General features: G+C 42.5%; 2 protein-coding genes and 1 long non-coding RNA gene across 14 annotated transcripts; 2 read left to right on the forward strand and 1 right to left on the reverse strand.

Moving 5' to 3' along the window:
* Positions 1–2867: 2867 nt before the first annotated feature.
* Positions 2868–61142, reverse strand: RNF170 (ring finger protein 170). 5 transcript variants are annotated; one of them, XM_048851636.2, is made up of 9 exons: positions 61028–61142; positions 57498–57555; positions 49362–49402; positions 45600–45743; positions 31801–31876; positions 30507–30615; positions 17751–17824; positions 15056–15160; positions 2868–10235 (listed from the first exon to the last, which is right to left on the reverse strand). In XM_048851636.2, the coding sequence occupies exons 4-9, from the start codon at positions 45734–45736 to the stop codon at positions 9966–9968; spliced, it is 771 nt and encodes a 256-aa protein (XP_048707593.1). In that variant the 5' UTR covers positions 45737–45743; positions 49362–49402; positions 57498–57555; positions 61028–61142; the 3' UTR covers positions 2868–9965. The 5 variants fall into 5 exon arrangements, with proteins under 5 accessions (XP_048707593.1, XP_048707591.1, XP_048707592.1 ...); XM_048851634.2 differs by lacking the exon at positions 49362–49402; XM_048851635.2 differs by lacking the exons at positions 49362–49402; positions 61028–61142 and adding an exon at positions 58645–58762.
* A 13-nt stretch (positions 61143–61155) lies between these two features.
* Positions 61156–204135, forward strand: HOOK3 (hook microtubule tethering protein 3). 8 transcript variants are annotated; one of them, XR_007356890.2, is made up of 24 exons: positions 61156–61328; positions 89397–89482; positions 98244–98316; positions 113623–113673; positions 117273–117405; positions 119621–119688; positions 126037–126099; positions 127825–127908; positions 128771–128934; positions 132382–132522; positions 134017–134218; positions 143471–143581; positions 145886–145973; positions 146953–147022; positions 157086–157226; positions 163045–163132; positions 168887–168921; positions 174566–174648; positions 178862–178962; positions 183780–183884; positions 184160–184231; positions 188278–188414; positions 198068–198277; positions 201006–204135. XR_007356890.2 is itself a non-coding variant. In XM_048851604.2 (23 exons), the coding sequence occupies exons 1-23, from the start codon at positions 61272–61274 to the stop codon at positions 198072–198074; spliced, it is 2160 nt and encodes a 719-aa protein (XP_048707561.1). In that variant the 5' UTR covers positions 61156–61271; the 3' UTR covers positions 198075–204135. The 8 variants fall into 8 exon arrangements, 7 of the variants coding, with proteins under 7 accessions (XP_048707561.1, XP_048707560.1, XP_048707563.1 ...); XM_048851604.2 differs by having other exon boundaries at positions 198068–204135; XM_048851603.2 differs by lacking the exon at positions 198068–198277.
* On the forward strand, positions 86413–87388 carry LOC142072240 (uncharacterized). Its single transcript, XR_012668683.1, has 2 exons — positions 86413–86516; positions 86783–87388. It is a non-coding gene; the product is annotated as an uncharacterized LOC142072240 (long non-coding RNA).
* Positions 204136–213700: the final 9565 nt, after the last annotated feature.

Genomic DNA, 213700 nt, shown 5'->3' on the forward strand with positions numbered 1-213700 from the left:
TTTAAAGTTTAGCTATCTATTAAAAAGGCTGGAGAAAAGGAAGCAAGTCAGCAATATTGACTGGTGCATAACGTTAACATGGATTAGAAATACAGGACATAAGAGACTGGATCACACCAGGCCCATTTGTCCAGTATTATGTCTCCGACAGTAGCCAGCACCAGATGCTTTGGAGGAAAGTGCAAGAAACACTGCAGTAGCAGCTTCAGAGAAAGCTTCCTTCCACACACCGCACCCCCCAACCCCCTCAATATCCAGAGGTTGGCTTATTATCCTGAAGCTTGAGGATTTTATACCCCTATGCAATCTTGTTACATTTTACCACCTACTATTATACTCTGAATATTTTTTGTTCTCCATCTAAATTTTCAGTCCTTTTCTGAGTCCTGCTGAGCTCTTGGCCTCAGTAATATCTTGTGGCAATGAGCTCCACTGGCTAATTGGTTCATATTTCAAGTGGCAGAATGAAAGAATGGTTGCATTGGTCAGAATTAGTCGTGTGTGTTTTGGCAGCACCAAATTTGTAACTTCTTAGCCTTGATAAAAGGAGACAATGGATCTGTACATCAGACTATTACTCAAATTCCTCCAGCGGCCTCCTGGCTCCTTCTGTCAAGTTCATGCTCTTTATGCTGATCTACAAAGCTCTGGGAAGAGCTGCCTCTTTTCATTCCCTCTATGTCTGCTCTTATAAAGTATGAGTTAGATTTACACAGGAATCAGGATGCCTGCATCAAAAATATAGATCCTCAAAACCCCAACTGCCACCTGACACTGGAAATGCTTAAAGTCTCGGAGTGCCTATGTTTCTACTCATAAAGTTCCTTAAGGTGCATAAAAGTTTGCCGGTAGGCATCCACACAGCTTCAGTAGGAAAGATTGAGAGCCCCACCTCAGAACATCACATAGCCCAGTGGATTTGAACCTGTCTCCCACATCCTGGATGGGTGCTGTAACCAGGGCACCTCACTCTGTCCCATCCCAGGAGCTCCTGACAAGGTGCAGGCCTGGTATCTCTCAGTAGGTGGTTCATGTCTTCCTGGAATCTCAGAAACCATCCAGCATGACTTACAAGCCCAAGTGGCAATGGGTTGCAGTGTGGTATAATCACACCCAAGGGGGTCTCCTTTGCTTGACTCCCTACAAAAGCTATGAAGCTACCTTCTTCAAATTGTTTAAGTCACTCAGCAGGATTCTCACCCACCTACTGTGACATTCTATACCTTGGGAAGTGTCCTGTAACCCCTTATTCCTCAATTTTCATATAATCGTGATCTTACATATAAAGCATGCCTTGTAAAGTATCAGGGGAAAGGTTATGATCTGCTGAAAGTAATTTCTCTATCCACATATGTATATCATTAATGCATATGAAGTTATGAGAATTATGTAGTATGGCTGTCTCTAAAACATGCTGTAAATTGGGGAATCAGCCAGATATGAGCTCCCCAGAGGCAACAGCAAAGAAAGTAACCAACACCCAGGCAGGGTGTCAAACAACCCATCAACAGCCATTGTCCAGCAAAGGGAGCTACAATGCAATGAGTCACCTGCATGAGGCCACACCAGGGGAATTTCTCAACCTTGCTTGGAGAGACTCAGCAATTCCCCACAGTCATGCCAGACTTGTGCTCCCAAAGCACATGGACTGAGGGTATAAAACAGACAGAGTGGACACATACCGGGCCCTTCTCCTGCCGCCACCTTCGCTGCAAGCAACTAAGACACCGAGAAGAAGACAAGACTCCAACAGAGGAGATTGGCCCAGATTTAAGGAACAAACCTGTATAATAAGGACTGCAATATCCAGTAGGGTGAGAAAAACTGCTTAATCTAGATTTTGCCCAGTCTAACAGAGATGAGAGTTTAGACTGCGTGCTTTTATTTTATTTTATTTTGGTAACCACTCTGACTTTTTGCCTATCACTTAATATCTACACTTTATAGTCAATAAATGTGTTTGTTTCTCTTTACCAGTGAGTTTGTATGAAACATGGGGCAAATCTGCTCAGGTTGGCAAAGGCTGGTGTATGTCCACTTTCCATTGCTGAAGTGGTGAACTAATTAATAAATTTGCACTGCTCATCTTGAGCAGTGCAAGACAGTATATTGCTGGGAACTGGGGGGATTTGGCTGGTGCCTTTCTCTGTGTGATTTGTGAGTGGCTCTGGGACAACCTAGCTGGGTGTGGGGCTCCACATGCAGATATGAGTGATCACAGCTCCTGGAGGGTTTGCTAGCAAGGCATTGTGAGAAACAGCCTAGGCTGGGGAGAGTTCAGGGGGCACAGTCCCAGGCTGCAACCCGGAGGGATCCCGTCACAGTGGCATAGTGAGCAGGGTAAGGCTGCCTCCCAGAGTCAAGAATTGGAGGGACCTAGCAGATCACCAGCCCAGATAATACCAGAGGAGGAGGTCACACCTACCTGCCTGACAAGTCTGGGGATTTTCTTCTTTTAAGGTGCGTAGTCCTAAACATCTTTTTCCTATTTTACTTTGGGCATTTTTTTTGGCAATAATTGACCATCTGCACTGGCTTATTCTGGGAGCTTCGCTTCCTGTGTGACTGAAGGAACTGGCTGGAACATGCAGAGGGCAGTGTTTATGCCTAGTGAGGATGATCCTGCAGGAGACCTGGTCCACATTTCACCCAACTGCTACTGCCCTCCAAAGTTAAACAACAACAACAAAACCACCTCTAAGAGCTGAGCAAGCTCCAGCTGTCTTGCCCTAAGGAGCTGACACCTAGTCAGGACAACTCTAGAAGACTGTATTTTTAAAGAAAAGTGTCTGTAACCAAGTTTGAGGGGAGAGAACAGAACAGAGTCCAACCCACAAAACCAGTAAAAAAAATCAGCAAGGAGACCCTTGTTTTAACAGTGATTTATTATCAGTAAAAAACAGACAGCTTAGAATTGTTTTTGCTTTAGAGGCTTTTATCTTGTGTAGCATGCAGACCCTAGCCCCAAACAGCTGTTGGGAGACCTTTGGCAATATTCTTATCTCAACTTCTAGCCCCGTCCCTTGTTACCAATGACATCAATGCTGCAAGTCACAACCAACTTGGCAACAGGCAATTCTATACAGTACTTCTGATAAGGGTCACTGTGAGGCCTAAGGGTGCTGCAGGATATTTTATGGGAGCTAAGACATATTGTTTTGGCTGTTCGCCCTTGTTAAAGTTCATGGCTTATTGGAAAGCTATGAAAATCTTTCAGGGCTTGTCATTTTTTCCATTGGCGCTTTGCTGCTGTCAGTCTTTCAAATTTTTATCTATGCTACATGGGCTCAGGACTCTTTGGGAGAAAAATCCCTACGAATAATGCTAACAGTGCATCCCTTTCTTTGAGGGTGAGGGCTCTGTTCATGCTGGGGTCCTTCACAAAAAGACTCCCATCTACTGATGGGCTACTGGTGGTTCTGAATAAAGCTACATCTCGAGATGAGATGTAGACAAGTATTCCACTTAGGGGTGTGTGCCCAGTGTGTTGGAACCGGAGACTTGCCTAGCATTGCCTGTAGAGAGGTGGTGCTTGTGGTTCATGGCTGTGGCCCCTCCCCTGGTTATATGAGGTGACGGCGCCTTGACCCCCCTCAGTTCCTTTGCACTGAAAGCCCCTGAGAGGAGACTCTGATGCTGAGGGAGGGTGAGCTGTGAAATACATGTCTGCATCACATCTCAAGGAACCACAGTTACAGTCAGTAACCATTTCTTCTTCAAGTCGTGTGTATTCCATGGAGGTGACTCACGAGCAGTACCCCAATCTGGAGATGGGGCTCAGAGTCTACTGCAATACGGACTGCAGGACCATCTTCCCAAGGCCTGCATCCACCCCGGAATATGCGATAAGAGCACAATGGTCCCTAAACGTAGGTATGGATGACCACGTGGCTGCCCTGAAAATATCCAGTATGGAAATGTCCCTGAGGAACACTACTGAAGTCAGTTGAGCTCTTGTGGAGTGAGCCCGTATCTGCTGGGGAGGTGTAACCCAAGCTATCTCATAAGCAGTCGTGACACACGGTATTGCCCATCTAGAGATGGTCTGTGCCGAGACTATTGCCCCTTCATGCGGCCCATAGGACCTGAACAGGTGAGGCGAAGCATGCAAAAGGTTTAGTCTTGTTTAGAAAAAGGCTAGACATTGCCAGACATCCAGAGAGTGGAGGCACTGTTCTTCCAGGGAAGAGTGCGGTTTAGGGAAAAAACAGGTAAATACACCGCCTGATTTAGATAAACCAGAGAGATCACCTTGAATAAAAACTTTGGGTGTGGTCACAGTGTTACCTTGTCTTTGGAGAACTCAGTGTAAGGCAGCTCAGCCATTAGGGCCTGCAACTCACACACCCTTCTTGCTGAAGTGATGGCTATCAGGAACGCTGTTTTCCGAGACAGGAGAGGCAGCACATAGGATACAAGGGGCTCAAATGGAGGGCCCTTCAGAGCTGTCAGAACCGTGTTTAGGTCCCACAAGGGAACCAGTTCTCAGACCGGAGGATGTAAGGGGAGATACCCCTTCAGAAATCTCATCACCAAGGCACTGGGAAAAACTGACTTCCCTTGAATCAGGGGATGGAATGCTGATATTGCTGCCAAATGCACTCTCAGTGAACTGAGCACAAGGCCCGATTTCTGAAGATGTTGCAGGTACTCCAAGATATCCTGGATGGAAGTCTCTGTTGGTTGGGTCCCGTGGGCCAAGGATCAGATCGAGAACCTCTTCCATTTTGCCAAGCAGATCATCCTAGTGGAGGACTTCTTACTGTGGAGTAAGACTCGTTGGACGGCCTCTGAGCACCACTCTTTCCTCTTCATTTAGCCATGCAGGGAACTGATTGCAGGATGGAGGGTTTGGTTGTGGCTCTGCATGAGCAGGTTGGGATGGAGAGGAAGTGAAATGGGAGGTTGAATTGACAGAGCAAGGAGAACCAGCACTGTTTCGCAGGAGTAACAAGGATGAACTTGGCTCGATCCGCTTTGAGCTTGAGGATGACTCGTGGTATGACCGGAATAGGTAGACAGACATACAGAAGAGTTGACCACCAGGTGTAGTGGAAGGTGTTGGAGAGGGGGCGTCATCTCAAGAGCAGAATAGTTGACATTTCCCGTTCTCCCTCATCGCAGACAGGTTAATTGCAGGGATGCCCCAAGTTGCAAAGACAACCCAGAGAACACTCCCCTTCAGGGACCACTTGTGGCTCCGGGAGAAAACTCTGCTGAGATGGTCTGTGAGACGATTTTGCACGCCCAGTACACGGGCGGCTATGGGGTGATGTCTTCTTTGATACAAAATTGCCATAGGTTGATCACCTCCAGGCAGAATAACCTAGAATGCACCCCTCCTTGCTTGTTCACATAGTACATCGTGGTGGTATTGTCAGTGAGTATGTGAAACACTGAGTGCCTGGATGCAGTCTTGGAAAGCATGACAGGATGGCCTGAAGTTCCAACACATTGATATGGAGTGAGGCTTCCTGTTCCAACCACAGGCCCTGCACCCTCAACAAGTCCAGATGTGTATTCCAACCCAGAAGGGAAGTGTCAGTAACCACTGACTTGGTCGGAGAGGGCTGGGTGAAGAGGATTCCTTGGCACACACAGTGTGGGGACTCCCACTAACACAAGGAATCTAGGACTGGTGAAGAAAGGCGAACCAACCTGTCCAGAGAATTCAGGGTGGTACGCTGTTCTGAACCACATTTGAAGAGGGAAAAGGCGCAACCTAGCGAAGTGGATCACCTGCGTGCAAGCGGACATGAGGCCCAAAAGGCTCAGGCACACGCAGACTGTCATGGAGGGCTGAGATTGCAGACTGAGGCACATCTGCCTCGAAGTCGGTCATCGGGAATGCCCTCAACCTCATGGAATCTAACTGGGCCTTGGTTTTCGGAGTGGGAGCCAAGGTTGACTTTGCAGTATTTAAAATGAGTCCCAGATGGTCGAGCAAATGCAATGATATGTCGATGTGATCAAGAACTTCCTCTCCGGAGCCACCCTTCAGCAACCAGTCATCGGGGTACAGGAAGGTGTGGATTCCCTTCTTCCTGAGATATGCCAAGACCATCGCCATACATTTGGTAAGATCAGTGGGCAGAAGAGAGGCTGAACAGGAGAACCATATACTGAAAGTGGCATTCTCCTATCACAAAATGCAGAAATTTCCTGTGGCCCAGCAAGCGTCCTGAAGGTCCAGAGAAGTGAACCAGTCATTCTGAGACAGCGCGGGGAGGATTGCAGATAGAGTGACAATGCAGAATCTCATGTACTTGATGAATTTGTTGAGGCCACAAAGGTCGAGAATGGGTCTCATCCTGCCCTGGGATTTCGGAATCAGGAGGTACCAGGAGTCAAAGCCATGGCCTCAGTGTTCTTGTGGAACTTCCTCCACCATTAAGAACTGACCAGCATGGAGAGCAATGTCTTGTGAGATGGCTGCCCGAGGAGGGACAGGGAAAGGAGGTGAGAACAGGGCATGGAGGGGAACTGGATTGTGTAGCCCAATCTGATAGTAGGCAATTGAGTCCCAAGCATTGTAAAAGTGGACCAGCCTACCCCTAAAGGTACGGAGAGACAGAGGGAGTGGAGCAAAGACTCCAGCAACCGGCGGTGAGAAGGAACTGAGGGGGCTCAGGCTGGCGCCACCTTATATCGCCAGGGGAGGGGCCATTGCCACAAGCGCCGCCCCTCTACTGGGACTGCTAGGCAAAAGTCTCTGGTTCTGGTGCACTGGGCATGCACACCTAAGTGGAACACAGGTTTGCATCTAGTCAAAAGAGGAGGATTGTTGAGCATTGTTTTGTAAGTGCAATTTACGTTTACTGTGAAGAATTACAGAAGCATCCATATAGGTGCTCAGATACCGCAGCGCTGAGTGCATGAAAAATACTTATGCTTCTATATACACACATTGCCACACAACAACAGAATAATCTGAAATAAGGGCAGCATGATCCAGTCATTCCTTCCATAAATACTGATAATCGGTGGTTTGGTGAAGAATTTTCTCCTGGACAAGGAAGATATCTATGCAGGAATGCATGGATGCAAAGTAAATGAACAAATTCAGCATATTGGCCGCATCTTCTGCTCCTGAATAACCGAGTTGAGCACAGCACTCGCCTCCTTAACCATACAGAGCACTGAAAACTGTCATACTACATATTTAAAATGTCCCTGCTAAAACACATGATAGGTTTAGAATATCATCAATTGGCCTAGTTTTTACAGGTAGGATAGGCAGCCCCAATTCAGCCAAGCACTTACACACACATCCTTAAGTGCTTTGCTGAACCAAAGCCTGTATTGTTGTTATCGGCACCCAAAGGTGAGCTGAGTGCCTCTTACTCAGAAAGATGACAGGACCCTTGGACCCTGAGAGCTTAAAATTAGGCATGGCCTGGCAAGACAGAAAGGAAGGGGGAGGGGAGGAAACAGTAACATCAGTAAGATTATGCACTTACTCAGCGACAGCTTGTGCATGAGCTCACATACTAAAGAGAGTGTTTATGAACAGACTCCTCAGGTTGGCTAATTTTGCATAGGCATCATGGCAGAAGTGGGTTTAAGGAGGGCTTTGAATGAGGAGATTCAGGGAGTGCCTTGTTGATCAGAGGAGGGAGGTCATTCCAGGTGTAAAGAGCGGCAAGGGCAAAAATGTGAACACATCTGTGGAAGAAACAGATAAATGGGATATCAAGTTTAGGAAAGGACTCCCCTTACCAAAATGACCAGTTTGTACCGTTCTCTTGGGAAGTAAAGAGGAAGCTATTTGTGACCATAGGACTCATGATGGCCAAGCCCCAAAAGACGTACGAGGATAAGTTTATCAGTCCTATAATCATCTTTTCAATATTGCCACCATCTAAAGGAGCAGGTGGGACCTCTTGGAGAGCTCTGCCTACAGCAGCAATGCGCAGATCTGTGCACCTGACTCTCCATAATACCTTACTTTGTCATCTTAAATGTGCATATATCAGGCAGGATTTAAGTTCCTTGAATATCAAGCAAGATTCACATAGTATCAGCATGTTGACATTTAACTGAGGTAGCCAACAAGTTGTCATCGTACACTAGTGTTGACAAAAGTAAGGGAAAAGCTGAGGTGCTAAAGAACACTAAAGGCAGCCAAAGCCAATAGCATACACTTATTGCCATGTCTTTTTCTTTTTTAATTTTTTTGTTTTTATCTCCTCCATTTTCTCTTTTCACCCATCTCAAATAGAAGATACGTGTGAAGAAAGGTTCAACAATCCACTTAAATCATAACATGACTTTGGATATTCAAGGGCAAATTTTCAAAAACAAAAACAAAACCAAAAAAACCCAACAACCACCCCGTCTTATATTTATAAAGGCAAAACCAGTGATGTGCACTTTAAGCACTGATACAACAACACAAAACTGACAGACTCTGCAATACCCATTAACCAAAAGCATTCAATGAAAAAATACCATCATCTTCCTATATGTGTATAAGCACTGAAACTTGTATGCACATATATTTGCATGATCAGAAAATGGAGGCGATATTAATGGAGGCCGTCTCAAAATATGTCCCAACCCACATTATGTAACCATACAAAGGATTGCTTAGTCTATTAATTTTATTTTCAAGTATTCAGAAAGTTAGAATGTTTGCTATTTTGCTTCAAAAATATTTCTTTCCTCCAGCTAGGAAGTACTGAATTCCCACAGAATGGCTTGTGGATTTTGAGTTTCCTAGCAGCACTGATTTCATAAAATGAAAATATTTTCAAATCATTCTCCTTGTAGCTTGTGCTATCTGGTGTTAAAACTACCCACAAATTCCAAACATTTGGGGTAAAAAAAAAAATCTTACAGATTTTTAATTTTTCAGCAGATTTCTATGGCCCCAAGTTACGGTTTTGTTTTTGTTTTGTTTTTTTAACTTATTGATACAAACTTGTGAGAAAGAATAAAGTTACTGGATTCACCTAAATACTTTAATTACTTTATTAATTACCATCCATATTCAGGTGAAATTTTAAGTGTAAAAACTATCTTGTTATGACATACACTTTGGATTCCCACTTTCAAACAAATTGCTACTAAAAACCTACAGGTTTTTTTGCAGTGGTAAATTACTTTGATGTAGCTGCATGGATGCAAACCCCCAGTTTAAATGTGTTGCAGGGGGATATAAAGTAGGGCTTACAACAGTGCAACTTACCCGATGTTCAAATACTGTACTGCTAATGTACACAAAACCTATGTGAAAAAAGATTAATCAGTGCCAGTCACCAAAGTGTTGACTATTCGTGGTTTCTTCATCTTGGCCCTCATGGAAAGCCTTTTCCCCCCAAAACTGAAAAGTAAAATTGTTGGAAATACATATTATACATAGTGCAGTTAAAGCAACACTGAAGTGTTTTTTCTTCTCTTTGTGCAATATGAATTGTGTACAGCAGTAAAATTCACTGTGTCAACCTGTAATGCTGTCTTTGGGTTTCTTCTTGCATAGACAGATATGAAAAACTATTGTTATTTAAAAATACTTTGACCCACCACAGTGAGACATTAAGCAGTTTGATAAGCTATATATTGAAGTGTCATAATGCGCCAAGCTAATCTGAATTCTTTTTTGTTTGAAGTCCTGACATCACATAAATAGAACTTCCCTTTCACAAACTACACACGAAGAGGTGTTTTATAACTAGCATTATCTTGCATTACATACAATTGCTCATTGGGAGTAAGCAGATGTAGGTAATTTATTACATCATAAATCTAACCTCTTCAATATTTAAGCATATGTAACACAAATTAAAGATTCCAGTTAAGCATCACCACAGTTTAACCCCTCACATTTGCACAAAGTAATTTACTACAAGCTATTTAATTGCAAAAAGTAAAAGTTTATACAGGTGCTTTACTATGTCATACTGTCATGGTTCCCTTTGTTCAGCATTCCACACAAACTTCTGTATCATGATTGTTTCCACTCATTATCTATTCAGTCTCTGCGTTATTACTTCTCGGTACATGATGGAGATGTATATCAGCAGCAGAAAGATGACAAAGAAATCATCTAAAAATCCCAGAATTCCAAAGAGGGCTTCAGGAAGAAAATCCAGAGGTGAAGCCAGATAGAGCAGAGCTCCTAGCAGGCAGAGGACTATTCTGATACGGAACATCCAGAAAAGGCCCCCTACAGTAAACATCTCCCTGAAAGCATGCCGCAGTAAAGTGGGTAAATCCATAATTCTTTCCATAATCTATGAACAAACAAAATAGAAATAATTAATCTTTTGTAGCATCATACAAAATGCCAAAATAAATACTTCCTAAATGGGATTTCTTTTTTTCTTTTCTTTTTTTTTTTTTAAAGCACAACATTGATATTACCACATTCACCAGTTTTGGAATCCATTAGGTCACAAGACTGAAAGTTTCTAGACCTGGTACTTGAAACCACAGTATAATGAATTAATGAAAGATTTTAACTGCCAAGACACCTATTGGGTAAGAAACACAGGAAAACTAGCATCAAAGGAAAATTAGCATCTTAATTGACACAGAAGACAACTTATGATTCACCACGTAGCAAGAGCAAGCAGTGGAGAAACTATTCTGGATCCATTTCTTACTGATAAGTAGTAACTGATTGAGGTTATAACAACGGTAGAGAAGTTTGGAACCAATGATCATAAGTTATATTAGTTCAATACAATAAAGAAAGGGGCTTGAATTCATTATAGCAAAGAGAAGATTCACAGAATGCAGCGGTATATATTTAAGAAAAGGTAAATAAACAAAAACAGATTTCAGGAAAACAAAATGTTAATCGAGTGAGTAGGATGCAATGGAAGAAAGTATGGAAAATCTAAGAATATGGAAGAAATCTGGTTATCCCTATGAGACACCATAATCAAGCTGCAACAGATTACATTTCCTCTGAAAAAGAATAATGCAATATATAAGCTGTGGCTAAATGAGGCTTTTCAGGGGACTGTCCAAGCTTTAAGATTAGAAAACAAAATAAACCCAGCCACGGTGCCTTCTTATCTTTTATTCTGTGGCTTCATCCACATTAATTAGCCATGGTTCAGTGGGAGCCATTTTTTAATTTGAGCACTGTTTCAATAATGACTCCTTTCCCAAAGCAGACAGAGCCACAGAATAGAAGACTAAAAGGCAGTGGTTCTCAAACTTTTTTAATTGGTGACCCCTTTCGAACACCAAGCCTCTGAGTGCGACCTCCCTTAGAAATTAAAAACACATTTTTGATATTTAACACTATGTGAAATACTAAATTTAAACCCTATTGCTTAAAATGAATTTACCTTTTCTCACTGCTTTTAAATTAAGACTAAAACACATTTTTATCGAATTAAATATAAGTGGAAAAGTTATTTTTAATTAGAATTTTATTTTAATACTTGACAGCAATTAATGACCTGAAGCAGCCAAAAATCAGTGAGATGGATGATGCTGTTTATTCTTGGTGTTGTTTTAGAAAGGGTGCATCTGATGTCGCCCTTCACATTAAGTCGGTTTCGAGATTTCGTCTTTACTGTGAGAAGACTGGAGAATCCACTCTCGCATTTGTAGATAGTAGGAAATGGCAGGACGACTCTCTGGGCCATTTCAGATGCCAGTGGGTATTCACTTGCAACTGAGCACCAGAACTGGTTTGGAGGCAGCTGTGTGAATTTTGCTTTCACGCCATCATCATTGATCATGTCGACAAACTGTTCCTGTGTGTAAATATTGTCAGTAGCAACTGCTCAGCTGCCACACTGAAAGGGTTCTTCACCGGGGAATGAAGTGCTTCTGGTAGCGCTGGGAAGTAGTGTGAGAACTCTTCATGAAGGGCTCTCAAATGTTTACTGATCGCTGACTTGAGAGCGCTATCCATGTTAACTTCTTCCTCCTCGCTGAACAAGGAAGGTGTAGGAAACATGCCGTAACTGTCTGTGTCCAGCTTCCTGCACCACAGATCCAACTTTATCCGGAAGGCTTTGATTTTATTAGTCAGGTCTATTGATGTTGAACATTTTCCCTGAATTGACAGATTGAGATCATTAAAGGCTACCAAAGATATCAACTAGGTATGCCAAGCAGAGAAGCCATTTCTTGTCACTGAACATTTTGTTCAGCTCTTGTTTCTGTTTTCACAGGAAAAACTGTGCCATCTCTTCGCAAAGTATAAAAACGCGCTTTAATGTGCATCCCCTAGAAAGCCATCGGACTTGAGTGTGGACAAGCAGAACTTCATATTCACCACCCATTTCATTGCAGAGCTCTCGAAAGAGACGATTATTCAGAGCATGAGCTTTAACGTAGTTCACTGCTCGTATAACATCCACCACAGCATTAAGGCATATTAGCAATGTCTTTGCAGCGAGGACTTGACGATGGATTCCACAATGACTGACAATCCCATTAGGTGAGACGCACTTTACCTTCTGCCGAAAGCCAGACCGTGCACCCATCCTGGCTGGAGCACCACTGGTACAGATACCACAAAGATTTTTCCATTCAATGCCATTGCTTTCGAAAAAGGAGTTCACCTTATTGAAAATGGCCTGTGCTGTTGTGGTTGTTTCAAGTTGTTCACAGACTAAGAACTCATCCTTAACATCCCCGGCATTAACACACCGTACGGATGCGACCAGTTGTGCACAGCGAGTAACATCAGTGGTTTCATCAAGTTGCAGGCTGAACATACTGAAAGCAGAATTTTTAATTTCATGCACAACTTGTTTTTTGATATCTTCAGACATCTCACATAATCTGCGTTTCACAGTGTCATTAGGCAGGGAGAGGTATTCCGGTTTTTGGCAGTATCCTTGCCAACCATGAGTGCCACAGTCTCCTTGTCTGCTGGCCGAATAAGCGCCTCACCTGCTGCATGCAGCACTTGAGTAGGGGCAGCTCGTAGTGACACGGTGTAAGAGGCCTCCACAGCGGAAGACATTTGCTGTCGGAAACTTCCATCAGCACCAGGCCGGGCCGCCTTTGTTGCTGCTTCTCTGCGTTTGAAAAAAATCCACACCTCGATTTTTATGCTCAGGATGTCTAGTTTCAAGATGTTGCTGCCGTTTGCATGGTTTCATTGATTCAGCAGACAAAACTTCACAGCCAATGACACGTTGCGGCTTTTCAATCCCAGAGGTGATGATACTGGGAAAATCCAGTTTAATGGAAGACTCGAGATACTTTTATTTTTTTGCGGTTTCAGCAGTACAAGTGGCCATTATTTTCAGGAGAAAGTTTGCACTTGTGTGTCTGATTGTTAATTAATAAAGTACTCGTTCAGCTGCGAATCAAGCCCTCTAATGTTGTCTCTGTGCCAGGGCCAGCCATAGGAAAAATGGTGCCCTGGGCAAACTTCTATTTGGCGCCCTGTCTTTGGAGGTGGAGCAGCACTGGAGGTGGAGCTGGGCTGGAGGAGCTTGGGACTCTGAGGCTGGCACATGGTGCTGATGGTGGCTCACAACCAAGCACCTGGCTGAAGGCCACACAGCGGGTGGCGGGGTTCGGGGCTGACAGGCAGGGCTGTGTGTGGCAGAGCGGGAGGGTTAACAACCTTGTGCCCGGCAGAGCTCCCGGCTGATAACCCTCAGCATGGCTAGGGCTTTGCCCGACAACCCCAGTACAGGGGTTGGGGCTCACAGCATCCTGGATGCCCCAGCTCAGGGCTCACAGCTCCTCTCCTGGTTGGGGTCAGGACTCGCAACCTCACATGGCGGTTGGACCCGGGGATTGCAGCCCTGTGCCTGCCTGGAGCTCACAGCCCTGCTCCTGGCCAGGGTTGGGGTCTGGGATCACAGCCCCATGGGGGGTCGGAGTCGGGGCTCGCAGCCACGCTTCCCTGTCAGGGTCGGGGCTCGCAGCCAGGGTGCAGGGATCGGGGCTCTCAACTTGTAGCTGCGCACTGGGGTCAGGGCTCGCGACCCCCCACATAACCAGGTTGCTACCCCCCGAGGGGTCGCGACCCCCAGTTTGAGAACCAGTGCTAAAAGGAGACATGGACTGAGCTTAAAAAAACACTTTAGACAGTAAGGGTAGTCTTGTGATTAAGGCAATTGACTGTGTTCAACATCCACAGGCAGGATGTCTAGGTTCAATTCCTGGGTCCGCCACAGACTTCCTATGTGACCATGGGCAAGTTGCTGAGGGCCGAATCCAAAACCCACTGAAGTTAATGGGAGTCTCTTAATTTCAATGACCTTTGGACCAGGCTTTCAATCTCTTTACCTGTAAAATGGGGATAATACTTCCTTTCTCTCATATTGTCTGTGTCGTCTATTTAGATTGTAAACTATTTGGGGTAGGGTCCCTAGGAAGAAACTGATGAGATATGTGCAGGCAGAACCCCACTGAAATCACTGGTATCTACCTGGACACATCTCATTTGTAGGATCAGGGTCTGCGTGTACGAACTGTGCCTAGCAAATGTGACAACAGTAGCTTGCAAGGTGTACATTCTAAAGTTCTTACCACTCTAATTATGACACCCAGTTATAGAAATAACACTCAGAGATAAGTTTAGAGAACAAAATAGAGAAGGCACACAACTCATTAGGAAATCAAGGAAGCACAGAACTCAAAATACAGTTACAAAAGAAAGGGAGCTATATCAATACAGAAGAAAGCAAAGCTAAATTCTCCTGATCAATTCTGGGTCTTTATAAACTGGGAACAAAAAGGGAAATATTTTTCTTTACAGAAAGAAGATATTTTTCTTTTCCACATATTTCTTTACTTGTTAATTATGAATAATTTAGGCCCTGAATCAGGAAAGCACGTAAGTACACGTTTAACCAGACTTCCTGAATAAAGGATGCTCTTCTGAATCAGGGCTTTAGTAAGTACTATGTTATTACAACAGAAATGCAAGGTTATACGAGTAGTTAAAAATAAATGTTTCTATGCTTAACCTGCAGAAACTTGTATTTACTAAACAAAACCTGTGTAGTTCCCATGAATTATGAACAGAAAATAAACACCTGGAAGAAAATCACACATTATAAAACAGTGTCAGTCTTTCACTGGTTATTGACCCGCCCCCCTCCCCCACCTTACTTACAGATCTGGGCTGTCCTGAGAATCTCCGGTTGTAATCATTGACATCCTGAAGCACTTGTGCTGCATCCTGCTGATCTTCACTGAAGCGTGGTAAAAGCAATGTTACCTGTGCACAACAGCAAGAAGCCACTTCATGCCTGGCACTTCTCATGAATATGAAATTGCAAATTCATAAAAGAAACAGGAATAATTCAGTGCTAAACCTCATACTTTAAGTACAATTCATTACTGTAGACCAACCTTGGTACAACTTTAGATATATGTTGCCTTGCTTCTAAGTATTAACCTAAAAATAACAAGTGTTTAATACTTGCACTGTATTTACTTAGATACAGCTCCCAAGTCTTAAAGAATTAACATTTTAAGATACTATAAAAAGGATATAGAAAGCTATTTTCAAGAATATTTACTAAGGACAAAGTACAAGAACCCAGTCTCTGAAGTAGATCAAGGGTAAAGTTTTCAAAAGTGCATAAGTGAGTTAGGAACTCAAATCCCATTTTCAGAGGTGACTTAGGCACTTAGATGCTTGGAGGTTTGAATTTTTTATCCCAAAATCAGACAAATGCTTCCGTCATCATTACTGATGATCTTGCATTGAAGCATAAAAGCAGCAAAGTTTGAGCTCATTGTATATCCACTTATAGCACAGTGGCTGAGGGCCCTTCACCATCACTGTTCCTCCAAAGTGCACCAGCCTAGGGGGAGTCCACTGCAACCTCCTCCGTGATCCTGGCTGTCATGGTAATGCTCAGAGTGAGTCTCCAGGCCTTAGCCCATTCAGGTTCCCCTTGACTGGAAAGCTGGTGGGTACAATGGGAAGCTTTGAGGATAAGGTGAGTAAATTGGAGAAAAAGTGGGCAGGACAAGAAAAAAGGATAAATCAGGGCTTTTGCAAGAGTAATGAATGGAGAATTCTCCTCCTAAAGAAAAATATAGTTTGGGGAATTAATTCTGCTACAAATATCTAAAACTACACAATATGACATACATACACATGTGTACATTTTATCTATATACAAAAAACTATTGTAATTTTAAAAATATGTGGTGATGATATTAATGTGATACACTTTATCGTAAGGTTCTGCAGTTTATCACATTGTTTGCAATTTTTCATCTTTGAAACCTTACCTTGTACTCTGCCACTAATCCATCAAGCAGTTGCAAACACCTGCCCTGCCCTCCCCTCCCCCCCTTCTTTTTTTTTTAAACAGCAGCTTGCCAAAGGACAGTTTCCTCTCTCTTCCTCTCCCTCCCAAATATGAAATCCCCCTTCCACTGCATAGGCTGAGCAACACTCAGTCCCAGATCAATGACAGGCTTAAGATGAAATAGCTCGTCACTTTCCATGGCTAGATATGGATTCTTTAGTCCATTGGAAAGAGGAGTGTACAGGGTGACACTGGCCCTTTGAGCTATAAAAGAGGATGCCTGGGGAAGAAAGAGATATGGTGAGAGAGCTCTCTGTAGGCCCACCCTAGAACAAGGGAGGAATTATCAGGGAGCCAGTGGAGGGGTTAGCCAGTGCCAGGAGGCTGAAAAGCGTGGAGACCTGGGAAGACTAGCCGGCAGACTTTCCTGAGATGAAGGGCCAGAGCCAGGAGACTGATTATGGTTCCTGGGAGAAGGCTGAAGGCAGGAGAGCAGCAAGAGGGGTTAGCTGGTTGGTGACCCCAAGTCAGAAGCAGGACTAGAGGGGTCTGAAGGCCAGTGAACAGCAGAAGGAGTTGCCTCTAAGCCAGAGAACCATAGCCAAGGGCCAGAGAGGGCTGATGGCAGGGGAGCAGCAGAAGACCTTATCTACTCTCATCTCCCGAGGCGAAGAGCTGGACCCATAGGAAGTGTGAGATGGCCAGCTTTCCAGTCAAGGGGAACCTTAATGGGCTAGGGCTTGGAGACTCACTCTGAGCATTACCATTCATTATTCCCAGTGCAGATAATCATTATGATCATCCGACATCTCATCTCATGATGCCCCATGTACCACACCACGGCACTTTCAACCATATCCGGACACTCTGTCCTCTTTTGTCCCTGGACAGCCACTCCAGCCCTTCCAGCTGGAGTGCAACCCTGCTCTTCCCAGCGGGAACCCTCACAGCCTGATTGCTGAGAGATGGTCTTTACCAGACCATCCAAAAATTGAGAGATTTTAAAAAAAGGATTAGGTTTTTGTGTTTTATTTTTTTTTTTTAAATTTGCTTTCTTGTTTTTGAGCCTTTGGAGGAAGCACTTGCCACCAAAAATATAAGTGATCATTTCAGGTTCAAAATTCAAGCTTAAATGCATATGCAGAAATGTAGGCCTCCCTGCTGGTTGCTCAGAAAGTCACTCTGCTAACCCTTTCCAATCTCTTGGTGTGTGGGTGTGGGTGACAAAAGACTTTCACCTCCCCGGACCTTATTGCTATTCTGTCTCTCTCTCTCTCCCCTCCTGGTCTCCCTCTCACTTCCCCACTCAGTCTCTTGCCCCACTCACATTTTCCCTCCACGCTCCCCACCACCAGTTCTTCTGTCCCTCACATGCCTGCCTATATCCCTCCCCTTTCCCCTAATAGAGTCTTACCATTCACAATTTCCCTCTATGCCATCCCTTACTTATTTTTAGAGGTAAGCATGAGAGTGCGTGTTTTCAGAATCCGGGCCTAAATTTGGAATCAGAACCATCGGGTCTTTGATGATATAAAGTGTTACCGTTTGTCTGCAGATTGGGCAACGGATGGCACCCAGCCACGAGCCATACCTCCAGTATGCAATAATGCACGTACCTAATGGAGGTAAATATCAAAAGCTGTAATGATTTAAATTTTACACTGTTAGACATTTTTGATTTAAAACAATTATTTCAGCAAGAACAAAATATTAGGCACCAAGAAAACCGGTAATGGATTATTAAAATATTAGGCTCAAGTACTTTAGGCATAACTGGCTGTTTTTATATAATATTAATTGCAGATAGTAAAACCAAATTTATCCAAATTCCAGATGCAATTCAGTTAATAAATTCTGATACAGTTCAATTTCAACATTAACTTCTATAGCAGGGTGGAAAAACAAATAAAAAAATTGATTTTATATTTTAAAAATAAACCCATTTAAGATTAAATTTGAAATTGACAACTCCAAACTTTTAAAAATCATTTAAAATAAACATAAAAATAATGTTAAGCAATACGTTTGCTGACACTTTTTGAAGAAAGTAAAACCACAGAACTGTGGAAGTCACTGGCTAAGCCAAGGGTGGGCAAACTGCAGCCCATGGACCAGATCCGGACTGCTAGTTATTTTAAGCCAGCCCTTGAGCTCTGCTCCAGCCGGGGAGCAGGGTCGGGGGCTGGAAGCTCCCGGAAGCCACGACAGCGCTTTAACGTGGCTGTGTAGTTGCGGCACCAAAGCTGGGAGAGACCTTTCCCAGAGCTGTAAAAAACCCACCCCCACGACGGGAGTAGCTACCAGTGCTGGTGCACTGTCTACACTGCCACTTTACGGCGCTGAAACTTGCATCGCTCAGGGGTGTGTTTTTCACACCCCGGAGTGAGAAATGTTCAGCACTGTAAAGTGGCAGTGTAGACAAGGCCTCAGTGTAAATCATAGAATCATAGAATCATAGAATATAAGGGTTGGAAGGGACCCCAGAAGGTCATCTAGTCCAACCCCCTGCTCAAAGCAGGACCAATTCCCAGTTAAATCATCCCAGCCAGGGCTTTGTCAAGCCTGACCTTAAAAACCTCCAAGGAAGGAGATTCTACCACCTCCCTAGGTAACGCATTCCAGTGTTTCACCACCCTCATAGTGAAAAAGTTTTTCCTAATATCCAATCTAAACCTCCCCCACTGCAGCTTGAGACCATTACTCCTCGTTCTGTCATCTGATACCATTGAGAACAGTCTAGAGCCATCCTCTTTGGAACCCCCTTTCAGGTAGTTGAAAACAGCTATCAAATCCCCCCTCATTCTTCTCTTCTGCAGGCTAAACAATCCCAGCTCCCTCAGCCTCTCCTCATAACTCATGTGTTCCAGACCCCTAATCATTTTTGTTGCCCTTCGCTGGACTCTCTCCAATTTATCCACATCCTTCTTGAAGTGTGGGGCCCAAAACTGGACACAGTACTCCAGATGAGGCCTCACCAATGTCGAATAGAGGGGAACGATCACGTCCCTCGATCTGCTCGCTATGCCCCTACTTATACATCCCAAAATGACATTGGCCTTCTTGGCAACAAGGGCACACTGCTGACTCATATCCAGCTTCTCGTCCACTGTCACCCCTAGGTCCTATTCCGCAGAACTGCTGCCTAGCCATTCGGTCCCTAGTCTGTAGCTGTGCATTGGGTTCTTCCGTCCTAAGTGCAGGACCCTGCACTTATCCTTATTGAACCTCATCAGATTTCTTTTGGCCCAATCCTCCAATTTGTCTAGGTCCTTCTGTATCCTATCCCTCCCCTCCAGCGTATCTACCACTCCTCCCAGTTTAGTATCATCCGCAAATTTGCTGAGAGTGCAATCCACACCATCCTCCAGATCATTTATGAAGATATTGAACAAAACCGGCCCCAGGACCGACCCTTGGGGCACTCCACTTGATACCGGCTGCCAACTAGACATGGAGCCATTGATCACTACCCGTTGAGCCCGACAATCTAGCCAGCTTTCTACCCACCTTGTAGTGCATTCTTCCAGCCCATACTTCCTTAACTTGCTGACAAGAATACTGTGGGAGACCGTGTCAAAAGCTTTGCTAAAGTCAAGAAACAATACATCCACTGCTTTCCCTTCATCCACAGAACCAGTAATCTCATCATAGAAGGCGATTAGATTAGTCAGGCATGACCTTCCCTTGGTGAATCCATGCTGGCTGTTCCTGATCACTTTCCTCTCATGCAAGTGCTTCAGGATTGATTCTTTGAGGACCTGCTCCATGATTTTTCCAGGGACTGAAGTGAGGCTGACTGGCCTGTAGTTCCCAGGATCCTCCTTCTTCCCTTTTTTAAAGATTGGCACTACATTAGCCTTTTTCCAGTCATCCGGGACTTCCCCGGTTCACCACGAGTTTTCAAAGATAATGGCCAATGGCTCTGCAATCACAGCCGCCAGTTCCTTCAGCACTCTCGGATGCAACTCGTCCGGCCCCATGGACTTGTGCACGTCCAGCTTTTCTAAAAAGTCCCTAACCACCTCTATCTCCACAGAGGGCTGGCCATCTCTTCCCCATTTTGTGATGCCCAGCGTAGCAGTCTGGGAGCTGACCTTATTAGTGAAGACAGAGGCAAAAAAAGCATTGAGTACATTAGCTTTTTCCACATCCTCTGTCACTAGTTTGCCTCCCTCATTCAGTAAGGGGCCCACACATTCCTTGGCTTTCTTCTTGTTGCCAACATACCTGAAGAAACCCTTCTTGTTACTCTTGACATCTCTGGCTAGCTGCAGCTCCAGGTGCGATTTGGCCCTCCTGATAACATTCCTACATGCCCTAGCAATATTTTTATACTCTTCCCTGGTCATATGTCCAACCTTCCACTTCTTGTAAGCTTCTTTTTTATGTTTAAGATCCGCTAAGATTTCACCATTAAGCCAAGCTGGTCGCCTGCCATATTTACTATTCTTTCGACTCATCGGGATGGTTTGTCCCTGTAACCTCAACAGGGATTCCTTGAAATACAGCCAGCTCTCCTGGACTCCTTTCCCCTTCAAGTTAGTCCCCCAGGGGATCCTGGCCATCCGTTCCCTGAGGGAGTCGAAGTCTGCTTTCCTGAAGTCCAGGGTCCGTATCGTGCTGCTTACCTTTCTTCCCTGTGTCAGGATCCTGAACTCAACCAACTCATGGTCACTGCCTCCCAGATTCCCATCCACTTTTGCTTCCCCCACTAATTCTACCCGGTGCTATGGTTAACTGAAAATCAACATGTTTTAATAGCTAACAACCAATGAAAATCAACTTTTCTTTAGGAAAATAACTAAAAAGTACAAATGCAGAACACGATTAGAATACATTATTTAAATAAAGGTTTTCAGCTTACTGATTTAAATTATGATTAAAGTGGGTGATTTAAATTGCACTGACTTAAATCAATCCATCCTGGTCAAGAGCATATATATTAACTGAGGAGTCAAAAAGCTTCTACATCATTGTAATTGGAAAATGATTAGTTTTAAAAGCCTTTACTAAGGTAAAGTTTAGCTGGGAAAACAACAGGAAATAAAAATTCAGCTTGTTACAAAACCTTAATGTTTCAAGCTTTGAAATTGCACAGGTTTTGAGGTGTCCGGAAAAATCTGAATCCTTTTAATCTTTTCCAAGTCTGCACCAACTAACTTTTCTCGATGAACAGATAATGTATAAGTTACGATAGCCCCATGGATACTAGATGAAGACAGATAAAGAATCCTTGTTTGAGAATCTCAAATGTTGGGAATCTGAAGGAGGGGAAATCAAAATGATAAACACAATGTAACAAAATAAAATTACCCCTACAGATACCTCAAGTAAGCTAAGGATGTGAATGTTGTAAGTTTTAGCATAATTCTTAAAGACTTCAATTTTTCAGTGTAAACATGTTGTCCTGGATGAGGACACCAACCAGAGTTTTGCTAGTTTTTTTTCTACACGTGTTTACAAAACTGCCACCTCAGCTCCCCCCGTTTTATTTTAAAAAATGTTTTCCGTTAATTCTGAATTAATTTTCAGTTAATTCTGAGTTAATTTTTTCCACGTTTAGAAACTTTAAGGACACAGAATCAAATATATTTGCAGATGAGTGGAAATTCTGATTTAAAAACTGGTAGCACAGAAAAAAAAAATACTTTAGAACGTAATTTTAGACACTATCTATTACCAGACACTTTCTCAAGAAGTTATACATAAAGTTCTTTGTTTTTAATAGTATTATGCTATGAAAAACTGTTTTTCTCTTCAGATCAAGTTAAGGAATTTAAGATTCTTTAGAAATGGTTACTCACCCTGTATAGTAACTGGGGTTCTTCAAGATGTGCCCCCCACGGTGCTCCACTTGAGGCGTGCTAGCACCCGCTGCACCTTTGATTGGAAGTTTCTCTTAGCAGTGTCTGACTGGCCCACGGATGCGTGCTACTCAGCCCCGTGCCCTGAGCCATTGTTACACAGCACTGGGTGGGTGAACCGCCCTCAGTTCTTTCTCTACTACCAAGCTCCACCGCAGAGAACGCCAAAGTAGAGGGGAGGGAGGGCTGGTACTGGAGCACTTGTAGGGATACAAATCTTGAAGAACCTCAGTTACCGCACACAGTGAATAATCATTTTTTCTTCTTCCAGTAGTGTCCTTACGGGTGCTCCGGGGAGGCAGATCAGTGTTGTACGTTGCTAACGCTGTTGCAGGCATCGCAAGGCAGTTTGGGAAGGGTTAAAGGTGTAAGTGTGGAATGAAAGGTTCCTTTGCAGGTTATGAGAGGCCGTACAGGGAGGATGAGAGAAGGGAATGGGTTAACTCGACGCTCCAGCTAGGTCCGAAGACAAGACACTAACTCCAGCCCAAGGCCATGGCACACGACCTACGACCTACTCTCGGCTGCCTGCCAAGGAAGACGGGAGCCTGGATTCCAACCCCGACCAGCGAGGATTCAGCTGAACAAACTGCAGGGGCTGTGAAAACTAGTGAGACAGTGAAGGCCAGCGTGGGGGAAACAACAGGGTGTTTTGGGAAAGCTGAGGAAGCCACGGAAGGCCGGTTTGGACTGGTACAAAGAGCACAGGGAACAATGGTCCCTAAACAAAATGCCCCCAAAAGACCTAAGGACTTAAAACCCTCCTGAGAGCTGAAGCAAATCAGAGATCCACAGTGGACCCTGGGCAGCCTGTGCACAGGACAGAACTCCCGTCCACCCTTCCCCCTCTTCTTCTAACGTTACACCCAGGCTTGGCCAGCCTCGGGTCGTGTGTGTGTGAGTAAGAAAGTGGGTTAGGGCATGGGCACTGCTGCTTTCTTTCTTCCCCTGAGTGACGTGGGGAGAACCCAGCACCCTCCGCTGTTATTAATAAAGCTTTAAAATTTAGTCACTTGGTGTGCTCCTTCATTCCCTCCCGTAATGATCCTGTGGCCTCAGCCTGATCACCTGATGCCTCAGGCAGATTGGTAACATAAATCTGTCACAGAATAACCCTGTACTGGAGAGTGGAAAGCCATGATGGCCACCAGATGGACTCTAATAGAGCTCAGCGATAGTCCTAAACTTTTTAGTGTAAGGATGTAGTCCAATAAATCTGGCAGCGATGAGGTCATTGGTGGAATATGTCTGAGGTCACACCAAGAAAGAAATCTTGTCCATTTTTGAAAGTATGTGAAGCAAGTAGAACTGTTTCCTGCTGTGTTATAGAATTCTTTTTACTTCCTCTGAGCAGACTGTGTCTAGACCCATGAATCATCGGCCAACCGTGCTTTGAGACGAAGCACTGCAAGATTGGGGTGAAGGATCATCCTGTCTTCCTGGGAGAGGAGATGAAGAGCAGTGTGGAGAGTGATTGGAGAGCAAATGGCCAGCTGTATCAGGCAAGGAAAACATGTTAATCTGGGACAGGGTCAAAATTATTTGGATGACTCCGGTTTTGTCTTTTGTACTTTGAGGAGAACTAGAGGAATCGGTGAGAATGCGTACAAGGAGATTCAACGATCAATGAAAGTGAAAAATATCCCCAGAGATCTGTGACCCAGTCTGCCTCTCGAGCAAAACTGAGCATAAAACTGTGGTGAAACAAGTCTATCTGAGAGGTGCCCCACTGACAGAATATTTGGTATGATTTGCTGTATCCTATTTCTTACTTGTTGTCTTGGAAGAAGTGCCTACTGAATGCATCCAGAGTCACATGTTGAATCCTTGGGAGATAGGCTGCTGTGATGAAGACCTGGTTGAGTATGTACCAATTACAAAGCTTGACAGGTTTGATGCAGTGGGATCTTGTGCCTCCTTGCCGATATAAATATGCATGATATGTGGTCCAAACAAATCCTGCATCCTTGCGGTCCCTTCCAACCCCATGATTTTATGACCTTTATGAGATTGCGCAATTAGTGGCAAAACCTGGAGACAGGGGTATCTAACCACTCTGAGTTCCAGGATGTTGATGTGTAACATGGTCTCTTGCGACGCCTACTTGCCCTGGATCTAGATGTGCTCCCGACCATAGCAGAGAGATGTCTGTCTTTATGACAACTGCTGGGGGAGGATGTGCAAATTGGACTTCTGAGCAGACATTGTGATGGTCTTTCTACCAAAGTTGAGGGATTGTTTTACGCAGGTGGATATGGAAAGATGTACATTTAAACTGTGTCGACTTGGTGAATAAACAGTCCCGAGCCACCCTGATGGCAATGGATTCGGAATCTTGCGGGGGTCTCTGGCAAAGGTACTGGCTGCCATGTGCCCTAACAACTGAAAACAGTTCTTGATCAGGGGGCTTGATCAGTATGGGGGCTGAGTTGAATTGCACTGGCTTTGTTGGAAAGGACCACAAACTTATGCAGAGGAATGTAGGCTCTTGCTGCTACTGAATCAAGCAGAACTCCTATGAATTCTAAGTTTTGCACAGTGGTCAAAGTGTATTTTTGAACATTCAATTGCAGGCCCAACTTGAAGTGATCTAACACCTCAGAAGTTGGGGCAGATGACAGGCCTAACAGGAGCACCTGGTACAGAAGGGCTTCATTGACAGGCAAAGCTATGTGGGCAGACGAGGTCAAACGAAGGAGAACATGCAGCGTATGATGAGGTTCTTTAACCTCCTTGAATTAATTGCAACGAGTCAGCAATCCTCTTGACCAGATCCTGGAACTGCTTAAAATTCTCCGCCAAGGAAGGAGGAGGACAAATGATAGCTTCATCCGGACATGAAGAGGAGATATTGGCTGTAGGAGAGACCTCATCAACAGCTCGAGCTTCCTGCTCCTCAAAAGATTCTATTGAGGGTCAAGTCTCCTAGAGGGAGCAGGCCATGCCGGTTGTCTCTCTGTGATGGGTGGTGCTCGATGTCTTGGAATATTGTTGACGATAGACTGATCAAGGGTCCCAATGTGGCCAAGGAGGTGGTGCAGAAGGCTTAGAAGGCACCCGTGGGTGCTCATACAAGCAAGATGGTGCTTGCAATCTTGTGCCACGAGTGGTTATAGGCTTGTCAGAGACCTCTGGAAAGGGGCCTCTACAGAAGTGAGGGGAGAGACCTGAACTGATATTTGGGACACCAAGGCAACGTCTTCATCAGAATCCTCATCCTCAAACCCACTCTGGAATGGTGAAGTGCCTGAAGAAATTTGAGGTGAAACCATCGGTACCAGATGAACTTCAGGCAATCTCGATGTCCTTGGTACAAAAAGAACATAGGAGCCAAGCACCAGAGAATCGGGCATGTCAGATGCAGCCAGGTCCTGGGGAAATTGGAAGTCCTGCAGTACAAAGCCTGCTGTCGGTACCAAGCCTGTAATCTGCACGGAGATGATGGTGGCTGAGGCTGCTGACAGTACCACGGGTCTCAGGCACTCCAAGAGAAGTGTGGTTGGAGCCCGAACATGCTTCTTCTTCTACTGATCAGGAATAGTCAGCATGGATTCACCAAGGGCAAGTCATGCCTGACTAATCTAATTGCCTTCTATGATGAGATAACTGGCTCTGTGGATGAGGGGAAAGCAGTGGACATGTTGTTCCTTGACTTTAGCAAAGCTTTTGACAAAGTTTCCCACAGTATTCTTGCCAGCAAGTTAAAGAAGTATGGGCTGGATGGACGGACTACAAGGTGGATAGAAAGCTGGCTAGATCGTCGGGCTCAACGGGTAGTGATCAATGGCTCCATGTCTAGTTGGCAGCTGGTATCAAGTGGAGTGCCCCAAGGGTCGGTCCTGGGGCCAGTTTTGTTCAATATCTTCATTAATGATCTGGAGGATGGCATAGACTGCACCCTCAGCAAGTTTGCATATGACGCTAAACTGGGAGGAGTGGTAGATACACTGGAGGGTAGAGATAGGATACAGAGGGACCTAGACAAATTAGAGGATTGGGCCAAAAGAAATCTGATGAGGTTCAACAAAGACAAGTGCAGAGTCCTGCACTTAGGATGGAAGAATCCCATGCATTGCTACAGACTAGGGACCGAATGGCTCGGCAGCAGTTCTGCAGAAAAGGACCTAGGGGTTACAGTGGACAAGAAGCTGGATATGAGTCAACAGTGTGCCCTTGTTGCCAAGAAGGCTAATGGCATTTTGGGCTGTATAAGTAGGGGCACTGCCAGCAGATTGAGGGACGTGATCGTTCCCCTCTATTCGACATTGGTGAGGCCTCATCTGGAGTACTGTGTCCAGTTTTGGGCCCCACATTACAAGAAGGATGTGGAAAAATTGGAAAGTGACCAGCGGAGGGCAACAAAACTGATGAGGGGTCTGGAACACATGACTTATGAGGAGAGGCTGAGGGAACTGGGATTGTTTAGTCTGTGGAAGAGAAGAGTGAGGGGGGATTTGATAGAAGCCTTCAACTACCTGAAGGGGGGTTCCAAAGAGGATGGAGCTAGGCTGATCTCAGTGGTAGCAGATGACAGAATAAGGAGCAATGGTCTCAAGTTGCAGTGGGGAGGTCTAGGCTGGCTTTTAGGAAAAAACTATTTCACTAGGAGGGTGGTGAAGCACTGGAATGGGTTACCTAGAGCGGTGGTGGAATCTCCATCTTTAGAGGTTTTTAAGGTCCGGCTTGACAAAGCCCTGGCTGGAAAAATTTAGTTGGTGTTGGTTCCTGCTTTGAGCAGGAGTTTGGACTAGATGACCTCCTGAGGTCCCTTCCAACCCTAATCGTCTATAATTCTATGAAATACGGTGTGGGGGGAGGCCCATGGAGAAAAGGATAGAGAGTCCCTTCCCGCAGGTAAAGTGTCCAATAAACTAAGGCCAACAAGACAACTTCATGCACTACACTGTTACCCAAGAACCTCGGTTTCCAAATATCCTTCAGAAATAAGTCACTGGGAGAGTAATTTTCATTAACTTTTGGTTTCAGAGTAACAGCCGTGTTAGTCAGTATTCGCAAAAAGAAGAGGAGTACTTGCGGCACCTTAGAGACTAACCAATTTATTTGAGCATGAGCTTTCGTGAGCTACAGCTCACTTCATCAGATGCATACTGTGGAAACTGCAGAAGACATTATATACACAGAGACCATGAAACAATACCTCCTCCCACCCCACTCTCCTGCTGGTAATAGCTTATCTAAAGTGATCATCAAGTTGGGCCATTTCCAGCACAAATCCAGGTTTTCTCACCCCCCCACCCCCTTTTTTCAAGAAAACACATACACAAAAACTCACTCTCCTGCTGGTAATAGCTTATCCAAAGTGACCACTCTCCCTACAATGTGCATGATAATCAAGGTGGGCCATTTCCAGCACAAATCCAGGTTTTCTCAACCCCGCCCCCACACACAAAACTCACTCTCCTGCTGGCAATAGCTCATCCAAACTGACCACTCTCCTTACAATGTGCATGATAATCGAGGTGGGCCATTTCCAGCATAAATCCAAGTTTAACCAGAACATCGGGGCGGGGTAGAAAAAAACAAGGGGAAATAGGCTACCTTGCATAATGACTTAGCCACTCCCAGTCTCTATTTAAGCCTAAATTAATAGTATCCAATTTGCAAATGAATTCCAATTCAGCAGTTTCTCGCTGGAGTCTGGATTTGAAGTTTTTTTGTTGTAAGATAGCGACCTTCAAGTCTGTGATTGCGTGACCAGAGAGATTGAAGTGTTCTCCGACTGGTTTATGAGTGTTATAATTCTTGACATCTGATTTGTGTCCATTTATTCTTTTACGTAGAGACTGTCCAGTTTGACCAATGTACATGGCAGAGGGGCATTGCTGGCACATGATGGCATATATCACATTGGTGGATGTGCAGGTGAACGAGCCTCTGATAGTGTGGCTGATGTTATTAGGCCCTTTGATGGTGTCCCCTGAATAGATATGTGGGCACAGTTGGCAACGGGCTTTGTTGCAAGGATAGGTTCCTGGGTTAGTGGTTCTGTTGTGTGGTATGTGGTTGTTGGTGAGTATTTGCTTCAGGTTGGGGGGCTGTCTGTAGGCAAGGACTGGCCTGTCTCCCACGATTTGTGAGAGTGTTGGGTCATCCTTCAGGATAGGTTGTAGATCCTTAATAATGTGTTGGAGGGGTTTTAGTTGGGGGCTGAAGGTGACGGCTAGTGGCGTTCTGTTATTTTCTTTGTTAGGCCTGTCCTGTAGTAGGTGACTTCTGGGAACTCTTCTGGCTCTATCAATCTGTTTCTTCACTTCCGCAGGTGGGTATTGTAGTTGTAAGAACGCTTGATAGAGATCTTGTAGGTGTTTGTCTCTGTCTGAGGGGTTGGAGCAAATGCGGTTGTATCGCAGAGCTTGGCTGTAGACGATGGATCGTGTGGTGTGGTCAGGGTGAAAGCTGGAGGCATGCAGGTAGGAATAGCGGTCAGTAGGTTTCCGGTATAGGGTGGTGTTTATGTGACCATTGTTTATTAGCACTGTAGTGTCCAGGAAGTGGATCTCTTGTGTGGACTGGACCAGGCTGAGGTTGATGGTGGGATGGAAATTGTTGAAATCATGGTGGAATTCCTCAAGGGCTTCTTTTCCATGGGTCCAGATGATGGAACCATTTTCTCAGATGATGGGGTGTGTGTGAGAAAACCTGGACTTGTGCTGGAAATGGCCCACCTTGATGATCATACACATTTTAAAGAGTGTGGTCACTTTGGATGGGCTATTACCAGCAGGAGAGTGAGTTTGTGTGTGTGTGGAGGGGGGGGGGGGGCGGAGGGTGAGAAAACCTGGATTTGTGCTGGAAATGGCCCAACTTGATGATCACTTTAGATAAGCTATTACCAGTAGGAGAGTGGGGTGGGAGGAGGTATCGTTTCATGGTCTCTGTGTATATAATGTCTTCTGCAGTTTCCACAGTATGCATCCGATGAAGTGAGCTGTAGCTCACGAAAGCTCATGCTCAAATAAATTGGTTAGTCTCTAAGGTGCCACAAGAATTCCTTTTCTTATTAACTTTTGGAGCACTACATATGAATATATTCACTTGGGTTACCCTTCCCCACTGCCTCTTTCCTTCTGCCTCTCCAGAAGAACAAGACCCCGGACAAATCAGACAAGTCTGCAACGTGCTAAGGAGGAAAAGTGCAATATGTCTGTGCTATATACATATATATACAAAAAGGCCTCAAGGTACACAGGAGGATGGCAGGTAGGGTGACCAGACAGCAAATGTGAAAAATCGGGACGGGGTGGGAGGTAATAGGAGCCTATGTAAGAAAAAGACCCAAAAATCAGGACATCTGGTCACCCTCATGGCAGGAGACCCTCTCTATGGGTATGTCTACAAGCACTACAGCTGTGCTGCTGTAGCATGGACACTACAGCAACGGCAGGGGCGGTCACTGTAATACATCCATCTCTTTGAGAGGCGGCAGCTAGGTTGACAGCCAGGTTGCATCTATCATGGGGGTTAGGCCGACCTCACTACATTGCAAAGACCATGACATTTTTCACAGCCATGAGCAAGGTAGGTAGATCGACCTAAGTTTTAGGTGTAGACAAGCCCTACATGGCTCTGATAAGAGCACAGCTGGAACAATGTACTTAAACTTGACTACTTAAGTTCTGGGTACTTAAACTCGACTACTTCTCCTTCTCAAAACCAAGCCTTAGTGCTTGTCTACATGGACACTAAGTTCGCAGCAAGCTGAAATGTCAATCTACCCAGTACTAGCATGCTGCACACTAAGCATCTGTCTGGCTTCCGCAGCCGCGCACTAACAATTCCCTAGCATTTCTGATCTACCCTGCTTTGAAACAGGGGTAGATCAATGTGCACTAGACTAGGGAACTGTTAGGGCATGGCAGTAGTGGCCAGAAGGACAGTATGTGAGACACTAATGAGGGGTAAATTAACTCCCCAGGTTGCTGTGGACTAAGGGCTGGTCTACACTTAAAACTTAGGCTGACCTAGATACGTTGCTCAGGGCTGTGAAAAATTTCACATAGGGTTGCCAGATGTCCAGTTTTTGACCGGAACACCCGGCTAAAAAGGGCCCCTGGTAGCTTTGGTCAACCCCGTTAAAAATCCGGTTGGCAGGCTCCCTACCCAGCTCCCGGGAAGCTGCAACATGTTCCTCCAGCTCCTAGGTGTAGGGGCAGCCACGGGGGCTCCACACTCTCCCCTGCCCCGAGTGCCGGCACCGCAGCTCCCACTGGCTGGGAACTCTGGCCAATGGGAACTGCAGGGGCAGCACCTCCAGGTCAGGGGCTTTGAAATGAGGAAGGAGGGGAAGTTCTGTCCTCAGAGAGGTGCCCTGCCCTGATCATCTCAATGGGATGTTAACTCTCTAACCGAATGGTGATAATTATAGTTTAAATGTCAGAATTGTTAATTTTCTCTGCTGATCATTTTTACTTACCACAGAAAAGATGTCCGCAGTTTGTTTCAATGGGAAATGTAGCCTGCTGTAAACAGACTGGACAGGACATGTCAGTATAGAAACGATGTCTATTACCAGCAGATGCATCCTGTTGGGACAAAAAAATAATTTCTTAAATTATTCAGGAATTAACTTCAATTTAGAAGATCACTTGAGTTTTAAAAAACACAGAATATATTCTCCACTTGCTAGAAGTCAGAGACAGATGACTCAAATTTAGAACTAAATAAGAGCAGGAACAGAATAATATTTAAATTGAAAAATTAATTCAGTAAGCAGGTATTGTGCAACAAGCACATTATTTTCTTCCATCTGTTCTATATAGCATACACTTCAATCTAATTAAGGACAATGAAAATAGAACCGTGTGATCCTATATTTAACAACCAGAAACCTTTAGTTCAGGTGCACTAAAGTGCGAGTGACACCCAAAAAACTTGCTTCCAATACACTACTCACAAAAGCCTGTCTATACTAGGCGAGAGGCTTTAGCTACAATAATAAATGTTGGCCCCAGGCCCTATTGTAGAAGCAGCCTATGTACCTCTTGATGACAAGCTCAGATGCTGGATAGTTAACTTTGAACTTTAACAATTCCAGCATGTTGATGATTGCTTGGCTAATCCTTGGATTCCTTCCATGGTTTTGTCACAGGCATCCCAGCCTAGAATCTCCCCATATGTGCCAGGGAACGGGCCAATGCCTTTAGCTGGCCTGAGTGGCTCATCACCCCAGTTCACTGGGCCTTGGCTGCTGTGCTATTTTCTAGGAAGCTTAGCTTGTTAGTCTAAATGCTTCTGGTCCCTGCTCCATAGCTGCAAACTGGACTCCAGATTTGACTTCCTGACCCCTTACTGCCAGGGTCTATGTTACTGTGCAGGGAGCATGCACTGTAATCTAACTTACGTCCCCGTGTGGGGAAACTTGGAAGTGTCCTGTGCTTCTTTAAGGCTCTTCTGAAATTGATTATGGATTCCAGTTTGAGAAACAGGGGGGATAGATCTCACAGGCCCTTTCACATTTAACTATGACCTAAAATTTTAAGGGGTTATCATAATATCCATACAAGAAATTTGTCACTTCACCAATAACTGAAGCTAGTTTTGATAAGTCTATCTGCAGCAAATGGAGTTTATACAATGGACATGAACACATTTTCTTTTTCTAGAATGATGTGTTTCAGAATTTTTTTTAAACTTTAGCAGTAAAGGAACAACAGATCTATACCACATATTATTACATGGATGGCCATTTCCAACATCTAGAACGGTACCTGTTCTGTTTGAAGCTGCTGCCGAAGTGCCCTCACTAGTTCTTGGTTGTCTGGATGAATGTTCTGATGCTCATTTCTGAGAGAGGGGGAAAAAGTGAAAGAACAATGACTGTCAGAACACAGAAAAACAAAGTTTTAAAAACAAACTGATTTAAAAAATAAAACCTGAAACTGAGGGGAAAAAAACCAAAACCATTCACTCTCAGTGTAATGGATTTTTAAGAAAATTCTAGCGTAATTAAGGAAACTGCATGATCAATAAAAAGAAAAGGCATACTTGTGGCACCTTAGAGACTAACAAATTTATTTGACCATAAGCTTTCGTGAGTACAGCTCACGAAAGCTTATGCTCAAATAAACTGGTTAGTCTCTAAGGTGCCACAAGTACTCCTTTTCTTTTTGCGAATACAGACTAACACAGCTGCTACTCTGAAATCTGCATGATCAATGTATTGCAGAAGGTTTCACGGATATTGTAAACCATGTGGCACTGTGACCGTTCGTCAAAGGAAAACACCCTTCTTATGACCAATCATCAAGAACAACTTTGGCTGAAAATTATCAGTTTTAATAAATGAAAACAAAATCATTATTGTGTAAAAAATCAAGTTACTTGTAAATACATATTAGTTAACTCAGAAATAAGAGTTATAATATTTTTTCTTTCCATTGGTAACTCCTTTGTTGCTGGAAACGTAATTATGCCTTAATGATTTTTCCCTTCGCTGCATGCATATATACTCATTTATTATTGTAGAGTTGAAGTATCTTGTTTTTTTAAAATCTATTTTATTTGCTATCTGAAGGATTATGAAATAACACTCAAGAGAAGAAATGGCAGGCTTTTCATTTGTTTTTGAACACTGATCTCATATAACTTACTCCCAGCATTAAAAACATAAAAGAAACCATTGATGACCCAGCGGCAACAAGAGTAGAGGTTAGACATGATAAAAATACAGATTACTTAAAAGGAGAATCAGAAGGAAGGGCTGCACTGAGGACTAATGAGAGATGGGTGGAGATAAACATTCATCACTTTTTCCCAGACTTGAGCAGGCCTCATGGAAATCTTTCCTTATCAATGTGGTGTCAATTAAGCTCAGCTAAAAATCTTATACAAGAGATAACAGAATTTTCAGTATTATATTGAGTATTGTTGAAGTTGCAAAGAAGTTCTATTATAAGTCTGTTTTCATTTGCTCCGTATTTTCTAAAACATTTACCTTTGGGGATGAAACCACCATGTTTGGTGTTTACTAAAAGGTGAATTATTTTTTTTTTGAAAGTTTGAGCAAAATGAATAGATTCATAGAGATTAAGGTCAGAAGGGACCATTATGATCATCTAGTCTGACCTCCTGCACAATGCAGGCCACAGAATCTCACCCACCCACTCCTGCAATAAACCTCTCACCTATGTCTGAGCTATTGAAGTCCTCAAATCATGATTTAAAGACTTCAAGGCGTAGAGAATCCTCCAGCAAGTGACCAGTGCCCCATGCTGCAGAGGAAGGCGAAAAAACCCCAGGGCCTCTTCCAATCTGCCCTGGAGGAAAATTCCTTCCCGACCACAAATATGGCGATCAGCTGAACCCTGAGCATGTGACCAAGATTCACCAGCCAGATACCCAGGAAAGAATTTTCTGTAGTAACTCAGATCCCACCCCATCTAACATCCCATCACAGGCCACTGGGCCTATTTACCATGAATAGTTAAAGATCAATTAATTGCCAAAATCATGTTATCCCATCATATCTTCTCCTCCATAAACTTATCGAGTTTAATTTTGAAGCCAGATAGGTCTTTTGCCCCCACTGTTTCCCTTGGAAGGCTGTTCCAGAACTTCACTCCTCTGATGGTTAGAAACCTTTGTCTAATTTCAAGTCTAAACTTCCTGATGGCCAGTTTATATCCATTTGTTCTTGTGTCGCACAATTCTCTCAGTTGTGTGTGGTTTTTCTTGTTTTTAAAGTTTGGCCATGTTGAAAAACAACACACTTTTCCCATTTTAGTAGTGCCTTTGCTTGGTTTTGGAAAAAGATTAAAAATTAAAGCAAAATAAAATCTAAACAATTGAAATATTGCTAGTGAGCATGCTACATGGGAATCTGCTAAGATTTTTAGCTGAGCCTAAGCCCTGGTCTACATTATGCGGGGGCGGGAAATCGATCTAAGTTACATAGCTGAAGTCGATGTACTTAGATCTACTCACCGTGGTGTCTTCACTGCAGTGAGTCGACTGCTGCTGCTCCCCCATCAACTCTGCCTGAGCCTCTCATGGAGTACAGGAGTCAACAAGAGAGTGCTTGGGGGTCAATTTATCGTGTCTAGACTAGACGCGAACAGACATACCCTAAGAAAGAGCTACTCCATCTCTGACACCTTAGTGCACAATCACACTGCCGAGGTGCCTGGCTGAACTGCTGTTCTCCCTGCACAATGGGCTGGAAGGAACAGGACTACGGTCCTATGATATTCCTGGGGAATTCTGCGCCACTGCACAATCTTGCAGAATTTTAACATTGTGTGTGCAGAATTACCTTTCCCCCACAGAAATGGGGTTAGCTGCTAGCTGCCACTAGGGGCCACTGGACTTGGCAGAGCCCAGCTTGCACATAGAAGACACTGCTGTGGGGGGGAAGGAGAGGGAGCTAGAGGGTTCCTGGCAGCTGCAGTTCCCAGCATACCTTGAGGGAAGGAGAGGGCGGCACAAGAAACTCCATGCAAGCTTGGGACTGAGCATCAAGCTGTTTCTCCCTCTGGATCCCTGGGCTCTGGTGGGAAGCGAGCAGGTGTCTTGGAAATGGGGGGGTCCTGCAGCTGGGCTCGGGCGGGGTGGAGACAGAGAAACAGGAACTGGGGTGTCATAGGGGTTTCTTTAACTCTACTCCTGGGGGAATTTTTATGTGTGTCCATATTGTTACAGACACACTTGCTGATAACTGAAATAAATTATCAAAATAATTGAATCTGGCATGATTATGTACTGTTATTTTGACAAAAAAAATTCAGAATTTTAAAACATTGTGCGCAGATTTTTAATTTTTTGGCGCAGAATGCCCCCAGAAGTACTATGACTTCTGCTGGGACAGTTCGTAAGTGGGAGACTGTAAATGTCCCACTCAGACAGAGCAAAATACTCAAAAAAGACCTTAAGACCATTTACATAGTGACTTAACCAAATGCAATTTCTTTTTTGCCAGTAATTAAGGTTATATAGTTAAAAGCAGAGTCAGGAAATGCAAAAATTTAGGATGAACCAGTAGCAAAGTTAACTTTGCGGAATTAAACATGTAGTATTTTCTGAAAAGGTGTTGATGGATGACTTAACATTTTGTTAAGTAAATAGGGAATCGTTATCGAGCAGGTTTGTTTACAGTGATGTCCCACAGAGATTGGTTCTTAGCCTTACGCTATTTAACATTTTTTATCAATGACCTGAAAGGAAACATAAAATCATCACTGATAAAGTTTGCACATAACACAAAAATTGGGGGAATGATAAATAATGAAGAGGACAGGTCACTGATTCAAAGCAATTTGGATCACCTGGTAAACTGGGCTGAAGCAAACAACATGCATTTTATTATAGCTAAATGTAAATGTATACATCTATGAACAAAGAATGTAGGCCATACTTACAGGACAGGGGACTCTATCTTGGGAAGTAGTGACTTTGAAAAAGATTTGGGGGTTGTGGATAATCAGCTGAGTAGGAGCTCCCAGTGTGACTCTTGACAAAAGACCTAACATGTTGTGGAACATATAAACAGGGCAACCTTGAGTGGGAGTAGAGATTACTTTACCTCTATATTTGTTACTGGTGTGACTGCTGCAATACTGTGAAAAGTTCTAATGCCAACAATTCAAGAAGGATGTTGATAAATTGGAGAAGATTCACAGAAGACCAAGAGAATGATGGAAGGATTAGAGAACCTGCCGTATCATGACAGATGCAAAGACCTTGGCCTAGTTAAGAAAAGGTTGAGGGTGACATGATTACAATCTATAAATATTTACACGGGGAACAAATATTTAATAATGGGCTCTTCAATCTAGCAGAGAACCAATGGCTGGAAGTTGAAGCTAGACAAATTCAGACTGTAAATAAGGCATACATTTTTAACAGCGAGGGTAAACCACCATTGGATCAGTTTACTAAGGGTTGTGGTGGATTCTCCATCACTGACCATTTTTAAATGAATATTGGCTGTTTTTCCTAAATATATGCTGTAGGAATTATTTTGAGAAAGTTCTATGGCCTGTGTTACACAGGAGATCAGACTAGAGGATCACAATGGTCCCTTCTGGGCTTGGAATCTACGACTTGTTTACAACATAATTATATACCCAATTTTTTTCCAGGAAATACTTATTCTGGAACTCTAATTTTTATTTATATTTCTTTAAAGTGGCTATTTCCTCAATGGGTCTATGAACTTTGGCAGTTTTGCATACCTGACTTTGCAATTTTAGCATCTTATTAGTGTAGTTTTTAGTATTTAAAAGTTTATGTATTCTTTCAGAAATAAATGAAAATTGTTTGCAGAGTACTTGCATGCTTGGCAATATACAATAACGTATTGTTTTACAACATTAGATATACATATATAGACTACTGTCCCTTATACATAAGATGCTGTGTATAAGGACATTCACTGTGCAATGTCCACAGAAAATATATCAAGAGCTCCTGAGGAGCCCTGCTTTGTTCGTAGCATGCCTTATAAGAGGACAGGAAAAACTGTGTCTATTACATTGGAATAGACAAGAAATTATATGTGACTATGTAATTAAAGCCTGCTCTAATGTATGCATACAAGGAAGCAGAGTGAAGATTAGATGTGCAATCTTTACTTTGAAATTCTTGAATTTTGAGTGCTTAACCACACAACAGCTTTAATCTTATTTTATTTGTTTAAAAAAAATCCCATAATCTGGAATGATTCAATAGCCACTACCAAATGTCATGACTCACAAAATAAAGTGTGGATCTAAGCCCTGGTCTACACTAGGACTTTAGGTCGAATTTAGCAGCGTTAAATCGATATAAACCTGCACCCGTTCACACAATGAAGCCCTTTATTTCGACTTAAAGGGCTCTTAAAATCGATTTCCTTACTTCACCCCTAACAAGTGGATTAGCGCTTAAATCGACGTTGCCGGCTCGAATTTGGGGTACTGTGGACACAATTCAATGGTATTGGCCTCCGGGAGCTATCCCAGAGTGCTCCATTATGACCGCTCTGGACAGCACTCTCAACTCAGATGCACTGGCCAGGTAGACAGGAAAAGAACCGCGAACTTTTGAATCTCATTTCCTGTTTGGCCAGTGTGGCAAGCTGCAGGTGACCATGCAGAGCTCATCAGCAGAGGTGACCATGATGGAGTCCCAGAATCGCAAAAGAGCTCCAGCATGGACCGAACGGGAGGTACGGGATCTGATCGCTGTTTGGGGAGAGGAATCCGTGCTATCAGAACTCCGTTCCAGTTTTCGAAATGCCAAAACCTTTGTGAAAATCTCCCAGGGCATGAAGGACAGAGGCCATAACAGGGACCCGAAGCAGTGCCGCGTGAAACTGAAGGAGCTGAGGCAAGCCTACCAGAAAACCAGAGAGGCGAACAGCCGCTCTGGGTCAGAGCCCCAAACATGCCGCTTCTATGATGAGCTGCATGCCATTTTAGGGGGTTCAGCCACCACTACCCCAGCCGTGTTGTTTGACTCCTTCAATGGAGATGGAGGCAATACGGAAGCAGGTTTTGGGGACGAAGAAGATGATGATGATGAGGAGGTTGTAGATAGCTCACAGCAAGCAAGCGGAGAAACCGGTTTTCCCGACAGCCAGGAACTGTTTCTCACCCTAGACCTGGAGCCAGTACCCCCCGAACCCACCCAAGGCTGCCTCCTGGACCCAGCAGGCGGAGAAGGGACCTCTGGTGAGTGTACCTTTTAAAATACTATACATGGTTTAAAAGCAAGCATGTGAAAGGATTACTTTGCCCTGGCATTTGCGGTTCTCCTAGATGTAGTCCTAAAGCCTTTGCAAAAGGTTTCTGGGGAGGGCAGCCTTATTGCGTCCTTCATGGTAGGACACTTTACCACTCCAGGCCAGTAACACATACTCGGGAATCATTGTAGAACAAAGCATTGCAGTGTATGTTTGCTGGCATTCAAACAACATCCGTTCTTTATCTCTCTGTGTTATCCTCAGGAGAGAGAGATATAATTCATGGTCACCTGGTTGAAATAGAGTGCTTTTCTTCAGGGGACACTCAGAGGAGCCCATTCCTGCTGGGCTGTTTGCCTGTGGCTAAACAGAAATGTTCCCCGCTGTTAGCCACAGGGAGGGGGGAAGGTTGAGGGGGTAGTCACGTGGTGGGAGGAGGCAAAATGCGACCTTGTAAAGCACATGTGCTATGTATGTAATGTTAACAGCAAGGTTTACCCTGAAAGAGTGTAGCCACTGTTTTATAAAATGTGTCTTTTTAAATACCGCTGTCCCTTTTTTTTTCTCCACCAGCTGCATGTGTTTCAATGATCACAGGATCTTCTCCTTCCCAGAGGCTAGTGAAGATTAGAAAGAAAAAAAAACGCACTCGCGATGAAATGTTCTCCGAGCTCATGCTGTCCTCCCACACTGACAGAGCACAGACGAATGCGTGGAGGCAAATAATGTCAGAGTGCAGGAAAGCACAAAATGACCGGGAGGAGAGGTGGCGGGCTGAAGAGAGTAAGTGGCGGGCTGAAGACAGGGCTGAAGCTCAAATGTGGCAGCAGCGTGATGAGAGGAGGCAGGATTCAATGCTGACGCTGCTGCAGGACCAAACCAGTATGCTCCAGTGTATGGTTGAGCTGCAGCAAAGGCAGCTGGAGCACAGACTGCCACTGCAGCCCCTCTGTAACCAACCGCCCTCCTCCCCAAGTTCCATAGCCTCCACACCCAGACGCCCAAGAACGTGGAGGGGGGGCCTCCGGCCAACCAGCCACTCCACCACAGAGGATTGCCCCAAAAAAAGAAGGCTGTCATTCAATAAATTTTAAAGTTGTAAACTTTTAAAGTGCTGTGCTTAAAGTGCTGTGTGGCATTTTCCTTCCCTCCTCCACCACCCCTCCTGGGCTACCTTGGTACTCATCCCCCTATTTGTGTGATGAATGAATAAAGAATGCATGAATGTGAAGCAACAATGACTTTATTGCCTCTGCAAGCGGTGATTGAAGGGAGGAGGGGCGGGTGGTTAGCTTACAGGGAAGTAGAGTGAACCAAGGGGCGGGGGGTTTCATCAAGGAGAAAAAAACAGAACTTTCACACCGTAGCCTGGACAGTCATGAAACTGGTTTTCAAAGCTTCTCTGATGCTTACCGCACCCTCCTGTGCTCTTCTATCCGCCCTGGTGTCTGGCTGCGCGTAACCAGCAGCCAGGCAATTTGCCTCAACCTCCCACCCCGCCATAAACGTCTCCCCCTTACTCTCACAGATATTGTGGAGCACACAGCAAGCAGTAATAACAGTGGGAATATTGGTTTTGCTGAGGTCTAAGCGAGTCAGTAAACTGCGCCAGCGCGCCTTTAAACTTCCAAATGCACATTCTACCACCATTCTGCACTTGCTCAGCCTGTAGTTGAACAGCTCCTGACTACTGTCCAGGCTGCCTGTGTACGGCTTCATGAGCCATGGCATTAAGGGGTAGGCTGGGTCCCCAAGGATACATATAGGCATTTCAACATCCCCAACAGTTATTTTCTGGTCTGGGAATAAAGTCCCTTCCTGCAGCTTTTGAAACAGACCAGAGTTCCTGAAGATGCGAGCATCATGCACCTTTCCCGGCCATCCCACGTTGATGTTGGTGAAACGTCCCTTGTGATCCACCAGAGCTTGCAGCACTATCGAAAAGTACCCCTTGCGGTTTATGTACTCGGCAGCTTGGTGCTCCGGTGCCAAGATAGGGATATGGGTTCCGTCTATAGCCCCACCACAGTTAGGGAATCCCATTGCAGCAAAGCCATCCACTATGACCTGCACATTTCCCAGGGTCACTACCCTTGATATCAGCAGATCTTTGATTGTGTGGGCTACTTGCATCACAGCAGCCCCCACAGTAGATTTGCCCACTCCAAATTGATTCCCGACTGACCGGTAGCTGTCTGGCGTTGCAAGCTTCCACAGGGCTATCGCCACTCGCTTCTCAACTGTGAGGACTGCTCTCATCTTGGTATTCATGCGCCTCAGGGCAGGGGAAAGCAAGTCACAAAGTTCCATGAAAGTGCCCTTACGCATGCGAAAGTTTCGCAGCCACTGGGAATCGTCCCAGACCTGCAACACTATGCGGTCCCACCAGTCTGTGCTTGTTTCCCGAGCCCAGAATCGGCGTTCCACAGCATGAACCTGCCCCATTAGCACCATGATGCATGCATTGGCAGGGCTTATGCTTTCAGAGAAATCTGTGTCCATGTCCTGATCACTCACGTGACCACGCTGACGTCGCCTCCTCGCCCGGTATCGCTTTGCCAGGTTCTGGTGCTGCATATACTGCTGGATAATGCGTGGGGTGTTTAACGTGCTTCTAATTGCCAAAGTGAGCTGAGCGGTCTCCATGCCTGCCTTGGTATGGCGTCCGCACAGAAAAAAGGCGCGGAACGATTGTCTGCCGTTGCTCTGACGGAGGGAGGGGCGACTGACGACACGGCTTACAGGGTTGGCTTCAGGGAGCTAAAATCAACAAAGGGGGTGGCTGTACATCAAGGAGTATTTCAGGCAGGACTTCACGGAGGGTTCCAATAAGAAATGGTGCACCTAAGTTATCGTTCTTATTGGAACAAGGAGGTTAGCCTGGCCTCTGATTGATACATGGCTAGATTTACCTCGCTGCACCTTCTCTGTGAGTGACTGCAGTGTGACCTAGAGGAATGAGTCCCCTAGACAGGGGAGGAGGCAAATGAGTACAAAACAAATCTCGTCTATTTCTTGTTTTGACCCACTCCATCTATCTTTTACATCTTTGGCTGGCAGCAGACGGTGCAGAAGGACTGCATGCCATCCACATCTCATGGCTGCTCGGCAGAAGATGGTACAGTACGACTGCTAGCCATCCTCATCTCTTGCCTGCCTGGCAGAAGATGGTACAGTACGACTGCTAGCAGTCTGTATCGCCTGCCCGCTCACCATAAGACGGTTCAATAGGACTGACTGCAGGACTAAAGAGAATGACCTGGTCAAGTCACTCCAAATTTAGTCCCTGCGCCCATGTCTGCCCAGGCGCTCCCAGCCGACGTGGCCAGGAGCACCTCGGACACGACGAGGACGACTACCAGTCGTATTGCACCGTCTGCTGCCAGAAGGCAATGGGTTGCTGCTACTGTGCAGCAAAGCCGTACCGCGTCTGCCAGCACCCAGGAGACATAGGGTGACGGTTACCTGAGCGGGCTCCATGCTTGCCGTGGTATGGCGTCTGCACAGGTAACTCAGGAAAAAAGGCGCGAAATGATTGTCTGCCCTTGCTTTCACGGAGGGAGGGAGGGAACGGGGGCCTGACGATATGTACCCAGAACCACCCGCGACAATGTTTTAGCCCCATCAGGCATTGGGATCTCAACCCAGAATTCCAATGGGCAGCGGAGACTGCGGGAACTGTGGGATAGCTACCCACAGTGCAACGCTCCGGAAGTCGACTCTAGCCTCGGTACTGTGGAAGCGCTCCGCCGAGTTAATGCACTTAATGCACTTAGAGCATTTTCTGTGGGGACACACACACTCGAATATATAAAACAGATTTCTAAAAAACCGACTTCTATAAATTCGACCTTATTCCGTAGTGTAGACATACCCTAAATGAGGCAAGAGTTCCTGCTTCATTCAATGTGCACTTCCTCCAGTGAAAATGAGACACTGCTCATATGGAATCTAATTTACCTATATGGTAACACTTTAATCTCCCCTGTTAAAAAGTTGGTCTCCTTGTAGGTTTCACCTCTTTTGGAAACACTGATGTCCCTATAAGAGTGAAAATTGTACGATAAACTAGACTACTGATATGCAATGACCAGATAACAAAGATACTGAAAAGCAGGTTAGATAAGCCAGGAGGGACAATTAGGTAGTTTCTGATATAATATTCTAGATTGTGTGGTTCCTTTTAACTTGTTAGATGAACTAAAATTTTACCATCTCAGCTCTGTCTATTGTGACAACTAACTCTCAGCTTTTAGAGAGGATGGCAGCAAGCTGACTAATTTGTCAAGATTTAGCTACTTATAAAGGCAAACTGACTTAACAAAAGTGTCATTATAATGATTGAATTAAATAGCTGGAACTCTTGGAAGATTTTAATATTTTTTTTCTCTTTTACTGTTAATAGCTTCTTCTTCAACAGCTCAGACTTCGAATTCACGCATTGATTCCGAACTGTCATTTGTTTTTCTTTAATAAAAAAGGGGAAAATCACCACATCCCTTAAGTTCAATAGACCCTCTCCTTCACATTCCACTTCTGCCCTCAAGGCCCCACTCAAACACACTGTTGCTCCCCACCCTGTACTGCTTCCTACTGTCTCCTGTCCTTCCCTTCCCTGGCACCCCTCTTTAACAGTTATGAACCCCACCCCAAGATTCCCAGTTTCCTCTTTCCCACGCTATACTTGCCACCTGCTCGTACCCAGTTTAAAATATTTTAAAATAAAATGTCTAAAACTGTATAAGTGCATGAGACAGAGGTATGGATGGGAAAGAGACTGGGCGAAGGGGAACAGATGCAGGGTATGGCAACATGGAGGGGTATGGTGTTGAGACACACATGGAAGAATATGAGTCTCATGCTCCTCCTCCCCTCCAGTGTTTGGTGGATAAGGAGAGAGGTACCCAAGAGGTTTACTGATTTAGGTGGGGACAATTGTGGGGTCTGGGTAAGGGAGTCAGGGTGCCTACTATCCTTCAAACTCAGGAGCTGAATCAGCGAAGGATGCTGCTTAATGAAATGCATCCTAGAATACTCAAGGAGCTGACTGAGGAGATAGCTGAGCCATTAACGATTATCTTTGGAAAATCATGGAAGACGGGAGAGATTCCAGAAAACTGGAAAAGCACAAATACAGTGCCTATCTATAAAAAGGGAAATAAGGACAACCCGGGGAATTACAGACCAGTCTGCTTAACTTCTGTACCCAGAAAGATAACGGAGCAAATAATGAAGCCATTAATTTGCAAACATCTAGAAAATAATAAAATAAGTAACAGTCAGCATGGATTTGTGAAAAACAAATCGTGTCAAATCAACCTGATAGCTTTCTTTGACAGGGTAAAAAGCCTTGTGGATAGGGGAGAAGCGGTAGACTGGGTATATCTTGACTTTAGTAAAAGCTTTTGATACGGTCTTGCATGACCTTCTCATAAACTAAGGAAATGCAGCAGTTTTCAAATACATGAAAGGTTGTTACAAGGAGGAGGGAGAAAAATTGTTTTTCTGATTTAACCTCTGAGGATAGGACAAGAAGCAATGGCTGCAGCAAGGGAGGTTTAGGTTGGACATTATGAAAAACTTCCCGACTGTCAGGTTGGTTAAGCACGGGAATAAATTGCCTAAGGAGGTTGTGGAATCTCCATCATTGGGGATTTTTAAAAGCAGGTTAGACAAACACCTGTCAGGGATGATATAGATAATACTTAGTCTTGCCACGAGTCCAAGGGACTCATCTAGTGACCTCTTGAGGTCCCTTCCAGTTCTATGATTAACTCTTTAAAGAGGTATGCTGGCTTAAAGACAACCTTAAGCACAGAAGCACTGAACTGCTCTGTGTTTCAATCCAGTTTGCTTCTCCAGCAAATAACCATTAGGACACAAAGGCGGATCCAGTGTGCGTGTTCTGTATGCAGCCCATTGCATTGTACAAGGTATCAAACTGACTAGCTCCCTTACCCAGGCCATCAGCAACTCCCATCGTAGCCATGTATCCCTGAAACGCCAACTCCAAGCAAACTCTGCCTGCTCCAATATTGCTCATCAAAATCCCTTATTCTATGCATGCCTCCTTATGCTTCCCTTCTTCTTTCCTCCTTCATACTTCTATTACCTTCCTTTTTAAAGTTAAAAACATTTCCAAATTAAACTTATCAAAATGTTTAATTTATTAAAGATAAACCTTTTAGATGTTAAACATTTAAATATTTGTTTATATGTAGGACTTCTGATTTTAGGTTTTAACCAATAAACACTGAAAAAACACCCAGTAAACACACACAAATAAATAAATAAAAATGGTTTTTATCCAGTAAATACAGGAAACAGTTACTTGTCTCTAAGGGCTTATCCCCAATGAAGCAGTAATGAGAACTATGGGGGTGAGACTTTTAAATCGCACTTACAAGCCACACGTGAATTTGTCCATGTAGACGCTGCTAGTGCACACTAAATGTTCCCTAGTGTGCTTTAATGAAGTGCTGTTTGAAACAGTACTATGTGAAAGCGCACTAAGGAATATTACAAAAAGATTACTAATTACAGTATATACTACTGCAATGAGTAATGTATATACTGTAATATACATTACTCATTACAGTATACATAAAGACAAATCCCAGAAATCCCCCCAATTTTGGACATCTACATAAAACTCAAAATTACTAAAAAGTAAACCCTGAAAAATGAAATTAAAAATTCTCCAAAACAGAAGCCCTATTTATAGGTTTATACATTTAATTTATAAAACTAAAAACTTAAATGGGCCAAGTCACAGAAGAGGCCAAAGGGACTGGGAAAAAGGAGACTGAGGAGACATAGGATGAAGACAAGAGGGAGTCTTTCAGGGGTCTGAGGAGCAAAAACTAACCGTCGCAGGAGGGACGCACAGTTAAAATGCACCCCTCTTCTAGGATTCCTTTGATACAGGAAACTGTACAGTGCTTGTTCTACCCCATGTGCTACTTCTGAACTGCAGAAATGCTTCTAAGCCCCACCATCTAGTCTACTCCCTTAGTTCCTCCAGGTTCCACTAACATGCTCCATAGCTGTCCCTACCTCCAGCTCTGCCCCTCAGACAGCTTCCCTTGCCAGCATGCACATCTTTTCATGCAGAATTCAGTGATGGAAATCCAGTGCATGATGAAGTTTATTTAAAATTTTTCTCCTACATTTCCCTGGCTGTGAAACATCTCCTATGTTCAAATGTCTAGAAACCTGCATAATGGCATGCAATCTGAAGTGTAGACAATTAATTTGCTGAAGAATCAATAATAACTTCATTACTTTGTATAGAGCAATTCTGAAAATCCAGACACATTTTGATTACCTGGCACATAAAATTCTTTAATGCTAAATTTATAGATACCTTAGTATTTGAAACATATTTGCAAACAAATCAGTCAGTCCATTCAATAGTTTAAGGGAACTAAAACTAGGATTTATAACAGAAGTGTAACTACAACCTTAACTACGGAGTCACTATTAACATCTCTATAAGTAGCAAGTGATTGTGTTATTAGCTATGCAGGCCATGAATTTAGCAATTTCCATTCTCAGGGAATGTTGGACCCTATTCAGTTTGACCAGCTGAAGATCAGGAAAAGAGTTTGGCATCATCCCTGGAAAACTTGTCATTTCACTATGGTTATGGAATGAACATCAAACTGTGTCAAGCAATCTGCAATTAAATAAGATATCTAGACTGAGATATCAACAATTTATTTCAACATCATGGAACCATAATTACTTTGCACCATAATGCAAATACTCAATTTAACCGAAAAAGTTAAAACTTCACAATAATGTTGGAATGCATGTATTGATGAATTCCTATCAACATTTTCTCACCTTAAAAGCATATACACCAGAGCAGCAATGAAAGTGAAACTGAGCGCTACAGCCACCAGTACCTGGTCACTTATTCCTTCTATAACCGAATCATTATCTAGTTTCAAACTCTGAACTTCTGCTTGTTGACTGGCCATTCCAGGTCTAAAACATAAAAAGAACATATATATAATATATATATATACACACACACACACACACACCTCTTGAAACTATATATAATTTATTGCTTGGAGTATATACCAAAAAAAGCGAAATGGGAGAAAGAAGTTGAATTTGACCATATATACACAGCTTGTTGTAGGGGTTTGAACTAATGCCATTATAATACCAGCAAAAGGTTTAAATGATTGGCTGCTGCCTAAAGTGTTAAAATTAAACAAGATTTTTTTTAATCTACCAGATATATTACCTGGGGATCTTTGATAGGAGAGACTGCTTGATTTGACGTGTTCCAAATATAGCCTAATTACATCAAGTATGCATCCATAATCTGGAGTGCTAGGGTGAGCCACGGGTTCTCAGACTTTTTTATAGTATAGACCACAACTTAACAGATGCAGTCTTTTGGACCATCCCCTACCTATGGCAACTACAGGTGGGATTTTCATATGCTATATATGTCAGCCTAATGTTGCTACCATTGAAGTCAATGGGAGTTTTTGAGAAATCCACCCTATAGCATTTACTTACCCAAAAGAATGTTAAGTAGTATTAATGGGGGGATGGGGGAGGAGGTAATCATGCCTCCTACTCTTGTTCTTCATTGTATCTGCCCTTCCTACATGTTCCATTTTCATCTGCTGGAAACATGGACATCTAGCACAGCACACCCAGCCACTTTCCTCAAACAGCAAGTGCTCCTCAGAGCAGTTTGGAAGCCTCTGGGCTAAGCCTTGAAGGAAGAGGTCATTTTCAGATTACTTCTTGTTCTAACCCTTAACATACCATTTGGTTTTTTTTTTTGTTAACTTCATATGGCAAAGGTCAGAGTGATTTGTCTTTTAGAGATAACGTTGACTAAACTACAGCTGGAGAGGTAAACAAAACAAAATTGGCTGCAACCAGCTGTTAAATCACTCATGCGGCAATCAAGAAGGGCTCTGACCCACAGCTGTGAACATTATGAAACTACCCAGAGAAAATGAAGCTGGCTTTGGGAAAGGAGTGACATATTTACAAAATATCATGCTGGAGCTGTGTTCCATCACAATTAAAGTTTTAAAAATATTTTTCCTTGATGGTAAATGTGGACTCTTGGAGACAAAATCTGAGACTAATCTAAACTTGTATAATTTATATATTCTTCTACCTCTCTCTCCAGCCCCCTCAGTACATACACCACCATTTTAGGACTCCCTGAGACTCATATCCATTTACCACCATGTAACTTATACCTCCTTATACAATAAATCATTTCAGAATTTGGCCCTTAATGTTTGGAAAATGCCAGCAAGGAAGTTGTTAATTAGCCCTAAATACACACTAAATAGAAAGAAAGAACACCAAAGTCATGGAGATTAGTGTGCACCAGTAATGGTATAATCACACTTAGAGGAAAGCATACCCATTATTCTGCCACAAATTCCACCAGTCTACTACTGATAGTCTCAAAAAACATCTTTTCACCAAAACTCAATGTGGACCATGAAGGTCTGTTCTTTTGTCAGTGTGGGGAATTTACACGCTAGCCTCCATTTCATTTGTGGGAGCTAACTACTTCAGTTTCTGTGCAGCAGTGAAGAAAGACAAGCCAATGCATTCTGCTATCCCAGTAAGTGGATGAGAGATGATATTTTTAAGGACTAGAAGAATGGGGAAAACTTACCAAGAACGAAGGGTCGATTCCTTTCAATGTTCCTATATACTGGCCTTCCACAGTGAAAAACCAAACGGAACGAAGCATACATGAAATAAGTGAAATGACAGTTTCTAAGGGCTTGTCTTCACTATTGGGGTAAATCAACCTAAATTATGCTATTCCAGCTAAGTGAATAACGTAGCTGGAGTCGACGTAGCTTACGTCAACTTACCGTGGTGTCTTCACTGTGCTGCGTTGATGGGAGACACTCTCTGGTCGACTTCCCTTACTCTTCTTGGGAGAGCTGAACTACCAGGGTCGACTGGAGAGCACTCAGCCATTGATTTAGTGGGTCTTCACTGGACCCGGTACATCAACCTCTGCTGCATCAATTGCAGCAACGCCGATCTCCCCTTAGTGAAGACAAGCCCTAAGTAATCCTAAAATATGCCTCAACCTGAACAGAGACCATAGCTTCTGTAACTATGGTTGTAACAGTTCCCCAGCTCTACTCGGCACTGGTGAGGCCTCAGCTGGAGGAGTGTAACCGGTTCTGAACAGCACATCTCAAGAAAGTTGTGGACAAATTGGAGACACTCCGGAGGAAAGCAACAAACACGATAAAAGATTTAGAAAATCAGACCTCTGAGGAAAGGTTAAAAAAACTGGGCGTGTTTAGTCTTGAAAAAAGAAGACTAAGGGGATTTGATAAAAATCTTCAAAAATGTTAAGGGCTGCTGTAAAGAAAATGGTGATCAATTGTTCTCCATGTTCACTGAAGATAGGACAAGAAGTTGCAAGAAGATAGGACAAGAGTTGCAATCTCTGCACTGACAGAGATTTAGGTGAAATATTCGGAAAAACTTTCTAATAATAAGTATAGGTAAGCACTGGAATAAGCTTCCAAAGGAGGTTGTGGAATCACTGTCATTGGAGGTTTTTAAGAACAGGTTAGACAAACACCTGTCAGGGATGGTCTAGACATACTTGATCCTGCCTCAGTGCAGGGGGAACGGATAAGATGACCCTTTGAAGTCCTTCTACCCCTACATTTCTATGAGTCTATAATTTTTACTTATTATAGTTTTTCCCAAACACCTGTGCCAAAGTCTGTTTAAATTTTTACAGAACATCTTTTCCAATGGTACCAAACCAGGACTCTCAGAAAAATCACAACTAAAGTAAAGTTAGAATTCACACAATAGACTTCATATATATGAATATATAAAAAAAACCTCAGGTCTTTCTTTATGGACAGGTCCAGGTCCTATGTCCTACCCCACTTAAATAATACTTTCATCAGACTATGGTGCCTTAGGCTTAATTATCTTGCAGCCCCAACCACCATTTAATAATGATTTTAGGATAGGAATGACCAAGAGAAACAGTACTGGTCAAGGGAATATGTGGGAAGTTATTCGCGTATAAGGTAGGGTGTGAATTTGAAACTCTATAGTTATACCAGCATAATGCCCTGTGTGGACACTCTTATTCCAGTATGAGTGCCTTTTTTCAGTTTAACTTAACTCTTTCAAAGCAACATAAGCTAAATCAGAAAAGGGCACTCTTGCACCAAAATAAGAATGTCCACATGGGAAGTTTTACCAGAATAAAGTATAGTGATGTGACTATACTGGTGTAATTTTATCTGTATAACTTCCTGTGTAGACAAACCCTGAGGCTGCAGTGCTAACCAAGTCTTTCAAGCACCAATGCCTTGGGACTGAGGGACTGGGCTCCCCTCTCTGATGGGCTGCTCACGAAGCCCAAGTTCTGTCTTCTTAGCAGTTATACACACACCATGTTTCTGAAAAATCATTTTCTGGAAATGGAGGGGCGAGCTTGACAGTCCATAGCATGAAACAGTTTATACTCAATGTCTCCCTCTTGGGTCACATTTCCCTTCCTCTCCCCAAGTCATAAAGGAGTTCAAATGTGTTCCCCCTACATAGAATATGTACCTGTACTGATGATCAGCTTCTCTGGACGTGATATCATGTAGCTGTTAAATAATATTAAGAACAATTTCACCAAGAGATATCAGTACTGGATCTTGACCAAGATCTTTCTAAACGGATTTGTTGCAATTGCTGGCTGGAAGTGAAGCAAGAATTATACTGGGTACCATAAGAATGGCCATAATGGGCCAGATCAGTGATCCATTTAACCCAATATCCTGTCTTCCGACACTGGCCAATGCTAGATGCTTCAAAGGGAATGAATCATTTGAAGCATAGTATAGTTGGAATTATGTTTTCCAATGTGCATTACTTTGCATTTATCAACTTTGAATTTCATCAGCCATTTTGCTGCCCAGTCACCCAGTTTTGTGAGCTCTCTTTGTAACTCTTGGCAATCTGCTTTGGACTTAACCATCTTGAATAATTTTTATCCTCTGCAAACTTTTCCACCTCACTGTTTACCCCCTTTTCCAGATCATTTATGAATATGTTGAATAGCACTGGTCCCAGTATAGATCCCTGGAGGACCCTGCTATTTACCTCTCCCTTCTGAAAATTGACTATTTATTCCTACCCTTTGTTTCCTGTCTTTTTACCAGATCACCCATGTCCACATGTTTGCTGACCCCCTCAAAGAATTCCAATAGATTAGGGAGGCATAATTTCCCTTTATAAAAGCTGTGTTGACTCCTCCCCAAGAAATCATGATAATCTATGTGTCTGATAATTCTGTTCTTTACTATAGGTTAGTCTTACCAGACTAACTGCAAGAATCACCTCTGGAGCCTCTTAAAAACTGGAATCACATTAGCCATCCTCCAGTCATCTGGTACAGATGTTGATTTAAGTGATAGGTTATACACCACACTTAGTAGTTCTGCAATTTCATGTTTGAGTTCCTTTAGAACTGTTGGGGGAATACCATCTGGTCCTGGTGACTTACTACTGTTTAGTTTATCAGTTTGTTCCAGAACCTCCACTACTGACATCCTAGGCTGGGACAGTTCCTCAGATTTGTTATCTAAAAATGGCTCAAGTGTGGGAATGTCCGTCACATCCTCTGCAATGAAGACCAGTGCAAAGAATGAATTTAGATTATCCGCAATGCCTTTGTCTTCCTTGAGTGCTCCTTTAGTCCAGTTGCTCCATTAATTGTTTGGCAGGCTTCCTGCTTCTGATGTACTTAAATTTGTTACTGTTAGTTTTTGAATCTTTTGCTAGATGCTCCTTAAATTCTTCAAATGAGACCAACTACCCAAGAAGCAAGGTCAGAGACTTTATCTTAGGAAAAGTGTGCTAATGTTTGGAATGTCTGACACTACCTTTTTCCATCTCTCTTCTGAAATAAAGATTCTCTTTGATGATAACTTGAGATGCTGGAGTTTTGTGTGGGTTGTAATTGGTCTGTTCACCTGTCTGCTCAAGCTATGTTTCTGAAGGCTTTTAGAAATGGCTTCTGGGCCCTGTGTAACATGATGAAGTAAACCTGACAGGGCAGACATGTATCCCTTTCACTTGAAAGGAGGGATGATACTTGAAAGGAGTCAGTTGTGAACACTCATGAAAAAGTTATGAGTCCAAAAAGGGAGCACTATATAAAATGCTGCTTCTTAGAGCACAAGCTGAAGTATATCTGGGTAATTCTCCCCAAACACATCTTCGACAGACCTCCAGGAATTTTATTTTCATATTCTAAGCTTGGGAAGACAATACTGGAATGATGGATTTCAGTATTTCTCCCTGTAATATTGATTTCCTTATGGAGTTAACAAGAGACACAAGATCTGAAATAGGGTGTATGCTATTGTTTCTTTGTACCACAGAGATTCTTGTGACCTTTTCAAAATCTCTCTCTCTCCATGGAACTGGTTCTAGTGTTCCAATGCGTAAGAGATGGGCTAATTCAAATTTCATTTTCTGATGCGATGGAAGGTCTTGTTGATAGCATTGGTTTATTTTAATTTACTTTGGGGGAAAGGATAAACTTATCCCTGTGATAATGAGTCCACCCTGATTTTCTCAAGCACCCATTTTTTGAGATGACTCACTTCTGGATGAGGCCCCCTCCACTCTGGTAGAAGGGCTGGGATATGCCCAGACTTGGGAAACCCAAAAATCAAGGGAAGCTTTGTGGGTTGTATGGTTTCCCAGAGAATCCCTGCCTTGATCTTCCAACTCTGAGGAAAGGCAGCAATGGCCTCCTCCTAATGTATAATATCTATGCTGGAAGAGAAGTGACTACAAAGGGAACACTTGCTGAAATAAGGTGGTTTGAATAGAGAAGCTTCATTGGAAGAAGGGAGAGACTTATTCCCCTTGTGTAAAGCCTCACTGACGGCTTTGTCTCTTTGTTCCCCAAAGAGCTTATCAGCAAGAAATTTGGAAGGATATCAGATGTTAGCCTGCCATTCCAATTTCTTCAAGTGGTGTTATAGGTCCCTTGGACCATGTCTTTGGAAGTTTTGAACATATAGGAAATCAGAGTCAGGTGGAACAACAGCTCTGAAAACATTGCTAAGGAAATCAAGTTTAAAGTAGTTTTATGTAGGATTTACTTTGCCTTTTTTGTGTATGTGTGTATGCTTCAATGGCCTTTCAGTTGAGCACAGAGCTGCACCCAATAAGACTGCAGCCAATATTCACAGGGCTGAGGCGGCTGTATACAAGTTTAGTCTGAGCAATTAACTTATTCTTTTGTCTATGGGTTTGGCAGGAACAGACTCTCAGCTGGTATGACTATGCCCTTTACTAAGGAAGCTACAGCAAGCTTAACCTTAGGCAGAGTAATGAAGATCTTTTAGTCCTTATATACAAGTGACTCTTGATGGGGAATTCCCACTGTATCTTAATCACAGCTCTTCAATTTTGCAAGGTTCTGGTTGTTAATCTTCTGAAAACATAAGCACCTGAGAAATTAGAGCCCCTATTTGTGCATAATTCTTGGAAACTTAGTTGAGAACATGAGGTATCTGGCTCAAAGGCCCAGCTTTAGAGATTTCTCCTTTTCTTTTGAGAATCTAGAGAGGAGATTCACTCATGAGAAGCTTTGAGACTTTCTGCTGTCTCTTTAACACCAGTCCCTGGGCCAAAACCCTTGAGAGAAAAATGAGGGTGTGTGTGAAAGGATTATTTCACTCCATGCTCTGGGCTGAGCGGGGACCAATTGCACTGAATGAGAGTTGAGCTGCAGCCACTAGCAACTCACTGGCATCAGAAAGGTGGCAGTAGCTGGCATCCTTCATGGCAGCTGTGGCCTTGCAGTAAAACAGCTTGTGGGATGGGCTTGTTTAATAGCTTTCTCAACAACTTCAGCATGGACCTTGCCTATACGTTGACCGGGAACAGTTATTTCTTCGTCCTGGTTGATAGAGGAAATCATTCCTTCTCCTGAGATTCAGGAGACTCCAGTGAAACTTTTCTGCTTGCTTTACAGGCTGTGGGATTCACGGGGAGCAGCAGGGAGGCTTTGAAAATCTTAACCCCTAGTTCCATGCCTCTGATTCTGGCCAGGTGTCAGGGAAGAAAGCTTCCCTGAGGCCTGCTCAACTGTCTTACTGTAGAGCTGGGTTTCTGTGGCCTACTGTCCATCTGCCATTTCTCAGAGGGGAGGAGAGATTACATCTTTCAGACCCTCTCCTGAAAGCCAAAAGATTTTCTAAATTCAGCAGTTTTGAGGCGAAAAGCCTTGAAGCCACTGAAGAAACAGTGATGTTTAGTTAAGAACACTTCAGAAATCTTGTGAAAGCTCTGCTGCAAAGGGAGACTTGAATTCTGCTGTATGTGCTGCTTGGAAGGCAAAAAATTCTGGGGAGGTCTTCCTGAGGGGCATCCCTAAAGCCAAGCTCAGAGCAAAGATCTTGGTTGCCTCCAGTTGCCATACAGAAGGGGTTTGCCCATTGTAAAGACTGACTGACAGGAAGGGAACTGAGAAACATCAATTTCTAAACTCCCCATGGTCCAAGTTAAAACTGACATGTTGTTTGGAAGTGAAGTATGTATGTTATGGGAGATGGATGTGGGTAAGGATTAGGGGTATGTAGGAGACTGAATTAAATTTAGATTTCAGCCTCTCTACTTATTTATTTTTACTGAAGTGTCTCAGGGCTCTCCTAGAGAATCAGCAATGAGTTGACATAAGTAAATAAGGTTTGTATTCAACCACTTTATTAAATTCTTGCAATGCTCCATTTTTATGCAAATTACTTTTTTAAAATGATATTTACCTAACCTTTTCAGCTTAACAATTTTAGTTGAACGAAACTAACTGCAAGACCATGTGTTTTTCAGATGCCAAATAATCCATTTAAAAGACATTCTTCCTTCTCTGTGTTAAAAATTTGTTCTCATCATTTCTTTATGATGTATAAAGGAGGATAGAAAGGTGTTTTTAAAATTTGTTCCTTCTCTTTTATACTAGAAATTCAGTTCTTGTTTATGCTAGTTTTCATGGAAGACTATGGATGACTGGTAAAATTACTTCAGAAAAAACCAAGAAAGTGAAACTATTAATTCAGAGGAGAGGTAACTTTTACTCAGACTTTTAAGAACTGATTGTTAAAGAGAGAGTCTCCCAACTGATTATTCAGTTGGATGGATGTCAAGAAAAAACAAAGATGCATTCCCACACTGCCTTTCAATTAAGGAATGAGAAAGCTCACAATCCTCCAGCAAAATCAACTTACAAACGACAAAAAAACAAAAACCAAACAAAAAACAGCGAAGTTATTTTGTAAAATAGCAAAAAATTTCAGTCCCTCTTTAAACATCAAAAAAGAAGCAAAAAGGACAATAACCAATTTTTTAATAGCCAGTCCTCTTTAATCTCCTGGTATTTCTAATACAAAATAGCAGGGCTCTCCAGTGAGAAAAAGAAAAGAAGAAATTACCTTATCTTTTGCACTGTGACCCAACTATGTCACAATTGGTTTTATCAGGACTTAGTTAAATAGCAGACAAGCAGATACCAGATGCAGTTGCACCATGAGTCTCAATGATTATGGAATGGAACGATACATAGACAGATTGGTAGGGACTGGAGTGGTAGAAGGGTATAAAGTAACATAATTTATCTGGGCAAAATTGTCATTACAAGTTACCAGCTCAGGCACAAATTCTTGCCTGCTCTTTATCATGGTGACTCAGATTGATGATAGTAAAACTAATGATAATTTACTCTCTTGTCAACAAAGAATTATTTGCCTTAGGCAAGTAGAATTTTTCAAGGCTGATTTAATTACTGTCAGGCTAAAAATTCACATTGGTCACAAGTTATCTACTTGATCTCCATTGCTCCTTTCCCAACAAAGGAATATCACAAATAACAGCATGTTAAATTACAACAGTGGCTTTTATTCTTGGAAGCGCACACAGAGGACATTGAAATTTAAGGGCACAAAGGAGCATGTTAATGCAGATGTATTACCTCATCATGCTTCTGAACTGCCAGCTAACAAAAGAAATACTATCAAGATTCTGTTTCATATGGCACAGCTAGAACAATGCCACATAACACCACTTAGGAGGACACTAAAAATGAACTAGTGCTTGCCATAGTATGTGAAATAATTATTGCTGGCTAGACAGACCAAAATATTCATGATTTTCTACATTTTCCATATATTTTAGTGCCTCTTACTTCACCAGGGATGTCTTATCTGCTATTATACTTCCAAGAGAGATTACAAAGATCTTAGACACAAGGGTCACATAGGTACAGGAAAAATGAAGGACCTTATTATGGCTCTGCATGATGGTCTAGAAATGACACACTGAGATAATGGCATGAAAAACGAGTAACCAAGAAATTAGTAGGTCACATACATCTGTTGACTTTCAGGGCATAGTACAGGGCTCATCAGTTTGCTCAAATCCCTTTCTTAAAGATGGATTTGAATTGATAGTGTCCTTTTAAGGATTTGTTGAGGGTGAATAAGGGGAAATTATTTACCTGAAATTGTGTTTCTCAGAAGACAATATTCTGACAGGATTCTTGCTCCTGGGCTTTTGCTTCTTAGTGCAAGACTGGTGGAATACCCTTGGCTCTTAAACGATTTACATAAGTGAGGGTAGCAGTAGCAGGGCACAAGCCCAGGCCCCCCTAATGGCTGTTGCATGCCAACTCCTGCTGGTATAAATACTGTCCTCTAAAAGTGCTAGTCAGTTTCTTTGGTTGCAAAGGAGATGAAGCTCCCAGGATAAGACAATGCAAAATGATTTATCATGACTAAAAAAATACATATCAAAGAAAAATGTACCAGGATAACAGAAAAATTAACTAATCCAAAAAAGAACTGGACATTAACTCTTGTTGTCCTCATAATAGGATTAAAAAATAAACAAGAGTTTTGGAAGGAATATAATCCCACAGCGTTTATCTAAACGGAAATGGAACGAAATTAAGGTTCAACTCACAACTATAATTACTTATCAGTGCAAGTCTGTGCATGGATACTTTTATTTTCTATTTTTATATAATTTAAGTCAATTTTTATGGACAATAGGGCACTTTTTCCAAAATAAGAATATGCACATATGGATTTACACTGATATAATTAAAAATGTGACCTACAACTGATGTAGTTATTTTGGTTCCTTTTACTATGTAGACAAGCCCTCAAACTCTGGGGGCATAAACTACCCTTTAAATATTGGGGGACAGGTGGAAACTTTACTTGGTGCCAGATTATCCCAAATCTTCCTACTGCAAGGTTTCTTCCTGTGAAGCACTGGCCACTGTCGGAAGTAGGATACTAGACTAGACAGACCATTGGTCTGATCCAGTCAGACAATTTCTATGCTCCCTTAGTCCACTTCATGCAGAATCCCAGGGACCTTTCAACAATTAATGCATAGAGAAGGGCATCACTGGGTTAAGTACATGAGCATAGGAGAAACACTGGCAGGACAGGAACTCCAGCACTACCTTGCAGAGGAATCTCAGAGGAGACTCTAGCACACTTACTGCTTGTATAATCTGGTGTCAGACAGATCAATCATTAGGCCCTGAAACTTACCTGACAAGCTGGTATCACTACTACCAAAGGAATTTCCACATCAGAGATTAAAATTCACAGAAATAAATGGTTTAAAAGGAACTTTCATCAGATTGCCAAGACTACATTAAGACTGCATGACATAGAGGGCTTTTTAATGGGAAGTTTTAAAAGTATCAAACCTTGCATGAATCGGATGCCAAGGGGCTACAGAGACCCTGGTCTATCTTCCAGTAGCTCATGATATGTCAATAAGATGCCTAATATCCCTGGCTCACACTTTGCCACTTCCTTCTGGGCGAACATTCTTTAAGAGCTGAGGAAGATCTGCTGGTATCAAGTCTAGGAACTAAAAGCCATGAGCAAGAATTCTAGCAGATGGCATCTTTAGAGAATGGAGGGTTATCAACTGATGCTGTCTATATCATAGGCAGTAGGGATTTGTTGATTTTGACTATGTAAACATGATGAGATGTTTGCATACCAGGCATGTGTTTACACATTTAAGTAAAAATAATATAAATAAGCTTCAATATTAAAGACTATTTTGTTAATTTTTATTATACTTAATAAAAACTGCAGACAGTCAAACTAAAAGGAGGAAGGACAACATCTGAAACAGTCAAGCAACAAGAGCAATTTTTAAAATAAGAGTAATTTATTAATTGCCAAGATAAATTCTGTGGGAAGAATAAAACGAATACTATTTCTTCGGATAGTGTGTTATTAAGTGTTCAAGCAGTGAGTATTAATAGTATCAACATTACTGGGTAACTACTTTAGAGATACAGCTACAATACTTCTGACATTACAGTATTAAATAAGTCATCTTAGCTGGTGCAATCAAATCTATACCAGCACTTTTGGTGTCACCGAGACCTATGCTGTCACCATGATCCATGTGAAACACTCACTCAAGGGATGAGCAACTGTTCTTAGAGCCTCTACCAGTCTCAGATTCCCACTGACCCCTGAACTCAGTGTATTTGTGAAAGAGACCTTTACAGCGTTGGTAGCTTTACCAGTAAAGTGGAAATTTTCCTGAAAAGCTGAGGTTCTTCAGCTCTGCAAGTGCAGTTTTACTGGGAGGGTGTCCTTTGCGTCCACGTAAAAACCCTTAGGACTGACAATTCCATACACTTACCTACTGAACTAGGTCTTTGGGAAGTCTGGGGTCAGTAGCCTCTGGGAAACATCTTTTCCTAAAGGAGAAAGAAGAAAGTAGGTATTACTCTCCTGCTGGGGGAAGAGATACTTCAGAGGGTGAAAATGTTGCAGGGTACAAACACCCCTTCCTCTCCAAGAAGAGTTTCAAAGACTGAATCCCTGAGAGAAGATACTACAGAACTAAAACATTTTGTTAGAACTGAAAGACCTCTCTCTCACTGTATGGGTGAAACTCTGCAGACAGCTTGCAGCAGACAGACAAAACCAGTTTCAGTCCAATTCCTAGCTAATAGGGTGTCCACATCACATAAGTCATCATAATTGACATCCTTTTTGGCTACCTCAGCAGACAGGCTAAGGATTCAACTGGTTACTAAGACTGAACTTCCCGCTCACCCCTCTACATATTCCCCCCACCCAGTGCAGAGTTGAAACATATTGGGTAGGCAGGGTGGGGAAACACTCAGTCACTGCCTATACATTACCTGTTCTGTGGGTAAACAGGAATTCACTGTGGACAAACAAGACCTTATCAAGAAGATATGAAGCAATTTTAAGAATGAGAAAAATATCTGACAAATTCCTCCTTTTAAAAGCCACTCTCACATTCTCAAACTATATTACTTACTAGTAATAATTTCTATGAATATACTGTCCTCATAAATCCACAAACTGTGTTGTGAGATAGTTGGAACAATTTAAAAGCAGTTAGCTAACTTGGGGTGTCCTGGTTCATTGCCGAATGATGACAGACTGAATCCCTAGTTCCTATTGACCTGCCCAATGTAGATCCTATGGAGAAGCAAAGAAGTAGAGAGGATGGGTGTTTCTCTGCGGAGGCAATATTTTCAGAGAATACTGGTTACTTATAAGTAACCTACTTTTCTCCCATGCAAAACTGCCTTCACAGATTCCTAATGGAAAGGGAACGGTAACTCAGCCTTCCTGAAACAAGTATCTATCTCAGCATTAAATGATCTTAACTGGTCATTTCCACTATTTATGTAAAAATATTACTTTCACATTTTTAAAAACATTTCTTTATTGAACTGAACAATACAAAGACTATATAAATACATATAAATGTCAAGCATCTCTTTGATTTGACAAGCTATGGGTCATACCTGCAAACACCACTGAATGCATCCGATGAAGTGAGCTGTAGCTCACGAAAGCTTATGCTCAAACAAATTTGTTAGTCTCTGAGGTGCCACAAGTCCTCCTTTTCTTTTTACGAATACAGACTAACACGGCTGTTACTCTGAAAACTACCAATATACTGTTCAGCACTCCTGTTACGGCAGTTCCATGGAACTCAATAGAAATATACAGGCTAATAAGGCCAAGAGCCAGTAGTGGTTATAAGGGGCATGCCCTGTCAATGTCAAAAATTGAGTGTGAGCAAGGACCCTGGCTCTTTGAGCTCCACGGGCTGGGAACCTAGTTTCTCAGAACAGTTGACATCTAAAATCATCCAAACTGGAGTTCTGAGCTGTACCATTTTAGGCATCAGCGTTCCCTAATTAATGTTTATCGACTGGACTGGGAGATGGAAAACAAAGAACCAAATAGACCAGGTTTTCTTATTTCAAACCAACCACTTATGTGGAACACTGTGTTTAGATCCAAATTTCATTCATAAACAGGCAAGAAGGCAGGACAATACATTGTACGTTGGGGAGAGAAATGAACAGAATAGGTGGCAGAGTGGCCAAGTAAATATAGTGGTGATAGAAACCAGGCTCACACCCGGACCTGGGGACCCAAAGCAGGAGGAGGAGTATCCGGGCTCACATCGGGATGCAGTGGCCTACAAGGGCCATAGAGGTAGGAGCGTGTGTGTTTCGTGGGGGAGGAGCAGCGAAGGCTCGCCAGGGATGAGGCGCCCAAGGGGAGTGTTGGCAGGGAGGGGGTGGGACTCGCCCTAGGGCCAGGCGCCTGAGGGTGGTGTACTTGGTGGGGGAGGAGTGGTGGGGCTCGCCCTGAGACCAGGTGCCCAAGAGGGGATGTGTATTTGGTGGAGGGAGGAGTGGCCATGCTTGCCCCAGGACCAGGAGGGTATAGGTGTCATGAGGTAGGGGTGGTCCAGCTCACCCTGGAGCCAGGCGCCGGGGGGGGGGGGTGTTTGGTGGGGGGGCTCGCTCCAGGGCCAGGTGCCTGAGTGTGTGTGTGTGGGGGGCGTGTTTGGAGGGGGGGCTCGCAACAGGGCTAGGCGCCCAAGGGGGGGGTGTTCGGTGGGGGAGGGGTGGGGGTCTCGCTCCAGGGCCGGGCGCCCGAGGGGGGATGTGTTCGGTGGGGGAGGGGTGGCGGGGCTCGCTCCAGGGCCGGGCGCCCGAGGGGGGATGTGTTCGGTGGGGGAGGGGTGGCGGGGCTCGCCGTGGGGCCGGGCGCCCGAGGGGGGATGTGTTCGGTGGGGGAGGGGTGGCGGGGCTCGCTCCAGGGCCGGGCGCCCGAGGGGGGATGTGTTCGGTGGGGGAGGGGTGGGGGGGCTCGCCGTGGGGCCGGGCGCCCGAGGGGGGATGTGTTCGGTGGGGGAGGGGTGGGGGGGCTCGCTCCAGGGCCGGGCGCCCGAGGGGGGTGTGTTCGGTGGGGGAGGGGTGGCGGGGCTCGCTCCAGGGCCGGGCGCCCGAGGGGGGATGTGTTCGGTGGGGGAGGGGTGGCGGGGCTCGCCGTGGGGCCGGGCGCCCGAGGGGGGATGTGTTCGGTGGGGGAGGGGTGGCGGGGCTCGCTCCAGGGCCGGGCGCCCGAGGGGGGATGTGTTCGGTGGGGGAGGGGTGGGGGGGCTCGCCGTGGGGCCGGGCGCCCGAGGGGGGATGTGTTCGGTGGGGGAGGGGTGGGGGGGCTCGCTCCAGGGCCGGGCGCCCGAGGGGGGTGTGTTCGGTGGGGGAGGGGTGGCGGGGCTCGCTCCAGGGCCGGGCGCCCGAGGGGGGTGTGTTTGGTGGGGGAGGGGTGGCGGGGCTCGCTCCAGGGCCGGGCGCCCGAGGGGGGTGTTCGGTGGGGGAGGGGTGGCGGGGCTCGCCGTGGGGCCGGGCGCCCGAGGGGGGATGTGTTCGGTGGGGGAGGGGTGGGGGGGCTCGCCGTGGGGCCGGGCGCCCGAGGGGGGGTGTGTTCGGTGGGGGCGGGGTGGCGGGGCTCGCCGTGGGGCCGGGCGCCCGAGGGGGGATGTGTTCGGTGGGGGAGGGGTGGCGGGGCTCGCTCCAGGGCCGGGCGCCCGAGGGGGGTGTGTTCGGTGGGGGCGGGGTGGCGGGGCTCGCCGTGGTGCCGGGCGCCCGAGGGGGGTGTGTTCGGTGGGGGAGGGGTGGCGGGGCTCGCCGTGGGGCCGGGCGCCCGAGGGGGGGGGGGGTGTTCGGTGGGGGAGGGGTGGCGGGGCTCGCTCCAGGGCCGGGCGCCCGAGGGTGGGGGGTGTTCGGTGCGTGAGGAGTAGCCGGCTCGCCAGGCGCCCGAGAAGGCGGGTCCAGCCAGGCTCGCCCCGGGGCAGGGTCCGGCCAGGCGGGCAGGGGTCGGTACCTCTCTCCGCTTCTGGCTCAGCCGAGGCCTCCCCGTGGCCAGACTCCAGCCCCCGCCCGCCCTGTGCGCGTGAGGCGCGCCTGGCGCATGCGCGGCGGCGGCGGGAGCGGGCGGGTCCCGGCGGCGGCGGCGGCGGCCCGGTGACGTGTCTGCGCCACAGCCCGGCCCAGGGAAGCGGCGGCGCCAGCGACTCGGCCCCGGCAGCGGTGTCTGGCGGCCGTGCCCTGCCGAGCCCGCCCGCATCATGTTCAACGTGGAGAGCCTGGAGCGCGCCGAGCTCGGGGAGAGTCTCCTCACCTGGGTGAGTGACTGGCGAGCCCGGCCCGGCCAGCCCCGAGCGCCCGCGGCCTGCGGCTCCGCCCTCACCGGCACGGCCCGGGGGTCAGCGCCCGTGTCCGGGCTCCCCCCCGTGGGGTGTCAGCGTCCGTGTGTCCCCCCCCCTCCGTGTCTGCCCCCGCCCCGTTCGCTCCTGGGGCGTCAGCGTCCGAGTGTCTCCTCCCCCCGCGGGGTGTCAGCCTCCCTGCCTTGGCCTCCCCTTCACGTTTCCTCCATCCCTGTTGGGTGTCAGCGTCCGGGCTCCGATTCCCCCTGATGCTCCCTGGTGGGGTGTCAGTGCCTGGATCTCCTCCCCAGATTCCCACCAGGCCCAGTGGGGTGTAGAGCCAGAGCCTCCCCTCCTGATCCCCCCCCCCACCGGGGTGTCAGTGTCTGGGCCTCCTTCCCTTCCCCCCAACCACTGCTCTCAGTGGGGTGTCAGTGCCCGGGCTTCCTCTCCAGATTCCCCCACCCCCAGTGCAGTGTTAGTTCCCAGGCCTCCCCTGAGTTGTCTGGCCTGGGGCCTCAGTGTCTTCCTTAGGTCTTCCCTCCCAGTTGTCCCCACAAGGTGTTTCTGAGCCAATATTTCCCTTCAGAGATGTCTCTCTCTGCGCCATGGCCTCCCTTGCCTCTTAATTCACCCCCTTCCCAATACCCGCCTCTGACCTCTTCGCACCCCCAGCTCCCATGACTGTCCAAGCAGAAGTGTCTCCTCTCCAGTTGGTCACACCCCACCATGATGTGTCTCTATGTGCCTGCTCTCCCCCCCCACCCGATGGGGCATCACGTTGGTGCCAGGACCTCACACCCTCCAATATAACACCAACGCTCGCCACCCCCATCTTTCTGTCTGTGCTAAGAAATCCGGTCCTATCAACATATGGAAATGGACTAAACAACCTTAACTCTGTCTTGTATTGACACCATGAGGAAAAACAAAGAATACCCCACAGTATAATTAAAAATCACTTTAGTTTAATCTGGCACCGCACATACTAAAAAGGTCAAGTGAAGGTTGTTCCAGTGTTTTAATTGTGCATTTCTGTGTTTGGATTTCTCAATTTCCTAGGTTTGTAATGCCTGTTTTTGATGTAGCTGTGATATTCCTGTAATGTGTGTTTTACCCTTAGTTACTCGTACATGCTCTCTATCTTAACTGCAATTAAACATTTTATCTGAAAATATCATTGTTTTTTAAAAAAAATAAAGATGTCATGTCTGAACACTAAATAAGAAACTCAAACGCACATGTTACCATGTGATATCTCCAGTGAGTTGATGTGTAATATCAACCTTAAAATTACTTTTTTATTTTAACTTCTGTGACCTGATTCATCAGTATGTTCTGATTCTGGTGTTGCTCTGGAGCCTCATAAAGCATCTAGCACTAATTTAAGATGAGTTTACAGGTGTTTTGCATCACCAGAACAGCACAAAGCAACAGGAGTGCAGTGGTGAATCTGACCTTTAATTTGCAGGTGACTTACTGGTTTAGTTATCTGGAATTATAGACTAATTGTTTGATTTGTATTTTGTCATTTTAATTCTTTACATGTATATAGGCAAAACTACAAGGTAAACTTCCAGCACATGAAACTGTCATAGCTGAAAAGGAAGATATTATTCACTTTTTTAAAATGTTGGTTGTGAAACTCTGGAGTCAAACTGGGCAGCAAGGGTATTTAAAATAGGTGAGAGGGGATTACTGGGCATGTGGGGAATGGAAGAAAAGAGTTCTCCCAGGAAGTCAAAGTGGATAAGCAGGGATATATAGGGAGCAGAGGGATTTAGTGGCATGGTTGTAGGTAGTGGGGGGAGGCCAGGGGCTGTGATATGGGACAGTTAAGTGAAGTGTTGTTCTGTTTTGGGGAGACCAGGGGTATACACTTGGCAGGAATCTGGATTGGAGAGACCAGGCAGTCTTTCTTCATTGACCTTTTCACATCTCTGCTAATGCACATAGCCACTTTTTCTCCCTTTGGCTCTCCACAATGCTGTTTTCTGTGGTTGGGGGCACCTGAGGGAGTGCAGGGATTCAGCAGGAGCTAGTTGGAGTTGAGAGGAAGCAGGTGTGTGTATGAGCTTGGGGAAAGAAAGGTTATGTGTGGCGGTTAAGAAGACCGGTGCTATGAAAAAGGGAGGGCTTGAGATGGGGTGGTGGATGGACACCAGTCTCTGAGCATCTCCGTACTTTAAGGGCTCCCTGTTCTCCTACTTCAGCTGCCCTGGCAGTGCTGCCATGGTGCATGGTGGAGCTAAAGCAGCAGTGCCGCAGCAGCATTTCAAGCACTGATGCCTACTAGCTTGTGGCCATTGAACCTTAAAGAGCCAGGGTGATTGATTATAGGTTCGGTTGCCTGATACAGTGGTTGCCCCAGCTAAGAGCGACCTGAGCTGTTGACCATGGCCCTGTCTATAGTCATAACAATTAGATACAGTAATACTCAGTTTATGTACAACCTATTTTCTTAAAATGCAGTCTGTACACGAGAGTCTGTGTTCTGTTTTTAAGAGAATTTGGACCAAAAAAGTCTGACAGTGCTAAATTTCTGAAAGTATACATACTAAAATTAATTTTAATTCATACATACAAAGTTTCCTAGGATTTAAAAAGGAATAGTAAATCAAAGAAATTTCATAACTAGATAACAGTAAAATTCACAAAACTCGCACTTAGTAAGTTCTTTCATGACTCAGGACTTCTCCATACAGGCTTTCGAATGTCCCATGGAAAGATGGTCTGCATGCACTTTCAGTGATAAACTATTTCACTCAACTTACATATGCATGTCTAGTACCAGTAGCACAGTGGGATACTTTGTTTAAAAAACAAACCAACCATTGTTTGTGGGGAATGAGGACTAGTGAATATGGGTGAAGTATGTTTTTAAACTATTGTCCCTTGACAAAAATCAAAGTAGATTTTGCCATCACCACCACAGAAAGGCATATGTATCAACTAGAACTGTTCCTGCTACGTATCAAGTTTGTATCCCTTCTCACTGAGGCACTAGACATATTCAGTAGAAGGTGGCAAACTTTCGTTACCTTTCAAATACTTATTTTCAGTCTTTTCACACAGATGAATCATTTTGCTCAGTTTTGTTTGTTTTAAATCACCCTGGGGCAAAGAAATGAGCTGGAAAATTTGAGTCTGAAAGGTGAAAGTTGGAAAAAGTTACAAGCAACTAAAAATCTTTCAGAATGGAAATCTTTGAGAACTGTTAATTCTCCACCAAGACATTTGGCATATATGAGAGTCATGTGCCTAGCCACATGGCCATAGGACTGTTTTTGAGCAACAGTCTGCAGTCATAGTCCTTGATCCTACAACTCCAGCCATGCAGGTGGACCTTTAACCCCCATTGTATGAGGGGGCCATGTTGAGGGAGAACACAGTATTGCGCAAGCCAAACTTTTCATGGACCAAGTGTATAAATATCCCTGCTGGAGCAGTCACACAACCAAGAAAGGGGGGAAAAAATTGGTTTTGTTAGCAGAACTATTTGCAAATAGCGGTTAAATAGCATGGTAGTTAGAACATTTTGTTTATATTTGTAATTCTTAGTTGGATGTGCAGTTTTCTCTGCTGTTTATCAGTTTTAATATTTTTGTATCAAGGGGGTTTTGAAACTGACTCAGGGTTCAGAGTATCTCATCTACATTGTGGCCCCAACTGGTTTTAAAATGTTTTGTTGAGCTGGGTTAAAAAACAGAATTTTGTGTAAGGGTCTTGCAAAACAAGACCATTGTTGATCCCCTGGTGAAACAATTTTTTAGAAGTCTTTGTCAGTTGCTGTCATTGCCTGACTTTTTTCCAAAGCCCCATAGCTATTCTTGGGAGGTGAAGTTGCTCATCCTCTTTGTCAAAAGAGCTATTAGCTACTACTTAGAGAATACTAAGGTGTTTTTATGCTAGAGAAGTTGAGTGTTCTAAGAATTTGTTTTACCTCCTACAGTGCTTGTGAAACACTTCACATTCATACACAAGTGCTTCAACCGGTTTTCTGATGTTCTGAGAAGCAGTTGGAGAAGACTTGTATTTCAGCAAATTTGAGAACCTGTTCAAACTAAACTGATAAGTCTGCTAATGTGGATGCAGGCAACCTGAAACTGCTCCTCCCACTGCTAACTCACAGTGTCTCTATTCTCTTTCATAGTGAGATGTCCCTTGGGCCTTGTACTTTCCACAACTGAAACCCCTGTTTCTGTGGTATCTTTAAAGTTATTTCCCTGTAATTCTGCTGCTTAGAAAATTCCTGTGGGGTTCCCTATCACAGCCTCACCTGCCATCAGACTTCAGGGGTCTGTTCTAAGCTGGGGTCTTGTTCTCAAAGTCTTGTTTATCTCCATTTGAGAGCATTGTTAAATGTTCTCATTGAGAGTTGTGTATTATACCCCTTCCCCCACTGTGTATCTGTCTTGTATATTTAGATTGAGGCAAGAGTCATGTGTGTTTATACAGCACCTAGCACAATGGGACCCTGTTCTTGGTTGGCCTGTAGGTACTACCATAATAAATATAATCAGTAATATTAAATTTTGACTCAGTACCTAGGGGTGCTCTCAACCACATAAGTTGCGATGTCAGTGTAACATATGTCCAGAGTGTCCTTATATGAAATTTGTAAGGCTGCTATATATTCAATGCACAACTTCATAAATCACCATTTTCTTGACCTGGTATCAAGAACAGATGCTGGTTTTGGGAAGGCAGTGCTGCAGTCACTGTTTAAGCAGCAGGAGTCCTCAGAAAGGTCAGTGCTAGTTAGTCTTCTGTGGAGTCTGTGTGGAGATTGTCACGACAGAGATGTACTTTAGCCTCTTTCCTTCCCTCTGCTGTGTAGCTCAGATACAAATAGTGTTTCTGTGGGTAGAGAGGACCTCAAGGAATGGTAAGAGGAGTTGGGTGTTTATAACCTCAGAGGTAGCATTACACATTTCTGATATATATACATTCTGTAAGCATTTCTACAGATCCAAGATCTCTGTACTCCCTCTATTTTGAGGGTGTCTCTGGCCCTTTTTCTAGTCTCAATTGCTAGTATTCAGTTTGGCTCTTCTTCTTTCGTGGATGGTGTAGTTCCCCCAATGCAGATGCCCTCTGTCTTCCACATGGTGCCCATTCCTCACAAGAGAGGTATGTTAGTGTTTCTTTATGGATCTAGACCGTGTACCTGGGTTTCTTCATTCAGCCTCAGTTCCAGGGCTGTCCAGGTCAGTCTTGGGGCCGTATGGGATGAGCTTGGAGGTTCATCTGCGCAGCTTCTAGAGATAAGGACTTTAGTTCCTCCATGTTGTTCACTTGGGTTCCACTAGAAGCTAGATCTTCAGGATTGCTCAGGCGTCTTCGTGTAATTTTTTTGTAGGATCCCTTTCCGAAGGGGGTCAAAGCTGCTAGAGCTTCCTGGTGAAGCTGCTTTTCCCTCCCAAGCACCTCAAGAATGCCTTGTTTTTTATATAGCACTACTTGATCAGTATGTGTCTTCCCCTCCCCACCCCCATTTAACTTAGATTGGTAAGGACCTCTTTCAACATTCTGGGCACCAGAGGACTGTAATGGTATGTCTACAGTACAGCTGGGACTGAGCCTTCCATCCTGGATAGACCATCACATTACTGGTGTAGACATTGTGGCACAGGCAGCAGCATGGTCTGTCTGTCTGAGTACGGACCCAGGGGGTTGGGTAGTCTTGTTCTCGGACAGCTAGTCCATGTCACAACATCCACCCTGCTATTTTTAGCCTGCTAGCTCTGGCAAAGCTACTGCATGTCTGTCTACCCAGGCTGGAAGGCATGCTCTCAGCTGCAGTACAGACATACCAGAAGAGGCCATCTGAGAAGCCGGGTTCTTTATACTCACTCTTCTGCCCCTCCTAATAGGGCTAAGTTGCAACTGCCACCATCCATATTATCTCCCATTTTGGAACTTCAGTTATTGCTGGCCAGCATCCACCATGACTTGCCAGTAGGTGATGTGAATCAGTCCTTTGACCACAAAGTTACAGTGTTTTCTGTTTCTCCTGATAATCTGCATCTCTCACCTCCTGATGACAACAACTTTTGGGGAGTTGCTGGTTTGGCTGAGTGACTCTTTAGAGCTGGGTACAACAGCAGCCAAGAAAAGACTTATCTTTTGATAAATTGTAGTTTAAGGGAAAAGGAAAAGTGACCTTGACTGTCGATTAAGGTTTGTTGAACACTGGTCAAGGTATTTGGTGGATTCCAGCATCTGTGCCTGCTGTCACTAAAGAGGCAGATAGTGTGAACCAGGCCCCAAACAGGTATTCTTATACATGTATCCTGGTTCTGTAGTGCAGAGATGGGTAACTTTAAGGTAATAGAGGGCCACAAAATCCCTTAAAATCCTTTGCCGAGCCAAATGTTTTCTTTTAGAGGATACATATGGCATAACTCAGAAATGCTTGCTACACTGCAGCATGTTAGCATACAGTTAAGGTGTATTAACAATGTAAAACTGAAGTGGTCCTAATTATAAAAGTCCCCTATAGCATGACTTTATATAATAATAGGAAAAGAAACAATAAAACCTTACAACAGTTTAAACACATTTTTCACTAACCTTTTAGTCTCTGTGCAGATGTGCTGGGGTTTAGTAAATAAAAATAACAAAAAACCAAACACATCTTTCTTAACATTTTTTTTCTGCTGCTTGTCATTGTTACAGTATCTGGTCCGTCAGTGTGAAACTTAAGAGTGAACCTTTGTGCACACTGAGGGGCATATGTGTATCAATTTTAGTGCATCCAACCTGCATAAGATGGAAGAGTGTTTCATTTTTCAATTGGTTCCTTTCCTTGGATTTCAGTCTGGAGAAGTCACTTTCACAAATGGGTTCTCCAAAACAGAGAGCACAATTTCAACACCTACTTTCTCAGATTTGGGAAATGGGACTCAGTAAGCAGTTTCCAAAACTGAGTGTCCCTTTTATTCTTCTCTACAACAAAGAAAGGTTCTGCAGTTTGCACAGTTCTAGTTGCAGTTCAGAAGGCTGGTCACTGACAACAGCTGCAAGTGGATCATTAAAAAGCATCAGATGAGGTTGAAAACTTTCAAAATGCTTTAAATGTTTGTTGAAATTGAGCAGCAGCATTTCACTGTGAGTATAGTTCCTGCTAAACTCTGATTCGCACTCTTGTAGTTCTGATGTATGTGCATCACAGGTTGTAAAGTGGGCAAATTCAAATGTAACAGGTGAGTGTTAATAACTGTGAGCTTACTTCAGAACCCATCCATTTGAGCAACGAGGTCTGATGCAGTCTAGTCCATGCCTTGCAGGTGCAGATTCAAACAATTCAAGTTATGTCTCTCAAAAATGCTGTATAGCACAGAGAAACTGAATCTTCAAGTTTTTCCTGAAACTCCGTAGTATCAGAACTCAGTGTCTTTCAGGAAGGTGACACTCTCAGTGTTTTTCATTGGAAAGAATCTTACGAGGCATTTTCCATGACTTATCCATCACACTTCTCTGTATAGCTGCAAATTGTCCTACTGTGCATCCACTTCATCAAGAAAAGCTACTAATTTGTGTTGGCTGAGTGATCTGTTTGTACCTTGTATCATGTTTGTAAGTTTCATGACCACATTTATGATGTGATTAAAATTCAACGATTTTCCACACAACGACTCTTGATGAATAATGCAGGGCAGTGTTGGGCAGTGTGCCAGTAAACCTGGAAACCCAGCCCTTGAGCCATGCATAGCAGGTGCTCCCATCTGTTACAACAACCTGCAACTTTTTAAAATCTCCAAAACCTGGAACAGCTTCCTGAAGCACACCAAAAATATCTGGACCCTTTGTTGTTCTGTGTAATGAAGCTAATTTCATAAGTTATTCATGACATGCATGTCCGATGAAGTGAGCTGTAGCTCACGAAAGCTTATGCTCAAATAAATTTGTTAGTCTCTAAGGTGCCACAAGTCCTCCTGTTCTTTTCATGTTAACATTACTATCAATTGTCCCTACATATATCATAGCTGACTTACATTTGACACAGCTGTACTGTCGCCTAATGCCAAGAAGAAAAAATCAGGCATGGTGGTTTGTTCACCTTCCCTTCCACGTGTTCATGGATATGTGAAACTCTTCACAAAACTGTACATAGAGATACTGTTTTGAATCTTTTTTTTTGCCATTTTGTCATCACCAAACGCCTTTACCATTTGCACTGCACATTTTCACTCTTTCCCTCTTCCTCAGTGTCTTTCTAGCCCATGCCATCTCAAGAGTGACAAGGTAGGATGCAGTAAGACCCAAAGTTTGTACTGGGGTAACTCTAGCAAAACAACTCTTCTGCCTTAAAACTTTGCCTTTTAGATAAGTCACAGTGGCTTATCCCTGCATGTATTTCATTATTTGCTTTGTGATTGGTGCTGTGGTGATTTTTCAAGTTATTCATTTGTCATTGTCATGACTTGCAAACATATGAGGCATTGGTGATTACCTCCATTTTAAGTACAAAGATAGTCACACTCCCACTGTGCATGGGAGACTTAGTGTTCTCTGTCTTTCTTTTACTTGTGATAAACTACGAAGGCAGAAGAATCAACCACTGGTTTGTCAGTGAGCCGTTTCCTACCTCACTCATAGCACAGCAGACATAGTTCTGATGTTTCAGGGTATTGAGTTTCCTTCTGTTCAGCATACATGCAACTCAAAGAAGTGCACAACTACTCTCTCTAGCCATCAGTCTTCCATATTGAAACAAGCACTTTATACTCACGGTATGTTTATCACAGCATGTCCCGTCCCCCCCCTCCCCCACCAAAAAAAAAAGGTTGAGAAATAAGAAATGTCATTGCAGAATAAATCACCTCTTAACTGTTGTGACCCAAATAAAATGACCTGGTGGTCCAGATGCAACTGTTGGGCTGCCAGTGACCCATCCCTGCTCTAGGAGTCTTTGAGTGGGAAATCTAAGAGCCCATTGTTCTGGCCTACCCAACCAAAATACCTGAAAGATTGATTTCCTGGATAGTGATGTACTTGGATAAATTAGGAACCCATGTCACCAATTGCATGGTTACTGTTGCCTCGCAAATTCCAAGTTTGGTATCAGATACTTCCTTTGCTTGACCATCTTTTCAAGGAGCAAAGTAAAATGGTAAAAGATACTGACATTGGGGTCTGCACTGTTTCTAGACATGTCATTTTTGCTTCTTATGATGCATCATATATTGGTGAGAACTGTGGCAAGTGGCATCACTCTTGGCCAGTAGGTATTCTTGGCTTAAGTCATCCAGCCTCTTTGCTAAGGGCTCAAGACAAGGTAGAAGTTCTTCCCTTTGAGGATTGTTCAGTAGCAAAACCAGCAATGTGCTGGAGAAGATGAGATTAGCTCTGCTGCTTGATCATTCAGGCTGACCCAACCTAGTCTAAAAGAAGTGGGATTTCTTCTCCTATCCTCTAGGTTCCAGAGGCAATGCATGTGCATGTCAGCAACAAAAGAAATAAGATAAGATGTAAAATGCAGAGATCATAGTGAAAACTAGAACATTCATTTCTGGCACTCTTCGAGCCTCAGATTTTATGGGTTGCCTGACAGCCTATCCAAGACTCTGTTTGTTACCCTGCACTTCTGCCCTTCCCTTTGGCAGTTATTTGGCTCATTTCTTTGTTGTGGAATTATTCTAAATTATTGGGTGATGGAGGTAATCCCACTTTGTATATGTGATCTAATTTTGCTCTGTGTTGCTTACCAATCCTGCTTCCTCATTTCTTTTCAGGGATCTCTAGGCCAATGTACTGTTTAGAGCAGAAGTGGATTTCTTATTGAGAATATGGGAGCCTGAAGAGAAATGTCAAAGCAGTACAGAGGGAAAGACTTTTCTGTGAGGTAGTTCCTGCAACTCAGAAGGGGAGAGGCAGTTCTTGATTTAGTCCTAAAGGGAGCACAGACTCCGGTCCAAGAGGTGAATATAGTTGAACTGTTTGGTGATAGCAACCATAATATAATCAAACTTAGCATCCTTGGTGCGGGGGGGAAATACCAAAGAAGTCCACCACAGTAGCATTTAACTTCAGAAAGGTGACTACACAAAAATGAGGAAGTTAGTTAAACGAAAATTAAAAGTTACAGTCACAAAAGTGAAGTGCCTGCAAGCCGCATGGAAACTTCTTAAAAACACCATAATAGAGATTAAATGTATATCTCAAATTTAAAAACATAGAGGATGAAAAATGTGCCACAATGGCTAAATAACAAAGTAAAATAAGCCATTGGAGGCAAAAAGGCTGCCTTTAAAAATTGGAAGTTAAATCCTGCTGAGGAAAATAGAAAGGAGCATAAACTCTGGCATGTCAAGTGTAACAGTTTAATTAGGCAGGCCAAAAAAGAATTTGAAGAGCAACTAGCAAAAGACCCCAAAACTAACAGCCATTTTTTTGGTAAAGTGCGTCAGAAGCAGGAAGCCTGCCAAACAATCTTTGGGGCCACTGGACGATTGAGGTGCTAAAGGAGCACTCAGAGAAGATAAGGGTATTACGGAGAAGCTAAATGCATTGGTCTTCATTGTTGTGGATGTGACGGAGATTCCCACATCTGAGCCATTTTTAGGTGATAAATCTGAGGAACTGTCCCAGACTGAGGTGTCAGTAGAGGAGGTTTTGGAACAAATTGATAAATTAAACAGACCAGATGGTTTTTTCTCCAAGAGTTCTGAATGAACTAAAATATGAAATTTTAGAACTACTAAGTGTCCTATGTAACTATCCTTCAGTGATCTGGTACAGAAGCTGATTTAAATGATGGGTTAATGTGATACCAATTTTTTAAAAAGCCTCCAGAGGCAATCCTAGCAGTTACAGGCTAATAAGCCTAACTTTGGTATCTGGCAAATTGGTTGAAACTATAGTAAAGAACAGAATTATCAGATATATAGATGATGATTTATTAGGGAAGAGTTAACACCATTTTTGTAAACGGAAAGTATGCCCCCCATATCTATTCGATTTTTTTGAAGAGGTTAACAAACATGTGAACAACGGTGATCTTGTGGATATAGTGTACTTGGACTTTCAGAAAGCCTTTGACAAGGTCCCTAACCAAGGACTCTTAAGCAAAGTAAGCTGTCATGGGATAAGAGGGAAGGTAGCATCATAGATCAGTAACTGGTTAAAAGACAGGAAACAAAGGGTAGGAACAAACGGTCAGTTTTCACAGTGGGGAGAGGTAAATAACAGGGTCCCCCTGGGATCTATACTGAGACCAGTGCTGTTCAAAATATTTATAAATGATCTGGAAAAAGGGATAAACAGTGAGGATACAAAACTATTCAAGATATTTAAGTCCAAAGTAGACTGCCAAGAGTTACAGACGGATCTCACAAAAACTGAATGACTGGGCAACAAAATGGCAGATGAAATTCAAAGTTGATTAATGCAAAGTAATGCACATTGGAAAACATAATTCCAATTATACAGACAAAATGATGGGATCTATATTAGCTGTTATAACTCAAGAAAGAGTTATTGTGAATGATCCTCTGAAAACATCTGCTGAATGTGCAGCAGCAGTTAAAAAAGCTAACAATGTTAGGAACCGTTAGGAAAGAGATAGATAGTAAGACAGTAAATATCGTAATGCCAATATATAAATCCATGGTACACCCACACCTTGAATACTGTGTGCAGTTCTGGTTGCCCCATCTCAAAAAAGATATATTCAAATTGGAAAAGTTACAGAGAAGGGCAATAAAAATGATGAAGGGGATGGAACAGCTTCCTTCTGAGGAGAGATTAAAAAGACTGGGACTGTTCATCTTGGAGAAGAGATGACTAAGGGGGGATATGTTGGAGGTCTATAAAATCATGAATGGTGTGGAGAAAATGAATAAACGTTGTTTACTTCTTCACATAACACACAAACCTGGGGTCACCTAATGAAATTAATAGGCAGCATGTTTAAAACAAACAAAAGGAAGTACCTCCTCACACAGTGCACAGTTCACCCGTGGAACTCGTTGCTGGGGATGTTGTGAAATCCAAAAGTATAACTTGATTAAAAAAAACAGTTAAAGTTCATGGAGGATAGGTCCATCCATGGCTTTTAGCCAAGATGGGCCACGGTTGGGTGTCCCTAGCCTGTGACTGCCAAAAGCTGGGAGCGGACAATGGGATGGATCTCTTAATGATTGCCATTTCTGTTCATTCTCCCTGAAGCATCTGGCACTGGCTCCTGTTGGAAGACAGGATATTGGGCTACGTGGACCATTGGTCTGACCCAGTATAGCCATTCTTATATTCCCATTTAAAAATACAAAAAATTGCCTTCATTTCATCATGGACTTGAGAAAGTTAAACAGTTACATTAGAGTTCAAATTTTACATGCTGATTTTACCTAGTATCCCTGTCCTTCTGTTATTCCTACCTGTATCCCTGTAAGACTGGTTTGGGGCTCTCAACATAGAAGATACATATTTTCATGTAGCTTTCAGACTGACCTGAAAGTAATTATGCTTTTATATAGAAACAGTCGTGACCAATATAGCGTTCTTGGATCTGGCATCTCTAGAGAGTGTTCATTAAATGTCTGGTTAGATGAGGGGTTCTCAAACTTCATTGCACTGCAACCCCCTTCTGACAACAAAAATTACTACGTGACCCCAGGAGCAGGGACCGAAATCTGAGCCTTCCTGAGCCCCACATGGGGGGCCAAAGCCTGAGCCCCACCACCCCAGGTGGAGGGGGTCAAAGCCGAAGCTCAAGGGCATCAATCCTGGCTCTGTTGACGCTATTATGCACAGTTTGAGAACCTCTGGGTTAGATAATAGCATACTTCAGGCATCAGGGTGTACATGTGTGTCTATACTAGGAAAATTGGCTTGATATTCATGGTGACTGGAAGATGTGGAAAAGTAGATTCCATATATCAGATGGAGTTTTCAGTCTTTTGTCTCTTCTCCATGGCTGCATGTGCCCGACAAGACAGCAAAGTTCTACTTTAATAAGCAGGAAGGTGCTTGTCTCTGTGACTAGTGTCTGGCTCATCAAATTTACATGGTGTACCTCCAGCTGGTTGGCAAAGAAAATGTGTTGGCAGCAGAGTAGATTTGTAAATCATGATTTAAATCACTAGTCAGGAAGACTCAGTTTAATCATGGTTTTCTACATAAAAGTGCATTCTTGTTGGTTGTTATAACCTTAATACATATTCCTCACAACTCAGATAGATGTAGGTTTCCTTTTTAGAAGGTACACCCTATACAATTTTAAACAGTGATATATTTTGAAAACTTTTCAGATTAGTTTTACAGCTCTATCAGAAAATGAATGATTGTTTGGTTATTTCATTTACCAAAGGTAATTGAAGCAGATATTTATGAAGTCATTGGGAGGTGAACTGTCTCCAATTCAACAGGTTAATCATTAATATTTGGAGGATTTTCTTGCCATGCTGTATTAGGAGGAGAACATCACCATACAGACATTTAAATGGTTTTATTTAACTAAAACAACAATGTTAAGTATTCTGGATTTTTTTCTTCAACAGCAAACATATAATATTTTAACAAAAGAGCTTCTGCCATTTATCTCCAGACTTCTTCTCCTTGTCCAGATCTATTCTGCCCCCAACAATCTTCTATTCATTTAACTTTTTGAAACTTTGCACTTTTAGAGAGAGGTAAGGGATTGACTCTGTGTACACAAATTTGCAGAGGGACAGTAGAGTTGAGGTTTGTTGTTTCTCATCTCTCTATAGTATTTATTTATTTTAAAACATTTTTGCTGTTAACAAGCATTTTACCTCTGGAGACATAAATCCACAGGTTGAGAACTGCAAAACTAAGCATCTCTGATGGTATCTTCTGAACTGAGACCCATTGGGTAGATAAAGATTAACCTAAATAATCTATACAGGAGCCTGTGGAACCCCATAAGATTGAGTCCCTAATCCATGGACTATTGGAACTCATTTACAAAACTTTTCTTAAACATTACATGAATATATTGTCTCATGCTATTGAATTAGAATTTATAATCCCTATTCCATGATGAGATACATTATAGCTCAAAGATATCTTAATTAAAACTATCTTTAGGTTTTTTCCTCAAAAAGCATTTTATCACAAAAATCCAATTTTAAATGTAAAAAAATCAATTTTTTTATTTAAAAAAAAATCACTGATTTTTATCCACCTGGTTGGCAGATAAGAAAAATCATAGAAGCAAAGACCAGAGGAAGTGGTCTCTGAAACAGTTGATGGTAGAGCTGTTGTTCAGGAGGTGGAGTTATCCTTTCTTAGATTTTTGTGTCACAACTAGCAATAGAAACGGTCCACAGGTTTTATTTCAGGACAGGAATGGACAGAAACTCAATAAGAGGTTTTCTTGTTGGATTGGAGCAGAGACTATGCTTTCCCACTGATTCCATTGCTTCTACTGATGCTCAGGAAAATAAGACCAGTGCAGGGTCAAGGATCATCCTTATCGCTCCAGCTTGGGTCAGGCAGTACTGTTACATGGATATCTCAAGAACACATTTCTTTCTGCATCCACTTTTCTCAATTGTTTGATTCATGGGACTTTGATTACTTCTGGTGAAGCACGAAGCAGTATTTTGCTGCAATGCAAGAAGCTGTTCACCCTGTAATGTCACTTCCTGAAATGGAAATGGACAAAGGTTTCAGTATGGGCATCTAACAACCTGACCCCATACCCTTGCACCCATGTCGTCAATTTTGGACTATTTATTATACTTGAAGTTTCTCATCCTGTCCTTGTGATTGATCAAAATACTTCTGTCTGCTATTTTTGAATACTAGCTTCTAGATGAAACTGAAAAGCCATTTTACAGTCATGGGGTTCTTTGAAGGATTGGTTGTTGTCCTTACGCTGGGCAGACAACTTCACTGATGTGACATCTCAACTTAGTGCTGACAAATTCACCTTCTGAACCTTTTGAAAAGTGCTCTTTATTCCACCTATCACAAAGGCAGCATTTTCATCACAGTTACATCTGCAAGACAGGAATGAGTGAGTTGCAGTCTTCAATGATTGATCCAACCTTTACTGCGTTCCCTAACAACAAAGCTGTCATGCAAGCTCATCCATTTTTTTTTCTTTAAAATAAAGTTTGAGTTCTACCTGAACACAGGCATTAGTCTTCTAGGGGTTTTTTTAACCAAACCCTAGGTTCTGTGTCCTAGAAGTTAAGTGCTTAGAGTTTTGTCCTGTGTAGAGAGAGGACAAAGGTATTTTGGAAATTGCCTAGATTTTTTTGCAGTCTTAGTGGATCAGTATATGGGGAATGCTGAGTGACTGTCAAAATAGATTAGATTTTGCACTTGCATGTGTGCTTTATCTACCATGTAAGCACTTGAATTCTTGGGGCCCACACTCCGGGGTTACTCAGTTTTCCAATGGGTTCTCTGTTGTGATGGAAACATTACAATCTCCAGGGCTGCCTAGCTGGGGTTCTCTTCAAAGGTTTACTGAGCACTGTTTTCTTGGTTTATCATCTAGATCTGATATTTGCTTTGGAGAACTGTTCTGTAATCCTTGTTTAATTAAAATGTCTCAGCTCACCTTTGTTGGGGTTGTCCTGTTAACTGGACTTCCATAACTGAGAGTATGCAGAAGCAGACTGCCTTGTAGAAGGAGAGAGATTACCTAGTAGTAACGGTACTTCTTCTGGAATGTTTCCTCCGTATTTTCACATAGCCTGATCATCTCTTCTTGCCCAGAGTTGTCACTTTAAGGATCTTAAGGTTCAGCAGAAGAAACTCAGGTGGTTCACCGAAAACCTCTGATCTGAACATTTGGTGCCATGAGAAGGCACTTATGTGGTCCTAATAGGCACTTCTTTTCTAGAAGGAACCTGAAGCTCGCTGGCACTTGGAGAAGGGGGTTGATGTGTGGCTGCATGTGAATATGCACAGGCAACACTCCAGAAGAATTGAAAGTTTATGAAAAGTGTTAAATAGAGAGTGGTCAAAAGACAAAAAGAAGTAGGCAAGGGCAAATAATAGGCAAAAGTTTAGAATTGGAATATTAGAACAAGCATTGGACATTTATAAGCTAATTATTAAAAAGGAGAAAAGTTGAACTAATAAAATGCATGCCTCTCATCCTTGATCATTCTGCTTGCATGTTGTATAGCTTTTCCTCAGCCTTCGGTTTTCTGTCTCTTTAAGGGCCTTGTCTGCACGAGAGAAATTTACTATTCTAAAGGTATGTCTACACTACGAAATTAGGTCGATTTTATAGAAGTCGATTTTTAGAAATCGATTTTATACAGTCTATTGTGTATGTCCCCACTAAGCGCATTAAGTCGGTGGAGTGCATCCTCAGTACCGTGGTTAGCATTGACTTACGGAGCAGTGCACTGGGGTTAGCTATCGCACAGTTCCCGCAGTCTCCGCTGCCCATTGGAATTCTGGGTTAACCTCCCAATGCCTGATGGGGCAAAAATATTGTCGAGGGTGGTTTTGGGTATATGTCGTCAGTCACTCCTCCCTACTTCCCTCTCTCCATGAAAGCAACAGCAGACAATCATTTTGCGCCTTTTTTCCTGGGTTACCCGTGCTGATGCCATACCACGGCAAGCATGGAGCCCGCTCAGTTCACTGCCACTGTTGTGAGCATTGTAAACACCTTGCGCATTATCCTGGAGTATGTGCAGTAGCAGGCTAAGAGACGCCAGCATGAGGACGATTGTGATGAGGACATGGACACAGACGTTCCTGAAAGCACGGGCTGTGGCAGTTGGGATCTTATGGCAGCAGTGGGGCTGGTTGATACAATAGAACGCTGATTCTGGGCCCGGTAAACAAGCACAGACTGGTGGGACCGCATAGTGTTGTGGGTATGGGATGATTCACAGTGGCTGCAAAACTTTCGCATGCTTAAGGCCAGTTTCCTTGAACTTTGTGAGTTGCTTTCTCCCGCCCTGAAACACAGGAATACCAAGATGAGAGCTGCCGTGATAGTTGAGAAGAGGGTGGCGATAGCCCTGTGGAAGCTTGCAATGCCTGATTGCTACCGGTCAGTTGGGAATCAGTTTGGAGTGGGCAAGTCTACTGTGGGGACTGCTGTGATGCAAGTAGCCAATGCAATCACTGATGTTCTGTTATCAAGGGTAGTGACTCTGGGAAATGTGCAGGTCATACTGGATGGCTTTACTGCAATGGGGTTCCCTAACTGTGGTGGGGCAATAGAGGGAACACATATCCCTATCTCGGCACTGGACCACCGTGCCAACCAGTACCTAAACCACAAGGGGTACTTCTCAATGGTGCTGCAAGCACCGGTGGATCACAAGGGATGTTTCACTGACATCAGTGTGGGATTGCTGGGAAAGGTGCATGACGCTCACATCTTTAGGAGCTCTGGGCTGTTCGAGCAGTTGCAAGAAGGGATTTACTTCCCAGACCAGAAAATTACTGTTGGGGATGTTGAAATGCCAATAGTTATCCTTGGGGACCCAGCCTACCCCTTGCTCCCATGGCTCATGAAGCCGTACACAGGCAGCCTGGACAGTAGTCAGGAGCAGTTCAGCTATAGGCTGAGCAAGTGCAGAATGGTGGTAGAATGTGCCTTTGGACGTTTAAAAGCTCTCTGGCGCTGTTTGCTGACTAGGTTAGACCTCAGCGCAACCAGCATTCCCATTGTTATTGCTGCTTGCTGTGTGCTCCATAATATCTGTGAGAGTAAGGGGGAGACGTTTATGGTGGTGTGGGAGGTTAAGGGAAATTGCCTGATGGCCAATTTTGAGCAGCAGATACCAGGGCTATCAGAAGAGCACAGGTAGGCGTGCTTGCGCATCAGAGAGGCTTTGAAAACCAATTTCATGACTGGCCAGGCTATGGTGTGACAGTTGTGTGTGTTTCTCCTTGCTGCAAACCCATCCCCTTTGTTGATTTTAATTCCCTGAAGCCAACCACCCTCCCCCCTTCAATCGCAGCTGGCAAAGGAAATAAAGTAACTATTGTTTTGAAACCATGCATTCTTTCTTTATTAATTAAAAAATAAAATGAGATAACTGACAAGGTAGCCTGGGTGGGGTGGGGGAGGAGGGAAGGACAAGGCCACATTGCTTATTGTAGCCACACTACAAATCAAAACTGTTTGAATGACAGGCTTCTGTTGCTTGGGCCATCCTCTGGAGTGGAGTGGCTGGGTGCCTGGAGCGCCCCCCCCCCCCGGGCTTTCTTGGGCATCTGGGTGAGGAGGATATGAAACTTGGGGAGGAGGGCAGGCGGTTATACAGTGGATGCAGCAGGGGTCTGTGCTCTTGGTTGGCTTTCCTGCAGCTGCAACAGACGCTTCATCATGTCCATTTGCTCCCCCATTAGCCTCAGCATCGTCTCCTGCCTCTGCTCTTCATGCTCACTTAATGCTTTCCTGGCCTCTGCCACTGAATGCCTCCATGCATTAAGCTGTGTCCTATCAGTGCAGGAGGACTGCATGAGCTTGGAAAACATGTAATCGCGAGTGTTTTTTTTTTTTTTTCTCACCTTCTAATCTGCGATAACCTCAGGGATGGAGATGATGGGGGAGCCTAGAAACATTTGCACCTGGTGGGAGATAAAAAGGGAGAGTAAAATTTAAGATGATACATTTCTGAGAACAAAAGGGGGACTCTTTCGCAGTGAATCAAGCAATTCACAGCAGACAGCCCGTGTGCTTTAGGTACAAGGTTGCATTTTGGCTTTTATGTCGAGCGCCTGCCAGTATGGTGACACATCACAAACGGCTGGGCAACAGAATTCGGTTTCTAGGCAGCCCTGGTAAGTCTTTTGGTACGCGGGGTTGGCTTCTTTTGCCTTCATAACATGTGAATGGTTTCAGACTGCAGCACCATCCTTTTCCATAGCAAACAATGCCAGTTGGGTTTCACATTTAAAAGGAGGGGCTGCGGTTTCTGGGTGGATGTGCAGCACACACCTCGCCCCACCCCACTGCTGGCTGTTCTCTGGGATGATCCGTTCACCCCTCCCCTCGCCATGTGGGTATTGTCCGGGATGATCCCTTTTAGCCAACTGCAAACAACCCAGCACGAACAGGGTCCTTTTACTGTTCCCTTACAAAAATTCGCCTATGTCAACCAGCTGACCATGAATGATATCACTCTCCTGTGGCTAACACAGAAAGATATAGTTGGAATGTTGCTTGTATGCGACCAAAACCCAGGACCATTCGCTGCCATGCATTGTGCTGCAATGATTCCAGACTACTTGCTACTGGCTTGGCGTGGTAAAGTGTCCTACCATGGAGGACGAAATAAGGCAGCCCTCCCCAGAAACCTTCTGCAAAGGCTTTGAGTACCTCCAGGAGAGCTTAATGGAGATATCCCTGGAGGATTCCCACTCTATCCCCAGACATGTTAACAGACTTTTCCAGTAGCTGTACTGGCCGCGACTGCATCCCAATTCTTCAGGGCAAATCAAACATTAAACACCATTGCTTTTAAACCCTATACTGTAGTTACAAATGTGCACTCACCAGAGGTGCCTTCTCCGGCTTCAGGGTCAGGGATCCCGACTTGGGAGGGTATTGGCTCCACGGTGTTGGAAAGGTCCTAGGTGACGGGGAGAACGGATTCACTGCTTGCCTGCTGCGCATTCTCCTCCTCCTCTCCCTGTTCCTCTTCCCTGTTGCGTGAGAGTCCCCACTTGTAGGTGTCCTCGGACAGTGGTGGGGTAGTGGTAGGGTCCCCCCCTAGAATGCCATGCAGCTGATCATAGAAGTGGCATGTATGGGGCTCTGACCCGGAGTGACCGTTTGCCTCCTTTGTCTTTTGGTAGGCTTGCCTGAGCTCCTTAACTTTCACACAGCAGTGCTGTGTGTCCCTGTTGTAGACTCTGTCCATCATGCCCTGTGCGATTTTGGCATATATATTAGCATTTCTCCTTTTTGATCGGAGTTCGGCCTGCACAGATTCTTCTCCCCATACAGATCCAATGTCTCCCTTTCAGTCCATGCTGGAGCTCGTTTGCGATTCTGGGGGGATTGCATAGTCACCTGTGCTGCTGAGCTCGCCACGCTGACCAAACAGGAAATGAAATTCAAAATTTCCCGGGGCTTTTGCCGTGTACCTGGCTAGTGCATCGGAGTTGAAAGTGCTGTCCAGAACGGTCACTTTTGCCTCCGGGAGCTATCCCAGAGTGCTCCAGTAATGTCAGTTTGCGTCTGCACTACCCCAAATTCGACCCAGCAAGGTTGATTTTAGTGCTACTCCCCTCACCAGGGAAGAGTACGGAAGTCGATTTTAAGAGCCCTTTAGGTTGATGGAACAGGGTTGGTTGTGTAGATGCTTTCATTTTAAAATCGACCTAACGCGGCTAAATTTGACCTAACCCTGTAGTGTAGACCAGGGCTAAGAAACATTTGTGGTCTCCCAGCACACTTGTCAAGCATCTTGCATACACATTCTCTATACAGTTTAATGTATTCCAAATATCATTTGGATTGGACTTGTGTTCTGCAGGTCTACATATTGGTTCAAGCTGCAGCAATTTAGAGGCAGTATGGAGCCAGTGTAGTAGTAAACTAATTCATATTGTCCTCCCACTCAAGTCCCACAGTGCTCCAGTCAGTACTGAGGCCATTTGTCTGGTCATAGAATCATAGAATATCAGGGTTGGAAGGGACCCCAGAAGGTCATCTAGTCCAACCCCCTGCTCGAAGCAGGACCAATTCCCAGTTAAATCATCCCAGCCAGGGCTTTGTCAAGCCTGACCTTAAAAACCTCTAAGGAAGGAGATTCTTACCACCTCCCTAGGTAACGCATTCCAGTGTTTCACCACCCTCTTACTGAAAAAGTTTTTCCTAATATCCAATCTAAACCTCCCCCACTGCAACTTGAGACCATTACTCCTTGTCCTGTCATCTTCTACCACTGAGAATAGTCTAGAACCATCCTCTCTGGAACCACCTCTCAGGTAGTTGAAAGCAGCTATCAAATCCCCCCTCATTCTTCTCTTCTGCAGACTAAACAATCCCAGTTCCCTCAGCCTCTCCTCAGAAGTCATGTGTTCCAGACCCCTAATCATTTTTGTTGCCCTTCGCTGGACTCTCTCCAATTTATCCACATCCTTCTTTTAGTGTGGGGCCCAAAACTGGACACAGTACTCCAGATGAGGCCTCACCAATGTCGAATAGAGGGGAATGATCACGTCCCTCGATCTGCTCGCTATGCCCCTACTTATACATCCCAAAATGCCATTGGCCTTCTTGGCAACAAGGGCACACTGTTGACTCATATCCAGCTTCTTGTCCACTGTCACCCCTAGGTCCTTTTCCGCAGAACTGCTGCCTAGCCATTCGGTCCCTAGTCTGTAGCGGTACATTGGATTCGTCCGTCCTAAGTGCAGGACCCTGCACTTATCCTTGTTGAACGTCATCAGATTTCTTTTGGCCCAATCCTCCAATTTGTCTAGGTCCTTCTGTATCCTATCCCTGCCCTCCAGCGTATCTACCACTCCTCCCAGTTTAGTATCATCCGCAAATTTGCTGAGAGTGCAATCCACACCATCCTCCAGATCATTAATGAAGATATTGAACAAAACCGGCCCCAGGACCGACCCTTGGGGCACTCCACTTGATACCGGCTGCCAACTAGACATGGAGCCATTGATCACTACCCGTTGAGCCCGACAATCTAGCCAGCATTCTACCCACCTTATAGTGCATTCATCCAGCCCATACTTCCTTAACTTGCTGACAAGAATACTGTGGGAGACCGTGTCAAAAGCTTTGCTAAAGTCAAGAAACAATACATCCACTGCTTTCCCTTCATCCACAGAACCAGTAATCTCATCATAAAAGGCGATTAGATTAGTCAGGCATGACCTTCCCTTGGTGAATCCATGCTGGCTGTTCCTGATCACTTTCCTCTCCTTTAAGTGCTTCAGGATTGATTCTTTGAGGACCTGCTCCATGATTTTTCTGGGGACTGAGGTGAGGCTGACTGGCCTGTAGTTCCCAAGATCCTCCTCCTTCCCTTTTTTAAAGATTGGCACTACTTTAGCCTTTTTCCAGTCATCCGGGACTTCCCCAGTTCGCCACGAGTTTTCAAAGATAATGGCCAATGGCTCTGCAATCACAGCCGCCAATTCCTTCAGCACTCTCGGATGCAACTCGTCCGGCCCCATGGACTTGTGCACGTCCAGCTTTTCTAAATAGTCCCTAACCACCTCTATCTCCACAGGGGGCTGGCCATCTCTTCCCCATTTTGTGATGCCCAGCGCAGCAGTCTGGGAGCTGACCTTGTTCGTGAAAACAGAGGCAAAAAAAGCATTGAGTACATTAGCTTTTTCCACATCCTCTGTCACTAGGTTGCCTCCCTCATTCAGTAAGGGGCCCACACTTTCCTTGGCTTTCTTCTTGTTGCCAACATACCTGAAGAAACCCTTCTTGTTACTCTTAACATCTCTTGCTAGCTGCAGCTCCAGGTGCGATTTGGCCCTCCTGATATCATTCCTACATGCCCGAGCAATATTTTTATACTCTTCCCTGGTCATATGTCCAACCTTCCACTTCTTGTAAGCTTCTTTTTTATGTTTAAGATCCGCTAGGATTTCACCATTAAGCCAAGCTGGTCGCCTGCCATATTTACTATTCTTTCGACTCATTGGGATGGTTTGTCCCTGTAACCTCAACAGGGATTCCTTGAAATACAGCCAGCTCTCCTGGACTCCTTTCCCCTTCAAGTTAGTCCCCCAGGGGATCCTGGCCATCCGTTCCCTGAGGGAGTCGAAGTCTGCTTTCCTGAAGTGCAGGGTCCGTATCCTGCTGCTTACCTTTCTTCCCTGCGTCAGGATCCTGAACTCAACCAACTCATGGTTACTGCCTCCCAGATTCCCATCCACTTTTGCTTCCCCCACTAATTCTACCCGGTTTGTGAGCAGCAGGTCAAGAAAAGCGCCCCCCCTATTTGGCTCCTCTAGCACTTGCGCCAGGAAATTGTCCCCTACGCTTTCCAAAAACTTCCTGGATTGTCTATGCACCGCTGTATTGCTCTCCCAGCAGATATCAGGAAAATTAAAGTCACCCATGAGAATCAGCATTTCTTCATCCTAGTGCACAGTCCATTTTCTTCATCCTAGTGCACAGGAGTCTTCTTGGCCAGAAGCCATCTACCTGTATAATAGCACCGCACAAACCATAGAGCTCAGTGCAGACAGCTTGCACTGCAAACAACTTCTTTCACAATTGCAAGTTTCTTTGATTGTGAACATCACAAGTATTACTAGGACAGGAGTGGCCAACCTGTGGCTCCAGAGCCACATGTGGCTCTTCAGAAGTTAATATGCGGCTTCTTGTGTAGTCACCGACTCCAGGGTTGAAGCTACAGGCTCCAACTTTCCAGTGTGCCGGGGGTGTTCACTGCTCAACCCCTGGCTCTGCCACAGGCCCTGCCCCCACTCCACTCCACTCCTTCCCACCCTCTCCCCTGAGCCTGCCGTGCTCTTGCTCCACCCTTTACCCCTCCAGAACCTCCTGCACACCACAAAACAGCTGATTGGGAACTGCGGATAGGGCATGAGAGATGCTGATCGGTGGACCTGCCGGTGGGTGTGAGGCACTGGGAGCGGGGTGAGGGAGCTGATGGGGGGCTGCTGACGTATTACTCTGGCTCTTTGGCAGTGTTCATTGGTAAATTCTGGTTCCTTCTCAGGCTCAGGTTGGTCACCCCTGTACTAGGATATCTTAAAGGAGAACCTTTATTGACTGTGTTGCTGCCCGGCTCAGATATTTGGGCCCAAATCTTATAATGGGATGAGGAGAAAATCCAGAAGCAGCTGGCCAGTGATGTTAAATGCTCTTATGTACATACAACCAGTCATCTGAATACTTGGTATAATCTGGGCTTATAAACCACACTGGGATAAAATCAAAAACCTAAAGTACAGCGTAAAGTCAGTGGACATCAGAAAACTCAAGTCCTGGCATAGAATTTTTCATTTCCACAAGGGTCTGGCTAGGAGCCTGAAGACTCACTCCTCTGCTCAGCCTAAGATGCTCCCAAACATAATGAAAAAGTACTTGGTAGCATGATTATTCAGGGGAGAAGAGAACACCATTGCCAAGTAGGAGGAACGGGGGTCAGGGAGCCTGACCAGGAGTTGCCCAGATCACAAGATCCATTTGTAGGATGGAGGCCCAGATCCTGAGATGACTGAGCTGGTTCAGCATGAGGAAGTGGAATCTAGAGATGAGAAAAGCTTTATCAGGTATGCAGCTTACTATTGTGTACAGTACTGATGGGGACTGATTTTTTTTTTCAGATTCTGGGGCTGAGAGAAATTTTTCTGGGTTCTTATGAATGCCATCCTTAATATTTGTGAATGGGCAGTTATAGCCTTATGTGAAGATGAAAGTGTCCACTTCACCTTCCCCCTGCTCTGCCAGTCCTCACTCCCTCAACCACTCCCTCCTTCATCCTCTTTGCCATAGTATAAGTAACCGCCCCACAGCAGCCCACTCAAAACCGTTATTCCCCCATAACTGGTCTGTCTTGGCCCCACCCTTCCATCCTCTCACTTGTGGTACCCTTTTCAGCTGCATGGCCTGCCAGTTACGGTAAGAGAGGAAGCGCTTGGCTTGGCACTTACAGCAGCTGGCTGTTCTATACCATATAGCCACATCCAAAATAGCAGGCACGTAATGGGGATTTTTTTTTAATGTCACATGAAACACCAATGGAAAAATAAAAACAGCTGGACCTGTAACTTACTGTAATAAGTTAATTATTGGATGCTTGCCAAAGCATTTACCTTACATTGTATTGGCTGGCCCAAATGGCATCTGGCCATTTCCATACAGCATGCACAACTTGGCTATCTGCAATCACATTAGAGTTTGTCTTTCTAATGAATGCATGAAAATGCCTGTTTATGTAATGCCAGTAAAGCAGTATAAGTACAAGTTTGGAGTGTAATTATGCAAGTAACAAGCTGTGTGCTTTGTGTTGTGAAGGGCGATCTCGTAGATCCTTCTATCCCTTATTTTACCCCATTCTGTAGCTCCTGTACTGGAGAACTGTTTGTATGGCAACTTCTCCAAAGTTAATATGAAGTTGTTGTTTTTTTTAAATAAGGCATATCAGCAAGGTAGCTAACCAAGCATCACCAGTCATGGAGCTTCTCATTGGATATCACCTACAAAAAACCAAAACCCCTCATTTTCCAAGATCCTACTTTTTTGTAGTAAGTAACTTTTTTATACCATTTTGGCATTATGCACTACATATCTCGCTTCCCCTGATCTAAAATAGTCCCACACCTCTCCATAGTTTTAAGTGTTGTGTGAGAATTGGGAACATATGTCCTTAACATTCTGTGTCGGATGGCTCTGGATTAGTTATTGGAATTTAAAAGAGAAGAGAGAGTTTGTCTCATTTGTTGACATTTCATGGGACGTGTGAGGGATTGCTGTGCGTGTTAATTCAATCATATCTTATTTTCTCTGTCAGGGCTTGCTGTCCAGCTGTGCATATTGTCCAGACTCCATGTTGGTGGCAAAGTTGAAAGGACCAATTCATCAAAGCGCAAGAGAATGTGAACAGAGAATGAGAAGGAATTTACCACTTTGAGGAGTGAGAGATGAGGCAGCCCTGAACACGCCTGGAAGGCAGAAACAGCTCCAGCAGGAGGACAGAACTCATGCGAAAATATAGACAGCAGAAATTTACAGGGAGGCAGAGTTTCAGCAGCCATTATTTAATGACTAAAGGCGCAAAAGAAACTGCTTGCAGCTCTGTCCCTACAACTAGTCTGCTCCTGCGCTGCCATGTGCTGCCCACTACCATGCCCTCCCAAAAGCAGAGAATAGAACTTTTTGGATTGGGATCTACCTCTTTGGCTCTCTCCCAGCCATTCTCCAGATGTTCAACTCCTGTTTTTGACACAGGGAAAGAAAATTGTTTCTGCAGCTGGACTCCCTTATTAAAACGAAGTTTTGTTTTTGGAAAAAAGGCATTGTTTTTTAATGTTGATGATACTTAATATAAGGTGACACTGTCTCCATTATAACATCAATAAAAAATTAACACAGCATAAATATGCTAGGTTAACATCAATGTTGTGCCATCTAGTCCTTCATTCTTCCCTGTACAAAATAAGGTATTTTCAAGTAGTCCTAAAAAGAAACAAAGCATTAGTCCTTGATGCCCTCTGTTTCAGATCTGTAGCGCTTGCTCACCAGAAGTAGTGTTCTCATCCTTCAGCTGCATCCACATGATTTTCTGGCTGTGAAAAAGTAGAGGGCAGGCTGTCTGAGCCACTCTAGTCCTTACTGGTGACCTCTCCTTTGCTTTCGCTTATGTTACGTAAAATGCAACAAGCAGATATGATCATGGTAGTATTAGTCATGGAACAGTCAACAGACAATCTACGTCTTGCTTTCAGTATCCCAGAAGCACACTTCACCACCATCCTGCATTGGCTCAGTGTGTAGTGGAATCTTCTACCTTTTGTTTATGTAGTTGGGGAAGTTTTAATGAGCCAAGGCAGTACTGGGTAGATGGGATCACCTGGGAGCACAGTGGGGATGGAAATACCCATAATGTCAATATTGTTCACTGGGAATAGTTTTTTTCACTTTTCCTGTTTTTGAGAAGTCCAGAGTTTGGTGGTGGGGGTTTGTGGTTTGTTTCAAGTCCTGGCATCATGCACTTCTCCAGGCTACTGTATGTCAATGCCCAGGGCTTCCCAGGGAGATACACTTCATCGTCATGGAAACAGTTTCCTTTCTGTTACGTATTTCTCTGCTTGTTGTGCTCAGGCACAGAATGGGCATGAGGATTCCATTAATGGCTCTGTCAGTTTGGGGAGCCCAGCCATTTAAATTATTTGGTCTCTGGCATGTTAGCAGTCTTGATCACTTGCCCTGTAACACACACAGTATTTATTACAGTGCAAACTCCTAGCACAACAGCATTCACAATGGACTTCCCAACTGGGTTTCCATCTGGACGGTAGAAAACTAGGTTAGTCGACTTCTACAGTGTTATGGCTGCTCACTCTTCTATAGTGAAGGAGAGCTCTCATCGTCTGGTACTGCTGTGTCAGGGGCAAGCTCAGCACAAAGTTCCAGGGAAGTCTCCTTTGATCTTGAAGTTCTTGCAACCTCTTGCACAAATATTGAAGTGTATATTATACTGCACATTCAAAAATGAAACCCTACCCCACCCAGTATGTGTCTCTAGTCACAGTCTGTTGACCAAAATGACTGTCACCCACCCAGCCTACTTCAGATGTATTTCTGTTATGGACTGGAAACCACCACTCACCCCCACATATGGCACTATTGACTGAGCCACATTCTGTTCCCCCAGTTCTAAGTCAGATACCAACACCTTGCATCTTAACCTCTATATTTATACCAGAGACTTCTCTCTGTCTAGATGTGTTTTTTTTTGCCACACCTATCCTAGTAATTGAGCACCTTACAATTAATAGCAAACTAACACTGGCCAATACAAATCTGCGAGTACTAGCACGATTTCACTCTCATCCCACACTAGGGAGGAGTTAATTGTTCAGAGCGCATGCATGTGTATATATAACTATATAACCATGGGAAGTCAGTGGACGGTCTAGGTGATCAGCATTTTTAGTAATCAGGCGTCTTACATATGTGCCTAAATAGGGATTTAGGATGGTGCTTGAGTGACTTAAAAGCATAGGTTCCACTAACCTTCAGTGGGATTTGTGTTCTAAATTATTAGATGCTTTCGCAAATCCCTCCTTTAGGAATGTAACTCTAGTCAGCATGCTTTGAAAATCTTGGTCAGAGCTTATAATAGAACTTCCATTGCAACCATGTCTACGAAGCTGTGTCCATGGCTCTGCGACAAGACAAACCTCAGTGTTGTGGTTCACTAAATGAAATCTAGCACTTGCAGTGTTTCCCCACTGATGGAATTAAACTTGTGCACCTTTGTGTTTTCTTTTGTTTTTCTCTCTGCCATTTGCTGTTGTTTGGTAGTAACAATACCATTGTGTTGCTTTTGAAAACTCTTTGATGTGTTAGTAAGAAATGGTTAAGGCAGGCTAATAAGAAAATTTCATTTTTCCCCCCTTCAGATCCAGACATTTAATGTTGAAGCACCATGCCAGACTGTGGAGGATTTAACGAATGGGGTTGTGATGGCCCAGGTGCTTCAAAAGATGTAAGAACAAATTGTTTAATGGTTTGTGGGGTTTTTGCATGCAGAATAGATCATTTGTAAATGTACCCAATTATCTGAATGTAAGTAAGTATGTTTTCATATTAAAAATTGACCAGTATCCAGTAAGGACTCAGCTTGCTAAACTTAGTTTGTGTTTTCACCTAAAGCATAACCAACAGTTATTTGAAAATGGAGAAAAACATCTGAAAAGTACAGTTATTTTAAGGCAAAACAAGTACCTGGTCAAAGAGTTTGTGTACGAAGTTTCCACTTTATTGAGAAATAAAATGGTTAAAACTTAAGAAGAATACTTTTTACACCGCTGTTAAAAAGTTTGATTTTAATTTGATTAATAATGCAAAATAGCTTATTAGTTGAGGACAATTTATGAAAACTACTAAACACATACTATGTCATAAATTACAATATGTTGTAGTGATAAATCTTGAGCCTGCTATACCTGTCAAAAAGTTTTAATAACTCCCCATATTGCCGTCCTTTTTAGTAGTGTCAGTGCGGAGTTCAGAGATTGAACAGACATGGGTAATTTATTATTATTTCATCTGCTGGAGTGAATCCCTTCAAGTCATGGTTGAGTCAAACCGGCAAGGCAGTGTAAGGAAACTTGATGCTCATGTAATACAAGATTTGCGTTAAACAGAGAAGGTCTATTTCTAATCCTGCCAATCTAGCACCATTCAAAGACCATTCAATTCCTAAAAGATTAAGGGGGGAGGGAACCTCTCTGTGCTTGGGATCGTCATGACTTTTTGTAATAGGCCTTTGATGGATCCAAATATGGATTAAGATGCTGTATACACTGATTCAGAATGCATCACTGTAGTTTGTTGGTAAATGAGGTTTATTTTCAAAGCTTATTTTCAAGTGTATCATACTTACCTATCCTTTATGGAGAGATTTCTGCTTCTGTTTTGAGACTAGGGATAAGCATCTGATATGGCAGGTACTTGTCCCCCACTTTACAGCAGCTGAAGAGGGCCTTCCTCTGTGGCTTCTCCTGACAGGGAGCCTGATACCCCCTGGGGTACATTTGCTGGGAATAAATCTGTCCCGAAGATCAACCCATTGGGTGCAATGGGGAGAACTGGTTGGTGGCCTGGCAACTTAGTCCCTGGGCCAGCAGAGCAACCCTATTCTCCTAAAAATGGGGGAGGTGGCTGCTGAGTCTGGCCCTACCTGGCCTCTCTGGCCTTGGGACTTGGTCAATATGGACAATAGGCATGATTCAGTATGACAATTCCTACATTCTTGTAAAGAGTCAAGGGATCAACTTTATTCCTTAATATGGGGAAGGTACAGAACATAATCAAAATAATTGCTGGGCAAAAACAAATAAACAAATCTAAAAGTAGTTTTCTGCACAAATCCTCCAAAAGGAAGATTAGGAAATCAAAAAGAATAAAAATAGGTATTAGTTTTTCATCAGCAGTCCCTTATTCCACAGAGGGAAGGAGTAGCAGTCTGCCTGCAGTACACAGGAGGAAGTGGAAGGAAACTCAGAAGTTGTCTAATATTTTGAGGCAATGCTTAAAATGTTTTGTAAGAGGACTTAATATGGAAGAATATAAATGAGGAACTGAAGAGGATAATCCTGGTTTAAAAATGAAGAAAATATTTACCTCCCCCTTGGAACTTTTAAGAAGGTCCTATGCCGTATAGTTTCATTCTGCTCTGGAGGAAATTGTATAATAGAATTTGGGAAATACAAATAAGCCCAACAGAAAAGTAATGCAAAAAAGCAGGTTTCATGGAGATTTTCCAGACATGGCTGTTTTACTGAAGTAACAAATAAAACTCTCAAAGGGCAACATCTTGGCACATATTCCACAGATAAGTTGAAGTCCTCCTACACAGAAACAGAGGCATCAGTTATGAAAGCTACGCTGCCTTGTACATGCTTTGTCAGAAAGGAATCCTGGTATGTTCAAACAATATGTCAACAGTTCTAGCTGCTCCTGAGTGTGATTAAAAACGCTCTACTATTCGAATGTTGTTGTTTAGGGGACATTAAAGAGGATGCAAAAAAGAAAACATGTGTAGTATGCCCAATTTTAAACTAGCATCATCATTACTAGTCTATGTATCATGAAAGATGAATGTCAATGTTTTAGGCCTAAAAAACAGGAAATCCACAACATAAATCAGGTATTGTAACAACATTAATCTAAAAAGGGACTCTCACCATCTGAAGCAGGAGGGAACATGACAGAATATACTGAGGGAAGGTGAGCACTTGGGATAAGAGATCTTGTTAGTAAATTTTGTAAGAATTTGAGATTCTAACTTAACCGTTCTTGAATCATGTTTCAGAACATTCATGAAGCTGAGACCATATTGTTACATTAGATACTTTAGATATTCGTTAATCATAAAGTTATGCACATGCAAGATCATAGTAGTACATTGTATAGTTTGGGTAGCCATTAATCATGAAGTGATGCATCTGCCTCATACTGTGTATGTCCCATAACTTCATCACTAATCAGCAGTTGATAGGATTATTTTCTGTATCCACCTGTTGGCCAACACATGTGGCTGACTGGTGTGTATAGTTCAAAATGGGGGTCTGTAGGAATTATGTCTTGTATGTATCAAAAATAAAACTCTTGGGTGACATGGGGAGGGAGAGCTCAGTAGTCTTATTGATCATATTTTTAACCTTTTGTTGGGCCTTGTATCTTGTACACTTCCAGGGGCAGAGTCCCAAGAAAATCAACCCTGACTTACTGTTTCCAGCTGCACAGGGGATATTTATTTATTTATGGTGTGTAGTCATCATAGGTAAAATGTGTACAGTATAAAATTTGTATTTCCATAGCAGCATTGAAATGGAATGATGCTTTAGTGATTGTTCTTGTTATCACTCCCCCCCGCCCCCCCAGCTTCAGTGAATGCTAGCTTGAATTCACTTTCCCCATGCAACCAGTGATTTGTAATAAAGGTCAACTAAGCAATTTGTAAGTTCAGGTGATAACCCCCATACAATAATTTGGGCCCGTCTAAATAGACTTTATGGCTGTCAAAGCTCCTGTTAATTGAACTTCATTGCAGAGGCATGCTAGATGGCAAATTTCTAGTTCCTGATATACATACATCGGTTTCACAATAATTTTGAATGTCTTACTGCTGAGAAACGCTTCGGAGCAAAAGAGTCTTAATATCAGCTGATTTTGAATTTTTTCAGAGTAGTCATCAGGTATTAAATCATTTGAAAAGAAAATTACAATTGCTTCTTCTTTTGTAGTGTGGTTGCCTCGATGGATTCTTTTAGGTTCTCAGATATCTATGGCAGTAAACACAGTAGCCAGTGATCACCTATGTCTCAGAAAGCTTGCCCATAAATCTAACACGTTATGAGTATCTCTAAGTATTCAGTTGGTAAGGTGATTGGGAACCATTAGGCAAAACCATTTTAGAAAATACAGAGGAAAAACATTGGCTCCCATCAGCTATTTAAAAATATATATATATAATTTGAAACAGCCAGTAAAGTTTTCCTTTTGCTCCTTCAATTCAAACAGGTACCACAGAAAGGACTCTTAGTCCAGAGGCAGGCGGGACTGTTCAAGCAAAGGAGGGGGAGTCCAGGGCTGACTTCTCCAGTCCACCATTCCTTCTAGATCAGCAGCATGACTCCCACTCCTGTCCCAAGACAACCAACTAATTGGGGGAAAACTGTCGCAGGAGTAGAAATGCATGACAGGAGACAGGTGGGTGCTAGAAGTTATTCAGAAGAGTTGTTGGGTAAATTTAAAACAAAGATTTGAGCACTCCAGCAACATCCTTGAATTCAGTGAAGAGCAAATTCACTTCAGAAGCCAATAGATCACTTACTGCGAATAGGTGCTATAGAGCCAGTACCACAGACGTGATGTCTGGTGCTTACTCCTAGTTATCTTCAGTAATCCCCAAGAAGACTTGAAGGGTTGTGAGAGTTTGATGTGAAAATCTCTCAACTAGTGCACCTTATTAGAATGGAGAGCTGAAGTCAATCGGGTGACTTAGACTATTTCATCATATCAGTCCCTTTGAGAAAGGTAAACTGTATTATCCCTGCCTGAATTTTTTGAGGGTTGCTCTGCACAACTGCCTCCAGTATAAGGTCCTATATCTGAATGTGTCTTCTGCCCATGTGTGTTCACTATGATCCTAGTAATATCAATATCTTACTTCATGGGGGAAGAAGAGAGAATTATATCCATTTCTAGATGGCATCAAGAGTTTCATCAAGAGAAATCAGTCAATTTTGTAAAAGAGCATCAAGAAAGCAGAGTGTTGCTGAAGAAAATATCCACTTAAGGTGCTATTAGACTCCTGACAGGGTGTCAGTTTTCCATGAGTAACCAAAATACAGTCAGCAAGAACACAGCTAATTGGATCAGACAGAGTGTTGGATAGTAATCTGAAGATGTTGGGCATGCTAGTTTCCTGCATCACTGTAGTGATCCGGGCCCATCTCCATATGTGGATTAGGCTGGCACGTCTTGTCACTGAAGCTCATGATGTTTGAAGTTCTGAACACAATAGTATCTGTTTCCCTGTCAGTTTATGAACCTCTGCTTTGATGGAAGGGACTGACCAAATGTTCATCAGGGCAGATTACAGTAGAACTAGAGAGGCAAAACCAAGTCAATATTTTCTGTATTGGGACAGTGCTCGCTATTCTTGCCACGGTAGCCTTTTCCTGGAGGGAGCTCTAGCCAAACTCATGGTTGGCATTCCATGACAATCAGAGAATCTAGGTTACGTTTTGAATGGAGAGTTTACCAGCCTGCCAGTGACTGGAACCCTCACTGGGAGTGAAGTGTCCTTCCTGGGCAAGTACAAAAGGGAGCTGTGGAAAAAGATTCACTCATTTATGGATTCTCCCTCTAAAATGAAATATGAGACATTTAAGACTAAAATGCATATGCAGAGATGGACAAATATCAGGTGTGGGCATCCTGTTTTTTTTGACCCCTCCCAAGAAGACAGTAAGGGCAGTTGTCTGTTTGGTATTCATACTACACTCATTGCTGAGGAAGGCATAGATGATAGCTACTCTTGACTATCAGAATATTATCCTACGGACTGAGCAGAACTGAGGTTGACACCAAGTTTTACACCGTTTCACTAGTGATTGGCATATTTGTTTAATAATTTTCATGACTGTCATTCAGCAAGCTCCTCAAAATCATTTCCCTGCTCATGAGCAGTGTCTCATTCTTGTCCGGCTTAAATTTCAAACCAGCTGTCTCAAAGGAGAATGTAAAACTAGGGTGTCAGCATAAGGATGGCACTGCAGCCTGAAGTGATTGAAGATGTCCAGTAAGTGGCCTCCCATAGCCATTAAATGACTGGGGTGGTAGGAGGAAAATCTTGTGGCAGAACACAGGAGAATACAATAAGAACTCCTTGACAGCAAGGCACAGGTGATCATTCACTGCCCCCTTGATAAGTCACTCATATGAACCAATGCAGCATGGTCAGTAAGTCTGCTGAAAGATATAACAAGATCAACTTGGACACCTGACTTTTGTTCATAGCCGAGATCAACCAAAGATACTAGTGTAGTTTTTTAGGTTTATCCAGCCCTCATGTAACTGGAATCTATATCGTGCTACAGTTGTCCAGCTGATATTTTCTCACTAAATCTCCAGAATGGGGAGATTTGGGACTAAATGGAAAACAGAGTAAAACAGAAGATGACTTCTTGTGCAAGGTGTTAAACACCACTTACTTTAAAAGAGGCTGGCATGATGCTTTCATGTAGTCATTAATAATCTTTGTCAATAGTGGAACCAAGCTTTCCTTCCTGGATTTACCTGTTCATGAGAGAGAAGGGTTCATTTCACAGCTAATTGGACAAAGTCTATTTCACACACATAGTGAGATCTATCAGCAAAACCAGATGAAACTCTACTATATATTTTGCATTTGCTGTTTCATGCTTTTGTACTCTTGTGTCCGTAGTCATGGATCTGAGCTATGTCTCTGAATGGGAGCAGTCTGGAGTCATAAGATTGCCTAGTACTTAAAATCATTCTTCCAGTTATGTGTTTTTAGATGCTGTCAGAGAAAAAGAAATATGCCTTAGCCTTCATCATAGTTTCTGTAGAGGAATGTGTAATATAGCACCTGGAATCTGTTGAGTTGAGACACTTTCACCATTGTGATCTTCTGTCTCCTTTGCCATGTAATCTATCACAGACCATTTGTTAACTCTGAGGACATTGTAGAGAAAGGGGATACCTGGGAGCTAGTGTAGCAGAAGAAAGAGGACAAAAATTTGTATGGTCTAGCCATCAAAGCGCTAATCTAATGGTTGGCCAGCTGTATCTGAGTTTCGAGCTTTATTTGGATCACAAGGCACATTAGTGGATTTGATAGATTTAAAATAAATGGACCATCCCAAAAGATCACAAAGTGGCTAAGACTTAATAACCGATATACTTTTTTCATATAGGATTCACTTCAACACCACTGGATCGAACAAAGCAATAACAGTGCACAGTGGCAGCACAACTTTTTAAGTCCGCAATCTAAGAATACTTTTTCTTCTTGAAACTGCCTGGATGTTTACCCATTTTGGAGACTCACTAGAGAAGTAGATCCTAATAGCCATACTCGTTCAAAAAGTGCCATCAGTTTTCTGGCTACTGGTGGTCAGATTTTGATTTCATTTGTCATAAAAAATGTGGGGGCCCCTATAGCAAAGTGCTCCGTGAAACTATGCTAGGGGGCATTGCTTTATGCTGATTAAGATGCGGAAATGTCACCTACTAAATCACTAATTTTTTTTATTGTTGTTCCCTTTGTCTCTTCTTCGTTCTGTTTGGCTGTTTGCTTTCTGCTTCATTCTGAGTGAGTGTGAGAGAGAGAGAGAGAGAACATGATTTTGGATACTTGTTTACTGGAACTGACGGTTACATTTAGTTCCTGGCCTCTTTGTAGGTGGGAACATAACTATCAAAAATCTGTGTTGGAAAATGTGATTTTTGAATAAACAGTTACCAGTAAGAAACATTCGCTCTTTTTAGCTAGTCTCTGAACCTTGGGGAGAAAGCCCTAGCAGTTGCTCAGGGAAGATGTCTGCCAGAGGGATAGAAAACAGAGGTGAACAGAAAATATAATGGCAGATTATACAAAACAATAGTGTGCCCTCGTTGAGTACTGTTTTCTATCTTGGTTGCTTCACCTCAGGAGCCAAACTTGGAAAAAACTTGAAAGAAGGGTGACTGTAATAAAAAAAAAAAAAAAAAAAAAAAGTTAAAGGTTTGACGGGGCTTACAAGGAAAATGCTGGGATTTTTATAGGATAGAAGGGAAAACAATTAAGCAGATGCTCAGAGGTAAATATAAACTAAGTGCTCCTTTTCAACTTTTTCCACTGTATGAGAATGGGTTTATTTGGGTTTTTTGGTTGAAATTGAAGGGATTACATTTTTAAAGAAATATTTAAAGTTAGTATGTGGGAACTCACTGCTCCAGGAATTCATAAGAAGTACGTGTGTTTGGATTTAAAAAGTCTATTAATTGTATCAATAATAACATACAAGTATGCAAGCTAAATATGGTTATTGTAAGATAATTCAGACTTCATGATTCCAGGCATTAGGTGATTGCTTGTGAGGATTGGAAAGAAAATTTTCCATTTGCAGAACATGGTACAAATTGGCTAGGTGCTTTGTCCAGTTATGCTGGAAGAAGGACAGGAAATGTTTGATGTGGTTTAATTAGGCCGCAACTTTATTCTTAAATGTCTGGGAGTCCTGACAGATAAAAGTGTACAATGCAGGTTATCATTTTAATATATACATGATGGGCCATCCCGCTTACCCATCCTCATCCCCAGCCAACCCAATTCTGGGACTTTACCATCTCTCCCCCTTGAATAAGGGTGGGGGGGTTATAAAGAGGGAGGGGGTTGGCTCCCTGCCATACCAATCATAGGAGCCCTGAACCATCCCCTCCCCTCCAGTTCTGCTCTTTTAAAGAATACCTCCCTTAAATCGGTTACCAATCCTTTTTATCTGATCACTGTATCCCTTCCCTACGGAGTACCTACACTTGGACATCTACCCCACGTTTACATAAAGAGTTGCGACATCATAGCCTAACTCCCATTTCATGTTCACCCTAACTAAGCTCCTCTAATCCTTGTGTGGGGAAGGTGAAAAAAACCCACTTCACCTTGGCTAATGTGATGAGGGAAAAATTCCATCTGTGCCCCCTGAAAAAGGAGTGAGCAGAGGAATGCCCACAGCAGATCCTGATAAAACCTAGTATTTCACCACTTCTGTGGGTGGGAGGGTGGGTGCTGCTCTGTCTGGTCCAGGTAAAAGAGGGCTTTTCCTGCACCGGCATGGACCTATATAATTGTCCCTCTATTCCAGTCACTGGCAGGGGGTGGGTCAGTATCCGCATGCTGACCTGGTCTGCCACTGCAGCAGAAAGTCACTCGCTTTCTCTTTACCACTCAAAGGGGCACGCACCTTTTACAATAAGCCAGACAATGGCCCCCACGGCTTAGGTGTCATTTTAAGAGTATTACAGTCACCTCAAAAGTACTAGGTAAGTATTGGAGGCATTCGGATAACAGTATGATGAGCGTGATATAAATATTTAGATAGATTATATTAATATCTATATGTGTATATGCATTTAAATGAACATCAGTATAGGATTCATCTGGAATCTCTAGCTTGTTAGTACTAGAAATTGGTGTTTTTAACATATATGCTACTTTTATTTATTTTCAGAGATCCAGCATACTTTGATGAAAACTGGTTAAACAGAATCAAAACAGAAGTAGGAGATAATTGGAGACTAAAGGTATTTTCTTCATGCTTTGCTTTTCTACAGTCAGTATTTTAGTTCTTAATAAAATATTTTTTCAGTATTAACTTATTCCTAAATTAAAATATTAGCTTACAGTAGAAGATATCAAACTAACTGTAGTAAATGTAATTAAGGATTTCTCATTATCTAAAGTTGTTGGCTCTTTTAGAGTTTAATTCAATGTCAAAAACCAAGTTAATGATGTAAATCCATTTCAGTAATTGGAGAAAACTTATCAGAAAAATAAACCTTAAAAGAGCTTTGAAAATTTTTTTTAAAGAAAATTTCAACAGGTAGGAAATTTGAATGAAGGTAAAAAATAATTTTTTTTTTAATTGCTAAGTATGGAAATGCCCAACCAATTACCCTAAAAATCTTAAGTGCACTTCAGAAAAGACTGTGGAAAAATGACATCTTACTACTCTGCTTCTAAGGTATATTCAGTCATATCTATGATAAAGAGGTAAAATGATGTTATTCTTTACTACAGTGTCCACTCAACTGTGGAAGAGCAAACTATTCTGGTTTGGATTTTGCATAATCATCAGATTTGTTAACTAATTTCTAGTTCCACAATCACTTGTGCAACTCAGTCACCTTGTAATAATATCTTCAATTACACTTTTTTACAAATCCTCAAGTCAATAGAGATTGCACAGGTGTAGTGGAGGGTAGTTTTCGACCTCCACAAACTAGAAAGAACACAGCTAGATGCTGAGATCCCAATGTGGGTTTGAGGAAAAATACCTTCAGTTGTAAATTGAACAAATTTGATCTGAAGATCATTGAGATGTAATCAGATGTGCAACCCTACAATGACAGGTTTCAGAGTAGAAGCCCTGTTAGTCTGTATCCTCAAAAAAACCAGGAGTACTTGTGGCACCTTAGAGACTAACAAATTTAATCCCATTTCAGGATAGAACCATAGGTGAAAGGTAAACTGCTATCAAAAAGTTGTTTGTGCCTCTTTATTGCTCTTCACCTTTTTCCATAAAAAGGTTGTTTGCTTGTTTTTCCTCCTAGAAATAACAAGCCTCGACTGCTGTTTTTCTTGATCAACTGGAGAACTACTGTCCATAATATCACAATAGGCTGAAAGTTCAACTGCAGCTTTTGCAGATCCCTGTTGAAATTGGGGGAAGGGAACTTTCTCGTACCAGTTTGTCAGGAGTTTGAATTTGACATGAAGGGGAGTGTTCCCCCAAAAAAGTTTAAAGCAGCCGTATTAAACTCTTCCCCTCCTAAATGAAGAGAGGGAAAGCAGCTGAGGTTTGTCCATTGATGTCAGAATCTTAGTAGTTTTTCAATCCTCCACTTTATAAATAAGAATGTGAAGAGCTAATACTTTTCATGCAAGGAGTGTATTAAAGGAAACAAACAAAAAAACCCCAACAACAATGCAACCTTTGAGACCTTCGTAAAAATAATAAAGGGCACAAACAAAATATTTAACTCTTCCTTTTGTAGCCTCGCCACTTGCAGGGATCCTTGATATAAGGAGTATGCATATCTGACAAGTAACACAGTTACAGTTTGTCTTCAGCTCTCTATATATTGGTCATTTAAAACGTGGTGAGTGGGGACATCTTCAGTATGTATACTTAGATGGCTTACCTCCAGATTTAAGATGTCAGTAGCACATATCTGTGAACATCCTTAATAGTAAAAACAACAAGGAGTCCTTGTGGCACCTTAGAGACTAACAAACTTATTTGGGCATAAGCTTTCGTGGGCTATAACCCACTTCATCAGATGCATGGAGTAAAAAATACACTAGGCAGGTACAAATATACAGCACATGAAAAGATGAGAGTTGCCTTACCAAGTAGGGGGTCAGTGCTAACGAGGCCAATTCAATCAGGGTGGATGTGGCCCATTTCCAACAGTTGACAAGAAGGTGTGAGTATCAACCAAGTCTTTATTTGGGCCTAATTTGATGGTGTCAAGTTTGGAAATTAATTCCAGTTCTGCAGTTTCTCATTGAAGTCTGTTTTTGAAGTTTTTTTGTTGAAGCATTTTGTACACTATCCCACAAGGCTCTGTTATAGTGAATAGAAGAATATTCTGACTGTGTCAGGCACAAGGTAGAGCTTTGTTCCCTGTCTCCAATGTTGCATGGTGTAGTAGTCAAACACTTACACTAGAAGTACAAATCAGTGAAGGTATCCAAGTCTGGGGAATAGATGATGAGGTAGAATACTATGCAGCTGATCTTGTTTTCCTGATGCTCCCCCCACGCTGATGACATCCTACTCCAGGTGCCATTGTCATTGAGGAATTTAGTAAATTACACGGTTATAAATTGAACCTTAAATCAGAGTTTTGATTGTACATTGGAGCTGTGCAAGAATGCATGGCTCAGTGCTACGTTAGCACACACTTAGATTAAGTATTTGATCATCATAATCTCTTTGATTTGGTCTGAAATCCAAATATTGAATTATTAGCCTTCTCACTTAATCAGTTTTAAAGTGATTTGAATCACTGGGCAAATTTACCAATAACTATGAAGGACAGAGTTGTCCTATTAAAAATGTAGTGTCCTTTTACTATACCAGTGGCAAACTTATCTGTATGATTGAATACTAAAGATTATTCTCAAATTCTGAAGGAACATAAATTGCGTAGGCAGGTCTTAATATTCCCAGTTGCGGAGCACACTTTTGGCTTCAGAGACAGAGAAAAAGGGTAGGAAAAGACCATCGGGGACACATTATAGCACTGGGTACAGGCAGAGCTGTATATACTAGAATTCATTCAACTAGGTAATGCACTGTATCTTAAAATGGACCAAATTTTTTTATTATGTTAAATGCCACTATGTATGTCATTATACTTCTATGTAATAGAATTAAGGAAAGATGCCACATTTCATATGCAAAATTTTGGATAACCACAGTCATTGGTAATCCATCTTTTCTATTGGTAATGAACACCCAGCTTATCAATTTTGGTTTACGAAATAGGTTTTTGGGTTTTTTTGTAAAAATCTCTAAAAATGAAAAGATAATTATCTCTTGCCTTGCTTAGTGCAAGAGAAATCCACTTTGCATAATTATATTTTAGATTGCATGCAGAACAGAGATTTTCTATTAAAAACACATTTTGGAAACAGAATGCCAATCATTGTAACTGGGAAACAGCACAAAAAAATATTTCATTCTGTTACCAAGGCCTTGCAGTTGTGAACTTCCCTAAACCACAAACTTCAATATTTCAGTGTTCAAAAGATATAGGAATACCTTTATCTGAGGAGGACTGGTCAGTTTGAAAAGCAGTTGATAACATTACTGTGCATAATGACTTGAGACAGACGCAAATGTCCATAGGTGTTTTATTTCATCACATTTTATGTCTGTGCAGAATATTATTGAATGTGTGGGGGATGGGAACAAAAACTTGGATAATGTCCTCTTTTTCTCATTCACTATGGTAGTTTTCAGAAATTCATAAATTTTGGGGAAAAGTTGAGCAATAAGTTCCCAGTTATCTCCTGTTTGATCCCAAGCTTTTTGTCCTAGATATTTGCCTGGGCAATCAGACTGCAGCATTTGTTTAAAAATGTCATTTATTTCCATTAGTACTAGCAGACTGTGTGTTCAAATATTGGGTAACATTGTCCAACCTTATAATGATAGTTTCTGTTAGACTTTCTACCCCTAGAACAGAACATTGGATGTCTTGTGGAAAGGGAGGACGTTTTCAAAGATGAATGGCTCTCAGTTTGAAACAGTTTAGGCAAAATGGAATAATCTATTAAATTATGATATAGACTGTTTAAGACTATAACCAAATCTGGACTCTTGAAAACTATTTTTTTGATTCTTGTTCTAGTGTAGTTTTATACCACTTTGTGATACTTTGATTATTTAATTCTCTGTTTGTGCAGCAGCACAAATAAAGTTTGGCTTTAAAAAATGATGACTGCTGGACCTGAGTTAGGTGTGTTCCATCCCAACAGCACTCTGTCTTACATTAAATAAATTGGATCTGTCTTCCAAGCCCTAAGATCACATTGACATTGAGTTTTGTTCCACTGCCTCAGCTGGGTGGGATGTAACAAGCATAGAACTGGGTACCATCACCATTCATTATAGTCCTTTCCATGGTCTACTATCATCCTACATAAGAGAGTCCTCTGGGAGAGGAGCAGTTGCTAACAAATTACCCTTTCAGTTCTCTCAGACAGATAGGAACAGAACCTCCTGCTAGGATCGGCAGGTAAGACTGCAGAATCTCATGGTCATCCACATGAAAGGCTGTGAATTGGTCTGAAAGAGCCTGCACAGACACTTATCTTCATGGCAAGAAGGCGATCAGTGATTAACACAATTAGCTTAGTTTCCACTAAGCCCCAGCTTCTGAACCAGTGCTGCTTCTTTGAGTGATGGTACCTATTGTGTATTCCACACATGCCATGCATTTGGTTCCAGAAGTGTTTCCAAAGTGTGCCAACTTAGCTACTTTGTCACTAGGTTTAGTGACTTTTTGGTTTCCTTAGTGAGGAAATAATTGTCAACGTGACCAGTGACAAATCTAGTGACTTTCACTGCTGGTTATAGTGACATTCAGAGAAATAAATCACTAATATGTATCACCAAATCATTCACAAACAGCTCAATAGTGTTAATAAAATCATTTCCATTCTCTTCTTATGACATTCTGTTGCACACCAAGTTAATGTTGTTATGTCTCAGTTGTTGTGACAATACTGCTATATAGGTCAGTATCCTGGAGTATGCGGAAGATTGATAAATGAAAGATACTGACTGCAGAAATGAACTGGCTGAGGGGAATACTGAGAATTTCAAGACTGCAGAAAATAATAAATGAAGTGATAAGAAAACAGGGCAAGAAGTAACTCTGTTACAGAAGATTCAAGAAAGACTGCAGTGGTTCGGACATGTGCCCAAGATGCATGTAGGGAGGATACCGTACATGGCAATTCCTTTCAGAGTGTAAGGGTATGTCTACACTACGGAATAAGGTCGAATTTATAGAAGTCATTTTTTTAGAAATCTGTTTTATATATTCGAGTGTGTGTGTCCCCACAGAAAATGCTCTAAGTGCATTAAGTGCATTAACTCGGCAGAGTGCTTCCACAGTACCGAGGCTATAGTCGACTTCTGGAGCATTGCACTGTGGATAGCTATCCCACAGTTCCCGCAGTCTCCACTGCCCATTGGAATTCTGGGTTGAGATCCCAATGCCTGATGGGGCTAAAACATTGTCGCGGGTGGTTCTGGGTACATATCGTCAGGCCCCCGTTCCCTCCCTCTCTCCGTGAAAGCAAGGGCAGACAATCGTTTCGCGCCTTTTTTCCTGAGTTACCTGTGCAGACGCCATACCACGGCAAGCATGGAGCCCGCTCAGGTAACCGTGACCCTATGTCTTCTGGGTGCTGGCAGACGCGGTAAGGCTTTGCTACACAGCAGCAGCAACCCCTTGCCTTGTTGCAGCAGACGGTACAGTACGACTGGTAGCCGTCATCGTCATGTCCGAGGTGCTCCTGGCCACGTCGGCTGGGAGCGCCTGGGCAGACATGGGCGCAGGGACTAAATTTGGAGTGACTTGACCAGGTCATTCTCTTTAGTCCTGCAGTCAGTCCTGTTGAACCGTCTTATGGTGAGCAGGCAGGAGATACGGATTGCTAGCAGTTGTACTGTACCATCTTCTGCCGGGCAGGCAAGAGATGAGGATGGCTAGCAGTCGTACTGTACCATCTTCTGCCGAGCAGCCATGAGATGTGGATGGCATGCAGTCCTTCTGCACCGTCTGCTGCCATGTAAAAGCAACCGCGATGTAAAAGATAGATGGAGTGGATCAAAACAAGAAATAGTGTTTGTTTTGTACTCATTTGCCTCCTCCCCTGTCTAGGGGACTCATTCCTCTAGGTCACACTGCAGTCACTCACAGAGAAGGTGCAGCGAGGTAAATCTAGCCATGTATCAATCAGAGGCCAGGCTAACCTCCTTGTTCCAATAAGAACAATAACTTAGGTGCACCATTTCTTATTGGAACCCTCCGTGAAGTCCTGCCTGAAATACTCCTTGATGTAAAGCCACCCCCTTTGTTGATTTTAGCTCCTTGAAGCCAACCCTGTAAGCCGTGTCATCAGTCGCCCCTCCCTCCATCAGAGCAACGGCAGACAATCATTCCGCGCCTTTTTTCTGTGCGGACGCCATACCAAGGCAGGCATGGAGACCGCTCAGCTCACTTTGGCAATTAGAAGCACGTTAAACACCCCACGCATTATCCAGCAGTATATACAGCACCAGAACCTGGCAAAGCGATACCGGGCGAGGAGGCGACGTCAGCGCGGTCACGTGAGTGATCAGGACATGGACACAGATTTCTCTGAAAGCATAAGCCCTGCCAATGCATACATCATGGTGCTAATGGGGCAGGTTCATGCTGTGGAACGCCGATTCTGGGCTCGGGAAACAAGCACAGACTGGTGGGACCGCATAGTGTTGCAGGTCTGGGACGATTCCCAGTGGCTGCGAAACTTTTGCATGCGTAAGGGCACTTTCATGGAACTTTGTGACTTGCTTTCCCCTGCCCTGAGGCGCATGAATACCAAGATGAGAGCAGTCCTCACAGTTGAGAAGCGAGTGGCAATAGCCCTGTGGAAGCTTGCAACGCCAGACAGCTACCGGTCAGTTGGTAATCAATTTGGAGTGGGCAAATCTACTGTTGGGGCTGCTGTGATGCAAGTAGCCCACGCAATCAAAGATCTGCTGATATCAAGGGTAGTGACCCTGGGAAATGTGCAGGTCATAGTGGATGGCTTTGCTGCAATGGGATTCCCTAACTGTGGTGGGGCCATAGACGGAACCCATATCCCTATTTTGGCACCAGAGCACCAAGCCGCTGAGTACATAAACCGCAAGGGGTACTTTTCAATAGTGCTGCAAGCTCTGGTGGATCACAAGGGACGTTTCACCAACATCAACGTGGGATGGCCGGGAAAGGTACATGACGCTCGCATCTTCAGGAACTCTGGTTTGTTTCAAAAGCTGCAGGAAGGGACTTTATTCCCAGACCAGAAAATAACTGTTGGGGATGTTGAAATGCCTATAGTTATCCTTGGGGACCCAGCCTACCCCTTAAAGCCATGGCTCATGAAGCCGTACACAGGCAGCCTGGACACAGTAGTCAGGAGCTGTTCAACTACAGGCTGAGCAAGTGCAGAATGGTGGTAGAATGTGCATTTGGACGTTTAAAGGCGCGCTGGCGCAGTTTACTGACTCGCTTAGACCTCAACGAAACCAATATTCCCACTGTTATTACTGCTTGCTGTGTGCTCCACAATATCTGTGAGAGTAGGGGGAAACGTTTATGGTGGGGTGGGAGGTTGAGGCAAATCGCCTGGCTGCTGGTTACGCGCAGCCAGACACCAGGGCGGTTAGAAGAGCACAGGAGGGCGCGGTACGCATCAGAGAAGCTTTGAAAACCAGTTTCATGACTGTCCAGGCTACGGTGTGAAAGTTCTGTTTGTTTCTCCTTCATGAAATCCCCCGCCCCTTGGTTCACTCTACTTCCCTGTAAGCTAACCACCCTCCCCTCCTCCCTTTAATCATTGCTTGCAGAGGCAATAAAGTCATTGTTGAGTCACATTCATGCATTCTTTATTCATTCATCACACAAATAGGGGGATGACTACCAAGGTAGCCCAGGAGGGGTGGTGGAGGAGGGAAGGAAAATGCCACACAGCACTTTAAAAGTTTACAAATTTAAAATTTATTGAATAACAGCCTTCTTTTTTTTGGGCAATCCTCTGTGGTGGAGTGGCTGGTTGGCCGGAGGCCCCCCCACCGCGTTCTTGGGCGTCTGGGTGTGGAGGCTATGGAACTTGGGGAGGAGGGCGGTTGGTTACACAGGGGCTGTAGCGGCAGTCTGTGCTCCAGCTGCCTTTGCTGCAGCTCAACCATACACTGGAGCATACTGGTTTGGTCCTCCAGCAGCCTCAGCATTGAATCCTGCCTCCTCTCATCACGCTGCTGCCACATTTGAGCTTCAGCCCTGTCTTCAGCCCGCCACCTCTCCTCCCGGTCATTTTGTGCTTTCCTGCACTCTGACATTATTTGCCTCCACGCATTCATCTGTGCTCTGTCAGTGTGGGAGGACAGCATGAGCTCGGAGAACATTTCATCGCGAGTGTGTTTTTTTTTCTTTCTAAGCTTCACTAGCCTCTGGGAAGGAGAAGATCCTGTGATCATTGAAACACATGCAGCTGGTGGAGAAAAAAAAAGGGACAGCGGTGTTTAAAAAGACACATTTTATAAAACAGTGGCTACACTCTTTCAGGGTAAGCCTTGCTGTTAACATTACATACATAGCACATGTGCTTTCATTACAAGGTCGCATTTTGCCTCCCCCCACCGCGTGGCTACCCCCTCAACCTTCCCCCCTCCCCGTGGCTAACAGTGGGGAACATTTCTGTTTAGCCACAGGCAAACAGCCCAGCAGGAATGGGCTCCTCTGAGTGTCCCCTGAAGAAAAGCACTCTATTTCAACCAGGTGACCATGAATTATATCTCTCTCTCCTGAGGATAACACAGAGAGATAAAGAACGGATGTTGTTTGAACGCCAGCAAATATACATTGCAATGCTTTGTTGTACAATGATTCCCGAGTACGTGTTACTGGCCTGGAGTGGTAAAGTGTCCTACCATGAAGGATGCAATAAGGCTGCCCTCCCCAGAAACCTTTTGCAAAGGCTAAGGGAGTACATCCAGGAGAACCGCGAATGCCAGGGCAAAGTAATCCTTTCACATGCTTGCTTTTAAACCATATATAGTATTTTAAAAGGTACACTCACTGGAGGTCCCTTCTCCGCCTGCTGGGTCCAGGAGGCAGTTGGGTGGGTTCGGGGGGTACTGGCTCCAGGTCCAGGGTGAGAAACAGTTCCTGGCTGTCGGGAAAACCGGTTTCTCCGCTTGCTTGTTATGAGCTATCTACAATCTCATCATCATCATCTTCTTCTTCATCCCCAAAACCTGCTTCCGTATTGCCTCCATCTCCATTGAAGGAGTCAAACAACACGGCTGGGGTAGTGGTGGCTGAACCCCCTAAAAAGGCATGCAGCTCATCATAGAAGCGGCATGTTTGGGGCTCTGACCCGGAGCGGCCGTTCGCCTCTCTGGTTTTCTGGTAGGCTTGCCTCAGCTCCTTCAGTTTCACGCGGCACTGCTTCGGGTCCCTGTTATGGCCTCTGTCCTTCATGCCCTGAGAGATTTTGACAAAGGTTTTGGCATTTCGAAAACTGGAACGGAGTTCAAGTTGCAGTGGGGGAGGTTTAGGTTGGATATTAGGAAAAACTTTTTCACTAGGAGGGTGGTGAAACACTGGAATGCGTTACCTAGGGAGGTGGTAGAATCTCCTTCCTTAGAAGTTTTTAAGGTCAGGCTTGACAAAGCCCTGGCTGGGATGATTTAATTGGGGATTGGTCCTGCTTTTGAGCAGGGTGTTGGACTAGATGGCCTCCTGAGGTCCCTTCCAACCCTGATATTCTATGATTCTGATAGCACGGATTCCTCTCCCCAAACAGCGATCAGATCCTGTAGCTCCTGTTCAGTCCATGCTGGAGCTCTTTTGCGATTCTGGGACTCCATCATGGTCACCTCTGCTGATGAGCTCTGCATGGTCACCTGCAGGTTGCCATGCTGGCCAAACAGGAAATGAGATTCAAAAGTTCGCGGTTCTTTTCCTGTCTACCTGGCCAGTGCATCTGAGTTGAGAGTGCTGTCCAGAGCGTTCACAATGGAGCACTCTGGGATAGCTCCCGGAGGCCAATACCGTCGAATTGTGTCCACAGTACCCCAAATTCGAGCCGGCAAGGCCGATTTAAGCGCTAATCCACTTGTCGGGGTGGAGTAAGGAAATCGATTTTAAGAGCCCTTTAAGTCGAAATAAAGGGCTTCATCGTGTGGACGGGTGCAGGTTTACATCGATTTAATGCTGCTAAATTCGACCTAAAGTTCTAGTGTAGACCAGGGCTAAGAAACTAGAAATAGAGGAAGACCGAGGGTGCATTGGATAGACACGGTAAAGAATGACACAGAACAGAAAGTTGTAAAAATGAACAGAGAGGTGAAACTGGTACAAGATGAAGTGGTAGAAAGACTTCAGTCAGTCTCATTGTTGCTGCTGAGCTCATGGGCAGGAATCAAAGATGTAATGGTAGGACTTGTATCCCACCTTTAGGTCAGGGACTGTAGTGCAAACACCTGAATGTGTTTAATCCTTCCAGCAGAGAGCAGTATGCTATATGTAGTTTGTATATGGAATTACTTCTACTTCTGTCATTGCTTGACTGAATGCCCCTTTGTTTTCTAAAGCTCTGAAACAATATAATTATATTGTCCCCTCAGTCCTGGTATTTAACTTTTACAAATTAATCAGTTGCTCTTAGCACTTGCTTTGCTTCCCTGTTGTGATATAAATGTTTTTGTCACTGTATTTGAATTTCTCCTTAAAATGTGTGTTGTGACTGGAAGGTGATGATAATATTGCTACTGAGTCGAATTTAAAATAGAAAACAGTTGCACTAATTTCCCACGCTGATTGGCCCTTGGCAGCAGCTATATTCCAGCATATTTGCTGTAAGCCACTAAAAATGTCCCTTCCTTGCTGGACTCATGATTAGTGTTAGATGTTAGACCAGTCTAAGTTGGAGTTACTTGTATTATGGTGGGTCTTCTGATTGGCTGGTTGTGTGTTTTACCATGGTGTTGCAGCAAACACTTGAACGGGATGTATCAAGGTATTGATTGTTATGGAGATAGAAAGATGGGGTCATGGAGATCAGATGTTGGGTTTCTTTTCAGTCACCTCTGTCTGAGGTGCTCTCTAACCACCCTAGTCTTGGTAGCAGATGAGCTGCAATCTCCTACTCAAAAAGGGGTGATATCTGGGCTGGGGGTTATATGGAAGGAAGATGATCACTTTCTTTTTGATTAGGGAATCTTGATTCACATGGGGAAAAGGGTAGTATTTTTCATTTTATTTCTTTGTCACTTTTGGGAAATACTCAAGGTCCCCATGTACTCTGAGGTAAACTGGACTTAATTCTGCAGCATGGCCCTTGGTTTCTATGGCACTTCAGTGCAGCCGGCTGGAAATTTTGCGGCAGCCTCAGGTAAATTCAAAATTGGAGGTTTTTAATGAATCATTTATGAAAATGAATAATACAATCAGTACAGCATTCCTTATCGTGTTCGATTTAATATTAAAATCAAGTAATTTACCTTTCCCCTAAATTTTAAATTTGCTGCAGATTTTTGTAATGAAAATGCATAACTGCTGTGAACATCTTTTTTCCAGAGGTGGTGGGGACTGGATGCCTTGGCAGTTGGAACTTTTGACACCAGAGAAGGTGTGGGAGGTGGTTTAGGATTGTGGAATTAATGACAATTCTTTGTTCAGTCTCACATCATTAGAGAGCTTGGAATAGCTGCAGTATGCAGTTTGCTCTGCAGTATCTCCAGTTTCTCATTTTAGGCTGATCTTTATTTAAAAAATCCAAGTAGATAGCATTTTTTCTAGTCTGATTTGAGATTTCAAGGTCATCATGACACCCATAAACCTATCCCAAGTGTTTTTAGCTAACATTTGTGCTTTTGGGGATGGAGGGTCTGTTTCATTGTTTAGCCAGTGGAGAGTGATAGAGCTGAATGGCTTTCAGAGCTCTCTGTTGGCTAACTCTGTTGTTGGCCAAGTAGGTCATCACAGTGTGCCCTTTAATATCAGTACAGTGGTTCCTAAATTTTCTCTGCATTGTCTTCTTAGGTCTTGTTGGAATACGGATGGCTTGTGGCACTGCTTAGAGTGCTCTTTACTGGGCTACGTATAGAGTGTGTTTATAATCTTCTCCCATCACTCTAAAGGACATGAAGAGTTATTCCCCCTCCCCTCCCCATAGTGTCTACAAAGCCATAACATCTATGAGTGGCTATTGACTGGTACATAGGTTGGTGAATCCTAGCTGCCTACATTCAGAAGCTGTTTCTCATGAATAGTTTTCTATCTACATCATGGACAAATAGAAAGGATTGAGATGGGATTAACTCCTTTCGGGGGCAGATGCAAAATCTTCTTTGGTTGCAGTTTTGGCCAGTCTAACTTGCTGAAGTACTAAGGGAGCGTCTATCTTTGCCTGAGAGCCAGGCCCCTCATAGTTAGTAAAATCAAGTTGGGGGTGATGTTAGGTCTTTTTTTTGGCAGGGCTGACAGGCGTTCCAGGGTTGAGATCATCTGCTACCACAAATGTAAAAAGGAAGGGACACACTTTAAGTTTAGTATAGTTAGAGATGTAACCAAAACATGTCCCTTAGAGCTCCAGTATGTGTTAAATCCACAGCCAGGCTTTCTTTCTCTCTCTCTCTCTCTCTCTCTCTCTCTCTCTCTCCTGTTTACCCCACTTCGTAGGAGATAAAATTTCTTGTTTTTCGAGTATGTGTCGGTGTGGATCCCACTCTATATGTGCATGCCGCTCAAGGATGTGAGATCAGAATCTTTGAACAGCAGTGTCCATTGGGCCATGCCTGCACCCCACAGGTCCTCGTCCCCACTCCCTCATGAGGGCATAAAGGTCAGCAGAGTGGTCAGACCCATCCTTCAAGTCTCTCTTACTGCCTGTGGCAGCGAGACAGAACCAGGCTATATATGCCTGCTACCCTTTAGCTAGTGACAAGTAAAGAGAGGAAATACTCTAGGTAGATAACTAGGGTTAATTCTTGTCAGAAAATTCTTTTAATTTTCTTGCAAACCTCCTTCCTTGCCACTCCCAAAAATTATTTATTATTCAGTACTCTTCACCACAACCACTATCATGGTGGCTTCAAACCCTGTCCATCTCACAAATGACACATTCTCCTCACAGATGGAGGTAGCCATGGTTTGTTCTGCTTAGGTGAAAGCCATATGACTGACCATTGCACTGTCTGCCAGTCTTTCTCATCAGAAATGAAAAAATCTGGAGACACTGGGCTAAAACTATTTCTGTTGGAGCAGTCTGTGAGGGGCACTTTTACACCCAGAAGAATAGGCATCAGGCTGCAAGATGAGACCTTGTACCTCCAGGTCCAGTTAGTTAGAGCCCTTGTGAGCTGCAATGCAACTCTGAAGGCAAATTCTGATAAGGCAGCTGACACTGTACTGATTGGCTGTCCATGACTGCCCAAGTCAGCTTATCGCTGATGGCTGCTCCGGCACCAAAAGACTGAGATGTATCTTCCACTTGGAATCAAGGTAGACCAGAACACCAAACGGGCCATGGTTCCTAGCACCAGTGCTTTTACCTCCTGTAAAAAGGGAAAAGCTCAGAGGCCTAAGAAAAGATCATTTGCCTTCGGGCTCCTCCTTGGAATTTGGCAGAAAGTCCTTTAGTAATACAGGGCAAGTGACATGGTATTGATTCCTGGCCCAGTACTAAGTAGTACCAAAACAACCCGTGTACCTACATCTGCTACTGATACCTTGGCTCTGGCAAGCAAAGCCCTAATGGATCCAGCAGACCAGCTATTGTTGGAAGTCACTGCTTATCTGGTGCCGTCCTCTGTGTTAGAGAGCTTATTCCTTCACTCTCTCCCACTTCCCTGGTCCCTCTCACATGAACAGAGAGCAACAATACCCGAAGTCCGAAGGTGCAAACAATTCGATGTTTATTGGGATGAACTTCCAGCAAGCTTAAATACAAGTTCCTTTTCCTTATTTCCGAATCCCAACTTACTTCCTGTTTGCCCCTAATTTATATAGTAATATTCTTAGCTATACCTTAACCAATCATTCTACTAAAATTTAACTAACCAATCCTAACATATTGTAACATGATTATGTAACCAATTATATCCCACCACCTTAATTAGTTTACACCCAGCAAAATTAATTATACAGCAGACAGGAACAATCACAGAATCAGACAGATTATACAGACAAACAATAGCAAAGTGGGAACTATAATGGCAAGACAATACAGAAGTGAGGATTTTACATCCCAGTATTGATAAGTGAGTTCTTGCCAGACAGGATGCTATCAAACTAAGTTTTCTTTTACATTTTCTAGGCACTTCCCTTTCTCTGGAGGTGATAGGCATACAATCCTGTCCTGATAGTGCCTAACAGCCCAATAGCACCTTATTTCAATGTGACTAGTTTGGAATGTGAGGATGTGACCGTTCGCTTCCCAGCTTATGGCTGCCTCTGCTGCTTAGCCAAAGGCCTTAGCCTAAGAACAGGGCCACAAACTGTCACAGTAAGAGAAGGCCCTTACACTGGCAGACAGTGGTTTTGATTCTTTCTTTTATACCTCTGGAACTAGCCAAGTGATAAGAATACACCTAAATTCTTAAAGTACAGGCCTTTGCAGACAGGCCTGAATATCTATATCCTAACACTCTGTATTGAGAATGTTACTCTTGGCACTAACTCTGATGTCTAAATTCTCAGTACTGACAGTACCCCCAGAGTTCAGCACCACCTTTAGCGGAAATCTACTCCTTTTCTTTCCTGTCTGGGCCGTACCTTTTCCCTCCGACTAGCCTAGAGCCTTCCCCATTCACCGAGATCAGGAAATAGTTCACCCTCTCATTTTGGAGCCCCAGCTTCCCCATCACTTTCATGACACTGGCTTAAACAGTGCTACCCTTACAATTTTTCACCATGGCCTGAGTCAAAGCCCATTCCAGTCAGTAGGAATTTTTGTCATTCACTTCATTGTGCTCCATTGGCTGGCGTTGACTTCGGATCAGGCCCGCATCATGGGACAATCATATATAATCATAATGAATTATTGATTCGGGCAAGATACTTTTCACTAGAAATACAAATGGACTTACATTTGTGTATGTGATTCTGCTTACAGTATTACTTGTGATTTTTTTAGCCTGCTGTATACCTACACAATTGTTTTTATATATTTATATAAATACAGTAGAATTTCAATTTTACTAAAACCAGCCTTATAAATGGCCAGTTACATAAATAATTTTTCCGGAAGGGGGGGGAATCACATAATGAAAGTGATGTCGATGAACAAGTCGACATCTCTTCACATTCCAATTTCTTCAGTGGATGGGAAGTATCTTTGCAGTGGTGTAAAGAACAAGACGACGACGATGTAGTGCACCATACTGCAATTTATGCACCATACCTACTGTAATTTTGAGATGTACAATTTTTTGAGCATTTCAATTTTATAAACATCAGTCCCCAATTAGTTTGTAAAATTAGAGGTTCTACTGTATCTTAAATTCAGTGGCTTTCTATATTTTAATTTCTCTCTCTTCCATCAAACAGATAAGCAATCTGAAGAAAATTTTAAAAGGAATACTGGATTATAATCACGAGGTAAGAACTGTTTCTCAGTGCTCTATACAGACCTTTCCTTTTGCTGAATATATTCATTATGCTTGTTGAACATGTTACAGAGTATTGTTTCGTTTAGTATTAGGTCCAGATATATCACATGTGCTCAGCACCCAGCAGCTCCCATTGGAGCTGAGCTCTTTCAAAAAATCTGACCCTTTCCTCATGAAATGAAACTGTTCATTTTTCTAAATAGCTATTCTGTATCTTATCCGCCCTTCCATACTCTTTAAACCTATTCTACCAAAATAAATGAACTCATCATGGACTATCCTTGAGTACTAGACTGCTCCAAAGCTTTATTCCATGCTTCATCAAATATGCCACTAAGGAACAAACCCAACTTCCAAATTGTGTTGAAAATAAAAGCACTAATATTCTTAAGCATCTTGACATGAAAATAGTAGATGTTCTTGGTGACTCCGTATTGGAGTTGAATGCATAAAAAATAAAGCTTGTCTGTCTGACTTTCTCCTCTGCTCCTAGTAAAGACTATCACTTTCATTTTTTTCTATGGGGAAAATACTCAATTGAGGTGGGGAGAGAGGAGTTAATTAAAAGTTTTAATTTTGGACTGTTAGAGATCTACTGTTGTGGCACGTGTGTTCTATGGGGAAGCTCTTGTGCTGCTTGTCTCCAAGACTGCACTCCATGGGAAGGAAAACAAGATATATTTATTCCCTGCTATGTGCTGAGGTAGCTGGTGCATTAAGAATGCAGTGAAACAGGCACATTATGGGATACTCCAAGCACTTGTTTTCTGTCTGAACAGTATAAATATTCTAGAGAGGAGGAAGATAATACATTTGCTAAGACTTTTGGGGAGGGGGCAACATTTTCAAAAATGTTAGACTAACGTTAGACTCCCAAATTCAAACTTAATAAATAGACTGATTTTCAGAAGTTCTGAGTATCCCATTAAAGTTAGCTCATGTTAAAGTCTCAGGAGGGTAGGAATTCAGAACTCTGATGTTTCTGAGCAAACATGCCAAGTCCTGTTAGCTGCTCAGAATGAATCTATCAGAAAGACATACATACATTTTTCTTGGGAATTGTTTATCTGCTATGTAACAACCCCATATGGATCCTTTTCCATGCCCTGCACACACACTGCTTGCTACCTTCACTTGTCAATCTGGGTTTAAAAGAATCTTCTCTTATACTTCATTCGGCAGATATTTCTTTCATGGTCATGTTGAAGGAAGAGCAGTTAGTCCACAGCCTCTGGGTTTGTGAGAGCTTGATGCATTATAAAAGTTCCTTATATCCTAGAATACCAATGTTGTATTTTCAAAATGTCAGCTCCTTTTTAAGCCACTAAGTATATGTAAATTTAAGTTTCTGACATGGTTAATTTATTTTAGAAAGTCAGTGACTTGAATTCAGAAAATGACTGAGCTTCAAGCTTTGACTGATTCATTAAGTACAAAATTCTTCAAAGATAAGATGCATCTGTGGAACATCCCAGATTGCTTCCAAAAGTGCATGGTGATGAAGATCCACTTACATTTGTCAGTTGTCCTGCCTACATTTTTCTCATCTGAGTGCACATCCTGGGAAAGTCCTTCTGCACAAGCTAGATGTGAAAAGATTAGGCTTTTACCTAGCATAGACAAAAGCCTTGGAGAATTAGAGCACTTTTTTTGTTTCATTTTACAGTAACTCAATAGTTTATGGAGTATCCAAGGGGATTCTAATGGCTGTCATAAAGCATCCTGCACTATTACAGCCTCGCAGGAGAACAAGTTGATGGTCCTGTCCAGGATCCTGTGTACTTTATGATCTCCAAAGAAGTTGCCATAGACTATTCCTCTTCCCAGAGAATTCTGCTGTAAAATCTAAGCTTCCGCTATTTTTCCTTAAAGTTTCTAGTATTTGTGCAAAGAAGACTTTTCAGCTGTCAGAGTCCAAACCAATATGGTGGTTGTTTCCTGAGGCTGCTAAATCCTCAAATAGCTACGACTCGTTCCTTTTTCATTTCAGTGGGGTATCGACACTGGCGCCTAATTTTAACATACCATTTTGCAGCAGTATCCAGCTAACATGTTTGTTTCACAATCCCAAACCCATGTCCTCATAGTGCCAAATGACATATCTCCTACCCAGCTTCCCTAAGAGCATCTACAAAGCAATATAAAAATCTGCATCACATCTTAAAGGTTGGGGCAATGTCAAAATTGGATATCAAAATAACCATTCAAGAAATACTGTATTGATTATATTATTCATTTTCTGTTTTAATTAATAAAAATATTCTTTTTTCAATTTACCTGGGTCTGCTACAGAATTCACGTTTTAGGTCACTGGAGTGACAGAAAAACGAGGGAACCTTGCCCAAGAATTTAGGTCCAGTTTGCCACATAGTACACGGGCATTAGTCATGTTAATGCCCATTCTTTGGGCAAGACTTCTAAGGCAGCAAATCTCTGTTGTCTTTTTAAAACAACTTGATTTGCAAGACAGTCATTTATGTATTCTTATACATACATTTGCTAGATACTATTGTGTAAATATCTTTTCCAAAGCTATTTTTTGGCTTAAAAAATCAGCAAATAAATTACACATTCCTTTCACAGTCACTCTTTTTTCCTCCGTTTGCATTTTTGATCTGTTAAATTGACTGGTTTTTTTCTATCTGCAATTTATGTGCTAAAAGTTTGACTCATCCCAATTTTCATAGTAATATTTTCAACTCGTACAAAGCTTTTTCTGATCTAGCAGAACTGCTTAATTCTCCCAACTAATGCTCATTAATGTATAAATCCTTCTAGATTGTAAATTGGCTTACAATAATTGTATGTCAGGTATGATTCTCTTCTCTTTCAGCTTCTTTCCATTCTTTCTCCCTGCTTCTATGTCAAGCATTTTTTTCCTTTTATGACCACCTTTCTGCTATTCAGTTTGTCTTGTACCATTTCAGACTGTTTCCACAGATTGAAAATCAGTTGTTTTACATCTTGGACTTGCTAAATGTCTTTTGGACCAGGCCTGTAAAACTGCTAGACCAAGGGATTAGTGACAGTTTTACAGTCTTTTGTTTTGTCATCCATCAGGGCTGGACATACACATTTATATCTTTGGAATTTTAGCTTTCCACTTCTGTGATTTACAGCTTATTTCCCAGATGGAATTAAATTATTCTGTCTGATGACATATTTTTGTATCTGAAGAATTCTTTATTTGAATTGTAGAAAACAACTTCATTTTTTAAAAAGTCCATCAGACAGGTACTGTTGGTCAGCTGTCTTTTGAACTTCCTCATGTTACTGGCTTCTTTGCTGGCCTTTCCCAGCCTGGAAGAACAGATCTGTAGTGGTGAGAGTAGTTGTTTGTTGGTATTAGTTGAGATAGCCTTCTCTGGATTCTCTGAAAGGCTGGTTGTATCAAATTATGTAGATGGAATTTGTGTTGTAGAATCCTGTCCAAAGGTAAGTGGGCTGAGGTTATCCAATTTATTTCACTTGAGACTCGAAGTTGGGTTTGAAAACTTTGCCAGAGATCGAAGGTGAGCTCTTTCTACTGGCTTCTTGCCTTGTCTACATATTTTGATACATATATATATATGTTGTGTCTTTGTGCAGATTTTAGGGCAGCAGATTAATGACTTTACCCTTCCTGATGTTAACCTGATTGGAGAGCACTCAGATGTTGCAGAGCTTGGAAGAATGCTTCAGCTCATTTTGGGATGTGCTGTGAATTGTGAGCAGAAGCAAGGTAATCAATTTTAAATATATATTATTCTCTCTGTGTAGTTAATGCAAGTCAGACTTGCTATATAAATGATGTGGGGAAAATGGTGTGTCTGGGATTGTTGTCAGAGGCACAGTTTATTTTTCTGTGGGTCATGACTTCATTTTGTCTTATTGATGATGGTTGACATCACATTACAAGCTTCACTTGAGTTTGCAAGCTAGAACTGTGGAGCTGGTTATGTATGCTTCTGATGTATATATTTCCTTTTGGTTCCATGAATAGAAATGAAAAATAGCTTCACAGATGAAAATTACTGAACCCAGCTTTTAGTTATTAATTATTGTGGGAAGGCTCAGTTGCAGATTCTTACCTGGGTAATTACAAATTCATAGACAAGATACACATTGCACACAAAAAAAATGGTTATGATATAGGTTTGGGAGCCATATGCTATAGGATCTGGATTCTGCTCCCACCTCTGACACTTGCTCCCACCTTGGGCACATGACTTAAAACTCTCTGGCCTTTTCTACTCTTGAGAATTTGCTACCCACTCAGTGGTTTCCCAGCATGCCTCATATCCATCAACAAATGAGTCCTTAGCAGGTACTATAAAATCAGCTGATATTGGAACTTACAAATATGAGATCCAGGAAGAGGAAAAACAAAGGGCATATATTCATGAAAATGCAACAAAGACAAGAGTAGAGTCTCTGACCAGATGCACAAGGTACACAAAATGAGTCACTATTGAAAGGTAGGATGAGAATCCTGAAAATCATGGAAGGGCAGGACCTTATCTTGTATCGTGCCCTGGTCCTTCTATCTGGGAAAAAAGGGAGCTGCAACTGGAGGACAGACAGTTCCAGTGGGAATTATTGAGTGGGCATTTAAAGACAAAAATTATTACTTTGACCCAACTGTTAGGTTTCAGAGTAACAGCCGTGTTAGTCTGTATTCTCAAAAAGAAAAGGAGTACTTGTGGCACCTTAGAGACTAACCAATTTATTTGAGCATGAGCTTTCGTGAGTTACAGCTCACTTCATCGGATGCATACCGTGGAAACTGCAGAAGACATTATATACACACAGAGACCATGAAACAATACCTCCTCCCACCCCAATGTCCTGCTGGTAATAGCTTATCTAAAGTGATCATCAAGTTGGGCCATTTCCAGCACAAATCCAGGTTTTCTCACCCTCCGCCCCCCCCCCCCCCCCCAAACTCACTCTCCTGCTGGTAATAGCCCATCCAAAGTGACCACTCTCTACACAATGTGTATGATAATCAAGGTGGGCCATTTCCTGCACAAATCCAGGTTCTCTCACTCCCTCACCCCCCTCCAAAAACCACACACACAAACTCACTCTCCTGCTGGTAATAGCTTATCCAAAGTGACCACTCTCCCTACAATGTGCATGATAATCAAGGTGGGCCATTTCCAGCACAAATCCAGGTTTTCTCACCCCCTCACCCCCATACACACACAGACTCACTCTCCTGCTGGTAATAGCCCATCCAAAGTGACCACTCTCTTCACAGTGTGTATGATAATCAAGGTGGGCCATTTCCTGCACAAATCCAGGTTCTCTCACTCCCTCACCCTCCTCCAAAAACCACACACACAAACTCACTCTCCACAGCTGCCTATTGCCAATATCAGTCAGGACAATAGTAGTTAATGGTTTGCCCCCTTAACTTACAAGCCCCCTTTCCATAGCTACTCCACCCATGGGAAAGAGCATAGAAAGGAAAATGTGTATCCAGACAAGATGCCCTTCCAACAGGGATAACTGTATTATCCCTGTTCTTGTACATAATTTGCAGTTTTTGACACTGCAACTGGCCTACAAGCTTGTTTGTATTACAACTGAGTACTTTGCACATCAGTGATGATTTTCTTAAATATCAATATTAGAATATATACTGCTTGGTCCTGAAATGACTCAAGTTTTTGAAAATGTCTCCATCTTTCACTTGGCCTGCCAGCATATGTGCACACGCATGGACCTTTAGAAATGTCTTGCAAGCCTTGCATCATTACTTGGAAGTTTGGCTTTTTGTTACTGTGCTCCTGGGTTTATTGGGGTGGGGTCTGGACACTGACTGGGCACAAGTCCCAGGAATGGCACCTGCACAATTTGCAGGAGAGAGGCGGCTATTTACCCCTTTGTTCTGTTTGACCATCTTAAGTTTAAGTGTAAATAATGACATGCAAGAATGTTCTTGTTTTCAGAGTACATCCAGACCATCATGATGATGGAAGAGTCTGTTCAACATGTTGTCATGACAGCTATTCAGGAGGTATGCTGAAGTGTCCATAATATGTAACAATTCAGCTTTTCAATTCAGTACCGGAATATACTTTTTCTCAGTTTTGTTAACTTCAGTATAAAAAAATAATAGCAGAGGCATGGAATGTAACATTTATAAAGTTAGAATAAGGAATGTTTTCCTCTTTTGATTAGGGAAAACAGAGTTTTGCTAATCAAGCCTTATTTATATAATAGAATTCAGGCAAATTCCCACTTTTCTTTAAATCTAGAAGATTAAACTTCTAGATATTGATACAGGGTTCCCCTTCCTTTACCTCTCCTTTCCTATGGCTCCTAACAACACACTATATTTTGTTGTGTAAGTAGCAAAACAAGTACTGTAGAACGTCGTTCATTTGCACCTAGTAACGGGGAGACTCATTGAATTTCTGAATTTTGTAAATGGGCAAGTAAGTGAACAAGTATAGTGAAAAGAGGAAATGCATTGCAAAATATAGTTTCTCATTTGTTAGCTGTTGTCTAGTTTTTAGTTTTAATTATTCCTGGTAATACTTCATAGTAGTCAATAAATGTACTGTAATATGTTTTGTAAAAATAACATCATTTTAGTAACATGAGACCTCACAAGAGCATTTGTTCTTAAAGCTGAGAAGTGGGGAAAGGCCACCTTTTTTGGTAAGCTTAGCAATGTTTAGTTTAGATCAGCAAGTTGACTATATACAGTTTTTTTAAGGAATGATTTCACAATCTTGCTTTAACTGATGAGTCATGCTGAGACACTAGATGGAAGCATAGCAGAAAGGAAGCAAATACAGTGAAATCTGTTGTTAATGGCTGCCATTACTTCTTCCAAGTTTTGGCTATTGAAACAGGTGCCTGCCTAATACAGGGATACTCAGCTCAGTAGGACTTCCGTGCCTTAGTTCTGGGTCTTGCCTATGGGACTTTAGCTAATAGTGCCTTAGCTGAGACCCAACGCTATAAAGCACTTTTCTGATTCAGATGGAGCAACTCCCTTCAAACCACTTTAGTAGCTCAACCTCACTGACATAAAAGCAGCCGAGTGGCCTCTTGTGTGACCGGAAACAGGTTTCATGGATGGTTTGTTACTCAGAACAAATTAATGTGAGAGAGACAGGAAATCTAAAAGGGGCAGAGATTTTGCTGACCTCCAAAGTAAATGTTTTCTTGGCACATGTTCCACAAGAAGGCAAAAGTTCACTAAGGTCTTTGCCAATATGTCTTTCTTTCCCAATCCATAACTGATGATCAGTTTAACTGATGTTAACATAACTGATGATCAGTTTTGCATGTTAGCAAAAATCACCATGTTTAAGCATCTAATTCCACTTAGATCTTGATAAATCAGCAGTTGAACACTAAGCTGTCTTCAGTGTGATAAATTCAGATTTGTCTACCAGTATATAAAATGTGTTTTTCCTACAGTTCCCAAAAAGGGAAATAAATGATACAGAGCCAAAGGTTGCTCAAGTCTTCATCATGACTTGTCTCTGCAATCCATAGTCTAGGAGTCATATGAACTGTTTGATGACCATGGAACCATGTAGAGTACTAAAACTGGTAGGGGCAAGCACACTTGCTTCTCAGATTTAGTATTCTGGAAATGAGGGTAAAAAAAAACCAAACCCCTCCCCCTAGATTATCTTTCATTCCCTGTCCTTCCCTAAGCCAGTGCTGTCAGGGAGTCAGTTCCTGGTTTCCTGACCACGTGGGTATTTTTGGCAGTTTTTGTGCATGTGTGTCTCCTTTTCTCTGTCCCCCTCCCCAATTTGTTTTGATAGGATTTTTTATAGCTGTCTTTTATTGGTCCCCAGTTTTTAGTAGCACTTTCCACTCTGCTACAGTGGACAAAAAATAAGTTTGTATTCAGGAGATGTGTTCCTTAATCTAATAAGGTATCCATATTAATAATCATGCCCATTGTTTAATGGCTTAATGAAGCATTTGTCCAGTGGCTATGAAGCTTTTTCAGTATTTGTGCCCTGTGCCAAGAAAAAAGTGACACCACAGGCTGAGGGCTCTCCTTTGGAGGGGTCTTTGAAACTCAGTTCATCAAAAGAGCTCCTTTCCAAGTAATACTCCGGATTGAAGTGGCTTGACTCTATCATTCAAAGAGTTTAGAAGACTGAGGAATTCAGAACCAAGTGGAGAGTTCTGAGATGCTTATTCAAAAATCTTCAAAACCTTCTCAGAGTCAAGAGTTCAGGTCCCAGGAAAATCTTCAGAGCTGCAATCTCCATCTTTGGCGAAAAACATAGCTGGGTGGGCAACAGATAAAGAGTTATTGCCAAAGAATTGTGTTCTTATTTTGCCTCAAGTAGGTAGCCTCTATGGGTCCTAGAAAGTTCAAAAGGTTTAGGGTCTTCTTGGATCCAGGACATTCAGAACTTTTTCATGGTCTGATGGACTGCTTGGAACAGACCTCTGCAGAGGGATTTGAGTGACTCAAGTATGTGGAGGAGTCACCAAATGAAGTGCTGATACGATGGCCATGTAGACAGGTGAGAAGTGTAGGTATTGCATACCTACATCATCCAAGCATTGCAAAACTCTTTCCATGCAGTTAGACTGTCTTAAGTATTAGTTACATAAAAAGACCTGTTAAATAAATCTTTCTACTGTATTGCATAGTTTATTTTTCTACTTCAGTTAAATATATGTAAATGCTTATAGATATTTTATTAATTTATACACAATAAGTAATACTGCTCATGGAAACGTGTTTCACACCCCAGCAGAACTGGCCTATCTATCACCTGTAATAGCCTATACCTAAGGTGGTATTTTTTTCTGCGAAATGGTAATTTCACATGTGAAATTTTGTACAAGAAAATGAATTTAAAAGAATCTTCATTTTATTTGAATTTCCTTTGCTTTTGAACAACTGTATACTTTATCCAAATTTTTTAAGTAAAACCCCAAGCTAAAAAAAAAATGGAAAATCTTTGTTTCTTCAGGTAGATTCTGAAACATTTCAAACACCTTATAAACCCGGTATAAACCAAACAGTCCCTTGCTAGTCTGTTCATTTCAATGGAGCTGAATTCATGTGTTTCCAGCATTGAGATTCTAAGGCCCTTGCAAACATTCATGCACATAAGTAGTTCCATTGAACTCATAAGTTTGCAGGATGGGGGCCGAAGTGTGTGGTTTTCAAAGCAATGAAAAATCTAGTATAAAGTTTTTCAATTTCACATTTTACACAGATTGATTTTTCATGGCAAACAAAAATTTAATATTTCCCATGAAATCTATTTCTGTGACAATACAGCTTTGCAATTGCTTCATAATGCATCTGACAAATTATGCTGTTCTTTTCCAAAGCCTCATATATAAATAGTCATTTGGAAGGTTGATAGTTCTTTACCAATAAATAGGAAAACACCTTCATTTCCTAATAACGAAACGTAGAGACTTTATAACAAGTTCCTTTTCCCCTTCAATAAGCATGTCCACCAGACCATCAAAATAAGATCATGCTCTTTACTGCAGAGTACTTGAGGCAGTTTCAAACCTGTCTGAGGTTACATAGCAAGAGGGACTTGCTCCTTAGATTGGTCCCAAAAATGTTGTTTTCACAGAGATAGCAAATATCAGTTTTCCTGTGTTTCAGCCTAATTATTTTCAAGGTTCATTTTGTCTTCAGTCAGAACTATTCTTTGTAGAGGCTGCTTTATGGAATAATCAGTGATGGTGGAAAAAGTCAAAAGTCATACCATACTAGAAGTTGTAGAAGATGTTAGATATACCATTGGGTCTCTTGAAAATAAAAAATCTCCAGAAAACAGATAGCTTAGTCTGACAAAGGGAAATAAAATTAGCATGCATCTATGCAACAGCAGTATCAAACATCTTCATGTTATGACATAATAAAATAAGCTGCAAATTACGTTTATAGAATAGAGAGAGAACAGTCGTGTATGATAAACAAGAAGAATCAAGTGCATGTTTCTAGGGCCTTCATGCATACATCTCATGATAATCTTAGTTGCCAACCTTGTATCCATGACAACACTAATAACTCAGCCCTCATGAGCAAACCAGTTAAAATTGGATAAAGGTTTTAATAACACCTAGCACGGTTATATATATTTATTTTTGTAATGCTGCTTGTCATAACTGTGGGCATGAAAAAGGTGTAATTAGAATAATAAAAGGAATGCCAGATATTTTCTATAAAAATATTAAAATATAAACTGATTAAATGAACTTGTAGTCCAGATTGTTTCGCCTGTGCTTTTAAGATCAGGGATCTGTTACCTCTCATTTATCAAAGAATAGGTTAATTGGGGGAAAATATTAGAGGTTTCTGTAGGCTGAATCATGAAGGATGGGTTGAAATTAAAGCTCGGATCATATAATTCTTAGTAAAGCATTTTATATAGCTTCTTGTGAAGTCTTATAAAAATCAAATTGTCTTGGTTAGGGATGCTGTCATAGTGAGACTGAAAACTAATGGCTGGTCTGTTAAAAGGTTATGATAGATGGCATCTGGGCAGGGGAGATGGCTTAAGTGGGCACCACAGGGTCAGTGTTGGGTTCAGTCTTAACATCGTCATTAATGATCTGGAAGAGAATATAAACAGCCACTAAAAAAATCAGGTGATTGGAAGGTGGTGTGAATGCCTCTGAGGAGAAAGGAAATAATACTAAGGGGCCTAGCAAGGTTAGAACTTTTTGGCAGGGGACTACAAAATGATATTCAACTTAGAAAACTAAGGCAATAAATTAGATACGAGTTCACAACGATATGGTTTGTGGCAATGAAAAAGGCCATTAACTTGGCATTGCAGAAACACCAAATCACAGCACAGGGACTTTATAATCCCTCTTCATAAGAATTTGCGCTCTGTAGATGGTATATTTCATTTCTGAGCAGGTTGTCACCAGAAGGTTGTAGATAAACTGGAAAGAATTTAGTGAAGAGCAACAAAAATGGTCAATGGCTGGAGGGATTTTGGAGATAAGATTGACTATGCCTAAATATTTATAGGTTGGCTAAATGACAGCTAGAGAGTGGGGTGCAAAAGTGTACAAATATGTGAATGGCATGAATGTTGAGGATGGGGAGCAATTTGTTACTGTGCATTGTAATGTAACCAGAAGTTATGGGGTGGCATTTAATCAAAAGAAAACTGAGTGCTAGGTAGCAGAAGAAATTATGACAATGAGCTGTGTAACTATAGAGTGGTCATCAACAGAATGTAGTGGAAGTGGGCTGTGGAGAGATTTTTAACCCCAGGCTGGATGAAGCATGAGGAATTACACTGAAGGGAACAGTCTTGCATTGGAATCAGGATTGGTTAGATGTATGGTTAGATTGGTTAGTCCTTTTCATTTCTAATTTCTATTATTCCTGTAATAGAAAAAACATACCAAAACATGAGTATGTTCTAATAATCCCCAAAACAAGCAGTACAGTAGTACTTGTTTTGGGGTTAATGTCAACATAATTAATTATTTTTATCTGTATATTACTAGTATGTATCTCAGTCTTAACTTCTGTCTTAACATAGTTTTTTTTTCCCTCTCAATCTGGGAATTTCCTTTTGCACTGTTTTTATATTTGAACTCCCCTCTAGCCATTTTGATATTGTAAAAGATTGGTTGTGTGTTCAGAAAGAGGATATATTTTCTTATCTGCTAATTTTTTCCTCTGGAGAAGCATCTCAGCCAATCTGGAGCCTCCCTAGAAAGCTATAACTAAGAAAGATATATGATTCTCTCTTTCCACCAACCCTAAAAAATCCACAGGTTATGTTTCTCCAAACAATATAGTTCGATTAATATATCATGCAACTTGTAGTGTTTCAGTTTTGAAAATATTCATTTTGGAGCATGGGCTCTTAACCTAGAAATTGCAAACAAGTCAGGAGGGAGAGTCATAATCTGCACCTCTTTTTTTTTTTTTTTTTTTTTAATTAAATGAGAGGAGCAGGGGCCCCAGATTTTTTGTTTTGGTGTTACATGGGGTCAAAGTATGAAAAAGGTTGAGAATCACTGTTAGAGTGAAATTTCCGGAGTAGATCTTTACTGCCATATGGATTGCTGCCAGTATTCTGCAAAAAGCATCCCGAGATTTTCATGATGAATGATAGACAGGCATGCTTTTACAGAGAGAAATGTACCAGATAAGATTTTTTTTTCATATTCCTTTAGAGTGTTTGTCCTGCAGATTTATAATTCTGTCTGTATACCATACATAAAAATGTGATGTGAAAACGTAAGGCTTTATCTTCAGAACAAACCTTTCTTAAGTTTAAGATTGATCTGGGTTTTTTTATGAATGAAAACTTAGCTTTTAATATACAAATAAATCTTTTGCTTTTTCTAATCCAGTGTAATCTAATTGCAGTTGATGAGTAAAGAATCTCCAGTCTCTGTTGGAAATGATGCTTACGTTGACCTTGATCGTCAGGTACCTAAGACCAGATGTTTCTTTTTCTTTAATCATAGGAAATCAGTGTGCAGTCAGTCTGGTATATGGTATGTTGTAAGCAGGCTGCCTCTTCTTCTTCTTCTTCTCTTTTTTTGAAAGTCTTTTGGGAAGATTCAAACACAGGAACACACATTCAAAGTTTAAATGTAATATTTTTTCTTTGTTAAAGTACGATTTTTTAAAAGACAGTCAGTTAATCAAAAGTTGCAATTACATATATTTATCTGTGGCTTATGTCAATCAGTAGTATGTGCTACATTTAAATAAGTAAATAAAAGAACATTGGTATGTATAATTCTGAATGTGATTGTTCACAATGCATGTGCAGAACAAAAATATTTATTTGGAAAATAAAATTCATTATAAGCATTATGAATAGTTTGTAGCTATTATGCTCAAAACTGGCATTATTTCTGACATAGCAAAAAGTGAAGACCTCACAAGTCACAAGATAATCAGGAAGAAACTAAATAGAATTAGTAACATTTATTAGCTGTAGACAAAACTTTTTTGCCCTAGCCAACTCTCTCTGAAGTCAATAGAAAGATATTACTTGGCTTTGGTGGGTTAGATCAGGCTCAAATATCCTTGTGGCAGTCCTGGGAACTGTTGTGAATTTCCTACTTTGAGAAATTTTGGGAAAATTCCTCAGTGGCTGAAGTATTTGTGAAAAATGCTGGACCAAATGTACATCAGCTATTGTGTGTGCATTTTGAGAGCACATTCTGTCATCTGTGTTGTGTTTCTACAGCCTCAACCACAGTCCCTAAAATGGTAGAGGGATAATCTGGAGAATGGTACTGTGTTTAATGAATCATTATATTGTAAGTTATCTGTGTGGCCATACATACTGTCTAAGAGATGGAGTTCATTTTTATATGTCAGCTGTCCCTTATAAACCTGAAAAATGAAAAGGATGCCATTCTCTACAATAGATTGGATCGTCGAGAGAAGTAGGAGGCCCTTGTAAGGCTTCTAAGAATTCTTGACATGTATTCCAAAAATACATAGTGTCTTTGTGCTTGCTTCTCGGACTGATTTTCTTTGTATGTACTTAATTTTACAATCCTAGAGAAACTTGGAAGCCATAAATCTTTCCGTTATTATAAAGTCCTTTAGAGACATAACTGAATAAATGTATATGTTAAATGATGTCATTCAGATTTAGACTTTTCCTCTACCACAGCAATTGTTTCCCCTTTGTGCTGCAAAAGTAGTGTACCCAGTGGCTAGACAGGTTTTACCTTAATTGTCTATTCCTTGTAATCCATCTCCCAGTCCTTTGTGTATTTGCAAACATCGTGAAAACTGAAACTATTCACTCTTTGTAAAGAAAAGTGGTGTTGACAGTTTTTTAAATGTACAGAGGTGGTATACCTTCCAACATTCAGGTTGTGTGGGTTCTTGAGCTCAACATGGAGAATGAAAATGATTGCCTTAATACTTTGTCTTGGAACAGAGCATTGCCTTCAGCTATGTTCATCTCTCACATATGAATTATCTGAGCTCTTTAATGATAAGTGCCCCTTTGTCTTATTATAAAAGTAGAATAGTCAATGATTTTTTTCAAAATAAATAAATATGAGCATAAAAACATACTTTACAGTGATGATATTATTCAACATCCTTTATGGTTACAGAGAATTACATGTATTATAGTAATGTTATTGTGAAAATAAAAATGTTTATATTAATTTTAAATAGTTGAAGAAAACTACAGAAGAATTAAATGAAGCCTTAGCAACAAAAGAAGAAATTGCTCAGAGGTGCCATGAATTAGATATGCAGGTAGGTAGTTTATTATATGTGCACAATAAATTTATGGAAATTGTGGAGTTAGATTGAGAAAGAAGGGGCATGGTGACTCTAAGGCAGCTGAAGAAAGGAGGCAGCTTGGAGACTGGTCTTTTTAAAAGTATACTCAGAAGTTGTACTTCTTTAACTATACCACTTCAGTTATAAAAATACAATCCGCCTGAGTGTGATTGCAGTATAAAGGGGCTTTATACTAGTATAGCTGTTCTCATACAGGAAGGGAATATGCTATATTGGTATTATAGCATTAGGAGTTGTACAGGTATAACTATTTGTGGAGGGGGGGGGGGGGGGAGTCGTGCCCCTTACCAAAATAGTTACACCAATACAAAAATTGTGTGAAGAACATGTCTTGGGTCATCTTTTTTGAGTAAATTGAGCAAACTTGATCTGGAAGACATGAAGAGAATAAACCTGGAGCTCAGAAATGATGTTTTATCAAAGTCAATTTTCAGAGTAAAAGTGCGCTTTAATAAGATTTTATTACAGCACACTAACATTTTGGTTTCGAAGGTAGACTAAGACTTTAATGTATTAGTCTTTTTGTTTGATAACTGGCTAAATTGTGTTTGGTTTTAGATGTCTCTAATAAACATAATTTAGAATCTATATTCTTAAAAATTAATGTTGTTATGCCCCCATTGTTATAATACCTTGGGTACATCACATAGCAATTGGATAAATATTAAGGCTAGGATGTGTTGCTCTCATATAAGTTTATTAAAAGTCTATCTATCGCCAGTTATGGGTCATATTAGCTCCATCACTTGCACACAAGTTTTGCTCTTTAAGCTGACAATTTCATTGTTCCAGTTTTGCAATTTTGTTGTAACAGGTTGCAGCACTTCAAGAGGAGAAAAGTAGTTTACTAGCTGAGAACCAGATCCTGATGGAACGTTTGAACCAATCTGATTCTATAGAAGATCCCAACAGCCCTGCAGGGCGAAGGCACCTGCAACTACAGACACAGTTAGAACAGCTCCAGGAGGAAACATTTAGGTAAAGAGATCCAGAGTTGGTAAATTTCATTTCAAACTAACAGACTTCTTATGAAGTATTCCAGAAAGCAGATATTTCTTTTTAACTAGTAAACATTTTGTTCCTATTGGCAGTTATGTTGAATTATTATATTGGGTGCTCATAATGACTGCTGTAGTTAAGTTTACAAATAAGTTGCCATTATGACCCATCTTTTTATAAGCTTAGATTTTATGAACATTTTGCTTTTTAGGCTGAAATTTTCCATGCTTGCTGTCTGCTCAAAGTAGTAGTTTAAAAATCTGTATGTAATCCCTTCAGACATTTTTTAGCTCAGTGAGGATAAAATATATAGACTTACTTCTAACCACTGTTCTGGACAAGATTACCTCAAAACCAAGAAATTCCCAGTTGAAAGGTTGGTATGGAGAGTGTCATTAATAATAGAGTGTTTCCTCAGCTAAGTTTGAAAAAACAATTTTTTGTGATTTACTCAGATAAAAGCAGTGCTTGAGAGAGCTCCACTCCCACTCACATTTCCTCCACTACCACTTTGTTTTTTCCTGCCTCAGCTCTGCTTTGTTCTTTTCCAAATAATTCTTTCTCTTCCCTCTTCTAGTTCTGTGCGTCTAACACCTGACAAGTTATCCACCACATTTAACTACATAAGCCTCCTACTCTGTCCCCTTCCTCTGTTTCTACTATTTCTGCTCAAGATGATGCCACTTTCAATAAGGGCAAAATCAACAACCTCTCTTATTCTCTGGGGCCAATCCCACCATCTCCTCCTTTGCCCCATCTCTGATTCTGACGTCTTTTTTCAATCCTTTTCTTACCTCAGAACCAGTGGCTTTGGTCCAGTCTTTTCCCACTGCTTCATTTCTCTTAGCTGCTGTCCCTCTGTCTTGGTTCCTTCCCCTCTGTGTTCAAACATGCTCTCATTTTCCACTATCCTAAAAAAAAATTCACTGTATTTTATGTTACTCCAACTAGTGTCCTTTTCCCTCCTTACATCCACATTATGTATGAGTAGTGTACACATATTCCTGCTAATTAATGCTTTGACTCTCTTAAGTCTTGACATCACTATCTTCATTCTGCTGAAATTGTACATACCACATTCACTAATGACCACTTCGTAGTTATGCTGATCAGCTTCTTCTTTTCTCTTTCATTTTCTGCACTTTCTTTCATTCTGTTGATCAGTTCATTCTCCTCCGCACACTTCTGCTCAGGTCTGCCCCTGCTAGTTCTCCTTTTAGAATATTGACCTGTCCTTAAAGAGTTTTTTCCTTGTGGCCTGTTCCGTTGCCACCTCTCCATCTATCCTCCAGGACTCTGCCCTCGGTGTCCTCTTTTCTGCACTCTCTACATTATGTCTTTCAAGTTTAATTCTCAAGCCTGTGTGACATACTACTACTGGAAACTCCAGTAAATCAGATTTAAAGTGGTTACAGCCTCATTGGTACCCAGTGTATCTGGGCTGAATTCAGAGCATCATGTCTAAACCTGTTCTCTTCCCACCCAAAACCTCTCCTCTCCTCTCTTCTCTGTCCATGACATCATCAGCCTTCTTGGTCTGTCAGTCCCGGAAACTGTGTGTCATTTTTTATTTTCTTCTTTCTCTTGCCGCTCCCATTGACCATATCTTGTCTCAGATCTTGTAACCCCTTTCTCATTGGTCTCATTAAATAAACTGCTGCTCTCTCTTGCCTGACCCATCCCCTTCTTAGCTACCTTTACCGGCTTTCATTTTCTTTTTGTATCAAAGTCATGCTCTTCTTTCTCACTTCCAAGGCTCCGCACAGCTTTGCCTTGCCTATGCTATCTCTTCCTCCCCCCAAACAGGATGCTTCACCAAAATTTCTCTTGATTATTCCCAGCATCCCTTCGCAGTTTCATGCCTTCTTTCACATTGCCCTCTGTGCTTGGTACCGCTCCCGTTTAGTATTTACCATGTGTTGGAATTATTAAGAATATTTGAATTAATATTAATATGGTAAACCACCAAACACTAACTTAACTATAAATTCCTTTATTAAAGTGAAAGGCCAAATGGTATGTATACAATTGCTTTAAACATGCCTAAAAAGCCTAGATACTAAGCAATTTACTACATCCAAACAATAACAAAACATTTATAAGCCTTTGATCAAGGTACTTACAAACGGGTTAAAGCTGGGGTGCTTGGTCCCACATTGATCAACTCCAACCTGTTCAGGTGGGTGTAAGCAATGGGTCCTGTAAGAGTTTACTTTTTATACCCTTTAACAAACAAGTGATGTCACTGCCAATTACTGACTTCAGGTAACAACCAATTTGAGACAGTTCACTCTTATTTCCAGTCTTAATCCAGATAAGATTTACAACCTCCTTTTTTCCCCAAGGCCTTTCCTCCCATAACTGCGGTCCAACAGTTTGCCCATTGCGCTTGAGTTCACACAGGCTTTACCACTGATGCGTGGTTGGAGAAGGGCCTTGTTGGCTCACTTTAAGACAGAATCTTTGTTTTATTTAAAACCATCTGCAGTCGCCCCTATTGGCCAAAGGTCATCTTTTTAGAAACTTCCTTTTATCTCATTAGTTATTCTTTGAACCAGACATCCTCTCTGCTTTATTCCTTCTGACCTTCTAACTTATTTTCAAGGCCTTCCTTCTACTTCCTAGTCAGGGCATTTCTTTACAGCACATTTTTCTTAACCAAATTTAAGCTAACTCTAATTCTTTAATTTCATATTTATCCTACACCATGCAACCTCTCTCCTTCAAAAACCTGAACAACCATATTTTACATTGTGTTCCATCTATTAAAGAGCACACCCCACTTCTACTGTATCCTATTATATTCTCTTATGCATTTATGGTATAATTTCTTAGGGAAGAGGCTCTGTTATTTGTTCAGCACATTTTGAATGTTGGCCAAAATGGGATCTTTTGGAGGTGCTGAACATCCGCAGCTTCCATTAAAAAACGGCCACTTATGTGGCTGCCCAAATGTGGATAGAGTATGTTGTTTAAGGTACCTGCATTTGGAAAATGTTGACCATTGTACATAATCCTGCTTATGCTGGGATAAAACAAAGTGTAAATGTAATCCTCTTTGTGCGCCAGAAAAGATTATATTTTTGTGCCCCAGGCATTCTGAGAGGAGTGTTTTAGCAAAGATTTTCAGTAGCATGTGAAAGCCTTAGGATTTCTTTCTTTCAAATAAAACTATGATGGAAAGTATACATCTCCTTGTTGCACTGCAAGGCAGAGTTGTTGATGACATTGACTTAGAAGCATGTGTACCCATAAAACTGGAGCTACCTCCACCTCCTTGAAAATGTAAGAGAAACTGGCAACATGATGATGTTCATTGGCTTTATTTTTTATTGTCTCAAAAAGTTGCTATGAAGGAAGAAGGTAGCAGTGGTCTGTGGTTAGAACATAACCTTTCTTATCTACTGTTTTATTTCAATTCTGTAGGCTAGAGGCAGCCAAAGATGATTATCGAATACGTTGTGAAGAGCTGGAAAAAGAAATTGCAGAATTGCGACAGCAGAATGAAGAGCTAACCACTTTAGCAGAAGAGGCTCAGTCTTTGAAGGATGAGATGGATGTACTTAGGTAAACTATTATTCTAACCCAGTGGTCCCCAGAGTGGTGCCCATGGGTGCCATGGCGCCCGCCGGGGTATTTTTTTGCACCCGCAGGACACCGCACCGCTGAAATGCTGCCGCTGGGTGTGGCCGCAGGAGAACCGTCTGTCGAAATGCCGTCGAGAAGCGTTGCCATTTCTCAGCAGCATTTCGGCTGCGACACTTCTTGCTGCTGCCGCTTCTCGGCGGCATTTCGGTGGCAGGGTGTCTGGCGCCCGCCATAGTCTTCTGGGAATAGCAATATGTTATTTCTACAGAAAGGTTGGGGACCACTGCTCTAACCATTAGGATGTATATTTCTTTTTATTCCTAAAACAACATTTGTACTATCAATTTATCTCCATTAACATTCATGTAGTTTCAAAATTTTGCATACATTAAAGTAGTTTATCAACAAGCACCAAAGTGCATCCAGTTACCATCAAAACTATGAGGTTGCGAATTTTTGGCAGTCAAGCAACCTGATCTCACATCATTAAGCACTGTATATGTGGCATTGCCACACTATCAGTATTATGGTTGCAGTAGCCCTTCATCATTATAAGCCCCTGTTTTAAGGCATTTACAACTTTTTATAAAAAATTATCCTTTGGCCTGAAATGTCTTTTGTTTGTTCATAACCAAATGGTAAATTTCTTTGAAAAATTTGATAAAATTCTCTTTGGCTATGTTTCTAAATTGTGATATTCCGCAATGAGAGCTGTTTATTCAAAGGTGAGCATTATAAATTGAACCCCATCCTGCATCCATGTTCCTAAAATTCTTAATCTAATCTACTAAACTGCCACTGCGTGGAGAGGGCACAGGCTGCCCTGTAAATGGGCATAACAGCTCTTTGTGTGTTCCACTCTGTTTTCTTTCACTGACAGTAAAGATGCTCAAGTCTTTCAGATTTTTTAATTTGTTTTAAAAACAATTAATCTGTTGGTAGGCATGAAAACAAGAGCAGATGCAGGGATAGTATTGAAAGGCTGCCTGAAAGAAGTGAGTTTTGAGGCTGGATTAGGAGTCTGAGGTGGAGATTGCCTAAGAGAGAGGATGGCATGAAAATAGTTAGAACTGGATACAGAAACAGACAAGAGGACAGTAATACATTCAAGCAGAAAGAGTGATATCATTGGAAACTACCTCATTTTGGGTAGGTTGGTGAGGGGAGAAGCGGAGAGGCTAGCAAAGAGAAGGCCAAGAAACATAGCAGTGAGGATAAGTTGTTAGCTTTCTTATGCTCCTCCTGGTGTTTGGAAACCATTTCTGTATTGAGTTTAATACTGAGGAGACTTCAGAGCGCTTATTATGTTAGCATTTTGAATATTATTATATATTATTTGTATTACCATAGTGCCTAGCAGTCCTACCCATGGACCAGGCGCTGTAAAAACAAAGAACAAAAAGATGGTCCGTGCCCCGAAGTTTACAGTCTGAACAGGTTTGATGCAGCTTCTCCTTCTCTATTCTCATCCAGGCATTCTTCTGATAAAGTGGCTAAGTTAGAAAGCCAGGTAGAGTCATACAAAAAAAAGCTGGAAGATCTTGGTGATCTGCGTCGGCAAGTGAAACTCTTAGAGGAGAAGAACACTATGTATATGCAAAACACTGTAAGCTTGGAGGAAGAACTAAGGAAAGCCAATGCAGCGCGTAGCCAACTGGAAACATACAAGAGACAGGTGAGAACAGAAATAGTTATTGCAATTGATTTGTTGATTTCTTAGCCTTTTCTGTTAATATTGGGTAATATCTCAAGAACTCATTCACTAGTTCCTTGAAGAACTCATTCATGTTCTATGTAAAGGATCTGTTTTATTGTAAATATCCCTCTCCCCCTAGCTTGTGTAGCTCATTATGTAGAGCTGGTGTAACTCCACCTACCAAGTAGGAAAAAAGTCAACAAGAGCTGGCTCTCTTGGATAGATAAAATATATTGATGGACTTGTAGATTTTCAAGGTCAAAAGGGAACACTGTGATCTTCTAGTCTGACTGCCTGCATAAAGCAAAGCATAGAACTTAGTTGAAGTAATTCCTGCTTCAAGTCCAATAGCTGTGGTTACACTAGAGCAAATCTTTTAGAAAAAATACCCAGTCTTGGTTAAAAAAATTTCCAGTGTTGGAGAATCCATCATAACCCTCGGTAAGTTGGTCTAATGGTTAATTACTCTCACTTTAAAATGTGCACATTATTTCTAGTCTGAATTTGTCTTTCAGCTTCCAGTTATTAGATCTTGTTATACTTTTGTCGACTAAATTGAATAGCCCATTATTACGTTTCTATCTCCCATGTAGGTATATATAGACTGATCAAGTCACCCTTTAACCTTATCTTGGATAAGGTAAATAGATTAAAGGAACTCAATCTTTCACTATAAAGCATGTTTCCCAATCCTTTAATCCTTCTCACGGCTCTCTGAAACCTCCAGTTTTTCAACAACGTTGTTGAAGTGCAGACAGCAGAGCTGGACACAATATTCCAGTAGCAGTTGTGTCAGTTCATGCTCTGCACAGGCTCCACATCTTTTCCCCTCAATCTTCAGTGTCCTGTTGCTCCATGGAGCAAGCAGGTCAGCTCTCTGCACTGTCTGCATTTCCCGTCTCTGTTTCTTCTCCTGCAAGGAAGAAGGGAGAAGGTAAGAGGAGATTTGTTGAGATTCTTCCCTTGCCTGGTGATTAGTCTCTGTCCATCCCCTTGACCTGGTATACACTTTCGCAAATGCAGTTTGTGATAGGGAGTCTCCCATTAGTTTGTGACAGGTTTTTCTCAGCCCCAGTGCAGTGTTTGCTCTGAGTCTGCCTGGTTTGGACTCCTGGGGCTGGTCTACGCTACGAGTTTGTCGGATTTAGCAGCGTTAGATCGAATTAACCCTGCACCCGTCCACACAACGAAGCCATTTTTTCGACATAAAAGGCTCGTAAAACCGATTTCTGTACTCCTCCCCAACAAGGGGATTAGCGCTGAAATCGACATCCCCGTTTCGAATTAGGGTTAGTGTGGACACAATTCGAAGGTATTGGCCTCCAGAAGCTATCCCACAGTGCACCATTGTGACCACTCTGGACAGCACTCTGAACTCGGATGCACTGGCCAGGTGTACAGGAAAAGCCCCGGGAACATTTGAATCTCCTTTCCTGTTTGGTCAGGCAAGCTCATCGCACAGATGACCATGCAGTCCCAGAATCGAAAAAGAGCTCTAGCATGGACCGAATGGCAGGTACTGGATCTTATCGCTGTATGGGGAGAGGAATCCGTGCTATCAGAACTAAGTTCCAAAAGACGAAATGCCAAAATATTTCAAAAAGTCTCCGAGGCCATGAGGGCCAGAGGCTACAGCAGGCAACACAGTGCCACGTGAAACTTAAGGAGCTCAGAGTACCAGAAAACCAAGAATCAAACAGACGCTCCTGGACAGAGCCCCAGACATGCCGCTTCTATGCTAAGCTGCATGCAATTCTAGGGGGGACGCCACCACTACCCCAACCCAGTCCGTGGACTCTGATGATGGGGTACTCTCTGCCATGCCTGAGGATTTTGCGGATGAGGAAGATGAGGAGGAGGAGGACGAGCTTGTGGAGAGTACACAGCACACCGTTCTCCCCAACAGCCAGGATCTTTTTATCACCCTGACTGAAATACCCTCCTAACCCGGAGAAGGGACCTGTGGTGAGTATACCTTTTTTAAATACAATACATGTTATAAAAAGCAAGCGTTTTTTGATGATTAAGTAGCCCTGAGGACTTGGGATGCATTCGTGGCCAGTACAGCTACTGAAAAAGTCTGTTAACATGTTTGGGGATGGAGCAGAAATCCTCCAGGGACATCTCCGTGAAGTTCTCTTGGAGGTACTCTAAAAGCCTTTGCAAAAGGTTTCTGGGGAGAGCAGCCTTATTCCGTCCTCCATGGTAGGACACTTACCACGCCATGCTAGTAGCAAGTAATCTGGGATCATTGCATGACAAAGCCTGGCAGCGTATGGTCCCGGTGTTTGCTGGCATTCAAGCAACATCCGTTCTTTATCTCTCTGTGTTATCCTCAGGAGAGTGATATCATTCATGGTAATCTGGTTGAAATAGGGGAATTTAATTAAGGAGACATTCAGAGGTGGCCATTCCTACTGGGCTGTTTAACTGTGGCTGAAAAGAAATCCTCCCTGCAGTTAGCCATGCGGTGTGGGGGGGCCGTTGGCTCTGAGCTGTTTGCGTTTGGCTAGCAGGGATCTTCCCTGATACCAGCCACGCGGTGGGAGGAGGGGTAAAGTGATCATCCCAGAGAATTGAATGGGTGGGGTGCGGGGGGGAAGGTTCATTTGGTTTCTGCTGCTGCGTGTTAACAGGAAAACGGCAGCACTAAATGGCCAACTCAATGTTCTTTGCTTGGTATGGGAGAGAAGGGCGCTGCTGTTATGAAAGTTGCAGAAGCCGAAAGACTATGGCTTACCATGGCTGCTTGCAAGCCGAATTCTGTTGCCCGGCACTGCGTGTGTGATCTCTAATGCCAAAGCCGCAATATAAGATGCAAAATGCAACCTTGTACCAAAATCACATGTGCTGTGTAATGGGAATAGTGTTGTTCACCATGAAAGAGTATAGCCATTGTTCTGTAAAATGTATCTTTTTAAATACTTCACTCCCTTTTTTTCCTCCAGCAGCTGCAAATGTTTCAAGCTTCCCTCCTTCATCCCAAAGGCTATCTCAGATAAGGCGGTGAAAAAAACACATGTGCGATGAAATGCTCTCTGAGCTCATGCAGTCGTCCGGCACTGACAGAGCTCAGCAGAACATGTGGAAGGACACAGTAGCAGAGTACAGGAAAGTGGCCGATGAACGTGAGGAGAGATGGCGGCAGGAAGATCAGAGGAGGCATGATGCAATACTGGGGCTACTGCAGGATCAAACGGAAATGCTCCGGCGTCTGGTGGAGGTTCATGAATGGCAGTAGGATCACAGACTGCCGCTGCAGCCCCTGTTTATCCACCCTCCCTTCTCCCCAAGTTCCATAGCCTCCTCACCAGACGCCCAAGAATGCGGGGGGGAGGCTCCGGGCACCCAACCACTCCACCCCAGTGGAGAGCCCAAGCAACAGAAGGCTGACATTCAACAAGTTTTGAAGTGGCCTTTTCCTTCCCTCCTCCCACCCGGGCTACCTTGTGAGTTATCTCCCTATTTTTATAATCAATTAATAAAGAATACATGTTTTTTAAACGATAGTGACTTTATTTCCTTTGCAAGCAAGCTGTGATCAAAGTGGGGAGGGCGGGTGGCTTACAGGGAATTTAGAGTCAACCAAGGGGGCGGGTTTACATCAAGGAGAAACAAACAGAAGTGGCACGCAGTACCCTGGCCAGTCATGAAACTAGTATTCAAAGCTTTTCTGATGCGCAGCGCTTCCTGCTGTGCTCTTCTAACCGCTCTGGTGTCTGGCTGCGCGTATTCAGCATCCAGGCGATTTGCCTCAACCTCCCACCCTGCCATAAACATCTTCCCTGTACTCTCACAGAGATTGTGGAGCACACAGCAAGCAGTAATAACAATGGGAATATTGGTTTCGCTGAGGTCTGAGCGAGTCAGTAAACTGCGCCAGCAACCCTTTAAACGTCCAGATGCACACTTTACCATCATTCGGCACTTGCTCAGTCCATACTTGAACAGCTCCTGACTACTGTCCAGGGTGCCTGTGTACAGCTTCATGAGCCAGGGCATTAAGGGGTAGGCTGGATCCCCAAGGATAACTATAGGCATTTCAACATCCCCAACAGTTATTTTCTGGTCTGGGAAGTAAATCCCTTTCTGCAGCCATTTAAACAGACCAGAGTTCCTGAAGATGCAAGCGTCATGAACCTTTCCCGGCCATCCCAAGTTGATGTTGGCGAAACGTCCCTTGTGATCCACCAGTGCTTGCAACACCATTGAAAAGTACCCCTTTTGGTTTATGTACTAGCTGCCCTGGTGGTCCGGTCCCAAGATAGGGATATGCATTCCGTCTATAGCCCCACCACAGTTAGGGAATCCCATTGCAGCAAAGCCATCTAGTGTGACCTGCACATTTCCCAGAGTCACTACCTTTGATAGCAGCAGCTCAACGATTACGTTGGCTAATTGCATCACTGCAACCCCCACAGTAGATTTGCCTACTCCAAATTGATTACCAACTGACCGGTAGCTGTCTGGCATTGCAAGCTTCCACAGGGCTATTGCCACTCGCTTGTGAAGTGTGAGGGCTGCTCTCATCTTGGTATTCTTGCGCTTCAGGGCAGAGGAAAGCAAGTCACAAAGTTCCATGAAAGTGCCCTTACGCGTGTGAAAGTTTCAGAGCCACTGGGAATCATCCCAAACCTCCAACACTATGCGGTCCCACCACTCTGTGCTTGTTTCCCAGGCCCAGAATCGGCATTCCACAGCATAAGCCTGCCCCAGTAACACCGTGATCTCCAAATTGCTGGGGACCGTGGTTTTAGAGAAATCTGTGTTCATGTCCTCATCACCGTGCTGCCGTCGCCTCCTCACCTGGTTTTTCAGGTGCTGGTTCTGCATAAACTGCACGATAATGCACGAGGTGTTTACAATGGTCATAACTGCTGCGGTGAGCTGAACAGGCTCCATGCTTGCCATGTTATGGCGTCTGCTCGGGCAATCCAGGGAAAAGGGCACGAAATGATTGCCTGCTGCTGCTTTCATGGAGGAAGGGAGAGTTGACTGAGGACATTTACCCATAACCACCCGTGACAAATTTTTGGCCCCATCAGGCATTGGGAGCTCAGCCCAGAATTCCAATGGGCACTGGGGACTGCGGGAAGTGTGGGATAGCTACTCACAGTACACCGCTCGGAATGTCGACGCTTGCCACGGTACTGTGGACACACATCGCCGAATTAATGTGCTTAGTGTGGATGCAAGCACTCTATACAATCTGTTCCCAAAAATTGACTTCTGTAAAATCGGAGTACTTTCGTAGTGTAGACATGGCCTTGGGGATGTTTTTCGCTTCCCCTAAGTGCCAGCCCTAGCAGGTTACCTCGAGATGAGAGGATGTGTATTTCTCATCCTGCGTGCCATGGGAGGGGTAAGTACCCCTCTTGTTACCAGCACCCTCTGAAATGAAGGGAGTGTACATTTTCCAGTTTACTAAAGGTGAAGTGGAGTACTTTATTTCAAGATGGGTGGACAAAAGGTCCATACCTCTCTGAGGCAGCTTGTGCTTCTACTCTATATTGATCTGCCAGGACTTCATGCACATTAGCACTGGTGTCTGCACCTGATCGTACCTGTTCCCCCATTAACATGGGATGAGCCTTGGGCAATGGAAAGGGGTGTAGTAGTGAGAGAGAGAGCCTGGAGCACTGGGCCTGGGCTGAGGCCTGAACCAGAGGCTGTGAGCCAAAGTCAGGCCATATATTAAAGCAGATGCTTACGAGTTCACTGTCCAGTATATGAACTTGGCAACGTTGTTGCTAGTGAACTAGGCACTAGATATTTATGCAAATATATTCTAGCTAGTACAGCTACATCACAATCTAGTACAAGAGAAGATGGTTTGACAAAATGTATAGGGATGTTTCATCCAAGATATTAGGAACAAAGAGAGGTAACAAACAGATGTCATGAAATAAGCATGGTGGTACTTAGGTTCCTAAAAGACTGTTGTTTGTCTCAGTCTATAAATGTTGAGATACTTCGCCTTAACTCTTTTTCCAGCCTATGGGGTAGTGGCAAGTCTGACCACTGACTGAGCTGAATCCATTGTAATGAGCATACATGTTTTAATGTAACTGTAGGCATTGATCCAGGGAGCTAGTACAGTGCTTCATTGACAATAAACATGGCCAAGGGCCTTCGCCACCGAACCATGCCTGTGATTTTTCTTTGGGTAACATCGAGGTCTGTTGAATGAGCAGGTTGCTTTATCTGCTGCTAATAGTGATAACATTTGGAGCTCCAAGGATAGAAGCACTGAGCAACCTGGACAGTGTTACTGAGCAACAACATTCTAGCCTTCAACACTTAACCCTTGATGTTGAGGTTGGTTGAGCCGAGCTGAACTGTCTGAGCCGAGCTGAACAGCACACGCACACAAGCCAACTGACCACAAGGGGAACCTCATTCTTTCTGCCAAAGATATAAATAATTGGAAACAAAAGGTTACATGGAAAGTGTTAGGCAACCTTAACTTTAGGCTTTGCTACTGTTACGCTATAATTTTAAAACTAGGGCTGTCAAGCGATTAAAAAAATTAATCGCCATTAATCATGCTGTTAAACAATAACAGAATACCATTTATTTAAATATTTTTGGGTGTTTTCTACGTTTTCAAATATATTGATTTCAATTACAACACAGAATACAAAGTGTACAGTGCTCATTTTATATTTATTTTTGATTGCAAATATTTGCACTGTAAAAAACAAAAGAAATAGTATTTTTCAGTTCACCTAATACAAGTATGTAGCGCAATCACTTCAATGATAAAGTTGAACTTACAAATGTAAATTAAGTACAAGCTTATGTACAAAATAGAACTGCATTCAAAAATAAAACAATGTAAAACTTCAGCGCCTGCAAGTCCACTTGGTCCTTCCTATTTCTTGTTCAGCCAATTGCTCAGACAAACAGGTTTGTTTACATTTGCACGAGATAATGCTGCCCGGTTCTTGTTTACAATGTCACCTGAAAGTGAGAACAGGCGTTCGCATGGCACTTTTGTAGCCAGCATTGCTAGCTATTTACATGCCAGATGCGCTAAAGATTCATATGTCCCTTGATGCTTCAGTCACCATTCCAGAGGACATGTGTCCATGCTGATGACAGGTTCTGCTCGATAACGCTCCAGAGCAGTGCGGGTCGACGCATGTTCATTTTCATCATCTGAGTCAGATGGCACCAGCAGAAGGTTGATTTTTCTTTTTGATGGTTCGGGTTCCGTAGTTTGTAGAGTGTTGCTCTTTTAAGACCTCTGAAAGCATGCTCCACACCTCGTCCCTCTCAGATTTTGGAAGGCACTTCAGATTCTCAAACCTTGTATCGAATGCTGTAGCTATCTTTCGAAATCTCACATTGATACCTTCTTTGTGTTTTGTCAGATCTGCGGTGAAAGTGTTCTTAAAACGAACATGTGCTGGGTCATCATCCGAGACTCCTATAACATGAAGTATATGGCAGAATGTGGGTAAAACAGAGAAGGAAACATACAATTCTCCCCCCAGGAGTTCAGTCACAAATTTAATTGACACATTGTTTTTTTTAACAAGCATGATCATTATGGAAGCATGTCTTCTGGAATGGTGGCCGAAGCATGAAGGGGCTTATGAATGTTTAGCATACCTGACACATAAATACTTCGTGATGCTGGCTACAAAATGGCCATGTAAATGCCTGTTCTCACTTTCAGGTGACGTTGTAAATAAAAAGCGGGCAGCATTATCTCTCATAAATGTAAGCGAACTTGTTTGTCGTAGGAAGAAGTAGGACCGGGTGGACTTGTAGGCTCTAAAGTTTTGCATTGTTTTGTTTTTGAGTGCAGTTATGTAGCACAAAAAAATCTACATTTGTAAGTTTCACTTTCATAATAAAGAGATTATACTACAGTACTTGTATGAGGTGAATTGAAAAATACTGCTTTTTTTTACAGTGCAAATATTTATAATCAAAATAATATAAAGTGAGCACTGTACACTTCGTATTCTGTGTTGTAATTGAAATCAATGAATTTGAAAATGTAGAAAAATATCCAAAATATTTAATAAATTTCAATTGGTACTCTATTGTTCAACAGTGCGATTAAAACTGCGATTAGTTGCAGTTACTTTATTTGAGTTAATCGCGAGAACTAACTGCAATTAATCAACAGCCCTATTTAAAACGTATTTTTATTTACACACATACCTCTTTCTCTAACTCTAAAACAAAGCAGACATTGACTCCTTATAAATTGCTTCACAGGAAGCTACAAGTGGATGTATCTTCATCAGAGTTTCCATTCAGCTATAGAGTTTGCATGCTGATCTTTCTTCAGTGCCGTTCTATCCAAGCTCTTTCTGTGACATGCTACTAATTCTATACCTAGAACTGAGCCTTTGTTAAAGGAGGTATAAAGCTTTGAGTGGGCAACTTTTTGCTGATTTGTTTTTCATGACTTGCGTGTCCACTCTGAAAGGTTTATTCAGTTTTCTCCTCTTCTAGTTGTAAATAGCTGTTCGCTGATCTTCTACATGGTAGTGTCCATGGGAATTTTGACTGGACCTTGATAGTTCATTACTTCCTCTTGTTAAATAATCAAAAGTGCCTCTGTTCCTTTGGATTTTGCGGTTTGACCGTCATTCCTTGGAGATGAAGCTCCATATTAGTAGATTCAAAAACCATGAGAGAACACATTTACAAATGAGCAAAAAATTACCTGTTCAGATAAGCTTAGGCTTGACTTCTCAAAGTGAGGCTTGGAAAACAGAGAGATAGGGCAAGTAGGAGAATGCACCTCTGATTTTCTCTATGGTGTTTTTTGTTTGTTTGTTTGTTTGTTTTTTACTGATTTCTTTCCCCACACTTTTGAGGATGGAGAAAGGCCATTATCAGTTTCCTCATCTCTCTGATCCACTCAATTGTATAGTTATGGTGATTCATTGGTTATATAGAGATTTTACTCAAATTTAAATTTTAAAGTATAATTAGCTGGGTGGTTGGACAAACTGAGAACAGTTTCTCTTCTTCACAGCTTTGTTGTCTCAGATTTTACTTGCACTGAAGTGGTACTATTCTGATCCCTTCAATGACATTGATGATTGAAACAATAGATAGGTGAACAAACCATTTTGAATGTGCTAGATATGAATATTCCATTTGTTTTAACACTGATCTCACATTGCAGTGTAATTAATAACTTTACTTCATGCATATTATGTTGAACACGGATAGACAAACAATTCCTTCTTTGTCTCACAGGTAGTTGAACTACAAAACAGATTATCTGAAGAATCGAAGAAAGCAGATAAATTAGAATTTGAATACAAATTGCTGAAAGAAAAAGTAGACAGCCTCCAAAAAGAAAAAGATGTAAGTGTTTAGATGTTGCTTTTTTTTGTGGTGGTGGAAACAAATTTGTATCCTTATTACCGTGGACCTGCTTATCAAAATTACCTGTTTAGCCAAGTTACATTTCTTTGTTCACTTTAAATTGTCTGTTGTCTGGGTAAAATATTGTATAAATGTAATAACTATGGAGTTTGATAAACCGATCATCTGGCTTCAGGGTAACTACAAAAATGTGTGCAGTAGATTTTAAAAATGAAGAGCCAGGAAGACACATTTGTGTCTTTTTTTTCTTCTCGATATCCTTTTCTCCTGTCCCTCCCCATGCTGTCTTTATCTAACCTCCTACACCGATTCCTCATGTGTACAGTGTCACAGGTTTTTGCTTTGAGCATCCAGCAGTGGAAGACTCAGAAATCTCAAATGTAATTGTAAAGTGTATTTAATTTTAAACTGGGTTTCAAACTTTAAATATTCCTCTGGAGGTAACTCAGAAGTTTTCTTTTAAAGTAAAAAATCTTCAGTGTAGCCTCTACATAGTCCTATTTGTGGGATCAAAGTGCATGTGCTGCGAACTTTTGGAATCTTCTAGAGGGCAGTCTCAACTGGGGCCACTCACCCCTCCTGTCATCCAGGGCTCAGAGGGCATAAAAAGAGAAGAAGCCTTAACTGCCCTTCCATACCTTCTGACCAGCAAAGGTGGAGCAGAGAACTGCTTGCCAAAGTGCCCGAGACCCCCAGGTGCACTTGGGTTGATCAGGCATGGTGGGAGAGCATTCATCAAGATCAGCTGCGAGGAGCTGCTCACGAGCATTAGCTCTGTACCTGGATGGAGGTTGAAGACTGTCCTGGAGTTCTTGGTCACTTGACTCACATCCTAGTTCTTCTGAGGCAGACTGCAGCTTAGATTTTTACCCTAGACCATCCTCTACTCCACCTGCAGATCTAGTTGTCATGTAACTCTGGTATGAAGTGGGCAGCTATTCAGGGCTCTGAGTGTCAAAGAGTCCACAGTTCCCATGGTCCTGGAGTCTGGGATAGCCAGTACTATCAATGCTATTTCTGGTTGTAGTGAGACCTGTTGATGCCAGAGACACCGAATAGCTCCCATTCTTTGTACTGAACCTTCCTGTAATCTGACCATTTGGGCCTGGCATCTGAGAGAGCCTCAATAACCCCAACTTTTTAATTTCTTCCCACATGGAGGTGTCAGACAGTCTATATAAAGTCCCTGAGAAGGACATTTGTATTTTTAAACTCATCCAAACCTGGACTGTCAGGTAATGACGGTGGCCAATGAGAAAAAGCATTAGGCTGGAGGATCTTGTGCAGTGTCTTGACAAAAAAATCATTAGTGTTTTTAAAATGTGTTCGCTGACACAATTAAGTCTAATGTTTTTAAATACCACCAATCAACTGGAAGAGACACAGGGCTTAATACTTTTAAAAACATGTTTAGTGACTGATCAGTTCTAGGGCACTGTTAAATAAAATGTCATCCTGGGCGTTGCTTCTTCCCTGATCAAGAAGCTGGGAATCTAAACAGTCTCCTGAATGTTGCAAATTTGAACAACAGATGAGAAACACTCAGAGGGACAGATATTATCCTTGCCATTTTTTCATGATTTTATTTTCCAACCAGCATTACCTCAGTCTTGCCTGGATTGAGCCACAAGCAGTTAGTTTTCATCCATGTCCCAGTCTCAACTGAATGCTCTACTAAAGGTCAAGGCCATTGACTTTCTTAGGGGGTTACGCTGCTCACTGATCTTCCACCACTGGAAGTATGCAGAGGCCCTTGAAGGAGAAAGAGAAGTTACTTACCAGTAATCATAGTTCCTCAAGTGTTTTGCTTCTGCATATTCCCATTCCCCACCTGCCTTCCTGTCTTCTTCTGAGTGGGGTTAAAAATTCCCATATTAGGGGAAGGAATTGAAAGTGTGTTGGCCCGCTTCCATTGGATAGCTAGGAACCCTGCACAAGAGGAGAGGAAAGACAATGTGAGTGGCCCTGATGGGGTTACTGCTCTCCTTACGTTTCTGGAAGTTCATGGTACAGGTGTCTTGACCCCACAAGTGTAGTTATTCAGGTACAGGACTCTCAAAGAACCACAGTTATTGGTGAGTAGTTGCTCCTTATTTATTTATTTTTTTAAATTCTGCCTGGGGAATGAATTGGGATTCCTTGCTATGAAAGGCGTTTCTAGCAGTGCACATTAATCCTCTTTGTTAAAGTGCTGGCAATGATGTGCATAGTGGCAACTTGCTTAGAGTTAAAGATGGATTTGTAGAGATGAGATTAATATTTATTGTCCTTCCAATCACACAGAGGTTAAGAACGGAAAGAGATTCCCTAAAAGAAACTATCGAAGAGCTTCGATGTGTACAAGCACAAGAAGGGCAGCTCACCACTTCAGGTAATGGAGAAAGAGAAACCGAAGTTCCTTTTTTCTAAAGAACGTCCACAGAGGTTTCACAGGTGCAAGGTAGACAGGTTTACCTTTGTTTTATAGTTGACCAATTAACATCCACTAACTTGAGATTACAAAACAACTTCTGCTATAATCACATTTTTAGATGTTCAGAACTTCATGAAGCTTTCAACCTCTGGCTGAAATTTTCCATGCTTGGTCTCTCCCGAAATGTGATGTTTTAAAAAAGTTTTAAGAGTTTGATTTCTAAGTAATGGCAGTGAGAAACCAACTTTCTTATCTCCCTCATCTCCAAAAAATTAGCATTAATGTCCTAACATAGTTTTCCTAATCTTTTATGTAGTGCATATGGCACATATGCATTGATTTATATTCCATATATCACACCATGCAAATATTCATATTTTTACATGAACCAAGGAATAAACCGTAACTTGTGTGTAAAAAAAACAAACAAAAAAAAAACAAAGGTTTCAGAGTAACAGCCATGTTAGTCTGTATTCGCAAAAAGAAAAGGAGTACTTGTGGCACCTTAGAGACTAACCAATTTATTTGAGCATAAGCTTTCGTGAGCTACAGTTGCGTCCGATGAAGTGAGCTGTAGCTCACGAAAGCTTATGCTCAAATAAATTGGTTAGTCTCTAAGGTGCCACAAGTCCTCCTTTTCTTTTTGAAAAAAAACCCAAACAAAAACAAAAAACCACACACCACCACCAACAAAAAGAACTTTGTCCAAAATGGAGGAAAATGGAAACCGAAAACCTGTTCAAAAATGGAGTTATGTTCATCTTTCCTTCCTATTATAGTGTGACTCTGTATTATTTCTCTCATACTCACAAGGAGCATATTGTTTTAAATGTTCTCTTCAAATTTAATCCTGTTGAACAATATTTATCCATCGCCTTTTGAAACAAAAATTATTGTACTTTCTGTTAATCCTTTTCTTTGTTTATGTCTGAAACAGGATTGATGCCACTGGGAAGCCAGGAGTCTTCAGACAGCCTAGCAGCAGAAATTGTTACTCCTGAAATCAAGTAAGTGAAATCATGCTTATTGTTTCCATAGACTTTAGGATGTGTATGCACACGATTAGTTCTTTTTCAGTGTTTTTAAGTTTATCCCTAAGATTCACACTAGTTCTTTTCTCCTCCTTTGGATTTCTTACAAAGCCGTTCCTCTTACACTTGTGATGAATTTTATTTGACCTTCCCTCAGCCTGTATCATGCTGGGTTTTTTTTTTTTTTTTTTTTAAGTGCTTTCACTGGATCTCATTTCTCTAAAGAGTTTGTGATATTACTATTTTTAGGCATGTTAGAAAAGAAAAACATTTGTAACAATGGGACTTCATGTTGTTGAAGAGAAAACAATTAAAATATCAAACTGAAAACTGGATTTAAAAATCATTTGTATTATCAAGTGAGGGAAAAAGAACAGGAGTACTTGTCAAAAAACAGGGAAAATGAGGAGAATAAAGTCAGAATTGAAAATCAGTATGGTTTAAGACCGTCCAGGGTGTATTTAATATTGTCCAGACAGTCTAGTATCACTGCAGCTTGAAACTGGAGTAATTAGGGGACCCCCATCTCTAAGAAATACATTGTAACTCCATTGGAATTATTTTTTCCTCTTGAGATGTCAGTACATCTGTTTTCAATGATTGGGCAGATGCATATGGGTTTGAGAACTCTTCTCTGGAGTGGTGAAGGTGGTACTTGCTGGATGGCTACTAACAAAAGGGGATTCCTTTCTGGCAATTTTACTGTACGTTGGTGTGACATGAGTTAGTTCAAGGTTAGTTAAAGAGCAGTGAAGAGGGGATTAATGCTTTCTGAAGCAGTATTTTCAAAGAGGCATTTATCAGAAGAGCCTTAAAGGTAACCTACAAAGGAGAGAAAACAAACCTCAGCATTCTCAATGGAGCTCTGGGCCCTATAGGCAAAGGGTGGGAGGGGAAACACACACGAAGTGGTGAAATGACTTGCCCAAGGATATCAAGCAGCTCAGTGACAGAGCTGAGAATAGAATCCAGGTTTCCTGACTCCCATTCCAATGCCCTATCCACCAGGCCACACAGCCTTCAACATTTATAACTAATCTGGACACCACAGGGAACATTCCTCTGTTGTGACTTGTGCGAGCTTGGTTCTTTATGATTAATAGGGAAGGTCTGAAAGTATTTTTTCCCTGGAGGAAACGGGTTTTTATTTAATGTTAAACTTGGAAATCAGGTACCTTCTAGCTTGAAAGACACTAGTCTTGTCTGGACTAGGAAAAAAGATCAGTTTTTTTTAAGCAAGTTAGCTAAAATGACATTAAACACCACCTACCACCTCATGTAGACGATGGCTTAGTGATATATAAAATCATATTAGCCAATATTTAAAAAAAAAAAAAAAAGTTTCCTAGTCTAGATGAGGCTTTTGGTTCCAGGAAAGCTAGTGTAATAGTACATCACGACAGCCAAGAAGGGTGAAAGTTGATCCATTGAGTGAGGAAGGAATTTTCAGTCATACTGTTCACCGTTTTTTTTAAATACCATCTTTAAGAGTTTAGAGAAGAATATCTTAGATTCAGCACCTTCACCCCTTCAGTTAAGATGTAAGAACAATATACTCCCTGTGAGATCCTACTGCAAATCCTCCAGGAAAATGAGGGAAGACCAGAGTTGACATTCCTGTCACTTTCTAAGGTATACAAACAAGCAGAGGGCAGGAGGCGAACCTCTTTTTAAAATAAAAAACAAAAAACCTTTCAGGCCTTCTTTATATGTCATGATGAGGCAAACAGTGCATAAGCCCTTCTTAAAAAAATCCTTTGCAGGTCACCTTTAAAGGCAGCTCGGGGAAGTTGAATAAATGCTGACTACATTCATAAGAAACCAGTAGATTGCAAGTTCTTTTGGGGAGGGACAGTCTACTACTGTGTGTTTCAGAGTAACAGCCGTGTTAGTCTGTATTCGCAAAAAGAAAAGGAGTACTTGTGGCATCTTAGAGACTAACTAATTTATTTGAGCATAAGCTTTCGTGAGCTACAGCTCACTTCATCGGATGCATACTGTGGAAAGTGTAGAAGATCTTTTTATACACAAAAAGCATGAAAAAAATACCTCCCCCCCCCCCACTCTCCTGCTGGTAATAGCTTATCTAAAGTGATCACTCTCCTTACAATGTGTATGATAATCAAGTTGGGCCATTTCCAGCACAAATCCAGGGTTTAACAAGAACGTCTGAGGAGGGGGAGAGGGTAAGAAAAAACAAGGGGAAATAGGTTACCTTGCATAATGACCCAGCCACTCCCAGTCTCCATTCAAGCCTAAGTTAATTGTATCCAATCCAACCAGAGAGATGGAAGTGTTTATGAACTCTTTTACGTAGAGACTGTCCACTCTGAAGAAATAAAGAAAGAATAAATGGACACAAATCAGATGTCAAGAATTATAACATTCATAAACCAGTCGGAGAACACTTCAATCTCTCTGGTCATGCGATTACAGACATGAAAGTTGCGATATTACAACAAAAAAACTTCAAATCCAGACTCCAGCGAGAAACTGTTGAATTGGAATTCATTTGCAAATTGAATACAATTAACTTAGGCTTGAATGGAGACTGGGAGTGGCTGGGTCATTATGCAGGGTAACCTATTTCCCCTTGTTTTTTCTTACCCCCTCCCCCTCCTCAGACGTTCTTGTTAAACCCTGGATTTGTGCTGGAAATGGCCCACCTTGATTATCATACACATTGTAAGGAGAATGGTCACTTTAGATAAGCTATTACCAGCAGGAGAGTGGGTTTGTGTGTGTGTGTGTGTGTGTGCGGGGGGGTGAGAGAACCTGGATTTGTGCTGGAAATGGCCCAACTTGATTATCATACACATTGTAAGGAGAGTGATCACTTTAGATAAGCTATTACCAGCAGGAGAGTGGGGTGGGGGGAGGTATTTTTTTCATGCTTTTTGTGTATAAAAAGATCTTCTACACTTTCCACAGTATGCATCCGATGAAGTGAGCTGTCGCTCACGAAAGCTTATGCTCAAATAAATTGGTTAGTCTCTAAGGTACCACAAGTACTCCTTTTTACTGTGTGTTTGTACAGCGCTTAGCACAGTGGGGCCCCATTATAGAATTAGAGGGTTACAAGGGACCACAAGGGTCATTTAGTCTAACCCTCTGCCAAGATGCAGGATTTGTTGTATCTAAAGCAGGATTTGTTGTGTCAAAATTCTTGGTTGGCCCTCAGTCATTACCATAATAAACATGATTTAATAATTAATAACAATGTAAAAAATGGGCTTCCAGGCAAAAGTGCCCCTCCTCTCTCATCTAATTTGCCCTGTAATGTTGCAGTATGCTAAGTACACAGGTCCTTCATTGCCACCTGGTGGGGATCCTGCAGTCATAAGAACAGCCATACTGGGTTAGATCTATGGTCCATCTAGCCCAACATCCGGTCTCTGTCAGTTGCCAGTGCCAGATGCTTCAGAGGAAATTAACAGAACAGGGCAATTTTGACTGATCCATCCCCTGTCATCCAGTCCCAACTTCTGTCAGTCAGACTTTTAGGGACACCCAGAGCCATGGGGTTGTGTTCCTGACCATCTTGGCGGATAGCCATTGGTGCACCCACCCTCCATGAATTTTTATCTAATTCTTTTTTGAACCCATTTATAATTTTGTCCTTCACAACATCCCATGACACCAAGTTCTACAGGTTGACCATATGTTGTGTGAAGAAGTACTTCCTTTTGCTTGTTTTTAAACCTGTTGCCTATTAATTTCCATGGGTGACCCCCCCAGTTCTTGTGTTATGTGAGGGGGTATATAACACTCCCTTTTTCACTTTCTCCATGCCATTCGTGATTTTATAGGCCTCTCTCATATCCCCCTTTAGTTGTCTCTTTTCTAACCTGAACAGTCTGTCTTTTTAATCTCTCCTCAGATGGAAGCTGCTCCATACCCCTAATCATTTTGTTGCCCTTCTCTGTATCCTTTCCAATTCTAGTAGATCTTTTCTGAGATGAAACAACCAGAACTGCACACACGGTGTGGGCGTACCATGGATTTATATGATATTTTTTGTCTTATAATCTATCCCTTTCCTAATGGTTCCAAACATTGTTAGCTTTTTTGACTGCTGCTGCACATTGAGCGGATGTTTTCAGAAAACTATCCACAATGACTCAAAGATCTTTCTTCAGTGTTAACAGCTGCTTTAGACCCTATCATTTTGTAAGTATAGGTGGGATTATTTTTTCCAGTGAGCATTATTTTGCATTTATCAATATTAAATTTCATCTGCCATTTGTTGCCTAATCGCCCAGTTTTGTGAGATTCCTTTGTAGTTAGCTTTGAATGTAACTATCTTTTTGTATTGTGCAAATTTTGCCACCTCACTGTTCACCCCATTTTCCAGATTATTTATAAATATGTTGAACAGCACTTGTCCCAGTACAGATCCTTGGGGGATCCCACTATTTACCTCTCCCCTTTTTGAAAACTGAGCAGTTATTCCTATTCTGTATTTCCTATCTTTTTACCAGTTTCTGATTCATTAGGGGACCTTCCCTCTTATCCCATGACCGCTTACTTTGCTTAAAAGTCTTCGGTGAGGGACCTTGTGAAAGGTTTTCTGAAAGTCCAAGTACACTGTATCACCTTTGTCCACATGCTTGTTGACTCCCACAAAGAATTCTAATAGATTGGTGAGGCATGATTTCCCTGTGCTGTGTTGACTCTTCCCCAACATATTGAGATTATCTGCATTTCTGATCATTTTGTTCTTTACTGTAATTTCAACCAGTTTTCCTGGTAACGATTTTAGATACTGACCTATAATTTCCAGGATCACCTCTGGAGCCTTTTTAAAAATAGGCATTACATTAGCTACCCTCCATCCATCTTCTATAGAAGCTGATTTAAGTGATAGAATACATACCACAATTTCACATTTTAGTTCCTTCAGAAATACCATTTTATCTTGGTGTTGTGTTTTACTGTTTAATTTATCAATTTCTTCCAAAACCACCTCTACTGATGCCTCAATTTGGGACAGTTCTTCAGATTTGTCATCTAAAAAGAATGGCTCAGGAATGGGGATCTCCCCCATATCCTCTGCAACGTAGACCAATGTGAAGAACTCATTTAACTTCTCCACAACGGCCTTGTGTTCCTTGAGTGCTCCTTTAGCATCTCAGTTGTCCAGTGGCCCCACTGATTCTTTGGCCAGCTTCATGCTTCTCATGTACTTACAAAACCTAACAGCAATTTTTTTTGTCTTTTGCTACTTGCTCTTCAAATTCTTTCTTGGCCTGCCTGCTTTACACTTACACTTAATGTGCCACAGTTTATGTTCCTTTCTATTTTCCTTACTAGTATTTGACTTCCAATGTTAAAGGTTGCCTTTTTGCCTCTAACCACCTCTTTTACTCTGCTGTTTAGCCATGGTGGCATTTTTTGGTCCTCTTACTGTCTTTATTAATTTGGGGTATACATTTAGTTGGAGCCTCTATTGTGGAGTTTTTAAATAGTCCCCTTGCAGTTTGCAGGCATTTCTCCCTTGTGACTCTTCCTTTTAACCGTCTTCATTTTTGTGTAGTTCCCCTTTTTGACGTTAAATATTACTGTAGTGGGTTTCTCTGGCTGTTTTCCCCCTACAAGGATGTTAAATGTAATTACATTATAGTCACTATTACCAAGCTCTTCAGTTATGTTCACCTCTTGGACCAGACCCTGTGTTCCACTTAGGTCTAAATCAAGAATTGCCTCTCCCCTTGTGGGTTCCAGGACTAGCTGCTCCAAGAAGCAGTCATTTATGGTGTCAAGAAACTTTATCTCTGCATTCCATCCTGAGGTGACATGTACCCAGTCAATATGGGGATAGTTTGAAACCCCCATTATTATTGCATTTTCTGCCTTTGTAGCTTCTCTATTTCCCTGAGCATTCTACAGTCACCTTCACCATCCTGATCAGGGGGTTGGTAGTATATTCCTACTGCTATACTCGTGTTGTACTCTTACTAATGTGACTACATTCAAGTAGTCCTGTTTGAAGAGGACTACATTAACGCAAAGTTTAGTTTGTACCCAAAGCATTCACATGGGAGCAGTTACAGCACAGCATTTTGGTGTGCACTGCTGTCCACATCCCAGGACTCTAATTCTGCAAATGCTTACTGCCAGATATAGTGCTTACTATGGTGAATAGTGCTCCTGATGTGTAGGGGACCACACGCAAGAGTAAGTGCTTTTCCAGCAAGCAGTTGCAGGGCTAGGCCCTTAAGTTCCTTCAGTTCTGAATCACTTATTTCTTTATTGATTCAGAACTGTGAATAAAAAGGAGATTTTCATATAGAGGCTTAGGAAAAGCAGTACAAAATATCTTCAATAACGGCTTCCTATGGTAAATAGGCAGCTACCATGTTTTAAAACCAGACAGAAAAGGTCTTGGGAAAGTGCCATTTAGCAGTGGTAGGCAATGGTAAGCATACATTCTGATCAGTATATTATACAGTCTGCACGTTATTATGATATAGTGAGAGTTCAACTATAATTTAGATAAAACCATGCTGTCAGTTCCAAGCTAAGTTTATCCTCTATTTTTAAAAAGAGCTTTCCCTTCTAATATTGTCAGAGATACATACTCTTGTGATGTACCTGTGTTTTCCATACTAATCCCAGAGCCCTCTGGAAAGCTTTGTTCTTTGGGGGCAATGCAGACTTCACCTTGAGCTATGAAAAGTTTGAGGTAGGGCTTTAGAAGGAGCCATGCCTACTATTCACCTTTGGTTCCTTCCAGTCTCCAAGGCAGCAAATTAGAACTCCTTAACTTTTTTCAGTCCTTTGATCATTTTCCTTTGTTATTTCTCCTTGGTCAAGAGTTAGTTTTTATTGTAAACAGTCAACTAAGCATAGTAATAGGTAGAGTTAGTGTCATAAATATAAAGGGAAGGGTAACCACCTTTCTGTATACAGAACTATAAAATCCTTCCTGACCAGAGGCAAAACCCTTTCACCTGTAAAGGGTTAAGAAGATAAGATAACCTCGCTGGCACCTGACCAAAATGACCAATGAGGAGACAAGATACTTTCAGAGCTGGAGAGGGGGGAACAAAGGGTCTGTCTGTCTGTGATGCTTTTGCCGGGACCAGATCAGGAGTGCTCTTCAGAACTTCTGTTAAGTTAGTCAGTAATCTAGCTAGAAATGCGTTAGATTTCCTTTTGTTAAATGGCTGGTAAAATAGGTTGTGCTGAATGGAATGTATATTCCTGTTTTTGTGTCTTTTTGTAACTTAAGGTTTTACCTAGAGGGATTCTCTGTTTTGAATCTGATTACCCTGTAAGGTATTTACCATCCTGATTTTACAGAGGTGATCCTTTTACTTTTTCTTCAATTAAAATTCTTCTTTTAAGAACTGGATTGCTTTTTCATTGTTCTTAAGATCCAAGGGTTTGGGTCTGTGTTCACCTCTGCACATTGGTGAGGATTTTTATCAAGCCTTCCCCAGGAAAGGGGGTGTAGGGCTTGGGGGGATATTTTGGGGGAAGACGTCTCCAAGTGGGCTCTTTCCCTGTTCTTGGTTTAACACGCTTGGTGGCAGCAGCATAGGGTTCAAGGACAAGGAAAAGTTTGTACCTTGAGGAAGTTTTTAACCTAAGCTGGTAAGAATAAGTGTAGGGGGTCTTTCATGCAGGTCCCCACATCTGTACCCTAGAGTTCAGAGTGGGGAAGGAACCTTGACAGTTTTTCTGTTTATAAGTATTTAGGGATTAAGTTGTTTCGGTTTTCTAGTCATCTCTCTCTCCTATCCTCAGTGTGATGGTCATTCTTCCATGATGGCAGACCCAGGAAGAAAGATGAGCTTTAAGACCTAACCTTGCTGTAGAGACAGGAAATCTGTAATGGTATGTCTACGCATCTCCGTGCCAGCAAGCCTCGCAGCCCGGATTGACAGACTTGGCCTCATGCTGCCATACAAACAATAGCTGTGTAGACAATGCTTTGAAGATGCAGCTCAGGCTGGAGCTTGGGCTCTGATGTCCCCCCCATCCCTAGGCTTCAGAGCCAAAGCTCTCGCCCAAGCTGCAATGTCTACACAATTACTTTTAGCGCGGTAGCACAAGCCCCAGTCTGTTGACCCAGGCTGGGAGACTCACTGTTGTGGGCTGTGTAGACATATCGTAACAGACCTTGATACTCAATGCTCAGTGAGGGGTGCTTGCCTCAGGATCCTCTGTCTGCTTGCAGTTTATTACTTGAGCCCATAACTACCTGGGTCTCCACTCTGGTTGATGCTGATGGAAAAAGATATAGCTTCTAGGGCAGAGTCTGAGCCATCCTTTATTTCAAGTCCCATCCTTGAGGCAAGTCAAAGTTCAACTCTGCGAGGGACTGGAATGTTTTGAAGAGTGACTTTGAGTTTGTTACTGAAAGCTTCTTCCTTGATATTGAGAGATCATGAGAAAAATCGGAAAAAGCAGCACCATCACTCCCTAGAGAACCACTCCTCCTCTATAAGATGTAGGGATAGTGGTTCCAGCAGGGATTGACAGCAAAGAGCTACCAGCTACCGAGGTAGGTTGTTAGAAGAAGGAAGGGATTCTAGGTAAACTGTTTCTTTAACAGTGAACTTCCAGGAGAAACACCACCTTTTAGATATCATAGCTCCTTTCAGTTCTTTCTTTCATTGGACTGTCATAAAAAGACATCTTATTTTAGAAATCAGAAATCCTGGTCTGACAGAATACAAGGGCAGTCCTCAACTTCCAGCCATGTGTTGCCAGAGTACACACTCCTTCTCTGGTGTATCCACCCCTTTGCCATTGGGAGCCTCCAGGAGCTAGTGTAGAAGAGAACGTGCCAGCTTTACACCATCCCTGACTTGTTCTTCACAAAGGGAATCCATAGCTGGCCAGATCCATCGTCTTTCTGACCCATTTACATTCCAGAATGGGTCTTATGATTGACCCCTAAGCTTCTTGTGCCCCTTACACCATCCAGCAGAAATGGTGAGCTCCAGGTTTCAGTGGCTGACCTGTTTACCCCTGTGTTTTGAAAGGAGGATGTGGAGCAGCATCTTTGCCCAACATTTATCCCTGCCAAGGGAGGTTATGCTGCATACTTTATATCCTAAGATGACCCATGTTCACTATCTTAACAGAACAAAATTCTTCCTTAAATCCCCTAGACTATTTGTGCGTTAAATAAGAAGCAATTTCCTTTGTCAAAATGGGTTAAAACCTGCTTTAAAAGGTTGAATCGATGGATATTCTTGTCCCTGATAAAGACTCGTTGGCACTGCTGTATGGAGTTCAGCCTGTACCTTTTACACAGCTTTATTCACCTCATTATTCTAAAAATCCAGTTTGAGAGGGGAGTCCTGCAGTCATTTAGTCTTCTCCTCAAATCAGTTCTCTCGGGTTTACCACTTGTCAGTCTTCCAAGTGTGGGTATCTTAACTAACAGTACACAAAAGAAAAAAGCAAGTTATTCAACTATGCCTGGAATTTTTTCAGTAGATTTAGTACAGATCCACATCCCCATTTTCTATCTGCACTTCTTTTGAGTCTGTGTTGGATTCCAATGAAGTAGAAACAAATGAAGGTACATGGGGGTCCACATCTCTTTTTAAGCTTCGCCTGGAATATTTCATAGCTCAAGACAAAGTCCACTTGTTCCCCACTGATGCAGGCTTTGGTGCAATATATAGACACGTTCCATGAGCATGGATCTGTGTAATAAGGTACTCAAGGAATGCCAGCTATGGATGAGTAACTTCCTTTTGTGTGTATTATATTTCTTTAACATTTATTAGTGATATCATATAAGCTGACGAATACTGAATCAAATCTCAAGCAGTTGTCTTCTGAAAATGACTGAATCTCCATCTAAAACTTCAGGTTCCAAACAGAATAAGTAACCCTATCACATGTTACTGTTTTGGTGGTTCAAGTGAAGTAACAATTACTTCTATCAATTACTAACAATTACTCTAATCATCTCTAAAACTGGTAAAGAGAAAATTATATTCACACTTCCTGTGATTTGCTCCTTGTAGCAATCTATACGATTTGTATAGAAGTTTTTATTTTGTTTCTCCAGGGAGAAACTCATTCGTCTTCAGCATGAGAACAAGATGCTGAAGCTTAACCAAGAAGGTTCCGACAACGAAAAGATTGCCTTGTTGCAGAGCCTGCTAGATGATGCAAATCTACGGAAGAATGAACTGGAGACAGAGAACAGGTATGAAAATACATTCCTTTGTTCTAATGACTGTTTTTCTAAATATTCGTACACCTTTGTCTTGTGAAGTCTGTTGTCAGCATTACATTACCCAGGTCAAAGAATCTAGCCATTTTGTATCAAAAAGCAACTCAGTCCACACATGAGCATACCTAAACCTTTCCAGAATTTGGAGCCTCTATCACTTTTCTATTATAGGTGTAGCTTGGCAGAGCATTCAGGATATTGACAAATGCAAGGTCAGAACGGGCAGCCTGTATTGCTTCAGAATCCCCTTCTCTAGTACTGCCACAACAAAAGATGATCCTGCATCCTTGCTACTACCCTTCTTTTCCCCTCTTCATTTCCCACCCATTCTTCCATCTCCTCCTTCCATTTGTCTTTTCGTTCTTTTGAAGACATTACAAGTATCTCCAAAAGGAAAGACCGATAAATATTGTTGCCAGTTAGAATCTCGTTAGAGATTCTGTCAAGTTGATTTAAGTTTTGTAAAATAAAGATTTTGCACAAGTTTAGAGCAATAGAAATATTTTCATGAGTTTTGTTAATAATTCCAGTGAAATTATTAGAATTTGGACATTATCCTGCCATAGTTGCAGCTCAAACATTGCAATATATACTAGTATCATGGGCATGTCTTTTCCACCCTACCGTGAGGTTGTGCACTTGTCTTAAGTGTAGGTTATATGTGGGACCTCTTTTGATGGTCTGACCTTAAAGGTTGATGGAACACAGTGAGTTTCCTGGTAACTTTGTGGGCAAATACTGTTCTACCAACTGACCATGCTCTCGATGGTTTAGTAGGACATAGGACTTCATAATAATCTTTTGTCCTCAACTATCAATACAGCTGCTTCTAATGCTCTCTGTCCCAGTTTTGTCCTCAGTGGTCACCATGATTCATTGATGAAGCAAGAGGGGAGATGGCTAGAGTGCTGTTGGTTGGAGTCTGATGACAAGTCAAACTGATCCTGACATACAGATTTTAAGACTGTATGTTATTGTTATATAGGAAGTAAAGAAGTGCTGTTCAGTCTCTGACAGTGGAACTGTTCTGAGCTGTTGATAGCTTGTTAAATGCTAGTGACCTCCAGTTAGCAAAACAGTCATGTTTTTCTCACTGTGGAGAATTTTCATGTTACTTTGAAGATAAAATCACTGGGATCCAATCTGAGTTACTTCGGAGGAAACAGAATAATATCTCTAGCGGGCAAATGCTAGGTTTTCTTTGCTGCCTGAGTTTTAGCCCTTGTTCCTTTCTAAGGTTTTTGAAATCCTGGGCAGCTTTGAGTTACAACCTATGAGATAGACCCATGTCCCTTCCCAGCTAGGGAGGGACAGTGGAGGGGAACTGGACTGAGTCCATTGTTGGTAGAGATCAACATTGTTTCCCTTTAGGGGACTATTGTTGAGGTCTCTGCTCAAGAAACCAGTCTTGATTATGACTATGTGCTAATGATTGACCAATGGGACATCTGCCTTTTTTTGAAGGGTCACTGAGAAGGTTGCAGCTCGGCAACTCTCACCGTTCCTGGAGTATTTGGATTTCCTTATATCTGGTCAGTCAGGCAGACTTTAAATAATGAGGCATATATTGCATTTTGTTCACTCGTGAGTTACACCTCAAATCCCAAACTCAGAGGTCATAAATTTTCCTTCTGAAAACAAGCATTCAGTGAAATGGATATCAAAGTTGAATTGCTAGGTCAGGCCAGAGTATAGATTAGGCAGGTGATTCAAAAGTTGTGCCAAGAAACCTTTCACCAAACGGCTCCACACAGTTGGCTCAGATGCCAAGTTAGAAGAATCCTAAAGACTGAAGTTTTCTGTATAGGTTATGACATTTTTCAGCAGTATCTTTCTTTACTTATATTTGGACATACTCATTTTTCATGAGGAATCTGGGATTTACACAATGGGAACCATGGTATTGATGCTAGTATTAAAGTCACTTGGTGGCTTCCCTGCCTCGTTGGCCTCCCAGTAGTCCTTGACCCAAAGCTATATGGTCCTGCTCCCTAACCTGTTCTCAATTCTTCTCTGCCTCAGTATGTCCTATAAAGGACTCTGAAGAAAAGGGATTAGTGCAGGTCTGCAGAGGTGGTAATACAGTTAGAGAGGTCCATTTACAGGTAACTAAAATTTCTCCTTAATGAACTACCTCTGCAGACCTCCTCTGTTGGTAGAAGGGAGTATTGATTAGCCGGTAGTATTACACTCCAGCAGGAGGCCTTAGGAGTAATTCTGAGTAAAGACTGTAGAACTAACTGCATTTTCAAACAGGCATCTGATCAAGTCCTAGAATTGAGAGGGTGGTGCTTTATAAATGTATAAATTATACCTTGACTTTAGCAAAGCTTTTAATACGGTAAGTTAAAGAAGTATTGATTGGACAAATGGACTAATTGTGGGGGAGGGATAGCTCAGTGGTTTGAGCATTGGCCTGCTAAACCCGGGGTTCTGAGTTCAATCCTTGAAGGGGCCATTTGGTCCCTAGTCTGCACCGCTACAGACTAGGGACCGAATGGCTAGGCAGCAGTTCTGCGGAAAAGGACCTAGGGGTGACAGTGGATGAGAAGCTGGATATGAGTCAGCAGTGTGCCCTTGTTGCCAAGAAGGCCAATGGCATTTTGGGATGTATAAGTAGGGGCATAGCGAGCAGATCGAGGGACGTGATCGTTCCCCTCTATTCGACATTGGTGAGGCCTCATCTGGAGTACTGTGTCCAGTTTTGGGCCCCACACTTCAAGAAGGATGTGGATAAATTGGAGAGAGTCCAGCGAAGGGCAACAAAAATGATTAGGGGTCTGGAACACATGACTTATGAGGAGAGGCTGAGGGAGCTGGGATTGTTTAGCCTGCAGAAGAGAAGAATGAGGGGGGATTTGATAGCTGCTTTCAACTACCTGAAAGGGGGTTCCAAAGAGGATGGCTCTAGACTGTTCTCAATGGTAGCAGATGACAGAACGAGGAGTAATGGTCTCAAGTTGCAGTGGGGGAGGTTTAGATTGGATATTAGGAAAAACTTTTTCAGTAAGAGGGTGGTGAAACACTGGAATGCGTTACCTAGGGAGGTGGTAAGAATCTCCTTCCTTAGAGGTTTTTAAGGTCAGGCTTGACAAAGCCCTGGCTGGGATGATTTAACTGGGAATTGGTCCTGCTTCAAGCAGGGGGTTGGACTAGATGACCTTCTCGGGTCCCTTCCAACCCTGATATTCTATGATTCTATGATTTAGGGATCTGGGGCAAAAATTGGGGATTGGTCCTGCTTTGAGCAGGGGCTTGGACTAGATGACCTCCTGAGGTCCCTTCCAACCCTGATATTCTATGACTATAAGGTAGATAGAAAGCTGGCTAGATCGTCAAGTTCAACGGGTAGTGATCAACTGCTCAATGTCTAGTTGGCAGCCGGTATCAAGCAGAGTGCCCCAGGAGTCGGTCCTGGGGCTGGTTTTGTTCAATATCTTCATTAATGATCTGGATGATGGGATGGATTGCACCCTCAGCAAGTTTGCGGATGACACTAAGATGCTGGGGAGAGGTAGGGATAGGGTCCAGAGTGACCTAGACAAATGAGAGGATTGGGCCAAAAGAAATCTGATGAGGTTCAACAAGGACAACAGAGTCCTGCACTTAGGATGGAAGTTCAACAGAATCCTGCACTTAGGATGGAAGAATCCTATGCACTGCTACAAGCTGGGACCGACTGGCTAAGCAGCAGTTCTGCAGAAAAGGTCCTGGGAATTACAGTGGACAAGAAACTGGATACGAGTCCAACACCATGCCCTGGTTGCCAAGAAGGCTAACAGCATATTGGGCTGCATTAGTAGGAGCATTGCCAGCAGATTGAGGGAATAATTATTCCCCTCTGTTCGGGACTGGTGGAGCTGCATCTGGAGTTTTGCATCCAGTTTTGGGCCCCGCACTACAGAAAGAATGTGGACAAATTGGAGAGAGTCCAGCGGAGGGCAACAAAAATGATTAGGGGGCTAGAGCATGTGACTTATGAGGAGAGGCTGAGGGAACTAGGGTTATTTAGTCTGCAGAAGAGAAGAGTGAGGGGGGATTTGATAGCAGCCTTCAACTACCTGAAGGGGGGTTCCAAAGAGGATGGAGCCTGGTTGTTCTCAGAGGTGGCAGATGACAGAATAAGGAGCAATGGTCTGAAGTTGCAATGGGGGAGGTCTAGGCTGGCTTTTAGGAGAAAACTATTTCAATAGGAGGGTGGTGAAGCACTGGAATGGGTTACCTAGTGAGGTGGTAGAATCTCCATCCTTAGAGGTTTTTAAGGCCCAGCTTGACAAAGCCCTGGCTGGGATGATTTAGTTGGTGTTGGTCCTGCTTTGAGCAGGGGATTGGACTAGATGACCTCCTGAGGTCTCTTCCAACCCTAATTGTCTAAGACTAGGGCTTGATTCCCCCTGCACAGCCTGACAGATCTCATCTATAGATACATCTCGGACCAAGTCAGCAGAAGCAGCCATGCTCCGTGTGGAACATGTCTTTAGACCTTCAGGAACTGGAACTCCAGTCTGATGATAGCAGAGCTAGTTCCATTTGAAGAGTGTGTAGAAAATGCTCTACCAAAGGATTCATTCCTATAAGCTACAAAGAGTTGGTAGGATACGGGTAATGGTTTAGTTTTGTCCAAAAGATAAGACCTCTTTTGATTATATAAGTTATGCAGTCATGGCTCACCCACAGGGCTTCGCAGTATTTTACAGAAAAAACAACTGTTTTAGTTACTCTGTTTTTTTTAAACTATTACTCATAATCATGAGTTAACCTGAAGTTACCAAATATACTGCATAATTGTTAAATGGTAGAACTATTTTAATCTTCTAGGTCATTTTTTTTAAAAGGAGAAAGACATAATAAGCTTAAAATGACATTTTTTAAATTTATTCTTTTTGGGTGATAGGAAAGAGCAGGCAAGTCATCACTGTGTGGGTTCATAAGAGAAAAAGCTGCATCTTTGACCCACTAATAATGAGTGTTACAGCTTCCCATGATGTCCAACTGGAAAGAAAGTCATATGAGGCATATCCATACCTGAAGTGTTCATGGACAGAGATGCTCCTGGACAGTGGTTCTCAGCCAGGGATACACGTACCTCTGGGGGTACGCAGAAGTCTTCCAGGGGGTACTCAACTCATCTAGATCAGTGTTTCTCAACTTCGGGGTTGCGGGATGGGTTAGGGGGTGGCAAGCAAGACAGTTGCTTGGAGCCCCATGTAACAGGGGCAGCGGTTGGGGGGGGAGGGGCGCAAAGCTCACTTAAATGCTTCAGCCCCAGGTGGTTGGACTAGGGCTTCAAATAAGGTTCACAAGAGAAAAAGAGGCTCAAGTATAACACACCAATTGATGTATTTTATAATTATATGGTAAAAATGAGAAAGTAAGCAATTTTTCAGTAATAGTGTGCTGTGACACGTTTGTACGTTTGTCTGATTTTTGTAAGCAAGTAGCTTTTAAGTGAGGTGAAACTTGGGGTACGCAAGACAAATTAGACTCCTTACAGGGGTACAGTAGTCTGGAAAGGTTGAGAACCACTGCTGTAGGAAACAGCAGAAGAGTTCGGCCATAATCTCTCTAAAGGCTGTTGCAGACTTTGAATAAATTAATGTGTCTTTGCATCTCTTGTGTAAGTGGGCCAGTACTGGTGGGCACAAAATGTGTGTCTCAGACTTTTGAATGTATTGAACTGTCAGTATATTTAAAATTAAATTCTCTGGAAAAATAAGCTCTAAAAGAGAGACAAAAATCAGACACAATTATTCACTCCCTTTGAAAAGTAAAATTTGTATCTGTTTTCTAGGCTGGTAAATCAGAGACTTCTGGAGGTGCAGTCACAGGTTGAAGAATTGCAGAAATCTTTGCAGGAGCAAGGTTCAAAAACTGAAGATGTAAGTAGAAGTGCACATCATACCTATATTCAAGTACCCACAGTTATCCTAACTTGCCCCTTATGTGATATCAGCTACATATTAAATTATGACGAAATAGTCCAGATGCAGATTTCTGGCAGCTTTTCATGTTCCCAAGTTTAGATTTCAGCAACATGGCCTAAAATTAAACTATGCCTACTTCTTGTAAAACGAGACTCTTGTCTAAAACAAATTACCATGTGTAGAAAAGAAGTGAAGTGCATTCCCTGTCTTGTCATCTTCAGTGTCCCTGTTCCTTTGGTAAATTCAACATTAATTTCAATTCTGTTTGTACTCTGTAGATTAGTGAGATTTAGAAAATCAAGGCCACACTATGTAAATTCACCACTCTCAGTACCATTTAGTAAAATATACTGTGGTTTTTGTTTGTGTTATTTTCCTGAAGCAAAGTCCTTCCTTACCAAAGAAAACCCAGGAATTGCTGTTATAAATGTACCTGCATAGTGCAAATTAAGGTTGAGATTTTACACGTGCCAGCGCCAAGAAATTCAAACCATCAGCCCTCTTACGAATACAGTATTGTCCCTTCGTGCATGCCTTGATAAACCTGACTGCCTTTTTAATGCAGTGTGGGGCAAAGGTACAGTTGCTGTGGAGGCATAGCTTAATATTCTCCACTGAGAATTGTTTGTGCAGATCCTGCTTTTGAGAGCACATGTTTTAAAAGCCACAAGCTCCAGAGCTCTCAAGAAAGCGGTAACCTTTGGGGTTGTGTGTATGCTCTCTTGCATATCCAAATGTATATTACTTTCTAACCCATAGGCGCAAGTCTTCAAGCTGTTGCTTTCTTCTTCGCTGTTACTGTTTAAAAGCAGACTTAGGGCAGGTCTACACAACGGGGCTAAGTCGACCTAAGTTATGCAACTCCAGCTACGTACCTTAGGTCGACTTACTACGGCGTCTACACTGGCGTACCGGAGTCGACGGGAGAACAATTGGCAGTTGATTTAGTGGGTCTTCACTAGACCCGCTATATCGACCCTACTGTGGATCGATCGCCACAGCGTCGATCCACGGTAAGTGGAGATAAGCCCTTTGTATGTAGCTGCTTATTTTGTTTTGAATTTCTTATTTTAATTTAATCTCGTGTTTACCAGTGTAAACTACACCAAAATAAACCATACTTACCTATAATTAGTTATAGGTTTTATATATACAATTTTTTTAAAAAAAATAAGTAGTGTAGATAATTTATTTTGAAGGTAGGTCTATGCCATTCTATTGTTCAAAGACCTACTCTGTGCCCTCAGTTACATGGATCAAAGCTAAATTTTTCTTGGTGGGCCTGGAAAATTGGAAGATCAGTATTGTAATCCATCTGGAAATGTGGGATGTTTTTTAGTTGTTGTTGAAAGTTTAAGTAGTTCCATTTCCTGTCCCATAAAGCAGTAGTAAAAATATTGTTTATTTCTGAAGTCAGGCACTTCTGCAAATCCAAGTATATGTGCTCCAACATGTGATCTGCATGGAGACAGAAATAGTTCATTTTGAGGGTGCAGGGCAAAGACAGAATTACCTGGGAATTTTTTTCCTTTGTTTCTTTATACAGGTAAGAAATCACTGGCAAAGCAGTTTTCTTTTCCTAATTTCTTTTGAGGAAGAGATAAATTAGTTATTAAATGTTGTTGTTATTTTAAAATCCACCTCCTGAATATTTTTGCCAGAGTTTCTTTTATGATAACTGTGTGCAGCTGTTTAAAACTACAAATGCTTTTTGTGTAATGACAGTAGGATAAAGCTGACTTCTAATTGCCTTTGAGTATTTATCATAAACGAATAAACTGTTTCCCACATGGGAGAAAAAGGCAAAACAGCTGGTGGGAGTTTGCTGGCTGCTGTAGAGAAATTTCTCCTATTGTGAATGAAGGTTTTGAGCAGGGCCAATGGCAAACAATTGTGAAACTTTGGGAAAATTAAGATGATGTCAATTATTTTTAAATGGAGAAAAATAATTTTTTCCTCCTATCCAGTATAGTAGATTCATAGATACTAAGGTCTGAAGGGACCATTATGATCATCTAGTCTGACCTTCTGCACAACGTAGGCCACAGAATCTCACTCACCCACTCCTGTGAAAAACCTCACCTATCTCTGAGCTATTGAAGTCCTCAAATCATGGTTTAAAGATTTCAAGGAGCAGAGAATCCTCCAGCAAGTGACCCGTGCCCCATGCTACAGAGGAAGGCGAAAAACCTCCAGGGCCTCTTCCAATCTGCCCTGGAGGAAAATTCCTTCCCGACCCCAAATATACCTCAGCTAAATCCTGAGTATATGGGCAAGATTCACCAGCCAGACACTACAGAAAATTCTTTCCTGGGTAACCCAGATCCCACCCCATCTAACATCCCATCACAGGCCATTAGGCCTATTTACCATGAATATTTAAAGATCAATTAATTACCAAAACCATGTTATCCCATCATACCATCTCCTCCATAAACTTATCCAGTTTAATCTTAAAGCCAGATAGATCTTTTGCCCCCACTCCATCCCTTGGAAGGCTATTCCAAAACTTCACTCCTCTGATGGTTAGAAACCTTCATCTAATTTGAAGTCTAAACTTCCCAATAACCAGGTTATATCCATTTGTTCTTGTGTCCACATTGGTACTGAGCTTAAATAATTCCTCTCCCTCTCCGGTATTTATCCCTCTGATATAGTTATAGAGAGCAATCATATCTCCCCTCAACCTTCTTTTAGTTAGGCTAAACAAGCCAAGCTCCTTGAGTCTCCTTTCATAAAACAAGTTTTCCATTCCTGGGATCATCCTCGTAGCCCTTCTCTGTACCTGTTTCAGTTTGAATTCATCCTTCTTAAACATGGGAGACCAGAACTGCACACAGTATTCCAGGTGAGGTCTCACCAGTGCCTTGTGTAACGGTACTAAAACCTCCTTATCCCTACTGGAAATACCTCTCCTGATGCATCCCAAGACTGTAGTCGTAAGGGTTACTTGTAACAACAATAGGTACAACATTTTGAGACAGAAATGTGTTTTTCAACTTGGCAATGGCCTTTAAAAGGGTTTGCTATACATTTTTGTAGCACATCATTTTTACTTAGTTATTTAACTCAAATATATTTGTTACTGTCCCTGAAAATCTTTATATAGTGCTGTAGGTATGTGCAGCAATCTCAAATGGGTAAAATGTGCCATATAAATATCAGCTTGACTACAGTGCAATACAGAACTCATGCATAGGGTGCATAATGCATCCTTTTGCCTAATCTGCCATCACTGATAAGTTATAACTCAGTTCTCACCTTTGTACCTCTTCTTTTTAGTGTTTATATTGTATCCATCCCAGTGAGATTACATGTCCTTTAGAGTAGGAACCTATCTCAGTTGTGTTTCTAATGCACAATTAACATCTTTGGCGTTGCACAAGTAATAAAAACAAAAGCAAATGCATGCAGGCAAAATCAACTCCGTTAAACGGCCACTTGTGGTCTCTACATAACTGATCAGAGCACTAAGTGGGACACCCAGATTTGAATCTTGGTTTAGTCTTCTACTCCCAAGACCTGAAGGAGACTGGACACTACTAATGCCTTGATCCTTCCTCTTTGAAGTCAATGGGAATAATTGAGTCCTAAGTGTCCAGGGATAAAATACCTTGTGACTATACCACATCTCCTTTACCAGGTGATATATGCAACAGTTTGTAACAGTTGTTTAAAGGAGCCATATGCCTGTCTTCCATTACATTTGGTACAGAGACAGCAAAAGTAAAAGGAAAAATTCCAAGGATGAAGGGACCAAAAACCACACAGGGTTGGATTCTTAGTTGGTGTAAATTGCTGTAATGCCATTGAAGTTGGATTTTCACCAGTTTGTACCACTTGAGCGTCTGGTCCATAACCTTTTGCCAGAATAGGAAGTATATCAAGGAAGTCCCACTCGGAAATAATCAGAGCCTGTCCTCAGAAACAGGGAGGAGAGTGAGTGTAAAAACAGTGTTTTAAAATGCTTAGACCAGCTGAGAGTTTTTCTTGGACTGCACTTAAATGGTCCATACTTGGCTGTGTAGTTAATCCCCTGTTGAGGGGAATTTGGAGGTAGAGCAGTGACTTCATCATTGTACCTTTGCTGGTTATTATTATGTGAATTACATTAGTGCCTAGTAGCCCCGGTCAAGGCCCAGGACCCCATTATACTAGGCACTGTACAAGCAGAACAAAAAGGTGGACTCTTCCCCCAAAGAGCTTACGTTGTTTGGCTTGTATATAATGATGATCAGTGTGAATTGAAAATAGTAATGCAGATTAATTTGACGTGAGATGTTCTGCTCAAAGTCACTCTCCCCAAAATAAATATTTTTCTACATCATGGCCCACAGGTCCATCCAACAGACTACATATTGTTTGACTGTTTTGTCACTAACATGGGCACGCCTTCAAAATGACTCTTAAAAACAGCAACTACTCTCCTATGAAACTCTAGTTTGAGTATGCTGGTTCACATATTTGCTTCTTTACTACTTTTATATTGTTTGTTTTTAGTGTGGAGGCGGAAAAGCATTCATCGGGTACGTCTGGCCTGCAAATAAAAACCCACAGCAGGCCTGTGACAGCTGACTCAGGCTCGCAGCGCCAGGACTATGGGGCTGTTTCATTGCAGTGTAGACTTCCAGGCACAGTTGCAGCTGGGATGGGATAGCCCCGGGTGTCTAACTGCTGTGTAGACGTACCCACACGCTTCAACGCAGTATAGATAATTTGTGCTAGCTTTCTAAAAGTCCCCAGAAAATGAGACAGGATAATGAAACGATTAAGGACAGAGAGGAAGGGAAAATGTGCATATATTCACCCCACCCATAAATAGTTTTAACTTTTTCTGTTCATGAGTAACTAAATAGTTTCTTCTCTTGGCTGCTGTTTTTGCTTCATACTAATATGTTCTCTCTGTCTCTTGGCATGGGTTTCTGCTCAAGGCTATTGTGAGTATGGCTTTCTGTTTCATTAACACTATTATGTTTTTAGGCATTTATGGTTTTGATAAAAAATGAGATGCTTAAATATGTAAAGTTACATTTTGTCACAAATGAAAAATTATTTTGAAGCTTTTTTTAAAAAAAATGTTTATCCAGCTGTGACTTAACCACAAGGTACAGCTTAGGACACCACAGGTGTAAGGTATTTGTGCATCTGTAGTCAAACAGTAAAGACATGAGAACAAAGAACAGGGGAAAAAAATGTAAAGAAAAAAGTTGAGGCTGACCTCCTGTCCCTACTGAAGTCAGTGGTGAAACTTCCATTGATTTTGGTGGGACCAGGGTTTTAGACCGATTTATTTTAAAAGTGATGTTTCTTTAATGCTTTAGTAGTGCAACTCTTCACAAAAGCTTGCTGCGCTGTCTTTTAGTTTCAGATAAAGAAGTTTGTATTACCCTGCAAACATACCAGAGCATGGAGAAAAGAAAACAAATGAAACAGAATTTTTTTTCTAATAAATTGATCTATTCAGTATTGCTCCAATTTCAGAGAAATGGTTGTAAAGCATCCTAACTTCCGTGTGATCATATAACTGTCAAGGGAAGGATAATTACTACAGTACCATAGAGAACTGCTGTAAATGTTTGCTATGAACAGAATGAAATGAAAATATGGCAGCTTTGGTATAAATATAAAATTATGTTTTTCACCATAACTGATATAATCTAAATTTCCACAATTTTTTAAATAATTAACACACTTAACTTTCTATTTTAGTCAATTCTTCTGAAAAAGAAGCTCGAAGAACATCTGTAAGTAATAAAACTTTCCTGTATTGTTTTTGTAATATGAAATAGAAATACTGACTTTCTGTACATTGGAGAATGCTTAGCCAGTAGCAATAGCAGGAAGGTAGCCACTCATTAATGATTTGGAAGATATGTAAGCAACAGAAGTGTAGACAGTCAAATATACCTAAGGAAGCCATTATTCAAGTATTATTTACATCTTGTAGAGAAAGACTTTGCCAAAGAAAAATAATTAAGGAAGAATAATCATTTTATGGTGTTAGAAAATTTGATTAAAAATTTTGTAAAGCTTAAATCAAGAGGAATAGTTCATGGTGTCCTGAAGAAAGCACTTTAATATAAACAGTATTTACTTGTCCATTTTTAAGTATATGTTATAGCAGTGGTTCTCAACCATGGGTACGCAGAGGTCTTCCAAGGGGTTCATCAACTCATCTAGTTATTTGTCTAGTTTTACAACAGACAACATAAAAAGAACTAGGAAAGTCAGTACAAACTAAGATTTCATACAGACAATGACTTGTTTATACTGCTCTGTGTACTATACACTGAAATGTAAGTACAATATATATATTCCAATTGATTTATTTTATAATCATATGGTAAAAATGAGAAAGTCAGCTATTTTACTGTGACACTTTTGTATTTTTATGTCTGATTTTGTAACCTTTAAGTGAGGTGAAACTTAGGGGTACACAAGACAAATCAGACTCCTGAAAGGGGTACGGTAGTCTGGAAAGGTTCAGAGCCACTGCATTATGAAAGATAATAAAAAATAAGGTAGGTGAGGTAATAGCTTTTATTGGACCAACTTGTGTTAGTGGAAGGTACAAGCTTTTGAGCACAGTTCTCTTCTTTATGTCTGGGGAAAGAAGAAGAGTGTCCGGGCTAAATACAGGCTGGGACAGATTAAGCAGAAGGGGTAATGCATTTGGAAGTAGTCACTTTAAATGAAGTAGGCAGCTGGGGGTCAGATTGTTATTCATAAAGGGTTTGAAGTGGGCAATTAAGGGTAACAGGCAGAGTGCCGTGTTATAAATTGCTGTAATGAGTCATAAAACCAATGTTCATGTAAGATCATGGTTTTTGGTGTCTAGCAGAATTATAAATTTTAATTTCCAGGCTCGCCTTTTGAAGGTGGTGTGCTGGTTGCCTTTGAGGATCTATCTAGAGATCATGCAGGAAACCCAAAATAATTATCAAAAAACCTGATGACAGACATCCAACACAAAAACAGAAAGTGGAACCAACTACGTCAGCTCCACGACCAACAGAACACCACCTCTCGGAGAAACCAAGACACTATTACCCATCATAGGACAAAAAGCAATGGGCTTAAATTGCAGGAAGGGAGGTTTAGGTTGGATGTTAGGAAAAACTTCCTAACTGTCAGGGTGGTTAAGCACTGGAATAAATTGCCTAGGGAGGACAAATCTCCATCATTGGAGATTTTAAAGAGCAGGTTAGACAAATACCTGTGAGGAGTGGTCTAGATAATACTTAGTCCTGCTATGAGTGCAGGGAACTGGACCTCTTGAGGTCACAGAATCATAGAATATCAGGGTTGGAAGGGACCTCAGGAGGTCATCTAGTCCAACCCCCTGCTCAAAGCAGGACCAATCCCCAATTTTTTCCCCAGATCCCTAAATGGACCCCTCAAGGATTGAACTCACAACCCTGGGATTAGCAGGCCAATGCTCAAACCACTGAGCTATCCCTCCTCCGTCCCATGGTCCCTTCCAGTCCTATGATTCTGTTGTATGGGGACACCACATGACACCCCAACATCATCAACCTATCAAGACTACTCCTAAACAGAACTGAAGTATCTGTACTCTGCAAGGTACTGATCTTCTGTCCCACCACAGAACCTGATACTCTACTAACATGTGGAGAACTAGAAGAATTCTTCCACTGACTCCACCTCAAGGAATTTTTTCACAACAAGGACATCGCCCACTGCCCCACTAACAGTCATAAGAAAAAAGAATAATCTGACTGAACACTCTCCCCCTGCCCCGTGGATGAAACCACACACTGGATCATTACATTGATTACTTCAGAAAAAAACATACTCTGAAATCCTCAACCAGCATTATAACCACCACAGTCTCTACCGCCAAGAGGATAGTTATACAGTCCCTGAAATCAGCCACCAGATCAAACCTTCAGACAAAGCAGGTGCTGTCGTAGTTCTTAATTGTAATGATGGCATCAACACAGACAACTCTCTGACACAACCTATCATAGAATATCAGGGTTGGAAGGGACCTCAGGAGGTCCTCTAGTCCAACACCCTGCTCAAAGCAGTACTGATCCCCAATTAAATCATCCCAGCCAGGGCTTTGTCAAGCCTGACCTTAAAAACTTCTAAGGAAGGTGATTCCACCACCTCCTAAGGTAACGCATTCCAGTGTTTCACCACCCTCCTAGTGAAAAAGTTTTTCCTATGTGACTATATACAAGAAATTCGCTGATCACCATGCTTACCTCCACAGATCCAGCAACCACCCAGACATACCAAAAAATCTGTTATCTGCAGCCAGGCATTCATATACCACAGACTTTGAAGAGAGAGTCTGAGCTACACACCTAAATACACTATAAACTGCCTTCACTAAACAAATACACTCCACCAGAGAAGTAGATCACAGAAGAGAATGGGCCAACCAAATACCCCAAGAGAACCTGTTTTATTACAGAAAAAAAACACATTGACTGCACATTCCTAGTTGTCACCTACCACCCCACACTGGAACCCGTACGGGATATCATCAAATGCTTACAACCCATGTTTGATAGGGACCACACCTTGAAAGAAATCTTTCCTGAACCCCCTCTTCTGGCCTTCAAACAACCCCCAGCCTTGCCAAGCTCATCATCAGAAGCAGCTCCCCACAGACCAGGACACACCAACTAACAGTGGCACCAGACCCTGCCAGAAAAACAGATGCAAAACTTGCAGACACACAGCAGGAGAGATATCATACCCACCATAACATAGCTTTCAAGATTCATGGATCCTACACATGCTTATCAGAACAGATGGTGTACCTCATCCAGTGCATCAAATACTCAGTAAGTATGTGGGTGACTCCACTCTTCAGTGGAGTCACGCAGGAAAAACGATAAAAAACAAAAACACCCTAATACCTGTGGGTGTACACTTTTCACAAAGTGATCACTCCGTATCTGATCTTTCAGTACTTGTCCTCAAAGGAAACCTGCACAGCACCTCCAAAAGTTGAGCCTGGGAACTTAAAATCATAACTTGGCTGAACACCAAAAACCATGAATTTAACAGGGACAGTGATTTTATGGGTCATTACAACAATCTGTAACACACCACACTGCCTGCTACCCTTCATGCATAACCGATCTAACTCCCAGTTGCCTACTTCATTTCAAGTGAGCACCTCCAAAATGCATTACCCCTTCTGCTTTAACAATCTGTCTCAACTTCTATTTAGCTCAGATACTCTGCTTCCTTCCCCAGAGCAGAAGAAGAGCTCTGTGTAGCTCAAAAACTTGTGCCTTCCACAAGCACAAGTTGGTCCAATAAAAGATATTACCCTCACCTACCTTGTCTCTCCCATATCCTGGAACCAACAGGGTTACAACACGACAAACAGAATAAAAGATAATATCTTAAAAATTTGATCATTTTGTTTTACCATTTACACACTTGTCTTAATTTTACACTTTTCTGAACTGCAGTTGTTACCTAAAGTTCTTCTTCAAGTGGTGGTCCCTACATGTATTCCATACGTATATGCGCATGCACACCATGTGCCTGAATCCAGAAATGTTTCTAGCAGTATCTGTTGACACGCACGTGCGTAGGGCATCCCCTTGTGTTCTCAGCCAAGGATATAATAGGGTGTGCGGGCCAATGTGTCTTCAGTTCCTTCTTACCACTGTGTGGCCCGAGTCACAACCCCTGTTCCTTCACACAGGACTCTCTCTCTTTCAACCCACAAGTGGGAGTTACATAATGCCACACTCAGATACTAATTCCACAAATGGGGTACCCCGTGGTGGGACCTCTTTTCCACTTGTGAGAACTTAAAGCTGTCCCTTTATTGTGCCGGGGGGCCATGGGAGAGGACTCGCAGGGCGACGCTCTTCTCCTCCCCTGGACAGGCAACCTCCGCTGTGCCTTTCCCCCCATTCCCCTCCTCCCACAAGTGTTACGCAAGATCCACTGGAACCGAACTACTGTAATACTCGTCACCCTATTCTGGCCCCATCAGTTTTGGTTCATGGATCTCCTCAGACTCTCCATCCACACACCACTCTGCCTCCAAACACTCCGGGATCTCCTCATACAGGATCAGTGCCGGCACCCCAATTTGATTTTTGGATGGGGCTCAAGGATAGACAGAGCATACTCCACTAAATCAGTGCATCCACCTACCTGTTTTCTGCCCCAAACCACATGCCTCCCACGCGGACAGGGTCCTGCATTCCCTCGACATCTGCCGTGTAAATGGCATTCTATCTCCACAGGACTTACTCCTTTTGCTCATTGCCAAAACTATTTGTGGACGTTGCCGACCGATCCAAGGGCCAAGCCCTCTCCTCCCAATGAATCAAATGGGTCTTCAGGTGCATCCACGAATCCTAGGTATGATCCAACATACCACCATCTGATGGAGTCACAGCCACTGTACATGAGCACAAGCAGCCACATTGGCCTGCCATGCAAACGTCTTGTGGCAAGACATCTGTCGTGCAGCAACCTGGTGCTCTGTCCACTCATTCACGTCGTACTACGCCATTGCACAAGCAGCGGCTACGGACACTGCTACGGGCCAAGCCGTACTGCAGACTGCACTTCCCATTGCATCCTCTCACCCACCTCCACACTGATTGCTGCTTGCTACTCACCCACATATGGAATAAGTGTAGGGACCATCGCTCGAAGAAGAAGAAGAGGAGGAGGTTACTTACCTGTACCTGGAGGTTCGTCAAGATGTGTGGTCCCTGTCTGTATTCCAGTACCTGCCGTCCGTTCCCTCTGCTGCGGACTGGACTGCACAGCCGTAAGAGGGGGTGCTGAAAAGGGGATGTGTGATCTGCGTCTCTTATACCTTTGGCTGCAAACACGTGTGGGTCAATCGACACTGCTAGAAATACATCCGGACTCCGGTGCGTGGTGTGCATGCCACCCACTTATGGAATACAAATAGGGACCCCACATCTTGAAGAACCTCCAGTTACAGGTAAGTAACCTCCTCACTTAATGACCTACTGGCTTACAAGAAGTGTATAGTCTCTATTTGGAGCATTGTGGGGGGTTAGCCAGTCTTTAATAATATCATAGCTGTCAAAATCATGTATTTCAAGCAGGCTTTGTACAGGTTATTGTAAATTATAAAGTAATTGTAGAATTTTGGACTCAGAATGGAGCTTTCTGATGTTACAACTGTGCATATACAGTAATGTTTTTTCTTCTGTTTTTTAAACAGTTCCATTCTTTGTTCATTGACATCACTCACCATGCCCTAGTGCCTCGCAGCCAAAAGTCAGCTTTGTTATAATTCCCTAGAATTGTAGAACCTGGAATTTTTTTTATTGCTTAATTTTCATTTGAGATGGAGAAGAGTGTTGGAACAATAATGTATCTTTTCACAATTTGTAACAGGGAGAAGCTGCATGAGGCTAACAATGAAATACAGAGGAAACGAGCTATTATTGAAGATTTGGAACCAAGATATAACAACAGTTGTGAGTTTTCCTCCATTAGAACACAGTCTTTACATTAAAAAGCTTGTATGTACGGAGGGTCTTTAATTAACAGGGAACTGTAAAACGTTGTAAAAAAATGGATTGTAAATTTTTAAGTGTTTTATTGATACAGAATTATAGGGAAGTCTGACAGTGGTAAGCAGATATTAATTCTTGCAGAGGAGACTATCAAGATTTACTGACCCAAAAGATACTGCTAATGTTTATAGAGAGGAAGCAGAGGTCACTTTACTAAAATCTTGATGCCCAGAGGAATGTCAAGTTAATACAGTTCTTTATTGGTCGTCATAACCTCAGTTATCCAAAATTGCTGTTATCTGAGATAGGCTCATATCTCTGGTATCTGTTACGTTAAAAATCCCTCCATGCTTATTAGCTCTCCCACAATATGCTGATACGTACTACATGTTGCGTCAACATGTGTTCAGATAGTAGACTGGAATGGTGCTGACAGAGTTGGAGGTTCAGAAAAATCATTACAGTAAATCTTTGGACGCTAGTTGGTCAATGAGAATGTGGCTTTGGACGAGTAGGCCAGTTTGGGATTTCACAGCAATACACCAAGGCCCAATTGAAAAGGACTCTAAATCATAGAATCATAGAATATCAGGGTTGGAAGGGACCCCAGAAGGTCATCTAGTCCAACCCCCTGCTCGAAGCAGGACCAATTCCCAGTTAAATCATCCCAGCCAGGGCTTTGTCAAGCCTGACCTTAAAAACCTCTAAGGAAGGAGATTCTACCACCTCCCTAGGTAATGCATTCCAGTGTTTCACCACCCTCTTAGTGAAAAAGTTTTTCCTAATATCCAATCTAAACCTCCCCCACTGCAACTTGAGACCATTACTCCTCGTTCTGTCATCTGCTACCATTGAGAACAGTCTAGAGCCATCCTCTTTGGAACCCCCTTTCAGGTAGTTGAAAGCAGCTATCAAATCCCCCCTCATTCTTCTCTTCTGCAGGCTAAACAATCCCAGCTCCCTCAGCCTCTCCTCATAAGTCATGTGTTCCAGACCCCTAATCATTTTTGTTGCCCTTCGCTGGACTCTCTCCAATTTATCCACATCCTTCTTGAAGTGTGGGGCCCAAAACTGGACACAGTACTCCAGATGAGGCCTCACCAATGTCGAATAGAGGGGAACGATCACGTCCCTCGATCTGCTCGCTATGCCCCTACTTATACATCCCAAAATGCCATTGGCCTTCTTGGCAACAAGGGCACACTGCTGACTCATATCCAGCTTCTCGTCCACTGTCACCCCTAGGTCCTTTTCCGCAGAACTGCTGCCTAGCCATTCGGTCCCTAGTCTGTAGCTGTGCATTGGGTTCTCCCGTCCTAAGTGCAGGACCCTGCACTTATCCTTATTGAACCTCATCAGATTTCTTTTGGCCCAATCCTCCAATTTGTCTAGGTCCTTCTGTATCCTATCCCTCCCCTCCAGTGTATCTACCACTCCTCCCAGTTTAGTATCATCCGCAAATTTGCTGAGAGTGCAATCCACACCATCCTCCAGATCATTTATGAAGATATTGAACAAAACCGGCCCCAGGACCGACCCTTGGGGCACTCCACTTGATACCGGCTGCCAACTAGATATGGAGCCATTGATCACTACCCTTTGAGCCCGTTGAAATGGTGTATTGCTTTTAGAAAAAAGGCAAATGTGTGCCGCCAGTACATTGAATAGGTTGGAAAAAAATAAGTGCCCCATCATCTTTCAAACAACAACGCCAGCATCTATCTGAAGGTGCCAGACAGGCTTTATTCATGAAAGGATCCTGTAAGATCTACATACTATTTTGTTCTGCATTAGTTTGACTGGGACACGTTCCTTAGTTTTTTATCTTCTATAATATAAGACATATGGCTGGGGGACTCTGATAATTCAAAGATGTGGTATTGACTAGTCAGGCCTTTGTAAGATGTCAGCCCACATAATCCTTATGCCCACTGTGTCTGAGCGAGGGCACATTGATAGGGGATGGGCACACTTATGCATCTGTGGGGATGGGAGGGAAAATAGGCAGTGGGAGTGAGTGGCAGATGACAATATAGGGTTGAAGGAGGAAGTGACATTTTTAAATGGCTGCCCCTTCCCTCCCTCTCCATCATGCACATTATTGAAGATTTGGAACCAAGATATAACAACAGTTGTGAGTTTTCCTCCATTAGAAAACTCACCGAGAAAAGCCAAGCTGCCATTTCAGCAACAGTTTTCTCTGATTTTTCTAGAGTAAAAGCCAATCTGGGAGCTGTTCAATATTACAAATTTGGTCTATCCATACAAGAGAAAAACTTAGCTCAAAAAGAGTTAAAGTTGAAAATGTTTTTCAGTGGAGTCCAATAACCGCACAAAATAATATTACACTTCACAAAAATTCCACACCTTAAAAATGATAAAATGTCTGGAAATAAAGAATATGGGGATTCAGCAACTTCCCCACTCGCTGAACCTCAATATTAAAGTATCTGACACCTTAAAGGGGCCTGATTTTTAGAGGGCAGGTACTTGGAATTTTTTCATAAAGGTGTCTCAAATTGAACACCCAAAAGCACTAGCAGCTTTTGAAAATCTTGGCCTAAGCTTTTATTTGGATAGGCCTAAATGCCATTTATGGAACCTTCTAAAGTTTTTGTACTTCAAGAGTTATCCTACTCTGAAGCGTCACAGTAACCTGGATTTGTGCAGGAAATGGCCCAACTTGATTATCATGCACATTGTGTAGAGAGTAATGGAGCTGCTTCTGCTGATGAAGTGAGCTGTAGCTCACGAAAGCTCATGCTCAAATAAATTGGTTAGTCTCTAAGGTGCCACAAGTACTCCTTTTCTTATTGTGTAGAGAGTTGTCACTTTGGATGGGCTATCACCAGCAGGAGAGTGAATTTGTGTGGGGGGGGTGGAGGGTGAGAAAACCTGGATTTGTGCTGGAAATGGCCCAACCTGATGATCACTTTAGATAAGCTATTACCAGCAGGACAGTGGGGTGGGAGGAGGTATTGTTTCATATTCTCTGTGTGTATATAAAGACTGCTGCAGTTTCCACGGTATGCATCCGATGAAGTGAGCTGTAGCTCACGAAAGCTCATGCTCAAATAAATTGGTTAGTCTCTAAGGTGCCACAAGTACTCCTTTTCTTTTTGCGAATACAGACTAACATGGCTGTTACTCTGAAACAGTAAAAACTGTGTCTGTAATTAAATTTTTTGGGTTCTTTTAACAGTCATGAGTGGAAACAACTGAAAATATCTAGGATTGTAGGGTAGAGTAAGAAGCAAAATTTTTAAAATAGATAATATAACCTTTCTGACTATCCCTTTCTGACTCTAGTAATGATCAGTAAAGTAGATCTTACTTTTTCCGGTCACATTCTCAGTGTCAGGCCAGGAGAGGATGTTGCAAGTAAGATAAATGGGAGTGAGTGCCACAACAAAGTGCTATTGCAAAACAGATTATCAGGAGTTATGCCTGATCTGAGATTCTCCAAGAACCAAACACTTTTGTCATGTACCATTTGATCAGGGATGACAAAATCAGTCTCTTCAGACAAGTCCTTGGACGAACGATAATCTATACGGATGCTGTTGGCTAGATATCCTCATAAATCAACCCATTCAAGTGTCTGTACAATGAAACTGTCCTGCTGGTCCATAAAACTTATTTATAAAATGTTAAAAATAATTTGTTACTTTTATGTCACATTTTTGGTGAAATTCTTCAGTGTTACCTTTGGGGGAATATGTACAGGGGTTTTTTCTCCTATAGATTTCTTTAACTTATATTTGCCTTAGGTGAATTATACTGCCACAATGTTTTGGAACATGTACTGCATTGCTAACCCTCACTTTTATGAATTAACAGTGAGTTGGCCAATAGTGGCATTAATGAAGGGCACTAGTTATCCCTTTAATTTTCCATATGCTCCAATAGTAACGTTGTCTACAGGTTAATTATTTCACTGGTGCATACAGTGGAGTAGAACACACTTGTTTCTCCCTACATGTGTTTCTGAGTTGTTGAATACTTAACCACTTTGTCTGCTGAATTAGTAGAACATTTTGCTATCCTGACTTGTGCTCTCCTTTACTGAAAAAATAAGTGCTAGCTATGGGTTTAATTTATATTTAAACATACAATATTAAAGTGTGTGTATTTTTAATATGACTTTTTTAAATGCGTTTCTCCCTACATGAAGCACTCAAAATTGAAGAATTACAAGAAGCTTTACGGAAAAAAGAGGAAGAAATGAAGCAAATGGAGGAACGATACAAAAAGTACTTGGAAAAGGCCAAGAGTGTAAGTGCATGGTGCTCTGAGCTGAGGTTTATGTTGCTCACCCCCTCTCTGTGGTAATGAAAATAAATAAAACAGATCTAACAATGTTAATCACCACAGGAAAGGAAGCTAATTAATGGGTTTTGTTGTAGTTTTCAGTTTGATACCAATATGCTACATAGTATTAAGTTTCTCTTCCTGCAGAAGCCTCTACCTCAAATTCATGGTTGTGAAAACCAACTTCCCACTGTCCCTGTTCACCTATCTGTCTTTTATACAAACACCAATCCCCCCATTGGAAGCACCATATTCATTTACACCAGTGGTTCACCCAGACCAGTATTCTGTCCTTGACAGTGACCAGCACCAGGTGGCACCTAGTAAGGTAACAATTTTGTGATAACCTGCCTCATGGGGAATCATAGAATATCAGGGTTGGAAGGGACCTCAGGAGGTCATCTAGTCCAACCCCCTGCTCAAAGCACGACCAATCCCCAAATAAATCATCCCAGCCAGGGCTTTGTCAAGCCTGACCTTAAAAACTTCTAAGGAAGGTGATTCCACCACCTCCCTAGGTAACGCATTCCAGTGTTTCACCACTCTCCTAGTGAAAAAGTTTTTCCTAATATCCAACCTAAACCTCCCCCACTGCAATTTGAGACCATTACTCCTTGTCCTGTCCTCTTCTACCACTGAGAATAGTCTAGAACCATCCTCTCTGGAACCACCTCTCAGGTAGTTGAAAGCAGCTATCAAATCCCCCCTCATTCTTCTCTTCTGCAGACTAAACAATCCCAGTTCCCTCAGCCTCTCCTCATAAGTCATGTGTTCCAGACCCCTTAATTATTTTTGTTGCCCTTCGCTGGACTCGCTCCAATTTATCCACATCCTTCTTGTAGTGTGGGGCCCAAAACTGGACACAGTACTCCAGATGAGGCCTCACCAATGTCGAATAGAGGGGAACGACCACGTCCCTCGATCTGCTGGCAATGCCCCTACTTATACATCCCAAAATGCCATTGGCCTTCTTGGCAACAAGGGCACATGGCTGACTCATATCCAGCTTCTCGTCCACTGTCACCCCTAGGTCCTTTTCTGCAGAACTGCTGCCTAGCCATTCGGTCCCTAGTCTATAGCTGTGCATTGGGTTCTTCCATCCTAAGTGCAGGACCCTGCACTTACCCTTACTGAACCTCATCAGATTTCTTTTGGCCCAATCCTCCAATTTGTCTAGGTCTTTCTGTATCCTATCCCTCCCCTCCAGCGTATCTACCACTCCTCCCAGTTTAGTATCATCTGCAAATTTGCTGAGAGTGCAATCCACACCATCCTCCAGATCATTTATGAAGATATTGAACAAAACCGGCCCCAGGACCAACCCCTGGGGCACTCCACTTGACACCGGCTGCCAACTAGACATGGAGCCATTGATCACTACCCGTTGAGCCCGACAATCTAGCCAACTTTCTACCCACCTTATAGTGCATTCATCCAGCCCATACTTCTTTAACTTGCTGACAAGAATACTGTGGGAGACCGTGTCAAAAGCTTTGCTAAAGTCAAGAAACAATACATCCACTGCTTTCCCTTCATCCACAGAACCAGTAATCTCATCATAGAAGGCGATTAGATTAGTCAGGCATGACCTTCCCTTGGTGAATCCATGCTGACTGTTCCTGATCACTTTCCTCTCCTCTAAGTGCTTCAGGATTGATTCTTTGAGGACCTGCTCCATGATTTTTCCAGGGACTGAGGTGAGGCTGACTGGCCTGTAGTTCACAGGATCCTCCTCCTTCCCTTTTTTAAAGATTGGCACTACATTAGCCTTTTTCCAGTCATCCGGGACTTCCCCTGTTCGCCACGAGTTTTCAAAGATAATGGCCAATGGCTCTGCAATCACAGCCGCCAATTCCTTCAGCACTCTCGGATGCAACTCGTCCGGCCCCATGGACTTGTGCACGTCCAGCTTTTCTAAATAGTCCCTAACCACCTCTTTCTCCACAGAGGGCTGGCCATCTATTCCCCATGTTGTGATGACCAGCGCAGCAGTCTGGGAGCTGACCTTGTTCGTGAAGACAGAGGCAAAAAAAGCATTGAGTACATTAGCTTTTTCCACATCCTCTGTCACTAGGTTGCCTCCCTCATTCATTAAGGGGCCTACACTTTCCTTGGCTTTCTTCTTGTTGCCAACATACCTGAAGAAACCCTTCTTGTTACTCTTGACATCTCTCGCTAGCTGCAGCTCCAGGTGCGATTTGGCCCTCCTGATTTCATTCCTACATGCCCGAGCAATATTTTTATACTCTTCCCTGGTCATATGTCCAACCTTCCACTTCTTGTAAGCTTCTTTTTTATGTTTAAGATCCGCTAGGATTTCACTGTTAAGCCAAGCTGGTCGCCTGCCATAAAGTTCTTTAAATTTCTTCCATAGTTCTTCCATAAAGTTGGAAAGTTCTTTCCAACTCTAGTCAGTTAGTGGGTTGGTTTATGTCTGAAGCTTAAGGGTTAATTTCCCTTTTTAATGTTTATTATGACAGCTATAACTGAGATATTCATAGAAATAGCTTATCCTACTAAGCTCTTTGCCTCAGTGAGTTCTATGGGTTAATTATGTATGCACGGTGTCAAAAAATAATTTGTCAGTTTTAATTTCTTTGGTCTCCCCTTCTTGATTTGAGAGGGTAAATAGGAGCACCCAACTGCCATTCTCTATGCCATTTATTCTTTTATATACCCCTTTATTGTGTCACCTTTTATTGATCTCTTCTCCAAATGAAGGATTTTTAGTACAGCCACATATGCAAGCTGTTCCATGCTTCTAATCACTTCTTTTCCCTTTTCTACCCCTTTTCTATTTTGCTATATCCTTTTCAAGGTGGGGTGCCCAAAACTGACGTAAAAAAATCAAAGTCTTCCTCAAGCCACAGATGTCTCATCAGGCTGATACAGTTTTATAGACATGTCAGTTTCCATAGCCAACAGTACACAAGGGACTGCTGTGGCCTTTTACTTTCCTAATCCTATAGATCAAGTACCCATTTTGCAGCTGGGTGAATTGGAGGCGGCCCTTCAGTGTGAGATCAAGCGAAACTCAAACCCACAACCTTTGGGTTTGTAACTGAGCACTTTAATCTCTCGGCCATCACCCCTTGTGAAGGTGTGGGTATGCCAGCAGTTTTATAATGGCAGTATGGTATTTTCACTATTATTTTCTTTCCTATTCTGAATACACCCTAACATCTTGTTAGTTTTTTTGCATCCACTGACAGATGTTTTCACTGAGCTGTTCGTGATGATGCCTAGGTCTTTTTCCTAAGTGAGAAGAATTAATTTAGAACCCATCCGTGAGTTTCTAGTCCATGACAGAAGTTTACCTCTCCTCTTTTGTGACTTAACAGCCTCTTGTAAAGGATCTCAAAGGCTTTTTGAAAGTCCAAATAAATTATATTTTTCACTTCTTCTTTATCCATTGTGTTACTGACTCTCTCAAAGCATTCTAACAAGTTAGAGGGGCAAGATTTTCGCTTTGCATAAGCTGTGCTGATTTGTCCTGTTCATAGCATGTTGATCCAAGAGTTTTATATAACACTAGCTTTAATTATTTTTCAACAAATTTATGCTTTTTGTGACTTCTGATATTTCCATGATCCTTCCCTAGTGCCTTTTTAAAAAATGGATACAGTGATTATACCCAGTGTAGTGGCTAGATTTAATGACTGAGTACACAGTATCTTCGTAACTCAGCCACTTCATTGTTAATTTCCTTCAGGACTCTTGCATGAATATCATCTATTAAAGGAAGTTTATTAAAACTTAAATGATGATTTTGTTCCAGCATACTCTATTTGACATTTCAGTGTCTGACATCACTTCATCCTCATTACCTATGCAAAGTTCTGAAGTAGGCAGAAGGCAGGAGGAGGAAGTGAAGTGGCTGTGTACATGCTAGCGCACACACACACGTTTACTGTTAAAAAGTTTCCAGCGACTTTCTTGGATGGAATTCGAAATCTAGGCCACTTGTTGGACTCTCTCTCTTGCTTTAGTTCAATTTTTATAGGTGTTCAAATGCTACTGTGGTAGGTGCCACATATGAACCTAGGGAGATATCGACCCATCAAACTTAATGGGGACTCTTCATCTCCCTGGCACTTCCCTCGGATTCCTGCTAATGGCTGCAGCAGAGCTACCGGGAGAAACTGACAATGGTGCTCCAAGTCCCTGAGTCATGGTCACCTTCCACCATTTCTTTCCAGTGAGAGGGAGTCTTTGAGTGCAGGGTGGAAAGTTGAGGGAAATATTTCCTGCATGTATCCCTTAGCACTGAGGAGAATGGCTTCAGGGACGGATACCCTTCACCCTCACTCTGTGACACTGGAAGCGGGAGAAGAACTAGTTCTCTCTGACTCTATATTCTTGAGTCCAAGACATCAAGCCTTCAAGCTTTTTGTTTTGATGGAGTCCTTTAAGAGACAGCAGAGAGCAGATGCTATGGCATCTCTTAAATAGGATTCAATTTACACCACCCTACATGGTGAAGTCAGGCAGTGGCAGGACGTTCACCACCACTGACTGACCTAGCAGGGTGGATGTGATTGGATGAAAGGATACAGCATCTTAGAATAGTGTGTTCTTCTCCCACTGTGTTGTGTTAAGTTTCTTAAAACCATCCCACATAGTTACAAGTACCTACTTTAAAAGACTTTAATGTTTCTTAAGACCTATCTTGGATGGTTATAATCCTTTGGCGCTTGGTGCCTTTTATGTTATCTAGATGTATTTAGTGAGATCACTTTGTGGTATTTATTTAAATGAACTGTTGTGTTTGCATCTTGCAGGTTATCCGTACTTTAGATCCTAAACAAAACCAGGGCACAGCTCCTGAGATTCAGGCTCTGAAAAATCAACTGCAGGAACGGGACCGAATGTTTCATTCATTAGAGGTAACAATCTGTATGTTTTCTCTTGGCTGTTCTAGGTTTTCCAGATTTTTTCCATGTTTGCTAGATATGCTCTAGGAATTGTTTTGGGGAAGTGCTTGGGCCTGTGTTACACAGGAGGTCAGACTAGATTATCACAATGGTCCCTTTTGGCCTTGGAATCTATGAATCCAGGCGTTTTGGGTTCAGGCAATGTCTGTCTAATACATATTATCCATTCTTGTCATACAGCTTTAAATGTATGGTCTTTTTGTTTTCTTTTTTTTTTTCTCCCCTAGAAAGAATATGAGAAAACAAAGACTCAAAGAGAGATGGAGGAGAAATTTATTGTGAGTGCCTGGTATAATATGGTAAGATGCTCCAAACTGTATTAGGATTACAATTGTCAGACTTTGTTGGTGGTGTCTGTGTGGCATTTATCATGAACCCTTTTCATTTAAGTACAATATAGTTGTTTGAACAGAAAAAAAAAAAAAACTGTCCTGTGTGCACACAGACAGATGAGTGAATTTGGCTCAGTAATCTATAAACAAGACAACACTAAAAAATATAAATAATTAAAGCATGTACCTGTATCTTGTAGCTATGCTTGCCATAACTTAAAGTGGACACACAAAATGCTGAAAGAGATCATGTTGATAACAGACATCAGGTTAAACATGAGTTCATAATATAAAAGTCAAGTTGGTTTTCCTTCCTTGATTGCTCACAACCTTCAGTGTATTTATTTATACTTCATTAAAATGTCTCTGAAAGAGGCTCTAGACACTGGTTATTGACTGTTATGGTCCCCTACCATGGCAGTTAGCCAAGTTATGCATATTTGGTTTTGTTAATCAGAAATGGTACAGACAGTTTCTCCACACATAGCAGAGAGAACCATATTTGAGAAAACCAAAGCGGAATTTAACCAGAGTACAGTAATGGTGGCTATATAGGTAAAAACAACACTCCCTCCTTCCAATACATGAAGCTGTCCCCTGGAGCATATAAAAGGAATATCAGGGGGAACATGCACAGAGCCAGCGCAAGGCTGATGCACTACTTCCGTCCTCAAAATACAGCATAAAGTAGGGCCACGTGCTTTGCCTAGCCCTTTGGACAGGGGGTATATTTCACCCTGAGTGAACCAGAGTTACCCATGACAGAGGGCATGGCCCCTTCAGAACCACTCTCCTGATAGATGGAATTTCTGATCCTTGTGGTATGTCGATGTCCCAGAAGGGAGCTTGAATCCCTCCCAGGTCCCTTCCCTTAAGATGCCTGGCAGCCAATATGCTCCCTCTCATGTTCATTAATTGGAAAGAAGAAACAATGCTCCACCACATCCTGTCTTGATTATTTGAACCTTTGGTGTGGGAAAGCAATTTCAGATGACTTTGCATAATTTCCTAATGTTATGCTTGCTTACTTGGAGATAAAACATCCCATTAACATTTAAAGGGACAATGACCACTTCAGTTTTTTTAAATTACATCACTTTGTATTTTTCCAGTCCCTGACAGATCACCTTTTAAACAGTGTGGTCTGAAATAGTTTTGTAAAAACTCCTTTATAGTTCTAAGGATTTTTCTGCTCCCCTGCACTATTCAAAAGGCTCTTATAGAGAATTACAGCACCAAACATCCTCGAGCACACTCACTTTCCCATCTTTTCTGTGCACGTGCTTGCCTGCTGCCGCTTGCCTTGTTCCCTGACTCGTCAATACCCTATTTGCAGGCCTAGGGAAGAATGTGCATGTGAACTCCCCCCAGAGCAGTGCAGCTGACCAGCAAACCAGTGAAAGGGTTTGTACATCAAATGCCCTCAGATTATCAAAGTCAACAAACTAGAAGGAGAAGACTCAGTCTGTTGTGACAGGAATTTTCTCTTCTGTGTGACATGAGCCTGAAAACTCTCTGTCATACAAGCATTCACAATTACCTATATATATCATGTTAATAGTTTAGATACAGCAGCTATGGGTAAGGATAAACAAATGAGTTCTCATTGCATGACATACTTGAATAGCAGTTCACACAGTCAAAGCAATTTACAGTTTGTGAAGACCAAGACTATAACAGGGTTCAAAAAAGAACTACCATATATATTCAATCGTAAGCTGGTTCATTTATAAGCCGACCCCCCGCGCCCCCCTTCCCCCCCCCCCCCCGGATGGATAAGTAAAAATGGAATTTTTATAATTCAGAGGTCGGCAAACTTTGGCTCCTGGGCCATCAGGATAAGCCGCTGGCAGGCAGAGACAGTTTGTTTACCTCAAGCGTCCGCAGGCACGGAGTAAACCTACGTAAACAAACTGTCCAGGTGCACCAGCTGCTTACCCTGACGGGCCGGGACAGCAACTGGTGGGGAAATTTGGGGGGGAGAGAAGCTGGGGGTCAGGGGAGTAACCCCTGTGACCACCCTCCACATGACCCTAGCCCGGGACCCCCACAATCTCCCCATCCCATCCCTTCCCACCTTAGCTGGGGCGGGCCAGGGGAGGATGTCTCTGGCCTGGCCGGAGTCGCTCTGGCAGGCCGAGCGACGTGGCTGCAGCCTGCTCCGGCGGGTGGGGCCGAGCGGCGTGGCTGCAGCCTGTCAGCCCTGGAGCTGCAGCTGCTTCGGAAGCTGGGGGGAGAGCAGCGTGGCCAGAAGCGGAGAGACTCTGGCCCCGCCTCTTCCCTTCTGGCTCTGCTGTCTGTGCTGCTCTGCTTGCCCCCTCTGTTGGGGGGAGGGGCTGTGTCCCCCTCTCTGCCCATTCATAAGCTGATCCCCTTCTCTGATGCTTCCCTTTTTTACTAAAAAATTCGGCTTATGAACAAGTATATACGGTAGATAAATTCATGGAAGATAGGTTCATCAATGGCTATTAGCCAGGATGGGCAGGGATGGTGTCCCTAGCCTCTGTTTGCCAGAAGCTGGGAATGGGCGACAGGGAATGGATCACTTGATGATTCCCTGTTCTGTTCATTCCCTCTGGGGCACCTGGCACTGGCCACTGTCAGAAGACAGGATACTGGGCTAGATGGACCTTTGGTCTGACCCAGTATGGCCGTTCTCATGTTCTTACAAACATCATCCCGTTAGTCCTCACAAAACCCCTCTGAGGGAGGGAATTACCATTCTCATTTTAGAGTTGGAGACAGAAAGGTATTGACTTGCCGCAGGTGAGTGACAGCTGGATGTAGAACCTGGGAATCCCTGATTCCAAATCCTGGACTTAAACAGCTAAACCTCCCCTCCCCTGAATAGCAGCACCCATTTGTGTTCAAAGTGTTGCCTGTTACAGATATGTCATATATGTTGGTTTGTAAATTCCATGTGGCAGAGATTTTGTTTGGCATGAATTTATGAAGTGCTGTATATAGTCTCAACAGCATGGAAATAACAATGGTCTTTTTCCTGGTCCACTCACAAGTTTCTGTTGCTCTTTTTTTCTCTGAAATGACCAGGTCCCTTTAAGGCCCCTTGTTTCCCAGGCCTTGTCTACACTTTAAAGTTTTGCCAGCATAGCTATGCCTGTTGGGAGGGTGAAAAAGTCAGATTCCTAACCAGCATAACTATGCTAGCAGAAGACCTAGTGGAGATGCAGTTAGACCAGCAAAAAAGTGCTTTTGCTGATATAGTTTATTTTGTTTAGGGACTGGTATAAAGTATACCTGCAAAAGAATTCTTCTGCTGGTATAAGCTGAGTCTGCCCTGGGATGGTTTGCTGGTACAGACAAGGCCCAAGTGGGAATGCTGCTAGTTCAGCTGGCTGGCTATTCTGCAGGTCCAGATGGGTGGCTATAGCTTCAGCTGCTTCTTCCTTCCAGGTTAGGCCTCCGTTCTTCTCCACTGCCCAGACCAGTCTCTCTCTCTCTCTCATTCTCTCAATTAGAACTGTCTGAGCGCGTGCTGTCAGGAATTTTAATTTTTAATCTCTCCCAGTCAATCAGCAGTCAGGAGCTAGCATGGCCAATTAGCTCCTGCTGCAATCATCAACAACAAACATATTTGTGTTTTCTCTCAGAACAAATTCCTACCATTTATAATATGCTGATATTTCCATGTGAGAAATGCATTGCTAAAAGTTGAGAAATGCACCTTATTTTTATTTGAAAATAACTTAAAAAAAAAAAGAGTGCCCGGGCAATGTGTGGTTGCAATGTATGCAGAAAATCATGCTCAAGTATGGGAGGGCATAACTTACTATCCTTGAAACCTTTTTGCTTGATTACTACAAACTTTGAAAGTAAAGCAGCCTTTTTACGCTTGCAAAAATACACATTTTTCACACAATTCTCTGGCAAAATGTCAAAGTCCCAAACAGGTTAGATGGTGCTGATAACGCAAAGGAAAGACAAGTGGTAAATGGACAACACGTTGAGTAGCATGCACGAATGTTCACTAATGAGTTTGTCTTTATTCACAGGGAATGACTCTGCATAAAAAAGCAGCAGAAGATAGACTGGCTAGTACAGGCTCTGGACAGTCCTTCCTGGCTAGACAAAGGCAAGCCACCAGCACAAGGAGATCTTACCCTGGTCATGTCCAACCAGCTACAGCAAGGTAGAGAAGCCTGGCCTTTAGAAAGGAATCAACCCTGTGATCCAGGCATACTTTGTTCCACGTGACGTTTCAGGAAATGCAACTAGCATCCTTTCTCTATCTTTATTCCTCGTTACCACTGTTATTTCTCATTGCAGGAAGGGGATTTATTATGATTTCTCATTGTTTTAATGCCCTCCATTCTTATTTTTTTGGAGTCGTCTTCTTTCTCTCTCTTTAAATGTGCCAAAATTTTGAAAACATCCAGAGGAGTGCTTTATTATAATGGAGTTTTTTAAATTTGTATGAAGTTGTCATCTCTTACCTAATGTCTGACATAGGCTATGTAGCAAACATACATTTTCTGTCACAAATGGTATACGTGTACCTACATGTGTTACTATCGTTTATAAGACTCTCTTCGTTGAAAGGGAATTGGTCTCCTTTTTACTATGTAGTAATCTGTTTAAAATAGCTGAAAATCCTTTATAAGAAATGCAAAATTGCTGCATAAAATTGTTATAAAACATGTTTCCTGGGGGGGGGACCCTGCCACCCTAGACATTAGCAAAGGTGCCAACTTAGCTACATCCTGTGACACCTGATGTGGAATGTTTACAGAACAAAAATGAGTTTCTCCTTTCAAGTGAAGAGGTTGCTCCTGTTCTTGGCACTTGGCATTTAATAGGGAAGTAGGATGATTTGGAGACAATTCTTTCATTCTTTTTCTCTTAAAAGGCTTCAGATCTGCTTTTATTTCTCCACTGGTATTGTCTATTGTTTGCTGCCACAGGTGAAATGTTTCAGATTGTTCTCCCCACTCTGATTGGTTGAGTATATCCAAAAAGAAAGATCAAGAAATATTTGTAATGCTTTAATGTGCTACAGCATCATTGATTTAAAAGAAGGTATTTATTTTAAAGCTTTGTAATGGTGGACTAACCATACATCAGGGATCAAGGCCCAGCTGAATATTGTTGAGGTTAATGTATTCAAATTGTCATCTACCACTGAAAGATTTATTTTTAATATGTCAATTAGGAGGATGATTATATCAATTGCCTTACTAATGGTAGCTGTGCCTTTAGACAAGTTTGTTGCTTACTCTATTGAAAACTCTGTTTGTAGTCTAATTCTTTTAACACATACCTGTCCATTTATATGTAGCATCTTCGCTGCATCTTCACTTTGATTGGTAAGACAAGTGAGTGGTTCTCACTGCTGACATTAATTTAGGACAGATACTCCTACAAAGTGCTGAGTATTTCTGAGTGTTCTGAATGCCCTAAATTCCCAATAACTTCTTGAAGAGTTGAAGATGCTCAACACCTAGCACCTCTTAGGATCAGCCTTTATGGATTTACTAGTAGGGGAGCTTCGTATGTGTGTGTTTTGTGACATCACCTTCAACATAAATCTTGCTCCTGATATAGTGTGCGTACAATCTAGTTTCTAAGTTTAAATTTTGTAAAATTATTTTAATCTCTTGCCCAATGCAAAACTTTCCTTCCTATAAATCCCTTCAAAAGTAGCTCACCTTGGCTTTTTTAAGCATTCCAAGGCATATTTTAGTCTAACCTTTTGATTTAAAATGGTCATAGGACCCTGAAGGACCAGTACACATGGATTCAAAGACAGTGACATCTGTAAGTGCTGTTTTATTCCAGAGCACATCCAACTGTTCATACCTAATCCATTTAAAAATGGCCATTAAATATATGTTGAAAGCATTTATCTTGATTCTGATTTTCCCAGCAATACAAAGAACATCTTCTGACATCCATGAGCAAAATGTTTTTCTTTTATTCCAAAGAGAGAGAAATAATTTTTTAGTAGTGTTATATGTAGAGTAGTGATCAAAAAGACTTTATAGCTGTTGTCTGCCCTCTGTACTGTGCCTAAAATTAGGTTAGGTAAGATATTTCCTGTAGTATGTGTAAAGCTAACAATGTAAAGGCAGTTCAGGCATAAACTGATATTTGCCTTCCTGTATTTTGTTGAGAAACAAAATGCTAAACAGACAAGTTTCGTAAGTGCCATCTAGCAATGTGATTATTCAGACACACGTCTTTTGTGGAGTTCAGACTGGTCACTTTAGGAACCTGTCTTGTGCATAGTGTGTGTAAGGGAGCAAGAGGTAGTCAATGTCCATGAATAAGTATGTACAGCATTTTTCAGCCCCTAGGAAGGAACCCAAGAATATTTAAGGCTTTGTTTTTATTTTTGTCTGTCAGGCTCTTCCTTTGCACCACCATCTGCCAAAATCTACTTGTGAATGAAGGGGGTTCCAAAATTGTAATGGGGAGGCTATATCTCCAAGTTTGTCTACTGAGTCCATTTAAGATTACTGTTAATTAGATGTATATCTGAAAGAAACTCCGATACAATTTCCATCCTAAAATTAAACAACTTGCTTTTGTTTTTTAGTTTTTTCTCTCTCTTTTCTGGCTCCTTCTCCCCCTCTTTGTTGCCACTGGTCCCTCGAGGTCTACTTTTTTTTTTTTGGAGCCCACTCTCTTTTTATTTTGGCCTTCCTCTTCCTTTCCCCACAAGATCAGATACTATCAGAGGTGCTTCCCATAGTTCTTTCTGAGCATCTGAGTGAAATCTGCACTATCCTGTTGAGTTTTATGCTGCTTTTACAGAGGACACTGTGTAGATAGGAAGAGCAGAGACTAACACTGAGTCTATATTTTGCTGCTGTTGTGGATAATTACAAGTTTATATGAAAACTGCCGTCACTATTTCTAATACCATAAATTAGTACTAAATAAAGTACACGTACAGTACTGCCCTGCTCACCTAAAAATGTTGCTTCCCTGATGGGAGAACTAATTTGCATTCCTGCAAGAGGTAAACACCCCTTTTGGGCAGCAACACTTTTAGCTGATAATGACAGAAGAGCTGAGCAGTCCATACGAGCCCTTTCTGGGGTTCCTAACAACTGTGGCAATGTCAGACAGGCACCTTCTTTCTGTAAGCTTTGTATTAACTAAAATAAAAGCAAACGGTCTAATGCGTAAGCAAGTCCACAAGATTCCAGACTGAGACCACTACTTTACAGTGCTGTCAAGCGGTTGGAACTTAACTTCTTTTATATTCAAGGACATGTGTGGATTCAAGCTTGTAAAGTGCCAAGCATGTGATAGTAGATACATAATAAAGAAGAATATTAACAGTCCATTTTTTCCCTAAGAATACTTAGCACTTGTGTAATGGTTTACATTTTTCAGAATGCTGTATAAACAGTAACAAACTGATTTTAAAGTTAACTTTTAGCCAAAGTGTAGCACAAAAGAGAAGTCTAATATAGAAATACACATTTATAAACGTTTTAAAATGAAAATAATACAAATAGGAAATTGCCAATTATTTTTTCACTGTATCCTTCTTGATATTAAGCAAATAAGAATCCTTTGCAATTCTAGTGTCACCAGCAGGTGACTTCAGTAATTTCTACATTCACTTTAACAAAAATTGCTAGCAGTTTTCTATTCCAATGGATTGCATTAGGAACTTTATGTTCATTAGTGTATGAAAGGGTGAATTTTTAAAATCCTGTTTAGAACTACTCTACCTGCCACTTTCTAGCATTGAGTTATTCTAGCATTCTTAACATTGAGTGGTATGTGCAAGTTGCTAAGATGCATTCAAATGATTTCTGCATTCTTTCAATATTCCTCTACATCAGATTGTCTACTTGGCAGCTTCCTGGTTGATTTGTAATAGTTTTTTTTTTTATTATTTGCTTTGATGCTTTGGCATAGATGTAGTAGTTAGATTATACTTTATCTCACCACTCCCTTTAGACAGTGACTCTGAGGAAGAATACCATGAATGTGTCTTTCCAATTTTTCATTTTCTATGAAACATACTTAGAACAACACCTGGATCTGATGCCTTAGATTGAGAATTTTTCTCTTTACTTTTACTCTTGGAGAGGATTGGGAGGAAAATCTTTTTGCACTCGTAGGGCCAAATACTTAAATCTGACTTCAAGTAGGTTTGTGTGGGTGTAAATTGAATTGAATTTGGCCCTTTATGTTTTACAATGTCTGTCATTAAAATAATTAGATCTCCCCAAAATGATTCTATATAGGACTTAGGCAGTCACATACTTATGGTGTCATGTACAGCAGTGGTTCTCAACCAGGGGTCCGGTGCCCCTTGGGCCACCAAGCAGGGCCAGCATTAGACTCACTGGGGTTCAGGGTAGAAAGCCCTGCTCACCTAAGCCCTGGGCCCTACCACCTGGGGCTGAAGCCTGAGCAATGTAGTTTGGTGGGGACTCTGTGGCATGGGGCCCCATGCCATTGCCCTGCTCGCTACCCCCTAACGCCGGCCCTGGCTTTTATAGGCAGAAAACCAGTGGCTGTGACACAGGTGGGCCGTGGAGTTTTCATAGCATGGTAGGGGGGCCTCAGGGAAAAGAAGGTTGAGAGCCCTGGTCTACAGTGTCTCAGAGACCTGGATTACTCTTGGTGAAGCCTCTTCTCAACAAGACCTAAAATGAGCTCCCTTGCACTGGACAGCAAAATGACTTTCAACCACCCTGCCTTAAAATTACTGTGTTGCCTGAAGCTTGCATGGGATTTTCCCCTTTAAACTGAAAAGGTGAATCTAATGGTCACAAAATTGAGGAATTAGATTAATAATGGTTTGAGCCAAGTCAATCCTAGCTCAGCCTTGCCCACTTCCCTGCACAGTTCTCCCAGCACACTTCACTTTTGGGAATAAAACCACTTCTCCTGCCTACCTGTCTTTTCTCATTAAAAATAGATATAATTTGGCATGATCTGGTGTGCCTGGACATGTGAGCCCGTCACATTTCAAGGGGAAAATCCTGACTGAGTCAGAAACACCCCGACCTCATGTCTGCTGAAGACACTAAGCCCCTAAAACAAGCAAAAAGTGTTGCTATATGTACGCCACTGGCTGACACTTTCAGGGAATTGGAAGGCTTCTCAGCAATTTTATTTCAGATCCTAGTTGGGTCTTGTGGGTCCTCGGCAGTGGAACTCCTCAAGCATGAGCAGTTGACATTTCTTCCCTGTCTGGAATTCAGGAAGGCAATTGAAGCTTGTTAGTGACTCTGCAGCCAAATCTAGGTGAAAACAAGAGGATTTTTTTTCCTCAGCTGAAAAAAGGGAGGAAGATCTGTTCCAAGGTATAAAACTCCAAGGAGCAGTGTGTTTTTCTTTGTAAGATTTTTGCTGCTGTTTGTGCACCGTATGAAGCAGAATACTGAACACCTGGGCTCCTGGAACTGATTTAAGTTAGTTTTTGAGTTACGGCTGACTAAACAAGAAACTCCAGAAAGGTGCTTGTTTCCCATCAGAATAAGGTTGTCTTTTTCAGCCATGCCAACCTCAGATTTTTCCCATTTGGCACAATAGATCTCTGGAGATTCACTGCAACCAGCACCATAGCTGGAGAATTTGAATGCTTCTCTTGTTTTTCCTTTCTTGACTTTAATGTTTTCATTGGAGATTGAGACATGAGTGTCATTTTTAAAATTATCAACTCATTGAATTGGACAGATGGTGACATTTAACAAATAAAAGTAGACTAGAAAGCCCTAGAAAACTCTTCTAAAAGCAATATGCATTGTTTCCCAAACTGCACTATCCTACAGGACATCAAATTAACACCTAACAGTGGATTCAAGGCAATCTAATTGTTTGATATCAAAAACAGCTGATGGGTTAGAAACAGTTCATGACGAATGCTCTACAGTCTAGGTGAAAGGCTGATCCTTTTGAAATGTATGGGCATTTTGCCACTGATCTCAGCGGGGCAGGTTTTCACTCCACATTTGAAGAGACTTGCTGAGATAATGGGGTTTCTCTAAAGTGGTTCTGCACATTGGTTGGTGCTAATGGAGAATTGGAGATTTTCTCTGCTGCTGTTCATTGTGTACGTGAAGCTACTTGGAGAACTGACAAAGGAGGCATAGCCTGACATACTATATGTTGATACCACAATTTAAAGTAAACCCCCATCTCATGGGATCACAGGAATTCTCTCTCAGTGTTGTTCTGTTGCCTCAGATTTCAAAGCGGGTTTGAGACAGCTGGTTGAAGCACTGTCCAGACAAAATGAAAGTTTTACTTTAGGGGAAGAGATGGGACAACCGGGAAATCATTTGTATTTGGTGGCAGCCTTATTTACTGCTAGGTGCTGGCGTGTTTTGCAGTTAGGCATGGGAACAATTTTTGAACAGATGCTGAAGGTTACAGTTAGGGAGAAATGGCTATTTTCATCTTCAAAAAGGTGGACGTTTCAGCCTTTACTTCCAGCTGTGGATCCTCAGGACAATGATCTTTGCTTTTGTGGTGCCAGTTTTAGGGCCACCATTGAAAATGCACTGAAAGATTGCAGCTACTTCAAAACTTAACAGCATTCAGGTGGCCTCTTCCTGGAGGAATCTTTGCTGCCCACAGTTCAGAAACTGCTTATTATTCAGCCATTATGCTTCCATGTCTTGCTAATTTATCAGCATTATTAAAAACCTGTCCTACACTGTCACTGTTCTAACATGGCATGGTAACAAAAATGCCAAAGATCTGAATTGCTGTGACAGAAATAATTACACAGGGAGATAGTAATAGAAAAGATGAGTAAACTAAATGTGGCACTCATCTTACAAAAGCAAGCAAGCACTTGCCTTACAATTGCTATCCTGCAAGTGTAACTTGAATGCCCCTAATGGCATACATTTTAAGAGAACACAGCGGGGGCTGTCCAGTGGAGTTTTGTTGGGGTTGGGGTTGGGGTTATGCCTGCTTTCATTTATCAACTTTAGTGAGAATCTGGGATGAGAGGTGAAGAACATGGTGAGGCAGAATATTTATAAAGTGATCAAGTTTCTCAAGATCCTTACATTGAAGGAGCTATTATTAATAATCAGTATTATTAATACATTTGTAGAGAGCCAAATGGGGAAGTGTTGGAAACACCAGTGAGGAAGGAAAAACGATTAGAAGTAGGAATGAGGAAGATAATGAAACGAGATTCAACATGGAAACATGCAAGATAATAAATCTGGAGAAAATATATCCAAAGCACATACTCACTGGATGCAAATACTTGGGAACGGCATAGTGTAGGGGTGATAGATGACAAATTGCAATGTGACACAGAAGCTAAAAGGGAGAGTGAGCCATCAATTCTTCACAGTTGACACTGCAACCTTTAGTGTCCTCAGCTCTTACATCATTCTGAAAAACAACATTATTTTAGCCATAAATAGTTCATCCCGCTTACAGACAATTTCTCAGATTTTCGGTGGGCTCTGACAATTTCCAATACAGAGTTCTATCCTTCAGAATAGCCACAGCCCCCAGAGTCTTTACCAAGGTTTTGTCTATGGTAGTAGCTCATATCAGATGTCATGGCCTCCTCGTCTTCCCTTACATCAGTGACTGATGCCTCGCTGTCAAATCCTGCCATGAAGCCTTTATGTCAATCTCTGTGATGCTCCGTCTCCTTTTCTCACTGTGGGTCAGCATAAATATCGAATAATCTTTTCTTACCCCTGCGCAATCTTTGAATTTTATCAGGGCAAGCTTGAATTCTCACTGCAAAGGTGTAGTTGCCCACAAATAGGTTCCAGACCATGAATGATATCATAGTTCACATCACGAGCAATCCTAGGGTAGAGGTCAAAACATGTCAGTCCCTCCTTGGCCACGAGGCCTCGTGCACCTATGTCACTCCATTTGCAAGATTCCGCCTTCATTGCCTACAGTCAGTTTGCTCCTCAAGTCACCATTCCATGAACTTCACACTGACAGTTCCCGCCAAGGTACTGTCTTCCCTCCTGAATGCACATCAATGTCCTGGAACTACAGGTAGCACGGAAGGTGTGCAAGTCCTTTTTTCCTTTCATCTGCTGTCATCATGTCCTCATAATGTCAGACAAAACTACAATGGTCTTCTACGTCAGCAAACAAGGGGGAGCGAGATCTGCCTCCCTGTCTACAGAAACAGTCCATCTCTGGAACTGGTGCATCAAGAATCAGTCACCCTATCTGCAGCCTACCTTCCGAGGATGCAGAATGTGCTCACAGACTCCCTCAGCAGACACTTCACGACACTGTGCTCCACAACATTTTCACACAATGGGGGACCCCAGGAATCTGTTCGCTTTCCAGGCCAAAAACAAATGTGCCACATTTTGTTCCAGAGGAACCCTCAGTTACCACTCCTACAGTGACGCTTTCCTTTCCTGGTCATACCAGTTCAATTATGCCTTCCTCCTGCTACCATTGCTGCCACGAGTGTTACTCAGGAACCGACAGGACAGAGTAACAGTTATCCTGATCGCCCCTTTCTGGCTCAGTCAGTTTGGTTCCCCAACTTCCTGCGCCAGTCGTCTCCCTTCCCATTACTCTCCCAATATTCCCTGTGCTCCTGAGCCAGTGCAATGTCAGGATCAGACACTCTAATCCACTAACAGTTCTCCTCAGGGCATGGTATTTGGATGGTCATCAGCCCTAGAACGGGTGTGCTCCTCGGCTGTGTGAGACATTCTCTCTTATAGCAGAAAGAACTCAACTAGGAAATGTTACCAATCTACTAGAAACACTTCTCATCCTGGACACAGCATTCTACCAAAAATTATGGGTATTCCACTCATCCTAGACTATATCCTATCTTTAAAGACATCGGGCCTCTCCCTCAGTTCCACGCTAGTCCACTTGGTGGCTGTTAATTCGTTACATCCCCCTATGGAGGGCAGCTCTATTTTTGCACACTTGCTAACCAGTTGATTCTGGAAAGGCCTGATAAGGACTTTCCCACCTCCTCAAAAGATGACACCCCCCATTGGACTTGAATCATGTCCTTTCGTTTCTAACACGGCCCTCCTTTGAGCCCTTAGCGACTTGCTCCATGTCCATTCTCTCCATGAAAGCTGCCTTTCTCATAGCTATCACATCATCTAGGATGGTCGGTGAACTTGGTGCAGTGATGACAGATCCTCCACACCTTATATTTCCCAAAGATAAAGTTTCTTTACACCTACACACCAAATTTAAAGTGGTTTTGAAATTTCACCTTCACCAATCCATTCACATAAGTGTTTTCTTCCTGAAACCACCTGCATCTGCAGAAGAGCATAGGCTCCACTCCCTAGATGGTCAGCAAACCTTGGCCTTTTGCCTACAGAGAACAAAACCATTGAGAAAGTCCTCAAGGTTGTTTGTTGATATAGAGGAGAGAATCAGAGGACATGCCATCTCCACCCAGGGAATTTTCAAATGGATATCTGATTGCATTCTTCCCTATCAGCTCTCAAACTTCCCCTCTCCAATGGGGCTATGAGCACACTAAACGAGAGCCCAGACCACTACTGTAACATCTCTTCACGATGTACTCCTCCCAGACATCTGTAAAGCACCCATGTGGAGCTCTGTACACACAGTGCAAGACATTACAACCTAGTACAAGACTCGGCTGCTAATGCCTCATTGTGGACGGTGATTCTCCACTCGACCCTACCATCCTCACCCTCCACCTGCTTCGTACTGCTGGTCAGTCACCCACAGTCGAATACAATAGGGACTATCACTTGAAGAAAAAGAAGAGTTACTTACCTGTAACTAGAAGTTCTTCAAGATATGTAAGTCTATATGTATTCCACTACCCGCCCTTCTTCCCCTCTACTTCAGATCCTGATTCGGTGGTGGCAAAGGAACTGAAGAGGTGGTTGGTTCACCCTGCCTTTCATCACCTTGGTCGGAAACACGAGGCAAGCCAGGGCGTGTGTGCAGACCAACTGACACGGCTTTCAAAATCTCCGACTCCAGACGTGTGGTGCACCTGTGTAACCCACAGTGGAATACATAGAGGGACCACACATCTCGAACCTCCAGTTACAGGTATGTAACCTCCTCATCCTCAGCTGCTGGAAATCATCATAGCTCCTTCCTAGCCGAAACAATGACACATTCCAGCAGCTGAGGATCTGCCCCTATATCTTGGATTTCTCCGGTCTTATAAGACGGTGCTGCAAAAACAAGCTGCTGTTAAAATGGTAGAAAAATTTCTTGCTGTTTAAATCTTTCCTAGAAGAAGTTGTTAGCAGATTCTTTTCTAGTAATAAAACGTGCACTATTCTAGCTGGAAGGGTAATAGCATCTCTCCCTCTCTAGGACCATAGTGTATTCTGTAACGTCCTTGGCCAGACTTTACCCGTTTTTTCAAAGGACTCCCACTAACACCTTGAAGAGTACATTGTTCTCTCCATTCTATTAATGTGCATTAGCTGTGTACCTTTATATTTCACTTAGTCCTGTTGTACAAGTAGATTTGCATTATCTCACATTCTGATGAGAGTAAAAAAACAGGATTTTCCATTTAAAGAAGTAAACTCTGATCTCAGATAGCTTTAACATTTTAACTTTTTATGGCATTACTAAAATTAATTGTTCATTTTATTATTTCCAATCATCCACACCCCAGTGTGCAGGCTCATTTAGCAGTGCTTGAGTGGATAACAATGCACCTCATCTAAGGGATGTGTTATTCAAAACACACTTTATCAATATTCTGCTTTGAATGCATTCTTTAATGCATTCCTGATTTTCTTTCACTTAATTTGTTAGTCTGTTCTCTGTTGTGTGCACTTTCCGACTTTCCTAAATAAAAAGTATTCTGGTTAGGAGGAAACAGGTGAGAAGGGAGGCGCACAGGAAGGTCATTTTGTTACAGAAATTTGAAAGAGTACAGGCAAGTCTCGTCTTACGCGCATTTAACATGTGCGAATTCAGCTTTGCACGGTCAGCAAAAACAAAACAAAAAAGAAAAATAACAATTTCAATACTGTACCTGTAGTGCGGGCGATTCCGCCTGCGATTACACTAAATGTAATTTTGACTATACACGATTTTCACTTTACGTGCTGACTACAGAACGTAACCCCAGTGTAAGATGAGACTCGCCTGTATACTTGTATTATGTGCAGCAAACTTGAGTTACTGTATTCTTTTGGCTTCAGTAGAATTAAATCATCAGCTACAGGACTTGTGCTGTAGTTATAACTTTTGAAAGAAATGTCTTAACTTTTAGTCATAAAGATATTTTCTCCAATAAATTCAATCCAGATTTTCGTGCCACAAGGAGCATTATTAGAATCAGGTACTTATCAGGGAAATTCTTAGAGGAAAAAACCAAATTCACAGAGTATGTCTTCTATCAGAGGACAGCATTTGCTGTTTACATTGTGCTGGAATTATTGAAAATCAGAATGAGCGGACACTAGAAACAAGTCTCTCTCCTATTCTGTATATTTCTGCAGTAATATCTAAAATTTGCTTTTGATCAAAAACTTATTTTACATCAAAATGACTAAAGCTTGTTAATGTAAGAATGTGACACGGGATGTGCATCAAACAAAGGCTTGCTTTGGTGCAGCTAATCAAAACTAATGCTTAATCAGAATGCTTTTATCTTGTAACACTATGTGGAATTTCTCTCAGACGAGAATGGAAATTATAACTCCATTGCCTTTTTCAATGGTTAAAACTCATGATGTGAGACAGACACCTTTTTACATCTGGAAATGTTTTTTTTTTTCACTGATCGTGCTCACAGGCAGCAAAAATGAGTGAAACTTGTGGAGGCCAATTTCATAACTATTCCTTGAGCTTCGTATGTGTCTGACAAGGCATTCTGCACTAAGGTGTTGGGTATGGCCACTTGGGTGCAGATCCCCAAAGGTATTTAGGTGCTCAGCTTCTATTGATTTGAATTAGGTACCTAAATACCTTTGAGGATCTGGGCCTTGGTCTGTTACTAGGAGTTGTACAAGACTCCATTTTAGGATGTCTAAACCAGTGGTACCAATTTCAGGTATTTTTGGAGGGGGGCAAGGGTGCAATTCCAGTTTCCCCCACCTCCTCCTCCAGCAGAAACCCCGTTCCTGTCACTCCTAGTATCTTCACCCCACCCCACCCGAGGTCTTCCTCGGCTCCAGAGTATCCCCTCTCTCTCTTACCCACACCGTGCATGAGCCTGTGCTGCCAGGACTCGCTTTCTCAACAGACTCCCCTGAGCTCCGCCGCAAAGGAACTCCCACCCCATGTGCCAAGGCACAGCACCATTTGGCCCAGTCACCTATCTGTGTGGAGTGGCAGCCTGATCAAATTTCAGCGCCGTTGTCACCATGCAGCTGGAGCAATGCTCTGGACCACTCCGGCAGCAGCCGTACTGTTCTAGTGTAGGACCACTGCTTAAAAGTGGCCAGGCCACAGCCATCCCCAGCTCCATGGCCTGTGGGGCTTTGACCAAATGCAAAAAGCTTGAGGGAGGTTGGGGACAAATGACCCTCCTCCCAGTCCCCCCAACCCTCCCCCACCCCAGGTGGCAGCGCTGATCTAAACCAAGACTAGCTTTTGTTCCTCCGTTCAGCTGTTAGCACATTAATCATATTGTGAATGCTTTTAGTCACCTTAATAAAATAGCAGTTGAAGCCCCCTTGACCTAGCTGAGCTATAACTTGACACAGCTTTACTAAACTGCTTAGAAAACACGTGTTTTGTTTTCATTTTTAACAGTAATGAAATGTTGGCTGCTTTTTAACTTTCTTCTTTATTTTTTTATTTGCAGTGATGTGGTTGCATGACCTGCAGCATTATTTATCAAACAGGGACTGTTCAGTGCATGACTTGCTTTCTGTCCAGACTGCATAACCCAAAACTTAACCAGTTCTACCACTTAAGACTCATGGCATCTGATTTCAAAGAGAGAGATCCACTTGCAAAGAAGCTTGCCATCTTGGGGAGTGGCTTTACCATCTCCCTCTTCCACCTCCCCTCCAGAATAAAGTCTCCCCAGGAGACTGGGGCCAGGGAAAAACCAGTATTCAGAATTTCTGAGAGGGTATTTGGTAAATTGACACAGTTCCCTTTCAGCACTCCGTTTTTTCTGTCTATCCACTTTGACTACTTCATTCTGATTATTAACACACAACTTTCTGCTCCATTTCCATTTGCTAAGCTAGACAACAGCTAGTCTTAATGAGGTCATAAATGTATCTTTCTGATCATTCATCTGTTAAAGCTCTTGCACATTTGAAGGCTCTGCTCTAATCAGGTTTTAATATTTAAAGTTTAAGAAAGTTTTCTTGCAGGAAAAAACTATTACGAATTGTTGTTTGACCCTCCCAAGTTCCTTAAAAAATAAGCAAGGTATATCTGCTAAGCTCCAAGCCTGGACAAACTATCATGCAATATTTTATTTACAAACATTGCATACTTTCTTAATATGTATATACACAGTAGTTTGTGACTGTTACATTTTTCTCTGTCCATTTAGCTGTGTCATCAGTTTCTTTCAGTAACATTTTTTTCTATCTGTGTACAAAAGTTAAACAATTCTAGAAAGGAACATGAATGGAGATAACTAGTATAAAATCAGTCTACACTTGCTGACTTACAGTATTATGCAAAATGTCCTTGCCAGCTTATTTGGGTTGTTTATATTTTACTTGTTCTATTTGAGTTGTCTTTTTCTTATCCCCGTTTCAGTTGTTTCATTTCTATTTGCACTAGCATGCCTGTTTCTTTGTATTATGAAGTATTGCTATAAGATTTGCAGTATGTAGACGGTATAACTCAAAATGCTTTGTTCTGCCTATATTGACTAATTTTAAAAGCTGCTTATTTAAAATTTTAAATTCTTAAATATCCACACGTTTGTATTACTGTATTTTCATTTTGTACTTGGACAGACAGCACTGGCAAGATACAAGACATGAGGAAATGCTGTTTTGTAGTATTCTAAGTTCATGTGTTTATTGTGTAGATACTGTCGTTTTAACATCTGGGACAAAGGTGAGACCTTGTAAGCCATAGTATTTGCTAAAAAGCCTCAAGAGAATCTGGAATCATTAGTACTGTACATTGTTCCGTTTGATTAGAAGTCCAGTTCTTGAGCAACCCCACGCTTCCTACCTAGATCTCAACCCTACAGAAACTTAGACATATCCTTAACTTTACTCATGAGCAAATTTAAGCATCAGAGCCTTAGGGGTAAATTGACCCTGTCTTTGTGCCTGCAAAGCACTTAGGAGGCTGGGTAGGGGCAGCACATCCCTTGCTTGCTACAGAGGGCTGCTCTGTGCACCCTCCTTTCACATCAGTACACAGGGATAGGTGGGGCAGGGCTGGAGGAGTTTTAGGCGCCCCTAGTCTCTGCAGCCTCTTCGGAACCTGTAAGGAGCATTCTGTTCAGGACCAGGTCCAACTAGCTAGGGCCTGGGCTCTCACCTTGCCCCTAATTGTCATGTGTAAGTCCCAGGCAACCCTCCTGGTCAAATACACCCTGGGTTTGATCACCCTGGAGGGAAACTGCACCAGATCTGGAGGCGGTGATGTGAGGAGTGATGCAGGGGAACATGTAGCTCACTGTCCCTCTCTCTGCCCTACAGCAATCACTGGCTCTTCTTTGGGGGCCAAAGGGAGATTAGGACTGGGGTCTCTGCAGGAGGTAGGGGAGAAAATAAGGACTGGGATGGAACTGTGTTCCTTATTCTCTCTGCTGGAGGGCAGAGGAGGATGACTCATCCCTCCACATTCCCTCTCTTGAGGGCCATGCAGGAGGTTCTTCAGTCTTATGGGATCCAAGTACTCTGCCAGGAAGGGCCCTCATCACTGCCATTGGAGAGCTGGGGGCTCATCTCTACAACCTCCCAGCCTGCTGGGGCAATGCAGTTACAGATTTCACCACCCGGGGAAGCTCAGGATGTAGGTGGAATCAGAAGTGTCACTAATCTGTCCCACACAGAGGCCTTAGGATCTGATCGGGGTGGGCCAGGCAATACTTGAACAATGCACAGCAAAGAGCCCCCTGGGCCTGGTATGTGACATTTCAGCATTAATAACCGTAGATCCCGTGCTAGGAGGTACTGTATAAACATGCCTTCTCTCCTTGTTGGGAACTGGATGAGTGGCTTTGAGCTGCGTTTTCCAACTCTGTAGTGCAGCTGGTGATGTCTTCCCCAACCGCTGCTGGATATCGATGTCTCCAGAGTTGGTAGTTTTGGGCTGGCAATGCCATTTGACTGTTGAGGGGTTAGACAGAGACTTCTGGAGTAGTGGGTCTGGGTGTGTTGGAGCTGTTCTCCCCGCCACCAGGCTGGCTGTGTAGATTAGTAGTTTACTATTCAAGCTGTTCTGAAGCCAAGGCATTTGTATCTTCCTGAAAAGTTTTTAGCTTAACATAACTGTTTGAGTCTACTCAGTGCAGTAGAGAAATGTCAGATTGAGCTAGTAACCTCAAGTAAATGTGCTGTCTTTCTTTTAATTAAGTTATCCTAGCATCTCTCCCCCAGAGGGTGATCCCAAGCATGTTTCTAATGTGTGTGTAAGAGACTGTTTTTTATTTTCTCAGTGGCAGCTTGTTTGACTGTCCTAATTTGTGTTGACCAGTTATCAAAATAACTGTTTGTGAAATTGTCAATAATATATTTTCTATCAGAGAATGGATTTCTAGAGTGTCAACGCATTAATTTCCCTTTTCAGTTCACCTATGGATTCTTATCCTGTAACTACCAGATTGTCATGGTAGTGGCATTAATATACATATCTGTAAAAAGACAAAAATACAAGATAATGGTCAGAAGAATGCAAACATTTTAATAATGTTTTTCCCAGTCAGATACAATAATGCTTCCAAGGCTACAAAAAAGTGTACAGTTGTTAAACAAGTTGTAAATAAAGGCTTATATAAAATGGAATATCTTGTTTTTCTGGTCTGTTACTGTATTAGAGAAAGTGCACAAAGTGAGGTTTCTGTTAAAATTGTGGGTTTGTTAAATCTGAAGCTGTCCTTTGTAATAAGAAGCTAGTTATGCTATATATTTTTTGATTGACTGAGATTATTAAATACAATTCAATTAAAACTTTAAGGCCTACTCATTACAGGATCTCAGACCTGGCCCTACATCCCACCACACAGGGACCTTTCTTGCCACCCTCCAGAAGCACATATCATATCTGTACAGTGTGTCTGAGTTCTGTACAAAAGGTGAACTTTGGGTAACAAGTCCATCCCCTAAAGACTGCACAGTAAAATTACAGAACAGTGAGGTAAGCGGTCATTAGTCATAGCTGGAATGCTTCACTCAACAGGTAGATTTTCAGAAATATTGGCTAGGAGGAAAAGAAAGACTTAACCATATGGGGCTTATGGAAAGCACAAAGTCAGGCATGAACTAAAGGAGGGAGGGAGAGGCCAGAGATGAAGTCAAAACTGTAAGCATGGACAGAATCATGGAATGAATTGAAAGTGAACACAAGCTTGAATGCAACGTGGAAAGTAGATGTCAGTGCAGATGCTCAAGAAAGGGAGATGATTGTGACAGCAGGGGTTGGGATGGTCAAGGAAGAGGCCAGAAGAGAAAGTTGAGGTAGTGAAGAAATTACCAAAATTTAGACTGCAACAGGGATTGGAGTAACAAACAAATTCTGGGCAACAATATAATGGAATAATATAAAGGTGTGTTTTGATATCTCTGAAAAATCAAAAAAGGTTGGCTAATAGTCTATGTTTCCAGGGAAGGCATAAAAAGTTCCAAAGAGACAAATTTCCAAGCAAAGGCCAATAAAATATAGTTCTAAAAATGTCCTTAGTGTACTCCAGAAATGTCAGTTTGGCTGTTAAGAAATTTGTGCCAGCCATGTACGAAAAATGTCTGAATGTTCCCTGTGTGCTCAAGACAAGGCCAAAAAGGTCCTCAAAAACCACAACCATCCAAATATCCAAACTTACGTTAGAAATGGCCTCTGAGACAAGACGAAACCCTAGCTCAGAGTTGTTCCAAAAGGTCTGGATGTTGGCCTCAAACAAACCCTGAGAGAAGTCCCAGGAGTGTCCAAAAAAAAGTCTCGACATGCCCCCAACCAAAGTGTTTGAAAAGATCTGAATATGATTACCTGAAAGTGTGCTAAGCCCTTCCCAGAGAATGTAAGAAGACCTGGTCCTTGTCCCAAAAATCTTAAAGCTCCCCTCCTCCAAATGCTTGCGGTAACTTTATCATTGAATTCAATTGAACGGCTTGTTACTCAGGTGCATAAGTGTGTCCTGGTATGGGTCTTGTGTATTTCCAGTTTTATGTCTGAAATTGCTCCTGCAAAATGGAAAAATGTTCTGAAATGTTCCTGCAGGACTGGAACCTTCTCTGGCCATTTCTTTGGTGATTGTTTTTGGGATCCTTTTCAAAGCATTTTAGAAAGAACTAAAAAATGTACCCTGAAGCACCTCCAGAAATATTCAGTTACCTAGAAACGGTCATAAAATACTACCAGAAATGTCCAAAATATATCTGAAAAGTGACCATCCCCCCTGTATTATCTTAGAAAGTTCCCAAGATTGAGAAAGGACTGCCAGTGGTCCAACATTTTTTTTTTTTTTTAATTAAAAAGAAAACTAGAAATGTTCCTTAAAGGTGAAAAATATTCCAGCACCATCACCAAACTAGCCTAGAAAGTTCATCATACCGGTTTGCATGAAGATACAACAATTAGCCTCTGAGTTCAGTTGACAACAATCAAACCAAGACAAGTGGAAATGCAAGGCTTCTGTTTCTTGTCTCCTATTAATTGCAGCACAAACATCTTAATAAATCAGCCCTTAAGCAAGCAGCATGTTCCTGGAGACTCAGGGCCGGCAGCACTCTACGGTATGTTCTCTTAGCATGCACCTTCATTGTCCAGTGTGATGTCACACACCGATCTAAATTACAGAAGCTTAATTTGTAAATGCAAACTACCAAAAGACCACCAAGTCCGTCACTTCAACCTTTCAAACACATCCCTTCTATTAAAACATTAACACTATCACTGATTAGCATCTATTTTTGACAGTGTCACCAACAAAAGGATGAAGGTCGCTTGGAAAAATATGAGAACCATAACATTGGGGGGAATGTCCCAGTAAAGTTAAAAAAATTCAAAAACAATCCCCAAATGTACATTGAAAAATCCCCTAAAGTGACCCATTTCAGAGGGATAGTCTGTTAGGAGGAGGAAGAGAAGAAGAAGAGAAGAATATAGTTAGCTCTGAGCACAGGGTGGGGCTCCCTAAGTTTAAACAGTTGGGAACCCTTACCCCCAGGTTTTTATCCTGGCTCTGGGAGAAGAGTGGGGGTTGTTACTCACTCCTGCAATCCTTGCTGTTTTTCACTTTGAAACTTTTTTTTCTCTGCTCCCTTAGGACCAAGTCCCAGCTCATGTCTCTTAAGGTGGTCTGTTAACTCTGCTTCTGACTCCAAACTGTTTGTGCCAAATCATCTTTAACCACCCCTAACTCTAATTTACAATTCTCCAGTAGCCTTCGCTGGAGTAGCACTAACTTGAAAGATTACTGGCAGCTTCCCATAATGCTGCCTTTACTTCAAACCTCCTATCAGCGGACTTAAGTGCCTCCTGCCCTGGAAGGCATCTTGTCCCCTGGGCACGGACCTCCTTCCGCTACCCATTTACCAAGGAGGGTGGGCTCCTCAGCCAGTCCCCATCCCCCTGGATCCCCTAACACTGCTCCCATTTCCTCCTTAATCTCATCCCAGGTTGACCCCCCGCACCTGGGATGGGCCCTGATTCTTCCATATCCACTTATCCAAAAAGACCATTACCCCAGCTTGCAAGGACCCACAGCTACCATTATGAGAGCCTGCCATACCCCTCCAAGCATCTGCGTGGACAGTTGGGGAGAGGGACTTACCTGGCTGTAGGGTAACCAGGTGTTCCGATTTTATAGGGACAGTCCTGATTTTTGGGTCTTTTTCTTATATAGGCTCCTACTACCCCCCACCCCGTCCCGATTTTTCACACTTGCTGTCCAGTCACCCTACCTGGCTGCTACTTACCTGTCCAGCGTGATGCATCCGAGTCAGGCCACCAAGATGTTAGAGGGCTTTCCCTCAACCCTCCCGCTTCCCTGCTTCTTGTCATGCAGACAGCAAGCAGTAAAAGACCAGAAGTCCGAAGCACAGACAATGCAATGTTAATTGGGGTTAGTTTCCAAGCAAGCATATTTTACACCAGTTGGGCTTATCTCTACATTCCAGTAGAGTCTGTTCCCCAGTGTTCCCTTCCCAGTTCTGATGCCGCAGAGCGTTTACCCTGCATCCCCCTTCCCGGCTCTGACGCCGCAGAGCCTTGCCTGAGTCCCTGTTCCCCGTTCCGCCCCCTTTAGCAAGCATGATTCCAATTTCCCTTCCCCCCCACTTCCTGTTTGACCCCAGATTATATAGTAATAGTCTCAGCTATACCTTAACCAATCATTTTACTTAAATTCAACTAACAAATCCTAGCATATTGTAACATAATTCTCTAACCAATTATATCCCATTACCCTAATTAACTTACACCTAGCAAAATTAATTATACAGCAGACAAACAATTAGAGAACCAGACAGAATAACAATAGAAAAGTGGGGGCCATAAAGATTAAAACATACAGGAATGAGGGTTTCACAACCACTGATAAGTGATTTCTTGCCAGACAGGATGCTGTCAAACTAAGTTTTCTTCAACCATCTTAAGATCTGTTTATCTGGTGGTGATGGGCATTATCAGGACAGGATCATCTTCCTAACAGTCCAATAGCACCTTATTTCAGTGTGACTGGTTTGGAATGTGAGGATGGGACCATATGCCTCCCAGTTTATGGCTGCCCCTGCTGCTTAGCCAAAGGCCTTAGCCTAACAACAAGGCCTCCCATTATCTTGGTGAGAGAAGGCCCATATACAGGCAGACTGTGATTTGGATTTGTTGTTTTAATACTCCTGTAACTAGCTAAGTGATAAAAATACACCCAAGTTCTTAAAGTATAGGCCTTTACAGGCAGGCCTGAATATTTATATTCTAACAAGTATGCACAACCTGGTGGACTTTCACCCTCCTGTTCAGCTTCCAGTATAAAGGGGCAGCCACATCTTTTTTAACCACATCAGCAAGCATGCAGTTGAAATCAGTGCAAATGCTTAGTTAAGCAATTAAAGTCCTCTGAATTCATAGAATCATAGAATATGAGGGTTGGAAGGGACCTCAGGAGGTCATCTAATCCAACCCCCTGCTCAAAGCAGGACCAATCCCCAACTAAATCACCCCAGCCAGGGCTTTGTCAAGCCTGACCTTAAAAACCTCAAAGGAAGGAGATTCCACCACCTCCCTAGACAACGCATCACCACCCTCCTAGTGAAAAAGTTTTTCCTAACATCCAACCTAAAACTCTCCCACTGCAAATTGAGACCATTACTCCTCTTTCCGTCATCTGCCACCACTGAGAACAGCCGAGCTCCATCCTCTTTGGAACCTCCTTTCAGGTAGTTGATGGCTGCTATCAAATCCCCCCTCACTCTTGTCTTCTGCAGATTAAACAAGCCTAGTTCCCTCAGCCTCTCCTCATAACTCATGTGCCCCCGGCCCCTAATCATTTCGCTGCCCTCCAATTTGTTCACATCCTTTCTGTAGTGGGGGGCCCAAAACTGGACGCAATACTCTAGGTGTGGCCTCACCAGTGCTGAATAGAGAGGAATAATCACCTCCCTCGATCTGCTGGCAATGCTCCTATGAATACAGCCAAATATGCCATTAGTCTTCTTGGCAACAAGGGCACACTGCTGACTCATATCCAGCTTCTCGTCCACTGTAATCCCCAGGTCCTTTTCATTAAGAGAAGGAAAGATGGTAGGGCACAGGACCGAGACTCAAGAGACTTGGTAACAATTCCTGGTTCAGCCAAAGACACCCTGTGTGACTTCGGGCAAGTTGCTTAATCTACTCAGTACTGAAATTCCCTGCCTGTACCATGGGGATAGTCCCAAGTTGTTGCGAGGATAAACCCCGTTGGAGACTGGGAGGTGCTCAGATGCTATAGGAAGCAGAGTGCTCTAGTTGTTGAGTACAAGAGTGGGAGCCAGACCTCCTGAGTTTTATTCCCAGCTCTGGCACAGTTGTGAGAGTCCTTACCCTCTCAGTAAACTCACTTTATAGCTCGGGAAACGGGCTGTCCAATACCTACCTACACAGGTCTGGGGAGATCACAGTTATAGGCCCTTCTATGCCAGGATCTCCCAGCATTTCACAAACACGTACCAAGACTTACTGGCACAGGGGCAGCTCTATACTGAGGCTGGGATTCAACTTCTTTGTTTAGTATGAAGAATCGAGACATACCAGTGTTGTCGGTAGCTACCAGTGTGGTGCTCCGGTCTTGTTCGATGATGATAACAGTCGGCTGCGTGCGTGTTCCCTCTGTGTGCTGCCCCAGCCCTGCGCAGATCGCTAACACAACAGACCCCGAGAGAACCCCCAAAAACCACAGACTCTAGTAAGGTACGAAGGAACCCGAGCCAGGTTTATTGTCAAACGAACCACAGTAATAGTTCCCTGTAGACTCTACAGGGCATACTATGAATATGTGCCCCCCGGCAATGGACACAGCTCAGTCAGTGGCGGGACACTCCACTGTCCCCTAGGCTGGACAAAGTTGTGCGCTCCAGGACCTACTTTTATACCATTGCAGGACTGATTATTCATCATAGTTCAAACGAATCTATCCATCATGTTGTCCTTTTGACCCTGTCTTTAAGATGCACCTGCCTGTTCCTTGTTGTGTCTTGCCACCGTCTTGGCACAAGTTCTTCTCATTAGCACTTGTGTGTGTGTGTGTGTACGCATGTGCCTCTAACAACCTTTTCTTGCCAACTTCTGTGAGTGGGACCTGCGTCTGGCTCACAGCCCAGCTTTGCTGATCACTGCCTGGAAGTACTTTGGTTCAGGCCTCAGACTGGGCCTCTGATGCAAGAATTTATGTTTCAGGGCCTCCTCTTACTACAACCAGGGCACAGTCCAGGCTAATGAGTGGTTGTGTCACCCCTGCCCTGTAACCTGGGGTGCCCTTTACAATGCTTTGCTGCTGCAGCCTCCAGCATGTAAGTCACTCCCAGCTACATCGGTGTACGTGCGACAGCCAGCCAGCCAGCCATACCGTGGCTCTTACCAGCCTAGGTTATGATGCAGGGTGACCCCAACATTCCTCCAGTCCTGGATCTTCCCCCAGAAATGTATATCCTGTATTGCTGAGCCCTCTCCTGGACAGTACAGATATATCGAGTCCCTTATTCCTTTAAGGGAATACTATACACACAACTTGTTACCCTAAATGGAGCTACCCAGAGACTTCAACTTGAACACACTGGATTAGATAAAACAATACAGCAAGTTTGCTAACTACAAAGCGATAGATTGAGTACAAGTAATGAGGCATAAAAGTCAGAAATGGTTACAAGAAAAATAAAGATGAAGTATTTATTGGTGGCTAACTTAACTTCACGCACTACTGTGGGATCATGGGAGACTAACTTCCCAGATATAGACTGGAGGGCGAGTGCTAGTAATAATAATAGGGCTCAGATTTTCCTAGATGCGATAGCTGATGGATTCCTTCATCAAGTAGTTGCTGAACCGACTAGAGGGGATGCCATTTTAGATTTGGTTTTGGTGAGTAGTGAGGACCTCATAGAAGAAATGGTTGTAGGGGACAATCTTGGTTCAAGTGATCATGAGCTAATTCAATTCAAACTGAACGGAAGGATTAACAAAAAAAATCTGCAACTAGGGCTTTTGATTTCAAAAGGGCTGACTTTCAAAAATTAAGGAAATTAATTAGGGAAGTGGATTGGACTGAAGAATTTATGGATCTAAAGGTAGAGGAGGCCTGGGATTATTTTAAATCAAAGCTGCAGAAGCTATCGGAAGCCTGCATCCCAAGAAAGGGGAAAAAATTCATAGGCAGGAGTTATAGACCAAGATGTATGAGCAAGCATCTCGGAGAGGTGAGTAAGAAAAAGCAGAAAGCATATAGGGAGTGGAAGAAGGGAGGGATCAGCAAGGAAAGCTACCTTATTGAGGTCAGAACATGTAGAGATAAAGTGAGACATGCTAAAAGTCAAGTAGAGTTGGACCTTGCAAAGGGAATTAAAACCAATAGTAAAAGGTTCTATAGCCATATAAATAAGAAGAAAACAAAGAAAGAAGAAGTGGGACTGCTAAACACTGAGGATGGAGTGGAGGTCAAGGATAATCTAGGCATGGCCCAATATCTAAACAAATACTTTGCCTCAGTCTTTAATAAGACGAAAGAGGATCTTAGGGATAATGGTAGCAAGACAAATGGGAATGAGGATATGGAGGTAGATATTACCATATCTGAGGTAGAAGCAAAACTCAAACAGCTTAATGGGACTAAACTGGGGGGGCCCAGATAATCTTCATCCAAGAATATTAAAGGAATTGGCACATGAAATTGCAAGCCCATTAGCAAGAATTTTTAATGAATCTGTAAACTCAGGGGTTGTACCGTATGATTGGAGAATTGCTAACATAGTTCCTATTTTTAAGAAAGGGAAAAAAAGTGATCCAGGTAACTATAGGCCAGTTAGTTTGACATCTGTAGTATGCAAGGTCTTGGAAAAAATTTTGAAGGAGAAGGTAGTTAAGGACATTGAAGTCAATGGTAAATGGGACAAAATACAACATGGTTTTACAAAAGGTAGATCGTGCCAAACCAACCTGATCTCCTTCTTTGAGAAAGTAACAGATTTTTTAGACAAAGGAAACGCAGTGGATCTAATTTACCTAGATTTCAGTAAGGCGTTTGATACCGTGCCACATGGGGAATTATTAGTTAAATTGGATAAGATGGGGATCAATATGAAAGTTGAAAGGTGGAAAAGGAATTGGCTAAAGGGGAGACTACAACGGGTCCTACTGAAAGGTGAACTGTCAGGCTGGAGGGAGGTTACCAGTGGAGTTCCTCAGGGATCGGTTTTGGGACCAATCTTATTTAATCTTTTTATTACTGACCTCTGCACAAAAAGTGGGAGTGTGCTAATAAAGTTTGCAGATGATACGAAGCTGGGAGGTATTGCCAATTTAGAGAAGGACAGGGATATCCTACAGAGGATCTGGATGACCTTGTAAACTGGAGTAATAGTAATAGGATGAAATTTAATAGTGAGAAGTGTAACGTCATGCATTTAGGGATTAATAACAAGAATTTTAGTTATAAGCTGGGGACTCATCAATTAGAAGTAACGGAGGAGGAGAAGGACCTTGGAGTATTGGTTGACCACAGGATGACTATGAGCCGCCAATGTGATATGGCCATGAACAAAGCTAATACAGTCTTGGGATGCATCAGGAGAGGTATTTCCAGTAGGGATAAGGAGGTTTTAGTACCGTTATACAAGGCACTGGTGAGACCTCACCTGGAATACCGTGTGCAGTTCTGGTCTCCCATGTTTAAGAAGGATGAATTCAAACTGGAACAGGTACAGAGAAGGGCTACTAGGATGATCCCAGGAATGGAAAACTTGTCTTATGAAAGGAGACTCAAGGAGCTTGGCTTGTTTAGCCTAACTAAAAGAAGGTTGAGGGGAGATATGATTGCTCTCTATAAATATATCAGAGGGATAAATACCAGAGAGGGAGAGGAATTATTTAAGCTCAGTACCAATGTGGACACAAGAACAAATGGCTATAAACTGGTTATTGGGAAGTTTAGACTTTAAGTTAGACGAAGGTTTCTAACTATCAGAGGAGTGAAGTTTTGGAATAGCCTTCCAACGGAAGCAGTGGGGGGCAAAAGATCTATCTGCCTTTAAGATTAAACTCGATAAGTTTATGGAGGAGATGGTATGATGGGATAACATGGTTTTGGTAATTAAATATTCATGGTAAATAGGCCCAATGGCCTGTGATGGGATATTAGATGGGGTGGGATCTGAGTTACCCAGGAAAGAATTTTCTGTAGTATCTGGCTGGTGAATCTTGTCCATATGCTCAGGGTTTAGCTGATCACCATATTTGGGGTCGGGAAGGAATTTTCCTCCAGGGCATATTAGAAGAGGCCCTGGAGGTTTTTCGCCTTCCTCTGTAGCATGGGTCACTTGCTGGAGGATTCTCTGCTCCTTGAAGTCTTTAAACCACGATTGGAGGACTTCAATAGCTCAGACATAGGTGAGAGGTTTTCGCAGGAGTGGTGGTGAAATTCTATGGCCTGCGTTGTGCAGGAGGTCAGACTAGATGAGCATAATGGTCCCTTCTGACCTAAATATCTATGAATCTACAGTAGATTCAAAGCAAAGCTTTCTCATCACGTTAGCAGTGGTCTTACGGACCAAATTCTCTAGGTCAGGACCCCTCCCCCTACACTTGCTGCTTCCTTTGTCCCTTCAGGTGCAGTGAATATGATGGGCAGAGGGAGAGAGAGGGGTGGCTTGGGGTGTTTGTCCC

This window comes from Caretta caretta, chromosome 5, assembly GCF_965140235.1.
Source record: "Caretta caretta isolate rCarCar2 chromosome 5, rCarCar1.hap1, whole genome shotgun sequence".
NCBI classification, from domain to species: domain Eukaryota; kingdom Metazoa; phylum Chordata; order Testudines; family Cheloniidae; genus Caretta; species Caretta caretta.

Bases quoted from the DNA above. Each gene is read 5' to 3' on its own strand.
- RNF170 (XM_048851634.2), bottom strand. From the start codon at position 45,736: ATGGCCAGTCAACAAGCAGAAGTTCAGAGTTTGAAACTAGATAATGAT. The intron at 17,825-30,506 runs GTAAGTAAAAAT...TACCTCCATTAG, and splicing joins CTGCGGACATCTTTTCTGTG to GTACGTGCATTATTGCATAC. The intron at 10,236-15,055 runs GTAAGTAAGGTG...GTTTGTTCATAG, and splicing joins TCTCAGGACAGCCCAGATCT to ATTATGGAAAGAATTATGGA.
- HOOK3 (XM_048851603.2), top strand. From the start codon at position 61,272: ATGTTCAACGTGGAGAGCCTGGAGCGCGCCGAGCTCGGGGAGAGTCTC. The intron at 134,219-143,470 runs GTGAGAACAGAA...TTTGTCTCACAG, and splicing joins TGGAAACATACAAGAGACAG to GTAGTTGAACTACAAAACAG. The intron at 183,885-184,159 runs GTAACAATCTGT...TTTCTCCCCTAG, and splicing joins GAATGTTTCATTCATTAGAG to AAAGAATATGAGAAAACAAA.